The sequence below is a fragment of the Lissotriton helveticus genome, chromosome 10, assembly GCF_964261635.1.
Source record: "Lissotriton helveticus chromosome 10, aLisHel1.1, whole genome shotgun sequence".
In the NCBI taxonomy this organism is placed as follows: Eukaryota; Metazoa; Chordata; class Amphibia; order Caudata; family Salamandridae; genus Lissotriton; species Lissotriton helveticus.
In genome coordinates, this window is record NC_136071.1 from 29161901 (window position 1) to 29450258 (window position 288358).

General features: G+C 46.7%; 1 protein-coding gene across 1 annotated transcript; it reads right to left on the reverse strand.

The window, feature by feature from the left end:
- Positions 1-24138: 24138 nt before the first annotated feature.
- On the reverse strand, positions 24139-196419 carry SLC35A2 (solute carrier family 35 member A2). Its single transcript, XM_078664652.1, has 7 exons — positions 196231-196419; positions 93441-93623; positions 85671-85822; positions 68965-69617; positions 25429-26784; positions 24811-25243; positions 24139-24748 (listed from the first exon to the last, which is right to left on the reverse strand). The coding sequence occupies exons 1-5, from the start codon at positions 196292-196294 to the stop codon at positions 26757-26759; spliced, it is 1080 nt and encodes a 359-aa protein (XP_078520778.1). The 5' UTR covers positions 196295-196419; the 3' UTR covers positions 24139-24748; positions 24811-25243; positions 25429-26756.
- Between the last annotated feature and the right edge of the window lie 91939 nt (positions 196420-288358).

The following is a 288358-nucleotide window of genomic DNA, read 5'->3' on the forward strand; positions in this document are numbered from 1 at the left end:
TGGGGCTGCTACAGCCCCCCATCCCCACATCCCTACTTTCAGCACCTATGGCATGGGCGCGAAATTGAAAAGCTCCTACATAGAATGTTGTTCCTCACAGGCAGGCAAGATTAGTGGCTAAGATAACTAGAATAATTCCAGCAGAAAGAGGAGCAAGGAAACATCTTCCATGGATTGCCTAGTGAAAAAGAAAAAAATAGTTTCTAGAAAGCAAACACTCGTGGAGGAATGCAAGGAGCCAGTCACAGAGGTGGTAAACAGGCTAAGCTTCACAGGAGGGACAAAGACATGCTGGGCAGCCTAAAACAAAGCCTGCAAATAGAAAGAAAACAAATTTGATTTACGAAACAAAAAGCCAATCATAAGAAATGGGCGGAAAGCATTCCTACGGAAGCTTTCAGCATATCCCCAATAGGTATTTTTGTCTCGTAGACTTCAACCAAAAAATATGTCAAAATGCTGCAAGAAAACCAAGCAGCACTGAAAGTGATCGCTTTCGCGATCGCTATTGTAAAAAGAAAAAACCCAGCGAGTGGTGCGCGCATGCGCGCCACTGCAGGCATGTGTTTTCAATTATCGCGCCGTGTCTGGCGTGATAATTGAAGACATATGGGCTTTGGTGCACGTAACAGACACCAATAGGCCATAGGCGGAGCTACACGACCACCTATGGCCTATTGTGTGTTCTGTTAAAATACAGCACGCACGCAAAGCCCAATCAAAATGGACCTTGGAAATGCACACGCACGAGCTGTGTGGAATTCCAAGGTCCATTTTTAAACCGCCCTCAAAAGGGCTTTTCGCTTCGCGAGCCCTAAGTACATCAGAAGGTGCGCTCTAAATAGGGCGGCCGGTGTAAGATTACCGCCAGCGGAGCCTGAAGGGGCACATTAGGCTGAAACATGCCAGCCCACCCAACGCTAAATACAACGGGCAGCTGGTGAGTTTGGCAGGCACAGAATTCAGGCATGTTTTTGGCAGAGCACGTCTGACAGACTCTGAATCTGGAGCTTTTGTACATGTGAGAAAGAGAGTAATAATCTAACTATGGACTGTATGGCATGGGTAGATATTCTCTGTATTGTGACAGCTACCCAAGGACTTCAAGTGTGGCATTAAAGGAGATTGGTGTAGGGTGAAAACCCATGGAGGGGGTATAATGTTTTGAGTAGGTAACCTGTAATTGATGAAGTACCCAAAGATATGCTGTTTGGTACCAGAGGACATCCCGGACAGTATACGACGTGTCCAGACATCATAGCATGTATGCTGAGATTATGGTATGGGAATATTATGTACCCAATCACAAGCTGTCTGCTGCTAGAGGACATTTGACACAATATAGGTGTGCACACTACATGCATTAGGCCTATCCAGTACTCCTACAGGAAGTGTGGTGCCAGAGGACATCTCACCGGCATGGTAAGTGGACATTATGATACCGGAGTAACAGGCACGCAGGGAGGGGCTGTCTGGTTCCAGAAGGCAAACTGTATAGCATTGGTGTCCATACATTATATGAATAAGCCAAACTCATTGAGGCAGTATGGTGTCTGGGGGTATATCATGCACTTAGGCATGCAGACATTATGGTACAGAAGTAACAGGTACCCAAGGAGCATTCTATGGTACTGAAGGGGTATCCCATGCTGTGTAGGAGAGGTATGTATATTATGTCATGGGGCAATAGACACCCAGAAAGGGGCAGTATGGTGCAAGAGGACACCCCATACAGTAGACGGGTGGGGATGGAAGGGTATAGGAGTAACGTGCACCCAATGAGAATAGTATGGTACTGAAGGGCATCCCAGACAGTAGGGGATGCGTGCATACCTCATGGGGTAACAGACACCTTGAGAGAGCCAGTGTGGTGGAAGAGGTCACCCCATGCCGCAGAGGTGGGTGGGTGCTAGGTTAGAGGTATAATGGGTACCCACAGAGCATGCATGGAGTTTACACAGCTTTGATTGGTTAAAAGTGAACCAGCAGTAAGTTTTTGGGGTAAAAACAACCTCAATTTTCTCTATTTCTAGATTCTGTCTCACAGCAGCAATCGAATCCAGTTCCTTCAATTGTTCCACCAGGGCCTCTAGAAGAGCAGAAGTCAGCTCAAGAATGGTGCAAGAAAAACCCAAGACAACAAAGTGTTGGAGTTCAGTATCTCCAGGAAAGTTCTTTGTCCAGCTCACCTGACATTCTGGCTGGATCCATGATAGCTTCTGGCCTCCCTACCATCCAAGAGGAAGAACTCTTGCAGAAGGAACCAGTCAGCCCACACCCAAGCTCGCCAAGCAATATCCTTTTTTCATCTTCAAGTAACAAATTGAGCTCTTGGAGTAAGGACCGCGAAGGAATTTCAGACCCGGGAGAGCAGACAAACCTGTCTTTTGCTTCAGGAAATCATATTTCCAGTTCCCCGGGAACTTCTACCACAAGCTCTGCTAGTCTGCAATTTTCAGGGGACAAAATAGCCTCCGATGCCAGCAGCGGAGAAATAGAAACCATCGCCGCAGGGAAAGGGAGGCAAGTAGGTCTCCGAAAAGGTGTGACAAGAGAAGCCCAGGAAAAAGGCACCTCTCGAAGGAAAGTCCATTGGAAGAGAAGCTCACCAAGGCAAGCAAAGAGGAAAGGAAGCTCACCAGAGGAAGTCCATAGGAAAGGAAGCTCATCAAGTGAAGCACAGGGGAAAAGTAGCTCACTGAGAGAAGCAGAGAGGAAAGGAAGCTCACCAAGGGAAGCAGAGAAGAGAGGGAGCTCACTAAGGCAAGCAGAGAGGAAAGGAAGCTCACTAAGGGAAGGAGAGAAGAAAGGACGCACACCAAGTGAAGCAGAGAAGAAGGGAAGCTCACCAAGGCAAGCAGAGAGGAAGGGAAGCTCACCAAGGCAAGCAGAGAGGAAAGGGAGCTCTCCAAGGCAAGTCCATAGGAAAGGAAGCTCACCAGAGGAAGCGGAGAGGAAAGGAAGCTCTCCAAGGGAAGTCCATAGAAAAGGAAGCTCACCAAAGGAAGCGGAGACGAAAGGAAGCTCACCAAGGGATGTCCATAGGAAAGGAGGCTCACCAAAGGAAGCAGAGAGGAAAGGAAGCTCACCAAGGGATGTCCATAGGAGAGGAGGCTCACCAAAGGAAGCAGAGGGGAAAGGAAGCTCACCAAGGGATGTCCATAGGAAAGGAGGCTCACCAAAGGAATCAGAGAGGAAAGGGAGCTCACCAAGGGATGTCCATCGGAAAGAAAGCTCACCAAGGAAATCTGAGAGGAAAAGAAACTCACCAAGGGAAGAAGAGAGGAAAGGAAGCTCACCAAAGGAAGCAGAGAGGAAAGGAAGTTCAAAAGAGGAAGCAGAGAGGAAAGGAAGCTCACCAAGGGATGTCCATAGGAAAGGAAGCTCACCAAGGAAAGCAGAGAGGAAAAGAAACTCACCAAGGGAAGAAGAAAGGAAAGGAAACTCACCAAGGAAAGCAGAGGAGAAAGGAAGCTCACCAAGGAACATCCGTAGGAAAGGAAGCTCACCAAGGAAAGCAGAGAGGAAAGGAAGATCACCAAGGGAAGCAGAAAGGAAAAGAAGCCCACCAAGGGAAGTCCAGGGAAAAGGAAGATCCCCAAGGGAAACACAGGAGGAAAATGTCCAGATGTCAACGAGCAACAGTCCAGAATATCCAAGCGCTAAGACCAATCGGATGGTTGTAGAAGAGCAACTGTTTCCTAACAGCAGAGAAGGGCCAGCACATGAAATTGAGACATTTCAAATGGAAAAGGGACCAACACAAAGCAGTAATAGGAGGAGGAAACGCCCAAGTAACCAAGATCCAGGGACCAGCCTGCTGGGGGCTTCTTTCTCAGTGGGTCAGGAAGAGGAGGCCACTGTGGCATTCCCTGTGTATGGCTGGAAAGAGAGAGAAGAGGGTGAGGATGAAGAAATGAAGGAGGTATACCAGGAGATGGAGAATGACCTTTATGTTAAGGCCACACTCTTCAGCAAGTTCATGAGGATTGGACGTACGCCCAATAAACCGGACACATGAGTCGTAACACGATGGAGCAGCGGCACCACCACCATATATGGTGTAAAAAAGTTTAAAGAGCTCTAAAAGCAATGCTAAATAAAAACATGAAAACGTCTGCATGTGCCGCCCCTACAGCACGGTCAATAGGTGTCCGTTAAGAAGTTGAGCGATGGGTGCTTGCAGGAGTGGTCTAAGCGCTTTAATACTGGCGATGAAAGGCTTGTCGGGTCCCCATTGGTTCCTCAACCAGAGAGAGAAGGTCTCTTCACACCGGTTTTCTGATAAATTGGATCTGGTTCCCTTAATAAAGAGGAGAGGTTCTAGCTTCACATTATGGCTGCAAGTAAGTGTGTCTCATTTCCCATTTTCTCCTAAAAAGGAGAGCTAAGGTGTCAGTTTCAAAACAGGGATGTGGGGATTTCTTTGCACCTTTCCTTCCTCCCCCCCCTAGTAGGGCAAAGAGAAGAGTTAGTTTACACTGGGACTTTGAGGATATGTCTCAGACTCCCTGTGTTCCTCTAACAAAGAGAACATGTGTGATCCTTCCAGCAAGACTGTGGTGATGTTTCTTAGACCCCCCAGGGCAGTATCCCAAAACAGGGAAAGGACAGAAGGTGTCAGACTGGCACCAGGCCTGCAAGAACACATCTCCTCATGCTTTTGGGGATAACTGTACACTAAGCTACAACTCCCCTGAGCCCACCCCCCTGCATCCCCATCATAAAGAGGAAAGAAAGCCGCTTCACATACACTTTACTACTCTCCCAAACCACACACAGCATTCAGAGGTAATGTGTCATACTAGTTCCAGGCTTGTGAGAAAGTGTCTATGGATCTCCTAATTTTGTGTAACTAAGAAAGGGGGTTTCAGACGTACACCAGAACGTTGATGCCAAATTGAACACTTACCCTTCAAATATCACAGAAAACATGGGGGCATATTATCAAGCCTGGGCGATAAAATTATCGCCGCTTTATCGGCCGAAAACGTCCGATAAAGCGACGATAATGGGCTTGATAATATGCTCTATGGAATTCCAATCGAAGCCCATGTTAGATATGAAGACATCTAACATGGGCTTCGATTGGAATTCCATAGAGCATATTATCAAGCCCATTATCGCCGCTTTATCGGCCGTTTTCGGACGATAAATTGGCGATAATTTTAACGCCCAGGCTTGATAATATGCCCCATGGTTTTACCAGCTTGCCTGACTTCTATCTCATCACTGAGGCTCACCCATTAAGAGTGAGTCTCACACTTTGGAACACAGTCGCATTTATGTGCAGACTGGGTGATCCTTTTGACTTTAATATGGTCACCAGCAATGGTTATACTCTTATAAACCACATACTTATCAGTTACGATAGTTGTGGAGTTGAATTCTTTCTAGATTCACATGCTGTGTATTATTCGGCTCTCTCGAGGTTGGGTCTGTAAAATATTCTACATCAACATGGCCTGAGCCAACCTGACCTTGATGATGTCAACTGTAGACCCACAATGCACCGGTTCATTGACATCTCTACTCTTCGTTTTCTTCCTATGTCCTGTTCTTGGCATGACTACTCCCCTGGTCTGAACATGCAGTTTCCTGGAGGAAAATTTTCCATGACCTAGGATGACCAGGTGACATGGTTATTAGTTGTATCACTTTCATTTCTTTGCAGTAGCGAATCCATGGTCCTGATGAAAGCAGTGGACAAAAAGCATCCACATTTGCTGAAACATGTTGACCCATGACTTAAAAGAAGCAGTTATTTGGTGAATCTGCTTATGTTCTGCACAGTTTTTAAAACTTGGAAGTTTTGAGAGATATCAATAACATTTTTCTTTTCTCTCCTCTCCAATTTTATACACTTCACTATTTTCACACTCTCACTCATTCACGCACTGCATATCAGTTACCCAAACATATATTTTTTTGTCCTGGTACTCCCCATTCCTAATTACTATTCTCAACGGTTTGGTGGCAACCACTAATAACATCCAGTGGTTGCGAGCATATTCTCCTTGGTGTAAGGAGAACCCATATGATGACAAGGGTGGTACCGAACGGGAACTGATGGGTACTTTTTATACCCTGGTGATATTATCCTGTGCCTCTAGTACACACGGGAGCACATCATCTTCTCACTATTTGGTTGTGTCTTGAACAGGATATTAAGTTGTCCCCACAGACCCATAGACATTTGTTTGTTGTTGTAAGTGCATTCCTTTGGGGGTTATGTCTATGCTTGGGTCTATAAATATGCCCTGAGACCCTCTTTCAAACGGCTGATTTTTTTGTTTTCCGGATCATTGCCGCCATCTTTAGACTATAGATGGTTGCGGTACCCACTGTGGAACAATTAGGATCTTGCGGACATAAAATGGAGTACTTTGGTTGTTGACCAGCGGCATATGTGGTTTTGTGTGGGAGGGGTGGGGGGGAGGGAACGTTTGCAAACATCCTGTACCAAGCAGCGCCGGCTCTTCTGCTGTGGCCAAGGAGCGCCGCCCCACTGCATTTTGAGCAGTGGAAAAAGGAAAAATAATATGAGAACACTTATCATTTTATTTTTCCGTTGTCCTTCAGGTTTGCAGGGTGGGGCTTGGCTGTCGTCACAGCCAGCAAGAGGAGGCATGGTGGGCACTTAAGTGCACATGACGGCTTGGCCGGCCATACAGTCAAGCGCATTTTGCATGTTCACACCAGGCTTTAATACACAGCTTGGTGAGGAACATGCACAGGCTACCACTGCCTGTCAACGCGCCGACTCACGACGCTTAGACCAATTTGTGAATGGCTTTGGGGAGCCTGGGTGTGCTTCCTGCTTCAAGCAGGAACAGAAGCGGCCGACATGAGACGCGGCGGCGGCGGTCTGGCAGCAAGGGAAGTCTTTTTTTATTTATTTTCCTTCTCCACCCCACCCCTGCCACACCCGTGCTTATTTCCTTGTTGCAAACTTGACATTCCACTGCAGGGCATGCACATGTCAGCTGGCATAGCTGATGAGGACAACGGACAACAAGACTAAGAAGCTATGAAGCCTCAGAGCCACTGAGCCTGAAACATCAGGAAAAAACCCGAATGTTCTGGATTCGCTGCTGCAGAGGAACATTCCTGAACTCCACCATGTGCAGGATTATCGGATGGAAGCCACAGAGAATGAATCAGGTGTATCTTCGACTTATTTATAGTGAAACCCAAGAATGTCCTGAGTTCCATTCTTTTTTTTTTATTTAAATAATTCTTTTTATTAATCAACACATATCAGCAATTTAGCATGTATCAAATTGACATTATACACATGGGAGGAAACGACAATCAGTTACAATATTGATCACAGTGAGGGTTGAGCCGGGTTGTAACAATGTCTGGAATTTTTAAATCAAGGCAATGGTAGGTCTTCAATAGAAGAGTCTTGCGGTGGGTTACAGATCGGTAGGTATTCCAAGCCCCCCATACCAATGACCATTTCTTCGGGCATTGAGTTCCATTCTTGCCGGAAGGTGGTCCACAACGGATTACAGCTAGCCTGCTTTCAGCAGCCAGTCATTGAATACAGGGACCCCCGGGCTCATAAGATTGTCAGGGACCACTGACACCATTTTCATGAACATCAGGGGGCGCTGGTGAGGCCAAAGGGGAGTCTAGCAATCTGAAAATGCCTCGGGCCTACCTTGAACCCAGAAACTCTTTATTCATAGGCAAAGAGGGCTCACACAATAGGAGAGTCTCACACTTTAGAATAAAGCCACAGGGCCCCCACCTTCCGAGAGGACCCTTGATAAAGTGAGTGTAAGAGTCAAACTTCCAGCCATAATAAATGTTGCTCACAAAAGCATCTTTTTAGGTCTCGCCTGCCGTTAGCAGCGCACATGCGCTGCTCTCCCCATGCGATGGCTTCTTGGAATTAATACGATTTCAGAAGCTCGCTTTCTGCTCTGCCCGTGTTTTCCATTTTGTGCGTGTCATTTTGCATCACCAATTATGCAAAACTGGGTGTTCTGATTGTCCAAGAGGATTTTTAGTCCCTCCTTATTACCACCGGAGCCAAACCGCACACCGGGATTGGATCTTTTACTGGCGGTGTGAGACAGTGTCTCTCAATTAACCGGTAAGAAAATTTTTTGGTATAGCTTTTCGCAGTGCCGCTTATCTCATTGTGCTGCTGTACAGTGTCGATCTTTTCGTGTCGCTTTGTTTCTTGGTATTTTTTGCTCAGGTGCGCACACACAAGCGTATACTTTTTTTTTCTCATGGTTTACGTTCCGCTTATGGACACACAGGGAGACTGGCATCTGTGCGGCGATATCTTGTTCGTTCTCCGGTTAGTGCGTAGCTTTGATGTGCCGCTATAATATTTCACTGGATACGCCATGCTTTTTACGGCGCTTTCTTCTCTAGCTTTTTTTTATGCACATAGGCAAGTGTATGTTTATTTAATTTGTTAGATGGCGCTGCTCACTTTTCCTCTGCACATAGATATCTCAAAGCTTTGTCATGAACCAGGGTCATGATTTATGACAAATATTGTTTTCTTGGAAACTGCCCTTGAGATCGCCTTCCTGATTCATGACTCTGTTTACTTCAGGGTTGTAAAAATATACAAGAGGCTGAAAATAAAACAAATGTCTTTCCTCGAGGCTCGTGGACACGCAGGGAAAGCACAAACACTTCAGCCGCAAACACCCCACAGCACTGAGCCGTGTGCCAGTCGCAAATCAGACCCAGGTAAGCGTGAAGGCTACCTAGAAAACGTTAAGAGTGCGGATCTGCCAAGGGGTGTCCGGTCACAGTGAGCAGGGGAAGCTCTGGTGGCGTGGGCCGGTCGTGGTCCGCAGTGAAGAGGCTCTTCTGGGAGAACCGAGGCCAGCAAGTGCATAGAGTTATTCAGACATTGCTGTAAACTGTATACACAGCGCTAGGCTCACTGTTTACATGCAGCCCCCAAACATATACAGCAAACTGTTCTTCAAGCAAGTCAAAGAAATAAACAGAAACCACTTGTCCATAGCGGATCCGTTCTTCGCATAAGCACCGCACCCACACTATGCATCATTTTTATGTATTTTCTTTTGTCGCTTTTAATATTTTGGCAAGTTGCGGGAGATGCAAGTAACAGTACCACATCATAACACTGTAAAGCACTATGCAGACTAATTGAAAACAAAATGTAAAAGTCCCCGTCCGCTCTAACAGATCTTGCCCCAAAAAGTAACCCGTACCTGTGCCGAAGAACCCCCTCACCGCCTCATCACCAACAAGCATTAAAAATGCAATAGGTCTCGCCTTTTATTAAGTTAAAGCCATTTGCTTTGCTATACCATACCATTAGCAAAGCAAATGGCTTTAACTTAATAAAAGGCGAGACCTATTGCATTTTCAATACTTGTTCTAATTTGACAACTGAGCAGGCTTTACAGACTGGTAGGGGTCAGACTTATTAAGGCGGCAAAGTCATGCACAGTAGCAAAAACTCTGGCAAGGTTATTTACTTTCCAGCACAAAAGGTGCCCTTGTCTCAGTGCGAATGCCGTTTTGCACTGCTTTGCTCCACTTTGCATCAAGGGACATTCCTTGGCTGTAACTCAGTTGGATCAGTGCAAACGCACATCATATTTTGACGCAAAGCCTGATCTGCCAAAAGCGGGTTTTCTGTAAAACAATAGTGACTCCTTGACGCAGAAGAAATGGTTAAATGTCTTCAAAGCATACAACACGTTGTATATGTGCTGTACAGTGCAGTACACATGCAATGTGTGGAAGGTTTAAGAAGGTTGTCTAGGTGCAGGATTTTGTACTGGAACGGTATACTTCACACAAAGCTTGTAGAAGTAGTAGTTTGACCCCAATGAAAAGTTATTTGAGCCTAGAAGCTCAGGTATGAAGATACAATATTGCTTCGAATCTTTTTGTCATAATTTATCAGGAAAACATTTGTTGTCTATTTTTCAGTGTGTTTGGCTTGAATATTCGAATTAGGGACACACTCCTCTGTTTTGGTTTCAGAGGAAGACACAAATTGCACACACAATGACACACAGAGCAGAAGCTAAAAAGAAATCACTCAAACTAAAGACCCAGAAAAAGCTTGGAAAAAATCATAGCAACATCCCATTCATAATAATACATTCTGTGCAACCTGAGTCATAAAGGGTTGAGTAATTACCATATCTACTCTGATCTGTATATGTGGAGTTAAGTATATTAATAATTGAAAAAAAACAAGTTACTTACTTTCGATAACGCTGTTCCTTGTGGATACAGTATATGCCTGTGGAATCTTCACCTTTTCAATATACCCCATGCACAATATTCCACTGAAACTTTTATCCGTAGCTCTGCCAAGTCGATGAGGTGGTCATAATGCCACGGCAGAGCCATAGGAAGACTTAGTCAGTGAGCTGACGTCAGTTTCCACCCATTTTTGCCATGCCTTGGAGGCGAACGGGTAAACCAGCCACACTTCCAATAAGCATAAGTAGTAGACAGTACATGTAATATTAAGGAAATAACGAGATGCCATTGAATTGACAACTCAATAGCATCTTCAAGATTTACATGGACCATCACATAAGAAACATTCAAATTATATATATATATATATATATATATATATATATATGTGTGTGTGTATATATTCATATGAAAAAAGAAAACAAATCTATATAAGTTTGGTATAAGAAGATATAAGCAGACAGGCAACGGGAAGACGGTTGCGTCAGTGATGAATCCACAGGCAGACACTGTATCCACCAGAATGAGCGTTACCACATCTGCTTGTGGATTCCTGACCTTTTGAATAGAATCCCGAAGCAGTCCGGCACTCGGAGGAGGGTACCTGCCTGCCTATACCAATAAATCCTGTAACACAGAATGAGCAAAATGGCCATCCCTTCTCACTTCCAAACCCAAGCAATAATGCTTTGCAAAAGTGTGGAGTGAGGCCCAAGTTGCAGCTTTGCAGAGTCAATCACAGGGACACCTCTAGCCAAAGCAGAAGTTTAAGATTTAGCTCTGGTAGAATGAGCTTGAAAACCTTCGTGTGGCTCCTTCTTAGCCATGGTGTAGCAGATCTTGATGCACAGGATCGTCCACCTGGATACAGGTCTCTTGTGGACAGGTGCCACCTTCATCTTCCCCACATATCCAACAAACAGCTGGTCATCGAATCTGAACTCTTGGGTTCTGTCCATATACAACTCACTGCCCTCTTGGGGTCCAAACAATGAAGCCTCTCCTTCGATGGATGTGGTGAGGATAGAAAGTAGGCATGGTAATGGATTGTCCCAAGTGGAGTGGAGTGACCACCCACTTAGGGCAAGAAAGCAGCTCGGGCCCTAAGCACCATCTTATCCGCATGGAAGGATGTGAAGGGGGGTTTGGCGCTAAGGGCCTGCAGCTCACTCACCCTTCCAGCAGATGTAATAGCAAATAAAAGTATAGTTTTAAAGGTAAGAAAACTCAAGGGCAACTATGCAAGGGTTCAAAAGGCGAACCTATAAGAAACAGAAGTACAAGATTAATATCATTAACGGATTGGGAGGAAACTTATTAGTGAGACCTTTAATAAATCTCATAACTGTAGGGGACTTAAAAAGTGCAGGCTGATCCGGCAAACAAAAAAATGCAGATTAAACAGATATATTTTAACAGTTGCAACAGTGCAACCTTGCTGCGCCAGGGATAGCACAAAACTTAGAACATCGGATAAACTGGCTTTCAAAGGATCAATTGACTTCTCTCGACATCATTTAATGAATTTTTCCCACCTGCCAGCATAGATCGCCTTGGTTGGGTGTCTTCTGGCCGATAAAATAACATGCACCACATCAGTTGGGGGAGAGAAAGAACTCAGGCTGCCCGTTCAATGTCTAGGCATGGTGGAGCAGGCTAGGGAGGTGGGAGTGTACAGCCTGCCCCTGAGATTGCAAGTGGAGGTCTGCCCGGAGAGGGAAATTGAGCAGATAGCACAATGAGAGGTAAAGAAAGTCCGTGTAGGACCCCCTTTGCGGCCAATCTGGGACTATTAATATGACTTGGGCCCAGTCTTGGCGAATCTTCCTCAAAACTCGAGGAATCAAGTGTAGGGGGGAAACGCGTAAAGAAGCTGGAAGCCCCAATCCAACTGAATCGCATCCCCCAATGCTCCCTGCATCGGATGTTGGAGGCTGCAGAATACCAGGCACTGCACGTCCCAGTGAGTGGGAAACAGGTCTTACTGAGCTATCCCCCACATCCAGAAAATGTGATGTACCACTTCTGCATGGAGATGCTACTCGTGATCAGCTGAATACGGCTGACAGACTGTCCGCACGTACATTTAGAACATTTGCTAAGTGATTTTCAATGACACAAATCTAATGATCCTGAGACCAGGACCAAAACTGAAGAGTTTGTCTGCAGAGAAGATACAACCCTACTTCTCCCCGTTTGTTGATATTCCACATCGCGGTAGTATTGTCTGTTAAGACCTGAACTGACTGACCGCGAAGGGAAGGGAAGGGAGGAAGGCCTTGAGAGCCAAACGAATCGCCTGCAATTCCAGAATCCACAATCTTTCCTCGGGAGACCAGAGACCTCAGACCTCCAGATCTCCCAGGTGAGCTCCCCACCCTAGAGTGGAGGCATCCGCTATCACTGTGGCCACCGGAGAAGGAGGGTGAAACGGCTTCCCGTGAGACAGGTTGCTAGACACACCCCGCCACTGCGGATCCGCTGCAGTATCTCCGGAGATCCTGACTAACTCTGCCTGCTTCCTCCAGCTGAGGAAGATCAGGAAAATAAGCAGACTTTTGACTCACGCAGCCTTAATAGAGGTAGAGATATCCTTGGTGCTATCACATTTAGACTATGCCAATTCAGTTTATCTTGGCATGCCTTTATACCTTATAAAAGGTTGCAGTTGGTGCAGAACCAAGCTGCAAGACTGATTTATCGACAACCGAAGTGGCAACATGTCACCCCATTGCTGAAAAAGCTGCACTGGCTTCCGATAACTAAGCGATGTGTTTTTAAGGTAGGGTGTCTAGTGTTTAAATCCTTACATGGTCGGAGCCCAAAATTCATCAACTGCCTCATCTCAAAGTACATTCCTTCACGCGATATACGTTCTGCTCATCATCATCTGCTGTCAACCCCCGCTTTTAAGTTGAAGCGTCAAGGAGGCTGCAGGTTTGCCATCTTGGCCCCAAAGCTGTGGAACTCGCTCCCTCCGGAATTCAGAGCATGCACTGACCTGTTGAAATTTAGAAAATCCCTTAAAACTTGGTTATTCACTCAGGCCTATGAATAAGACACATTAGGTCAGGAATACCTGAGACTCACATTGAGTTAGGCACATCTGAGAATCAGCACCTTGAAACCAATTGATGTACGAGCGCTATACAAATCTTTTATAACATAACTCCTCGAGATCTCCGTTGTGTTGAGACCACTGCCTGCAGAGGCACCACTGGAGTGCCCTCATGTGCCAGCGTGCATGGTTGACCAACAGAATGCAGGAAGCCTTCAGACCGAGCAGGCGAAGGACCTTCAGGACTGGAACAAAACCTCTTTTCTGAAACAGCGGGATCATAGCCCGATTGTCCTGAATCCTCAGAGGAGGCAGGAAGGCCCGACTCACTGTAGTGTCTAGTACTGACACTATGAACAGGTTGCACTGAGAGGGCTCCAGGTAAGAGTTGGGTACATATAGTGAAAATCCCAAGCTGAACAACAGCTGTGCTGTCAACTGCAAATGGTGCAACGCCATGTCTGGCGACTTTGCTTTGAGCAGCCAATCGTCTAGATACGGGAATACCAGAATCCCCGACCTTCTAAGATGTGCTACCACCACCGCCATCACCTTTGTGAAGACCCGAGGGGCGGAAGCAAGGCGGAATGGAAGGATGACAAACTGATAATGCTGAGACCCCACCGTAAAACGTAGATACTTCCAATGCGATTTCAGAATAGAAATGTGAAAATACGCATCCTGTAAATCGATCAAAACCATCCATTCTTCCTTCTGTAGCACAAGAAGAACCTGTGCTAGGATCAACATTCTGAACTTTTCCTGTTTGAGGAACCAATTCAAAATCTTGAGGTCGAGGATCGGCAGCAAACGGCCATCCTTTTCGGAATCAGGAAGTACTGGGAATAGCATCCCTGACCCCGTTCCTGCACTGTAATCAACTCTATTGCACCCTTCTGAAGTAGCATTTGCAACTCCTGCTGGAAGAGTAGAAGATGCTTCTCTGAAAAAATCCCTTGTCTGGCGGGGGAAAGGAGGGGGATACTCCTGTGACATATTGAGGTTGTAAGAATAGTGGAGACTCTGCCTCTATAGTTTGTTGTGTAATGAAAATGGGTTCCCACGGCTCGAGGTTGTATGTTTACGATTGGTGGTATAGTTTGAACTTGCTTATTTAAAAGTGCACCACCATTTGGGTATCTTTAGTGCTGTGTTTGCACCCTGCTGAACGTACTCCTAATTTGTCTCAGCGAATCCGACAACCTGCAAGTTCTTACTTGGGGTCTGGGTCTTACTGTGTACTTATTCAAACCTCAGACTAGATTATTTTTCAAGGCATTTGTGTCATTTGCCCATACTGAATGGATCAGGAAGGACTTATCCTGGCTATCGAGAGGGTTCCCCAGCTCTAGGCTCACAGTGGATTGCTGACGCTTTACATTCATGCATTTTCAGATAAACATTTACTAATAAAATAACTCAGACCTGTGACTAGGGATGAATATTTGACAATGTTCAGCATTCCGTCCATTTTTTTGTGTTGCTATAGTTGCTCTAAAATCGCCAGGTATGCCCAGATGTGGTGCCGTCCTCGCTATGCCACTGGAATCAAGCGAACGTGGCTGATGAGGGGTGATACCCCGAAATCGGTCCCAGGATGCTTGTTTTTCGGTCCAGGGATGATCTGGCCTAGCAGATAAGGCTGGACTGTTCCCATGGGGAGCAGGGTCAAAGCTGATTTGCATTTGGCTGGATCCAAACCGGGGTGGTATGGTGAGCAAAATAACAATGGATTTCATGCATATCTGTGACTGGGGTGAATGTTTGACAATATTCAGCATTCTGTCCATCTTTTTCTTAGTTTCCGACATTTGTCCTGAAGGATTGCCCGAAAGTCGGTACAACACTTTTCTCAATTTTATAATCACAGTATCACCAGCTGTGGATATGAAGATAGTAAGACCACCTGATCCACTCGCAGAAATTTCCTTAGATTCACTACGTTCCAGCGGATTAGAGAATATGGTACTTTCAAGAAAGATCTGTGACTTGATGCACAGAATTAGGGACATTGTTTGGCCTGCTCCTCCAAAATGTTCAGGAGCTATGACCAGTGGCGTAGCAAGGGCGGGTGGTACACGGTGCCAAAAATTTCTTGTCACCCCCGGCTTGAAAAAAGGGCAAAAGTATGATTAAAACACATATTTTTGCCATTTTGTCACCCCTCTCAGTGATGACACCCGGGGCGGCCCGCACCCACCCTTCCTACGCCACCGGCTATATCCAGTCAACTGCTCTGGTGAAGGAGGGAGGTGGGGCCAGACGGTAGAGTCTATTGTTGAATGAGAAACAATACCTGTAGGGTCATGACCTCACATGGGAGCAGATTTACTCATATTTGTAACTCACAAATATTTCCCCGGTAACACCTAGAAATCTCTAACCCTCAAAGGAGTAGAGCATTAGAAACTGTGGTGAATTCTGTTCTAGCAACAGTCAATATACGTTATACACTTTTTCTTGAGAAAAGAGGGATGGGGAGCGGATGTAGCCTCACGGCTAGAGCGGTCGACCTCGAAGCTGGGGAACCGGGTTCGAGTCACAGCAACGACGCTCAACATCCTGTGATTCTGGGTAAATCACTTAATCTCCCCGTGCCTAACAAAAATGAATGTGCCCTTCTGTAACGAAACTGGTGCACATGTAATGCGCTCCGATACCAGATTTGGGTGTAGTTTGCGCTATATGAAACTCTATTAAAGAAAAAAACAATACCTCGATTGGTCTTATGCTTTTTGAATAGGCTATGAATGTATTCCGAACAGCCATATTTCTACACATGATTCTCAAAGTAGGGAATGTGAGGAAGAAAGAAATAAGCGTTCCACCTCAAATTACATTAAAACATAGAGGGTAAGGTGAGAAAGTGCATCAAGGCACGACCATACCTGGAACCGAGGGTACAGAGACTATTTTTTGCCTATACTGATATAGCAATGGACATTAACAATAGGCATTGAATAAAATACTCGCCCTTTGCAACCAACATACCAACTAGCATGGTTTTGATGAAGAATGTGGAAAAGACACTGCCTTAGCAACTAACATGTTTTTATGGAGGATCTTTGAAACACTACTCTCTTAGCAAGTAACATGATTTAGCAGAGAAGCAGTAGCAAGGTATCGCCTAGCCACTAACATGTTTTTATCGGAGAATCAGTAAAAAAGACTCTCACCAACTAACATTTTTAATAGCGAATCAGTAAAAAGGTACTTTCCGCAACTGACATGTTTCTAACAGAGAATCAGGTAAAAAGGTACTCTCCAATTAACTAACATGTTTTTGACAAAGTATCAGATAAAAAGGTACTATTTTAGTAACTAACATGTTTTTGACAGAAAATCAGGTAAAAAGGTACTCTCCAAGTAACTAACATGTTTTTAACAGAGAATCAGGTAAAAAGGTACTCTCCAAGTAACTAACATGTTTTTGACAAAGTATCAGATAAAAAGGTTCTCTTTTAGTAACTAACATGTTTTTGACAGAAAATCAGTAAAAAGGTACCTCTTAGCAACTAACATGTTTTAAGAGAATGGGTAAAAATGTACTGCCTTGTTAACAGACAGTCATAACACACACTCACTACAAATTCCCAAATATCTATTATAACTTGCTAGATCTCTGGAACTGAATAGCTTTATGTAGGACATTCAGTAAAAATATACTAATTCCATTTTTATAAACAAAGTTATTAATAAGGGGCAACCATCCCTCAGTCCACCACACTTTAAAAGGGACAAAGTTATAAAGTGTGCAGGTTGGAAGATATTGTCTTTGAGTAAAGCTCATGTCTACAATGGTGAAAAAACTCTTTAATTATTACAAATATGTTTATTAGAACTCATCAGTAAACAGATAATCTCCTCTTTTAACAGATACGTTAACAAACAATAGATAAAAAAAATGCGTTCAGTTCCTACGGATGTGGCTGTCATTAAAGACAACCAGTACAAATCTCATAAACAACAATATTTTAAAAGACGGTCTTGCCAAGTAAATTGAAGCTTTAGAACGGAAATAAGCAAGAACACCCTGTTCGATTATTATGTACATGGTTAGTATAACGGAGAACTGGTTGAAACATGGGCTATCCAATCCCATTCGTGGCTTGGGAGGTTCACCATCCTTCAAATAAACCTGCTTCCTAGAACTGGGTGAATCTCAGGAGTGTGAGATAAGAAGCTTCATTGCCACATAGTGAAGGATATGGCAGCGTAAGCCAGGCATAGATAAGGCATGGTGTTTTTTTTAACACTCTCTGGCCGATACTCTGCTCTGGTGCATTTGTTGGAGGGAGAGGAAACCAAGACATCTTCACCTTCTGTAGGATACAAGTCTGTGGGCCGGATTCACAGAATTAACTTAAGACAAAATCCTAAACTTACTACTTTTGGTATTCACAGAAGTTAGGATTTTGTCCTAAGTTTGTCTTAAGACAGACTTAAGTTAGGATTTTGTCTTAAGTCTGTCTTAAGTCTGTCTTAAGTCTGTCTTAAGACAAACTTAAGACAAAATCCTAACTTCTGTGAATTCCAAAAGTAGTCTTAAAACAGACTTAAGTTAGGATTTTGTCTTAAGTCTGTCTTAAGTCTGTCTTAAGACAAACTTAAGACAAAATTCTAACTTCTGTGAATTCCAAAAGTAGTAAGTTTAGGATTTTGTCTTAAGTTAGTTCTGTGAATCGGGCCCGGTGTTTCTGGAATTTCAGGACTGCGTGAGTAGATTAACCACAGTTGCTTCGTTCCTCTTCACTTTTATGCTGTTATTCGACAATTCCAACTTCACTCTGGATTAAAGAGATGTAGATTTGGGTGCTAGAGGAAGGAACATTGCTTTAAGCCAAACAATATGTTTTATGCTTGGGCCACGGTTCCTTAGAAACCTGCAAGTCACACTTGGGGTGGAGGAATTCAATAGATTTGAGTATGTGTAATTTAGATACTGGGCCATGAAACCACTCCATTGATAAGGGAAGTTGCAACACAACTCCTCATGCAGTACTAACTCCTTTGCAGAACTCCACGCAATAGGCTGGTTCGATCATTAGCTGTATGGTCATCGAAGGATGTTTTTCAAGTCTTGTTGGTTGAGTAGAACAAGTCGTAGATGAAAGAATTACAGATTACCATTAGTTAAAAAGACTAGGAGCATGTATGGTGTATCAATAGTGATGTACAGATGGTCTTACACCAAGGTGTGACTTAGAGCAATGGATTGAACCCAATCTAACTTGCGCTGGGTGGATTGTGGAATTAAGGGCATGCCGACTTAAATTGTTTGGAGCCTCAACATCTAATGGAATTCTGAAACGAATGAGTGGATGGTTATTATGGTGCCAAGGGAGCGTCTGGGTCTCCATGACTATCCCAGCACCCACTGCATCCACCTAAGGGCAAAGTCTTCACTGGTTTCCTGTTAATTGCCAACCAGCCTTTTAAGGATGGGTGGAACAAGGAGACAGTTAAGAAGAGTGACTAATGATATAGGAGGCAGTGGGACACAACCAGAGAGAAGCGGACCCTATGACATTTTTAGGAGTTTGCGATGCTAGCCTGAGACAGTCACTTTTCACAAACGAAGGAGAGGTAGTAGGCACTTGTGCAAGGAGTACAATAAAGGGTGTACCTTGCTTTCAAATTCAAATAAAACTTCACAGGAAACATAAAACATTATCTCCCCTGCAGTAACTTTATCCTGGACTTGGTGTACAAGTGAAATGTATGCGAAGACCTAATGGTTACAAATTGGAAACCCGCCATTGCTTATTTTAATTACAAACACTTTAACAAAAAATATTTGATAAAATACAAAACGTCATTGTTAGCAGTAACAGGATTGAACGGATGCAGACTGTAAATTCTATAATTAGAGACTGTAGAAATTGGCCACTGCTTTACCAAGAATACACTGATTCTTTAGACCTATTCAGTGAATACTCCTGTGGTATAATATGCATTCAGTTAGCCTGTAAAGGTATTTTTACACTGCAAGATATTTTCATGGAGATCCAGCTTTTATATTGAGCTCCTTCAGCCATGTGGAGTGTATAACCTGTTACAGGGAAGTGCGTCATATGCCTCCAGAATGACAACACCAAGGAACAGGAATGATGGAGTGTGCTACAGAGACATCTGTTCTCGTACTCATAAAATGACCCTTCCATGTCACCGGAAGGATGGAGTCTGCTGCAGAGATGCATCTGTGCTAGTACTCATGACCTTCCATGCCATCGGAAGGATGGAGTGTGCTAGAGAGATGCATCTGTCCTAGTACTCATGACCTTCCATGCCATCGGAAGGATGGAGTGTGCTAGAGAGATGCATCTGTGCTAGTACTCATGACCTTCCATACCATCGGAAGGGTGGAGTGTGCTGGAGAGATGCATCTGTCCTAGTACTCATGACCTTCCATGCCATCGGAAGGGTGGAGTGTGCTAGAGAGATGCATCTGTCCTTGTACTCATGACCTACCATGCCATCGGAAGGGTGGAGTGTGCTGGAGAGATGCATCTGTCCTAGTACTCATGACCTTCCATGCCATCGGAAGGGTGGAGTGTGCTAGAGAGATGCATCTGTCCTTGTACTCATGACCTACCATGCCATCGGAAGGATGGAGTGTGCTAGAGAGATGTATCTGTGCTAGTACTCATGACCTTCCATGCCATCGGAAGGATGGAGTGTGATAGAGAGATGCATCTGTCCTTGTACTCATGACCTTCTATGCCATCGGAAGGATGGAGTGTGCTAGAGAGATGCATCTGTCCTAGTACTCATGACCTTCCATGCCATCGGAAGGATGGAGTGTGCTAGAGAGATGCATCTGTGCTAGTACTCATGACCTTCCATGCCATCGGAAGGGTGGAGTGTGCTAGAGAGATGCATCTGTCCTTGTACTCATGACCTACCATGCCATCGGAAGGATGGAGTGTGCTAGAGAGATGCATCTGTCCTCGTACTCATGACCTTCCATGCCATCGGAAGGATGGAGTGTGATAGAGAGATGCATCTGTCCTTGTACTCATGACCTTCCATGCCACCGGAAGGATGGAGTCTGCTGCAGAGATGCATCTGTCCTAGTACTCATGACCTTCCATGCCATCGGAAGGGTGGAGGGGGCTGGAGAGATGCATCTGTCCTAGTACTCATGACCTTCCATGCCATCGGAAGGATGGAGTGTGCTAGAGAGATGCATCTGTGCTAGTACTCATGACCTTCCATACCATCGGAAGGGTGGAGTGTGCTGGAGAGATGCATCTGTCCTAGTACTCATGACCTTCCATGCCATCGGAAGGATGGAGTGTGCTAGAGAGATGCATCTGTGCTAGTTCTCATGACCTTCCATGCCATCGAAAGGATGGAGTGTGCTAGAGAGATTTATCTGTCCTAGTACTCATGACCTTCCATGCCATCGGAAGGGTGGAGTGTGCTGGAGAGATGCATCTGTCCTAGTACTCATGACCTTCCATGCCATCGGAAGGATGGAGTGTGCTAGAGAGATTAATCTGTCCTAGTACTCATGACCTTCCATGACATCGGAAGGGTGGAGTGTGCTAGAGAGATTAATCTGTCCTAGTAGTCATGACCTTCCATGCCACCGGAAGGATGGAGTGTGCTAGAGAGATGCATCTGTCCTAGTACTCATGACCATCCATGCCATCGGAAGGGTGGAGTGTGCTAGAGAGATGCATCTGCTAGTACTCATACCTTCCATGCCATCGGAAGGATGGATTGTGCTAGAGATGCATCTATGCTAGTACTCATGACCTTCCATGCCATCGGAAGGATGGAGTGTGCTAGAGAGATGCATCTATGCTAGTACTCATGACCTTTCATGCCATCAGAAGGATGGAGTGTACTAGAGAGATACATCTGTGCTAGAACTCATGACCTTCCATGCCATCGGAAGGATGGAGTGTGATAGAGAGATGCATCTGTGCTAGTACTCATGACCTTCCATGCCATCAGAAGGATGGAGTGTGCTAGAGAGATGCATCTGTCCTTGTACTCATGACCTTCCATGTCATCGGAAGGGTGGAGTGTGCTACAGAGATGCATCTGTGCTAGTACTCAAGACCTTCCATGCCATCGGAAGGATAGAGTGTGCTAGAGAGACGCATCTGCTTGTACTCGTGACCTTCCATGCCATCGGAAGGATGGAGTGTGCTAGAGAGATGCATCTGTGCTAGTACTCAAGACCTTCCATGCCATCGGACGGATAGAGTGTGCTAGAGAGACGCATCTGCTTGTACTCGTGACCTTCCATGCCATCGGAAGGATGGAGTGTGCTAGAGAGATGCATCTGTGCTAGTACTCAAGACCTTCCATGCCATCGGACGGATAGAGTGTGCTAGAGAGATGCATCTGCTTGTACTCGTGACCTTCCATGCCATCGGAAGGATGGAGTGTGCTAGAGAGATGCATCTGTGCTAGTACTCAAGACCTTCCATGTCATCGGACGGATAGAGTGTGCTAGAGAGATGCATCTGCTTGTACTCGTGACCTTCCATGCCATCGGAAGGATGGAGTGTGCTAGAGAGATGCATCTGTCCTAGTACTCATGACCTTCCATGCCATCGGAAGGATGGAGTGTGCTGGAGAGATGCATCTGTCCTTGTACTCATGACCTTCCATGCCATCGGAAGGGTGGAGTGTGCTACAGAGATGCATCTGTCCTAGTACTCATGACCTTCCATGCCATCAGAAGGATGGAGTGTGCTAGAGAGATGCATCTGTGCTAGTACTCAAGACCTTCCATGCCATCGGAAGGATAGAGTGTGCTAGAGAGACGCATCTGCTTGTACTCGTGACCTTCCATGCCATCGGAAGGATGGAGTGTGCTAGAGAGATGCATCTGTGCTAGTACTCAAGACCTTCCATGCCATGGGAAGGATGGAGTGTGCTAGAGAGATGGGTCTGTCCTAGTACTGATGACCTTCCATGCCATCGGAAGGATGGAGTGTGCTAGAGAAATACATCTGTCCTAGTACTCATGACCTTCCATGCCATCGGAAGGGTGGAGTGTGCTAGAGAGATGCATCTGTGCTAGTACTCAAGACCTTCCATGCCATCGGAAGGATAGAGTGTGCTAGAGAGACGCATCTGCTTGTACTCGTGACCTTCCATGCCATCGGAAGGATGGAGTGTGCTAGAGAGATGCATCTGTGCTAGTACTCAAGACCTTCCATGCCATCGGACGGATAGAGTGTGCTAGAGAGATGCATCTGCTTGTATTCGTGACCTTCCATGCCATCGGAAGGATGGAGTGTGCTAGAGAGATGCATCTGTGCTAGTACTCATGACCTTCCATGCCATGGGAAGGATGGAGTGTGCTAGAGAGATGGGTCTGTCCTAGTACTGATGACCTTCCATGCCATCGGAAGGGTGGAGTGTGCTACAGAGATGCATCTGTCCTAGTACTCATGACCTTCCATGCCATCAGAAGGATGGAGTGTGCTAGAGAGATGGGTCTGTCCTAGTACTGATGACCTTCCATGCCATCGGAAGGGTGGAGTGTGCTACAGAGATGCATCTGTCCTAGTACTCATGACCTTCCATGCCATGGGAAGGATGGAGTGTGCTAGAGAGATGGGTCTGTCCTAGTACTGATGACCTTCCATGCCATCGGAAGGGTGGAGTGTGCTAGAGAGATGCATCTGTCCTAGTACTCATGACCTTCCATGCCATCGGAAGGGTGGAGTGTGCTACAGAGATGCATCTGTCCTAGTACTCATGACCTTCCATGCCATCGGAAGGATGGAGTGTGCTAGAGAGATGCATCTGTGCTAGTACTCATGACCTTCCATGCCATCGAAAGGATGGAGTGTGCTAGAGAGATGCATCTGTCCTTGTACTCATGACCTTCCATGCCATCGGAAGGATGGAGTGTGATAGAGAGATGCATCTGTCCTTGTACTCATGACCTTCCATGCCACCGGAAGGATGGAGTCTGCTGCAGAGATGCATCTGTGCTAGTACTCATGACCTTCCATGCCATCGGAAGGGTGGAGTGTGCTACAGAGATGCATCTGTCCTAGTACTCATGACCTTCCATGCCATCGGAAGGGTGGAGTGTGCTGGAGAGATGCATCTGTCCTAGTACTCATGACCTTCCATGCCATCGGAAGGATGGAGTGTGCTAGAGAGATGCATCTGTCCTAGTACTCATGACCTTCCATGCCATCGGAAGGGTGGAGTGTGCTACAGAGATGCATCTGTCCTAGTACTCATGACCTTCCATGCCATGGGAAGGATGGAGTGTGCTAGAGAGATGGGTCTGTCCTAGTACTGATGACCTTCCATGCCATCGGAAGGGTGGAGTGTGCTAGAGAGATGCATCTGTCCTAGTACTCATGACCTACCATGCCATCGGAAGGATGGAGTGTGCTGGAGAGATGCATCTGTCCTAGTACGCATGACCTTCCATGCCATCGGAAGGATGGAGTGTGCTAGAGGGATGCATCTGTCCTAGTACTCATGACCTTCCATGCCATCGGAAGGATGGAGTGTGCTAGAGGGATGCATCTGTCCTAGTACTCATGACCTTCCATGCCATCGGAAGGATGGAGTGTGCTGGAGAGATGCATCTGTCCTAGTACTCATGACCTTCCATGCCATCGGAAGGATGGAGTGTGCTGGAGAGATGCATCTGTCCTAGTACTCATGACCTTCCATGCCATCGGAAGGATGGAGTGTGCTAGAGGGATGCATCTGTCCTAGTACTCATGACCTTCCATGCCATCGGAAGGAGGGAGTGTGCTAGAGGGATGCATCTGTCCTAGTACTCATGACCTTCCATGCCATCGGAAGGATGGAGTGTGCTGGAGAGATGCATCTGTCCTAGTACTCATGACCTTCCATGCCATCGGAAGGATGGAGTGTGCTAGAGAGATGCATCTGTCCTAGTACTCATGACCTTCCATGCCGTCGGAAGGATGGAGTGTGCTGGAGAGATGCATCTGTCCTAGTACTCATGACCTTCCATGCCATCGGAAGGATGGAGTGTGCTAGAGGGATGCATCTGTCCTAGTACTCATGACCTTCCATGCCATCGGAAGGATGGAGTATGCTAGAGGGATGCATCTGTCCTAGTACTCATGACCTTCCATGCCATCGGAAGGATGGAGTGTGCTAGAGAGACGTATCTGTCCTAGTACTCATGACCTCCCATGCCATCGGAAGGATGGAGTGTGCTAGAGATATGCATCTGTGCTAGTACTCATACCTTCTATGCCATCGGAAGGGTGGAGTGTGCTAGAGAGATGTATCTGTCCTAGTACTCATGACCTTCCATGCCATCGGAAGGATGGAGTGTGCTAGAGATATGCATCTGTGCTAGTACTCATACCTTCTATGCCATCGGAAGGGTGGAGTGTGCTAGAGAGATGCATCTGTCCTAGTACTCATGACCTTCCATGCCATCGGAAGGATGGAGTGTGCTAGAGATATGCATCTGTGCTAGTACTCATACCTTCTATGCCATCGGAAGGGTGGAGTGTGCTAGAGAGATGTATCTGTCCTAGTACTCATGACCTTCCATGCCATCGGAAGGATGGAGTGTGCTAGAGATATGCATCTGTCCTAGTACTCATGACCTTCCATGCCATTGGAAGGATGGAGTGGGCTAGGGAGATGTATCTGTCCTAGTACTCATGACCTTCCATGCCATCGGAAGGATGGAGTGTGCTAGAGGGATGCATCTGTGCTAGTACTCATGACTTTCCATGCCATCGGAAGGATGGAGTGTGCTAGAGAGATGCATCTGTGCTAGTACTCATGACCTTCCATGCCATCGGAAGGATGGAGTGTGCTAGAGGGATGCATCTGTCCTAGTACTCATGACCTTCCATGCCATCGGAAGGATGGAGTGTGCTAGAGAGATGTATCTGTCCTAGTACTCATGACCTCCCATGCCATCGGAAGGATGGAGTGTGCTAGAGATATGCATCTGTGCTAGTACTCATACCTTCTATGCCATCGGAAGGGTGGAGTGTGCTAGAGAGATGTATCTGTCCTAGTACTCATGACCTCCCATGCCATCGGAAGGATGGAGTGTGCTAGAGATATGCATCTGTGCTAGTACTCATACCTTCTATGCCATCGGAAGGGTGGAGTGTGCTAGAGAGATGTATCTGTCCTAGTACTCATGACCTTCCATGCCATCGGAAGGATGGAGTGTGCTAGAGAGATGTGTCTGTCCTAGTACTCATAACCTTCCATGCCATCAGAAGGATGGAGTGTGCTAGAGATATGCATCTGTGCTAGTACTCATACCTTCTATGCCATCGGAAGGGTGGAGTGTGCTAGAGAGATGTATCTGTCCTAGTACTCATGACCTCCCATGCCATCGGAAGGATGGAGTGTGCTAGAGATATGCATCTGTGCTAGTACTCATGACCTTCCATGCCGTCGGAAGGATGGAGTGTGCTGGAGAGATGCATCTGTCCTAGTACTCATGACCTTCCATGCCATCGGAAGGATGGAGTGTGCTAGAGAGATGTATCTGTCCTAGTACTCAAGACCTTCCATGCCATCGGAAGGATGGAGTGTGCTAGAGAGACGCATCTGTCTTAGTACTCATAAGATGACACTTCAATTACCCTACAAGGATGGAGCATGCTACAGAGATGTATCTCTACTGGTACTCATAGCAGAACATGGTTGTGGAATTGGTAGGTGACATTTACCAGCTGTTCAAAGGATGGGCTGTGCTACAGAGCAGAGTCAGTTCTCGTACCATTCGTAGTTTCATGCCATTGGAAGGACAGTGTGTTCCATAGATGTGGTGTCGTGATGCCCGTAACATAACCCTTCCATTCAATCGGAAGAATAGAGTGTTTGCACATACGTGTCACTCCTTGTACCAAAGATACTTCTACATGAATGGGAAAACAGAGCGCGTCAGTCTTAATGCCCATCACTTGACACTCCCATGACACCAGGAGAATTCATATAGAATGGCATCATGTTTGCGTTGTTAGATTAACGGAGTGCGTTACAGAGGTAGGACAGGTCTTCTATACATAATAAGGCAATACATCATCTGTTGAATGGAGCACGTGAGGAGTGACAGGCCTAGCACCCATGAATACTATCACTAAATGTCACATGACTGTAGGATGCTGCAGGAATGTAACAATCTGTGAACCCATAACATGATATCATAGATGTACAAGCATGTTACAGAAACGTGAGCCTTCGCGTCTAGTATGCTACACATACACCATCACTTGTGTGAGACACGCCATGTCCATTGTCACATTGTGGGATTGCGCATGCTACAGAGGTTCAACAGTACTTGTGATCATAACATTGTGAATGTTTCACCCTGAAATGAAAGAGCCATAACACTGAACTGGAAAATAGGCAGAGCGGCAAAAGTTTGGGTTCTTGGCCAGCTGTGATCAGGAAGACAACGAAGATATCCTGACAGCTGACAGAGACAGCTTGGAAGTGCACCATGAGCCATGGACTAGGAGCCTTTCTGTTTGGAGATGTTACTAAAACACAAACAAACACATTACACCATTAGTTAGTGTCGGCACAGATTAGGTGGCATAAAGTAGGGAGAAGAGACTTAGGTTACGCAATTTTCATTATCAATATTACCCAGGGAATCCGTCTTCTCTGCTTCTCAAGCCGGACTGGATGAAATCGAATATTCTGAAGGGTCGACCTTCCCAATGTAACTTACTATCACACTCCAAAGAGGCAGACATATTGGAATGGTTAAATGAAAAACAAACATCCCTATTTTTTTTCTCAGTTTGTTCCCCTTTTCATGTTTCTTAATCGGATTTTCTTGCTTCGTTTCAGTCAAGTTGTGAACATTATTCAGCTGTAGGATTCTAAGATATCCTAGTTGTGCACTTGGTGACTGCGATGTAGTCGTACCGGCTGACGGTAATGGATGGCGGTTCTTAGGCCATATCAGAGTTGTCATAGTACAGGGCTCAATCAAAGGGGTTTTAGAGACTTCCCATGCACAAGACGTAGCTTCCTCCCCATGAGAATAAGTTACAAGAGGCGGATGCCCTTGACATTGGAGGGGAAGCTGCGGTGTAGCAAGTAGCACATCAGGCTATGTGACTTTGGCGATTAAGATGTTTCCCTGAAAGCCAAATCATATGTGAAAAGCAACAATTTCTTCAAGTGGTCAAAGAATTCAATACAAATGAAAGTGTGTCAATGCTTTGCTGATTATGAGTAGATGAAGTACCCCAACTTCACACAATCAGGATATTTGGAATTCACCAGAGTTCAGTGGCTAAACGGGGACCCAGAACAATAGGTCAAGCGCCTTTATCAGGCCAGGGAACTTTGCGGTCAGCAACTTCATCCCGATTATGTCCAGGTTGGAGGATACCTTCCTGCATTAAAGCCCTTTCTCTAATTTGATGGCACAAGACATCACACCTTTGTCTCTAAGAGATTCAGAAGTTGATGTCCAACAACGTTTTGCAACGCAATCTGACAAAAAGAGTTTCTTACCCTCACAAAACATAAATGTTACCACATATGAATGTAACCGTGAGAACCTCATTCTATCAAGAATAAAAGCTGGGGCTGTGTTAGATTCCGCAACTCATTCCCACACAATCTCAAGAAAATTGAAGGGGTGAAAAGTGGCTAATTCAAGATTAGATTATATCAGGTATATGTACTTGATTCTTTTACACAAATGTGTTGGTAAATTACAAAAGGTTCAAATTGCCAAAGCCTCCTTGGTGCTAGGCCAAAGGAGAAAGCGAACCAGAGGAAATGCAAAGGACAAATGTTGCACTGTGCAAATGTTACCGAACAATAAAAACATCTCTAAGGGTCTTCAGAGTCTACACTGGGACCTTGCTTTTTATCCACCCGGGCGCAGTTTGGCCTGGTCCGTGTACATCTGGAACCCAAACCCAACAGCTATGATCTAATTGAACATTTAGCACCGTGGAGGCTAGCTCGTTTTAGGTTTACTAGAAATCAGTTGACAAGATTAGCCCAAAATAATGACCGCTTCCAGATGCCATGCACATGGAGTAAATTACTCCGACTTCACTGAATGTTAGACGTCTCTTTCCTTCCCTTTTCCACTTTCTACAACGCATAGCTCGAGTCGTAGTTTGTCACAGTACAAGATCAGCACAAAGAGTGGGATTAAAACAGGCGAAGGGCTAAACAGCCATGCAGCGTGATCCCTTGGCACAGTAGAGGCTCATTTTGTAGTGGAATTTTATCTGATAGTTACCATGAAAATTATTTTGGAATGGTTTGAAATCAGTGCAGTTCCCTCCCCCTGCCCACTCTACCATCCCCCATCTGCGTTTCCAGATTACCAAGGCCTTGCAGGATAAGGCCAGAATTACCCAACAGTTTGCTCTATTGACTGCAATTTACTAGCAAACCTTTGTGCACAAGAATGGCATGACCCTCATTAAATTACAAGCTGCTTGAGCGCTCCGGAGACAACACCCAGATTACTGGCGGGGCATGGAAGAGCTACCCACCTTCCTTCATGCCAGTGGCTGCAGGAGGCGGGCACCCTTTTGGGACCATGGACTGCAGTTCCAAGGTACTGAACCAGAGCAAGGGAGAGGCAGGAGCTGAAAAGAATGAAAAGGAGAAAAAGAAAGATAGGAAAACAGAGACAAAAGAAGAAAGTAGGGATGAAGAACACCCTCAAAAAGTGAGATGAAGACAATGGAAGAGTAGGGTGGGGAAGAAAGCACTGCCTTTTCCAAGGATCAGCCACGGCCAAGCTCTAATCAACCTCTCAATGTCCCGGCAGCACCGCCTCAGATACCTTGTACTAGACCCACTCAACGAAGGACGACCATGGTTCAAGCATGCTTTTGGCAATGCACTTGACTAGGGTGGCGTTTCCGGGACATTGAGTGGTTCATGGTAGGTGCTGGCTAATCTAGGTGTAAAGGGACCTCTGGGGCATCCTTGCGGTGGGCTATCAAGGCTGGCACAAATAACATTCCCACACAAGAGATCTCAGCAGATCCTCGGCTACCATGAGAGGCACTCGTCAAGAGGCTGCAGAGAAAGCCTTTCATAGTCATATACAAGGCGTTCACAAGACAGAGGCTATGAACTTCCACCCACAACTCCCTGCTTCACCATCACTCTTCCCAGGACATACAGTCAAATATTACATACGTGGGGAGCAGATGTTAAAAGAAACCATCGGTCCATTTCAAGTCCAAACACGCAACACAATATATTCGTAAATTCTCAATCTAAAGCTTCTAGTCTATCACCAATATCAAAAGTTAGATGACAATGGGAGGCAAAGCAGCTACTTGAGAGAATCAATCACATGTTCTATAAAACAACATGCTTAGAATACACACATTCTCCAAGGAAGGAAGGGCAACACGGAACATCAACTTTATTTATTAGTTGTTGGTAGCATGCTCATGCAGTCGTACACAATTACTACAAAGTGCGTGGAAGGGAACGCCAGACATGCAGGAGTTACTGAAAGGAATGGGTGATGCAAAAAGAATTTGATGCAAGTAGGGAAACAGGCAGTTAATTGAACAGAGAGGCCTCGAAAGGTTTTTCCTGAGTATGAGGTCAATCTCATGTGTCTCAGCTCTGTGCTTCCATAATGTTGGACCCAAGACCAAGAAGCTATGACCATGCCGTCTCGGCCAGTAGACTCCTGGAACTTCCAGGAGGTGGGTATCTGAAGACCAGAGTGATCCAGACAGGTGTTCGGAAGTCCTGGGCATGAGGTATAAAGGGTATTTATTATTAACCCCTTCGACGCTCATGACGAGCTCAGCTCGTCATAAGTTACGTCTCTCGTACGCTCATGACGAGCTGAGCTCGTCATGAACCGTGGGTTTTCGAAAAAGTCAGCGCACAGCGGGAAAACGCGTAGCGCGCATGAGGTTAAGGGTTCTGGACGTGACCCGGAGATATGTGAATTATATACGGCTGTCAACTGATTGTGTTTTGCGCTTTCAGTGCTCCATGAGTGGGATCATGTAGATTCTCTAAGCCTTGATGGTTCATCCCAAGTGGTTTGTGGCAGCTAGTCAGGACAAAAAGAGTCGATATAGTCCGGTCTCTGAGCCTATTAGATCCATTGGTCACCAGTACGACAGCTTTCACTAATAGAAAAACGATATCATTTACCGTCTCGGAGTCACATCCCTAAATTAAGCGAGAGTGAGTGAAGTGCTCGAGCGTGCAAATGGGGATAATTCTGTCCCTGGAATAGGGATGCCTTTGGATGCCGACAGACCTCCTGAGAATGGACGGCTCTACGTTCCGTAAGAATGGAAACCTTCTTCCTGACAATCGGAATGAGTGACGCAATGTATATTGGGTATTTTGTCCTTCCTGACCATTGACATTTGTGGAAAATTAAAAAGGAGTGTGGAGTAAGGTGGACAATCTCAACTTGAGGACAGCGATCTGGAGTTGCCCTTCTTGCACTGACTGGAAGTCTCCGAGCCATCTATGCAGACACCGCCTTGAGTTACGATTTAAGGAACAGAAAGATGGCGCTTGACAGTAGCATTAGGTAGTGCACATGTGATGTGGATAAGCAGTGAAATATGACCCAGGCGAGGGTCTTCGCGATGTGCGGGTAGAAGATAAGAAGGCAGAGATGTTTCCAAGACATTTTCACCATAGGTGAGGGTTTCAGAGTTCAACAGAATCCGATTCAGCATTTAATTAACTGAATTAATGTCGTGTTTTATATTACATGGAAGTTCACAATCCCTGCATAAAAGACAGTCTCCAATTTCTTTATTACAAGCAAGTTATGTCGCCTATAGTCACATGCAATAAAGACATTGTGGTGCTGCTCAAATTATATATATATATATATATATATATATATATATATATATTATTACAGTTGAGTTCTGACATCATAATGTGTACTGCCGGAGCCAGAAGCCACCGCGCAAGACAGGTACCAGAGGATAATTATAGCTGCAGTTTAAACACAGAAACCGGAATGGACTTCTTATTCTTCTGATCATTATTTATTTTAAACAGCCGTCCATGACACCATTTTTATGTTTTTTAAAACTACAACTACTTACAGGAAACATAGAATAACACCAAGCTGAGCCTCCAGCAATTATTTAAGCTGACCTACTTGAAATTTATTCTAGTATCTTTTTGCAAAAAATAAGGAAACAATAATTATTGTCCAATTCTCTGATCTATTCCAGGTCTCGTGATTGGTAGATCTGACAATTCATTGCTTAACAAACATTCCTATTTGTTATTTCCTAGCAGGACTTTCCGGGGGCAGAAGAATCATCTTCGTCCATGTGCAAGTGGGCAACATTGCTTTATCCAAAAGCTCTGGTAGGAGAAGACAAATGTGACTACTCTACGTCCTAGTGGATTAAAGTGAACTTTCAACTGCTGAGTAGTTGGAGCTTCGACAGCAGATGGCGTTTGGCGGCCTTGGAGATTGGTTCGAAGTCGGCTTACTATCGACTTGATAGAGACTCACTATGGTCTCGTTTTCCGCGATAAACGATCCTACTATGTAGATGGATTCTGCGCCTAGGACTTTTCGATTTATAGAACTAGTTGCTTAGTGATAAATCACTTCTAAAGAACACTACAAGACCTGATATACGGCTGCATATGTGTGTAGAGAGGCATCACGGATTTTTCATTTACTCTCTATGACCATTGAAAAAACAGCTGCCTAACACTTTGGACGCTGGACACCTCCAAGTTCCTTATAAGCTCTAGGCCTTGAAAAAGTCTCAGTTAAGAGACGAAACACGTGTCGGCGAGTGCGCTGTGAAGTTGTGAATAAAGTATTGAAATACAATAAAAGAAAATCTTGGAAAATATATCTGACAGATGTTTGAATTTGGAGCAAGAATACTGGACACTGTTTGAATCATGACTATTGAATATTGGTAGATTTTACTACGGACTTAAAAGCATAGTCTTATGAATTTCTACACTATGCACTAATGGGACATGGAATGGAGTGCTAAAAGTGGCTTGTTTTGTTCTTTTCATCTCCAGTATGAGCCACACGGGCCAAATGTGAGTCAAACCCATATCTGAAATGGGAACGTTTCAACGAGTTTCAACTAAAAGTCCATCAGTCAAGAGAAGCAGCATAAAGAGGAGATCCAGTAACCAGATTCTTTTAAACCTCACACATCACCGAGGCTGTAATGTACGCCAGATAATCAATCGATAGTAAGCCCACAAGGGTTATCTAATATGAATAAAATAAACTTAGGTGCTTCAATATAGCAATGATCAGTGGACATAATGTGTTCCAAGAACACTGGAATACATTTTGAGCAAGCAAAGGACATTCCTGTTTTAATGAGCCCTAAGTGAACCATTGTTGCTTGCTAAAGATTTTAGCTCCAGGCATTCTAGCTTGTAGTGCCAACATTTTTGAGAGTGCTCCAACTATCTGGTCCTCCAGGCACGGCTAGATGCTAGTTGCGTCTCTAGAAGGCTACTTGGTAAGAGACCAGAGAAGCCGACTTCAGGCCGAAGGGAAGAATTCTCAACAAGTAGAAGTCCAACAAAAATCGTAACATTTCACGTGCTTGGTCCCCACTGGTAAGCTCTCAGCAGGTTGTTGCAATGCACTGGGACATTTTTTTATAGTCTCTTATCAAGAGTTTGATGGTGTGGTTGCAGGCCTCCATGATACGCATGACGAGTGGCATTTCCATCCTCTCGCTATTGTACGGTATCACCAAGGATCTTACATGTTCTTTTCTCGATGCAATCTTCACTATTTGTAGTCTAAATTCCTTCTTTTAATAAGATGACCAGATCCAGGTTGAACCACTTACTGAACAATTTTCCCCGTTTTGCTCTTTTGATGGTATTACTGTGCCCCGATTGGGGCGTTGTGTCACCTTTAAGGTATTGTGTAGTTTGTTAACAGTTGGGGCTTTCTTAGGATTGCTGACTTTCTCCATGAAACCTCTGTTTATTTTTTTTTAGATTTCTGACAAAAAAGAGCTGTCATGTGGTGCTGATGTTTCCCATCAGCTGGGGGCTACCCCTTTGGCAGTAGGAGTCTGGCCATGTAGGCGTCCATCCAACTCTGGGTATGGGCATATCTGGGCTACATATGTTAACATTAGTGGCATTGGCCACTTGCTGCTGGCGTCCAAACAGGTCAGTGTTGTCTGTTACGTAGAATTGTTTGCGGTTTGTACTGTACAGTCTGCGCACAGGCTGAGAACACCACAACTTCTCCAGGCTCCTTCCTCACAGTCCATAACTATATGAGTTGGGCCTTCACTAGCAGCTTTCTTTGCATCTTGGAAAAAAATAGATCCACTGCATAAATACTTAATTTACTCAGTCATTTCACTTTTCCATTCCATTTTTGAAAACTGTTGCCCCCTGTTAGGCATTGAAAGCCCCAGGATTAACCAGAGTTTTCTGTTTCATCTCTTGCTTAAGTCTCGCCTACTAAACAGCACATTCAATGTCTGTTAGTTTACAGTGGGATTGGAGACTGCCCATTGCTTGCCATTGGTTGGCTAAACTGTCACTCATTTGCTCACTTGTTAGAGCTTTCCTTCCTCTTCCTGCATTTGCTCTTCCCCTGGAGCATGGACGCATTACTTGTGCCTTCACATCTCATTTTTCCAGCACTCCTTTTGTTTAAACAATCTTCGAAAGTGCATGTTTACTAGCCGTCTGCCTAGTGTGCTTTTCTTCCCCTCTTAGTGCTCGGTTTTATGCTCACTCTACGGCGTGAGCGTTTTCTCTCCAGGTTTTCACTGTTCTCTTGCCAGTTTACTTTTCCTCCCTCCTCCATGTTGCTCTCTATCTCTCTCTCTCTCTGTGCTTGCTTGCTTCCCATCCCCCACCTACAGCCCATGTGGCTTCACCCCGCCCTCCTGTTGCTCCCCCGCCCCCATCCTCTTTGATTCTACCCTCTGGATTACTCCCCCGTCCCAAACATGCTCCTCAAAGCAGTCTCTTGCCTGCCTTGCACAACCTTTCGATCAATTTTGTTGGGGTCAAATACTACAGCTCCACTTTTAAAGGGGCATGGTACCTACAATCAAGGCCTAGGGTGCATCAGTGGAGATCAGGTGCTCAGTTTTCTTTTACTGAAGTGCACAATGCCTTACCTCCTCTGATGCTCTACAGCATATGCGCTTCTGCCCTCCCAGAGCTGCTACAGAAGGAAACAAGTGCCTCAGAGGAGAAAAGCAGTCACTCCTCCTTTCCCCTCCACAAATTTTAGATTGGACTCCAAGGATTCCACAGTTTTACAACATCACAATTTTTAGTTCTCACCTACAAGACAGCTTCCAGCTGTCTGTAGCCAAAAGCCTATTGTGGAAAACAGTGTTTTTATTGGGATGAACAATTTGTGGGGTGGATCTCCAAAAGAGGCATGGCCTAAATACTTAAGGGTGTGGCTTAAAACGTGAACTACAATCCAGTGCTTTACACAGTACGGTGATTGTCCTGCAAGTAGGTGCCTCGTTTGGAGTTTTCTGCTATTGCATCCTTACAAACACCTAAAAAAGCCAGAACTATTGGTTTTGGGAGTGCTTGCTAGCAGTTTGATATAAATGAGTAACAATGATTTTGTTGAAAATAATTAGAATTGGTGATTACATACGTAGCCATCACTGGAAGAGGCCATGGACTGATGAGAATATGATCTGAACACTGTGACGTCCCCACTGACTCTCACGGCCTTCAGCCTCCGCTCCAGATCTCGCGATCATGCCCCATTATGAACACCCTCCCTCAGCCAGAACTCACCCGGACACCTCAGACTCAGGTCACCTGCCCCATACAAGCATTGGAAGACATGATTGCTCAACCTTTTAGAACCAAAACCTCTTGGCTTTGCCAATACTTAGTAAAGTCAACTCAAATTCCAATACAAAATTGCTGAGTTTACAAATTCAAAGTCCTCACTTATTAAAGTATGTTATGTTCTAGTAACAAGATTTATAGAGTGCGTGGCTGCCCCAGTAATGAGGCTTCCCAATGAAATAAGTTATCACACAACAGAAATATGCAGCAAAAGAGAGGTAGATGATTCTGCGTATTTCTCAAGTTAAGGTGCAAAGTATTCCAAAGGGCCATGCCAAAATCTGAAAGTAGCGGCCTCCTAATCTCTTTCTTGTGAACCGTGGAATCACTTCCAGGTTTATTGGGTTCAATAAGTGGAGAAGTGTGGCTCAATGGTTAGAGCGGCAGACCCTGATGCAGAGGTCTGGCCTGGACCAGGGTACAATTTCCGCCTCGGCGGGTCTTGGGCTCAATGTCCTCGGACCTGATAATTCTCGCCTCGGTGCCTATTCTAATCATGAGTCCCTCTCTGCAACTCTGGGCAATAGCTTGCTTAATATTCACAACGGCCCCAACAGCGCTGGGATGCCTGGCTTCACCTTGGGGGTGCCCAGGAGTGGGCACTTCACAGGGAAAAGGCCAGGAAGGGTTCCACAGCGGTATGCGTACAGCGCCAGGACACCCCTTCGAGGGTGATACGTGTGCTATATAAGCACTACATTTACATTTAATAGGTTTGATGGTAGATAGGGTTGCCCAAGTCCAAAGTGAATGGGGGCTCCTAATGCATTTATGATCTTATGCACTGTACTTAGGATTTTAAGCCTTATGCGCTTCTCGGTGGGAAACCGAGGACATTTCTGAAGGAATGTAATGCAATAGAAATAGAGAAACTCATTGCTAAATTGATTGGCAAAGGCAACAGGTCTCCAAGGCGAGACACTGGCTCCGCTAATGCTTGCTGCACACTGCTCTGAGAGTCTTGCTGTTGGATAACCTAAAAAAAAAAAAAATTCGCAATTCATTCCGACGTGCAGTTTTATACCGTGAACCTCTTTGAGAAGGACAGCAGCGTGCTTTACTCCGAAGCAACAATATGGGGTCAGAACATCTGGAATATCAACAGTCAGCACAGAGGGGGCGGAAGCAGGCTCAGACAGGGGTTGAGAGGAAACAGAACAGATGGCTTTGGAGTGCCTTATTAAATTAAAATGATGTTGATTTCTCTTCCAGATATTTAGGTTTATTTGAAAAGGGGCCCAGAGGGATGTGTCCGCAGCTTCTGGTCCAAGTGTCTCTGAGAACCGGCTCTTCAGGTCTGTGTATGCGCCAGCGAGCCTCTGCCCAAGAACTAAAGGTGGTGTTTCACCGTGGACCTGGAGGGCTTCTCACCTGGCCTCACCAATGGTGCAAGTCATGGCCTTCCACGCGGATGCAAGCTTCCCTTCAAGGACCATGTGGAAAGGAAAGCCCAGCCAGCATGGCTTTCATGGAGGCAACCCTGCACCTCCCCCCTCAGCCAATGACCCTCCCTGTAGAGCCCTCACTCTGCACTAGGGTCGCGCCCACAAAGACCTCTCTTCTCTGGACCCTCAGCTTAAAGGTATTTCCGTCACTCAATTCAACTTAAAAAAAAAACAAAAAACTATTTGCATGGGCAAAAGTCCTCTCCAGAATATGGAACAGTGGGACTTTACCTCAACAAACAGGATTTGCTGAAATGCGACTGGTTTGATGACATTTCCGTGTGAGACAATACAGTTCAAAAAGCCTAGCTTGAAGGGTGGCCCCAAGAGTAAAATTGGCAAGGCCCAGCAAACTCTTGTTTAGAAGTAGGTTCACTCCCAAAAAAACATGCACACACTTACTTATGCTACGGGCAGTAGGAATGTTTTTTCAGTGGGAATAGCGAAATAAATGCCCCCAAACTTATGGGGGCGTAGGAAATGACCCCTACATCTCACATTCCTCCTACTCTCTCGGGAAGAATTGCGGAAGCAACTGATGACGACTTTCCCCAGAGTTCCTGTTGCCCATTGATCGAAGAGCTTCCTGCCTGTATTACTCAACCAATGACCGTCATTGCGGTCCCCTAAAGGACACCTTGAGATCTGCCCACATCTCTCGAAGACCAGGCATGCCTGGCACATATTCTCAAGTACTCTGTGTTGGGATGGTAAGGCCGGACCCTACAATGTTTTTCCTGTTCAGTTTCTGGGTTATTCCTTTTTCGCCAGTGTGCCCAATAATCCTGCAGGGCCACAGAGGCTCTCCCTGCTTAGTTGAATGTCCTGTCACTGCTTCACTTCTGATAAAAGAAGAGACATTCTTTTAGGCGGCACTCAAAGTGAACCGCTGTCAGAGATTAGCCACTGCCCTCCCTACCTGGCATCAACAGGGCTGGTACAGGTGGCAGCACAAATTATATTTGAGAGGGGATTTTCTTCCCTGCGTCCTCATCGGGGAAACGTCTTCTGCGGTCGCCTGGATACAAGGCTTCCATATGCATGCGGTATGTATAGAACAAGTGTACACAACTTGTCTGTGTCGTGGGTAGAGGTTAAGGGCAGTGTCCATGGTGGAACCCATGGTGACAACCTAGAACGGTGGGGGCCTTGGGCCTGTCTGCTCAGGTTGATATTGTCCTGGGAGCTCACCCTTGGTGGACTCACGTTCCCACCCTAGCTCCTTCAGTGAGGAGATACGCTTTGATCCTGTGCTCCATTTGACGCTTGCTGCTGGGCCGCTGCCAGAGTCCTCTCAGGCCAAGCCTCATCTAGAAGAGATGTGGCCTTTCTCTGGGCCTTAGCTGGGTTGGCTGGCTCCTGTTGTGCTTGGCACCAAGCTGAGGTGTTCATGGAGTGGCTGTGCAGACTTTGGGGAGGTCCCGTAGAATTCGAACAGTACCAGAGAGCCAACTGGTCAGACTGGCATAAAGAATTGTGATCCAGGAGCAGCACCTTGCCAGTGCCTGTCTTCTTACAACAAGCTACGGACAAACTTGGACACAAGAAAGAAGAAGAGCTGCTGCAGTAGGAAGAGAACAGTCAGTAGAGAAAAGACTCGGTGAGGCACCTTGTCAGGGGTTCGTGCTCGACATAGAACCAGAGCCATGGAAATATCAGCCCAGAAACATGCTTTAAATACAACTACCAGCCCAGCTGCCCCAGAACCATGGTTTCAATTCAACTACCAGCCCAGCTGCCACAGAACCATGGTTTCCATAGAACCACCAGCCCAGCTGCTCCAGAACCATGGTTTCAATAGAGCCATCAGACCAGGAACACCACACAATGGTCCAGCACTCTAATTTCAATTGTAATTCGAGAGAGATAAATAATTTTTATATATACATTAGTAGATCAAATTTCATAAAGACAGTGGCAGTTCAGCAGAGTTGTTTTCAGCAAATTTCTTTATTCATAAATTCTTTTTTCCGCAGGATAAAAGACCGTAGCCAACGCGTTTCGTCCTCTCGGACTTCTTCAGGGCAAAAAACAAATTTTCTTGTGGTCTGTTATGAATTTATACACAGGTGAGATTTCTCCTTTTAAGATCTGATAAAACTCGATTATATCTGAGATTTTAAATACAGTGTATGGTGTTCATTAAAATTCAATTGCTGATTTCTTACGGATTTCTCTCCGTTTCATTTCCTGACAGGTTTTTGTAAATGGGTCGGTGGCGTGGCGTCAATCTTGATTTGAGGCATCAGACCAGACTCATGGTTTCAATAGAGCCACCAGCCCAGCAGCCATAGAACCAGAGTCCTGCTGATGCAGTGAGCCCTGTGAGACACACTGTAGGGCTGCATCCGTTTTAATGCACAGGACTGCCCGTCCATGCCTCGTCCCCGACCTGCCCATGTTGAAGGGTAAACTCTGACTATCCTGGATTCAACTCAACCAGGTCTCACACTACGTCAAGGACTTTGCTGCCCCAAGTTGCTAGGGATACTGTGACAAGGTTGAGTAAAATCCTTTGGTAGAAAAAGAATGTGAAAAAGTATATTCTGAGGTGTCCTGATCAAAGTCTGAATCCGGAATTACAGATTTATGGGGGTTTCTGACGTTTTCCCCCCCCCAGGTTTAGCATTTCAATTAAATATTTTTTGGGGATGTCCACATGAATAAGACCTTTGTAGCTCTGCACAGTGGAATATCCTTTTTAATGCTGCAAATATTCATCTGAACTCGAAGCACAGTTTGTACAAATGGGTTTGGGCCAAAGGGGAACCAGTCCTCGAATAAAGCAATACCTTTAAGGGAAGTCTAATGAAACACTAATACTCCTTATAATTAATTAAACTTACTGATTAATTAAAGTTTTATCAATTTTGATTGCACATAATGTACTTAGCTCAATCTTTTAATAGGTCTCTGGTAATGCAGTTTCATTGCGGTTAATGTTTGTACAAAAGGTGAAAAGGTGTCTTTGAATTTCGCGTGTTATTTTACCCGACTCAAACAGTATTTCCTAGTCTCATTATAGAACCAAAAACAAAAGCATATATTTACAAGTTGCAATTTGTAATGGCAAATGTAATCTTACTTAAATTATGTGACCAGCCTTGGGTCTGTTGTCACCAATGAGATGTGGGCCAATCGCTAAACTTACTGAAGTACTTCAAAGCGAATCACGCTCCATCACTGCATTCGCTGAACTGCTCGAGGCAGGAGTTCGAGCTATTGATTATACCTTACTTATGGCACCAGCCTTCGGTCTGGAATCACCAATGAGGTGTGGGCCAATCGCTAAACTTACTGAAGTACTCCGAAGTGAATCACGCTGCATCACTACATTCGCTGAACTGCTCGAGGCAGGAGTTCAAGCAATTGATTATACCTTTCTTATGGCGCCAGCCTTAGGTCTAGAGTCACCAATGAGATGTGGGCCAATCGCTAAGCGTCCTGAAGTACTCTAAAGTTAATCACGCTGCATCACTGCATTCGCTGACCTGCTCAATGCAGGAGTTTGAGTTATTGAGTAGTACTATTCTTAGGTCTGGCGCCACAAGTCAGGTGAGAGCCAATCGCTAACCTTATTGAACCACTCCAATGAAAATATTATGTTATGTTAATAACACTTCTATAGCGCGCAGCTGCCCTAGCCAAGGGGCGTCCCGGCGCTTCGGAGAGAGTACCCAAACACAACACAGCAGAGCAAAGACAGAAGCGCACAGATCAGAGAGCTAAGATGAATGAGGGAACAAATGCGTTTTAATAGCCCTCCTAAACTTCAGAAGCTCATCCATTTCACGAATGTGGGACGGAAGAGAATTCCACAGTTTTGCAGCCAGCACCCGGAAGGATCGACCTCCAGCCCTGCACAGCCTGAACCGAGGGACCACCACCAGGTTTTGACCCGAAGATCTCAAAGAGCGCGTGGGCACATAAGGCACCAGAAGGTTATCAAGGATCTGGGGAGAGGCCAACTTGAGGATCTTGAAAGATAGGCACAGGGTCTTAAAGTGGATCCTCTGTGCCATAGGCAGCCAGTGCAGAGAACGGATGGTATTTTCCGCAGAGCAGAACCTCGGTAGACCCACCAAGGCCCTAGCTGCGGCGTTCTGGACACGTTACATCCGGGCGATTTCAGCCTGGTTGGCCCCCAACAGGAGCAAACTGGCGTAATCGAGCCGAGATAGTATGGATGCCTGTATAACCAGCTGCCTAGTAGGAGCATTAAAGAACCTCAAAATAGGTCTCAATTCTCGTAAGATGCCAAAACAGGGGGCCGCCACTTTTTTAGTGTGGGCACAAAAACTGAGGGCAGGGTCTAGCCAAACCCCCAAGTTTTTTACCTCTGAGACTGTAATGGGAGTTGCGCCCAGTTCAGGGGGCCACCATATGTCACCCCAAAGATCTGTCCGCTTACCCACAATCATGACCTCAGTTTTATTAGCATTAAGCTGGAGACAGTTGGCATTCATCCAGCTAGCTGCCGCCAAGAGTTCGTCCCGGAATCTGGGGGCGTCAAGGTCGGAGTCCCCACTCAGGCCGACCGCCAGCTGCGTGTCGTCAGCATAGGAGACCATAGTTATGCCCCACTGCTTGACGACAGCCGCCAGCGGTCTCACATAAAGATTGAATAGTGTGGGACTCAGCGACGAACCCTGAGGCACACCCAGCTCCAGTGGATAAGACTTGGACTCATAAGGCGGGGTGGCTACTTTAAAGGTCCGATCAGCAAGGAAGGAACTAAACCAATTGAGTGCAGTGCCTGAAACACCCGCCTCTCCAAGACGTTGGAGTAAGATCCTGTGCGAGACCGTATCAAACGCGGCACTAAGATCAAGTAGTACTAGTGCCGCAGTCTGACCAGAGTCAAGCACTGAATGAAGATGTTCCGTCATTGAGAGCAAGGCTGTCTCAGTGCTGTGACCAGCACGAAAGCCATTCTGGGAGGAGTCCAGAATACCTGCCCTCACAAAATGTTCAGACAACAACCCATTCACATAGGCCTCAGCAATTTTAGCGGCCCAAGGGAGGAGAGAAATCGGGCGATAACTCAAGTTTAAGGGGGTCCATTGAAGCCTTTTTCAATATGGGTGTCACAACCGCCTGTTTCCATTTAATTGGAACAACACCAGAGGCAAGAGAAAGATTTATAAGGTGGCGCACTGGAGGAAGACAGATAGCAGCAGAGTCTCTGAACTGAGCTGGTCTCAAGGGATCCGCTGGTGAGCCAGATTTTATCTTAAAGGCCAGCGTATGAAATGTCTCCATCGACAGACTAGGAAGCAAGGTTAAGGTCTCACATGTGGCCAGTGTAGAGCGAGTGGGCTCCGCTACCGGTTCGTGATAGAAAATGCGCGATAAATAGCTTGAACTTTTTCAATAAAAAAAGCAGCCAGATTTTCGCAATGAGCCACTGAACATATTTCCGCCGCAGAAGCTCTTTTGGCCGTCAGGACCTTAAAAATTAACTTGGACGGATTGAGGCTATTTCTAAATTCCTGAGAGTAGTACGCTGCACGGGCTCTACAAACAGCTCTACGATATGTTTTAATTTTACAGAAATACAGGGTTTTTTTCCCAGTCTCATAGGATTTCCGCCAGTCCCTTTCTGCCTGTTTACAAGCTTTTTTTAACGGCACCAGGGAACTGTCGTACCATGGGCTGGGTTCTCTAGAGCGAACTTTAGTCCAAGCAGCGGGAATCAATGCATCCAAGGCCCGAGAGACCCAGTCACAAAAAAGGTCATACCCAGATTCTATATTGAGAAAAGGGCCTAGTGGGTGGACCTCCAGAAGATGATGAAAGTCCTCCAATTTGAGTTTCTTCCAGTGGCGTTTGTGCACTACTCTATCCAGGGGTTTAAATGGGTGCTCTTTGATCAAAAGAAGAATTTTCACTAAGAAGTGATCGGTCCAAGCGACTGGGCTGGGTCTAGCCACCTTAGCCCCAGTCAGATTCTTAAAAAGAGGATCAAGAGTGTGGCCCCCCACATGGGTGGGGAAGGAGACCAGCTAATTTAACTGAAGAGCCTCCAGATCCGCCAGAGTACTACTAATGGCAGATATATGACCGCAGTCAAAATGAAGGTTAAGGTCTCCAAGTATGCTGAAGTTTGCGCAGCCCATTGCCAAAGAGCTAGCAGATTCCGGGAGAGCCTTTCGAAAGGCAGTGTCACAACCGGGGGGACGGTAAATTAAGAGGCCAGAGAAAGTAAAGTGATGGCTAATAGAGATTCTGAAGAACGCACTTTCACATCCTACCACATCCACTACCCTCCAGTCACAAGGGTAGCAGGACTTTACAGCCACAGCGATGCCACCTCCCCTAGATGTCCGATTATGAGTGAAGATGGAATACTCAGGGGGGAGTGCAAGATTCACAACTGCCGTGTCCACTTCCTGAAGCCATGTTTCCGTCATGAAGAACACGTCAGGTGACTCATCCCTCATGAGATCATGAAGTTCAGAGTGGTGCTTCTGAAGGGATCTGATATTAAGATTCCAGATAGTAATATCTTGAAAGACCGGTGGTCTACTGCGAGGGAGTTTAACCGGGGAAGACTCCGTCAGAGCAGAAATAGAAGAAGGGGCATTGAGAGACCAAATTCCACAGGCACATTTATACGGGCCACATAGGGGACTAACAGGCCCATGCAAGCAACATGGGACCGATTGCCTAAAGCCCAACAGCTCATACCTGGAATATCTACTCACCGAGGACATTACCTGGGGAAGAGTGCAGAGTACCCCCACGCCTGCGCCTCCTTAGCGCTGACGGGCGCAGACGGGCAGGACTCTGGCACGACTCAGGCGCCGTGAAGGCGCGCCCGCTGCACGATACCGCTGCGCGCTTGAGGGCTGGCTTAAATAGGGTTACCGCGTGTCTGCAGCACCACTAGACCGCTCAAAATGGCGCCCACAAAACGTCACCACCACTCCCAAGATGGCGGCCGATTCTCCACTGTAACAGAACCCCCAGAACCGGACCCGCTAAAACAGCAGTGAATCAGCGATTAAAGTGCAGGTAAGAGGGAGATTGCCCAGAATTAAAATCAGGGGAGAACAAAGTAAAAAGTAACAGAGATACAAAACGGGTAGTTAAAAAATACGCAGCGCACCTTCAGCACAGCGCTAAAGCACGCGAGTCCGCAAACGCTCTGAAGAGCAAGGGTATCTTATCCAGGCTGACCCGCTTGATGAACCGAATTAAATAGGGTTACCGCGTGTCTGCAGCACCACTAGACCGCTCAAAATGGCGCCCACAAAACGTCGCCACCACACCCAAGATGGTGGCCGATTCTCCACTGTAACAGAACCCCCAGAACCGGACCCGCTAAAACAGCGGTGAATCGGCGATTAAAGTGCAGGTAAGAGGGAGATTGCCCAGAATTAAAATCAGGGAAGAACAAAGTAAAAAGTACTGCATCAGTGCATTCATTGGTCTGATATATGTGGCACAGCCAATCACATTGCTTGGAATGTAATCTGAAACTACGGCCATGTAACAGCTCTGGAATCCCCCTCTAAGGACACGATTCATAGAAAGAACTGGCAATGAAGAGGGGAGGTACAGTCCAGTGCAGGAGCGGTGCGGCTACGAGTAGAGACCCATGCCAGATTTTCAGGTTATCACAGTAAGGTCATTTTACATACAAAGAATCTAAATAGAACACATTGATATTGTTATTGGTCATCTTAAGATTCTGGTTTGGATCTGAGAGATCTGAAACTTCATTGGACAATAATCATCTAGTGGCTACATTGCAGAATTCAAAGTCGTGTTCTAATTCCGGTTTCTGCTTTGTGCGACTACATATCATGTCATCCTGTGCAAGGCACCATAGTCTTGTGCCTTAAATGATAAAGATGTGTCAAGTAAATAAGCATTTTGTGTAACTGGCTGTGATAACTTGGTAAAAACACACTGTGAAGCCTGTTTAGAGGAGTCCCCAGCGGCGTAGCTAGGGTGTGGTGGGGGCAGGGGAGTGGGCGATTGGCGGTCCACCCCAAGCGACTCTTTTTTTGGGGGGGGGTTTCATTCACCCGCCAGCCGATCAGAGCCATGTGATTGACGCCGCAGCTGATGTGACTTATCTACATGGCTGCACTGCTTATTTGACTCATGCTCCTACAAATCATTCTTGATGGCTTAACTTTGTTGAAGCCCTTTCATCCTCGACTAGAATTCAACCACTGGTGAATCATTGAATCTAAGCACTCCTAAGGCTTTTCATGGTTATCTTTAACTGGCTGTCCCCTTGTCCTGAAGAAGACCCGCTGTGACTGTACTTGCATCATGCACCTTCTGGGTCGAAACGTCAACGTGCATACACAATCCTTTCCCTACTTTCTCCACTCCATGTGAAAAGCAGAACCATGTACAGATTGGAGATTCATGTGTATAGGGACTAATGTCTATTGAATGAACATTTTATATACGTTTTGTAAAGCACTGTAAATATGTATTCACCTAAAGCACTTTGTCACTTCTAGATCACCTTATTACAGGGTTGCTTATCTTGTGTCGTTTTTTAATAACGTTTTGTTTTCTGTGACAGCCTTACTAGGTCATCACCAAAGTATATTGTAAGGATAATTAATTAATTGGCTAATAACATTCCTCTTGATTAAATCAATCTAGGTGTGTTCCGTTTTCGTTTCTTGTACATATGTTTATGACAAAGTTAAAGTAATTACTTTCTTCCCGACAGAACCTACCTTACCTTAGATTTCAGATACCCAGATGCTGAAGGTCACTGGTTAACCCCATTATACTTGATATATGTCTCTTTTTGGGGGGGTCGGGGGTGAGCAAGTCATCTGTCGACTATCACCCTCTACCTCTCCCGTTAATAAGTGGTCTTTCGACCGCCAGTTCCCCTCTACTCTGCCCTGCACTAGGCGGCAAACTTAGGACCACCCCAGGCGTCAATATGTCTAGCTACACCACTGGGTGTCCCAAATAAATGTTTCCATCACACCTGGTTTCTGCAGCTACATCTCACATAAGCAATACATGTTCATGCATCATCTCACCTTTCAGAGGCACCTTCTGTAAAGCCAGATTCATCCAGAGACAACATTCAATGGACCAGATATAAAATGGAGAGGGGCTGTGAACTCCAGTAAGGAGGACTGCGCACGGGGTGCAGTTCTCCTCAGGTATAGCGATCTGACAATGGTGAAACCTCCAACCTATGGAAATGTAAGGAGATCGTAAAGTAGGATGTAGACCTCCACTGTCTACAAGGTGGAGAGACACTTTCCAGGTAAAGCAAGATTGTGACATGCCTCTTGCAGAGGATATCCTGTAAACACATGGTTTCTCCTCCTTATCCTAATAAACTGATATGCAGTCACATAGGATGCTGCTTGTGGAGTTAAGTTCTGGTAGTCTAGGTCGCTGTTCATAGAGTGAGCTCCTCCCAATCTAGAAAGCTGCTAACGGAGTGAGCTTCTCACAGTCTAGAACATTGCTTATGAAATAAGCGTCTCGCAATTTAGGAAGCTGCTCATGGAATTTGCTTCTGCAATCTAGAACACTACACACAGAGAGAGCTTCTCGCAGACCAGGGCACTGTTCATGGAGAGAGCTTCTCATAGTCTAGGAAACTGTTCATAGAGTGAGCTTCTCGAAATCTAGGAAGCTACTCATGCAGTCAAGTTCTAGCCGTCTAGGTTGCTGCTCACAGAGTGAGCTTCTTGTAGTCTAGAACACTGCTCATGGAGTGAGCTTCTCCCAATCTAGGACACTGCTTACAAAGTCCGCTTTTCCTAATTGAGGAAGATGTTCATGGAGGAAGCTACTCGCCATCTACGATACTGCTCATGGAGTGAGCTTGTCACAATCTAAGTGCATGCTCATTGAATAAGCGTCTAGCAATCTAGGATGCTACTCATGGACTTAGCTTCTGGCAATCTAGGAAGCTGCTCATGGAGTGAGCGTCTCGCAGTCTAGAACACTGCTCACAGAGTGAGCATCTCGCAGTCGAGAACACTGCTCATGGAGTGAGCTTCTTGTAATCAAGGAAGATACTCATGCAGTTAGCTTCTGCGATCTAGGACATGGCTCATAGAGAGAGCTTCTCACAGGACATTGCTCATGACGTTTGCTTCAGACAATCTAGGAAGCTGCTCATGAAGTGAGCATCTCGCAGTCTAGAACACTGCTCATGGAGTGGAGCTTCTTGTAATCAAGGAAGATACTCCTGCAGTTAGCTTCTGCGATCTAGGACATGGCTCATAGAGAGAGCTTCTCACAGACTAGGACATTGCACATGACGTTTGCTTCAGACAATCTAGGATGCTGCTCATGAAGTTAGTTTTTCACAATTTAGGAAGCTGTTCCTGAAGGGAGCTCGTCACAATCTAGGCGGCTGCTCATGGAGTGAGCGTGTAAGCAATCTAGGCGGCTGCTCATGGAGTGAGCGTGTAAGCAATCTAGGCGGCTGCTCATGGAGTGAGCGTGTAAGCAATCTAGGATGCTGCTCGTGGAGTGCGATTCTGGTAATCTAGGAGGGTGCTTGTGGAGACTGCTTTTTAGGATACTATTCGTGAAGTGAGATTCTGGCAATCTAGGATGCTCAAGGAGTGAGGTCTTCACAATCTAGAGACTGATCATGGAGTGAGCTTCTCTCTTTCTAGAGCCCTGCCCAGGGAGTGAGCTTCTTCCGCATATCACAACAGTCTTGTTCTGTTCTCGACATTTGGAAAACGATTAGGCAAAACGCATACTATTTAAATGTGATAAGCTCCCTTAGCCTATCATTTGGTTATTCTTTTCCTGAAATGCTGAAAGACTGGCTAGAGTAGCAACAGATGAAAGAAATGTTAATATCTCAAAAAGCTCAAAGGGGAGCCTCAATCAAAAAAATAAGTTGAGTAGTGTGCAAAATGGAAGTAGTAGTACACAGCGGTCAGTAAAAGTCCCTAAAATGTTAAACTTTTTTAAAATAATGGCTCTGCGGCAAGGACTGAACGGCAGTAAAGTGTAAAACATTTTTCAAGAAAGAGGCAGGTAGTAGATGGCACTTGGAATTGATACGCGTCTGCAGACATGATCGGTTGAGAAGGTCACATTAATGCAAGGAATTTGGCTTTAAAAGGAAGGCATTAAAATGAATTAATAAAAAGACGCCGATGCACGTCCCTAATGCGGCAAGGCTGGCGCCAGAGGATATAACTCAGGTGAGGATGTTCTCAGGCACACCGGAGGACCAAGGCACTCGCTGCCCTTCAGCCTCCTCGCGATTACTGGAACCCGCGTCTCCTTTAAAGGACGGCGGCACAGCAGGCACCCTGGCACCTTCAGCTCTAGGTCATAGTGTCTTCATCAGTCTGATGATAGAAACACAACACAACAAGCCTGGCAAAGGGGATGGTCAGTGACATGCATGGGAGGAGAGGCGTAAATGGTGGGGACGTCAATACAGGTGTCACAGGACTCGAACCATACAGGCCAGAGACATACCCTACAAAGCCATTGTAGCAACATTCAAACAAGCATTTGCAATAGGTCTTACATTTACAAGAGTTGAGCTATTGGCATTGTAAATGACAATAGCTTAAATTCTTACAAATGCGAGACCTATTGCATTGCAAATATTTTGTGTTGTTTACAAGCGCCCTATACTGCGCTCATGTTAATAGAGTCCGCCCCCTTCTTTTGACACGCCACGTCTAAAGAAAGGGGCGCGGCCGCCATTGAAGTGAAAGAGGGGTATGAAGAGCTTTTACAAAATAAAAAGCATTTGTTTGTCAAGTTGAAATTTGGTAGAACCCAATCAGTACAAACACCTTCCGCGCTGGAATGGAGTAGTTCAGCCTACACATGATTTGAGTAACATTCTAATAGGTGAGCATCCACTGAGCATGCTCCTTGCTTGTGACACAGCAACCCATCTATCTGAGCTGCCCAGCAGAAAATGAAAGATGTTGAAGGCGGTGAAACCAGGCAGTTTTATGGGCAGGGGGGAAACACTGACTCCGACATGAGAGTTTAGAATGAAGCAAAAATGGCTGAATTAACCTCTATCCACAACATTACCTTCGATCGACAAGGTATACTGACTGAGTTTATTACACACATGAGCCCTTCGGATGAACAGAAATCAGGAGATCTGTGACATAGTGAGTTTAGTTTCTCCCCCTTTCTCTAACTCCCCATCTCTTCAATAGCATCTTGATCACAGATTCTGCACCAGTCACTTCAGCTCTAACTTGCATCCATTAAAGAAAACAGACTGAATTCCATACCAGCCATAAGGAAAGGTTGATAGGCGTTAATCCCAGTTCACCATCACGGGTATTCTCTCGGAATCCATGCACGGTACAATATCTCTTCGCATGGGTTAGCCACCTTCTTGAATGTTTGCCACTGGAAAAGAGGTTTTACACTGAAATATTTCCCCTAATTCAAGGTGATGAATTTATTCGCAGAATATTTAACTTCCTGAACTATTAGGACAGTTAAACACAGCATTAGGTCTTTACTTCAGTGCAGGCAGAAACATACAGAAGGCCTTCACAAAGACTGCTGCTCTCATGACAGTAATTACCCCAGCTGACAAGCCCACCCCTGCAGGCTTATCCTTGATACAGGCATCTACCAATGAATCCTCCCCGTGTGTGAACATAAAGATAGTAAACAAGAGCCCTGTCAGCAAAAAGCTACACTACACCACATTTCACTTTATTTTCTCTCTTGAGAGGTCTTGTTAAACCTAATCTACAGTGTCAATGTATTGAAAAGAATAGCCTATTTTAGAGAATAATATTTTTTAATTTTCTTACGATGGTCTTTACATTTAGAATTTGATTTATATTAACACACATCGTTGCACAAAGACATTTTGGGCCAGATGTTCGACACTTTTTTGCGGCCGCAAACGGGAGAACCTCCGGTTTGCGGCTGCAAAAAAGGGTAACAGCATGTACAAATGCTATTTTACGAGTACCTGACTCGCAAAATAGCATTTGCGACTTTTGCTATTAGGCGTCCCTTCCTAATAGCTAGTCAACATGCTATGTACTAATGTTTTGCAACCGCATTTGCGGCCAGCAAAACACTCGCGGTTTACCACCTACTTCAAGTAGGTGGTAAACCACTCGCAAACGGGAAGGGGTCCCTTTGTGAGTATGTTGAAAAATATTTTTTACGAGCAGGCAGTGGTCCCAGTGACCACTGACTGCGCTTAAAAAAATGAAACTGAAAAGTTTAATTTTTCTTTCTTTAAATGCATCCTGTTTTCTTTTAAGGAAAACGGGCTGCATTAAAAAAAAAAAAAAAGCTGCTTTATTAAAAAGCAGTCCCAAACATGGTGGTCTGCTAAGCCCAGCAGGCCACTATCCCTGGGCGGGGTGTCATTCCCAATAGGCTCGCAAATTGAGAGTGGCTCATTAATATTAATGAGTCTTGCAATTTGCGACCCCATAAGAAATCGCAAAGAGTGTGGAATACACTGTTGTACATCGGAAACTGCGCCTCGCAAATTGCGACTCGAAAAGTTTCGCAAATTGCGATGCGCAGGTTTCTTGGTTGTACCTCTGGCCCTTTAAGTATTAGCGTGTTTTTCCCAGCAGAAACATGCATTTCTCAAAATAAAACAGATCACCTATGCACACTCTTGTGAATACATAAATTATGTCGAAGTGGACATGAAACCCTGCCAGATCACGGTACGAGTGACCAGTTCCAGACGCACCCGTCTGATTCTCAAGACCTTTTGAATCGAAAAAGGTGCTCATTACCCACGTCCTACACAACGGCGCCATGCAATCGAACAATTTATGATTTTACGAGACACATCCCGGAATTGCCACAATTTGTGCTGAAGTTTTTCCAGGACACGTATTCGACACCTTTCTCCCAACATCTTTTGGAGCTTGGGAGCTATAGAAATCCGGAACGACTTACATCACCCTCCTACAAGTCCTGGGCCCTGTCGGGTCGGAATTATCACCGACAGAGCGACTCACACTACGAAATTCGTTGCATTTTGAGCCCTGAGGAGTCGCGGGATTCTGTCCCCTTAGTGACGAAACACGTGTCGGCTGGTCTCTGTAGAAAATGAAAGACACTACTTTTGGATCAACCTACTCCAAGAACAAGATCTGTTATTTTGCAATTTTATCAACAGGCTTTGTGTCCTTTGCTTTCATGTCCACTTTGACATAATTTATGTATACACAAGAGTGTGCATAGGTGATCTGTTTTACATTACATACAGAGGTGGCGTATGCTTTCATTGTCCTTGGGGGGTTATAGGGCTTATCCCCTCAACCTTTTTGCACCTCACACCCTACTCGAATGGATTCACACTAAGTGCTAATCATTTGGTGTACGCCCCTTCTTCGTCGTGATTAAGAACCCTTTTCTAGACCCTGAATGTATTTCTCGAAACCCCGAGGGACATATCTGCAGTCTCAGGCAAACAATGAATACTAAACGGATGATGTTCAAGTGCTATAAATCTTTCTTAAGAGTACTAAAATCAGTTAACAAATCACGCAATATAAAAAGTAAATAACAAGTAACGTGTAATATGGCCCTGTGTTGCCAGCTCTAGTTCAGGTGACATGTATAAAACACTCACTTCAGCCTTATTTATTATTATTATTTATTTAGAAGTTTTCTATAGCGCTAACAAGACCCGAAGGTTGCAGAGCGCTTTACAGTAAAAGGAAAGGCATGGTGAGCAAAAAGATACGTAACATGGTTTGTACAGGTCACATAAACCCCAGGATTGCCATATAACACAGCTACCTATTGTGTATGCTCTCCATATATGTATATTCACCAGAAAAAAACACAGTTTAAAACTGTGGTTCTGACTCAAGCAAGCAAAACCACAGAAATGTGCCAGTTAGGATTACAAATGCACGCAGGAGACACCATACCTCACGCCACCCGCCATGTTGTCTTGATAGCTCTTTCCTCTGTTTGTCCATTGGCAGATTTAAGGATTGAGCACGACAGGCAGCAAGGGTTATGCATAACCATACAGGCAAATATCATGGTTTTACACATTTGAGGCAGAGCCACATCTCAGTTTGTAACTGTGGTTCTTTATGATGTACTTCATTTTCAACCCTGTTAATGTCAACATTGGGCACAAATCCCCTGCTGCGCACGGCCTTGGGCACAAATCCCCTGCTGCGCACGGCCTTGGACACAAATCCCCTGCTGCGCACGGCCTTGGGCACAAATCCCCTGCTGCGCACGGCCTCGGGCACAAATCCCCTGCTGCGCACGGCCTCGGGCACAAATCCCCTGCTGCGCACGGCCTCGGGCACAAATCCCCTGCTGCGCACGGCCTCGGGCACAAATCCCCTGCTGCGCACGGCCTCGGGCACAAATCCTCTGCTGCGCACGGCCTCGGGCACAAATCCCCAGCTGCGCACGGCCTCGGGCACAAATCTCCTGCTGCGCACGGCCTCGGGCACAAATCCCCTGCTTCGCACGCCCTTGGGCACAAATCCCCTGCTGCGCACGGCCTCGGGCACAAATCCCCTGCTGCGCACGGCCTCGGGCACAAATCCCCAGCTGCGCACGGCCTCGGGCACAAATCCCCTGCTGCGCACGGCCTCGGGCACAAATCCCCTGCTGCGCACGGCCTCGGGCACAAATCCCCAGCTGCGCACGGCCTCGGGCACAAATCCCCTGCTGCGCACGGCCTCGGGCACAAATCCTCTGCTGCGCACGGCCTCGGGCACAAATCCCCTGCTGCGCACGGCCTCGGGCACAAATCCCCTGCTGCGCACGGCCTCGGGCACAAATCCCCAGCTGCGCACGGCCTCGGGCACAAATCCCCTGCTGCGCACGGCCTCGGGCACAAATCCTCTGCTGCGCACGGCCTCGGGCACAAATCCCCTGCTGCGCACGGCCTCGGGCACAAATCCCCTGCTGCGCACGGCCTCGGGCACAAATCCCCTGCTGCGCACGGCCTCGGGCACAAATCCTCTGCTGCGCACGGCCTCGGGCACAAATCCCCAGCTGCGCACGGCCTCGGGCACAAATCTCCTGCTGCGCACGGCCTCGGGCACAAATCCCCTGCTTCGCACGCCCTTGGGCACAAATCCCCTGCTGCGCACGGCCTCGGGCACAAATCCCCTGCTGCGCACGGCCTCGGGCACAAATCCCCAGCTGCGCACGGCCTCGGGCACAAATCCCCTGCTGCGCACGGCCTCGGGCACAAATCCCCTGCTGCGCACGGCCTCGGGCACAAATCCCCAGCTGCGCACGGCCTCGGGCACAAATCCCCTGCTGCGCACGGCCTCGGGCACAAATCCTCTGCTGCGCACGGCCTCGGGCACAAATCCCCTGCTGCGCACGGCCTCGGGCACAAATCCCCTGCTGCGCACGGCCTCGGGCACAAATCCCCAGCTGCGCACGGCCTCGGGCACAAATCCCCTGCTGCGCACGGCCTCGGGCACAAATCCTCTGCTGCGCACGGCCTCGGGCACAAATCCCCTGCTGCGCACGGCCTCGGGCACAAATCCCCTGCTGCGCACGGCCTCGGGCACAAATCCCCAGCTGCGCACGGCCTCGGGCACAAATCTCCTGCTGCGCACGGCCTCGGGCACAAATCCCCTGCTTCGCACGCCCTTGGGCACAAATCCCCTGCTGCGCACGGCCTCGGGCACAAATCCCCTGCTGCGCACGGCCTCGGGCACAAATCCCCTGCTGCGCACGGCCTCGGGCACAAATCCCCAGCTGCGCACGGCCTCGGGCACAAATCCCCTGCTGCGCACGGCCTCGGGCACAAATCCTCTGCTGCGCACGGCCTCGGGCACAAATCCCCTGCTGCGCACGGCCTCGGGCACAAATCCCCAGCTGCGCACGGCCTCGGGCACAAATCCCCTGCTGCGCACGGCCTCGGGCACAAATCCTCTGCTGCGCACGGCCTCGGGCACAAATCCCCTGCTGCGCACGGCCTCGGGCACAAATCCCCAGCTGCGCACGGCCTCGGGCACAAATCCCCTGCTGCGCACGGCCTCGGGCACAAATCCTCTGCTGCGCACGGCCTCGGGCACAAATCCCCTGCTGCGCACGGCCTCGGGGACAAATCCCCTGCTGCGCACGGCCTTGGGCACAAATCCCCTGCTGGGTACAACCTTGGGCACAAATCCCCTGCTGCGCACGGCCTTGGGCACAAATCCCCTCCTGCGCACGGCCTTGGGCACAAATCCCCAGCTGCGCACGGCCTCGGGCACAAATCCCCTGCTGCGCACGGCCTCGGGCACAAATCCCCAGCTGCGCACGGCCTCGGGGACAAATCCCCAGCTGCGCACGGCCTCGGGGACAAATCCCCTGCTGCGCACGGCCTCGGGCACAAATCCCCTGCTGCGCACGGCCTCGGGGACAAATCCCCTGCTGCGCACGGCCTCGGGGACAAATCCCCTGCTGCGCACGGCCTCGGGCATAAATCCGCTGCTGCGCACGGCCTCGGGCACAAATCCTCTGCTGCGCACGGCCTCGGGCACAAATCCCCTGCTGCGCACGGCCTCGGGCACAAATCCCCTGCTGCGCACGGCCTCGGGGACAAATCCCCTGCTGCGCACGGCCTCGGGGACAAATCCCCTGCTGCGCACGGCCTCGGGGACAAATCCCCTGCTGCGCACGGCCTCGGGCACAAATCCGCTGCTGCGCACGGCCTCAGGCACAAATCCCCAGCTGCGCACAACCTCGGGCACAAATCCCCAGCTGCGCACGGCCTCGGGGACAAATCCCCTGCTGCGCACGCCCTTGGGCACAAATCCCCTGCTGCGCACGGCCTCGGGCACAAATCCCCAGCTGCGCACGGCCTCGGGGACAAATCCCCTGCTGCGCACGGCCTCGGGGACAAATCCTCTGCTGCGCACGGCCTCGGGCACAAATCCTCTGCTGCGCACGGCCTCGGGCACAAATCCTCTGCTGCGCACGGCCTTGGGCACAAATCCCCTGCTGCGCACGGCCTCGGGGACAAATCCCCTGCTGCGCACGGCCTCGGGCACAAATCCGCTGCTGCGCACGGCCTCGGGCACAAATCCTCTGCTGCGCACGGCCTCGGGCACAAATCCCCAGCTGCGCACGGCCTCGGGCACAAATCCCCTGCTGCGCACGGCCTCGGGGACAAATCCCCTGCTGCGCACGGCCTCGGGCATAAATCCGCTGCTGCGCACGGCCTCGGGCACAAATCCGCTGCTGCGCACGGCCTCGGGCACAAATCCGCTGCTGCGCACGGCCTCGGGCACAAATCCGCTGCTGCGCACGGCCTCGGGCACAAATCCTCTGCTGCGCACGGCCTCGGGCACAAATCCTCTGCTGCGCACGGCCTTGGGCACAAATCCCCTGCTGCGCACCGCCTCGGGCACAAATCCCCTGCTGCGCACGGCCTCGGGCACAAATCCCCTGCTGCGCACGGCCTCGGGCACAAATCCTCTGCTGCGCACGGCCTCGGGCACAAATCCTCTGCTGCGCACGGCCTTGGGCACAAATCCCCTGCTGCGCACGGCCTCGGGGACAAATCCCCTGCTGCGCACGGCCTCGGGCATAAATCCGCTGCTGCGCACGGCCTCGGGCACAAATCCTCTGCTGCGCACGGCCTCGGGCACAAATCCCCAGCTGCGCACGGCCTCGGGCACAAATCCCCTGCTGCGCACGGCCTCGGGGACAAATCCCCTGCTGCGCACGGCCTCGGGCATAAATCCGCTGCTGCGCACGGCCTCGGGCACAAATCCGCTGCTGCGCACGGCCTCGGGCACAAATCCGCTGCTGCGCACGGCCTCGGGCACAAATCTGCTGCTGCGCACGGCCTCGGGCACAAATCCTCTGCTGCGCACGGCCTCGGGCACAAATCCTCTGCTGCGCACGGCCTCGGGCACAAATCCCCTGCTGCGCACGGCCTCGGGCACAAATCCCCTGCTGCGCACGGCCACGGGCACAAATCCCCTGCTGCGCACGGCCTCGGGCACAAATCCCCTGCTGCGCACGGCCTCGGGCACAAATCCCCTGCTGCGCACGGCCTCGGGCACAAATCCCCTGCTGCGCACGGCCTCGGGCACAAATCCCCTGCTGCGCACGGCCTCGGGCACAAATCCCCTGCTGCGCACGGCCTCGGGCACAAATCCCCAGCTGCGCACGGCCTCGAGGATAAATCACCTTCTGCGCACGGCCTCGGGGACAAATCCCCTGCTGCGCACGGCCTCGGGGACAAATCCCCTGCTGCGCATGGCCTCGGGCATAAATCCGCTGCTGCGCACGGCCTCGGGCACAAATCCTCTGCTGCGCACGGCCTCGGGCACAAATCCGCTGCTGCGCACGGCCTCGGGCACAAATCCTCTGCTGCGCACGGCCTTGGACACAAATCCCCTGCTGCGCACGGCCTCGGGCACAAATCCCCTGCTGCGCACGGCCTCGGGCACAAATCCCCTGCTGCGCACGGCCTCGGGCACAAATCCCCTGCTGTGCACGGCCTCGGGCACAAATCCCCTGCTGCGCACGGCCTCGGGCACAAATCCCCTGCTGCGCACGGCCTCGGGTACAAATCCCCAGCTGCGCACGGCCTTGAGGATAAATCACCTTCTGCGCACCGCCTCGGGGACAAATCCCCTGCTGCGCACGGCCTTGGGGACAAACCCCTGCTGCGCACGGCCTCGGGCACAAACCCCTGCTGCGCACGGCCTTGGGCACAAATCCCCTGCTGCGCACGGCCTTGGGCACAAATCCCCAGCTGCGCACGGCCTTGGACACAAATCCCCTGCTTCGCACGCCCTTGGGCACAAATCCCCTGCTGCGCACGGCCTTGGGCACAAATCCCCCGCTGTGCACGGCCTTGGGCACAAATCCCCTGCTGCGCACGGCCTTGGGCACAAATCCCCAGCTGCGCACGCCCTTGGGCACAAATCCCCTGCTGCGCACGGCCTCGGGCACAAACCCCTGCTGCGCACGGCCTCGGGCACAAATCCCCTGCTGCGCACGGCCTCGGGCACAAATCCCCAGCTGCGCACGGCCTTGGACACAAATCCCCTGCTTCGCACGCCCTTGGGCACAAATCCCCTGCTGCGCACGGCCTTGGGCACAAATCCCCCGCTGTGCACGCCCTAGGGCACAAATCCCCTGCTTCGCACGCCCTAGGGCACAAATCCCCTGCTGCGCACGGCCTTGGGCACAAATCCGCTGCTGCGCACGGCCTCGGGCACAAATCCTCTGCTGCGCACGGCCTCGGGCACAAATCCCCTGCTGCGCACGGCCTCGGGCACAAATCCCCTGCTGCGCACGGCCTCGGGCACAAATCCCCTGCTGCGCACGGCCTCGGGCACAAATCCCCTGCTGCGCACGGCCTCGGGCACAAATCCCCTGCTGCGCACGGCCTCGGGCACAAATCCCCTGCTGCGCACGGCCTCGGGCACAAATCCCCTGCTGCGCACGGCCTCGGGCACAAATCCCCTGCTGCGCACGGCCTCGGGCACAAATCCCCTGCTGCGCACGGCCTCGGGCACAAATCCCCTGCTGCGCACGGCCTTGACGATAAATCACCTTCTGCGCACGGCCTCGGGGACAAATCCCCTGCTGCGCACGGCCTTGGGGACAAATCCCCTGCTGCACACGGCCTCGGGCACAAACCCCTGCTGCGCACGGCCTTGGGCACAAATCCCCTGCTGCGCACGGCCTTGGGCACAAATCCCCAGCTGCGCACGGCCTTGGGCACAAATCCCCAGCTGCGCACGGCCTTGGACACAAATCCCCTGCTTCGCACGCCCTTGGGCACAAATCCCCTGCTGCGCACGGCCTTGGGCACAAATCCCCCGCTGTGCACGGCCTCTGGCACAAATCCCCTGCTGCGCATGGCCTCGGACACAAATCCCCTGCTGCACACGACCTCGGGCACAAATCCCCTGCTGCGCACGGCCTCAGGCACAAATCCCCTGCTGCGCACATCTTTGGGCACAAATCCCCTGCTGCGCACGGCCTCGGGCACAAATCCCCAGCTGCGCACGGCCTTGGGCACAAATCCCCTGCTGCGCATGGCCTTGGGCACAAATCCCCTGCTGCGCACAGCTTTGGGCACAAATCCCCAGCAGAGCACGGCCTTGGGCACAAATCCCCTGCTGCGCACAGCTTTGGGCACAAATCCCCTGCTGCGCACAGCCTTGGGCAGAGGTGGTTGGGTGCAGTGTTTGGCCTTATTTTTGTAATCGCTCAAAAGACTCGTTTTGAGGGGAGACGGGCCCAAGAGCACCCTAGGAGTCCTATATGGTGGTGGTAAGTATTTTTACCTCAATCAAAAGCTGAATGAAATGAATATGCTACTTACCAGTATGCATCTGTTCTTGGCATGTAGGGCTGCTAACATTCATATCTAGTGCATAGATCGCCGCCTAGTGTTGGGTCCGGATGATTGCACATTGTTGACCTGGAAGAGTCTTCGAAGTATCACGAGATAGGTGGCTCCTCCCCATGACTACAGTGCACATGGGCATCAGCTCCATCCCCAGATTGTTTTTAGCCATTGTGGCAGAGATGGAGTGAAATAGTGTAAAGGATGTCCATGCTAATGATGAATGCAAGAGAGTGTCTGCAGCCGCTACGGGCACCGGGTAGGAGGGCGGGCGATATGAATGTTAGCAGCCCTACATGCCAAGAACAGATGCATACTGGTAAGTAGCATATTCAGTTCGAGGCATGTGGGCTGCTAAATTCATATCTAGTGCATAGAATACACAGCAGTCCCTCCATTAAGGGCGGTTGCCCGTGCCAGCTGCAGAAGCTTGAAAAAGTGTCTTGAGAACAGCCTGTCCCACAGCTGCTTGCTGTTTGGAATGCACATCTACGCAGTAAAGCTTGGTAAATGTGTGTGGTGTAGACCATGTGGCTGCTCTACAAATGTCTTCTAAAGGAATGTTCCCCAGGAATGCCATGGAGGCCCCCAATTTGCGTGTGGAGTGCGCTCTTGGGGGTATTGTTAAAGTGCGTTTAGCCTTTTGATAACAGATTTGAATGCATTTAACAATCCATCTGGTTATCCTGCTTTGGAAATGGGGTTGCCTTTGTGTTGTGCGGAGAAGGCAACAAAAAGTTGTTGTGTCTTCCTAAAGGATTGTGTTCTGTCAATGTAGTACATTAGCACCCTCCTAACTTCTAATGTATGAAGCATTCTTTCTGCTACCGTTTGTGGGTTTTGGAAAAATGCAGGCAGGTCAATAGTTTGGTTGATATGAAACTGTGACACCACCTTTGGAAGGAATTTGGGGTTAGTGCGGAGCACCACCCCGTTAGAATGTATTTGGATGAATGGCTCTTGGACAGTGAGCGCTTGCAGCTCACTAACACGTCTGAGCGACGTGATAGCAACGAGAAAAGCCACCTTCCACGTTAGAAACTGAAGTTCGCATGAGTGCAGTGGCTCGAAAGGTGGGCCCATCAGCCTAGTGAGGACCACATTGAGGTTCCACACAGGAGCTGGTGGAGTTCTAGGAGGAATGACTCGTTTCAGCCCCTCTAGGAAGGCTTTAATGGCAGGCACCCTGAAAACAGAGAGGTGCTGCCTATTCTGGAGATAAGCCGCTATGGCGGATACATGGATCCGAATGGAAGCGTACGCTAGATTGCATTTGTAAAGATGTAACATATAGCAGATGATGTTAGGAATGGATGCATCTAGCGGGTTGATATTGTTGTCTGTACAGTAAATGACAAATCGCTTCCATTTTGCAGCATAGCAAGCTCTGGTCGTGGGCTTCCGTGCCTCCCGGATGATGGCCATGCATTCAGGAGGCAGGTTGAGGTAGCCAAATTCTAAGACCTCAGGAGCCAGATCGCCAGATTGAGCTGTTGCGGATCTGGATGCTGAATGTCGCCATGGTTCTGCGTTAAGAGGCTGGGTGTTAGATGCAGCCTTTGATGCGGTACCACGGAAAGTTCCAGAAACGTGGTGTACCATGGTTGGCGTGCCCATGTTGGAGCAAACAGGATGAGAGTCACCGAGTGTTGCTTTAGCTTTTTTGCCACCAGCGGAATGAGAGGCGCTGGGGGAAAAGCGTACGCAAATTTGCCTGACCAGTTCATCCATATCGCATTCCCCTGCGATTCCGGGTGAGGGAACCTGGCGGCAAAGCTTTGGCATTTTGCGTTTTCCCTTGTGGCAAACAGGTCGATCTCTGGATGACCCCACTGCTGGAAGTACGGGTGAAGTACTGATGGATGTATCTCCCACTCGTGCATTTGATGGCTGTATCTGCTGAGCAGATCCGCCATCTGATTGTCCTTGCCGGGGAGGTGTTCCGCCATGAGGAAAATGTTCCTCTGAATGGCCCACTTCCACATGCTCTGAGCCAGATGAGACAGCTGTGGTGAGTGAGTACCTCCCTGTTTTTGGATGTAGTACATGGCTGTCATGTTGTCCGTCCGGATCAACACGACTTTGTCGCACAAATGTACCTTGAAGGACTTCATCGCCATGAAGATTGCCATCAATTCCAGGTAGTTGATGTGCAACTTCTGTTGTTGTGTGGACCACAGTCCCTGCACCGTGTAGTGGAGCACATGATCTCCCCACCCTTGGAGAGATGCGTCCGTTGTCAGGATAATCTGTGGCACAGGCTCTTGGAACGGTCGTCCCTTGCAAAGGTTGTGTGGATTCCACCAATGCAGAGAGTTGTATGCCCGACCGGTCACCAACACTAGGTCCGTCAGTTGTCCCCGAGCCTGTGTCCACTGATTCGCCAAGCATTCTTGGAGAGGACGCATGTGCAACCTCGCGTGCGGACTATGAAAATGCAGGAGGCCATCATGCCTATCAACTGCATGAACACTCTCGCTGGCAGGGAGTGTTGCGGTCTGAACCTCTGGATCAGTGACTGAATGCTGTTGATCCTGGCTGGGTTTGGCTGCAGAATCCTCCGTTGGAGATGTACGTGGCCCAAAACCTTGTGGATCTTGTACCACCTGCTGGCTACCTTGGTCCCTAGTGTCGTTATATGTGTGTCCTGCTGAACATCAGGGTCATTGTCCACTGGGAAATTGTATTGGTCGTCTTCCTCATCATCCTCTCCCCCTGATTGGTTTGGGGAAGGTGATGGACTTCTTCTGGGTGGTGGTAGAATAGGCTCAATAAGGGCAGGAATGTCCTGCGCTGGCTTCTTTTTCTTCAGTGGAATAACATAGGATTCCAGTGGTTGGGAAGTGATCTTCCTTTTGTAAAGGGTCAGTTTCCCTGTTTGGGCATTGATGTAATGCTCAGAGTCTTGTTCCGAGGCTTGAAGCGTCGAAGGAGCCGAAGTCTTTGGCACCAATTTAGGTGCAAATGCCTTTGGTGGCACCTTTGGTGGAAGAGTGTAAATAAGCTTGGTTGATGACTTTTGAGGAGTGTCAACCTCTTTCGGAGCCGATGGCGTGGGAGCCGCCGACAAAGTCTTGTCTCGAATCCTTTTCAGGGAGTCGGTGACTTGTTTAGTGAAGGAGGCGGAGGGTGTTGAAGCCGACGTTCGGTGTCCGGTGGCGTCGGAGTCCCTCGGTGTCGACGGAATTTGCATCGACGATTCTTCAGCTGCAACGTGGCGCGGCTCCGTTGTAGGCTTTGGCGCCGATGCCGATGCTGCATTTCCGACATCTTTGTGCCGATGCGTAGTGGCTGCGGCCTTCGGGTCGTGGCCTGTAGTCGATTTATGTTCGACGGGGCGTTTAGTTGACGGCGCCGTAGGAGCGTCTGAAGGCGTGTGAACAGACTTCGACGTCCGTGCCGGAGCAACAGAGGCCGACTCTTGACGGACGGCCTTCTTGGAGGAGGAGTCCTTGTGCACCTTCTGCGGCGCTGTTGGCTCGATAACCTTCTTCGACTTCTGTGGACCGGAGGTGGACGGAGTCGATGAAGGAGCAGGCTTTGATATTTTTTGTGGGACGTCGGCCATCTTAGATGTTGTCGAGTCCGTTAGTTTCAGTTTCGTTTTCTGCTGGACGTCGGCCATTTTAGGTGTTGTCGAATCCGCTGGTTTCGGTTTCGAGTCTGCCTGGACGTCGGCCATCTTGGGTGTTGTAGAAACCGAAGTTTTCGGTTTCGATACGTTGGATGGCGGCTCCGCTTGAGTGTCCGTGGCCGGGCTAGAATGCGGGGCCGGGGATAGCGGTGCAGGGTCGTGGGTAAGGCCGAGTGGCGATCCCGTGACCTGAGCCTGTGTAATATAGACGTCGGGGCATAGCTCTTCCTCTGAGCTATCTTCCGCGGCCCCAAAAACTTCTTCGTCGTCCCCTACCTCCTCGACGTATTCAATGTCCTGGTCCTGTCCTTCGACCTGTTCCTCGGGATCGGACTGGACCTCCGTCGACGGTGGCGAAATTTGGAGGTGATGGCTACCGCCTTCCTCCGCAGGGTCGTCGAATATGTTGTCGGGTGCCGGTGTCGCTCGCTGGGCCTCGAGGCGCGCCGCGCGCCGATGCTTGAGCGTCTTCTTCGACCTGAATTTTGAGCAGGCCATGCAGTCGTCTTCGTTGTGGTCCGGTGACAGGCATTTATTACAGACCGGATGCACATCGATGTGTGGATATTTGGATCCACAGACGGGGCAGAACTTAAACGGGCTCCGCTCCATGTTAAGGTCGTCGTGTCTTGCTGCGACGAGAGGGCCTCGAAGTGCGAAGAGTAACTATACTCCGTAGATTTCCGGCTCAGAGAGTCGGACGACGCTCGAGACCGTGCGCAAACAATACCGACGCTGGTAACGAAGGCCTTTTGGCCTTAAGAACAAAGTTTATCGGTTCCGACACGGAGATGTCGAGAACCACATCCGAACCCAATGGCGGAAAAAAACAATCTGGGGATGGAGCCGATGCCCATGCGCACTGTAGTCCAGGGGAGGAGCCACCTATCTCGTGATACTTCGAAGACTCTTCCAGGACAACAATGTGCAATCATCCGGACCCAACACTAGGCGGCGATCTATGCACTAGATATGAATGTTAGCAGCCCACATGCCTCGAACACAGTGTTTGTACTAGATTTAGAAGCAGCATGTCCACCCCCCTCCTTCACACAAGCACAAGTATGTGAATTATCTAGTAAAACCTCCTAGGGGTGTAAACCCACAAGAAGCAGTAATAAAACCTTTCACCTCCAACCAGCAGCAGGCGTAGAAACTACTCTTCGCGCAGCATTATAATATGAGAGGTAATTAAATGTTCCAGCACCCTGCAACAGCACACATTAATTACATATTTCACCACCCTCCACCAGCAGGACCATAACTCCTCTTTATCTGCCCTGCAGCTCCTACTCATGAGAGCAATTAAAAATGTTACCACCCTGCACCAGCAGGCACAGAACTGCTTTTCTCACTACACTACAGCATGAGAGTAATTAAATAGGGGTGGGCGGTGAACTCCGCTTCGCCACTGGAGTACGCTCAGTTTGGCCCACAGTTCCGAAAAACTCCGCAATGCTGAAATGTTCCTCTTGTGCGGCTCCCCAATGAACACCTTAAGCTAGACCGCCTCCCGGCGAGATTTCTCAAAGCGGGCGGTTGCATCCGGTCGCTACCACTCGCGTGAGCAGCCTGCCGCTAGCGTTGAGGAAGCTGCCGCTGGAGTAGAAAATGTACTCGAGAGACAGAAAGAAGCAGCACCCTGTTGTGCTGTGCATGGTGCAGTTCGCGCTTTTTTTTACAGCGCGGGACATACTCCTGGTACTAAAGATCAGCCCGAGCAGGGTGACTTACCACACTCTGCCGCTTGCAGAACTCTGTGGAGCGCAGCAGAGTTTTTTCGGCACTTCGGGGAGTTCCATACACCAGAACTCCGCAAACTTCCCCCAGGCCTATAATTAAACATTTCATGGCCCAGCAGCACTAGCAGGCACAGAACGGCTCCTCACACTGCACTACAGAATGAGAGTAATTAAACATTCCAAAACCCAGCAGGCATAGAACGACTTTTCTCAATGCACAACAGTATGAAAGTAATTTAACATTTCATGACCCAGCAGAATCAGTAGATAGATGGAGTCAGAATCTGATACTAATTGGAGACAGTGTGATTAATAAATGAATGAAGCAGAGCCTACGAAGTGAACAGCCTTCAAGCTGCTATGATCTGAGACAGTAATGAATGAAGAGAGCACAGCCTAGATGTGAACAGCCTTCAAGCTGCTATGATCTGAGACAGTAATGAATGAATACAGCACAGCCTAGATGTGAACAGCCCTCAAGCTGCTATGATCTGAGCCGGTAATGAAGACAGCACAGCCTAGATGTGATCAGCCTTCAAGCTGCTGGGATCTGAGACAGTAATGGAGAGTACAGCCTAGATGGGAACATCCTTCAAGCTGCTATGATCTGAACCAGTAATGAATGAAGAGAGCACAGCCTAGATGGGAACAGCGTTCAAGCTGCTATGATGTGAAACAGTAAAGAAGGAAGAGAGCACAGCCTAGATGTGAACAGCCTCCAAGCTGCTATGATCTGAGCCAGTAATGAAGAAAGCACAGCGTAGTTGTGAACAGACTTCAAGCTGCTATGATCTGAACCAGTAATGAATGAAGAGAGCACAGCCTAGATGTGAACAGCCTTCAAGCTGCTATGATCTGAACCAGTAATGAATGAAGAGAGCACAGCCTAGATGTGAACAGCCTTCAAGCTGCTATGATCTGAGCCAGTAATGAATGAAGACAGCACAGCCTAGATGTGAATAGCCTTCAAGCTGCTGTGATCTGAGACAGTAATGAATGAATACAGCACAGCCTAGATGTGAACATCCTTCAAGCTGCTATGATCTGAGACAGTAATGAATGAAGACAGCACAGCCTAGATGTGAACAGCCTTCAAACTGCTGTGATCTGAGACAGTAATGTAGACAGCACAGCCTAGATGTGAACATTCTTCAAGCTGCTATGATCTGAGACAGTAATGAATGAAGACAGCACAGCCTAGATGGGAACAGCGTTCAAGCTGCTATGATGTGAAACAGTAAAGAAGGAAGAGAGCACAGCCTAGATGTGAACAGCCTTATAGCTGCTATGATCTGAGCCAGTAATGGAGAGTACAGCCTAGATGTGAACAGCCTTCAAGCTGCTATGATCTGAGACAGGAAGGTAGACAGCACAGCCTAGATGTGAACAGCCTTCAAGCTGCTATGATCTGAGCCAGTAATGAAGAAAGCACAGCCTAGATGTGAACAGCCTTCAAGCTGCTATAATCTGAGCCAGTAATGAATGAAGACAGAACAGCGTAGATGTGAAAAGCCTTCAAGCTGCTGTGATCTGAGCCAGTAATGAAGAAAGCACAGCTTAGATGTGAACAGCCTTCAAGCTGCTATAATCTGAGCCAGTAATGAATGAAGACAGAACAGCGTAGATGTGAACAGCCTTCAAGCTGCTGTGATCTGAGACAGTAATGAAGAGAGCACAGCCCTGATGTGAATAGCCTTCAAACTGCTGTGATCTGAGACAGTAATGTAGACAGCACACCCTAGATGTGAACAGCCTTCAAGCTGCTATGATCTGAGCCAGTAATGAAGAAAGCACAGCCTAGATGTGAACAGCCTTCAAGCTGCTATAATCTGAGCCAGTAATGAATAAAGACAGCACAGCCTAGATGTGAATAGCCTTCAAGCTGCTATGATCTGAGCCAGTAATGAAGAAAGCACAGCCTAGATGTGAACAGCCTTCAAGCTGCTATAATCTGAGCCAGTAATGAATAAAGACAGCACAGCCTAGATGTGAATAGCCTTCAAGCTGCTATGATCTGAGCCAGTAATGAATGAAGACAGCACAGCCTAGATGTGAACAGCCTTCTAGCTGCTGTGATCTGAGACAGTAATGAAGAGAGCACAGCCCTGATGTGAACAGCCTTCAAACTGCTGTGATCTGAGACAGTAATGTAGACAGCACAGCCTAGATGTGAACATCCTTCAAGCTGCTATGATCTGAGACGGTAATGAATGAAGACAGCACAGCCTAGATGTGAACAGCCTTGAAACTGCTGTGATCTGAGACAGTAATGAAGAGAGCACAGCCTAGATGTGAACAGCCTTCAAGCTGCTATGATCTGAACCAGTAATGAAAGAAGAGAGCACAGCCTAGATGGGAACAGCGTTCAAGCTGCTATGATGTGAAACAGTAAAGAAGGAAGAGAGCACAGCCTAGATGTGAACAGCCTTCAAGCTGCTATGATCTGAGACAGGAAGGTAGACAGCACAGCCTAGGTGTGAACAGCCTTCAAGCTGCTATAATCTGAGCCAGTAATGAATAAAGACAGCACAGCCTATATGTGAATAGCCTTCAAGCTGCTATGATCTGAGCCAGTAATGAATGAAGACAGCACAGCCTAGATGTGAACAGCCTTCAAGCTGCTATGATCTGAGCCAGTAATGAAGAAAGCACAGCCTAGATGTGAACAACCTTCAAGCTGCTATGATCTGAGCCAGTAATGAAGAGAGCACAGCCTAGATGTGAACAGCCTTCAAGCTGCTGTGATCTGAGCCAGTAATGAATGAAGACAAAACAGCGTAGATGTGAACAGCCTTCAAGCTGCTATGATCTGAGACAGTAATGAAGAGAGCACAGCCCTGATGTGAATAGCCTTCAACCTACTATGATCTGAAACAGTAATAAAAAGAGCCAAGTCAGAGTTGATAGCGAAAGGCCTGAAGGCACGAGAGTAATGGTCTGAAATGGTGAAAGACCTTCAACTTGTTGTAAACCAGTTGTAGTGCTCTGTAGTTCCCATACACATCCAAGATATTAAGCGGTGTGACTGAGAGCCACCCACAGCATCTGCTGATGAACGGCAAGAGAAACCCTAGGTGTGACCTCACCAGTGTATAGTTGGTCACTTGGATGGAAAACTAAACATACCGTCCCTTGTGAAAGCAGCAACACTTGACTCTTTAACAAATAGAAATAAATTTATTTCTGAAAGGTGTTGGCACAAGTATCCATAATGAAACAATTCCAACACTGAACATTATTCATCCCCGCCAACAATAACCACAGACAGACCCCATTGATTGTTGATTGATTAGAGTGGAGGTGGCCGCAACCTCTGCTGCTTGCCAAAGAAAGAACAAACGACCCCAGTGTAGCCGCTCCTGGATTTTCTCCATTGGTGCCTTAACTAGAAGTGAGTGAGGGGAGGCGGGTCCCAGGGGGGATGGAGATGTTCTGTAGCACTGACCGGAGACTTATCATGGAGAGGGGTGCACACTAGCGGTGACATCTGGATGGGGAGTGAAGGGGCTGTAGGGCAGTGGTGTGGGTGTCTGTGTGTGCAGTTGTTCCTCAGTTCTACGCCTTTTGAGTTGTCAGCAGAGGTGGATTATGGTGGGCAGAGGGGCTGGATTATGTCCTATGTGTATCTTCTCTCTTCAAGCCTCTTTTTATTTACACCATAGCTGGCTTTGTGACTCCACGTTATATATGCCCTTCCCTTTTCTTGTCCTAGGCCAGTTGTGCATGTGATCCCTTCAGCCCTGTCCCTTTCTGGCCTCTGCATACTGTGTATTATTTCCTCAGTCCTAACACTTTGTGGCTTTTAAATAGTCGGGTGAAACGTCCACATTTATCTTTTTAGGATTGTGCGAGTTATTTTTTCAAATTTTACGATCGTCCCGCTGTTCGCTTAGTGTGTCTTCCTCGCTCAATCGTTCTACGGCCCTTGCCCCCATGGTTGTATGTTTCCCACCAGTCCCCTTTTTTTCTGGTCATCATGTAGCTCTAGGTTTGCTTCACAGTCCAAGTATGTTTTCCACTTTCTTGGATGGGCTTGTCTTTCAGTTTTATCGCCCATGCTCTTTGTATGGTTCCCAGTCTGCTGCATGCATTCTTACATCAGAGTATATTTTCTTTCTAGTCTGATTATGTGGATGCATCTCAGTCCTACTCTCTGGGTACCCTTGGTAGGCGATGTGGGTGTAATTATTTTCTGGACTTCAGGTGCCAGTTTCTCTTAGTTTTAGTCTTTTTGGGGTGGGTGTGTTTTGTTAGTCTTGCCAATGGTCTGGTAAGTGGCTTGCTCTCTGTATGTTGGGATTATGCAGTTTTATTTTTATGTTCCCTCCATGTAGTGCTTGCTGGTGGTCAGTTTGTGTCGTTGCTGAGTGTTGGCACTCTAAATGTGTTACGAACCGCATCTCTCCTATCCACATACTCTTGTAATTTCATCTAATACAGATGCCAGTGCCAACTTGGTCAATTATAGCACAGCCCAACAGAGTCACTCATTCTACAGGAGACCTGCCTCTTAGAAAGCACATTCAGTCTCAGATATCAATACAGACCTGCAAGGAAAGAGGCAATGGGGTGGCGAGTGCGGGGAGGGCAAATGTGCCGAACATAAAAATACTAACCCCAGTTCCCCTGTGTGGGAAGGAACTCTTGCACTTTTTAAGGACAGCAACATTGTTGCCTGCTCCAGTCCCACGCGAGCCCGTTTGTTGGGGAGGGCACGAGGGTCAATAGATGGGATTCCTTCCTATGCTTATGTACGATTGGCTGTTACGTGCGGAGGGGCGTGGTGACACATCTAACCAGGGACGCAGCCACCACTTGTTGGCCAGGCAGCGCTACAAGAGATTCACCCAGCAGCAACCAGCGTTGAGGCCTTAGACGCCGCCCACTTGCTATGCATTGCTGCCAGATTCTGTGGGCTGCATGAGGTGGGCGTGGCGCCATGTACACTCCTGCAATGCCCTCCCCAGCTGCAGCACCACTGAAAAATATAATTTCAGTATCATTTGTGATCAAAGCCAGTGTTTGTTTGAGGGGCTTGTGGTCAACTTCCCATGGATGGCTATGAAAGCCAGGTTGCAGTCAGCGTAACTATCAGTTTGATAAACCTTGAACAGAGTTTGTAAAGCCGGTCACTCAAGCACCACCTCCCATGATTGGGAAGGGCAGAGATCATGCAGTGAGTGGAGGGCGCCAAGTCCCAGTGTGGTCGCCACCAAGCTCTGCCTCGGTCCAACACTATACATTGGTAGCGCTCCAGCTCTTAGAACAGTCGAGGGGGCATAAGCCTCAGTATCCAATGCCAGCATTTAACACAACTGGAGGAAAACTCAAAAACCCACATCTGCCATCCCCTTTCCCGATATTTTATTTCTATACCCTCGAGAAGAACCATTACCAGGCGTTTTCTCCGCACAAAGCAGTTTCTCAGAGACAGGTTTCTTCCTGAACCTGCTTCGCTCAGTTTTGCAGCCACGTAGCCCCACTGCTTCTCAACGCAGAGACCCTTAAAAGCAGGTCCCCTATGGCTTGGAAAATACTTCCCTTCCAGAACAGATTACTGATTTAGTACGCTGGAAAGGTTAATCTGTTGATGCAGTTAGGAGAATGTAGTGGTGTGTGAAAGGAGGTTAGTGAGCGGCAGACTCCAGGGTTAAGGGTGGCTAGAGAAGAAGGAAGGAAGCAGCTCAGAAGAAGAATGAGAGAAGTGTCACTTCACCAGCACTGACTTTGGCAGGAATCCTTCTTTCTCGGAGGAGAGCGGCAGTGCCAGTGCCGGAGTCTTGGGCAGACTGTACATGTAAACTGCTCCAATCACCAGTCCGGCGCCACACGTGAAGAGCAAGTTAATGTGGAAGTTGAAGAGGTAAACAGAGGCCACGGTGGAGACAATGATGGAGAAAGAGGTGGCAAAGCCTTTCAGGATGTTGTCTGCGTACTTCACCACCACGGCCACCAGCAGGCCGCCAAATGCCTGGTTGAAGATCACTGTCCACACGTAGGGCGTGTACCCAAAAAAGAACCCACGTTCAGCCACGTCGGCCCCATCAGTGTACCACATTCCCAGCAGTCCCAGGCTGGTGCCAAAAATGCCCAGCTGAACATTGCGCAGCCAGACTGAGGCCGAGCTTCCCTTCAGGATCTTTTCAAAGTAGACTCCTGCAAAGCCCGACGACAGGCACGAGACAATAACGGCAAACAGGCCCACAAGATAGTTCTGGTCTGCAGCCTGTACCTTCTTACTGCCGGTCTGGTCAAGTTGCACGATGGCCACGCCCGTGAAGAGCAACAGCAGGGACACCCATTGCAGCCGGGACAGGCCTTTCTTCAGCATGAGCACAGAAAAGATGGCGGTCGTCAGGATCTTCAGCTGATATGTGACCTGGAAAACAAAACAGCCAACGGTAACAGGCACAGACATGATCATCAGCTGCAGAGCTACTATTCACCCCATGCAGTCAAAAACGCCACTAGAATTATGCATTTTAAATGAAGTGACTTCCTAGAAAGCAGAGCTCTCTCAGCGTATTCAGTGAAAGTAAATCCTCTATGATCCCCGAGTGCCAGTGTGGGAGTGTGAAAGGCCTCGGAAGCAACAGTGGTGTAACTGGGCTGCAGACATCTCACTGTGCCATAAGAGGTTCATTTCAGGTACATATTTGGTTGATACCGGTCACTATGCAGCACAACAACAAAGGAAGTGTGAAAACATGAGGTGAAAGATTTCCCAAGAGAAATGCCATCTGACTAAAAAAAATACAGAGTTGGAGTCCACGCCAGGCCACAATGAATTTCTTGCAAGGCATTTTCTAACATCAGAGTCCAAAATAGTACACTTTGGATAAACTCTCTTTGAACCAACACTATTTGCAACAGATGCCTCCCTGCTCACAAAAAGGTGCCAGTACAACAAGTGCTGGGAACAGGCTGGGCGAGCAGAAGTTTAAGGCAATATGAGAGGGTGGTTATTAGACAGATAATTAAGTACTTACCTATAACTAGGGTTTCCAGTTTTTAATTAAAACAAATTAGAACTGATAAAACACCACAGAAGGAAATATATGCTTTTCAGTAGAAACCGGAAACGCTGGATTTTGCCACACGTTTACTGCTTCGGATTTCTCTGGTGTCAAAGCAGTATAAGTGCATCCTCTACAGCTAAGCACTTTTCTGGAATGGCTGCCCCAGCTGTGACCCACTAGAGCCATGTTAAGCCACTTAATAGGCCCTTTGGCCATCTACAAGGTGGACCACTGGCCCAAATCCCACTCCAGTTGTGGACGCATGGCTCCCCTCTTGTGGCTTCAGCTCACTCCCCATTGAAAATTTCTAGGTAGTGGTCCGCAGATTCGCAGCGGAACGATGAGTCTGAGTCCAGGGCAAGAGGCACCACCATTAAGCCATCCTCCTTCACTGAGAGCAGAATTTTACTTGGGTATCAAGATTGTGAAAACAAAAAATCATTGCACATATAGGTGCCTCTAGAGTCCATGTCCTCCCATAGAAAAGATATGAAATGAATACGTATTTGTATAGCGCACGACTACCCTGAGGCATATCGGCGCTTGTACGAATACCGCTGAGGAACCCTTCCTGGCTTTTCCCTGTGAGATGCCCCCTCCTGGACACCCCCATGGTGAAGTCAGGCATCCCAGCGCTGTTGGGGCCGTTGTGGAGATTAAGCAAGCTATTGCCCAGAGTCACAGAGTGGGACCCATGATTAGACTAGGCACCGAGGCAAGAATTATCAGGTCCGAGGAAATTGAGCCCAAGACCCGCCGAGGCGGGAATTGAACCCTGCTCCCGGGCCAGACCTCTGCATCAGGGTCTGCCGCTCTAACCATTGAGCCACACTTCTCCACATAGGCACTGTACCCAATGCTCCTGTTCTCAGTTTTACACTGGGATGTCTGAAAAGCATGTATATAGGAGCTGAATCATATAAAAGGAGATGGGCCATATCATGAACATCAACCATGATAGACCCAGAATCAGTGCATGACACTGCACTGCCTAAAGTGCAGACATTAACTTTGAAAAATTATAAGCAAGGGTATGAACTTCAGACAGCACAACTGAGACACACGAAGTAACAGCCGCTCCTCTGCGTTTCGTTGTCTATGCTACAGACGGCACCATTTGAACAAAGACGGGTGTATGGACCTGTTCCGCGTCTGCATACCAAAGAAAGAATGTGTTTGTGACACCGCCCCAGGATCACCTGGTTATACAACCATTCCGATTGTCAAAACTGGAGCTTAGGGGACGAATGACGAAGTTCTTAAAGTGAGCTCTCTCCGAGCCCTATTCCGGAGGGCCTTCAAGGATGCAAATGCTGCTGTTAATGGAATGAAACAAGAAGGGAGGGCCCTGGTTTCCCAGCACCAATTAAAGAAGAGCTGCGCACACGGGGAATGAGTTGGCGGGTCCACCCTACGGTAACAAGTACTGGTGTAGACAGACAGTGGCCATCTTTGACATGCCCAGCCAGAACCAGCAGCAAGGAACAGCAGCAAGAAGCACTAGTCTAGAGGGAAGACTCTTTCCAGGGCAGTGATAAGGGAAGCCGAGCGGTGTGCACTGAACATTCGAACAGGCCAGGTGCTCCCTAGAAAAAGAAAGGGAATCAGTCATGTTTCGAATGCCATCAGCCAAAGATGGCCAAAGCTACAAAAGATTTCAACCCTAAACGTACACCTGAATTAAAAAAACAAAAAGACAGAAAGTGAAACGATCTCTCTAAAGGCACCCACCTGCGTCACAGACTATACGCAGGAAACCAGGAAATCCACATAATTCTGGTCGGGTGTGATGGAGAAACAAAGAATTCCTCAAAGACTTACCGGGATTCATTAAGAATGAAAATCCCTGTGAAATCATTCTTAAGCCTGCATGAAGTGCTATGATAGCCTTTCCCTTATTGCTCATTCACACGTTCCGCCATCTTGTCTCTCAGTATTGTACATTACTCATTGAGTAAGGGTAGTCTCATTTTGAACTTGACATAGACAAGTGTGAAACTAGATATTAAGTTAAGTCAGCGTTCTACCATACATCCCCGTGTCTAGGTTCCAGGGTCTTCTTGCATTCTTCTCATAAGAAGGGGTAGGCATCTGCTCGTTAGCGGCTATTGTGAGTTTCACGGTGTACCACATTAAATCCTCAGCTTGCTGCTTTATAGAAAATGTAGTTAAAATGGAAGTGAATTTAGCATTTTATGTTCCAGTGACTCAGATAGTGAAAAGTTGGTGCATTGAAATTATGAATGTGCACTTTTAATTTTTTGCTGCTAACAATTTTTTTGCATTAACCGCATGCGCGCTAGCGGTTTTCCCGCTGCGCTTTAAAAAAACCTGCGTTACGTGACGAGCTGAGCTCGTCATCAGCGTAGCACAGGTTACGCCCATGACGAGCTGAGCTCGTCATCAGCCACGAAGGGGTTAAACATGTATTAGACTTCAGTGGGCTTATCAGAGTGTTTAGATTCTACCAGATCTCCTGGGGGACGCTCCTAGCTCTGATCAAGCAGATCGAACTCCGAACTCCTGTGCAACTGCTCACTGAGCAGATAGACACTCACTAATGTGAACAAAAGTGGAAACAAAATACCCCACAAGGAAATCAGTTATCAGGGGAACCAACGCGACCGGGTGTCTTGCTAGGAGGTAGGCACTACAAGGAAACAAGCAAAAAAAAGAATTTTGAGTCAAACTTGAACGCAATCAGGAAGAACGAAGAAAGGGGAACTAACAGCCTTGACAAAAGAAGAGTTATTAACATGCCTATCCAACCGCCAAGAGAAACTGAGCAGGGCTTTCACATACTGGCCCGTCGCACTACAAAATAGAAATGACATTCAGGGATCTCTGTGTTATCCAAACTACTGGAGAACGAGTGAGTGCAAATGAAGACTCCATCAAGGCAACCGGTACAACTCGAGAAACGACATGCCTGAAAATGGAAGAGCTCTCAGACAAAACGAGAGACCTCAGTGACAAATTAAACGATCTGGAAGACAGATCTTGACGAGAAAACCTATGAGTAAGGAACATGTGCAAAAATGCAGGAGACATGCAAGTATAGTTGTCAGCCACTGTTCCAACACATTCTAGAAAAGAAAAGAGATTACTCAATCCACATAAGAGAGCCCACAAAAAAGGAGCCCCAAGGATGGCACCAGTACCACACCTGAGAGACATACTAGTAAGAGTGGCCTCATCAACAATGAAAGATAGGTTCCTGAGACAGCTAACCAACCAGGTAAAGTAACTGGATGCTACAACTATCTGAGGATGTCCAGACCATACTGTACAATTGGGGTTCTCAGAAGAAAATCACAGGCACATTGACGAACAGAGAGAGAGAAACACAGATGGGTCCACCCCTTTGTACCACTATTTCAAAAAGAATCCAAAACACATGATTAAAACACTGGAGCAGTGAAGAGAAATTCACATCAGAATGCTTCACTCAGTCTCCATTCTGATGACTAAGGAAACAGCTGAAAATGAAGACCCGTGTTCACATCTGGCGAAGAGTATGAAAAAGATGGCTAGAAATAACTCTTGAATCTTGCTAGGGTAGGGCCCGACCTGAACTTCGTCCTACTCAACATTTATTATTCAGAATTGTTGCATGGCGGCTGTATAGTATTAATAATCTTTTTCGACCCCTGGGGAGAGAGGAGGGAGTGCTTTCAGTATCAAATTTGGAAGTATTGTTACTCCACCCCGGTTCAAAGGATGACATTGACAGTTATATTGGGGGTTTGGGTGAGACAGAGGGTTTTCAAGATAAGTGGTACAGGACAGGGAAGGGACTCGCTAAAGTACAAGTTCTTACAGACATACAGATCTAAGACCGGTAAAAGAGATCCCCTGCTTGTTTCAATAGTGCTTTAGATAGTTGTATTGAACGTTTGTATTAAGATCATGCTCGAAGTCCGAGATGGAACAAATAATTTCCAGGCTAGATGGGCTGCTCAGCTCAAGGACAGCTATGTGGTGAAGTTGTTGACTGCCTGACCACAGCCCTTGCACAGCAAGATCTTGCAGGTGAGCATCTCGTCATCTGTCAAAATAGTCTTGACATAGCAGATCCTGATGGAAAGGATTTCCCTTTAAGAGACTGCGCCTCTTACCCCACCATGTTAGAGACTGGGAAGACACATTGGTTCTCATGACAGAAGTCAGACAATCGTCTTTAGATAGGGACCACTAATCTTCCAGGTACTATGGTAACAGTCACATGTTAAGGCGTGGCATTGATCAGAGCAGGGATGAAATCTGTTGAGCCGCTGGATGGGGTGTTTGCAGCAATCAGTGAAGTTTTGGCAAAATGGTACACACTCTTTCCTCTGAAGGACACGCGTCTACCTTTCGAGCGTGACAAATAGCTACCAGAGATTTATTTGAGGTTGATGCATGAGCCTGGGCATCGTAATAAGTTGGCCGTGATGTTAAAGTTTGAATGTGCCTGATGCGCAGACCATTCCTTTATCAACCATTCGTCCAGTTGTGGATAAATGTAAACATGCATTTCGAAAATGCTCTCAGCACAGATTTCAGTCAGAAAGGAAGAACTCTCTACTAATAATGAGCCTTTCCTATTATGAATCTTAGGAACTGTCTGTGCTTTACTGCCATTGGTATGTGAAAGTAAGCATCCTGTGGATCCAAAGACCTTGTCCAGTCTCCCCTCATAAGCTGGGATGTGATGCACGGTAACATCCCAAAGTTTCATTTCTTGATGCACGTGTTAGCGTGTCTTAGGTCGAGGATTGGCAGAATTACCCTTTGGGGCCTTTCTAGGGAGTCACAACATATCTGGAATAGATTTTGTTTTCTCTTTGAGATGGAGGAACTGGTTCTGTTGCATCTCTCTGGAGTAGAGATGTTACCTCTTTCTTAATTGCAGCAAATGATGCTTTGGCACCGGTTTTGGTGGAGGTGGAGCTTTGAACTGGATGGTGTAGCCGCCCTGAATGATCTACAAGACCTAATGGTCAGTGGTTATCAACCTCCACTCTCCAGATGGTGTGATACACTCACTCCCATCACAATGGCAAACAGAGGAATGGGGGTGGGATCTTCAGTGTTTGAATTGTGAACAACTGTGGCTTGCCTACTCCTTGACGGCCTCTACAATGGTACTGGGACTGATGATGTTGTTGCTCTCCCTGATCATAAGGATCGAAGGACAACTGAGAGGAAAAAGCCTTTAGTCTGGGTTGGTGCCTCGATTCTTCGTCTGTATTACGATCCGTACATGGTTTTCTTTTCCTCCAATCCCAGGTTTTCCACCAGTAAGGTTTCCTCGATAGGATGACCTACTGAACACAATGCCTGGACAAAACACTGCAATTCAAGATCTGTAGAATCAATCCTACACGGATGGGTTGGTTGGAAACAGTTTGCCCCTCTTTAAACTATCTCCATTAAACATGGTCTCATCCCCTTAGGGAGGTCATCTCCAAAAGTAGATCGGAGACTCCCACAGTGCTCTATCGTACCTCTTGAGAAGTACTGAGCACTTGCAGTCTTAACAGCCAGAGCTGTAGTACCACAAACATTTCTTAACACTGCATCAAGTCTTTAGCTTTCTTTTTCTGATGAAACTTATGTCTCCGGTGCAGAGGCCCCTTTATTCCTGACTTTTTTTAAACAACAAGGGGACCCCAATTAGTATCAGCGAGGGACCTCGGGGAGCTTAGTTATATGGAAACAACAATGGTCCCTGGCAGCGAGACAAATAATTGAAAATAAATATAGACTCAGTCAGTTCTATATTATAGAAGACATGCCCAGCCGGGCAGAGGTCCTCAAAATTTATATTTAAATCAAGGTTTTACAAAACACAATAACACCTTCAACAATTCACGTGCGTGGGGCACAAGCCTGTACCCAACCACAACAATACACAAACAACAACATACATAAAGGGCTTGTAAGGCAAAATCAACAGACTCTGAAAAATTCAAGTTTAGACAGAGAATTTCCTATAGGTACCATTACACAATTTTTGTAGCAAATTATTTCACAAGTATATGGTACACAGTGGGTCGACGACGTTTCGGACCCCTTGCTAAATGATGGGGTCCATCATCAGGACAAAGCAATGGTTGCCTTTTTAGTTTAAAAGCCTCTTTTGCCTAAGGAGAAGAAAGAGGGACAGAAAAATACATTAAATTCTCACACTCATAATGATAGTGACATTCTGCAGTGATTATCGGGCCGAACTGCCTGTATCCAAGTGAGGACAAGGAGTGACATTGATTATAGTGTCACCAGGCTTGTGGCTAAGTGAGGAGGCACATTCCCTCGGCGCAAAGGAAGGTGTATGAGAGCAGGTGAGTGATACTCAGAATAAAGCCCAGAGTGGCAAACAAATCACCTAATACACGGCGCAGTGATACCAAAGAATATCAAGGGAGAGGTGCGTCAATACATTTATATTGCAGAGCGTATCAACAATAAAGTGAAAAACGGCGCAGTGAAGCGAAGTGAGTTGTAAAGCGGAATCGATTTGGTACAGTTGTGGCTACACCAAGGTAGAGGTAAAAGGCTCACCGGAGAGGTAAGTGATAACCGCAATGTGAAGGCGTCTTACCAAACCTAAACTGTATCATTGGTAAGACGCCTTCACATTGCGGTTATCACCTTTAGTAAATGATTGGTCCCAGCCCTAAATACGTTATTTCCTCCCTCCTTTTAGATAATCCGGTTGTAGCGGATTGCTAATTATACCTGTAGTGATCCCGCGTCTATTTGAGCTCCAGCTCCCTTACCTCTCCGGTGAGCCTTTTACCTCTACCTTGGTGTAGCCACAACTGTACCAAATCGATTCCGCTTTACAACTCACTTCGCTTCACTGCGCCGTTTTTCACTTTATTGTTGATACGCTCTGCAATATAAATGTATTGACGCACCTCTCCCTTGATATTCTTTGGTATCACTGCGCCGTGTATTAGGTGATTTGTTTGCCACTCTGGGCTTTATTCTGAGTATCACTCACCTGCTCTCATACACCTTCCTTTGCGCCGAGGGAATGTGCCTCCTCACTTAGCCACAAGCCTGGTGACACTATAATCAATGTCACTCCTTGTCCCCACTTGGATACAGGCAGTTCGGCCCGATAATCACTGCAGAATGTCACTATCATTATGAGTGTGAGAATTTAATGTATTTTTCTGTCCCTCTTTCTTCTCCTTAGGCAAAAGAGGCTTTTAAACTAAAAAGGCAACCATTGCTTTGTCCTGATGATGGACCCCATCATTTAGCAAGGGGTCCGAAGCGTCGTCGACCCACTGTGTACCATATACTTGTGAAATAATTTGCTACAAAAATTGTGTAATGGTACCTATAGGAAATTCTCTGTCTAAACTTGAATTTTTCAGAGTCTGTTGATTTTGCCTTACAAGCCCTTTATGTATGTTGTTGTTTGTGTATTGTTGTGGTTGGGTACAGGCTTGTGCCCCACGCACGTGAATTGTTGAAGGTGTTATTGTGTTTTGTAAAACCTTGATTTAAATATAAATTTTGAGGACCTCTGCCCGGCTGGGCATGTCTTCTATAATATAGAACTGACTGAGTCTATATTTATTTTCAATTATTTGTCTCGCTGCCAGGGACCATTGTTGTTTCCTTTATTTCTGACAGCCCATACTGACAGCCCATACTATAACTGAATCCAGCTTCGGATCGTCCCTCAAATAAACCGGGTCTTGTTCAAAGGCTTTATATCTTTCAGGGGCCGTAGAGTTGCTACCTTAATTGTAGCTGGTGTAAAAAACTGCTCTTCAGCGATTTCTGAAAAGCAAAAGACCAATGGTATAGTAGATCTTGGAGAAGCCCTACATTGTAATGTCTCTGTTATCACAGAGACCTCTGTCTGTAGAGCCTGCAATTGAAGCGTCAATGTTGTGCCCCACTCATCCTAGAAAGCTAAAATATCATTCATAGGCAATGATCTCATGGGTGATGCTGCCAGCGATATTTCCCCTCATCGCAGGTCGGAACCCTCGCTCGCGATTTAGTCCCTGGCAGTAGTACAGATCTATTCAGACGCTGCCCCTTTATCGACCAAGACGCCTTTCATCCAGATTCCCTTGAATTGATCGCTTCACGACTTGGTATAACCTTGAACCAGGGCCTACCCAATACCCAGCACTACACCAATTCGCCAACCCTGTCCTGAAGAGGATCCCAAATAATTGTGGATCGAAACGCCGTCGACACTACAGCGCAACTGTTTGGCGCACTACAACATTTGGCTCATAACTGTGTTCTAATGCGTTACAGAAAACTTGAATTTATTAATTATTGAGCCACGACTGTACACAACTTTGTCACCTTGCGCCGTCCACGCTGTTCACCTCCTTCACTTGCGTCGTCACCTTTCACTTGTACATATCACCTTGTCACCAAGTGCTTCTTGGGTTGTCACATGATTTCTCTTGTACAGTGCTGCTTTTCAACTGTATTTCCATGTGTAAATATCCTAGAATATTGGTGAATTACAAGCCATGTACTAACTAATTGAGTCTCCTTGTTTTCCTTCATATGTAATGCTTTTTGCATGCACAACTTAATTGCCTGTCAATTGTTACCTATTGGGACATTGTGCTTTATATATGCCATCGATATTGGAGCATAAGACTTCGAGGAGTTAGTTGAATGACTCAGAAGAAGGTGAGATGAAAGGAGATCTTCCTTTGTGCCTCCAAGGCGGAGGTAGTCTTGGAGAAGTTGGTTGAGGTGACAATGCTAGAATAGGTGACATTGAAGTAGCTCTTAGAGCTAGCACTGAACCGTGAGGCTGGACTGACCTGGGTGGAACAGGAGGACAGGAAAAGTTGCAGGCCTTGGAGGAAGATCTAAAGGCGCAAAGGTTTCTCGCCCAGGGTCGTCTGCTGGAATCAACATTCTTGACACAGGTAATAGAGTTTGAATGCTCTGCCGCAGAGTGTCTTGATGTTGATGGTTATGTTGTCGGCACTGGCCTCGACATCAGTAGGGGACACATTGGTTGATTGGGGGCCAAAGTGCAAAGGTCAATGTCAGTAGCAATGTTGTCAATCCCTTTGACGGTGAATAAGTCATGCTGACTACGGTCTCAACGTCAACTGCGGGGCTCCCAGGTGTGGCACAAGTGTCTGGAATGGTGGTGACTGATTTTATGCCTGCTCTCTCTCATTCTCCCTCTGTGGGAGTCTTTCTCACAAGAAGGTCTGGTATCGGTAGAGAGAACCCCCTCTCTGGTTTGTTTCCCCATGCTTCTTCTGCTCCCAGCTTCTCAAGCTTCCCTCCGAGGTGACTTCCTTTCCTGACCTTAAGAACTTTCTGTTTTATGACAAAACTCACACTCCTTTATTGTGTCAGGCAGGTAAACAGACAGCACAAACAGGACAAGAGTCAGCAGAAGTTTTTTTCTTTCTACAGAAAGAACATTTGACAAAGAGGTGAATTTCGAATGAAAACTTTCCTCTCAGATGACACACTGTGGAGAAAGAATTATGTTTGACTTTAAAAACATTGAATGAAAGTAAAAAATATTCAATCCTGAAGTAAAAATCATAAGAAAAATTGGGCACCAAACCCAGAAAGTATTCTGAGATCCTCGCAGTACGAGCAAGAAAAAGGCACTGGGACTATCTGCCAGGTCAGGGAGAGCGAAGCTACTGACCGCTTGAAGAAACAGTTTAGAAATCTTAATGCACTTTTGACTTGAAGTCACTTTTTACACCAGAAGTTCTACAGGACCGAAAGGGCAAAATGGTGCGGTCTGTGGACCTAAAAGTCCATAGAATAGTGCCCAATGATGGTGTGGACTAACTCCTAAGTAGCAGCAGCCTGGCAGATGTTTAGCACTGGAAAATCCCATTCTAAAGACCTAGAGGCGACCTTGGCCATGATGGAATGCAGCCGAAGGCCTTCCGGAGGCTCCTTCTTGGCCAAGCTAGAGCACATTTTGATACAGTGGACGGTCCATCTCAATAAGGTCCGTTTCTGAATTGCCTTCTCCTTCTTTGTAAGTGTGAATTCGACAAAGGCCTGTTCTTCCAACATGTGTACTTAGAATTATCCATATAGAAACTAAGGGCTCTCTTCAGATCTTTCTGATGAAGCCTCTCCTTACGGAATTTGCCCAAGAGAAGAAAGCGGGGAGCCTGATGGACTGCCACACATGCAAGGATGACACATTTGGAAGAAAGGATGCCAGATTCCGGAGCACCAACTTGTCATGGAAGAAGATGGTACACACAGTTTGCAGTCACAGCTCACTGACTCTGTGTGATGAAGTCATTGATATGAGAAAAACAGACTTAAGGTCGGCTACCTTAAGTAACAACTGTGCATGGGTTCAAAAGGTGTGAAGGTCAAGAATGTAAGAACCTAAGTAAGGCCTTACTATGGAATAAGAGAAGGCGCTTAATGAAACATATATATATTTTCAAAAAGCAAACAAGGGTGGCTTATCAAGCAAATGCAGAATGATTGAAAGTAACCATTTAACAGTGCCTATGGCAAAACATTGCAGCGCGAAGGACAAAACGAATAAAAGTACATCAGAAAGCGTACAGTGGAATAACTCAACAGCCCCGTATCGTGATCCAGAGCGTAGTATGAAAGACTGAAATACATAAGCTCTGTAGTGCAGTGGAAGGAGGGTATGGCGGAAGCTTAAGTGAGGCGAGCAGCTCCCACTGCACAAGATAACTTTCTCAGGGAGCCTGCAGGCTGAACGTGGGCACGCTAAATTGATAACCTGTAACTTGACAAGTCATGACTCAAAACCACAGATAGTTTGTATAAAGATGGTACTCAAATGTACGTGTAGGAGTGGTGATGGTTCACCCTACAAAGCTAAATATTTGGCTCCATGGGGTTCAGTCTGGACTGTTCTATTTTTATTAACCTGATATACACCTTAGATTCAGAGTACATCTTAAGCTTGCAGTCAAGACTTTAGTGTACTCAGGTGCACATTGAGTGCATTCCAGCTTTCTGATCGAAGCTGTGAATTCTCTCTACTTCCTCCTTATCATACAGTGGCAGCCTCCTGAGTTATTGACACTTAGCACATGTAAAGGACACAATCTGTCACTAGTACCTGAAACTGTGCTACACCAGGGCACCTACAGTGGTATGGATTTAAACTGCAATGTCCCAATTATATATTATGAGTAATAAATAGCAAGCACTCAAATATCTCATGAGCTGCCTGTACGCTTTGAATATCTTGAAAGCTTCACTCACACTAGGGTGCTGACTGCTGGGGGATGGTAGTCACTAGGCTCCAGGATGCTGGATTGAGGCTTTCACAAAGGTTTCAGCAAAGGAGGAACTGGGACGTTTACTCTTCCAGAGGGGCACCTGGGCCTTTGGTGTCTCTGCTGCTGCATAAATGAGGGCTTGAGCCTTCGGAAAAAATGTGTTTCATTCTCACATGATAATCTTTGCTAAAGTCAGCTTTGTCTACAACCAGACTTCTTTTAACACTATATTATGCAAGTCAATGCATACCTACCCATGTTTGAAAAAAGGGTGCTGCATAGGTGCCACACGTAGATGAAGTTCTATTGAACCACCAGATTGAACCCCCTTAGTCCGACTGCAGAATATCCAATGGATGACAACTCTGCACCCTGCCCCCGACTAGAGGATCCACGGAGTTTACTTGCGTTTTCATTATGCAGCTGGAACCATTTGACCTTCAGCAAAGACTTCAAGTGCCAGGAACCACATAACTAACAAGAGGTTGTATTAACTTGCACCATTGTAGCCCTGAGGAACCTTTCATGCCGGTCTACCAAAACTTTCCAACCTGCTTCCCTTTTGGGGCTTAGGTACTGGCAGTGCTGAGATGTTTCTAATTAGGTGGATCCATGCACTGTTGACAAAAGGTTTCTAGACAAGTAAAATGCTCTTCTTTTTTTGCTGCCAAAACCACAGCCAAATCTGCAGGAACTTTATCTCAAACAGTGAGTTCTTGAGAGGAGATTTATAAACACTCATCCATCCCGGCTGGCACCCCACACGGAGTAAAGGACCATTATATTTAGGCTCGGTGAAGGATTCTACAGTTGTAAATTTGACTGATGATCTACCGGGGATCGGAGCAAGTCTGCAGCATTCCTTATAACTTTTGTGTAAGATGTAACGTCAGCCATTGCCAATATAAGGAAGAGACCAAATGACACGTTCGCCCTATAACCATCTGAACATGTATTCAAGCCAGTAGAAATTGATTAGTTCATATTCATGAACTCCATGGGGAAGGGCTGAGGGTCCTGGGAAGTGTTGTACAGTTAGAGATTGCATCTGAGCAGGTTTTCTCTTAGTGAGGATTTTTGTTCGCCTGGTTTTATGGGCAGGACAGAATGTTTGTGGGGCGTCTTTGAACAAGGATTCCTTTGTATCTCCAATGCCACCAAAATCTGTTTAGGATTTGTGCTCCATGACAACTGGGCCATCTATGAAAATTTCCACCTGAAGTCCTGTGTGATTGTGCAAAACCCAACTTCGCAAATTTCAAGAGAGCAATTAAAATGCTGCTTTTCAATCAGAAGACCAAGCATTCCCACTCCGAAGACGTCTGCTATTTTATGTTACCCTTTCAGCGCCAAGAAACTTAGCATATGTGTACCTATACATACAACAAACGTAACCTGGTTCCTTATACGGAGGCTGACCTGGAGACTTGCCTCCTTTTGTTTTTTTTTTCAGGCAGAAAAAATTATATGGATGAAGATGATGTCCGAGGAGGCAAAGGGGTCTGAACCTGTTTGAAAGTGATTTGATTTCATGTCTTCACTGCTGTCACTTCGTCTCATTGATGGTGATCTGATATCCAAAAAAAGCACTGCAGAGTGTGTTGTCTTTGCCTGTCTTCCTGTCTCACTTGGAATGATATCTGAACAATGGCAGGAAGCGAAATCTGGAAAAAAACTCGCCTAAAGTTAAGCCAAGAAATCCAGATCGTCATGATAAACTGCAAGCAACCGATATGGAAATCGCGATAAAATATTCAAATGCCAAATCGATCACTTAAGATCCAAAACCTCTAATGGGGAACATCTTGTCAGAGCAAGACTCTTAATTTAACAATGCGATCAGGAAAGCTACCTAAATACGGAGAGATAAAACTTAAAAACCAAACACGGCAGTTAGTCAGTCACTATTCAGCTTACCTCCTATGATGCAGGAGGGATTATCATCATCTATTTGAGATCCTTGGAGGATTAGACATATAGTTCTTTCTATGTTTCATAGCGAGCTTTCCTCTCAACGATGGTTGCACAAATTTGACTTCCCTTGCGATCCTCGGGCATCTTAACAAATACATAACCTGCTGAAACGTGACCAACTGCTCAATGTGGAACAGACTGTGCCCCGGGATGTCCACTTTGGTGATGCTCAGCCGGACCTGCAAAACCCACTGACACAACAGCGTCATCACGGTACCTGTAAATGCTGGAGTCAACACACTTGGGGTGCTCTTCAATGACTACCTTGAGGCTGTGGCCTGGTCCTGATGAAAAAAACATACTGCGCAGTTGAGGTAACATGGAAGATGACGGATGGAGATTTTAGCTCTTCCGGTTCAGACTCAATTATTTCTAAGTAACATCGAAAATAAGGAAGGAGTTCAACATAGTCTTTCCTGATGTTCTTCAATGATGCATGACTCATACTGCAACATGAGTGTATCTGACAAATTTTATTTATTTATTTTATTTATTTCAATTTATATAGCGCATTATCACCCCAGGGTCTCTAAGCGCTTGTACAAAAAGAAACCAACTCTACAGAAAACAAGTAGCAAACTTACAGCACACCCCAGGCTTCCCGAAAGAGTATGGTTTTTAACAAACGGCGGAATAGCAGTAGATTTGACTCCTTACGGAGATTGATCGGTAGTTTGTTCCAGGCTAAAGGAAGTAAAGTGGAGAAAGCACGCCCGCCCAGGGTGGACAGGCGGAAACGTGGATTAGCCAAGAGAGTGGCTTCAGAGGACCACAGCACCCTACCAGGGATATAGCCAGATAGTCTGGTTTTAATATACCTGGGCGCGTTACCGTAGAGTGCCTTGTGTGTGATGCACAATCCTTTAAACGTGAATGGACCTGTAGAAGCCACACTCATCGTGCCTGTGGCAAGCAAGGGATGGTATCTCGCGTGCAAGAGGCTCATGAATAGTCCTAGGTCTTCTGTCCATAACTGGAATTTATGAGCTACACTTTGGATGTGCCCCTATTCCGCAGAGTCTAGACTGTTGAGGGAGCAACACTAGTGTTGTAGCAAGTTTTTGAAATCTGCACTAGATGTGGCCACTGGGCAACAAAAACAAAGGGCAGTTAGAAAGCAGAAAAGGGGACAGGATGTGGCTTCCCATTATCCTTCGGGCACTTTTGTCCAGACATACTGGACAGAGAAAACAAAAGTGATATGATTCGAAGAAAAAAACAGAACCAATCAAAAAAATTCTAAGAAGAGAATAAAAACTCAAGTTTAAGAATTAACACCTCAAAACATACAGGCTGAGCAACAACTGCTGCAATTGATGAAGAGAAAAAGAAATAGAAAAAATGAAAAATGCTGTCCTTAGTGGCCCAAACTGCTTTTCTGCCTGGGATAAATATACTGCAATGTATGGAGTGATTCACTCAAACTGTGAGGGGGAAATAAAAGGGTAAATTTTTGTTTTAGTGGTTTGTGGGTCAAAAATAGATTGATCCTGTTAGCTCCCCCGAGAGTTTCAGTTAATCGCTAATTACAACATTTCTCAAACTAGGAGGACCAAAAACGACAAGAAACAAATGTATTGTAGCTTGTCCGGGCAATGTGGGATCAGCTCATCTCCTTCCTTCAAATGACTTAACCACGCTATATGTTTTTATTGGATATCAAACCATGTTATTTGTTTTTATTGGATCTCCCATCAATTAGTGCCCCATTGCTCCGATAGACCAACACAGCTGGGCGATTATCAGACAGATATGTGTCATATTGCAGAGCACAGAGTGGCTTCACAGATATAAAGGACAAAGCGAAGGATAACGTGGATTCTGGTCAATTAGTACTGTTTCTGTGGTCATTTTGTGCAGTATTTGTTCAATCTTAGTTTGATTACTAATGGCAGCCTCCTTACTTAGGCAACGTATTTATAGATTTGCTTGGAAAGAGAAGTGTGAATGTTGATGGCTACAGTAAAATGTACCATCTGCACACCCTCCCAAGAAGTTGTAGAACTGCCATGATGGCTACACATTTCCAGGCCATCATAAAATGTGTAAATTCTAGGGTCCTTGAAATTAGAAAGCTACTTCCTACATCTACAAAGGTGCCTCTCCCACTTTTGGACCACAGACTAGATTTACTAATGAAGCACATTTGACCCGGGGGCCCTGTGAGAGACCGAGGGCACGGCTTACCTGAAAGGTGGCAGCGGGCAAGTTGGATATGGCGATATACTGCAGGTTGTTCTGTAGCGTGTAGATGAGGGATGGGACAGCCAGCTTCAAGGTATCCATATACTGTAGGATGATGGAGTCGTACAGGAATAGCACAAACTGCTTTACGTTACCTACAGACAGACGGATGAAGAAACAAACATTCATAAAGGACTAGATTTGAACATCAGGACTTCAAGTGAACACAGTGAAGTAACCCAACAGTAAATCAAATGTGCTTCTGTGCCCAACACCAGGGGCAGTTCACTATAAATCATTGTAATAGGCTCCACACCCAGAACACATCCTTCAACAAATGGATATACCCTAAAAGCCACTTACTCACCCACACTCATAAATATGGCCATATAGGCGAATTATTTTATTCTACATATGAATCCGCATACATATATACTGGGTGATTTTAATCTACATTTGTATATACATATATACTGGGTGATTTTAATCCACATATGTATATACATATATACTGGGGGATTTTAATCTACATATGTATATACATATATACTGGGGGATTTTAATCTACATATGTATAAACATACACTGGGTGATTTTAATCTACATATGTATATACTGGGTGATTTTAATCTACATATGCATAAACATTAACACTGGATGATTTTAATCTACATATGTATATACTGGGTGATTTTAATCTACATATGCATAAACATTAACACTGGGTGATTTTAATCTACATATGTATATACATATATACTGGGTGATTTTAATCTACATATGTATATACATATATACTGGGTGATTTTAATCTACATATGTATATACATATATACTGGGTGATTTTAATCTACATATGTATAAACATTAACACTGGATGATTTTCATCTACATATGTATTTACTCGGTGATTTTAATCTACATATGTATAAACATATATACTGGGTGATTTTAATCTACATATGTATAAACATATATACTGGGTGATTTTAATCTACATATGTATAAACATATATACTGGGTGATTTTAATCTACATTTGCATCTACATATATACTGGGAGATTTTACATATATACTGGGAGATTTTACATATATACTGGGAGATTTTACATATATGCTGGGAGATTTTACATATATGCTGGGAGATTTTAATCTACATTTGCATCTACATATATACTGGGAGATTTTACATATATACTGGGAGATTTTACATATATACTGGGAGATTTTACATATATACTGGGAGATTTTACATATATGCTGGGAGATTTTACATATATACTGGGAGATTTTACATATATACTGGGAGATTTTACATATATGCTGGGAGATTTTACATATATACTGGGAGATTTTACATATATGCTGGGAGATTTTACATATATGCTGGGAAATTTTGATCTACATCTCTCTGAACACTTAACTACTAGGTGGTGAACTATGTGAGCTAATTTCGAACAACCAGGTCTTTGACAGTGGGTTTATGGCCTAGACCAGCAGAAAGATGTTGCAGAAACACAACAGGGAGGAGGATAGTAGTATATTTACCAGGCAGTTGAATTCTAAAAACACCATCGTTAAAGCACAACCCGGTTGTCTAGCTAAACATATTGAGGAAGCAAGTAAATTCACACAAAAGCAGATTTTGATCCCAAATGCCCTTTGTGAATCCCAAGTGTGCAGCATATTCTTTGTCCTGTTTACAAGATTTCTGCGATAATCTTTCAGTACTTTCACTCTAAAACTCAAGATATAGATACGGACATCAAAGTATTCCAAGATCTTCTTGCAAATGAGAATGACGATCTGGCGATCCTTCCCCAATGAGGCATTCTTTTAGCACATTGAAGAAGCAGACAATAGAAACAGCACTTAAATAATTACAATCTGTGTCTGTTAGATCCTTGCCTGGCACACACTTGTTAACTTTTCTATCTGTTGATGGATAACTTTATTAAGAAAGGTTACAATAAGTCTATAAGCTTAGGGACTGTTGCATCCAGAATGCCTCTCCCACTATTAGGGGAAAACGAATGCTTTAGACGACTGTCAATTCAGAATCCACCCAGGAAGAGCACAGGGTTTGCCCTCATCTTAGCCACACAAGACCTCATGGCAAACCTATGCCACTGGTGTATGACCATGGTAATATTTTCAGATCTCTCCACTGCCTTTGATATAGTTGGTCATAACATCTCTTTAATCGATGGGTTGAGGAGGCAGTGACTGCAGCACTGTACTGAGGTGGGCTCGATCCATCTTGGAAGGTAGGGCACAGGCAGTCAGATCTGAGCCTTTTAACGCCGAGGCTAGAACTTGCCCGTGAGGGTCCCACTAAGCTCACACTCATCCGCCCTGCTTTTAATATCTCTATGCAACCGTTATCAAAATAAATGAATCGCATGCCTTATCCTAGGTGGAGGCTACTCACACGATCATCTGGTTAGACCCAAAGTTGTCAGAATCAGTGCACTGATTACAGGACTGTGTTCATGAGGTTCAGAGTTGGACGGCATTTAACTTTTTTAAATGTAATGCAAATAAAACAGAAATTCACATTTTTGTAAGCACAATGAGCACTGGAACAATACCAACTGGGCTAATATTATGGTCACCCTCCATGAAAAGCCTAGAATAAATGGCGATTGACAATAAGCTTTTATTTAGTTCCCAAGCCAAGTCAATGTAATGTCCCAGTTTTAACAATTTACAATAGATAAAGCGGGCATTCCCTTTTCTCCCTGTACCAATGCATGCCATGATCCTGGCTGCATTGTGTTATCAATACTGGATTACTGTAGTGGTTTCTTTTTGGGCCTACCAGCAGGTTTGAAGGATACGCTTCAAAGTTCGGACTCCGTGTTCTACATTACCAGGGACTCTGTTTACTGTTACCAACCAGTAAATTTGCCCCAGTACTAGGCAATTACAAGTAAAATCCCATAGAACGGGGAATAACATTGTGGAACCAATTTTCCCACTAAAAAACCACAGGAACGTCACCATTCCACTGTGTTTTACAGCATACATTTACCAAGTGCTCTGAGTAATGGAGGGAAGGAGCCCCAACACCTAACACACTGGACTTGCTGGCTCCCAGATGTGTGAGGAAAAGGAGACCTAAAAAGAATGGGGAAATATAATCTTGAACCTAAAAGATGCACCCCTTTATCTGAGAAAGCCAGAGACAAGTATCAAAAGAAGGGGCTACCATAAGGCAGTGGTTCTTGATATTCTGACTTCAGTGAAAACCCCATTTAATCATTTCTGGAATCCGGGGTCCTTCACTGAATCATTATTGGAACCCGGGAAACCCCACTAAGTCAGTACTGGAACCAGGGGACCTCGGCCAAAGCATTTTTGATCGTTTGAGCCGCAAAACAATACACAAAAATTCACTAACAAGCATTCACTAAAGAAAAATTATGAAATATTTAATTTACAGACACATTAAAAATCACCATTTTAATTTTAGTTGGGAGAAGTGGAGCTTTCCTAAATTCAATTGAGGGCACTCGTCATCCATACTACATTCTGTTTGATGCACTTTCACTGTTCCCACGAATAAATCGGAGGCTACCAACTTAATTTTAAGCCTCCAATTTCAAATTGATTTACATCTACAGAATGTTTTAACGTTTTAAGTTTCACATTTTGCTTCTCTATTTATATACACTTTATTAATCTGTTAATATTATCTCATTTTCTAAGTATTCGCGAACCCCTGAGAAGGCGCTGCGGCCCTCCAGGGGTCCCCAGGCCACAGGTTAAGAACGGCTGCCATAAGGCAATGAAACGCAGAAATAAGGATTGCTTTGACGAAGGCATTCATGGAGCGAATAACTCAAGGGGCCAGAACCATAACCCAGTGGATGGGCCACACTCATGCACAAAATGACTCCAACAGGATAGGATTCAGAAAAGGGGGTGGTGATGAACAGAGTGTCTGAATTAAGCAGACCACTCTTACCCAGTCCAAAGATCAGGGCTTGATCCATCACCGTTATTTAGCTCACTGCCCCATCCCAGCTCAGAACCTGGCTATATGCAAATTAGTCTGTCCCTGGCCCAGTGCATCATGGGAACAGGGCAGACCAAACTACCAAGCCAATTCTTCACCAGAAAGGAGACAAGCTACCGGGGACCGGTTTCTGGCATTTCAGCCTCGTCGGCACGGCTTGCTTGAATCCTGATGGAGCAGTGAGCAAGGGACTCATGTCGGAGTATACCCTGCCACACCTATAGTGGCCAAAAACGATTCAGAAAAGGGGGTGGTGATGAACAGAGTGTCTGAATTAAGCAGACCACTCTTACCCAGTCCAAAGATCAGGGCTTGATCCATCACCGTTATTTAGCTCACTGCCCCATCCCAGCTCCGAACCTGGCTATATGCAAATTAGTCTGTCCCTGGCCCAGTGCATCATGGGAACAGGGCAGACCAAACTACCAAGCCAATTCTTCACCAGAAAGGAGACAAGCTACCGGGGACCGGTTTCTGGCATTTCAGCCTCGTCGGCACGGCTTGCTTGAATCCTGATGGAGCAGTGAGCAAGGGACTCATGTCGGAGTATACCCTGCCACACCTATAGTGGCCAAAAACGATTCAGAAAAGGGGGTGGTGATGAACAGAGTGTCTGAATTAAGCAGACCACTCTTACCCAGTCCAAAGATCAGGGCTTGATCCATCACCGTTATTTAGCTCACTGCCCCATCCCAGCTCCGAACCTGGCTATATGCAAATTAGTCTGTCCCTGGCCCAGTGCATCATGGGAACAGGGCAGACCAAACTACCAAGCCAATTCTTCACCAGAAAGGAGACAAGCTACCGGGGACCGGTTTTTGGCATTTCAGCCTCGTCGGCCCGGCTTGTTTGAATCCTGATGGAGCAGTGAGCAAGGGACTCATGTCTGAGTATACCCTGCCACACCTATAGTGGCCAAAAACGATTCAGAAAAGGGGGTGGTGATGAACAGAGTGTCTGAATTAAGCAGACCACTCTTACCCAGTCCAAAGATCAGGGCTTGATCCATCACCGTTATTTAGCTCACTGCCCCATTCCAGCTCAGAACCTGGCTATATGCAAATTAGTCTGTCCCTGGCCCAGTGCATCATGGGAACAGGGCAGACCAAACTACCAAGCCAATTCTTCACCAGAAAGGAGACAAGCTACCGGGGACCGGTTTCTGGCATTTCAGCCTCGTCGGCCCGGCTTGCTTGAATCCTGATGGAGCAGTGAGCAAGGGACTCATGTCTGAGTATACCCTGCCACACCTATAGTGGCCAAAAACGATTCAGAAAAGGGGGTGGTGATGAACAGAGTGTCTGAATTAAGCAGACCACTCTTACCCAGTCCAGTGTAAGAATTGGCTTGGTAGTTTGGTTTGCCCTGTTCCCATCATGCACTGGGACAGGAACAAACTAATTTGCATATAGCCGGGTTCTGAACTGGGATGGTGCAGTGAGCTAAAAAACGGTGTTGGATCTAGCCCTGATCTCTTGACTGGGCGAGAGTATTCTGCTTAATTCAGAAACTCTGTCCATCACCACCCCTTGTTGTTAAATATTTTGTCCACCCTAAGCGTGGAAGGGTATACTCAGATGTGAGTCCCTTGCTCATTGCACCATCAGGATTCAAGCAAGCCGGGCCGACGACGGCTGAAATCCCAGAAACCGGTCCCCGGAAGCTTGTTTCCTTCCCAGTGTAAGAATTGGCTTGGTAGTTTGGTTTGCCCTGTTCCCATCATGCACTGGGACAGGAACAAACTAATTTGCATATAGCCGGGTTCTGAACTGGGATGGTGCAGTGAGCTAAAAAACGGTGTTGGATCTAGCCCTGATCTCTTGACTGGGTGAGAGTATTCTGCTTAATTCAGAAACTCTGTCCATCACCACCCCTTGTTGTCCAACAGGATAGGGGCAGTGTCCCTCCCCAGCTAAAGGAGCATTAAGTGGGACACAAGAGAAGGTAGTGTGTAAGAAGAATGTGAGCCAAGTGTCTGGTGGAAGTGGGGAAGTAGGAGGCAAGGGGCACTCAGCCAGGACAGGCACCAAAAGTAGCAAAGCTGGTCTGGCCAGCAGGTGCAGCTCTGCTGAAAGGGATCCAATCACTCCACGAGAGGGGAGAGTATAGCGGGTCCAGCACCATCAACAGGAGGCATCAGCGGGTGCACTTAGCAAGGAAAGAATCTTTGTCCCACCCACCCACTCCTGAAAGAAGGACACATCAGGCTATGAACTACAGAAGGAAGTTGCAGAAATCTGATAGCGAACAACAAAAAAAATCAGACTGTACAGATTAAAGACACCCCAGGTCAGAAAAGGGTTCGTGGAAGGGCTGCTTTCTCCTTAGCAGACTCTAGGGTGACCTCCCAAAGCAGAGACAGCACTAGCAGCCCAGCCCTTGCTAGAGGCTGGCAATCACTGACACGCTGCCTGCTGTGAAGTTAAACCAGGTTACAGTAAGAGGACCTAAGGCAAAGGCCTCAATGACAACCAAGCTGCAGAGCTAAAGAATCGACTAGGATGACTAATGTGAAGCTCTGGTCTACATCAGGAAAATTTAACAAATACCAGAAATATGAAGAAAATACAGGGGATTTACCCCTGCATGTAGTCTTACATTAAAACCTGCAGCCGTCTGCGCATTTGTTTGTTGGTAGAGGAAGGGGTTTGTGGCAAAGTGACCAGACGGCCCAGGTTAAGACTTCTAGGCAGACCTAAACATACACCAATTCTGTCACAGCCAGTGGCACAGAAACCTGATGGACAGGCATTCACAAGAACACACATTTACTGTACTAGGGGAATCACAAGGGGAACAGTGCAACCCTATGCAGCAGTGCAGAACTCTGAGTTATTCCCCAGCCCCAAAAACACATTTTGAGTCACTGTGAGATAGAAGGAAAATGAGAGTGCTAGTGCAAGCCTGTCACACACACTGCAGGAGGTTCACAAGCTTCCGACCTTGGGCTTATGCAAGCAACACCGGACACCACGACCAGGCAGCAAACTCAACAACAGTACTGCCTGTGGAAAGCACAGTTACGGACTGCTGTGGTAGAAGGGGACAGAGCAGATGGGATGTAGGAAACTGCCAACTACAAGAAATCAGTGATTCAGGGCATAAGCATGTCAGGGTTAAATGAAGAAGCAGTGTCTGCTGAAACACACCGGTGCCCTGAAGAAGCAGGGTCTGCTGAAACATACCGGGTCCCTGAAGAAGCAGTGTCTGCTGAAACATACCCGGTCCCTGAAGAAGCAGTGTCTGCTGAAACATACCGGTTCCCTGAAGAAGCAGTGTCTGCTGAAACATATCGGTTCCCTGAAGAAGCAGTGTCTGCTGAAACTTATCGGTTCCCTGAAGAAGCAGTGTCTGCTGAAACATACCGGTTCCCTGAAGAAGCAGTGTCTGCTGAAACATACCGGTGCCCTGAAGAAGCAGTGTCTGCTGAAACATATCGGTGCCCTGAAGAAGCAGTGTCTGCTGAAACATACCGGTTCCCTGAAGAAGCAGTGTCTGCTGAAACATACCGGTGCCCTGAAGAAGCAGTGTCTGTTGAAACATACCGGGTCCCTGAAGAAGCAGTGTCTGCTGAAACATACCCTTAGAGAGTGGGGGAAAGATGAAATGTGATCCCACAGATCCCTTGGGATTTTACCAGACTGCTCGTGCCAAGGCCGACACTGCAAAACTCAGCGGCTGTGTAAACCAATAGAAGTGATAAGCGTGTGATGCCAGGTGACGCAAAATGGATGCACAACAGGACAGTTACCTCGCTTCTGCAGGAAGATCAGCAGCAGGCAAGTGACGGCCTTGAGCACCTCTGCCATCACCACCGCCGTGGTGGCAAAGAACTTGTCCCCCGGCAGGGTTCTGACATAGCGGATGGTGAGGATCAGGGAGGCATTCTGCACCACCAGCACGGCCAGGCTGATGTACTTCAGCTTCCTGTTGGCTGTTGAGGAAGGAAACGCAGACAATGAGTACCACAGAGCATCCAATGGAGAATGCTTTACACAAACCATGCACCCCCACAAGTCCAATTAACGCACACTGGAGTCCAACAAAGAGGGAGTTTAAAAACTGAAACATGTCCTACCCCTGACTAGTAAGACAAGGACGTCAGATTAATTAACTTGGGAGTGGACAGGACAACATTAGGAACACCACATACATTGCAATGCTTTCAGTTTACCTGGAAAAGTTAACTGAGTGCAAAGCTTGAAATGGGGTACACAAGCCTAGTCTCCTATCTGCATTGTTTGAAAGTTCCAGATGCATCTGTCAGTCCTATGCCCAACACTCAGGACTACGAGTAACCAGAGATGAGAATGTGTTAAACAAAAAAGCAAATCAACATAAGTATTGGAATATGATAAGAGGCTCTTGGACACGGTTGGTGGTGCCTCTACAATAGTAACGACGACAGACAAAGTCAATGAGTCTGGGTGATTAATTTATTGGATGGATATCATATTTATGTGAGCGGTGCAGCTTAGTGCATGCTCTACCAGCACTCATTAAGTGCAGCCTCGTTTGGCTCAAACAGTCTTGTTTCGCAGCACAAGGGGACCTTTGTGGTCAGACAAAATGTACTGAACGAAATGGATCTATATGATGGAAAATGTAAAAATATACAAAGGAAATAGCTAATTTGCCTCTGGTTGTGCGTGTAGGAAGCAAGCTCTCTATATAGTGTACTAAAATGAAGTACACTGTGCAGAGAGTCCAGTGAATCCCCAAAAGGTAAGCAGAGGTAAAAGCAGATAATTCTAATGCTCCTTTTGTGGTAGCGTGGACGAGCAGTTAGGCTTATTCAAGGGTAGTGCTAAGCATTTGTTGTACTCACAGAGGCAATACTCAGAGGCAATAAATGAGACACACACAAGAATAAATAATAAATCAGAGACCAATTTAGAAACATACTGTTCATTTTTATGTATTTTTTAAGACCAAGAACACAGTCCTAAGGTAAGTACTTTCGGAGTTATGTTTTTTCAAATTTCTGAAAATATATCACTTTTAAGCACAATTATGCACCATTGAAAACAATGGGTTAAAAAGTATAAAAATCATTAAAAAAAACAGTCAACGCTTTTACAATGTTCACCTTCTCGTTTTAGGTTTGTGTCGGGAAGGTAGACAAAGTTCCAGCAGGAGAAGTTCGGGAGCGTCCTGGATCAGCCAAGAGCTGAGGGTCTTGGAAGCGGGTTCACAAAGATGAAAGGTGCCACTTGAAAAAAACGCTGCACAGGAGGACTTCGAGGTAAGTTTTGGTGGGTTTCCTTGGAGGGAGGCGGTCGCAAGTGCTTGGGGACGACCGGAGTACAGCTGGTTGGTTGGTGTAAGGGACGGTAGGGCCAGGTGCAGAGCAGGTCAGCCGGGCATCATGCATCTTGCGGTATTCGCTGTCAGGAGCGGGCAACTTGAAAAGGTGATCTTGGGACAGCTGAGCCACTCAGGAAGTGGGTCTCAGGTGTCGGGACAACCCTCAATGGGTGCTTTCTTCTGGTGCTTTCGGAGTCCAGGGTGGACTCTTCTTGGTGTTTGCCACTGCTCCATGAGGTCCTGGTCACTCTAAACTTGATGTGGAGTCGGATCTGACCCTCCTGGAGAGGTTGTACCTTTTATTGCTTTGGTGGTCATCAGGGAGCAGCAAGTTGACAAACCGGACTTCCCAGGATCGGTGCCTGCAGGGTGCATAGAGTGATACCTTTACTCCAAGAGAGCTTATCTTCGATTTCTTGGTGTCCTTCTAGGTTCAGGACGACACAACAGGTAGCGATTGCCAAGTCCTTGAGGCAGCAGGCAGGGTTTGGCGCCTTTCTTTGTTCCACAGCAGAGCTGCAGTTCTCGTGCAGCGGATCTTCTTTGTCCTGGTCTTCTCTTGTCCATCGAATCGGATGTCCATGTCTCAGGGTGCCACCTAAATACTGAATTTAGGGGTGTTACAAGGGGATGCACTACCCTAGCCTTTATAGGTTGTTTATTCACCATCCCAAGATGGCAGAATTTCAGGAGAGGGGTTCACATTGCCTGCCCCGCACTGGTGCAGGCTAAGTGGGGACCCTCCTCCTAATCTAACAAATTTTCCTGCCTTTCCACCCACCAAACGTGGAGCAGGAAAGGGGGCTTCCTTCCCCGAATATCTGGAGGTTCCTGGGTTGGATTTCAAAGGTGGCATCGCCTTTGAACCTTCCCGCTCAGGAAGACCATCCTGTCTTGGAGGATGTGTGAAGCACCTCTACCCAAAGCAGACTTTGTCTCGGTCCTCTGAGAGCGCTGGCTCTCACCTCATAAGGCCAGAAACATGTCTGATGTTGGCAGACGGGCAAAAATAAGTCGGGTACCACACCAGTGCTTTGTAGGTTTTCAGGGGACCATTTAAAAGGGTCTGCTGTGTGAATTTATTAATAAATTCACCACTGGCATCAATGAGGATTTATTAAAACAAGATGTTTGGTACCAAACATCTTAGAAATCAGTGAAGCCATCATGAAGCTAGGGAACTTGTATAGACAAGTATCCAGCCCATGTACTCCTTATGTCTTCCCTGCACACTTGCAACATCTCAGAATTGACTGGACATTGTAGGGGCAACTCTGCTCATGCTGATATGCCCTCACATAGGATATAGTGCACCCTGCCTAAGGGCTAAAGGCCTGCAGTAGGGATGCTTTACCTATATCTTATGCAGTGTATGGATGGCATTGCACACAGGGCTGTGTGCCATGCCAACTCTTCGGATTTCTCTGCACCAAGACACGCAGCCTGCAACGGCAGAGTGCATAGCCTTGGTGAGGGGTCCCTGGGGTGGTACAACCAGTGCTGCAGCCACAGAGGACTCTCTTCATTACCCATGCGCTAGGTACCAGGGGTACCATTTATTAGGGACTTACAGGGATAGCTGAAGATGTGCCAATCGTGGCACTGTGTTTGGAGTAAGATCTGGCACTGGGAACCTGGTTAGCAGGGACTCAGCGCACTTACTGTTCAAAATCACATCAGGCAAAAAGTGGGGGCTAACCATGCAAAAAGAGGCACTTTCCTACAGTGCGTAATTGAGAAGATTAAAGTAGTAGACTGACGTGGGATTTCTATTTATGAACCAAGGTTGTAAATCTTTCACACTCCTTCGAAGGCAGAGCTATTTCTCAACTTGCAAATACCTTATACAACAGAGCTAACCCTTGAGGGCTGCAGAGAGGAAAGCAAATTATCAGACTGTACAAATATCTGACACTGGTCTCGACTGCCTTAAGGAATGTATACCTTACAGATTAAGGTGTGAAACAGCAAAGCGATCCACAAAGTTACACAGATAGTAGAGGCTATGGCTGCAGAACAAAGCTATCCCTCCGGCTGTACACCAGACAAAAACTCGAACAGCAGACCTATTCCCAAGGGTATCTATACCATGCGTGGTCAAGCCTCACACAGCAGAGCTATCCCTTACACGACTGAAGCACAGAGAATAAAGCTATTCCTTGGACTGTACACCAGACACATACTCAGACAGCAGAGCTATGCCACGGGTGTCTATACTATGCATGGTCAAACCTCACCTAGCAGAGCTATCCCATACACGACTGAAGCACAGAGAACAAGGCTATCCCTCGGACTGTACACCAGGCACAGACTCCGACAGCAGAGCTATGCCATGGGCATCTATACCAGATACCCGTGGCATATCGTTCTCCCACCTCGCTGCCAATACCTGGAACACCCTCCCCATCCTCTTACGGCAGACCCAGGACCTACTAACCTTCAGGAGGCTTCTCAAGACCTGGCTATTCGAGCAGTAGCAGTACCTTCCCCCTCCCCTCCCCCCCCAGCGCCTTCAGACTCTCACAGGTGAGTAGTTCACTCTATAAAGGTTTTGATTGCTTGATGCGTGGTCAAGCTTCACCCAGAAGAGCTATCCCTTACACGACTGAAGCACAGAGAACAAAGCTATCCCTCAGACTGTACACCAGACACAGACTCAGACAGCAGAGCTACGCCACGGGTATCTATACTATGCATGGTCAAGCCTCACACAGCGGAGCTATCCCTTACATGACTGAAGCGCAGAGAACAAAGCTATCCCTCGGACTGTACACCAGGCAGACTCGGACAGCAGAGCTATGCCACAGGTATCTATACTATGCATGGTCAAGCCTCACACAGCGGAGCTATCCCTTACATGACTGAAGCGCAGAGAACAAAGCTATCCCTCGGACTGTACACCAGGCAGACTCGGACAACAGAGCTATGCCACGGGTATCTATACTATGCGTGGTCAAGCCTCACAGCGGAGCTATCCCGGACACGACTGAAGCACAGAGAACAAAGCTATCCCTCGGACTGTACACCAGGCAGACTCGGACAACAGAGCTATGCCACGGGTATCTATACTATGCGTGGTCAAGCCTCACAGCGGAGCTATCCCGGACACGACTGAAGCACAGAGAACAAAGCTATCCCTCGGACTGTACACCAGGCAGACTCGGACAACAGAGCTATGCCACGGGTATCTATACTATGCGTGGTCAAGCCTCACAGCGGAGCTATCCCGGACACGACTGAAGCACAGAGAACAAAGCTATCCCTCGGACTGTACACCAGGCAGACTCGGACAACAGAGCTATGCCACGGGTATCTATACTATGCGTGGTCAAGCCTCACAGCGGAGCTATCCCGGACACGACTGAAGCACAGAGAACAAAGCTATCCCTCGGACTGTACACCAGGCAGACTCGGACAACAGAGCTATGCCACGGGTATCTATACTATGCGTGGTCAAGCCTCACAGCGGAGCTATCCCGGACACGACTGAAGCACAGAGAACAAAGCTATCCCTCGGACTGTACACCAGGCAGACTCGGACAGCAGAGCTATGCCACGGGTATCTATACCATGCGTGGTCAAGCCTCACAGCGGAGCTATCCCTGACACGACTGAAGCGCAGAGAACAAAGCTATCCCTCGGACTGTACACCAGGCAGACTCGGACAGCAGAGCTATGCCACAGGTATCTATACCATGCGTGGTCAAGCCTCACAGCGGAGCGATCCCTGACACGACTGAAGCGCAGAGAACAAAGCTATCCCTTGGACTGTACACCAGGCAGACTCGGACAGCAGAGCTATGCCACGGGTATCTATACTATGCATGGTCAAGCCTCACCCAGCAGCGTTAGCAGCCCTTACACGACTGAAGCATAGAGAACAAAGCTATCGGGCACTGAAAAACCATGCTATGCCAAAGAACAACAATCATTACAGCCATTTTGTACACAGCTATCTATGCCCAGATACAGTCATCCTAGACCCAGGGGCACCCATCCTTTGCCCAGGTAAAGCTATCCTAGGCCAAGGTATGGCTAGCCACTGCCCAGGTACAACCATTATACGACTCCTACCCAAAGCCAGGCGTGGCCTGCATAGGCCACGTGCAGTTTCACATGGCCAGGTACGCCATCACATGAAAGGAGTCCAGAAGTAGTTCTCCCGCCCTTTCTGGACCTGCCTTCCATGCACAGGTCACTGCACTCCACTCAGAAGGGAGGGGGGGGGGTAGTGGGATTATGGGACATGAACCTCTCAGTGAGGCAGACCTCAGGACGCTTATATAGAATGGGGCATGGAGAGGCAGAGGGTCTTCCTCCAGTGTGTGGTGGGTACTGGGCAGCAGCAGGAAGTGACGGCCTGCCCCTTGACTCTCTAAGGCCAGTCAATGGCCAGCAGGGGACTGCTGAGGCTTGAGAAGGCCTCAGCTCAGTGGCACTGAAAATAGCAGTGCCAACCTCTCCCCCGGGCACACCCTAAGGTGCCAGGTGGTGCGTGGATGACATCTTGGGTGAGTCTGCCGGTGAACGGAATGCCAACAGGAAACAATGTAATGGTCTTTATGCCAAGGGTGACAAGCGATGGACGCTCACCCTGCCCTTCTGTACACCATGTAAAGGTTTTACACTCAAAGAGAGTCTCTGTGCCAGGGGTAAACGAAAAGAGGAAATATGGCCCACCTTTGCAAACAAATGCTTCACAGAACACACTGCTACCTGGGGCGGGCTATGTTACTGCACAAACCGCAATCCACAAAACCTAATCTGTGCTTTGTTGAACCAAAGGTGAATAAATCCTGGCTGGTGAACCGCAGTGTACACATGGGCAATGGTTCACTAGTGAGCCACACCAAAGCAAACACAGGCAGAAGGTGCTGTGAGGAGCAGCAGGGCAGGAACTATTCACACTTTATGATGGAGAAGAACAAGAGAGCCCTGGGAGGCAGGCAAGGAGGCTTCAGTAAGAAGCACTAGAGGGGGTGTCACGGAGAGGAGGGGGGCACGGGGAGGGGGCAGGGGATCCTGAGGCAAGAAAGAGGGGTCCTGAAGCAGGCAGGTCAGAAGGTCCTAAGCAGCAGGCAGGTGTGAGAAGTACTGGAGTTGTGGACAAGAAAGGGTCCTGTGGAAGGTTGCTGAAATGCTAAAAAGGTTCTGAAAGAGACACACCAAGCAATCAACACGTACCATGTGCAGGCAGGTCATAGACACCCTGTTGTATTTAGGCAGAGGCCCCAGGAACACGTAGGCAAGAGTCAAAATGGGCATGAAGTCCTTGGGAAGGTGCATTAGGGTCCTCCTCAAGCAGATGAACAAGAGGAGCCAGGGCAGATGTGCAACAGGCGTCCTGTGGCAGGAGAGGAGGTGGTGTCCTGGGGCAAGTGAGCAAAAAGTGCCGTGGTGCAGGTGACCAAGAAGTGCCGTGGTGCAGGTGACCAAGAAGTGCCCTGGTGCAGGTGACCAAGAAGTGCCCTGGTGCAGGTGACCAAGAAGTGCCCTGGGGCAGGTGGTGTACCTGGCCAGAGGAGTAGCAGTTTCTATAGAGATGTCAAAGGGCCCTGGCTGAGGCAATCAAGAGTGATTCTAGTAGGGGTGGACAAGCGGTCCTATAAGAAGGCAGACGTGTATTGGGGCAGGCAGGCAAGATACGAGCTGAAGTGGGCAAGCCAGATTGGTAGGAGGCATCTTGGGGTAGACAGGCAAGAGGTGACTCTGCCCAGGTGAGCAAGCAATGCCATGGGGCAAGCAGTGCTATTGGGCAGAGCAGTAAAGGCTTCTTGGGAGAGAATTAGAGGCTTCTTGGGAGAGATGTCTGATGGCCCTGGCTGAGAGGTAATCAAGAGGGATTCTTTTGGGGGGTGGACAAGCGGTCCTGTAGAAGGCAGACAAGGCATGTCCTGGGGCAGGCAGTCAAGATGCGAGCTGAAGTGGGTAAGCCAGATTGGTAGGCGACATCCTGGGGCAGACGGGCAAAAGATGTCCTGAGGAAGACTGGCAAGGAGCGATCTAGGGCAGTCAGACAAGAGTCAAGCCAGACCAGGGAGAGAAGAGATGTCCCGGGACGGATGGTTGACAGTCCTAGCTGAGAGGTGAATGGAGTCCCAAAGAGGTAACACGAGCGGAAGGTAGAGGTGAGAGGTGCCCTGAGGAAGGCTGGTGAATTGGGCAACGGAAAAGGCCTGCTAGTAGGATGTTCGTGCAAGCTTTAGAAATCAATGCTGATGCAGGAGTCTGGACAAAGGGAAAGGGGCGGCTCTAGGCTCGGGGTGGCCCTGGGCAGGGAGCGTAGGTAGGGGGCCCCGGAAGAGGGGGTCTGGGCAGTGCAGAGCCCCCCGGAGCTCAGGAAGGTGTTTTAATAAAACGTCCAGAAAAGGCGTTAGATGGCCAGTACGTGCGGCTGCTACTACCCTTCCGAATTAGTCTCAGAACAATAAAATTTAGGAGGAGGAGGGTATATTGTGACACACGACGTGAGGGGCTGGCACAGAGAGCTGCAGTGCCAGGGCCATGACAGGGGCCCGTACCCACAGCCCCCCCACAGAGAAAGAATCGGTGGCCTCTTTGCCAGGAAACATCGCTGCCAGGGGCCGCCACGAGTATCATTCTGCTCACGGATATCATATAATTTTTTTGTTCTTGTTTATGGTAGTCGGCGCCTGTTTTACCTAGTGCATCAGCAGTACTCTGGCCGGAGAATTCTCCATCTTCAGGTTTCCCTTGGGTGATAAAGTTCAGGATTGCTCCTTCCTGTGACGCTACGAAAGCCTGCTGAGCCGCCTTTCTCTTTCGTTTCAAATAACCAGATTTGTGTACTCGAATTCTCTTCATTTTGCTTGCAATGTTATGTACGCCTGTACCAGCGGGCCAGCAGTGGGTAGGGAAACAAAGAAGCCAATCAGGAACTAGGAGGAATGCAGGCGTGGAGGCAAGTGAAGAGGGGGGGACGGGGGGTCAGGGTGTTTGGAAGTGGAACAGAGCCGGAGGCCGCCAAATCCCTGCCAGGGGCCGCCACGCAAATATGTATCCATCCTCAGAGGATTATTATATTAAGGATATATATTGGCGTGGCGGCCCCTGGGGTTTGGCGGCCCTGTGCAGGTGCACAGCTTGCACATGCCTAAGGCCACCCCTGAAAGGGTGGCACTGATGTTAAATTTTCTTGAACTTCTTTAGGAGGCAACTTTGCTTCCTTAATGTATTTAAATAACACACTAGAAGCACTTCCTGCTCGTGTAAGGGTGAGGACAAGGAACAAGGGCACGTCGCCACAGTGAAAAGGATATTTCCGAGCCATCCGCACATTTGTTGGGTGCAGGGACTGCCCGCCCTAGCCCATGCATGCCTCCGCGGCGCTCCGAATGACATCCTTCCTAGGATGTACAGTTGATACCCATGAATTTAAGAATAGAAAAAGTTTCCGTGTATACATCAAAATCATGTTTACAATAAAACCAAAACACCGACGCACACCGCTGCTTTTAATAACTTTCTTAATGCGCTTGCTCCCTTATTTAAATGATATACATTATGTACGAAAATGCTTTTTTGGCGAACGTGGCCATGTGCCTACATACCAAACATACACTGGGGCACACAATGTAACAATGCAAACACCGAGCATGAAGCCACGCCTAATGACGAGCTAAACCTGTAGAAGTGAAAGCAACCAGCACCGTGGTAAAGCCAACCGCGTGAAGCTCGATATATTATTTGGAAATCTTATTAACTCCTTTGCTGTTGCCTTGCAGCCTCGGTTAGTGCTCCACAATTATTTAGTAGCAGCACTACAAGCCACTTAATGGAGCTGCTCGTCAACAGACCCTACACAAGCCCACCAGTCCCAGAACATCCCTACAAACACACCGCTCTTAAAACACCTCCGACCACTCACTGCCTCCATTTCATTCCTCGCGGTCAATACCTGCAAGTTTTAATAGGAAATGGTGGTGCTGAATAACATAGGGGGACTTTTTTTGTTTTCACTAAAGCTGTATGTGGAAAGGGTGTTTTCATGGATTCCAATATCCATTTGAACAAAGTTGCGTGTACGGACAAATTCAACTATAGCTTTTCCTTCTGCAAATTCTGCCTCAGTCTGAAGCTTGTTGGGCAATGACTTTTAAAGTCTGTGCTCAGTGCATTACATTAGTGTACAGAAATTCTGGGCGGGATCTGCTTTTACGTATGACCTCCCAACATTACAAAAATAATGAGCTGTCGTAGCAATTCATGCTAATTTTGAGTGTATACCACCTTCTAATTTTATGCTACATTTGTGTAATGTTCTGCTAGAGCTGAGCAGAAAGTTTGTTTCCAGTCCAGGAGGACCTGTATTGGCAGTTCAGGCTGGACTGTTCCCATGGGGCACAGGGTCAAGACTGATTTGCATATGGATGGGTTCAAACTGGAATGGCATGGTGAGCAAAAAAACGATGGACTTAGGCCCAGATCTCTGTACTGGGGTGAATGTATGACATTGTTCTGCATTCTGTCCATCAACTGTTGTTAGGTCGAAGCACGACCTCTGCTTCAATGCGAAGCATTGATAGCAGAGTCTGCTTCGACAACTATTGTGATCCGTTATTGGGAATGTGGACAGGAAAGGGTGCACGAGCGCAGAGTAGCTCAGTTTTCACCTCGTGAGCGCGCACGGCGCCGTGCCCCTCTCCTGTCCACATTCCCTTGCGCAAACACTCTACACTCACGCATGCGCACATACACAGGCATACACAGGCACACACACTGCATACACACACGCAAACACACAGGCAAGCCCACGCGCACACACACAGACACACGCACAGACACATTCGAACACACGCGCGACCCCCACCCCCACCACTTACCGGGCTCTTTCGGCGTGTTCAGTGTGTCATCTACGGCAGCGCTGGTACCAGGGGGCAGGACTTCACTTCCGGGGCTCCCTCCAGCACCTGGGAGCCCCGGGATGCGGAGAGGCCATCAGTCGGCCGGCTCCACTTCTTCCTCGGCGGCGGCGGCTGTGGCGGCGGGCGGGACTTCCTGCCGGATTGCAGGCCCCGCCCCCGTCTCAGGCAAAAGTGCCTGACTTCCGTTTTTTTTATTTAAAGCACTGCGTACAAGCAAGTATTTACCTAGATGGTTCGCCTCAATTTGTGCAATTTCATGAAATTCCTCTACCTTACTTCTGATATCACCCAGGAGACTTTGCTCAGCTGTTTCCCTGTGTCGCTGCTCTGTTTCTGCAATCTCTGTTTCTAGTCTGGCTAATTGGCTGCGTAGCGATCGGAGGACTCTGGTGTGCTTAGACAGCGTGACGCTGCGTATGTAAACTTTGAACTCTTCCCATTTCATCACAAATTTGTCTACTGAGCCTATATTGAGGCAGAAAACCCCGATCGCCTGCGGCAACCTCTCGCGAAACACGGAATCCAAAAGCGAATAGGGGGAAAAGCGCCACTAAAGCACAGGAAGCCGCAGTGTTTTCAGTTCCAGTTCTAAAAGGACTTGCGAGTGGTCTAAATGCATACTCCGGAGGGCTTGCGGCATCGTCTTGGCTTCCCGGGACAACAACTAGTAGTCCATGCAGGAATGTACATCATGCACCGACGAATAACGGTGAACCCTCCCCAGTGGAGGATCTATATCACCAGTTGTCCAACAGACCCTCCCATGTTGCTATTTCCACGAGAGCAGGAGCTGCCGCAGAAGGCCCTATGAGGATTACCTTTAGATCGGTCATGTTCTGGGTTTAGGATGCAATTTAAATCTCCGCCCCATTAATATACAGTATACAATTCTCTTCTCTTTGCTTCGATGGAGGGACTATTTTTTTTATTTTTTTGTACAAAGCACCTTTGCTTGCCTCCGAAATTTCTATGTTACGGTGTAAAGCAAGTGGACGGCTCTATCGCACAGGGTATTCTGCTTATGTAAGAAATGCTGCGCTTTTGATTAAACCTGGTGTGCCTTTTGAAACAGATAATCAGGTAAGGCCCTGTCCGCTCCATTATTAGCCTCTCTACTGCTATTACAGCCAAGAGCTCTGCTTACCTAGGATAATTCGGTAGGCTACCTCGGAGGGTCAAGCGCCTGCTGCGGAGTTAGCCTGCCACCCGTTACAGAATAATTAAAGGAACACCGCACGCGCATTAAAAGACCGTTCTGCTTAGGTGGTGAGCAGTGTGGTCTCTCATGCAGTTGTGACCACCGGCTTTATTATTATTTACTAGGGGCACTTCTATGGGTGCGCGGTCATCCAACTTTTATTACCACCGCCAGTTTCACAGCCGCCATGCTTCCAGTTTCGTAATGCTCAGCAGGTGCCATGCTGAGGAGAGCAGGCTCAGACTCTATCATTAAGCACCGGGCACCAGGGGGCAGACTGTAAATGAAGCAACTCTGGCTCTAAGCCGCTTCAAAAACTTGAGGTTGAGCAGGCCCATTGTCAGCCCCACACAACACTCTGCTGCATTGTGCATGAAATCTGCGTACTCTGCATTTTTTTATTTAAAAATGAATAATATAAAAGTATTTGTGCATTTTCTATGTATGCTGTTGCCTTAGCCCGTCTTCTCAATATAAAACAGGAGGCTGACAAGCAAGTATAACTGAGCACCAACTGTAACCAGAGCCTTGCTAAACTGCCATTCACATGTTCATTATGCTTACTAAAGGAGATGTACTTTATTATACAAAGCCTCTGCCAAGCTAATTTGCAATGCAATAGGTCTCGCATTTACGCGAGTTTAAGCTATTGGCATTGTAAATAACAATGCCATTTCTTTGTTTTAAAAATGAAAACAAAACTTAAAGGCATTGTCATTTACAATGCCAATAGCTCAAACTGCTGTTAATGTGAGACCTATTGCATTGCAAATGCTTGTTTTTGCTTTTGTCACCCAGAGTGGGACGGGTATGCTCAGACGTGAGTCCCGTGCTCTCCATGCCACTGGAATCAAGCTATCCTGGCTGATGAGGGCTGAAAGCCCAAAACCGGTCCTAGGATGCGTGTTTTCAGTCCAGGGAGGACTTGGCTTGGCAGTTCGGGCTGGGCTGTTCCCATGGGGCACAGGGTCAAGGCTGATTTGCATATGTCTGGGTTCAAACTGGAATGGCATGGTGAGCAAAAAAACGATGGACTTAGGCCCAGATCTCTGTACTGGGGTGAATGTATGACATTGTTCTGCATTCTGTCCATCAACTGTTTTTGCTTTTGTCACCCCGAGTGGGACAGGTATGCTCAGACTTGAGTCCCGTACTCTCCATGCCACTGGAATCAAGCTATCCTGGCTGATGAGGGCTGAAAGCCCGAAACCGGTCCTAGGATGCTTGTTTCCAGTCCAGGGAGGACCTGGCTTGGCAGATTGGGCTGGACTGTTCTGATGGGTCACAGGATCAAGACTGATTTGCATATGGCTGGGTTCAAACTGGAATGGCATGGTGAGCAAACAAATGATGGGCTTAGGCCCAGATCTCTGTACTGGGGTGAATGTATGACATTGCTCTGCATTCCGTCCATCAACTGTTGTTTTTGCCAGTGCATTACATTAGTGTACAGAAATTCTGGGCGGGATCTGATTTTACGTATGATCTCCCAACACTACAAAAATAATGAGCTGTCGTAGCAATTCATGCTAATTTTGAGTTTATACCACCTTCTAATTTTATGCTACATTTGTTTAATGTTCTGGTAGTGCTGAGCAGAAAGGCGAAGATTGTAATCGTATTTCTGCCAAACCAGTGAGAGATCACATTGCCTTTCGATTCTCCGTATTATCTCAGCGAAGCACATGTGTTGTTTGAATGACTGCAGACAGACAGAGCAAACCAATCAGCCTGGACTGCCTCATCAGGGGTCGTAAGCACTATATAATATATAAATACATTTACACTGGACTCTGACATGACTTTTCAAAGGAGACGAAATAGAATGTCTATAATTCATGCAGTCACACATTTCCAACCTATAGCAATTCAACACCAAAGACCAGATTTCATTGAAGTACTTGAATTGATCAAAGACTATGAAGACTGCTATTTGATCTTGCATGCATTTAACAGGAAGGTGAGCTGGTGTTCCTCAGATCAAGGTAGTAGCCAGAAAACTACACCCTATCCCCTCCCACTTTCAACCAAAGTCTTATGTCATCTCCCTAGAACAGCTTGTTTTTGTCTTTCACCCAAGCATCTATCCATTCATCTATTCATCCTTCCATTCACATGCGGATATCCACAATTAGTCCTTACATTCCTTCATCCATTCAGTCTTTCATTCAACATTCAGCCTGTCACCATTCCATCTACCCATCCGCCCATCCATATCCAAACCTCTCCATCTATCTTTAAACTTATCCGGAACACAAATCCATCCTTTCACTTATCCTTCCATCCTTTTAGTCATACATCCCCCCTTTCACTTATCCAACCATTCACTTCATCCAACCATGCACTTCATCCATCCTCTAACTCACCCATCCATTCCTTCACTCATCCATCCTTACAGCCATTCTTTCACTCATCATCCATCCATCCACCCTTCCACAGGCCATCCATTCATCCGCTTGATCCATCCATTTACCCTTTCACTCACTGATCCATCCTTTCACTCACTCATCTTCCAGCCTCTCTCATCCCTCCATCTATTCATACACCCATCCATTCATCCTTTCACTCACTCATCCATCCATCATTCCCCTTTTATTCATCCATCCTTACATCATCCTTTTACTCATTCATCCATGCATCCATCCATCCATCTTTTCACTCACCTGTGATCCACCATTTCACACACATCTATCCATACATTTATCCTTTCAATCATCCATGCACCTTTTCACTCACGCATCCTTCCATCCATTCACTCTTTCACTCTACCATACGTCTACCCTTTCACCAAGCTATCGATCTGTCCTCTTTAACTCATTTATTTTTTCTTTCACTCATCTGCCCTAACATCCATCCTTTCACTCATTCACCTTCCTAACTTTTCACACAGCTATGTAGAGATAAAAAGAACACATTTTTTCTTAAAAACAACTAGGTTTTCATAAGGTGACAGTGGACACTTGGAAAATGCAAGAGTTTGCCAGATTACGTCATTAGTGGGAAAAGAGTTAAATGTTTGCTGTCCTTGTCTGTTTTTGTTGTTGTTTTTTTTTAAACCATTAATAAACAAAGTGGATGAACCCACTACTAAAGACGACTCAGTTTTGCTTTTCGAGTGCCAGAAACCCACTAGGTTCGTACAAAGAACCCCATGCTTCATCATAGAGTTCCCAACCGGGTAGCTGAATGCCACCCGGTTGTGCTTCAACGCCTGAATTACAGTGGAGCGAGATTGGTGTCGTGTGAAAAGGAAGTGCTGGTAAAGTGGTGCAGATTAAAAATGTCTCTGGGAATCCTTACAGATTGATTTATTATTCCCAGTGGCCCAGGACAAGGTTAAAATCAGAATGAGGACAACATCAAGGTTAATTGGTCTTAGTTATCCATGTGGTCAACATGTTTCAGATTCTTCTAAAAAGGATTTGGAGGCTTTCTTGAGGACCAGACTGCGTGAAAAACAAGTGATATTGTGGCAAAAATATGCCACTTGTGAATTTTTTAAGCACACACGCTAAGGTGTGCTGTGCATGCGGTGGTGTCTATGTACTTACGAACTCACTGGAAAAATATTAAAACACTAGCTACGTGTTGTTGTAGCTTTAAGCAGACCCCGGAAGGGGCGAACGCCTGTAGTCACACATTCGTCAAAGCAGGTCGCCCGCCTCTGGTACCTATTTCAGGTCTTCTCGGGAATCTGGTTGATTTTTTAACCAGCCAAAAACACATACCTGGAGCTTAGCTCCAACCCATTTTTTCCCCCACCAAAAAGGCAACGCCATCCACACAGTTCCATGCCAAACGATCCAACTACATACATTTCTAATCCACACCCCATAATTAAGCACCAAACTACATAACTCAACAACACAATTACACAACACACTACATACATCCAATCCATGCCACATCATGCCACAAAACGGGGAGCAAAAAAAACGGATGGATTTAGGCCCCGATCTCTGTACTGGGTGATTGTATGATATTGTTCTGCATTCTGTCCATCAATTGTTCTTTTTGTACATGTCACCCTGAGTGAGACGAGTATAGCCCGACGTGGGTCCCATGCTCTCCATGCCCCTGGAGTTAAGCTAGCCTGGGTGATGCGGGTGATACCCCGAAACCGGTCCTAGGATGCTTGTTTCCAGTCCAGGGAGGACCTGTCCTGGCAGTTCGGGCTGGACTGTTTCCATGGGGAAAAGGGTCAAAAGTGATTTGCATATGGCTGGATCTAAAGTGGAATGGCATGGGGAGCAAAAAAACAATGGATTTAGGCCCAGATCTCTGCATTGTGGTGAATGTATGACATTGTTCTGCATTCTGTCCATCAATTGTTTTTTTGCACAAAATTCAGCCGCACACCACATAATTAACTCCACTACATACCACTCCACAACACAAGCAACAATTCCACATTATTACACTCCATAAAACACAATCCCACTCCACATAATGCCAGTACACTCAATACCACATAATTACTATCAATATATTTCCACTGCACACCATGCCACATACAAATCCACTTCACACCAAACAATTCCACCCAATACAATTCCACAACTAACAATTCCAATCCAACACACAATTCCACTACACACCACATGCGTTCACTCCATAACCCATGGGTAAAAGACATTGGGCCCGATTAAGAGTTTGGTGTAGTTGCGCTGGCTCTCCGCCGGCACAGCCAAACCCACGCAAGGACTGCCCTCCGTATTAAGAGTTGAACGAGTTCAACTCGTAACACGGCAGGTGGTCCTTTGCCCTTTCCATGGTGGTGCCTGGAAAACAGGCACCGCAATGGGAACAGCAAAAAAGTTCCAGCACGGCATGGACGTTGTGCTGTCACGCAGCTGTGCTACCCCTAGGGAGTGACTGTTCCCTGGCGCAGCCGGCGGTCCACCGCCAATGTGACGGTGAACATCGTAATCAGCAAAACGGTGGACCGGCACTGCTGCGCCACCGCAGGTCTGGCAGTCAGAAAACCGCCAGACTCTTAATCAGCCCCATTGTCATTTACAACGCCAATAGCTCTAACTCAACCAGATGCAAGACCTATTGCATTTACAATGCTTGTTATTGTTTAAATGTGGAAACGAAGTTGAAGTTGCTGGAGTACACAGCCAGCACTGAGGTGGTGGGACCACAGAGCCTTAGGGCATCTACCTGCACGCTGGACACGTGCTGGGCGTGCAGAGAGCGCGCAGGCACGCACACACCCAAGCACACAAGCACAGTAAGGCGGGGCCGGGATTGCGCCACAGCCTCCGTCTCCTTATCCGAGACCCCGCACAATGGCCGCTCCCGCAGCTGCCAGCTCACAGGGAGGCCGGAAGCTGGCAGCAGCTGCTGAGCCGGACCTGGCACACCGTGGAGTCCTGGTCGGGGCGTGTCCGCCTCCGGGGCCCGGGCTCCGGGGCTTGTACCTGCAGGAGGGGCCCGGGGTCAGCACCCCAGGAGGGGCACAGATGGACGCTGGACCGGCGCAGGCGAGGCAGGAGGGCAGCGCTGTCCCCAGGGGCACGGGGGTGGCACCGACCACATTAATACTGAAGAGTAAACCCCACCCCCCAGCACTGCACGTGGAACGCGCCCGACATCCATGATTCAAGCAACCAATGTTAACTTTATTCGATTCTGTCTTATCATCATAAAAGTATACACAATAAAAACATACATCCATATAGAGAAGGTACACCCCTGGAGTAAAAAAAACCCACAAAAAAACACCACAGCAAACAAATGTTACAACGCAGTCATCAGAAATAATACACATACTTAGACTATGAGGCAAGCAGAAGAACACCCAAAAATATCAAATTCATTAACAGTTCAACAATAGAAATGGAAGTTAAAGGAGGTCAATTACAATGTAAAATGGCAGATAAAAAGCGTGACAGAAAAATGCAAACATAGGGCGATTGTAAGAGTTGTAAAAATAGAAAAGCTGGTCTCGCCCGACTGAAATGCAAAGGTGAAAGCAGCGGACGGACAAGCTGATGGCGTAAACTATTAGCTGTGGGGCATGTCAGCACTTACTATATGCAGAGTGTAGGGAGTGAGCAGTTATCACAACTACAGGCTTGCAGCTGCGCACTTTTATCCAACCCTCCTTTGCAAACATCAGCTGCTGGGACGAATTTAACCTGAAATAGGACAACAACCTGCAGGCCAGGGTAGCTGAATGACCCCATATTCAAATATGGTTGCATCCCAATCAAGGATTGGACTATAATAAAATGGCGCATCGAGCTCTTAGTCAAAGCATAGGCCTCTTTTTCCGCTGCCACCCTAGAGTGAAAAGCCCGCTTCAGCCACGCTATCCCCTTTCACAATATAGTCAGGATTTACAAAAATCTCCGGTCAGCCCAACTCAGTAAAATGTCTCTTGATGAATGACAAAGCAAAACCAAAGGGGATGATGGACGGAGTGTTGAACAATGCAAACACTCACCCCGAGTCAACTGATCTGGGTTTAATCCATCACCATTCTTTAGCCCACTCCGCCACCCGAGTTCAGACATGGCCATATGCAAATCCGACTGACCCGGTGCCTCATGGGAACTGTCCAGCCGGAACTGCCAAATCAGGTCTTCCTTGGACCGGAAACAAGCATCCTGGGACCGGTTTCTGGCTAATCAGCCGTCATCAGCCAGGCTAGCTTGAATCCAGTGGCAAAGTGAGCAAGGCACCCACGTCTGGGCATACCCTGCCAACTTAGAGCAAACAAAGCAATACCAAAGGGGATGCTCACTAGGCCACTGGAATCAAGCTTTCCTGGCTGATGATGGCCGATAGCCAGAAACCGGTCCTAGGATGCTTGATTCCGGTCCAGGGAAGACATGGCTTGGCAGTTCGGGCTGGACTGTTCCCATGAGGCACAGGGTCAAGACTGATATGCATATGGCCCTGTCTGAACTGGGGTGGCTTGGTGAGCAAAATTACGATGGATTTAACCCAGATCTGTGACTGGGGGTGAATGTTTTGCAATTGTGCAACATTCCGTCCATCATTTTGTGTATTTTGCTGTTCACCCTATGTGGAAAGGGTATGCCCAGACGTGGGTCCCGTGCTCACTAGGCCACTGGAGTCAAGCTATCCTGGCTGATGACGACTGATAGCCAGAAACCGGTCCTAGGATGCTTGATTCCGGTCCAGGGAGGACATGGCCTGGCAGTTCGGGCTGGACCGTTTCCCATGAGGCACAGGGTCAAGACTGATATGCATATGGCCATGTCTGAACTGGGGTGGCTCGGTGAGCAAAATAACAATGAATTTAACCCAGATCTGTGACTGGGGGTGAATGTTTTGCCATTGTGCAACATTCCGTCCATCATCGTGTGTATCTTGATGAATGACACATTTATTTAGTTTATCCGACAAGGTAATACAATTTTTAACAATTTCATTAAAAAACAACGACTTTACATTAAAAAACATGTGAAATGCAATGCAATTAAAAACAAAAGCAAAAAAGCACAGAGGTTGTCGACGCGGCGTTTCGGTGAACTGGCTCGAACACCTTCTTCAGGACTATGCTTTTTACGGTTAAAAACAATCTATGTAAAAGATAGAAAGAGTATTTATTAAACATTCTAGTACCGAAAACCTCAAGTAGTAGTTACCAAAACTACATTTTTCTCACGGTTGAACAGTGATACTAATGGCTTAACACTTTTTACAAATACAGCATTTGATTGACATTCTACCATTTGTTACCCCGTGGTGCCTCGTATTTTACTTATTGTCTCCCTTTGTTAATTTAATGTTAGGGAGACTAACTAGATTTCAATCACTAATGACTGGGTGTTCAGATTTTATACTGGACTCCCTCACAGTTGTCATTCCTTTCAATTTAAGGAAATCGCTAGTTGTTCTCAGAGGTTATTGAATTTCTCTTCTTTTGAGCATGGCTCAAGTTTATTTGAATCACTCACTTTTTAATTATTTGTATTGGAGTTTTTGGTTTCTTGCTCCTTTCCCAATTTTCAATTAAACTGCCTAAAAAAGAATTTTTTATCACTTAAGCGGGTAAGGCAATCGTACACAATTATAAATGGAACATAACTTGCAGCCTGGTACTGACCTTTTGTTAAAAACAGGTTATTTTATTACCCAAAAGTTGGTAGCAGTATTAGATCCAGGGTTGATTCTCAATTTCTTCCCTTCGGACTTTTACTGGGGCTCTGGGGGTGTATAACATAATTCTTGTAAGCACTTTTGTTTCTGCCCATTATTTATCTTTAAAGGTTTTTTAAAGGTTTTTTAACCACAGGCCCTTACCTTAAGCTTAATGCCCTATGGATCCTTTATAGGACGGGTGTATATATTTTCTGCGTTTAAAAAGCTGAAAAACAAGGGACAGGACTGTTTTAATATTCAGTTCACCTAGCCCTTTTCTTTAAAAAAAAAATTTGTATCTGTTTTTACCTTTGGCTTGTATTTCTTACACCATTTTCTTCCTTGTATAGTTCTGCTGCCTGGTGGCACTTGGTTATCTTTTCAGGAATTTTCTTATGAAAAGAAACGAGGTATATTAATTCTATGCTGTTCTAAGGTCTTTATTAACTAAGAGTTCCCTCCTATCATTCCTTCTTACCTTGAAAGACTGCAGACCCGCATCCACTCCGTCCTACGCCGAGACCGTAACTGAGAAGGATGTCTGGGATTGCTGTTCATTTATACCTTGCTTAATTGCTTGATTAGTTCTATTTTGCCGCCAAAACGGAGTTCGTGGCAACTGCTGGGATTCTGTATGTTTCCCTGTCGGCCATCTTTTAGTGTGTTTTCTGGTAGTCAATCGATCCTTTTGTCAAATGGTATCATTGCGTGGGGACTATTTGGTGTTATTATTATCGGTTTTCATTTTTATTATGTATAACTCATCATTTTCGAGGGTCTACGGCATTCTCGAAGGTCTACAGACATTTTTTTATATATATGTTAATACCCACTCCATCCGTTGATTAAGAGCCTATTTTTCTTACCTGAACTCGCTATCAATTCGAACTCGTTTGGGTTAAGCCTTATGAATATATGTGTTTATTCTATTCAGGATCGTAAACGCTTACTTTATCACGTGTTAACGACCCGCTTGGCAGAAATGTTCGCGTATTAGCGACCCACTTGGCAGGATATAAGCGTTTCGGCCATCTTGGAGTGGAATACAACTCCCTGATTGGAGTCTATACATGTATCCTAATACTTCTTTACAGACTTTTGACAAATAGAAAGTTTTTATATATATGTATCTAAAGCCTAATTAATGAGTTTTCTTTCTTATTTTTGACTATCCCTTTATTCGAGTATGCAAAAAACAGGGTACAGTCATACCTGACTAAATAGAATCCACCCTTTTATATTTGGGCATATTGCTTAACTACATTGGATCAGAGGATTCTTTCCCATTCTTCCCTATTGTTCAATCCGCTCTTGAATGTCTCAAATTTGGACATGTAGAACTGCTCTCTCTTTTTACGTTTAGTGTCCAGATTTCCTCCTCTCTTATTAAGGGTCACTGCTTCCAGTATGCACCATCTGATGTCATTTTCTGTATGTTGGGCACTGGTCCAATGTTCCACCAAAGGTGCATTGGACCGTTTTGTCCTGATTGCTGACCTATGTTCGTTAAGCCGCACTCTGACTTCTCTGGAGGTCTCTCCAACATAGGCTAATTTACAGGGGCATTGGACCATGTAAATTAAACTCTTAGTTTTACAGTTCACACCTTGATATTCAATGGTGGTTCCTTTTATAATTTGATTACAGTTCTTGCAAGATCCACATGGGAAGTTGCCTACAATATTCTGGCCATCTAGTGTTGCTATCTTGTTTGTTTTCTCTTTATACGTGTGAACCAAACAGTTCCTGATCGTTCTATTGCGTCTGAACGCAAAGATTGGTTTGGGAATAATATTAGTGTTACCTTTGTTCAGTAATTTCCAGTTCCTATTTATAAGGTTTTTCACCTTATTAGTTATACTTGTGTAATTGGTGACGCAAACTATACTTCCATCATTATCATTAGATCTTTGTTTTGATTCAAAGAGATTTTCTCTATTATAGTATTTGGCTCTTTTATACGCTTTCTTAATCATTGTTTTGGGGTATCCTCTTTCGATAAACTTATTCGTTAAGATGTTTGCATGTTTTTCATATTCACGTTTATCTGTGCAGTTTCGTTTTATCCGAAGGAATTGGCCAAAAGGTATATTATTACGCTGACTCGCTGGGTGATTACTATCATAGCGCAACATGGTGTTGCGGTCTGTAGGTTTCCGATATAGTTCTACCTGGAGTTTTCCTTGTACTTCTTTTATGGTTATATCAAGAAAATTGCAGCTTTCATTACTATATGAGGATGTGAATTTTAAATTACTATCCCCCATATTGATCCATTCTATGAACAGTTTCAAGTCCTCCTCACTGCCCTTCCAAATGAAGAAAACATCATCAATGAAGCGGGACCACCTATCCACATTTTCAAAAAATGGGGCCGCTTCATTGAATATGTGGACCTCTTCAAATGCCGCCACGTACAGGCATGCCAGACTTGGAGCGCAAGTTGCGCCCATGCTGGTCCCTTTTGTTTGTTTGAAATAATCTTCTTTAAACAAAAAGATATTGTTTTTCAGAACCAATTCTACACAATTAACTATAAAACTTGAATGATCCGATAATTCATCCTGGTCGTTTTTTAAGAGATTTTTGATCATTGTAATTGTGGCATCTTGCGGTATATTTGTGTACAGGGCCTCTATATCTAAGGTCACAAGCCACTCTACTTCTTTATTGTACACAATGTTCTCTATCTTCTCTATTATGTGGGTTGTATCTTTTATATAAGCTTTTTGAGTTGTTACTAGTGGCTGAATAAACTTGTCTATATATTGACTTAGGGGTTCAGTTAGTGATTGTAGACTGGATACTATAGGCCGCATTGGGGGGTTTGTTATGCTTTTGTGGACCTTGGGCAGTCCATATATAGCTGGCACTGTTGGTGTGTCATTCCTCAGGTAGTTGTACTCTTCCTGGGATATTATTTCATCTTTTAATGCATAATTTAAAAGCCTTGTTATACGTTTTCCTAGGTCAATCCATTCTTCTCTGTTACTCACTAGATAATGGTCAGCATTATTCAGAAGATCTGTCATTCTTTTTTCATAGTCTGCTGTGTCCATGACGACAATGCTGCCACCTATGTCGCCAGGTTTTATGGTAATCTCGCTACACTGTTCCAGACTTTTTAATGCTTAAAAAACGACAAGGATGAATTATCGGATCATTCAAGTTTTATAGTTAATTGTGTAGAATTGGTTCTGAAAAACAATATCTTTTTGTTTAAAGAAGATTATTTTAAACAAACAAAAGGGACCAGCATGGGCGCAACTTGCGCTCCAAGTCTGGCATGCCTGTACGTGGCGGCATTTGAAGAGGTCCACATATTCAATGAAGCGGCCCCATTTTTTGAAAATGTGGATAGGTGGTCCCGCTTCATTGATGATGTTTTCTTCATTTGGAAGGGCAGTGAGGAGGACTTGAAAATGTTCATAGAATGGATCAATATGGGGGATAGTAATTTAAAATTCACATCCTCATATAGTAATGAAAGCTGCAATTTTCTTGATATAACCATAAAAGAAGTACAAGGAAAACTCCAGGTAGAACTATATCGGAAACCTACAGACTGCAACACCATGTTGCGCTATGATAGTAATCACCCAGCGAGTCAGCGTAATAATATACCTTTTGGCCAATTCCTTAGGATAAAACGAAACTGCACAGATAAACGTGAATATGAAAAACATGCAAACATCTTAACGAATAAGTTTATCGAAAGAGGATCCCCCAAAACAATGATTAAGAAAGCGTATAAAAGAGCCAAATACTATAATAGAGAAAGTCTCTTTGAATCAAAACAAAGATCTAATGATAATGATGGAAGTATAGTTTGCGTCACCAATTACACAAGTATAACTAATAAGGTGAAAAACCTTATAAATAGGAACTGGAAATTACTGAACAAAGGTAACACTAATATTATTCCCAAACCAATCTTTGCGTTCAGACGCAATAGAACGATCAGGAACTGTTTGGTTCACACGTATAAAGAGAAAACAAACAAGATAGCAACACTAGATGGCCAGAATATTGTAGGCAACTTCCCATGTGGATCTTGCAAGAACTGTAATCAAATTATAAAAGGAACCACCATTGAATATCAAGGTGTGACCCATAAACATCAAAAACTTGTGAACTGTAAAACTAAGAGTGTAATTTACATGGTCCAATGCCCCTGTAAATTAGCCTATGTTGGAGAGACCTCCAGAGAAGTCAGAGTGCGGCTTAACGAACATAGGTCAGCAATCAGGACAAAACGGTCCAATGCACCTTTGGTGGAACATTGGACCAGTGCCCAACATACAGAAAATGACATCAGATGGTGCATACTGGAAGCAGTGACCTTTAATAAGAGAGGAGGAAATCTGGACACCAAACGTAAAAAGAGAGAGCAGTTCTACATGTCCAAATTTGAGACATTCAAGAGCGGATTGAACAATAGGGAAGAATGGGAAAGAATCCTCTGATCCAATGTAGTTAAGCAATATGCCCAAATATAAAAGGGTGGATTCTATTTAGTCAGGTATGACTGTACCCTGTTTTTTGCATACTCGAATAAAGGGATAGTCAAAAATAAGAAAGAAAACTCATTAATTAGGCTTTAGATACATATATATAAAAACTTTCTATTTGTCAAAAGTCTGTAAAGAAGAAGTATTAGGATACATGTATAGACTCCAATCAGGGAGTTGTATTCCACTCCAAGATGGCCGAAACGCTTATATCCTGCCAAGTGGGTCGCTAATACGCGAAAATTTCTGCCAAGCGGGTCGTTAACACGTGATAAAGTAAGCGTTTACGATCCTGAATAGAATAAACACATATATTCATAAGGCTTAACCCAAACGAGTTCGAATTGATAGCGAGTTCAGGTAAGAAAAATAGGCTCTTACTCAACGGATGGAGTGGGTATTAACATATATATAAAAAAATGTCTGTAGACCTTCGAGAATGCCGTAGACCCTCGAAAATTATGAGTTATACATAATAAAAATGAAAACCGATAATAATAACACCAAATAGTCACCACGCAATGATACCATTTGACAAAAGGATCGATTGACTACCAGAAAACACACTAAAAGATGGCCGACAGGGAAACATACAGAATCCCAGCAGTTGCCACGAACTCCGTTTTGGCGGCAAAATAGAACTAATCAAGCAATTAAGCAAGGTATAAATGAACAGCAATCCCAGACATCCTTCTCAGTTACGGTCTCGGCGTAGGACGGAGTGGATGCGGGTCTGCAGTCTTTCAAGGTAAGAAGGAATGATAGGAGGGAACTCTTAGTTAATAAAGACCTTAGAACAGCATAGAATTAATATACCTCGTTTCTTTTCATAAGAAAATTCCTGAAAAGATAACCAAGTGCCACCAGGCAGCAGAACTATACAAGGAAGAAAATGGTGTAAGAAATACAAGCCAAAGGTAAAAACAGATACACATTTTTTTTTTAAAGAAAAGGGCTAGGTGAACTGAATATTAAAACAGTCCTGTCCCTTGTTTTTCAGCTTTTTAAACGCAGAAAATATATACACCCGTCCTATAAAGGATCCATAGGGCATTAAGCTTAAGGTAAGGGCCTGTGGTTAAAAAACCTTTAAAAAACCTTTAAAGATAAATAATGGGCAGAAACAAAAGTGCTTACAAGAATTATGTTATACACCCCCAGAGCCCCAGTAAAAGTCCGAAGGGAAGAAATTGAGAATCAACCCTGGATCTAATACTGCTACCAACTTTTGGGTAATAAAATAACCTGTTTTTAACAAAAGGTCAGTACCAGGCTGCAAGTTATGTTCCATTTATAATTGTGTACGATTGCCTTACCCGCTTAAGTGATAAAAATTTCTTTTTTAGGCAGTTTAATTGAAAATTGGGAAAGGAGCAAGAAACCAAAAACTCCAATACAAATAATTAAAAAGTGAGTGATTCAAATAAACTTGAGCCATGCTCAAAAGAAGAGAAATTCAATAACCTCTGAGAACAACTAGCGATTTCCTTAAATTGAAAGGAATGACAACTGTGAGGGAGTCCAGTATAAAATCTGAACACCCAGTCATTAGTGATTGAAATCTAGTTAGTCTCCCTAACATTAAATTAACAAAGGGAGACAATAAGTAAAATACGAGGCACCACGGGGTAACAAATGGTAGAATGTCAATCAAATGCTGTATTTGTAAAAAGTGTTAAGCCATTAGTATCACTGTTCAACCGTGAGAAAAATGTAGTTTTGGTAACTACTACTTGAGGTTTTCGGTACTAGAATGTTTAATAAATACTCTTTCTATCTTTTACATAGATTGTTTTTAACCGTAAAAAGCATAGTCCTGAAGAAGGTGTTCAAGCCAGTTCACCGAAACGCCGCGTCGACAACCTCTGTGCTTTTTTGCTTTTGTTTTTAATTGCATTGCATTTCACATGTTTTTTAATGTAAAGTCGTTGTTTTTTAATGAAATTGTTAAAAATTGTATTACCTTGTCGGATAAACTAAATAAATGTGTGAATTTTAATATGACTCTAGTACTCAATAACCTCTTGCCATCTTGAAAAAAGATAATTGCATGTAAAAAGGACATTTGCATTCAGTAGTTCTATTTGTAAATTTGTTATCAGTTGTGGGTGCCTCATATTCATGTGACTTAGAACTTGATAAATAAGACTGTTCATAACCTGTCTTATTTATCTACAAAAACCAGGAAAAGGGAAACCTTTGTTTTTTTTTTTTGTACTTGAGACCCATTCCCTTTTCGCCCAAGGGTGTCTCCCTAAATCTCTACACTCTTGATGAATGACAGCCAAAGAGTGCGTGACATGGGATCGAGGTTCATAGTCATGCACTATGAATCTGTTAAGATCGAACTCTTCCTTCAGCCAAGGGGATAGCCATAAAGGCAGGGGCCGAAAGCAAAAGGGATCAGAGATTCGAGATGTACCCCACCCCTAATTCTTCATAATAATAATAATAATAATAATAAGGGAGATTTGTATAGCGCCTGGTTACGCTAAAAGCGTGTCCTATCCCACTGACAATACCTTGGGGGACATTTAATAGACCGCTCAGAAAAATACTTTCAGTCACCTGCAAGGGAAGGGGGGATATGTACCCATATGTCACACCCAAAGCTGGCGGCAGGAATGAATTTAGCCTTGTAGACTGTAAGAATTGACTCGATTTGTGTGTGGCCTAGGCTTTTCAAAAAATCACTGATACTATTCGCCACCCTTTTAAAGAACATGGTATTTTTCTTGGGTAAGGGTTGCCAGGAAAAGTGGGGGTCCAGTAGGACGCCCAGATAAGAAAAGGTCTCTACCCTGCAAGGGCGGTGACGGTTCAACAACACATTTTTTGGAGCTGGTTATTCTAGGTCCTATAACCAGAACATGGGACTTGGATTAGTTAGCAGAAAGATCAGGTCCATCACCGGTCTGGGGTCCTTACAATCAGGGAGGGACTATTAACTTTCCTTACTTCCTCCCACTGAAAGGTGAGCCTACAGTCCTCACAGTCGCTAACCTATAGCTCCATGTCCTTCTCAAGGCTGTAAATGGCCACAAAATGACCGAACCAAGCTAATGGTGAGGGGCTGTGCCGAAGTTTGCTGCAGATAGAACAAGGGGGGTTTACTGCACTATTCTGCAAGGCACTAGTGCTCAGGAGATGACCCCATAGCTCTTGTTTTAGGGCTTTCTTTGGCTCATTACGTGGCAGGTGATATCCAGGACTAGACTCTTTAGCTTATTCACGGACTCGAGGTTGCTTGGGCAGGGAAGCCACCCTTTGCAGGCTTTGGGCCTGCAAACATATCTTGTCAAACCATTTAAATGGGACTTCCGGGTGCGTAGTAGTAGGCAGAGAAAGGGCGGCTTTAATACATCTCGTGAGACTAGAAAAGGCAGTCAAAATGTTGACACCGGAGTCTTCCTCGTCTATGCACGTATAAAAATCAGATGGACAGGAAGAGAGCAGGTGTAAATTAGAATCGTCAGGGAACATCTTCTCCCATGTGAACCATCCTTCCTGTTCTTTTAAGCGGACTGATTCCAGTGCATGAGCCAGTTCTGTGGATGGCCGGAGCGGCACAGTGCATGAGCTCAGTGCTGTGGATAGCTAGGTGGGCACAATGCATGAGCAAGATCTGTGGATGGCTGGGAGGATCACAGTGCATGTGCCAGTTCTGTGAATGGCTGGGAGGGGGCACAGTGCATGACCAGTTCTGCGGATGGCTGGAGGAGCACAGTGCATTAGCTGGTTGTGTGCATGGCCGGGAGGCGCTCAGTGCATGAGCCAGTTCTGTGGATGTCCGGGAGAGGCACAGTGCACAAGCCAGTTCTGTGGATGGTGGAGATGGCACAATGCATGAGCCAGTTCTGTGGATGGCCGGAAGGGGCACAATGCATGAGCCAGTTCTGTGAATGGCTGGGAGGGGGCACAGTGCACGAGCCAGTTCAGCCGATGGCTGGAGGAGCACAGTGCACTAGCTGGTTGTGTGCATGGCCGGGAGGCACTCAGTGCATGAGCCAGTTCTGTGGATGTCCAGGAGAGGCACAGTGCATAAGCCAGTTCTGTGGATGGTCGAGTTGGCACAATGCATGAGCCAGTTCTGTGGATGGCCGGAAGGGGCTCAGTGCATGAGCCAGATCTGTAGATGGCTGGGTGGGTACAATGCATGAGCAAGATCTGTGGATGGCTGGGAGGGCAAAGTGCCCAAGGCAGTGTTGTGGATGGCTGGAGATGGCACAGTGCATAAGCCAGTTCTGTGAATGGTCGAGTTGACACAATGCATGAGCCAGTTCTGTGGATTGCCGGAAGGGGCTCAGTGCATGAGCCAGATCTGTAGATGGCTGGGTGGGTACAATGCATGAGCAAGATCTGTGGATGGCTGGGAGGGCAAAGTGCCCAAGGCAGTTCTGTGGCTGGCTGGAGATGGCACAGTGCATAAGCCAGTTCTGTGGATGTCCGGGAGAGGCACAGTGCATAAGCCAGTTCTGTGGATGGCTGGAGATGGCACAGTGCATAAGCCAGTTCTGTGGATGGCCGGAAGGGGCTCAGTGCATGAGCCAGATCTGTAGATGGCTGGGTGGGAACAATGCATGAGCAAGATCTGTGGATGGCTGGGAGGACAAAGTGCCCAAGCCAGTTTAGATTAATACACAAAAATTGTCCTGAGCATTGAAAGTAACACATCCAAAGTCCAAATACGGGTTGTATTGTTTCTGCTGTCCTTTACTGGATCCAAAAGTACTTCCTCGAGTCCATATTTCTTTACATCAGTTCATGCACAGAGGTAAAGCTTCTCACCACAGAAGGGATTTACATTCAAAACATCTGAACAAAGGAGGCAGAGTTTTCTTCTATACGTTTAAGCCCTGAGGAAGTCGGAGGTGATTTTACCCTTATGACGAAACCTGCGTTGTCTTTTTTGATTGTTTTTCCCCCACTGTTGGGACTAAGAACCTTTACCTCTGTGCATGGATGTAAAGAAATATGGACTCAAGGAAGTACTTGTGGGTCCAACCAAAGACAACAGAAACTACACAACTCCTGTTAGGACATTTTTATGTTCAGAATCAGAATCAGAATCATCTTTATTTCGATAGTTAAAAACTATCATAAAAAGTACATACACAAAACATATAAAATCTGATTCAGCATATACAATTTCAGTAAAAACCAATTTGGTTAAAACTAATCACAGTAAAAAATTGTAAAAAAGAAGAAGAATACGAATTACAGAGATTGAAAAAAGATAGTCCAGGGGGCCTATGTCAATTAAAAAACATTAATTCAATCGTAGTTTTAGCCCCATTGAGTTCAATCCCTCGTATTCCTCAATTTAACAGCAATCTTCAGGAAACTGATAATACAACAGAGAGTCCTTGTGTCCATAGCTTTTTGGAGGAATAACAGAGCAGTTTTGGCTTGGGAGATTTTCGCCTCCTTTAAAATATTTACAAGAAATCCTCTGCGGGGTAAACTATAAAAAGGACATAATAATACAAAATGAAGGGTGTCCTGCGGAGACCTATTGTCGCAGCCGCAGGCACCCTTCTGCTCAATTGTTCGGGTAAAACCCGATGGGTAAGCGAGGATATTTGGCAACAAATTGAGCCTAAAACGGGAAATTAAAAATCTCTCTTGCTGATTGTGGATTAAAAACAAATAGGGTTCCATACCCCTCTCATTACAGACAAGAGAGTAGGCTAAAACTGATTTTTTAGCAGAGTTTTCTTGTATTCTGGCCTGTTCGTATTTATCATATAACTGCTTTTCGATCTTAGACCTGCAAGAGCTATTAATTTTAGTGGGGTCTGAAAAAACCCATTCTAACCCGATGGATTTTAAGGCATCACTAACATATTTGAGCCAATCAATTAGCAACCACCTATCTCTCTTTAGACAGTCTGTGATGATCAATCTAGAAAGACCTGCATTCGGGTTTTGCCAAATCCGGAGCCAGGACAGGATAGGTTTGAGCTTAATCAGATCAGCTATAAACTGAAGTCCCAGTTCCTTATGTGTGATGAAAGCAGGAACGCTCTGTGGCAATCTTAACAGTTTTTTTAAGAACTTGTCTTCCTCCACTTGGAGTAAGTGAGCATCCCTAAAACCCCACACCTCCGCCCCATACGTGGCCTTTGAAATACTAACTGCTCTATATAGTGTTACGACTTGTTCCGGAGACCAACGTCCCATCCTGCGGGCAAAATTAAGGATTGAGCCATTTGCCGCAACCAGCTTCCTCGACCTTTCCTCCAATAGTTGATTAAACCCCAATTGACCATCAAAGAGTACACCCAGGTAGGAAAAGGAGTTTACAAAATCAAACACATGTGCTCCTAGTGAGAAAGAAAACTTTTTCAGGGGCTTTTTCCCTGCCACCATGATAAAAGATTTACTGAGATTCACGGAGAGATCCAAACTCTCCATGAAGCTACCGAACCCCTCAATAAGGCACTGCAGACCGACTGCAGTTCTAGCAAGCAGGACGGCGTCATCCGCGTACAAAAGCACAGGTATCTGACGCCGTCCTGCTCTCGGGCAGTCCGTTCCCAGAGTCAGCAGTGCACTCTCCAGTCCATTAATGTAGAGGGAAAATAAAAAGGGAGCCAGGATACACCCCTGCCTCACCCCGCTAGAGCACGGGAAGGGATCAGTACTCACCCCTCCCGCGCTGTAGCGGACCTTGGCCGTGGTGTTCCAATGAAGCTCCCTTAAGATGTCAATCAAGTCTGATTCCATCCCTAACTCCTGCATCAGAGCCCACAGTTTAGATCTGTTCACGTTATCAAAGGCTGCTGCTAGGTCCATGAACCCCATAAACAGGGTACCATTTTCGCTTTTAGTGTATTTAGCAGCCAGCAAGTATAGATTAAGACATTGGTCACTCGTTGACCTACCCGTTCTAAATCCATATTGAGTCTCCACCAGGGTGTTGTGGAGATCAGTCCACTCAGATAGCCGGTTTAATATAACTCTCCCCAGAAGTTTTGCTGAGACGTCAATTAACGAAATTGGTCTGTAGCATTGTGGATTGTCCCTACAGCCTTTCTTATAAATAGGGACAATCACTGCTGTAGACCAAGAACGTGGGAGTCCTGTTTTAATGGCCGCATTTAAGACTCTGGTCAAAATAGGTGCCCACAAGTCAGTTTTGCTCAGGAAGAGATCCGGCGGGGTCCCATCCGGCCCCGGAGCTTTATTTCTAGACAGTCCCTGGATGGCCTTCAGGACCTCGAGTAGTGAAAATTCCAGAACCACTTTACTACGGGCAAAACATGAGTCCTGCTTTGCCACCAATGACTCATCATGTTGGTTATAAAGACCTTGGAAGTGGGCTATCCAGTCACCTGGGAGAATATTAGTGCCGATAGTTAATGCACTCGCGTCTTGGAGACCTGGTCTATTTATAATTCTCCAAAACTGAGTAAAGTCTCTGTTCTCCCCCGCTTCTCTAAGGTCTGCCCATACCTCCTTGTGAAGTTCCAACTTCCTAACCTTAACCTGGGCCTTATAGTTTTGCCTGCAGAGAGCTATTACCGTCTTGTCTCTCGGGGAGTCCTTTAGGGCTTGTTTTAGCTCTCTAAGAGCCAAAGAGCACTTTGAATTAAACCATCTGGGAGATGAATGTACTCTGAGGGGCTTTTTAGTTTTCAAAAGTCCCTCTGCCACCTTTGTTAGTGATTCGAACGCTACGACCACCTCCCTATCTCCCATTTCTAAGTCCAGACATACATCAATATAATTTTTACCATTCTTTATTAGGGAGCTATAAAAATCTAGTGGGTTGATCGTGGACCATCTCAACCGCCTCCCTTGGTCTATAGGATAAATTACTGTGTCCCCTTTTTGCGGCTTAGATACAATATTGTTGTATTTTAATAAGAGAGTTAAGGGGTTGTGATCACTAAAAGGGCTCCACTCAATTTGAGCCTCCACAATTCTGTGTTTACCAAAAGCGGAAATCATTATAAAGTCTATAACAGAGGCACATCCTCTACCCTTAAATGTCGGTGTAACAGCCTCTCCTGGTTTAACTGACAATAAATCCATGGTATGAGACAGGGCAAAGGATTCACAGACCTTCATTAGCATAGAGCCTTCTCTGCCATGGTCAAAATGTGGCCCACTTTCCCTCGAACATGATGACCAGTCAGGGGAAAACGTAAGTAGACTTGGACAAAGATGACAATTAAAGTCCCCCATTAGTAAAACAGTCGGTTCAGGGCCCGCATTCCCTGACTCTAATTCATCCTTTAACCTTGTTTCCAGTTCAGTTATTACAGGAAAATGACCATCCACGGGTCCTGAGTTATAAAAGTTCAGGATTAGGAAGCTCTGTCCAGCTCCATGAAATCTTATTGCCTGCAGGGTATCAGACACCCAGCCTAATTGAGTCCAATTACCCTTTATTTCTAGATTAACATAGATGACTAGACCACCCCTAGCCCTTCCCGAGCTTGACTCTTTAGCAGGCCCAAAGAAACATTTATAGCCCTCCAATTGTAGATGATCTGAGGTTAGAGCCCAAGTCTCTTGGAGGACTATAATATGAAAACCCCTAATGTACTCACACCACTCCACTGAAGTCAGTTTGGCCCCCAAACCTGCCACATTCCAGGAGATAAAACTTAATCCTCCCCTCTCCTCTTTTCTTTTTAATGTGCCCACCAGGTCTTGCCCACTCCTCTCTTCTGCAAAAATCACAAGAGAACTAACCAGCTCCTCCCTCTGTATCTGGGGAGCTATAGACACCACTCCCCGCAGGTCCAGATTCCTTATACCTCCCCATGTAATGCTTTGGGTTGCAATAGGTACATTTTCCAAAGAGAGGGCATCTTTACCCCTTCCCGGGGCGCTGGAGGTAAGGGCCCTGCCACCAGGCAGTAGTCAATCATTTTCATCAAGATCCTGCAAGGGTGCAAATCTATTTCTCCACTGAGGTTGACCATATGAAGGGCGAAGGTGGGGCATAAACTCTGGGATTCCCATCTTATTTGTATATTGTGGAATGTTATTAAATGATTTTCCATCCTGCCACTTTGTGAGCCCACTGACATTGTTCATGCTGCTCCACTTTCTAGGATAAAAACAGCCCAGTGGTACCGCACGAATAGTACTTGTATGGTTCCTATTCGGGAGTCTTAGGATGTGGCCCACAAGTTTGGGATCCCTGAAGTTTGCCACTATACAATCGCCCCTAATGTCCTTATTCCTTCCCCCAACCCAGGACACTCTCCTTACATGGACTATTTCGCCATTTACACCTGTGTTCAGAGGTCTGTGTATATTTAACCAACCTGCCAGTTTCGCATGTAATTGATTATATGTTTCTTTTTCTGATGGGCCTAATTCTGGTACTCCTGCGAACACGACCACATAAGGAATGGCCTCAGGTGGGAGATCTATGTGTGGTGGTGGAGGGCTATCTGGGTCCGGGGTAGGGTCTCGGGAATCACTTAATGCGCTAGGGAGGTTCGAGTTTAGCTGCTTGTTCTCCACTCGGCCTTGCGTCGGCAGCTGGGGAGGAATCGGATTAGTAATTGTAACGGATGCTTGATGGGCTAGACCCGTATTGAGTCCCTGGGGGGTTACTGGGGCATTATGTATCTGGGCCAAGGTATGAGCCACACAGTTGTTTGTTCGACTGTCGTTGGTGCTGGGGTTAGATACTACACCTCGAGAATCAGTCAGCCCAACATGTGTATTGTTTTTTAACAATAACTCTAGCGATTTACTTTGCTTCGCTACTTCATTTGCCAGCTTGTCTACCCTGCTGATCACGGGCTTTAAGTGAGTGGCAATAGATTGTTCAAAGAAACTCTTAAGGTCCCCCATGACATCCTCGAGCCATCTGGGCGGAATTAGTTTCGGTTCTGCATTCACCACTTTCCCCCTAGGAGTTTGCCCATTTTTTCCACTAGTCTCCACCCTCACAGCCTTCCTCTTCTTATTCAGGCCCTTGGTCCTCCCTTGCTTTGTAGATTTATCATGGCTGATACCAGCCTTGTCCCCTTGGATGTCTGTTCTTTCTTGCCCTGCTCGTGCAGGGGGTTGTGCACAGGGGACCCCCTCATTCGGGTTACTCAAAACAGATGCATTGACTGATCTATTTAAACTATCTGTTACTGACAGGGCTGTTAATTGTAGAGGGCTAGAGAATACGGGAATAGGTGAGGCGGAGAGACTCCTTTCCATTCGCTCAATTTGCCCCGTAACCGATCTTAACATCAAGTCTATTGCGGTAGGCTTTTTAGTTGTAGTTAACACCCCATTGTTAACGACATCCATTGATTGATTGAGAGTCTCCCCTCGCATTAGTTTACTGGTTGCCGAACGTGTTTTAGGTTGGCTAGCCATGAGGAACTTATGTGGCACTACCGCCTTTTTCACCACCCGAACAAAAAAAAAAAAAAACAAAAAAAAAAAAAAATAAATAAATAAAAAAAAAATAATAGAAGCTTTCCCCACAATTAGTCAAACAGTTGATACATCCCGTGTGGCTAGAAACTTTGACGAGACATTATATAATACCAACTATGGGGAGTTACCAAAGTTAAAATTGGCCCCCTGATCTCAACCAGAGGAGGACACTTTTATAGTCCGATTTAGTCCACAGTACCTTAATTAGCAAGTCCAAGCCAGGGGAGGTGGCCCGTCCCGTCCCTGGTCGTCCCCGGACGGCCTCAGACGGCCCGCCCTCTGCCCGGGCTCCGCCCGCGCGCGTCCCGCGACGCGGGAGGGGTGTCTGTTCTATATGCGCCTCAAAGCGCGCTGCAATGACGCTGTAGGCGGCGTTCCTGAGCCCAGCAGGGGTCGCTGGGATGTGTAGTCTTCTTCCGTGGGCGCTCCCCCCTCTCAGCGCCCGTGGTGGCAAGAGCGGCGACGGGAGAGAGCAGGACAGAGCAGGCGCTATGACCAGCAGCGCTACACGCCAGGTAGGAGCTTTCCTCTGTAGGGGCTTTCCTCTCTGCCCTCCGAGTGATGTAGACATTTTTATGTTACTTTGAATGTTCAGGACATTTTCTGTACATTTTAAACCCCATTGGTCATATTCTCTTGCCCTCGAGCACCGACCTGTAGTTTGCATATTACACCAGATGACCCTGACACATTGGGGAGGGCACCCGCCTGCCGGGCTACCGTTTCTGATCAGTTCATAGGGATACCTGCACCTCATGGCTTGATGACACAGTCCTTAGATGTGCTCATATAACGGCTGAGGCCTACACACACCACAACTTCACTCAGTAGGCTGTTCTCCCCTCTCCAGGGCTGCATACACTGGTGTGCCTGGGCTTCACTTCATCCTTTCACTAACAGACTACAAGGAAGCCCTTGTCTGCCACAGTGAACACGTATGAAAAGCACCAACCTCGGGAAAACTGAATTGCTCCCCTTGTGCTTCAGAGTCCCTTCAGGAAAAGGGAATGTTCCAACTCTGGCAGCACAGCCTGCTTCAAAGCCATAATTACAGGCTGCTGGCCTGCGCTTTGGCCATGGAGCGGAGACCTTAAATGTGGTGTATTTCGGGTTAGCTACTTGCTCACAACCTCGCCTCACGCTGCGGACGCAATGTGTGATCTCGGGCCTTCCATTCCTAAGAATGAAAGTCCAGAATCTTCTCACAGCTGCCAAACTTAAACCCTTTCCCCTTGCTGACATCCTCCCCTTTTTACTTGTCACCTGCTGACGTTTGGCCCACATACCTCTAACTGGTTGCCACCAGGAATCTAGCCCTTGCACGCAGCTGCAGAACGAGGCATCTAGAGATTGCTGGAGCTACTGTAGAAATGTATACTACAAAAGAACATCCACTTTAACCATAAAAAACGAAAGCTTTTCTCTTGGGTTTAGAGCAAGTAATAAACATATGTCTTGAATTATAGCCCATGAATACACTTTTCTGTATCCGGGGACTTTGAGAGGAATCTGCGAAATAGCTGCACCTTACAGAACAATCTGTGAAATAACTGCCACTTACAGAACAATCTGTGAAATAACTGCCACTTACAGAACAATCTGTGAAATAACTGCCACTTACATAACAATCGGTGAAATCACTGCAGCTTACAGAACAGTCGGTGAAATAACTGCAGCTTACAGAACCGTGAAATAACTACTTCGTACAGAACAATCGGTAAAATAATTGCTACTTACAGAACAATCGGTGAAATAACTGCCGCTTACAAAACAATCAGTGAAATAACTGCCGCTTACAGAACAATCGGTGAAATAACTGCAGCTTACAGAAAAATCAGTGAAATAACTGCAGCTTACAGAACAATCAGTGAAATAACTGCCGCTTACAGAACAGTCGGTGAAATAACTGCAGCTTACAGAACCGTGAAATAACTACTTCGTACAGAACAATCAGTAAAATAATTGCTGCTTACAGAACAATCGGTGAAATAACTGCCGCTTACATAACAAATCGGTGAAATAACTGTCGCTTACAGAACAATCAGTGAAATAACTGCAGCTTACAGAACTGTGAAATAACTACTGCTTACAGAACAATCTGTTAAATAACTACTGCTTCCAGTATAATCTGTGAGATAACTGCCGCTTACAGAACAATCTGGGAAATAACTGCTGCATACAGAACAATTTGGGAAATAACATCTGCTTACACCTTACAGAATAATCTGTGAAATAACTACCACATACACTTTACAGAACAATCTTTGAAATAACTACTGCTTACAGAACAATCTGCAAAATAACTGCTGCTTACATAACAATCTGTGCATCCACTACTTGCCAGGCACAAACCTTCCCTCAGGTAGGCCTTTGGTACCCAAATGGGCATTGTACAGTGTATGTGAAAGGTAAGACATGTACAGGTGTGTTTTATATGCCCTGATAGTGTATTTCGTTTTTCACTATTGAAAGGCTTTCTGTTCCATAGGTGAACATGGGAGTTGCCTTGTAATATTTTTTTCAAGCATAACTTTCCATGAACATGGGAGTTGCCTTGTAACATTTTACAAGCATAACTTTCCATTGGGATAAGATAGAGAAACGGAGTTTAGTATGCCTGAACTCAGGATTTAAAAATACACGTTTTAGTAAAGATGACTTTTATATTGTGTATTTGAAAACACCACTTTTAGAAAGTGGGCATTTCTTTCTTAACCTTCCTGTGTGCCTTTGTCTTTTTGTATTCCCGGTCTGGTTTACAGTGACAGGAGAAGGGGATGTGTATTCACATTAGACAGCCACAAGGGGTGGGGGTTGAGGTGTGTCCTGCCCTACCTGGGTGACTCACAGCCAGGCTGAATAGACCTGGCTGCATTGGGAGGAGTTGTTGCTTGCACCTGAATGGACTGTGGCTGCCTCTCACAAAGCTGTCTCCACCTCTGTTGGTGCCAACTTCAAAGAGAAATGTGGTATACATATTGGGGCCCTGACCCCAGAACTTTAGATTACTGCTGGACTAAATAACCCGCCAGGAAGAAGAGCTAAAAGAGCTGCCAGGAGGAGTAATGCCCCTTTGTTGTTGTTGCTGCTTGGTTAGGTTGGCCTGCAGTTGCTGCTTCTGTCTTGAGCAGGGAAAGGAATGGATTGTGGTTTCTGCATCCAAAGTATCTACAAGGGGTTGATGTAGAGATTGCCTCCTATTGGAAGTCTAAGGGAAATCAAAGACTTCAACATCTTCTGGGTACCGGCTTCTGAAACTGGATGTTTTAGCTGCCACAGTGGAAAACGGTACCCAGACGCCGCTGCCGGCTCCGTGACCTGGAGGCACTGCAGAGGGCACCACCGCACTTCGCACTGCAACTCTGGTCTCACCGACGCCACCACCGAGCCGCTGCTTGTCCTTGACCTGTGGGCACCACACTCCCTTGCTTCACACCAACTCCCTGGTATCACTAAAGACATTGTTGACACCAGTGCCTGCACAGTGACCTTTGGACAGCGCGGATGGAGAACATGGAGCACCGTCCCGCTTCGCACCACAGCCCTGGTCTCACAGACGCCGCCAGTCCAAGCAGACATCGACGCTGCTGCCTGAACGTGGTTTGGGGGCACCGCTCGTAAGTTACACAATGCACCGCCTCGTCCTACACCACCAATGCTATTGATTCCAGTTCATCAACCAACACGTCTGCCTGCAACGCGACCTCTGGGCCCCACACACTGCATTGCCCCATCTCACACTGCAGCCTTGGGTTTACAGACAACAGCACTTCAGCGACGATGATGCTGCATCCTGCACCATGACCTATCAGCACCGCACATCACACTGCTCTGCTTTACACCACAGCCCAGAAGACTGCACTCCTTAATTCAAACTCACAGAGTTCGAGGTGCGTGACTTCAAGGGCCCAACGGCTCCTACACGACTATCGGAACAGACGCTCCCCCAGAGCTCACCGCAAGGTCCGACGCCCTGCATCTCCTAAGGTACTGTTTTACAGGTCTCCATGACACCATAGCTGACCACGACGCCGCAGTCAGTCAGAAATATTGGATTTGTTTGCCCAGGACACCGTGATAGCCTCGGACAGAGCTATCGACTTTAAGGAACTGTTTTTAAAGTCTTTTTTTGCTCTATTCGTAGCTTGATCACTGTATGTTGGATGCTTTTCATTTTGGGTTTTGTTTTACAAAGATAAATATTAGATATTTTTCTAAAGCTGGTGTGGTGTTCTTTTGTAGTGTTTTCACTGCATTTCTGTTTGTTATGCGCAAATGCTTTACACATTGCCTCTGAGATAAGCCTGGCTGCTCGTGCCAAGCTACCAAGTGGGTGAGCAGGGGTTATTTTAGAGGTGCAATCCCCTTATCCTGACTAGAGTGGTGGAATCTGCCTGGCTTAGGTGTGTACCCTAGCCAACAAGAAACCCAATTTCTAACAGCTGCCCACCTTGGGACCTCCATTTGCTTATTTCCAAACTGCCAAACATGGAAACCATGGGTGAATCGCATGACCAAAATCACCTTTCACCATTTTTGCTTCCTCCCTACTGTGCTTCTTCTACTTTAAATTGGTGTCAAGGCAACCAAGAATGTAAGCACCTAGATAATATCTGCTCTGGTGTCCTTACACTGGGTCCATTCCAAGCTTAGGGTCACATAAAGGCTTCATATATAATACACAAGACCCTATGAAGTCAAAAATGTTCCTACTTCCCCACTCTTGACTCTGCATCGGACAAGCAAGTGTCTAGAGTTAGCCAACCAAAAAACAGACATTGTCTCCCCAGCAGGAAACAAAGGCATTGGGTACTGAACAGTAAATGGACAAGGCTCATTCCTCTAGACTGTGCTTCCCTTACTTCAATGCCTGAAATCAGGCTTTTTTGAGAATCATGAAAGCCCTCCAAATACATCAGTTTCAAACGGCCTTTGGACTACATCAACACTGATTATCCCCAGCAGCATTGATCTCTTGGTAAACACACAATCTCTGAAGAAGGACAATCCCTCTACAGACCTTCAGTTCCCCTACCTTTCGTCAGCCATGCACAGCTCTTGAAGTTGGTCTGGCTAACTTCAACACTAGAAAAAGCCACACAATAAAGAGATACCCAAATATGTATCTGTTGGCTGTAGCCACATTCTGCACAGTTTTAATTCGGATTTACTTAAGTAGTGTGGGGTCTGCATTCATATAAATAATGGTTTACAGGTTATACAGATTGCCTCCACGAAAATACGTCTGAACCCACACTGCAGCCTAATAATAGTACCCTTTGCCTTATAGAGACCAACAAGCCTTCAATTTCAACCATATCAATTACCGCTGTTCAATGGACAGACTCTTTTCAGGCGACATTAATAAACCTATGAAGCACTGCAGCAGTTTTCTTAAAAAATCAATTACTTGTCTCAAAAAATACATTAAAAGATAAAATAAAAAGAAGGTACCATATTAAGTTTACTAATTATTGTACGTAACTTACTATGACTGAGGCAAAAGAAATGCATCTTCTGCAAAAGTGGACCAAGATTTTTGTATATGGTCAATTGTTTGCCTTTTTAACCAGAATTCTCAATTATGTATATTACATTTAAAGCAAACAAGTTATTCCAAATCATGGAATGACATTTTTCAGCATGAATGTTCTGGCCAGAGACCTTTGGAAAAACTCAACATTTCTCATCAACACAATTATAATTCGTATTTTGATCACTTATATATGGGGCCATGTTAGCAGCATTTGGCACTAATTTAATCTAAATCCAGTCATGTTATCATGCTCTATCTTATTTTTCCTAATAAACTGCTGGTATGTATTCTTGTGGTGCATTCCCATTTAATACCGTTAGCTGAGAGACGCTGATTTATAACAATTCTTGCACAAACATTATGGTATAGTATTTGTACAATGCGCAGACAGTTCTTCACCATCTCATTTGCTTAAAATTGCATCAAGATATGACATTACATAACACCTTTTCAGCATCATAACTCTGTAACAGAACTATAATTTCTTCATTATATTTAACTTTAATAACTTTTTACAATAAATGGATGGCGGGTGACAGATTCCTCCACAATAAAAAAAAGCTGAATACAGGATGTATTAGAGTCTGCATTTTCTCACATTCTGCCAGATCAACTGTTCCAAAAATATTTTCAGATGTGGCTTCAACAGAGCCCCTTCACCACTGTTCGGAAATGGATGGCCAACAAACTCATCAGAATGATCCTGAACAAAAGCAAGGTTTTAATTACCTTCGCTTTATCAGTTGCAGAATTGGACGCAACCTTATGGCCAGATACAATGGACAGTTCTCCAGATTCTCCAACAGTGGTGTGTAATTTAGGAGTTCTGTGGGAAGCACCCGGTCCCTGGAAACCAAGTCCATGAATTTTGTCTACATGTTTAACCCACCTTTGCGTCCTAAAAACGATTTTCCCTTCTCAGATCCCTTTTTGCAAATGGCAGTAGCAAACATGATAATTCAATCACGTCTATTCTAGGCCAATTCAAATTACCATGAATCTTCATATACAATCGCATGTCTAAAGCAACTAGTTCATAATACTGTGGCAGGAGTGCTTACAAAAACTGTAGGCAGGTCACATATGTCATCAGTATTGCAATCTTTGCTTTGGCTACTATTCAATTTAGGCTGGCCAATACGGGCCCATCAACTGACCATAAAGCCCTACATCCCATATCTCCGTCCTTTCTGCTAAAGTCATTTCCCTTTATTAACCATCATCCTTCCTCAGATGGCAAACCGATTCTTGCTTGCTACCACCGAGACCAAAATGGTCACCTATGGAGACTGTCTGTTTTCCAATACAGTGGCCAAACTGTGGAACTCTCGCCCTTTGAGATGAAGGCAGAAACTAATGCACTCTGTTTTAGATACCAGCTAAACACCTTGCTTTCAATAAATCCCTTTTCCCCAGTCACTGTTAGGTTTTGTCTTCCTAAAGCACCAAGAAGTATATGCGTACAATAAATTAGAATAGACTGCGGCATTCAATAGACCAAATGTTGTAAAGGAAATATGTGGTGAAAATAAACAGCTTTCAAGTGTCCTGCCAAGATATGGGCAAGATATATTCATCATTTGCTTAAAGCTGGTCTCATCCTTGATAGTATCTTTAAAACAAAATGAAAATAAATATTTTATTGATTTTTACTTTTTGTTCTACAAAATTAGCAGTAAAACAAGTGTTATGAGGACAATCACAGCACATTTGTCATATGTACATTCCACATTTTACGTGCACACATTTATTGTATGCAATATATTACAAATAAGCAATACGAAGGTGCTCAGGCCAGTGTGTCCAGGGTAGTGAGAATGTTTAAGGTTACCTTTAAAGCCACCTACTGTTCAATTAGAGGCATTTAATGTATGGTGACAGACCCATAGGATCTGGAATACCGTCTAACCTTCCCATGTCAGCCCATACTGCGTCATCTTCACCTGTATATCTTTTCAAATGTTTTTGGACAACTTCTTCCATTGTGTAGCACATGTTCTTTTGCTAGTCACCAGACAATGTTGCTCCTCTAGTCTGTGGTCGTTGAGAGTTCTGAGGATGCACATTTTTTCTCCATGTCCCCCTTTGCTACTACTAGACTGATTACCAAACAGCGTTATGTCTGGTTAATTGCGGTGTTCTCCATATCTTGAGTAATATTGTGTAAGCCTCCATTTTCAATCATATGCCCACCACCACTCCCAGGACTCTGGGTGCCTGCTATGCATTTCACCCATCACTGGGAAGTTCCCATTATAAGAATGAAGGTCCCCAGTTCTCGAAAGACCTTAGGCAGACATTGCTTGTAACTCGGCCAGATGTAATTATCTGGACTCTTGTATAATAGATCCTGTGTAAAGTGTTAAATTGTGACTGTCTGAAATTTGAGCATGTTGAAACCTGTGAGGTTCATCAAGGCCTCTTCTCATTCCTCCTCTAATTCTCCCCTGTATCTCTCACAGTGTTTTGGCAGATCTTTGTGTTTATCTGGGTACTGGACCTCAGGGGGATTTATGTCGAAGATACTGTCTTTGTTGTCACTTGTGAATCCAGGAGCTTAAATTATGGAGTTATTTCCTCTATGGCCATCAAGCTATGCCTAGTACACAAGTGTAGAGCAAGACTGATTTGCAAGTATGAAAATGTCTGAGTCCACCAATATGTACTCTGCATTTAGTTTTAGGAATCATACTGTGGCAGGTGCGGCCTACATATTTCAGAGCATCGAGAGTCCTGAAGTGTCCCACCCTTGAAGGCCCTTTAGGCCACTCAACCCCGGCAGGATGGAATCATCCTACCCATAATGATATTTTGGGCAATAGTCTCCCTTCCCACCTCATTTGCTTTTTAAGTTCAGGTTAATGCCACAGATTTACCAACACTAATGAGGCTGGTGGTAGGGTGTGCTGTAGCCTTTCCCCAGATGATGTATAGCCATATCCTTTCTTACCTAGGACATGTTTATCATTTATTTAAGCTCGTTTAGTTTGTAGCTCAAAGAGCCTTTCGTTGACCATCAACATCTGAGCTGCTTTATAATACCATATATTATCTGGCAACCCTATCCTGCCTGCAAAGATGTGTTGTGTAGAGTGGTGCGTGCCACTTAATTGCAACGGCGAGTGGGGTTTGTCCAAATATAGTGATGTTCAGAACATTTCATCTAGCTTTTTAAAGAATCTACCTGCCATTTCATAGAACATGTTCTGTCAAAATAAAAATCACTGCAGCTCTATCTTCTTTAACAGTTTTGCATGACCAAGTAAAGACAAAGAGAGCCTCCTCCAGCGTGCCACTTCAGTCGCCAGCCCATTTAATAGTGAAGTCAGATTATATGCATAGAAATTATGTGAATCATTTATTATTTAAATTCTGACGTCTTTAAAATTAAATGTTTTCCCCCCAGTTTTGAGGGCATTTAGGTACAAATGTTGGTGGGACGCACATCTTCAGTGAATACAGCAATGATTTCTCTCGGTTAATTCAAAAGCAGGATTACTTCCCTTACAAGGAGAATATCGTTTTGCGTCTAGTCAAAGTTTACATAGGCTTGGCAACATAGAGTAGAAGGTCGTCTGCAAACGAGATACACTCGTCCCCGGTATCGCATGACCTCTATCCCCTTATCAAGGGGTCCCTTTTTATCCACTCTGCCAAGGTAAACAGGAGTGGGACAACCCTTCCTCGTTTCACTCGCAAATGAGAAGGTTCATGATTGAGTGTCCATTTATACCACCTCGTTTTATTATTATTATTTTTGTACAATACTTATCTGGTAGGCCATCTGGCTTTGCAGCTTTACACCCACCTAATCAGAAATAATGGTTATAATCCAATTCTAAAATTGTTTATTTGACAGTTTTTTTGCTCTACAAAAGACCTTGTGGACGACTATGGTTTTAAACCATAACTGCATCTCTATCTGTAGAGTATGAGTGCCATCAGGGTAGAATATGAAGACCTTCACAATATAATGTCATTCAATGTGAAGACTTTATATAAAAGATTCCAAACACCTGCCTGATCAGACGGAATTCTGATTTTGTTTGAGCATGCTTGATATACAATGTATTTTAATCCTATTTTATTAAATTTAGCTTAATGTTTGATACGTCTCACAGCATAAAAGTCATAAGCCGCCTTGAGATTGTTCTGTATTTTACCAATGCCATTTATACATTTCTCTTCGCATTGTTTTATCCTACATGTGTTGTAAATGTAAAATTTGCAAGTCAGAAAACTTTTTCACATTCTTGCAGTATTTCTGTGAACCGACTCTTGTTCACACCATCAAGAAAGCGCTACCCTGCTAATTAAAACTGTAAACATTTCCAGTCTATTTTCCTGATCCCTAGTCACTTGCCAAAGGGCTCAAGCTCTTCTATCTCGGACTAACAACATATTAGAAAATCAGGATATTAAAAAATTCCTATTCAGGATGCTATTTGATACTGAGCTTGTGGCTCTTAGGCAAAAGCACAGTTTATGCTTCAGGCTGCTGGCGTGTGTGTACGTAGCCGAATATCAAATCCATTGCAGCGAAGTCACAGCGCTAGCAAGAACAGATAGTCACTTGATCCTCTTTATGGTGTCAGACAGCCGCTAGGTTTTCGGATTTGGCTCACTTGTTTATATGAGGTGTTAGCAATTAATTATCATCAATTGTGAACGCAAAAATAATACTGTGTTGACAGAGGTGTGGACAACCTCTAGTTTGAGTTTGCCAAGTAGTGCTTGGTCGTGAACAAACTCTGTGTTTTGCACATTTAACATAAGAGAGTTGGTTGTCACCCAATGCTAGATTTTTATGAGAAAGGGTTAAAGAGCATGAATGTCTTTGACCGAAGATGTCTTTGTACAAAAAACACAAATTGAGGGGCTTTGTTCATCGCCATATTGTAACACATGCACTCATAACTCAAAAGTCCACTCACTTTTCAAGTCAGCATTCTTTTTTTTTTTTTAAATCTTTTTATTGAAAATTAAATAAACAAACAAGGCAATAAACACGAGACAGTAGGATATCTGTCCGAATGGGGAGGGAAAAGGCAATACAATAAGGTATACAAACAATATCAGGGGAGGGAAGCAGGGGAGAGACGAGATCAAACAAAATATGCATGATATAATACAAGGAATGGCAGGTCAGGGGGAAAGGGGAACTTCAAGAATATCCACAATGGGAGGAGTGCAAATGTCTCCACGGTAAGTGTTCCAATAACCCTAGATCTTACCCCATTTCCTAGGTCGCCCTCGTGCCACATAGACAGTCTTCTCCCTAAACATGCACCAATCCATGTTTTCCATCCATGCCTCAACCGTGGGCGGTCTTTGGGAACCCCACAACTGCGCTATGTCTCTCTTAGCTACCGCATTTCCCAAGGTCGCCCACTGCATCTGCGTTACATTATAGTCAGTTGGCTCCCAAACATTCAGGAGACAACGTCTGGCCTCGGGCTGCAGGGCTACGCCGGTAGCTTCCTTCATCTTATTGTGTATCCCCCTCCAAAAAGCGGCTACTTCAGGACACTCCCAGATTATATGCAGAAACGTCCCAAGCAGCCCACAACCACGCTTGCACAATCCATCCTCTGAATAACCCAATCCAACCAAACCCGGACCAGTCATATAAATTCTGTGTAGGATTTTAACCTGCACTAACCGCAGACGGGCCGAAATCGCAACCTCCTTAGGAGAAGAGACCGCAGACTGCCAATCCTCATCATCCAATTCGAGGCCATCTTTGGTCCACACGTCCCGGAGCTGCACCAACAGCTCAGTCCTATCGTTAATCAGTTTTTCGTAGATCAAGGAGATAGAATATTGGACGGTCATGTACCAGATAGTACTATCTTCCAGCGGAGAGGACTCTGGAATCTCCACTCCCTCAGGAAAAACCGACTGCAAGGCATGGCGGACCTGAGCATACCGAAAATATTCCCTTTCACTCAGTTGGAACTCAGCCTTCAATTCCTCAAAGGTTTTAAGCTTGCCCTTAGCCCAGAGGTCATTCACCTTACTGATACCAATCATATCCCATTTCTCAAATCCTTTCGTTTTCCACAAGTTACCCAGCTTCTCGGAAGCAAAAAGCGGGGTCGCTCGGGTCAGTCGATCCTTCCAACCCATCGCACTATTCCATACCCGTACCGCAATCTTTGTAGGCCCCGAAAGCTTCCCTCCGGCCAATCTTGAATAAAGAGCTCTATTGTAATCGCCCCCCGGCAACAACCATCTGTCCATTGCGAACGCGGGGTTCATTTCGGGACCATACATACCATGATTAATGGCCCCCAATGGAGATGCCCAGTAATATCGTTTGATGTCAGGGAGAGCGATACCACCATCATACCATGGGAGCGTCAGTTTGGCGAGGGCGATACGCGATCGCCCATCCCAAATTAACTGCCCTCCACCGCCCGAAAATAGCTCGCAGGAATTACATCAAAGGTGTTCTGAAGAGCGTACAGAAAGCGTGGCAACGACATCATCTTAAACAGCGCCGCACGGCCGAGCGGCGAAAGCGGCAGGGTGCGCCAGCCCACCACGTCTAGTTTTAACCGATTTAGTGGTGGGAGCAAATTCCGTTCATATCGGACAACCGGGTTCAACGATACATAAACCCCAAGATACTTAAAACACGTCTGTGCAACTTGGATGGGATATCCGCGCGGCAAAAGGGGAACATCTCCCGAGAGGATGTACAAGTAGGATTTGGTCCAGTTGATAATTAGGCCAGAATTTTTACCAAATGAGGTGAGGACATCAAACAAAACAATTAACGATTTCCGGGGCGACGTTCGGTACAGCAGTATATCATCTTATTTTATTTACAAACTTATCTGCGTAGAGCGAGATACGATCTTCAAAGTCTGGGGCCCACTGAATACCCCTTATCGACGGTTCCCATCTAATCCAAGCAGCAAGGGGCTCAAGAGCAAGGGCAAACAAGAGCGGCGACAATGGACAACCCAGTCGCGCACCTCTCCCAAGAACGAAAGGCTCGGAGACCCGACCTTTCACCACAATCTGCGCCAGCGGGTCCTCATAGAGCAGTTTCACACTGCTAATAAAGCCAGGACCGAAACCAAACTTAGCAAGTACGGCCCACAAATACAGCCATTCCACAGTATCAAAAGCCATTGTGGCATCCAAGGAAGCCAAGATGGCCGGCTCACGCAATGACGCAGTCCTTGCGAGGACACCATGCAAACGTCGCAGATTCAGGGCTGTATTGCGATGCAGAATGAAACCGGATTGATCCGGATGAATCAAGTCACTAATCACCTTTATTACACGGTTGGCTAATAATTTAGCAAGAATCTTGGGTTCTGCGTTAACGAGTGATATCGGCCTATAGGAAGCACAGCGGTCTCTTGGCTTCCCTTCCTTATGAATCACCACAATGGTCGCAAGACGCTGATCACGAGGAAGGGAGCCCCTATCTCGCGATTCCAGAAACATGTCACGAAGATACGGCGCCATTTTGTCGGGGCACAATTTATAAAGTTCAATGGGGAGACCATTAGGACCCATCGCTTTCCCCGAACGGATAGAACGGATAGCGAGAGCCACCTCATCAGCGGTTATTAAAGCATCCATCAATTCTTTATCGGGATCAGACAAACTGGGCAATGCGATGCCGCGCAATAATAAATGTGAATCTTCCTCCGGCCTCTCAGATACGGGGGAGTACACTTCCTGGAAATGCTCAGCGAAACTCTGTACTATTTCTTCGGGTTCAGTCACACGCATACCATTCCCTCTCTCAATCACAGGAACCACACGACTCGCCCTCTCTTTCTTATCTAACCAAGCTATCAGTTTACCCGCTTTATCCCCGACAACATACAATCGGCCCTGCTGCTCCCTGCTCATGACTTTCGCAGCATCCGTCACCAAAGCCTTATATTCAAGTTGTTTAAGACGCAAAACATGCATCTTCCCACGGGTGACACCCAGTTCCAGTTCACGCTCCAGTTCAACAATCTCTGCCTCAAGGCCAACCACTTCCTCATTTTTACTCTTTTTTGCGTCAGCAATCAATGACAACGCCTGACCTCGGATGACAGCCTTAAAGGCTTCCCAGAGCAACACTGCCGAGGACACAGATCCCTCATTCTCCACAAAATATTGGTCAAGGGATTTGACCAACGCAGCGCGGGTCTTAGGGTTACGGAAATACCATGGATTAATCGGGGCCACTCGTCCTTCCGTACCTACACTCGACTTCATCCGAAGCCACAGCGAAGAATGATCAGATATTCCCCGTGCCAGATGTCGGACCTCAGTAACGGAGGGGGCCTGCGCAGCTGGCATCAAAATGTAATCAAACCTGGAGAGGCTACAGTGTGCACCCAAGTGGAAAGTGTATTGGTTCTCGGCAGGATGGAGCAACCTCCAACAGTCCACCAACCCCAGTGTGTCTATAAAACCGCTAAGCCAATTCTGTGATCCTGTGAGGTCCCTGGGCGGGTGCCGATCCTGCCTACCAGAGACAACAGAGTTAAAATCGCCGCCCATGACCAGAGTCTCCGCAGGAAGTCCCAAAACTACTCGCCCCAAGTCTGCAAAAGTTGTCGATTGTAACCCTGGGGGGACGTAAACAGAGAGAAAGGATACAGTTCTACCCTCCCATCATCCAGTGAGAGCTACGTAGCGCCCCCTATCATCTAGGACCGTTGCATCTATTTCCAAGGGGAGAGAACTCCTGACTAGGATACCCACCCCCCTGGATCCAGAGGAGAACCCCGCATGGGCAACCAGACGATACCCTCTCCGGTTCATGGCATGACAGGTGTTGCCGATCAAATGTGTTTCCTGCAATAATACCACATCAGGGGAAAGCCGTTTCAATAGCTGTAGCACCACCCCTCGTTTTACCCTGTCCCCAACCCATTCATATTCCAACTCAGTAGGCTCAATCCCCTACCCCCATCCCAAAAGTGAAGGGTGATCCAACCCCCCTCGGAGCTCAGCATCCAACTCAAATGATAGAACAATACGTTGCCTTGTACGAAAACAAAACACACCCATATGAACACCTCCCCACCCCCGAACCAATAACCCGTTACAAACCCCCCCACCCTGCACCCCTGCATAAGACTAAATAGCCACCCCAACTTGCAGTGTGCCTGTCGCCCTGACATCAAACTAATCTACAAAAAAAAAACCCAGAGGAGGAAAGAGTCCCATCAATCGCCCCGCCCGTATGACACATCAATGCACACAATAAAAGCCATCGAACCACAGTCTGGGCTATCACCAAAGTTCAGAGACCGGAAACAATGCTCCTATTCCTGCTCCATCGGTCCGCCCTCCGCTCCTCCAGAATGTCCATCCTGGCCATGATGGTGAGGCAAAGTGTCTAGCCAGTCTCCCACCACCTCCGGACGATCAAAGAAATATGTCCGTTCCTCAAATTCAATGCGTAGCTTGGCTGGAAAAAGCATTGCGTATTTCAATCCGATCTCCCTCAGTCGTCGTTTAACACCCAGAAATCCTAGTCTTTGCTTTTGGACTGTCTGTGTAAAGTCCGGGTAGAAACTTACAGTGGTGTTTTCGTAGTTCATGGGTCCGCCCACCCGCGAAGCCGGCAGGATAGCGTCTCTATCCCTAAAGTTAAAGATTCTGGCGATGATGGGCCGCGGCGGGGCACCCAACTTCCGTTTGCCACCCGGTACTCTGTGGGCGCGTTCAACAGCAAAGAACTTGCTCAGTCCTTTAGGTGCCAGGTGCTTAATTATAAGATCCTCAACAAAGAGATCGGTCGCCGGATCTTCCGACTTCTCCGGCACACCAATAATGCGTACATTGTTACGCCATGCCCTACTTTCAAAGTCCTCCAACCGGCGGGCAAAAAGATCATTGGAGGTCCGCAGGCTGCGGGCCTCCGTCTGCAAGTCGGACACATCGCCCATCAGGCTGGAAGTCTTCAGACCTAAAGATTTGACCTTCTCGTTAGTTTTGGATAAATCCGTGCGGATCAAATTGACGTCAATCGAAACGGTGTCCAGCTTGTGGGCGAGAGTCTCAAATTGTTTGCCGATGGAGGCCTTCATCCCGTCAAGGGCGCCCATGACGTCTTGCAAAGTCAATGCCGCCGCTGAGGCCGGGTCCTACCCAGTACTTTCAAGTGATCTACTCGGTCCACTGGGGGATCCTTTAGATTGGGCGTACCGATCCATGTTGTTTGCTTGGGTATATCCACCTCGCCGAGTGATCTTGGACTTTTGCTTGTCTCCATCAAGTCTGGCCGCCATCATGGATTAGGAGACCCCCAGAAGCGGTGGGCAACGAGAGAAGACGGCCGCACCGGGAATCACAACCAAACTATCCGCAGCAACCAGAGGGCACAGCCCATCCAAGCCCAGTGGACACACTCAGGACAACACCCACGAACTCCGCACAGTCCAATAGCTTCTCGGCTCGCATAGGTACGCTCTCAGACAGGATCAGACTGAAGCCCCAAAAGCGAAAGTCCAAATCAGTGCGACCGTCCGTGTCCCATGAGGCGGCTGTTGTTCATCTTCTTCTCGGGCACCATGCCAACTCGAGCTCTGGGCAACTCCAAGGGGCAGGCCGCAATATTCAAATCGTTGTTATTCCGGTTCCGAAGGTCCGATTCAAATTTTGACAACGGTTATCGCCTCAGCTATGGCTCATCTTCAATAACCCGTCAACATAATCAGGATAATTGGCAGGATAGATGCGGGAGGTTGCGAGGGTCTCGGGAGCCCTGTGCTCACGCGGCCATCTTGGTTGCGCACGAAGCTCCTACCCCAGGTCAGCATTCTTAATGCCCCATATCACTTCTTTGTTTTGGAAACCCTCCTTTCTACCACCCATCCACTCTATGGTCAGTAAAAAGTCCCACTTTCCTTCTCCTGCCTTTATTCAACACTTCCTTTAACTTAAAGATTTTCAAATGCCCCATGCTTTCCTCCTCGAACGCCCCACCCCCCATTCTAGCCTGAGCGTCACAAATATAGGTTGTAGAGCCACCCAACCTTCTTTAAATCCTCATTCAAACGAATCGAACATTAGAGTAATGTTTCATACTTCATCACACTTTATAATTCAAACTTTGCTTGAATCTTACTATATAAAGCCATTTTTAAAATATTCTTTCTACATTCAAATTTATGTAAGACTCTGCATCAGAATATTTTCCATAGTACTGCCTTTACAAAAGAGCAATGCTTCACTTTCCCTAAATGTAATTTCACACCAAGCTCAATGCAGCGGATATACGTTTGCACCAAGGTCTCAAAATGTCCGATTTTGTTTCTAGTATGTGCAGCTCTCTTGCCTAGATCTACCAAAAAAATGGTAGATTAATTTCCTATGATCACTGGCTTACTAGTAAGATCAGATAATTTCACCTTTGCCATGAAATTGCAAAAACGTTCTCTAGACTTTAAAGGTTTACGCAGCTGTTTATAATGGGGATCCTACCAACATACTAGATTTCCCAGTGAAAAACGCACCCACATTTTTTCTGGTTTTACCTGGTGGGAACTGAAAAAAAAAAAAAAAAGAACTTTATACTGTCCACAGTGAATAGGAAGTGAGGTGCAATGCCCTTCTTACATTAGCCCCTACTCCGTTGGGACAAAGAATGAAGCTTGCCAGCAATAGAGCCAATGCAGGCTCCCTCAACAGAAAAGTTACCGTAAGCCTCTTCACTTGGAAAACTGAGAATTTGGTTTTGCAACAAAAATAGTGGAGCACATTCAGATAAATTACTTTTCAGATTTCACTGCTATTTATTTATAAATATACTTATTTTTGAGCAAATTACCACCCTATGTGACTGACTGACAAATAATAAAAGTAAATCGGTATCCAAAAGGACAATGAACAGTGCAGGAGGGTACTGCTTCCATAAACCTGACTAGGCAACTTGGCACAGTCTGTAAATCTCGTGACAACATCTAAGAACCAGAGATGTGAAACCTGCAAAGACTTTTGGGCAGAGGTTGAGACAAGGACTACCATGGAAAATGAGGCCCCCCACAGGAGGAGGCTTGAGAAAATCAAGTAAGTGGCAGTGACAAGGTAGCGGGGAAATGTGGCCTATAGCAAGGAGTTTAGGACAGATATGATAAACCTCATTGAAACTGGTGAAATTATAAAGGTGTTTTATTCATGCAGGCATCCTTAAAGGCTGGAACAGGAAATGAGAAAAGAAAAAGTGTCAAGCCATTAGTAGAATGGAGCTTTAAATATGAAATGAAAATGATAATACAAGTAATCATTACGTTTACCATTTTAGCTTTTCTTATTTGTGTAAAAGTCAGAGGGTACATTTCACAAGTCCATTGAGATCTGCAGCATGGTACTTACTACCTGCCTGTGAGCTCATCCGTGACCATACCAAAAGAGGCAGCACATTTAATCAAATTCACAAGGCCGTAGTATTTGAACTGAAGCGGTTTGTGCTTTTTTAACATTTCATCTTTGAATTTTTATTTTTTTTGGTGTTATTTTGATCCAGGCAGAGATGTAAGAAGAAGAACCAGTCCACATTCTGCCCAGTGCACGACTGGGTTTCTTCACACAGCGGTTATGAATGAAGAAGCAGCAACACAAAAGGTCAAGTTTTACAGAAGCAGCCACAGGATTAACTAATGTTTGTTTATTGATTTTGTTAAACAGTTTAAAAATCTAACCAAACCAGTTACATTCACATAGAGTCCCTGTAGCTGCGAGGGCCCCCAAACTCTTCGGGGGGGGGGGGGGAAGAGGGGGCGCAAACTCATCAGGGGGCCCCTATGCAGCCCAAGGCCAATGAATATCTGTGAGATATGAGAGACTCAGTGGCCCCTCATCACGTTCTACAGGGGGCCGAAAATTTGGTTACGCCCTGATGCTAGGTCACCCATTAAAAACATCAAAAACTCTAAGCGGAAGGTAGGGCAAGACTGGCAAAAAAGTTCAAACCAGCACCACACTACAGGGGACGCTGCTAGAATGGGGATATGGAGGAATGGTTATGTCACAGTATGCTCCAGAATATAGAAGGCAGAATATTGTCGGTCATAAATATTGTGTACTAAATATAATGTATAAAACACATTTCCCTACTGGCATCAATGATGGGAAGGTCACGGCAGCCCATCCTGCTCTGAAAGCAGCCCTATAACCCGCAGCCCATCGAGAAATTTCCAGAGTGGCAGAATGGCCAGTTCGCCCCAACGAACTGGCATTTAAAATGTAAGAACACACTTCACTGTTTATTGAGCGGATAAACAACTAAATCTAAAACCACTCAGTGATTTTGTTTACATTTCTTGGGGTTTTGGTACCAAATTCTCCTCAATGCAAAGCAGATTTTGGTAGATTTCCCAACATACAATAGGTTTAAAGTCTTGACTTTCATTGTTACATGACAATAAATCGGATTCGCATATAAATAACTTTGATAACTTAATTACCAGCAATTTACAAAATCTGCTCAGTTTCCAATGAGTTACTCCAAAACCTGCAACTCAATTTCTTAAAGAAATTGCCTTCCAGGCTCCTTCCATTATTAAGATCAGATGAAAAGTAATATACACACAATGTCTGCAACCTCTCTCTCCCCACATAATCCCCCACATAAGGTACAAGGATATGCCCAAATATTTTTTAAGGACTCGCAGTCTTTAAACTCTTTTGAGCTAACAGACTCTTTGTGTGCCTTAAAAACACATGAAGCAGCTTCAGTTTTTACCCCCCTTTATTACTTCTACATCGGTGCAATTGTTTCCAGTATTACAGCAGTTAGCCTTGTTTCGTCATCATGCAGTATATACTTTTCCAAATGTAACACCCTGGAGCACATCACACTTTCAAACGTAATATTATGTATGACAATAAAGAAAGAAATACCCATAATTAAAATCCTCAAGTGGCTCGCTAGTCAAACGGGTTTGCACACATTAAGCAGCATTTATTTTTAAAATTCAGCTTTTACTATTCTTGGAAATGTTGGTCGTGCCATGCAACAACACTTATAAAACAAGTATTAGCAAAGCTAAAAGATTCGGCCAGAGCAACAATGCTTTTTGTTTTGCAAGCTAATGCCACATTTATAAAAAGAAACAACTATGCTGTCACCTAAATGAGGCCACCATAAACTTGAAATAAAAATTGGTAATTTAAACAAGCATTAAAAATGCAATAGGTATCGCCTTTGATTAAGTTAAAGCCATTTGCTTTGCTATACAATACCATTAGCAAAGTAAATGGCTTTAACTTAATCAAAGGCAAGACCTATTGCATTTTCAATGTTTTTTTTTCCCGGACTGCAGTGATTTAGGCCCAGATCTCTGTACTGGGGTGAATGTATGACATTGTTCTGCATTCTGCCAATCAACTGTTGTTTTTGCATTTGTTACCCCGAGTGGGACAGGTATGCTCAGACGTGAGTCCCGTGCTCTCCATGCCACTGGAATCAAGCTATCCTGGCTGAAGAGGGCTAAAGCCCGAAACCGGTCCTAGGATGATTGCTTCCAGTCCAGGGAGGACCTGGCTTGGCAGTTCAGGCTGACTGTTCCCATGGGGCACAAGGTCAAGACTGATTTGCATATGGCTAAGTCCAAACTGGAATGGCATGGTGAGCAAAAAAACGATGGATTTAGGCCCATATCTCCGTACTGGGGTGAATGTATGACATTGTTCTGCATTCTGTCCATCAACTGCTGTTTTTGCAGTGACAGTAGGCACACCGATGTGCGCGTGGTGAGCGTTGTACAGGAAGAGAAATCCTTTCAAGAGAGTCATTTTCTCTCTGGATTTCCCTTCTGTTTTTGAAACTCAGGAGCAGCAACATTGTTGTGGTGTCACCAGGGCTTTAAGTGGAAGTTTTTTTTCAATATTATATACAAGCTTTCGTTGCTGCTTATTTATCCTATGCAATTAGCAAACACTGACAAAGCCAATAGTTTTGACTTGTAGGTATGATGTGAAATTTTGTATCATATATCTGGACGCAATGACAGGAACAGCAAAATACAAGTCGGGCGGCACACTGTGCTAAACACAGATTTTTAGTTTACGTGTTTGTAAGCACGCAGCAAACAATGCTCTGTCTCACACCCCAGTGTGAGCAACACTCGTGGACAAATTGCAACAAAAGCAACACAATCAACTTTCAAGCTCCAGAGGCGACAGCACCCACCGGTGCGTGCGATTAAATGTCTTTGTCAAATGAGTGCACATGCCGCCGCCTTCCTTGGCCCGGATTGCGCGTGTTGTGTGAAAGCACTCAATAAATGGCATTCGAGGTACAGTAGGTTGCATGCACTGAGGCATGCATGGCTCTGCACTCTGTCTGCAAAAAGCCTCAAGAGGCATGCATGCACAACTCAGCAATCAGTGTGCACAAATATATCTAATGGATGCAGGACTGACCCGTGTGCACAATTACACTGTTAAGACCCATGCAGGCAGCAGTATTCTTGCGGCACAGCACGCACGCGGTCTACCCCAGCTCATTGTTTAAAGTGAAAGCACGCCGCCATGCGCGCATGCACATCTGTTGACGGAGTTCTGACTTGTAGGTATGATGTGACTTGTTGCATCATATATCTGGACAAAATGACAGGAACAGCAAAATACAAGTCGGGCGGCACACTGTGCTAAACACAGATTTTTAGTTTACGTGTTTGTAAGCACGCAGCAAACAATGCTCTGTCTCCTGCCCCAGGGTGAGCAACACTCGTGGACAAAGTGTAACAAAAGCAACGCAATAAACTTTCAAGCTCCAGAGGCGACCGCACCCACCGATACGTGTGGATAAATGTCTTTGTCAAATGAGTGCATGCGCCGCCGCTGCCGCCTTCCTTGCCCGATTGCGCATGTTGTGTGATAGCACTCAATACATGGCATTCAAGGTACGGTAGGTTGCATGCACTGAGGAATGCATGGCTCTGAAGTCCGTCTGCAAAAACCCTCAAGAGGCATGCATGCACGACTCAGCAATCAGCATGCACAAATATATCTGAAGGATGTATGGCTGACCAGTGTGCACAATTACACTGTTAAGACGCATGCAGGCAGCAGTTTTCTTCCGGCACAGCACGCGGTCTACCCCAGCTCATTGTTTAAAGTGAAAGCACGCCGCCATGTGCGCAAGCACATCTGTTGACAGAGCCAGAGTTGAAGGAAGCAGCGTGACGAAGCTTCTGATAAGAAGCTTAGTTGCCATGACAATGAAAGCTTAGCACAAGATGGCGTCGGACTGTCCAATGTCCGTACGTACACACGCAAGCTGTCGGTTTGGACAAATGGCGAAAGCAGCCATCTTTGTCCATCCCTACACCTGCATGTAAGGCTTTGTGAGAATCGATTGCAAAAGGCACTCGCATGGCGAGAGCAGAGCACGCGCTGCTATCGCCAGGCGAGACCTAAAAAACCATCACTGATGTGGGCATTTTACTAGCAATTGTTTTTTTTAAATTGAACAAGCCTTTCAATTGTGTTATGTATATTATTATTATTGTCTGTGAAGGGGACAAGATTTTTTTTAAAGTAACAAAGCTCTAAAATCGCAGGAGTTACAGCGTGCAATGCCACCTATACCCATTATAATAAATAAAGCAGGACTTAAAAAAATATCACCTTATGGGCGGACAAAATAATTTGCCGTTTTAGATATAAAATATGTTTTAAAAATGCATTTTGAACAAGCTTTGTCACCAAAAAGGTAGGGACTATTTAAGGTGAATGTGAAAACTGTGTACAGGCTTTGCACAGTCACTTAAAGTTAAGAGAGCCAATGGGAATAATGGACTGACACTCTGTCCAAAGCGGTCTGCTTTGATGAGCGGAAGCAAAACGTGAATGACAATTTAAAAGACCAATAGACAAAAACGCTGACAGATAGTCCCACTATCCATGCATAATATATATGAAAGTTTTGAGAATAACAATACTGAAGCGGTCTCCTGGGTCACATTTTAACTAATCATGGATATCCGATGTTAATCTGGCAAAAACACATACATCATCTGATCCTTGCCATAAACCTGGGGATTGACAGCTGCATATGCTGAGAGGGGAGTAACTTTTGCCAGGAATGAAAAGAAGCCTTCCACACAATGTTAGTAGTACTCTATAATTATGTTATATTTCCTTTCCAATTGAACACACCAAGAAAATTTCCACGAAAGGGATAGTCTTTCACTACTTGAAATATAGGATAATGGCATACAGGTTTCGTTTAAACAGCAGTTTTACATTATTGTAAATGGTGGTGTTTGCGTAATTGTTTCTTGGAAGGATAGTCATTCACCATCATACGTCTAGCAGCACGGTGAAAGTGGACGTGTCAAGGCAAGAGCAAACGCTATTTGCAATATCAGCACATGCTTCTTGATGAGAACATCTTAACACTTACTACTTATCAAGCACACACTTGTGCTTAAACCCCTGAGCAACAGGTATTATCTTTATGCAACAACATGTCAAATTGTAGATTAAAATACTGTGCCTGGCCTGTTGGGTTCTAATCTGCAGGTCTCACAGTGATATCCGTAGGAGTCAGTCAATTTCCTGAGTTATCTTTCCCAGTAAATGTAAAGGACATTAATGCATATCAGGTTAGGTTATCCTGTAGCTATGATATTTTTGTACCTGCTGATTTTCTAATGACGATTTCATATACACAAGTACAATTATTTTCTGAACTACTTTCCCAGTTGCATTTCAATTACTTTTGTGTTTTCGCCGTAATAAAGTTTCAGAACATGGCTCACTACAGTGGCTTTGATATTACAGTGGTTTTAATACACATTTAGAATGCTGGATGTAAAACTCCTGACAAACAAATGATATACTACAGCCACATATTTGGTGAATTTGTTTATGATAAACATTCAAAAATGATGGATAGTTTAAACATTTTTAAATTAAATATAAAGAGCTTTCCCATCATTGTTGTGCTTTAGTGGCCTCCCAGATAGGGTTAACTTATTGTTTGAGAACCTCAAATATATATGATGATGGGTAGTGGTTTATATAGCAATGGGATGGGGCCTTCAACGTAAGATGTGTGCTATGGAGAAAGAACAATGGGTCTAAGTGTCCTGAGGATCAGCTCCTGAGGGCCGAACCTCCTCCTTCAGCACAACCTGAAGATCAGACACAGACAGATCAAGTACCTAGGGAGTCAATCACAACAGTTCTCCTAAACTAACTTTGACTTTTATGTCTTAGCTATTTCTACAATAAATGTTCTAAAATTATTAACCGTTGTAATATGTAACAAACAATAATGTTGCATATCACTATTGTTTATATTTGCAAATCATAATTTATTTGTAACACTAGTGTTTTATGATATTGAGACTATGAAGGCTTATGATCAAATGATAAACTGGCCTTGTTATTAGTAATGTCTTCATAAGCACTCCAGGCCTTGCCAGGGCGTGGAAAGCACTATATAAAATCAATATAATAAAGAGATTTCTCACTGAATCTGATGGCAAGAGTGGAGAACCGAATTGGGTAGGACACCAGAGAGAGGAGCAGATGGAAGAATTACTTATAAATCATGAATTTCTGTTCAATCACTGCTGAGTTTAAGAGTATTGTAGCTCATCGATATGCAACTGCAGATAGACACTACTTGAATCTTTAAAAAGGGTTACCCAGGCTGCCCTTGAAAGAGACATTAATCAGTGTGTCATTCATGTAGGACAAACGTGAGACCCCAAAGGGAGAGATGAGGTGAGCTAGAGGGTCAGATATAATTTGAAGACAGCGGGGCTGAGAGAGGAGCCCTGAAGACCTCTGCAAGGTATAGATTTTGGTTAATAGTGAAAAGGAGGTATGTGTACAGACTGGAATCTGTTTTTCAAGAACGAGGTAAGCCATTGGAGGACTTGATCTCCGATGCCTATCTTAGTGAGGTGTTGAAGGACAACAAGTGTGAAAGAGTATCAAAACAGAACGGAGATCTGGTAGCCTCAGTACAGCACTGCCGCCCTTATCAAAAATCTGAGGTCATCAGATAAGATGTCAGCTTCTGTGGGATGTATGGGGTGGAATCCCATCTGGTAGATGTCAAGTAGGTGGTTAGCTTCAATATATCTGCAAGCAGTTTTTTTTTATCTCTCAGTGATATTAACAGGAAACAAAAGAGGCGAGATAAGTTTGTTTCTGCTTAGCACAGCAGTGTTTGAAGAAGGTTTTTTCAGAAGAGGCAAAGTTTTTTGGAAATGGAAGGTGTACCAGATATGGAGTCAAAGTCATATATTTTAGTACATTATTTCACTTTATTGGTAACAGGAGTAAAATTGGTCATCAGCCAACGCGTTTCATTCCTTTGACCCCAGGAACTTCATCAGGGCTTGAACAATCACACAGGACATAATATAAGTCATCACATATAAACACAAATAGTACAGAACAGAAAAACAATATATGTGTATATAAAAAAACAAACATCAACAAAACCAATACACTGCACCAAAGTTGACTAACCAAAGATAACGCACATAAGACAATTAATCAAAAAAGAAAGTAAATGGACAGCCCACATAACATTTATATGCAAAAATATATATCATATATACATAAAAATATCCATAAAAAACACATTTAAAACTACAAGTATACACAAATACCAACATAACCAGCACCCCACGTTCCTAGTGCCACCATAGCAAAAATGGTCAGTGCCTGGGAAGGCATGAGTCCAAAGCTAACTTACCGGCATATAACTCAAATACTGCATATGTGGGAGCCATGAAGGCTCAAAAGTCTTAAATTTCAAAAGAAAATGTACAAGATAAAGGGAAGGGGAAGAATAGAAAGAACAACAAGAGAAGGAAAGATCTAAGAGAACTAAAATAAAAATACACTCCCAAAAATATATATAAAATATTTTTAAAAAATGCAAAATATTCGTAATATCTCACCTCAATGTAACACATGGAATATACTGTATTCTAAAATATATGACTGACTCCATATCTGGTGCACCTTCCATTTCCAAAAAACTTTGCCTGCTCTGGATATCAGCGGCACTCAACGGCGGCAAGTGCCGGAAGCAGATGCACAGAACTGTGAATTTGTACAAATAGGGATTGAGGTACTGAACCTGGGTCAGCTGCTGTGAAGAGTGTTTTGCTTTTTCAGAAGAGGTATAACGCAGAAAGAACCTGACCAGTAGCAAATGAGGCATTACCACTGAAGTCTGAACAGCGAAAACAGAATCAAGAACCAGATTAAAAATGTGAGGTGGACAGAGATGAAGAGGGCATCCTGGTTTGGTGGACCAGGCTGGGGTAGTAGTGCCTGAGGTGGATAGGAGAGAGAAGGACTTCGAGAAAGGGACATCACCAGTAGGCAGAAGAGTGTTGTGAAACTGTAAGAGTGCTGATGTGACACAGGTGTCTTGAATTCAGGTATAGAAAAAAAAGTCATGAGGAATTACAGTGTTCGTCCTATGGAGCTATAACAAAGTTAATTGCTGAAGGTTCAAGAAAACTTCTGACAAATTAAAAAAGCTCCTTAGATGAGTTGCTTCTTTTTTAGAAAATGATGAATAAAAGGAGTCTTTGGTTTCTCTGATCATGATACATTTTTTGTAAGCATTAAGTGCTAAAGAGAAATTGAGGCAGGCCACAGGGTCAGGGCCAGAAGCATGGGTGGGGGTAAGGGGCATAGGTGTGTTAAATACAGAAATCTCTCTGACCCATTCTGGAGCTCTCTCCATGTATCCCAAAGCCCACGCAGCAGGACCAGAAACATTTGAGCAGGGCCTTAAGTTACTGATAAGAAGCTGAGGTGGTCCTTAATTTGCCAAACACCATAACATCAGATAGGAAATGGGACACACATAATAACAATCAAAATTGTATTCTCTCCTCCGGTCTTAGAAAACAGACCTGCAGCAGAGCGAGCAATAGGATACACAGAGTGTAGAAAGTCAGACACAAAACACCAGAGGACAAATAAACAGACTATAGGGAGATTTTTGTATTTATTCTTGGTATTTAGTTACACAGCATCCACAGGTGCATGTGTACCACCAGAACATACTTCCTTTTAAGAACAATATGGAATGCAAATATTGCCTGAACAAGAATACAATAAGCAAACTAGATCTTGTTCATAATTCCATTAAAACCATGTCATGCCTACGATTCCTTACAAATCCCTAGTCAAATAGCCTAATTGATTTTTTTTCATACCCACCCTCCTATCAATCAATCCTCAGTTGGGAGAATATTTGGCATAGAGGTAAACCTGCATCTGTCCCGGTTAGTCGTGCTCAGTTCAGATTGCGCTCCCTGTTGGGGATTGTGTAAAGATCATTCTCATTACCACTTCGGTGCACGGTGTTTTTGGCTGCATCTTTAATAACGTCTTCTTATAGCACAACTGGGGAATGTCAGAATGTAGCTTCATTTGTCCACTCTCTTCCTGAGAGGGAAAACACACTGAGTTGCCTCATTATTGCCCAGTAGTTCTGGTGCACACATGCACTAAGAGACCCTGGAGATGAGGTGCACAGGAAGACCCAGGTACAGATAATTTATTGATGCCCCTTTTATAATAATACACTGCTCAGCCCTCAGTTCAGGTGGAGCGATGACAGATTGTTGCACTGCCAAGAGGCACTTCAATAGCAAGCCCTCCTCTTTTTCTTGGAGTTGTAGTCATCACATTAGAAAACACTCCATTCTATACAATAATACCACAGGTATTCACTTTACAGGGAACTCCTAGGGAATCTACTCCCCACAAATGACGTTTGCATAAAAGGTTCCAGTCCAAAGTCAGAACTAACCATTTGTTTTCTAGCAAACAGGTGAGGTTTCAAGGTAAATCTGTACTGCCCATGCCATTCAAACGCAAGTACTCTGCTAAAATTTCAAAAGATAGTCAATTGATTTGCCAAGCATAATTCAACCTGGGTTGTAGGAGGGATTCCAAGAAACAACAAGAGAACAAAGGTACAGAGCGTAGACTGCCACGCTACAATCGGAAGATAAGTGGAATCAGGGGTTCTAGGCACTGACCAGGTGTGTGGTGGGGAGTGGGCACAGGCAACTCATTCAGAGGGGAGAGGGCACAGGCAACTCATACAGAACTCCAAGGTAGGCACACCGTGAAAAAGTGGGAGTGGTGTCCTAGAACAGCAACTTAAAGTACACGTTTATGGCACATTTCGTACCCACCACAGCTTCTTTTACTTGTATTAAACGTGCTGTTAGATACTGAAATTAAATACCTTTGTGTGATCTAAGTGCCTCCGTTTACTTGGCCACCTGGATAAACAGTGACACTCTAAGGAAGCTTTGAAACGCTGCCAAGAAATAAAAGACCATCTCGGTAGGAATTAATCCCATTTTATTTCACAAACAGCACCTGAATCCCATTATTTTGCACCACCATTACGTTCCCTGAAGTCAGCTGGGAACCTGTAATTTAGCAGCCTAGTAATTTTAAAGGTTATTGGCCCACCTCCATTCTCCTGAATCCCAACTCCTTGCTTCATTACATCCATGTTTGACCCGTAAGCCAAGTGTCTTAGATCTAAACCATAAAGGCCCTCATTACAGTCAGACCAGGCGCAACTGACGCACAGAATTCCACTCTGCTTGATTCTGAGTGGGTAGTTTTTTTTCCACACCCGGTTTTTCCAGGGGTAGTAGACCCCCACCAGATTTTACAGTGTGGTAATTCCATATGAGAAAACTACATGAGGATTTGGATGCAGCCGCTACTTTCCCATTCCAATCGGTTTAACCTGTAATTGTAAGGAAATGGGTTGGATCTGCAGGCAACTGTAAAATGGAGTACAAATTTATTGTGCCAGAAACCCATCCGAATACCGTCACTTGTATTTAGAGCCTATGCCTCTTAAAGTTTTTTCCACTGGGTGAAATAGGTTTTTCAATAATATTTTGTTGCAAATAGTTTAAAGGTATGCAAAATTAACATAGCAGTTTGTGAACCATTCACTGTACTTATACTCTCAGGTTTTCTGCTTTGCGAAACTAAAGTGATTTCAATTATGCTTGGTTTTGACAATCAGCGACTTAAGGTTCTTAAATCACACTTCTTAAACACAAAGGTTTGCGATACGTTTTTGACTCCCTGTACAACATCAGCCCCATTCACGAACCGAGGACCCAGATCTGGAAAAATATGTTAAACAACATTAACAAAAATTATATTTCTTATGAACCAAGGGTCTTAATCACAACTAACAAAACCAGGGCCCTCAAAAGACACTTAAAAGCTAGTGTCTGAACCAGAAGCTGCCAGGACTTCTACTACTGCCAGTAAACGAGGTGACAATGCAGGAATGGAAGCGTCCCTACATAAGCTACCTCCTGGGTTTAAACTTTACCCCTTGAAAGGTGAATGCTGCTGCTTTCCAGAATAACTGTGGGTGCTTCTCAGCTGCCTGGTCTCAATGGTAGCCCTTCATTTACATCACTAAAGACCAGGAGGACCGCGCTGAAGAGCCAGAACATACATTAGTAAAACATGCAATCCTTGCTATCGCTTTTCCATAAAGAAACTTTCAAGGTGTGCAGAATTACTTTTTCTGGTACATAAAAAAAGATGGGATGATTTGAGCTCCCCGGATCTGAAAAGCTCAGATCTGTGCTATGCAGACATTCAAAGATGGGAACTCTACAACCAGTGAAACTGGGAGAATGCCTCGTGTCTTTCAATCTGATCCCGAAGTCCCTCAGGTTTGCACTCTCCCACACAGTTTCCAGTTCTGCCCTTTGCATTAAAGTATTCACAAGGGTTTTGGTTCCCATGTGAGCATCGCTGAAGGGCTTCTACGGTTACCCCCAGCTAGATACATGGTTAGTGGAAGAAATTAAAGAAAAAGTGCCAGCAATCATGCGATGGGTGTGCCATACTCAATAAGAGCATGGGTTTGTAATTAATTGGAGCAAATAAAGCAGCATTCCGTCCAGGAGACCACATTTATTGAAGATAACTTCACATATGATTGTATCTGCCACTTAAATGGGACGACATGTGAAGAACCTGATAAAGTCAATATCGTAGAGGCAGGCGGTCAGGCAATAACCCTCAATCAAGGTTACAAGTGTGCATGTGTATCTGTGGCTACATCGGCATTCTCCCATGCCGCAACCACCATGCACACGGACACCAGACAGCCAAAGGGCTGAAATCACAATCCATCAAAGAAATCTTGTGGTAGAGGTTAGCATGATACAACCTAATGAAAAAGTTGCTTCCCTTCGATCACCATCACAGAGCACAACCAATGAGAGTAGAATGGGTTTGGGGCACCAATCAAGGCGTGCACGTGTAGGGTGATGGATAAAACTGGCAGAAAATATGTCATCCAAATGGAAGGTGCTAAAAGGTGCAATTCCTGCTTCGAGATTCTCTTGATCAGGAACAAACTGAGACCAGCTCTCAAAGACAAACACATCGACAGACCAGGGGAAGACTGTTGGCATTTTCTCTGGGGTTATGGGTCGACAGAAAACTCGGACTGTCCGCATTGTAACCTAAGGGTGTGAAGAACACTTTATCTAGGAAAGCACACGTTTTCCTGCATCCACAGACCGGTCTGCGTGTCTGAGAGTGTATTGGGGCATATGCAACAGATTCAGTGCTCCTACTGAAGATCTATATGAACCACCGCAGAAGGCATTACTTCCTCAACTGGCTGAAGGGCCTTCCATATGACTTTTCTCCTTTTCCCCAGATTTGTGGGTTACTACAAAAAAAAAACAGTTCAGAGAGAGCAGAGGTGTTTATTAAGGTTACTGTCTCAGCCCAACATATTGCAGCAGTGATTAAAATTTCATTAAAATTATATTTTTTCTTTGGCATCGAGATATTACATTAATGGAGCTGCCTATGTCAGGCCCTACCGTGGCATGGCGACGTACATCACCGGCAAGCTTAGCCTGTAAGGAAATCAGACTTCGACAGAGGAGCCCAACAAAATCAACTGTGAGCAGAGTTCCACATTGCTGATTGCTTGAAGGTGCTCAGATCTAATTTGTCACTCCGCATTATTTCCTGCCACTGAGTTCAATAAAGGGCATTGCAGAACGAAGGAGGAATGGGTGCCACGTACACAATCACAGGAAGCTCAATCGCTCTACTGCACAGACCGCTAAGGATATTTAGTAGGTGTTTATAAATGCCAAGACCTTACCTGATGAGTGAAGTCTGGAAGTTTGAACTAAGCCAGCAGTCCTCACTGTGGGCTTGGCAGTCATTTCCTCCCATTCAGGAAAGGAGACGCAGACTTCAACAAGGGTTGACAAACGACGGTGCTTCAAGGGAGAGCTTTGCAGCAGACTGGCATTTGCTCGTAGCTTGCATCATGCCATGGATAACTGCACGCTCTCTTCGAACCAACCTTTCCATTGTTAGGCTGGTCTTATGTCAACGTGACCGAAGCGTGTACAGCTGAGCCCAAGACGGACCAAATTCATCAAAAGGTAAGCCACTGAACGACAAACCATTCACACGAAGGCAATACAGAGAAAGCAGTGTGTACTGTAGGAGCATAAAAGAGATTGAGAGCTTCAGAAGGTAACCCACCGAAACCGAAGGCAATGTAGACAGAGACAGCAGAGTGCACTGCTGAGTCCACGACAGAACAGCATCTTCAAAAGGTAAGTCACCGAAACCATCCATACCGAACGTAGTACAGAGAAAGCCGCATGTACAGTGGAGTACAATAGACTGAAATCTCCAAGGGTTAAGCCACCGAAAACATCACACTAAGGAAGTAGAGAGAAAGCGGTGTGTGCAGCAGAGTCCAAGAGAGAACAATATCTTCGAAAGGTAAGCTCCATCAGATAGTAACCAGATCTCTCTCACACTTTGGCCCCAGACTGAAGTTTGAATATTTCTCACAACCCATTAGTCTTACAGTATACCAAACACTCAGCTTACTTACATGTTTAACTACACCGTCCTGTCGCTAGCCAATTTTAATGCATTTTTCATTATTACTGTGTTGAATGCTACAAAAGCACTCCCTTAGTACCTAAATATTAATTTAACTCTCCAAACATTCAATGTAGGGCTGTTTTCGACTCAATCTCCTGCTTCTCATTTCAGTCAGATTAAGATTAAATTTGGCGTAGGAATCCACGTTTGCTAAATGTTTTAACATTTTACAAAAAAGCGATTCTGCTCGCCAGTCTAGCTAGAAGTGGCCAAATATTGACATCATTACTTATAAAATGTATTCTATTGTTTTCATTTGAGGTATTTATTGAGCGGAGGACCTAGGTCGGAGAAGGAGTAGAGCGCTCTGCATTCAGCTGGGTGAGTACAGTAATGCAACAATCAAGCGGGGGTTGTTGGGGAGAGCTGCACCCTCCACAGACAGGACTCACTGCAATGAAGAGAAGAGTTACCTGGAGGGCAGAGCAGGTGCTTGCAAAGTCTCACATTCGTTAGAGTATTTCTACATCTTTTCCAGATTTGAAGAGACTCCTTTGAGCCCTAGCGGAGCAGCATACAGTCAAATGGACGACACCAAAAGTGCACAAAATACTTCTGGGAAGATTTCCTTTGATTGAACAAACCAGTGCTCCTAGGAGCAAGAATTTGGGTGCAAATGATCAATCACAAACACTTAAGTGAGCCGGCCAACTTCTCGGAGCTCCTCGTTCAGAATGCACAATAATTCCACTTATCTTATTAAGTCTGCAAATCTCCCTGTACCAGAGAAAAGCTCGCAACTGTACTTGTTCGATTCCAGAGTTCTAGGTTCACTTAGAAATGAAGCTCTTAAGAAGCCTGAAAACACTGATTTGGTGAGTACTAAAGATGCTTTGAAAGAAAGGAGCTCATGATGCTTTAGGTCTCACTCACATCTCTTTGAACCTTAAAATAGGGGTTCAACACCTTAAAAGAACAACGATTCTGAGCAGAAGAGCTTTTTAAGTAGAAAGGACAGAACAGTCACCGCAAAACTAGTTAAATGGAATAACTACCTTTAAAGCAGAGGATGTCCTCATAAAAACACATTTCATTTGGATGGACAACTTTAAGAACCTTCTGGAATTCACATCTTGAAGAAATTGTCCTCTCTTTAGTATTGTTGAACCAACACACTTACTTAATACTCATCTACTCCAAAAACAGGATATCTTGGGTATTTATTTATAAGAAGGGGGCTATTCTCACAGTAAATTCACAACCTCTTGGGTTTCCTATAACGTCCTACTGAAAAGTACCATAAGGATGGCGTCATTGAGAATAAAAGAGGTCATGAATAAGCATTACCACCCCATCAAGGCAGGAGACTGGCAGCGGGTAGCAGGAGACTAGCAGACAGAGGTCCCTCAGCAGGTCTGCCAGTCGTGGAATAAATTACAGAAGAGCCTTTACACAGCCCTCCTTTGGTCCACCAACCAGAATGTACTGTAACAGACACTGAAGAACCCATGACTATTCCATACATAAGGTTCCCAAAATACAACGCTCTACAAAGACTCTGTCGAACTAATGTAATTCCAGTGCAATGAACAGTGATAAAAATCCTTTAAAAAATACCGGGCTATTGGTTTCATGATTTCCCATTCACAAAATAAAATTAAAGAAAACACAAGTATACTACTGTTCATGTTCTGGTCTCTTACCAGGCAACTTTCTCCATTTAACAACTTCCTCCGGTATCCTTCAGTATTTGGCAAGGCACAGGTTCTCTCGACCCCTCTACACACAGAGAAGCTTTATTGTACTTCCACAGAGGAGATTCGAATATTAATAAATCGACATGTTCAGCGTGAACACCACATACTCTACTGCCACCAGCAACAGGGGGGCGGCGTACTGCATTTGAGAGTCCTTTCTTCATTACCCATAAACAATGAAATACGGTGCTGGTCCACCTGACAATAGACCACATGAGCTGTGGGTCTCACAGGGAGCACACATACACATCTCACCTCCTCTTTCTCCAGACCGGCTCCCCTTAATGCCACTCTCAGCAGGCAGCACACGCATTCAATCCAATAGCTATATTACTCGCCAATGACAATCTCTGGCACTCCCAGAAATTCAATGCATTTCCTTCAATTAAAATGGAACATAGAGGCTCACATCTCCCTTCTTGAGGAAAAAACATTCACAACCTCTGAGAAAACTTTTGATATTTTCAGGGGCTTATGCTCATAAAAGCCTACCAAAAAATATAAATGTTTTCAACTTTAACAATAACACTCCATGGCTACCTACTACTTTTGAAAGCTGAGAAGAATCCAAAGTGTTATTGAATAGTGGTCTGTACTTATCATCCCAAATGCATACGTTCATTTCAAAGGATTAAACTACACACTTCACCCCTTTAAATGTGATAGTAAGTTTTAACTCCCTCTTTTTGATAAATAGTACAAGATACATTGCTTGGCTGTCACCAGTTGGCCAGAAGTGTGGAGAGTTTCTCCGTTCAAGCACCAGCAATACTTTGTTGTGTCAAGGCAGGCAGTGCCCAGCCGTACATGACTAAAGCCTCCTAAATGATCTGGACGCTTGCTGAATGCAGTGGCGCCCCCTCCCCCTCACAGAAGGTAATGCTCTTCAAGCCCCATTCCAAATAAGCCAGTATAGGAGAGAGGGCCGCCTTTAGAGAATGTGGCTCCAGCTGGGAGGCTGTGAAGATGCATTTAAGACCATGTTTTATTTCAAATCAAACCATATTTGGTCAACAATCTAGATATACAAATATGTTACCAATGATATTTTAAAATTCGAAGACCTTAGGTTTCTCTACAAGTTCCCATTCTGCGGTCAGCCTGCCGGGTGCAGGTTGTTCCATTCCACCACTTCTTACAAGGTTTTCATGCATTTACTAGGATGAACCTCAAGAGCTGTGTGGGTTTGTGTGCCATTCCTTTACTTGTGTTGTTATTTGTTACTCCTTGAAACTACCATCTCCCTAGCTTAAATGTGAAGACATGAGCAGGGGTTTGGTTCAGAGGTAAAGACTGGGAGTGGAGGTCTATTTGGAATGCTGCAATCAATGACACAGACTACCAAACACACCCGTCAAAATTGTCATATTGAACAATAGTTGGACAATTCACTTCAGAATACAAGCTCAAAATACTGGAGACAGCCCAATCAATCGACGTATCGCTGAATCTTCGGGCACACACTAGGAAGATAGTTGTATTCTATACTACCTCTCAAAATTCATCATTTACAACCCAAGCTCCCTGGCAGGTTCTTGCAGTCTCTTTGCTATTAGCATGCATGTTTTCCTCCACAAGGTGAATGTGTGTGTGCTTGCGACTATAGTGTGTTCTGATTTAATCTAACATAATCGGGTGTGCAAAAACTAAACATTACTGTGAATAAAAGAGGAAAGCAGGTGTAATTTCTTGTTTATGGAACGCCTGCTGTTGCAAGAAAATAAGTTTAAGGAGTTTGGAGCCCCACAAACTATCCGTGCTTATACCACCATGTGCAACCACAATTCGATGCACCCACTTGCTCAAGACTAGCTTTTGCCCAAGTAACAAAATGAAGTCCACTTTTGGGACACATCACCCTTCCTGTGCTCCTAGTTTCAGCAAAAGGTGGCAAAGCAACTGGTGAGTGTTCCACCTGTTTCTCTGCAGACTTTGTTGGCTATGCAGAAGAGGGAAAAATGATACGCTGAAGAGGAATTTCTAAGGAATTCTGCCCGGCCAAAGAAAGAGAACCTGCAACTTGTCTGATATGTTGAAAGGGAGATTTAATCTGAAGCTTCTTCAGTAGTCGCAGATTATCAAAGTCTTTTTAAGGGTTCCATCCAGAGGTTGTGAAATCTTTGACCAGCACTTATGGTTGGGTGCCTAGAAACCATCCTTGCCTCGTGGTTTCTCACATGTTAGGGAGCTAAGCGCTGCCTTGAAGCTTATGGATGGCGACGTGATGGACTACAAATTCCAAGTCAAATACACATGGGACGGTGCAGTGGTAAATCTTCTTAAACAACTAAATGTTTACTTATACTAGTTTCAACATCTGGCCAGGAGCTCACTGCCTGATCTGCCGTCCATCAATGTATTCGGCCAGATTAATTTCTGTCACGTTGTTACATTTAATACTCTTACTTCTAAAACCTAGTTTTCTTTCCAAGGCAACACGTGGCTTCTAAATGAGAACACCTATACAGGTAAAACAGGACCAGCTGCGCCCGAGGCTTACTGTACCCTGTACAGTAAATCCCGCGCTATTAACTCAGTTTCGCTTCCAACATTCACGTTTCTAATACATTACACAGCAGCTGAAGTATTTTTGTTAACCAACTTCCTGGAACAATCTTTGCAACCATGTTGTATGTAGCTTGTGTACGCTCGGCAACTACTGGTACAACACCTTCTTCGGATCCATAACGCCCTTTTTTGGACCCACTTATCCGTTGCTTGTTGACAGATATAGATACCGTGGTCTTTGCAAGATTAAACTTCATGAAAATTTAAATCTTCCCGATCACACTTCTATGTTACATTTTTGCAGTTCTATTAATACATTTATCATAATCTAATGCCAGAATTTGTTTTACTGCTAATGCCTCCAGTTCTGAAATGTGTCTACGTAGGAACGCCTTACTGGAACTGCATTATCTGCTAATAGAGTCGTGTGCCTCTTTCGTAAACAAGGTTTCACAAACAAAATATCAGGGAGGGAAACATCCTTTACAACGCAACTTTTACCACGCAGTAGTGCCTTTAGGACGCAGCTTTTACAACGCAAACCATTACAACGCATTGCGCTGGGGGGCGCTCTAGGATAGGGAATAGGTTTAATTTACTATCCAACACCTTCCCTACTATCCACGGGGACTGGAGTTGGAATAGTAAATTAAACAATTCACTATCCAGCGCCCCAAAGCACTATGCGTTGTAAAGGCATGCGTTGTAAAAACAGCATTGTAAAGGCATGCGTGGTAAAAGCATGCGTTGTAATGTCATACATCCCATCAGGGCCTATCTTTTTTCACATGGGATTTCATACCTGTGCAACAGTTCCGTCCCCAGATTTTGAAGATTTAATTTGCATTTACTTTTTAAATGTTATTTTACTTTTTTCTCTTTGTGTAAGTACTCCAAAAGAGGGCTTGTTTTCCAAGAGTCTGTCAAGTTTTTTTTCACTTCCCCACTAAGTGCTGCGCTCTCCCTCTTGCACGTGTGCTTCTCCCTTGCCCACTCTGTTGCTCTCTCACCAGTTTACTTTTCCTCCCCATTCCAAGTTCCTTTCTCTCCCCGTTAGTATTCTTACCTCCCTACATCCTTGTGTTGCTTCCCCCACCACCTGTGGGCACACATTTTGCTTGCCCCGCCCTGTATGTTGCTTTCGCTGCCCTTCTCCCCATACTCTGGTATTCCACCTCCACCTCCACCTCCACCTCCACCTCCACCTCCCCCCCCCCCCAAGATGCTGTGTCTCTCCTGTGTATCCTCTTTTGCTAGCTCCCGGAGTGCCAGCATTTGCATCCGCTTCGCCAGACAGCAAATGACCTGCACAAAATCTGGATCATGTTCACAAGAGAAAACATGCTACAACTCCGCTTCCAAGGGGGTGCCCGGTGCAGTGGCACCAGGAGCCCTTGGGCATAGAATCACGCCTCAGGTGTCACTATGGAGGAGGTCAGTCCCTCGGCTTTCTTTCACCTAAGTGCACGACTCTCTCCTCTGTCACTTAACACTAGCTGTGCTCCTGCCCTCCTACAGGCGCTGCAGAGTGAGTGCCGCAGACGAGCAAAGTGGATGATCCTTCTTTCTGATGCAAAAGTTTTAGACTGGACTTCAAGGACTCCACAGTTTTTACAGCACCATCATCTTCAAGTCTCGCCTATGAAATAGCTTTAGCTGTTTGTAGAAGAAGCCTCTTGTGGACCACCATCTCTATGAGAGGTGTGGCCTAACAGTTAGATTCATCAAAGTCCCGTTTTGCGAGTCTGTAATAGCGATTCATAAGAAATCGCTATTAAGGACTTGCAAAACGGTATTCATGTAGGAATTGCAAAAAATATTGCAATTCCTACATCTTCCTTATTTGCGATTAGCAAATTGCTATTCGCAAATAATGAATAACTCCCCATTCATTCCTATGGGCCTAAAGGCCCATAGGAATGAATGGGGAGTTATTCCTTATTTGCGATTAGCAATTTGCGAATCGCAAATAAGGATGCGATTTCTTGGGTGCAGGGGTGTCCAAAGGACACCCTGTAGCACCCCTGAAATGCAAATGTACACATGTGTTGCGCACACACATGTCCAAAGGACATGTGTGTGTGTAACATGCAACTTAGAAAAATGCACTAAAGTGCATTTTTCTAAGTTTTCGCTATTTACCACGAAGTTACAATTCGTGGTAAATAGCGGCCAAAAATTGCGAATTCGCAAATTAAAATTGGTTAATGAATTGCATTTAAGGAATCTCAAATAGGGATTCCTTAAATGCAATTCCTCGCAAATATGCGATTTCGCAATTAGCGATTTTTGCATTTGGGATGATTAATCCCAAATGCAAAAATTGCGCTCGCAAAGGGCCAGATTCTGAGAATCTGAAACTTTGAGAACCGATTTTTCTTTCATGAATCTACCTGTAAGTAATTAGGGGTGTTGCATTAAACATCCCTGTGCGTTACACAGCATGCTGCCTAGCTACTATTAAGGTGCATTTTTGTGAGTTTTGGGCTACTGCATCCAGAAATATCACACAACCATGAACAGGACTAAAACAAGACAGACCTATAGGCTTTGATAGTACGTGTTCGCAGTTTGATATAGATGAGTGACAACAATGAATGTGTTATACATAATCAGAATTGGTTATTACAACCCATCACTATGTACACACAGGACAGAGGCCAAGGAAGGAATGAGCCTGTAATCCGAGCACTGTTACAGCCCCCTGACTCACACAGCCTCACGCCTCAGCCACAGAGCTCTCAATCGAGCCCCAGTATGAACACAGTGCAGCCTTTCCTCTCCTCACAAAGGTGGCTACTGTGCAATCTTTCCACTCCCTGGGAGGCTGAGCTTTGATTGACGGGCGCGTCATCGAAAGGGGTGTTCCTTTTGAGGGACAGGGCCCTGCTCTCTGGTTCTAGGAGAGCAGGTTTCGATGAACCTGTGAATGGACCGCGTGTCAATCAATGTGTCCTTTTACTTGGTTTAGGTGTGTGATGTAAATGTAGTGCTGCTTTTGTCTAGTAAATTTGAACATTGTGCATCATCCCGTCTGTACAGAAATTAAGCTATATCAAGTATTTAAATATTTTTGTTAATGAATCAATTTTAACATAGATGACGTTATATTATTGATCATATCTAAGGAGCAACGCTAACCCATCTAGTTCGTCTATATATCATTATATCACAAACTATAATAACAGTTACTGTGAGGTACTGTCTTAGAAAACAAATGACTGACTGGTCGTGAGTAATTGCCACTGGGTACCCTATCTTACAGCTACGATTAGTTTCTTCACATATTTCCTTATTGGCTGCTGCCTCTGTCGGTTTACAGTGCCTCGAAGCACTCAAAAGCAGTTGGAAGACAGCATGATGGCGCTGCATAACATAGTCAATTAACTGCCATTCCCTGGACATTCAAAACCTTATTCTGCAAGGCCCAGTCAGGTTAAAGAACAACTGAGTTGAGAGTAAACAATGAACCTTCTATTGAATCCATCCATGTCACAACATATATTAGATTCACCGCACTCCGGCCGATCACTAGCCGAGTCAACCAGGAAATTCACAAACAAACCAGCTCATAGCCTTGCGGGGACGGACTAATAGTAATCACACGATCCATAAGAATCAGTTAAAATAACACCCCATGAGTACAAGGAAACCTATTCAGCAATCTTACTCTGGGATGTTTGAAAAGTTTGTTAGAATCTCCGACATGTTGTAAATATTCTACAACACAATACACAATTTCCGCACACAGAACTGACACCGCATGTGCAGCAGCACATGCTTCCCTTACATACAAAGAACAGCTGCAGCACTTAACGTTTCAGCACGCACACAGACGAGACACAGCATGTGCAGAAGCACTGAGCGTTTCCTCACACACAGGACACTGGGTGTGCTGCAGCACATGCTTACATCACCCAGAATGTGCAGCAGTACTGAACATTTCCGCACGCACACAGAACAGATGCAGCATGTGCAGCAGCACTGACCGTTTCCTCACACACAAACACAGAACAGACACTGGGTGTGCAGCAGCACATGCTTACATCACACACAGAATGTGCAGCAGCACAAGCTTACATCACCCAGAATGTGCAGCAGTACTGAACATTTCCGCACGCACACAGAACAGATGCAGCATGTGCAGCAGCACTGACCGTTTCCTCACACACAAACACAGAACAGACACTGGGTGTGCAGCAGCACATGCTTACATCACACACAGAATGTGCAGCAGCACAAGCTTACGTCACACACAGAATGTGCAGCAGTACTGAACATTTCCGCACGCACACAGAACAGATGCAGCATGTGCAGCAGCACTGACCGTTTCCTCACACACAAACACAGAACAGACACTGGGTGTGCAGCAGCACATGCTTACATCACACACAGAATGTGCAGCAGCACAAGCTTACGTCACACACAGAATGTGCAGCAGTACTGAACATTTCCGCACGCACACAGAACAGATGCAGCATGTGCAGCAGCACTGACCGTTTCCTCACACACACACACACAGAAAAGACACTGGGTGTGCTGCAGCACATGCTTACATCACACAGAATGTGCAGCAGCACATGCTTACGTCACACACAGAATGTGCATCAGTACTGAACATTTCCGCACGCACACAGAACAGATGCAGCATGTGCAGAAGCACTGACCGTTTCCTCACACCCACACAGAACAGACACTGGGTGCGCAGCAGCACATGCTTACGTCACACACAGAATGTGCAGCAGTACTGAACATTTCCGCACGCACACAGAACAGACACAGCATGTGCAGCAGCACTGACCGTTTCCTCACACACACACACACACACACACACACAGAAAAGACACTGGGTATGCAGCAGCACATGCTTACATCACACACAGAATGTGCAGCAGCACATGCTTACGTCACACACAGAATGTGCAGCAGTACTGAACATTTCCGCACGCACACAGAACAGATGCAGCATGTGCATTAGCACTGACCGTTTCCTCACACCCACACAGAACAGACACTGGGTGTGCTGCAGCACATGCTTACATCACACAGAATGTGCAGCAGCACATGCTTACGTCACACAGAATGTGCAGCAGCACTGAGCATTTCCGCACGCACACAGAACAGATGCAGCATGTGCAGAAGCACTTACCGTTTCCTCACACCCACACAGAACAGACACTGGGTGTGCAGCAGCACATGCTAACATCACACACAGAACGTGCAGCAGTACTGAACATTTCCGCACGCACACAGAACAGACACAGCATGTGCAGCAGCACTGACCGTTTCCTCACACACAGAACAGACACTGGGTGTGCTGAAGCACATGCTTACATCACACAGAATGTGCAGCAGCACATGCTTACGTCACACACAGAATGTGCAGCAGTTCTGAACATTTCCGCACGCACACAGAACAGATGCAGCATGTGCAGAAGCACTGACCGTTTCCTCACACCCACAGAGAACAGACACTGGGTGTGCAGCAGCACATGCTTACATCACACACAGAATGTGCAACAGCACATGCTTACATCACACAGAATGTGCAACAGCACATGCTTACGTCACACACAGCAAGGGCAGCAGCACATGCTTCCCTTACATACAAAGAACAGCTGCAGCACTTAACATTTCAGTACGCACACAGAACAGACACAGCATGTGCAGCAGCACTGACCGTTTCCTCACACACAGAACAGACACTTGGTGTGCTGCCGCACATGCTTACATCACACAGAATGTGCAGCAGCACATGCTTACGTGACACACAGAATGTGCAGCAGTACTGAACATTTCCGCACGCACACAGAACAGATGCAGCATGTAAAGCAGCACTGAACGTTTCCGCATGCACACACAGACGCACTGTGTGCAGCAGCACTGAACATTTCCATACGCACACAGGACAGTATGTGCAGCAGCACTGAATGTTTCAGCACACACACAGGACACAGTATGTGCAGCAGCACTGAACGTGTCAGCACACACACAGGACACAGTATGTGCAGTAGCACTGAACGTGTCAGCACACACACAGGACACAGTATGTGCAGCAGCACTGAACGTTTCCTCACAGAACAGATACAGAATGTGATGCAGCCCATGCTTCCGTCACATACTAAGGACAGCTGGAGCACTGGCAGCAGAACTGAACGTTCCTTCCACACAGAACAGATGCTGCGTGTGCAGCAGCAGCATACTTTTCCCACGCACAGAACATCCGCAGCGGGGCAGCAGCACCAACTTTTTCTTCACACACATGGAATAGATGCAGCTTGTGCAGCAGCAGGGCAAGCTTCCCTCACAGACACAGCAGATAAAGCATGCACCAGCACTGCAAGCTCCCAGGGATACACAGAACTGTTACAACAAGCTTCTAATGTCCTCGAAGATCTTTGAGTTTTCAACTGTAAGGCCTCAATGCAGATAAACAAAGTGAAGAGGCCGTAGGGGAAAGGAAAAGAGTGCAGAGGTTGAGATGACCAAACTATCATAAAAGGAAGGTTCTATGGAATGCAGCTGTTGAGGCGAAGAAACCAAAAGGCAGACTATTACATTTGTATATTGTGCACATCATTTTTAGCAAATAGCTGAATACCCTATTTCTAAAAGGCTCACCTCCCAAAAAAGAACCTGACTCGTCACCTGGCCTACTTCCCCTGGAAAAGTTGGACACCTCTGCCATTTTGGATTTGTATGGGAGGGTATTTTACACAGCCCTTTGAAACTGGTAAGTGTACATGACAGGAATGCACTACTCTCCCCTCTGTTGTTTGCACTGGCAATCAAACCACCTGCCTGTGTGCTGAGGCAGGAGGGTATGGGGCGGGGAATTCTGCTATGGGGAGGGGAACATGTTATCTCCCTGTATGTTGATGACATTCTTATTTACTTGTGGGATGCCAGTTCTGGAGTCCCGTGGAATGCTTCCATACTAGAAAACGTTGGATACATCTCTGGCCTCTGGGTGAACTGGAGTAAGCAGTCTTTACGGGGCTTGAGAGGTCGCATGCGACATTGGCTAGGTTCGGACTCTTATGGGAACTGTGGTATATAAATAAATAATACCGGATCTAGGTTTTACTGGACATAGCAATAACAGATAGCTCAATAAATAAGGAGTCAAGATTCGAGGTAGTAGGAGTTTGCAGGTTTAATACAGCATAAAGGACAGGAACAGGACAACCTGCACAGGAACAGGATGGCAGCGCTGCCGGGGGCAGGATCAGAATAGGCGTAACATTTAATAACAGTGCACAAATATATATACTAAAACAGTTACATTACAATGAATTACAGTAGGCGGAGCAGTGGGTGTGGTCAATAGCAGTCGCGAAAGATAAGGGTGAAAATGGGTGTAACAGGGGCGTATACATAGACATGTGATGCAAACGTAACAGAATATGTCATAAATGGGGCGGAAACATGGAGGGGGCTACCTAAGGAGCCGGGACCTCTAACCTAATGGTGCGCGCAAACTGACAATGACGTGTTACTAGGAGAAGCTGGGGGCTATGAACTCTGTGCTAGGAGCAGAGACTGAAGTCTGGAGAGTCAGGGCGACATGTACCTAAACAGTATCTAGTATCTAATGTTTGGAGAACATGTTGATAGAATCCAAAAGTTATCGGGGTAAAGGCTAACGGACTCTAAGAATGGTGCATGCATTATTCTACATGTAGTGCGTGTTGAGGAATATTAAATGACCATTAAATGCAGTATTTCTCTTACATGGAGACGTAAAGGCTAGACAATGACGGAAACTATTGATGCGATTCAGTAGTTTAGGAATGCAGAGAAGGAGGGCTGGACTGATAACTAGAATCATAACATACTCTTGGCAGACTCAGAGGCAGAGCCAGGCTGAGCCGGGCACTGTGAGGCAGGAAGTAAGTGAAGGGTCGAGGATACAGGTGGAGGCTGTATCGCTCCTCAGCGAGGACTCAGAAGACAGGAGCTGAATCTGGTGTCCGGGCCCTTTTGAGGCCTAGAAACGGGGACTTTACAATAAAATAACGTGCACACTGAGAAACGTGGCAACGTAACTTTACATAGGCCTGATACTCGTAGCTTTCACGAGAACTGGAAACTGGCATACTAGTGATGGACACAACTGTAATTGCGTCTTTAATCAAACATGGGGATACATATGCATATTTAATCATGCACACATAACATAAGATGGAGGACACGTAGGGACACAGAACATGGCAAAATTTACTTTTCCACATTCCCTCCTTGTCACTACGTTTCCATCAGGAAACATCAATATTCATGATACCATCTATCATTTCATACAGTATCATTTGCTCGTCTCGAATTTTCTTGGAACGGGATTTAGAACGGGACTTGGGACTAGGAATACAAGAGGTAGCACAAATGCCGCAAATCGCAGGGCCACATTGTATACAGAGGCAGCAACTGAATATGATCGCTACTGCAATACCCAGAAATGACAATACTTTCCATCCCCAGGCGGAAATTATATTCCAGAACCAACCGGACCATGTCCAGGTGCCTGGATCTTGGTGTAACATATGGGCAATTTTATGGAGTCTGGTTATAGCTGAATAAACAGACGGCGCGTTATTAGGAATGAAAATGCAGCAACTAGATCCGATGACTCTACATGCCCCGCCCCTATCGGCCAGTATGACGTCAAGGACGAGACGATTCTGGAGCACGACAATTCTCATAAAGGATTGCTCTTCGGTTAAATTACCTAGAGCAGAAGTAGTCTCAATCACTACTGCTTCGAGTGTTCTGGTTAATCTACGTATCAGTTTACTATTTACAACAGTACCTAAATAAGGGAAGACACCTTTATTGATATCTATGTATTGTTCTAGAGCAGTTTCAGTATAATCGACAATCGGGAGGTCTCTTTTGTGTCTAGTATGTACTAGGTGGGAATTCCTATGATAGTCAGGTGGGGCTAGAAAAACTGGTGGCAGTAGGAAGGCAATGTAACAGGTTCCCTCCCAATCGAGGGGCAGACGAACATATGCGGTCTGGCCACAAACAAAATAAGAATGACGTGAAGCTTTGAAAATAGATTTCCCACTGTCACTATACTTGACGATAGTAGTACAATCACTATGTCCTATAGGTACGGAACCATTCTTTCGGACACATAATTCGCCTTTGACTGGTAGTACTGACATGGCAGGTAAGTCTGGAGTAGAATCAGACTGAACATTCAGGACCATAAAATTCGAAGAATAATTACCCAAATTATAAACTTCATTTTCTAGATCTAACCCTGTTCTGTGGGGAAGACCTTGCTTGTCTGGGAAACATGTACTGTTCAGAAAAGACATATCTGTTGAGGATGACGTTAACGTGGACCATGCTCCACACGAACCATTATGTGAAAATGGATAAGGAAAGAGTGGCAGAACTCCCTTCGGTGTCTGGAAAGGGGGAAGTCGACCACACACCCAACAATTTGTGGCATTGCTGGTCTGGTGTGAATAATGTAACATGCGGATGAAGGAGTTATTACGCATAGCAAGACGATAAGAAAGTACATGAGGAGGCAGATCACTAAACGTGTGCTCTACTGTAACATTAGCAGACTTATTTACATGAGAGACTGGAAAATACAAATAAAATGCATAACTGGTGCAGGAAATCATAATGCTGAAATATAGCAGAAAACATAAAATAATAGTGCAACTTCTAGAGTTCTCACTAACTCTCTCTCTGTGGGGGTCTATTATATACATGTCAGAAACCGGTCTAACCGTTTCACCTAGGGGAGGACTTAGACAATCAAACTGGCTGACTTATTTTACTAGACCTTAGTTTAAGCTTATACTCCTGTTGCGGAGTTTTCTCTAACGGGGAGGGTTCAATATCATTGTCTTTTGCGGGACAGTCCTTAAGAATAGTACTTTGGCAGTCCTTAAGATCCTCGGAAATGTTCTTTGAAACAGGCTTCAATCCAAAAAATCTTTTCACATGTGACAGGTGGACCCAGCCCTTCCTGCCTTCCAGCTTGACGGCAGTACGGGTAGCCAGGAGGACCTGTCGGGGTTCCTTCCAGCGAGGCTCCAGCGGACTTGAACGATCAAAATTCCGGACAAGAACCATAGATCCGGGAACGATTTCATGCGGTGCCACCTCGGTATTGTCTGGAAATGCGGCGGCAACCTGTGAACGACAAGAGTTGAGGGCAGACATCAAGGAAGCTAGGTAATCTGTCAGCATATTACTTGAAACATCGGTAATACTTCGAGGTCTAGGTGTACCCCACATGTTAGGGGGGCGGCCGAATACGACTTCATACGGGGACAGACCTGATCTGGAGTGTGCGACCATGCACATATAAAATAAAGCGACTGGCAGAGCTACTAGCCAGTCCACACCTTTCTCTTTACAAATCTTGGCAATACGGATTTTCAGGGTCTGATTATGTCTCTCTACTAGACCAGCTGCTTCAGGGTGGCGTACACAATGGAACTTCCACTGGTACCCTAACAAAAGGGAAACATGTTTCATCAACTCGGATGAGAATGGCTGGCCGTTATCAGAATATACGACTCTAGGGAGTCCATAACGGGGGAAGAATTCACGAACCAACTGCTTGGCAGTGGTCGCGGCTGTGTAATCTGGGACTGGATATGCTTCTGTCCACCTGGACAAAGCGCATACAACTACAAGGACATACTTGAAACCTCGACATCGCTCCATCTGAATATAATCCATCTGGAGGACTTCAAAAGGGTGGTCAGGGGGCTGGAATCCACCTTGTTCCACCGGAACACTTTTACCTGGATTAAACTGACAACATATCATACAGGTACGGACTTTCTGCTTGGCTGCAGCTCGTAAATGCTTGTTGAACCAAATGTTCTGGATACTGTCTAACATAGCTTTTTCTCCTAAATGTGCTGGACTATGTGCGGTATTGATAATGACTTGAACCATAGAGTCGGGGAGAAACCATGTGGCTCTACCCTTCGTTACCCATCCCTGATCTGTCTGGACCCCTCCTTGTTCAGACCATTTCTTGATTTCCTCGGGAGTAGCATGTAACTGGATATCTATGACATCTTGAGTAGGGTCCTTAACTGTCATACATGTAGTCTGTTCTAGAGTGGATGTCGGTGTCTTGTTAACTGGAATGTCCTGTGTCTGTGCTGTAAGCTTGGCTGTGCGATCTGCTAGATCATTACCTTGAGAAATAGTGTCAGTAACTTTCGTATGTGCTTTGCACTTCATGATAGCAATAGATGTCGGTAAGTGTATGGCATCTAACAGAGCCTGAATAAGGAGACCATGCTGAATCTTGGTTCCATGAGAAGTCATGAAACCTCTCTCCTGCCAGAGCACTCCGAAGTCGTGTACAACTCCAAATGCGTAGCGTGAATCTGTGTAAACATTAACTTTCAGGTTCTTAGCGTGTATGCAGGCTTGTGTCAGAGCAACTAGCTCTGCTGCTTGAGCAGACAGGGTGTCAATACGGTGTGTTTCTATAACTTCAGTGTCAGTAGTCACTGCATACGCGGCTACTAGTTCTCCTGTACTTGTTCTCATACATGAACCATCCACATAAAGTGTCAGGTCTGGATCTGGTAATGGAATATCTGTCAGATCTTGTGTTGGCTTTGTCATAATGTTAACTACTTCCACACAGTCGTGTGTGGCAGGATTCGAATTAACTGATGGTAACAGTGTAGCAGGATTTAGAACGTTGCAGCGTCTGATTTCTATGTGTGGCTGGAACAGTGTCAATTCATAACCTGTTAAACGTGCAATTGTCAAGTGCTGAGTCTGGGTTCGGTTTAAAAGAACTTCCACGGAGTGTGGAACTTGTACTGTCAAGGAATGTCCTAATACTATGGAATCACTTTGTCTGATAGCTAGAGCTGTGGCTGCAACTGACTTGAGGCACGCAGGCAGAGCCTGGGCTACAGGATCTAATGTGCTCGAAAAATAAGCACAGGGCTTGTATTGTCCTGCTTGATCTTGTGTGAGAACAGATAATGCTGTACCTTCCCGTTCAGTGACGAAAAGTGTAAAGGGCTTACTGTAGTTCGGTGTAGCTAGAACAGGAGCTTGGCATAAAGCTTTCTTTAACTCATTGAAACTAAGTGTATGTTCAGATGTCCAAGGGAGGACAGTCGATACGGCTGCCTCCTGTGTCGTTAACTGTATCAGTGGCTTAGCTAGAAATGCATACTGAGGAATCCATTGTCTACAATAAGAAGTGAGGCCGATAAAAGCACGTACCTCCTTCTGTGTCTTGGGCTGAGGAAGACTCGCTATTAACTGGATACGGTCTGGTGTCAACTGCCTACCCCACTTGGACAGTAAGTGGCCTAAGTAGATCACTTGCTGGACACAGAATTGAAGCTTCGAAGGGGACACCTTGTGCCCCATCTCGGCAAGGAAATATAAGACTGTAAGTGATGCTCGCTCGCAAGCACGTTCAGAACGGGCTGTGATCAGTAGATCATCGACATACTGGAGCAGGGCAGTGTCAGTTGGCATGTGAATGTTGTCTAGTTGTCTCTTAAGTGCTTGACTGTAAATACTAGGACTTTCTGTGAAACCTTGAGGAGCTCGTGTGAACATATAGCTCCTTCCATTTAAACAAAATCCGAAAAGAAACTGGCTGTCTGGATGAATGGGGACACTGAAAAACGCGTTCTTGAGGTCTATGACTGTGAAAAATGAGGCTTCGGAATCAATGGCTGTCAATAGGGAAGAGATATCTGGGACGACTGGGTACTGGGGAATAATACATTTATTGAGTTCTCGTAGGTCAATCACTAATCGATATACTGGGGGTGCATTTGGATCAGTACGTTTCATGACTGGAATGATCGGAGAATTACATACATTGGAGTCAGTTTCTACAACTACTCCTTGAGCGATGAGCTCGTCAATAATTTTGGATAAGGCTGCTACAGCCTCAGGTGGCAATCTGTACTGTCTGATTCGTGGCAGGACTACACCTGGTTTGAGAGTCACACGATGGGGTGTGATTTGCATATAACCTACATCAGTTGGACCTTGCGCCCATAGATGCTGCGGAACATTAGACAATCTCGGATCAAAATCTCGTAATACATAGTGACCCTTGAAGTCACGTAAGAACAGTCGTATTCCCTCTGGGGAACAGCAAATAACTGCACCTAATTCTTTCAGTGTTTTAATACCTAACAAATTTTCTGGGCATGACTTCGTAAGTAACAGATCAGTAGTGCGGGACAATGGACCTACTTCTAGAGTAACTGGCTTAGATATCTCGTTTACAATAGGCTTTCCTGAAAATCCAAGGGAAACATTTCTAGAGCCTGAGAGCGGAGCCCCTGGAACTTCGGCGTGACTAATGGTGGTCCTACTTGCCCCTGTATCAATCAGAAACTTTCTGTCTTTCCCTAGTACTTGACTATGAACATAGGGACCTTCTTGATCTACAGGTATCTCGATGAGAGGCAAGCCTACCTCCCTCTCTAGGCTGTTTCATGAATATGGCTGATACTCTGGATACTCGGATTGTGCATACTGGTACATCTGCTGTGTAACATGTTGTGTTGCAGCGATAGGCTGCGGTGCTGGAACTGTCTGTTGTGCATTCTGTGGCTGAGAAGTCTGTAAAACTTGTTCTTGTCTAGGCGGACGTGGTCTTTCTTTCGTCTTACCAGTAGCTATATTATGTTTCAGAACTGCACACTCGTTTATGAAATGACCTGGCTGTTTACAATAATTGCAGGTCCCTTTAACGGGAACTGCAGAATGACTGGCTTGATTCGTACCCCTCTTCTGACTGTCTTGAGGAACAGATTGTGCAACTAGTACTTTCATTTTCGTGTCTTTCATACGTTTTCTTTCATGATCTTGCTCTTCTCTGATTCTATTCTGGTGATACTGAAGCATCTGTAACATCTGGGACGGAGTACTAGCTTGCCAGGTACTTTCGACTTTCAAAACTCGATTCTTAACTTGTGGACTTGAATTCTCGACTAATTTAGTAACAAAAAGATGAGGGTATGACTCGCTACTTGTCTTGAGGCCACTGTTTATGATAAAACATTTTTCAAATCTAGAATAAAAATCACTAGTGTCTTCATCTTGTTTCTGTTTACAGGCTGAGATTGCATCCCAGTCTTCCTTTTTAGTGGCTAATAATCTTGGCAAAACTTGTATCAATAATTCAGGTAATTCTTTACATTTCTCTCCTAGACCGGTACCTGGTACTCGTATCTTATCTTCAGCTTCTAGAACTGCCCAATCGATCTTTTTCTCTCCCACCTCCCATTCTTTTTCCTTGAGTTTTTCATATACCCCTGCGGGCAACAGGACTTTTAGCATTTTAATTATATCTGGATACGTGTATTCTCCCATACGGAGCATGTCTTTTAATTCTCGGTGGAACCCTGCTGGATCTTTGTCATGACAGGGAATTAATTTCTTCATCTCTAAGAGTTCTATCTTTGTAATCGGAGTGTAAACAAACACTCGTTGCATTTCACCATCTGTTGTCCTAACTGGGTGTACTTCTCGTAACGGATTCTGTCTGTCTATGTAAAAGGGTTTACTTTCTGGGGGTGAGACATGAACAAAATGCGGGTTCAGAAACGTTCTATATTTGTGGCGCTGTTCTAGAATAACACTAATTAAATCGGTACCTAAACCTTTCCATTTATACTGGAGTAACTCGTTCAGGACATCATGTAACGGACCTGGATCAGAATGTTGACCCTCATACAGAGTAATGAGGTGCTGGATCATATACATACCCACCAGTCGTTGCTCGGCTGGGGGCAGTTTCAGAAACATTTGTGCCACTATTTCATCTGGAAAAGTGGTAGAATCAGTAATCCATCGGACTGCTGATCGGGCTAGTTCTTGTTCATGCATAGTACTTAACTCACTATAACCGATTCGTGATTTCAGAATATGATCGGTAGCTTGAAATACTTGTTCCAGAGAACCTTGTTCTGGTGCTGGATGATGTAAAACTGACTTGTGTTCTAGGCGCAAATGGCGATCTGGAAATCTAGATTTTCCTACATACGCTATTCTAGTGGGATTCTCGTCGTCTACCTCTTCGGTAGAGTCATTTTCTTTCTCGCTTACTTGTGCTGCTTTACGTTGTTCGTGTAACTTTATTATTTCTTTACGAATTCTCTTGTACATACTCTCTATACTACTGATAGTCTTGTGCTTACCCTCGGCTATATTATCACTCCACCTTGTCAGGATTCTCATTTCGGCCGGATCTTTAGTCGGGTAGTCTTGTTCTCTTATTAGACAATTAATCAGAAACTTTAATATCATGAGCTGGATCTCAGCTTTCCTTTGAGACATGGCTTCACCAATACTTTCTGGATCATCCCCTGTACGGATGAAACGATATATTCTGTCTAGATCTCCTTTCATATCTGGTAGGGTGTCTAAATACCCGGTCACCCGTCTTACACGGATGGAATATATTACTGTACTATCATCACCTGCAACTGGATCATAGCGGCATTCAGTGAGAGCTCGTCGGATGTCTGCAACGGACTTATATTTGGGCGTACGCTGTAACGCACATTCATGTAACTCGGCCAACGTTCTACGTTGGTGTGGCGGCGGGGTACCAGGAGGACCTCCTCCTGCGGCCCCTAAACTGGAATCATCGACTGATACTCTTCGTGCTGGCAGAGTGGGAAATTGTAATGTAGGCTGGACCGGGGGTACCGTAGCGGGTACTCCGGTGACTGGAGGAGCAGGATTTACATTATTTACAGGAGCTGGCGGAACAGGATTTGCATATTCTGGGACTGTGTCGTCCAAATAGGACGAGATGAAAATATCAGCTGCGGTCGGTTTGTGACGTAGCTTAGTCGGAACTAGTGGTGGCGGAAAATTACTGGATGCCTCCGGGGTCGCTTGTGGCAAGCCCTCGGCAAGAAGAGGATACATACCCTTAATGAGGGCATTCCTCTGTCTGTCTGACTGTTCTATTTTAACTCGTTCACCTATCTCGATTAGTTCCCTTTCTTGGGCTCGTTCCAAAGATTCTCTACTTAGTTCTGACTTTCTGATTTCTTTTTCGGTTCTTTTATGAGATTCTTTGCGCCATAACTCGATGGCATCTTTCTGTGACTGTCTGGCTTTCTTTTTCCATAATGCTTCTTCTACTCGCATGATGCACTCGGCATCCCATGTACCCGATACTGGCCATCTATACTTTTCTTCTAACTGTTTGGTATACTCTACCCATAAATCTAGATATAATATGGCACTTATGCCATGCTTCTGATACATAAAATGACCTGGACTGTCCCTAGGCGGGACAGGAACTGCTTCTTCTAACAGACCTTTTCTAGTTCTTAACTGACGTAGTCTGGAAAATAACGGCATGACTGAACTGTTAATCTAGACACAATACAATACACAATGAACACGATAATTACTCCACATTCATACCACGACATTAAAATACATGAAGAACATTTAAAATAACAGTTCGGACAGAATACTACCTGGAATACTGAAAACAGAATACATGAATTTCTCGAGAACAGAACTGACTAGAACAGAAACTAGATGTACTGCTAAAACAGTACGTAACTTACCGGTCTCATAAAGAGACACGTCAGGACCCGCATCCACCGAAGTGGACACTTCGTTTTGGGTCTGTGTACCACCAACCCACGGACCAGAGTCAATTAGATTGACCCTGTCTAGATACTACCCCAGCAATGGTACTCACCGGGCAGCAAGAACGGAAGGCCTCGGACTGGACTGGACTGCTTCGACGCCGGACGGACGAACTTCGGACTTCTGTTACGGGTGGGCCTCCGGATACCTCGGACCTTGGACTCTCGGCTTGGGCTCTGGTCGGGACTCGCCGCGTTCCTCCACCGCCTCGTCTGGATGCTGGACCGCCGCCTCCGTCTCCTCCGTGGGCCTGAGGGATACTTGAAGCAGAAATATCTGCACGTGCACGGTATGGTTCCGTCACGGCTGCAGAGGGTCAGGGGGCCGGCGTGGCTTCACCGGCGCGTGGGGAAAGGGCAAGTCCCTATTCGGGCGCCATTATGTGGTATATAAATAAATAATACCGGATCTAGGTTTTACTGGACATAGCAATAACAGATAGCTCAATAAATAAGAGTCAAGATTCGAGGTAGTAGGAGTTTGCAGGTTTAATACAGCATAAAGGACAGGAACAGGACAACCTGCACAGGAACAGGATGGCAGCGCTGCCGGGGGCAGGATCAGAATAGGCGTAACATTTAATAACAGTGCACAAATATATATACTAAAACAGTTACATTACAATGAATTACAGTAGGCGGAGCAGTGGGTGTGGTCAATAGCAGTCGCGAAAGATAAGGGTGAAAATGGGTGTAACAGGGGCGTATACATAGACATGTGATGCAAACGTAACAGAATATGTCATAAATGGGGCGGAAACATGGAGGGGGCTACCTAAGGAGCCGGGACCTCTAACCTAATGGTGCGCGCAAACTGACAATGACGTGTTACTAGGAGAAGCTGGGGGCTATGAACTCTGTGCTAGGAGCAGAGACTGAAGTCTGGAGAGTCAGGGCGACATGTACCTAAACAGTATCTAGTATCTAATGTTTGGAGAACATGTTGATAGAATCCAAAAGTTATCGGGGTAAAGGCTAACAGACTCTAAGAATGGTGCATGCATTATTCTACATGTAGTGCGTGTTGAGGAATATTAAATGACCATTAAATGCAGTATTTCTCTTACATGGAGACGTAAAGGCTAGACAATGACGGAAACTATTGATGCGATTCAGTAGTTTAGGAATGCAGAGAAGGAGGGCTGGACTGATAACTAGAATCATAACATACTCTTGGCAGACTCAGAGGCAGAGCCAGGCTGAGCCGGGCACTGTGAGGCAGGAAGTAAGTGAAGGGTCGAGGATACAGGTGGAGGCTGTATCGCTCCTCAGCGAGGACTCAGAAGACAGGAGCTGAATCTGGTGTCCGGGCCCTTTTGAGGCCTAGAAACGGGGACTTTACAATAAAATAACGTGCACACTGAGAAACGTGGCAACGTAACTTTACATAGGCCTGATACTCGTAGCTTTCACGAGAACTGGAAACTGGCATACTAGTGATGGACACAACTGTAATTGCGTCTTTAATCAAACATGGGGATACATATGCATATTTAATCATGCACACATAACATAAGATGGAGGACACGTAGGGACACAGAACATGGCAAAATTTACTTTTCCACAGAACCCAAGGTCTTGAATATTTGGGAATCAAGGTGTATCATGCCCATCAGGGAGGGCAATCTAGGGGAAGTGATGAGTGGACTGTGCAGCAGTGTGGCTTTCTGGTGGACCCTGCAACTGCCCATCACGGCTCGCACAGAGTTGACTAAAATGGTGATTTTACCACAAGTCCTTTACTATTTTGCCAGTCTTCCAATCAGGATACCATAGGCTTGGATTGATACCTGGAAGTCCTGCTTAGGGAACGGTCTTGATTCAACAATGGCAGATAACCCAACGTTAATTTTGTGAAGGATATGAGTATAAAACGTTAATAAAGAAGAAAAGAATGGTTTGAAGCAAGCCATTGTTGTGTGTCACCATTTCATGGCCTGGGTTAGTTCCTGCTTTTCCGGAGGCATTTTCTGTAGAACTGGTCCAGGTTTCCCATATTATTATAGGTTTTGTTTGCAGTTGCCATCTTATACGTTAGTGAGAGTAGTGAAGAAGTAACAGTAATTTTTTTAAACAACAGCTACAAACTGGTTCACAGATTCTTCTCGCTCTACAATTTCTTTGAACGGTCTTTCTAAGGATCCCTCTACGCATGATTTAAGGCGATCATAGGTCTACGGTCTTCATTTTATAGTCGACTAGTACAGTCTCATGTGCAGCCAGATGCACTTTTCTGCAATGGCAACTACTTAAACCCATCTAAATCTAGATGCACAGTGAGGGGGTCATGGTCACTTTCTATTCTTTACCGCACACTCATGTCAAATACCATTCCCAGGTCTCAATGTTAATTAACAGTTAAAAAGGCCTGATCTGTTTTCCCCCCGGAAGGCACTTCTTGTTGGGGTGTCACACTTAGTGCGCCCATTTAACATACATATGCTGCGTTTTGTCAAGCGGGCAACAAATTGACTCCCCTTTATGGATCCTCTGGACCATTTCATCTTGAGCTCAGGTAAATTCCATATATTCTTTTTTTTGTCATGAGGTCCAATCCAACAAGATTTTTTAGTTAAAAGTCAACCCAGATACAAATGGTCCCGAGTCCGTAGCTGCTGTTTTTTTCTTTCCAGTTAATCGTCTGATTTTCTAATGTCCTGAAAGTTGAGCCATGGGTTTTCTTTCGACATTGCAGATATCAGGGACCGAGTCACCGTTTCCTACCATCACCATCATTTCTTAGGGCTGAGTATTCACAGAGTTTGGCTACAGTGGCCACAGCAACCCAGATTACAAGGCCATCTTTTGGTCTTCCTTTCCTGCCCTTGGTTGGTGGGACAGTATAAGAAGTGTAGCCATCCATAAAGGTGACCTCCATGGCCCATGTAACTTGAAACAACACTATATCAGACACTTTTATAAAGCTTTCCAATCCTTATCTTTCTGCTTTGGTTTGCACCCAGCAATATTCCAGCATAGCACGCTTATTGAAGTCTCTAGGATCGGTGGTCCATGATGCTCTCGGATCCAGATGCGGTATCTGGGAATAGCCGGGACAGGGTGCAACCTGTGCAGAGATGTCTTGTATACACAGCCGAGGGAAAGCCATTCACCCCTACTCTTCATTGTTTAGTCCACTTGAGCCTTGGGGTTTGTAGTGTACTTTTCTGAGAATGATGATGTCTTTTTTCATAGTTATAAGATTTAAGCTCAGCCTCGAGTGGATCTACAGGTGACCGAGTTTTGAGATCCTCTGATTCTTTGTTCCTTTGAAGATATTTCTAGAACTTCCAGATTGGGTTCTTCGGTTGGGGTGGCTACTTTTACTCCCCAATTCAGTAAGGCTCACTCATGTGATAATATGGCCGTAACCAGACTATGAGTGGAACAATGGCCTCCATTGGATTGTCCAACTTTTCCTGCTCTTTTGTCTAGAAGCCCAGGGATGTGGAATTCCTATAGCCCGACGCCCAGGACATATTGTTTGGGATCAAGGGTAACAAGTTTTAATGTGTATTTTGTCCTTGGGACAAGTAGGCCCAACCCCTTGCAGCACAAACCCTTTGGCTGCCAGTTTGCAGTACCACATTAAGGGTCAGGGAAGGACACTGCCTGCAGTTAAGTTAATGTTTGTGTGCATATGTTAATGTTGTTCAAACTTGCATTTATGGTTCATTAATTGAAAGCCTTTATTATTAGGGTGAGCGCTCTAAGTAAATGTAAGTACTGACTGCACTACTGACAGTGGTTCTAGTATAAAAATGTGTGCACACAGTTTCAAAGTTTAGCAATATGAGGCTATGCATAATGCTCCCAGAATGTTCTGATTAGATGCGCATATTAGCAGAAGCTTGAAAGCAACATTAATGATTCTTTGCTTTCAATATAAAATGTTCCTAAACAAATGAAAGCAGGGATTAAAACATTTAGCTAAACTACTGTAAAATTTCAGGTACCCTTTCTTAGCAGAATCATTTAGCAAAATGTGTTGCTGCATGCTAGTATTTCACAAAAATATTCACATTGCAAAATCAGTGTAACCAGTTTCAATAAGGTTATGGGAAACATAAAATTAAACAAGCATTGGCAAAGCCAGTAGGTCTGAAATTGGTGGTCGGCCTTTTAGTTTTGGCAATGCGTGACTTGTTTTGGCGTGGATTTTGTAATACCTTATTGATGTGAGAGCTTCCAGACCCTCACCATTATAACAAACATTTGCAAAAGCAAAAAAAATAGTTTTTGTTCTCAAAAAAGCACACACTGCCACATTAGTATTGGCACTGAACAAAACTACTCTGTGTGCTGATATGCTCCTTGTAAAAGACAGAATGCTGTCACCGCAGTGAAGCCAGCCGATACAGAGGGAGAGAGAATTTTAATAAACACAAACGGTCAAGGTTAACGCCAGACCAAACTAGGGGCCCAATTATTAAAGAAAGTCTCAAAAGTGCACCCATGCATTAAGTGCGGCTATATGCCTTTCGTGAATTCACAAGAATTTACAGAAGTAGGGCAAGAAATTGTACTAATACCAACAATGGAGGAGTACCCCCTCGATCAAGAAAGCAGAATAGTTACTCTGTTTCTGGAGCTAAGAACTCAGGTCAGGTCAGCGCCTTGTGCCCCACCCGTTATTGGACAGTGCATGTCTTTTTAGAAGACCCCTCACTCACCAACCTAGTTGGTGACATGCTTCATCATCGGGGTCCCACCCCATAGGCCGAATGCCCACAGGGTGTGCTGCGACACCTGATTACAGTGGAGCTGGTTAATTTTTCTTTTATATGTGCATAAGAGTTAAAATGACAAGTGTTTTAAAAAGGGCCAAAACTACTCACTTCAAGTGTTTATTCTTGAGTGCTTGAACCCTTATAAAAGCAGTGTGGCACCCGTGCCTAGTTAGGTAGGCTTTGGTGTCTCAAAACGTGGAGTGCGTTAAAAATAGCGAAGTGTGCTATGTGAAATTTTAACAAGAAAAATAAGGTCTACATGTTTCAAGCAAAATTATAATTCAAAGGTTTTCGTCAGGACCGTGGTGATTGAACTGGGTGGTCCGCACACGCTAAGGTGTGTCCTGCCCTCGTTCAATTTGAAGATTGCAAAATTGCGATCTCATGTAAAAGGGTGTGTGTCTTCTCCTTATTCGGGAAAAAACACTTGAGGCGGTGGCTACCGCTTCATGGGCATCCGCAAATCCAAGACGGCAAGTGATCGTCACTTGCGACTTCTGTTCGGCCTATGGGGTGGGACCCCGATGATGAAGCATGTCACCAACTAGGTTGGTGAGTGAGGGGTCTTCTAAAAAGACATGCACTGTCCGATAACGGGTGGGGCACACGGAGCTGACCTGACCTGAGCTCTTAGCTCCAGAAACAGAGTAACTATTCTGCTTTCTTGATCGAGGGGGTACTCCTCCATTGTTGGTATTATTTAGTCCGGGGACCAGGAGTTCCCACCTCACATAGTCCATGTAAGTTCCCTGACTCTCTCCTATTGTTATATACAAGAAATTGTACTCCTAGAAAATATTAGTGAACTGCATTTTAGCATGAGCAAATATGCATGTATAGATTTGCTAATGCGAAAACCTGAGTGTTTTAAAGTTCATTTCCCCTCCAACCACTTTTTCCCCAACTCTGGAAGAAGGTTTACCTCTGCCATTGTCAGGAGTATATTTCCAACATTTCTCAGTATGGGAAAATATTAGAGAAGAGTTGTTGAAAATCCTTAAAACATGCAAGTTAGTAGGTTCGCACAGACTCAAAAGGGCATTCCAAACCTGGATCTATTGCTTGCCACTACCGTCAGTCCCAGTATGTATATCTGCGGAAACGTGGCAACATATAGGGATTGCTAGTATTTAAACACTACTATGGTATGAGCCCTGCATAATCAGAGAGGCTGTATAAGAGCTCCAACATAATGAGATTGGTGCCATAATGTGTTGCTGGCACTACATGGCACCAGAGGGACAAGTGGATTTTGTTACAGGACAAGTAGATTCATGAAGCAACCTGCCCCATGGACAAGTAGATATTTTAATAAATTCCACACCCCTGGAAGCCTTACAGTGATATCATCTGAAATCTCAACATCCAGCCTGGGAAGTGATTTAATTAATTTAATATGTTTCCTTTATTCCGGATGTTGTAGTGACCTTCGGGTCAACGGAACAGTATTTCATATGTTCAGTAAGGCTGGTGCCATGGTTTGGGATGCCCCTCTCCTCTGCCCTATCACACCGGAGTTTCAAATGAGAATGGTTCATGCATGTTAGATGTTTTCGTAAGCGCCTTAAGAGCCACTGAAAAATATTTGCACTTCAAGTCTTAGAATGGTCGTACGTTTTTGCTTAAAACCCCATGGTAGTAGGTGTTCAGTGAGCTTGTTGCTGGGTGCTTAAGATTCCTGCAACTGTGGATAGCAGCTCCTTATAGCGGTACTTTATTGCTTGGTTACTCTGGGCCTGGTGTTCGCTCACAGGTCTCACCTTGACTTTCTTCTACATTTTTGTCATCAAAATGCTCAGATACATTCCGTTGGCATTTGTGGACAGGATTATTTATTTTGTTTTGAGGTTGGACTTATCTCCAAACTGTGGGCATTCTTTTGACGTGTTTGTGCAGTTAGCAAGTTTTCTTACATAAAAGCCTCCTAGATGGTCTTTCCTTGAGAAGAAGTGCTTCTAATTTGGCTTGTCTCTGGGTCAAGGTGGGATAACAAAAGTAATGCAAGTATCTCCTGTTCAACTTTTAGGGCACCCGTTGATTATGAGTTTTCCGAAGGGTCTTCATTTTTCTTTTGCTTAACAATAGCTTGATGTAAGAGTTCAATGTGTAGTGTTTTCAATTGCTCAACTACTGTACTCTCTAAAATTAGACATGTTTTATAATTCCTTTTTGGTTGCTTTTCTTTTACTAGACCTTATATTTATGGTAAAATGTTTGGTGGCCCTTAGGCTTTTATGAACCATAAATGAAGTATCAAGAAGTTCCAGCTTCAGAGATGTTTTAATGAAAATCCCAGACTTTCAGAAATAAGTGATGAATGTCATTGTAGCAGGAATCACATTGGAACTTGAACTAAGTGAAAACTAGGAGATGAGCATCAACCCATCACATACTTTGCCGCTTTTGACAACATGAGGTATTCGGAAAAACACAGCTACGTATAAAAAAGCTTGACTGTATAAGGTCTGAGAAAACCAGTCTTAGAAAATAGGTACTACACCGCTGAACTGGATCCAGGTCTATTCAAATAAAATGTACAAATGGAGCACCACAAATATAAAAGAATTTTGTAACAAATGTGGTTGGGTAATATTTGTATGCTACGTCGTTCTAAAGAAGTACTGCAGTATGTTCTCTTGTGCTCACTTTTAGCTCTCCGGTCAGTATAGTACACACTCTCTTGCCTAGCTAATGAAGTGCCTTCTTTCTTTTTGTTTGTTCTATGATCAGTGTCCCCAAACTTTACGCTCTCTTGCTCTATCAAGTTAGTCCTTTATCTTTCATTCTCTCGACTGTCAGTGTAAATACATTTCTGACTTGCTCTCATTCTAGTCTGTCTTCCATTACTAATGTTGTCATTTTATTAATGCCTTTCTGTCTTATCCTTTTAATTGTAGTTTGTTATTGTATCATCATCTGAGTAGCTGTCCCCCTTCTACCCTGCCAGCTGCTCTTTCACTCTGAGACCCTCTTCTCTTAAATACTTTATTGCCCTATCAGCTAAGTCCCGTCTCTTTTTCTTATTATGTCAATGCAGACTTTGTTACTATCTCTTGTATTCCCAATACAGATTTTCATCCTTTCCGTAAGTAGAGTAGCTGCTCTACTTCTTGTCTTTAGGTTGCCCTGTAACTGCAGTTCTTTCTCTCCTCTTGCCCGGTCACTTTAGCGAGTTTTTTCACCTTGACAGTGTAAGCCCTCTATTCTCTTGCACTGTACTTCCAGTCCTTTGTCTCTTCCTTTTGCCAAGCCATCATAGTGTCTAGTGTTTCTTATCTCACCAACGTCTGTAAGTGCCTCTGGCCCCGTCACTATAACTTTCTTTCTTCCTCTTTATCTGTAAGTGTTCGTCTTGTCCTTCGTACTATCTCACTGTAGATCTTTGTTCCTGTCCAATGGCAGCCTTCCATTTTCTGGCCGCCTTCCATTTTCTGGCCGCCTTGTCTCTGTAGTCTCTCCATGTTCCTATACGAGTGTATAGTTGTGTTAATTTCTCTCACCTTCGGTGTGGTCCTTTCTCCTTTTGTTTTGCCCCATTAGTGCAGCTCTTTCCTCTTGCCATGTCAGAATATTTTCCCCCTTTCATGCCCAAAGTGTTGGTCTCTCTTCTCTTTCTCTTGCCCTACCAAAAGAATCATTTTTCCTTCTCCTACCCTCAGTGCAATCTTTCATCTCCTCATTTCCATGTCAGTGCATTCCTTTCCTTTATTTTTTATGAGTGACTGACTACCTTTTGCACACTCATTTGAAATATTTTCAATTTCTATTGCCCTCAGTGGAATTTTTCCTCTCCTTCTTTTGCCTTGTCAGTGCAGTTCTTTCTTTTTTCTTACCCTGTGAGGTGGGAGGGTCTGTATTTCCTGGAGTTCTTAGTTCACTTTTTAGGTTGCAGCTGTCTGGTTTCAAAGACATACTGGGGACATGCTGACAGAATAACCTAGGAATGCATTCTGCCCATTGCTTATGCAGGCTTTGAGAGTTCATAAGAATGAAACAAGACTTTCAGGTCTAATAACTTGAAAAAACTACTCAACCTAGCCGTAATGCGCTTGGCCCATTTTTTTTTTTTTTTATAATTTTTTATTGACTTTTATATCATATGAAAAAACAGTCACAATACATCATCAGCAGTTAAAGGGGATACAACATTGCAGTCATGCCTATGGGGTGTAGACATTGATCTGCGGATCTATGGATTGGGGGCATAAGGACGCTAGTGACTGATGCAGTGTGAGAACGGGGGAAACACTGGGAGAAAAAGAGGGGGGGGACTAGGAACCCCTCGTGGGTAGAAGGAGATGGAGAGCGTGAGCTGTGAAGTGCGGGGGAGAGGGGGGGAATCACCCCAAGGGGGGGGGAGAAGAACCGGGGGGGGGGGAGAAGAACCGGGGGGGGGCGAAGACTGAGGCTGGGGAGGGCAGAATTACGCAGATTGTACAGGGCGCATCCATGAGGAAGGTGATGGAGGGAGGGATGACGGAGGGGAAGTAGGAGGGGAGACGTGGGGCGAGCAGCGGGGGGTGGCGAGGTGTGATGAAGGTAGGAGGGGACGATGCCCTATGCACGCTAAAGAGGCAGTGGTGCTGTCTGGGACACCACAGCGCGTTGCGAGGTGTTCGGGGTGTCACGTTGGTGGGCTAGCTTGAATTGGTGGGACAACGTGGCCCAGTCCAACTGGACGCTTGCGCTGGCTCCTTGCCTCCTCCTCCCGCAGTGCGTCCTCCTCCGCCATTGCCCATTTTTTCACCGCACCCACCCATGCCTCGAAGGAGGGTCCGGTAGCTGCCCGCCAGTGCATGGCTATGTTCCTCTTGGCTAAAAACAGGGATAGTGCGGCATATCTGACCTGCACCTTATGTTTTTTTGGCCTACGGAAGGTTCCTATCGCAACTGCCTCCCAGGAACGTAGGTCTGCGAGGCCGGTGAGGGTGGAAATCGAGTCTAGAACTGCCGACCAGTAGGCCTGAAGGGTTGGGCAGTTCCAGAACATGTGCAAAAAATGCGCGTCAGGTGATTGACAGCGGGGGCAGAAGAACTGTGTGTCGTGAAAGAAACGCTGCAGACGTGCTGGGGATTGATAGGCCCGGTGTAGGATGTAGAATTGTATATTTTTTAACCTAGCGTTTCGTGAGACTTTCTTAGGGAATTCTAGTGCCCTATCCCATTCCCGGTCGTGTAAGGGACGCCCTATTTCGTCCTCCCAGGTGGCCCTCAGAGTGAGTAAGGTTGTGTGGGGGTGTGTCTGTGAGTTCCCTGATCGACTTATAAAGCCAGGTGACAAGATGTCTGCCGCAACCCATGTGGAGTATGGTGTGAATGACCGGGTGCGTCGCGGGCTCGCCGGCAGTGAGGTCGCTGTGCGGGCGGAAGCAGTCAATGAGCTGGCGATGCGTCAGAAATTGTCCTGGCGGGAGGCCGTGGTCCTCTATGAGTTGGACGTACGGGCGAAGTTGGCCCTCCGCAAACAATGTCTCCGCTTCTGTGATCTCAGAGTCCGTCCACGCGTGTACCATGGCGCTTGTGAAGTATGAGTCCCTTCGGGGCCAGCCCGCCAGTGGTAGTCGCGGGGAGTATCAAGGAGTTCCCGGTGCCATGTGGTGTATACGCAACGTGCACTGGCGGGCCACGGACACCTGTAAGGGATACGTCCGGCGGGGCCTAGTGCCGGGGAACAGTAGGCGCCCGAGTTAGGGGGTGGCAATAGGGCCATGTACCGTATGGGTTTCCCCGGAGTGCCTGCTAGCAGTCCAGTAGGACCGCCACTGAAGTTGCGCCGCTAAGAAATACGACTCGAAGGGGGGGGCACCCAGGCCCCCTTGTGTGGTGGGTAGTTGAAGTTTGGCGAGGGATATTCTGTGACGGCCGTTTCCCCACACGAGTGTGCGCAGCAGCATCTCTAGCTCCCGGAAGAAACTTCTGGGAGGGACAACCGGAAGGTTGGTAAAGTAGTATAACAATCGGGGGACGATGACCATTTTAGCAAGTGCCACTCGTCCGATAGGGGCCAGTGGGAGGTTTTTCCAGAATCCCACCGAGGGGCGGACACTGCCTAGGACTCTACGATGGTTGCCATCATAAAGGTCGGATGGCGAGCGATATAGGCGGACCCCTAGATAACGAGGGCCGCCCGTGGCCCAGGGGAGGGTCTGCGTACTAATCCGGACTTCTCAAGGGTCCAGGGAATGGTGTAGGGGGTACACCACTGATTTCTCCCAGTTCACTTGGAGGCCCGATGCCTCTGCGAACTCGGAGAGGATCGTCCAAATGGGGGTTAGGTCCTCGGTGATGTCCTGGACATATAATAGAAGATCGTCCGCGTACATAGAGACACAGTGGACCGTATCTGCTAGGGGGATGCCCCACACTGCACCTTCCAGGCGCAGACGAATCGCCAACGGCTCTACAGCCAAAGCGAAGATCAGCGGCGAAAGGGGGCAGCCCTGTCTTGTGCCCCGTTCGACTCACAGCGGGGTCGAGATGTATTTGCCGAGTCTGACCCGGGACGTTAGGTTAGTGTAGAGCAGCCGAGTGTATTGCAGAAGAGTGGGGCCTATGCCCGTACGATCGAGAACAGCAAAGAGGTAAGGCCAGGTTACTGTGTCGAAGGCTTTTTCTAGATCTAAGATAATGCAGGCCGCGCGTGGAAAGGCGTCCCCCACCTGATCCTAAATATGAAAGACCCGCCTGATATTCTGGGAGGTGTTCCTACCAGGGACAAAGCCGTTTTGGTCTGGGTGTATGAGGGGACGAAGTATTTGTTCAAATCGGGTGGCCAGGATTTTCCCCAGGAGTTTACAGTCCGCTGAGAGGAGCGTGATGGGGCGATAGGAGGATAGCAGTAGCGGGTCTCTATGCGGTTTGAGAAAGGATACAATCACCGACTCCCTGAGAGAACCCGGGAGTTCTCCACGCTCGAGAGCTTCGGCGAACATGGCCGTTAACCGGGGAGTCACCAATGTGGAGAAGGTACTGTAGTACTCGAGATGTAGCCCGTCCAAGCCTGAGGCCTTGTTCCGAGCGAGGGAGCGTATCGCACTAGAAACATCGGCCGCTGTGATTTTCGCATCCAGGGTATCCGTGACTGCCTCCGCGATGTGGGGAAGTGGCAATGGATCCAGGAATTGGGGGATCATCTCCCGCCGTTGGTGCGTCCAGGTGCAGTACACAGCAGCATAATAGTGCTGGAATGCATGAAGTATGTCCTGTTGGGAGCGCACCAGAGTGCCCGCTGGGGTCTGAATTTCGATAATTGGCGTTGCGTCCGAGTCTTGACGCGCCAGCCACGCCAGTAGTGTGATGCGCTTGGCCCATAATCTGGTCTAAATATGTAGGATTCTAGGCAAATCTTTTATTTTACTGAGTCCCATTTTTCTTTTTTATCACATATGTAAGCACCTTCAAAAACGAGGTTTAGCATTATGCTGTACACAAAACTTTTGTTTGATTTAATAGACTAAAATGTTGCTCCATGTACAACAAGGATCTAGCCCACATAGAGTACATATGGCTTGCCTCTTAGGTCACTAATAGCACTGTCCTCCGGGCAGAGGCAGGAATATTTCTCAGTTCATGTTTAAAAACTCTCACTTTTAATCAATATATTACTAAAGCATGATGTGGTAAAGCACTGTGATTTACACACAGCACATTTTCCATTGAAATGGCCAAAAACGATAATGTATGGAAATCGGGTTTATGTAAATATTTATCATTTGCATATCACAAAGTAAAGTATTGTGATTTGTTTTAATCCTACTAAAATCTTTGTTTCCAACACACTTCAGAATTACAATAAAAAGTGCTTTCCTAGCAGCCAGTATATTTAAAAAAAATGTTTACAGATTCTTTTTCAGACTAAACAACAATCTCCAGGATAAAATCAGCAGCAATTTCTAAGAATTCATAAGCTAAAATTAGACCTCTATCTTGAAGCACAAAGCAAATGCGGCAAGACAAAATCAAGATTTAAAAGCATCTATATTTCTACAAAGTACCCTTTGTGCGCTGTATAGTTAGTTTTATGAGCCACCTTGCTTTAGTAATATGTTTGTATATGATTACCGCTCTCTTCCTGAATACATTGGCTACTCTTGATTTTGTGGTCAAGACATGGACTTTTCACAATCCCTATGACTACAGTGATGTAACACTAATGAAATGTATTATAGTAAATTGCAAAATGTCATTCACACGTTAGCCTTTGTTGGCACACTTCTTTTCAACTATCCTGTTTCTACATAGACCTTGAAGGAAGCAGCGTACTATAATTTAAATAGCATTTACTCAAATATCTGGTGCGCACTTTCAAGCTTTTACTTTAGTGCTGAGTGTTATCACGCAAGCTCTGAAAAAGAATAGTCTTCATCAATGAAGCATATTTACAGATTACTATAATATTTGTAATTTACATCACAACAAAATAATAAATTTCATTAGGATCTGCAGAAAATAAGTGCAGGGACACAGATGACTTTTCACAATAATCTAATGATACACTATTATAATTAAAAGCAATAAAGAAAGCGCATGCACGAACACTTCAAACGTCAATTAGAAGAATCAACCAAAATTCTCTTTTCACCAAAAACACTTATAGTGTAAGTCTTGACAGACCAGTGGATTTTTATAGCACTTGCTACCTTAACTGAGCCGGTTTCCAAGCATTCCTAATGTTTACAGATAAGAGGCTAACCCAGTTACTTCATTTGCACATTTGTATTACTAAAGTTAGTGGTAGCAAGCTTACACCAGAATGCGGTAGAGGGACAGCAGCTCCAATACAGCATAGCACAGTATTGTCAAATCTGTGTCTCTTCTATAGAGTAGGGGCATCATTTAGAGAGAAGTATGGAATGAAACCCTCAAAATAACTCTGCAACTCAGTCCACACCATGTACATCCTCCACTTCACATACACCCAACTTACATACACCTTTCCCCTAAACCCCCAGCCTGATAATATCAATGCAGCCCTCAGCTACATCACAGACCATTTTATTTATTTTGAAAGTTTTATACAGCGCGAACAAGACCCTTGCGGGTATCAGAGCCCTTTACAGGGTAAGTCTTTTGGTTGCAAAGTACAGGTAATTGCACATCAGGTTAAATACAAATCAACGTTCGTATATACATCGTATCGTAGCTGCATGGTTATATGGTACATAACAAAACGTTCCCAGTATATCAGGCAAAGTGTAGGTACATTATCTAGGACATCTGGATGGACAATAGGCATTATAAAGTTTAATAGCGAAGATACGTTTGGACTCATAATTTCTTTAAACCATCCTCAGGTCATAGTTTTTGGCTCCTGGGAAAAATTTTTGTGATTACCCTTGGCGAACAGCATCACTAAAAACCACTGGCCGTGCCACAAGGTCCCAAAGGCATGATCTATTGGTTTTGCCAATTCTCATTTTCTATTCTTCCCATCAGTGCAATTATGGTTATCTTTCTTTGGTCGAGCCAGTCTAGTTCCCGCCACCCCCATTGTCCTGTCATACTTTCGTTTTTTCTTGCTTGACATTTTTTTGCCCCATTTGCCCCTTTCAGGGCAACCCTTTCCCCTTGTCATGTCAGCACAGCCTTCTTGTCCTCTCCTCTTGTCATGTCAGCATAGCCTTCTTGCCCCTCCCCCTTGTCATGTCGGCACAGCCTTCTTGCCCTTTCCTATTGTCATGTCAGCGTAGCCTTCTTGCCCTCTACTCTTGTCATGTCAGCATAGCCTTCTTGCCCTTTCCTCTTGTCATGTCAACATAGCCTTCTTGCCCTCTCCTCTTGTCATGTCAGCATAGCCTTCTTGTCCTCTCCTCTTGTCATGTCAGCACAGCCTTCTTGCCCTCTCCTCTTGTCATGTCAGCACAGCCTTCTTGCCCTCTCCTCTTGTCATGTCAGCACAGCCTTCTTGCCCTCTCCTCTTGTCATGTCAGCACAGTATTCTTGTCCTCTCCTCTTGTCATGTCAGCATAGCCTTCTTTTCCTCTCCTCTTGTCATGTCAGCACAGCCTTCTTGCCCTTTCCTATTGTCATGTCAGCGTAGCCTTCTTGCCCTCTCCTCTTGTCATGTCAGCATGGCCTTCTTGCCCTCTCGTCATGTCAGCATGGCCTTCTTGTCCTCTCCACTTGTCATGTCAGCACAGCCTTCTTGCCCTCTCCTCTTGTCATGTCAGCATAGCCTTCTTGTCCTCTCCTCTTGCCATGTCAGCACAGCCTTCTTGCCCTCTCCTCTTGTCATGTCAGCATGGCCTTCTTGCCCTTTCCTCTTGCCATGTCTGCACAGCCTTCTTGCCCTCTCCTCTTGTCATGTCAGCAAAGCCTTCTTGCCCTTTCCTCTTGCCAGGTCAGCACAGCCTTCTTGCCCTTTTCTCTTGTCATGTCAGCACAGCCTTGTTGCACTCTCCTCATGTCAGCATGGCCTTCTTGCCCTCTTCTCTTGTCATGTCGGCACAGGCCTTCTTGCCCTCTCCTCATGTCAGCATGGCCTTCTTGCCCTCTTCTCTTGTCATGTCAGCACAGCCTTCGTGCCCTCTCCTCTTGTCAGCATAGCCTTCTTGCCCTCTCCTCTTGTCAGCATAGCCTTCTTGCCCTCTCCTCTTGTCAGCATAGCCTTCTTGCCCTCTCCTCTTGTCAGCATAGCCTTTTTGCCCTCTCCTCTTGTCAGCATAGCCTTCTTGCCCTCTCCTCTTGTCAGCATAGCCTTTTTGCCCTCTCCTCGTCAGCATAGCCTTCTTGCCCTCTCCTCTAGTCTTGTCAGCATAGCCTTCTTGCCCTCTCCTCTTGCCATGTCAGCATAGCCTTCTTGCCTTGTCAGCACAGCCTCCTTGCCACTCTATTAGTCTCTTCTCTTTTTCTCTTGCCCTGTGACTCTTGTCCTTTTTTCCTTTCTCTTGCCCTGCGTGTGCAGTCCTTCCTCTCTTTCTCTCGCCCTGTCAGTGTGCAGCGCCCCCAGCTGCTGGTCCCTCTGTCTTGTGCCTGGGCCCGGGTCCCATGGCTCTCACCCTCCGTCTCCCTGCGCTCCGGCTCTTTCGTCTCTCCTCTCCCGGCCGCTCCAGCCGCTGCCATGGTGGCGACTGAGAGCCCCACCGAGGGCGGCTCTCCTCCTCCTGCTGCGGCGTCACCTCGGCAACCGCCTGCTTCCGGCTTCTGCGTGCCACGTCATCCGCGCGTCACTGGCGAGGAACCCCACCAGCGAGTCCGTGCACGTGTAGAGTGGCTCCTGTGGCAATGAATGTCAGGCAAACGAGTCCTGCTTTGGGTAGAGCGTATGAAAAGAACCAGCGAGTCTGAGTAGTGGATAGCCTAGAGCGGCTTCAGGAAAACCTGAAGAAAAGTGTAAACGAAAACAAGACAATACCGCTCCAAAAGGCGAGCAAACATACTACCATTGTATTTGTAGAAGAAGATTGCACCTTACAAGTGCTGCACCTTTTTGGAGCACAACTTCATACATACCAACAATTTATGACAGGGAAGTGGGAGATTTTTAAACAGAAATAGGAAGAATGTAATTTCCCTATTGACTTCTATTGAAGAAAATTTTATTTCAGGTGGGAGACAGCTAAAATAAAGCATTTTGGGGCATATGTAGGAAGGCGTTTGCAGTTCGCAAACGCCAGAGTTCGCAGAATTCTGGCGTTTGCAAATTGCAAACGGCGTTTTGGTATGTAGGTGCCACATAGCAAAATAAGGAATCTCAAAAATTGCGATTCCTTATTTTGCCCAAGCATTTAAGGAATCGCAATTTTGCGATTCCTTAAATGCTATAGGGTTGCCTTTAAAATTGCGATTTTGGCTTTAGGAATCGCAAAATACCACCTACTTCAAGTAGATGGTATTTAGCGATTTCCTGTCAAAATGCATTTTTTTTTAAAATTGAAAGTGCCATGTGGCGCACAGACATGCCCTTAGGGCATGTATGTGCGCCACACGTACTTACAGGCACATTCCAGGGGTGCAACGGGTGTCCTTTGGACACCATGGCATCCTTGGAATTGCGATTCTCAAATTGCGATTTTCTCATAGAAAATCGCAATTTGGGAATGTATCCCCATTCATTCCTATGGGCCTCATTCCTAAATTGCGATTCGCAATTTGCTAATCGCAATTAAGGAATTTTAGAGATCCGCAAAAAAATTGCGATTTATTACCTACATTCCGTTTTGAAATTCTCAAATAGCGATTCCTTAAAAATCGCTATTTGAGATTCGCAAAATGTGAATTATCTACATATGCCCCTTTGTGCTTTAAAAATCGTGAGTCTCCCTTCTGAATCAGGTCTATTGACATGCATGCATGCAACTTGAAGTATGTTGATGTTTGTAAAAGGAAGAGGGTTTGTTTTAAATTGCTTCAGATAGTGCAAATATTGATTAAAAAAGATGGATCGTGCATTGTCCGGCTTATTAATATTCACTTGGCTTGGAAGCAGTTAGAAGAAGTGAAAATTTTGCGAACTGCGTTAATGAAAGCCAATAGCTCCTGTATACAGGTCTGGCACACTGTAACTCAGGTGTACACTAGGCATTTATGATGGCAGGGGCACAGGATAGCTGACGACCTGCAAGCCATGTCTATCCATATACTATTGTACTATGGAGGAGAGGCGCACCAAAGCACAGATAGTCTCAGTCCACTTAAAAAGATCCATCACACTTATATTTGGGGCATGAAAGTGATTTTGAGAACTGATCACAAGCCCCTTATGATTGTTGCTTCCAGGAGGGGTAAGGAGCATCTTTAAAGGAGAAGTGCTCTGAGGCAGCGGAATGTGACACCACGTCAACGGAGGTGGAAGTGTTTGTTTTGATAGCCTCGCCTGTCTGCTTTGGTGCTCCTCTCCTTCAGTTTCTCATTGGTTACATTTCATTATTGTGTTTAAATGTTCACACACTGTAATATTATTAAGGCACACAGTAAATATAGTGTCAAATACAAATGCATAATTACGCATTGATAACATGTAAAGGATGGAGTCTAAATTGCTCTACTCCATGTGCAAAAGTATTCCGTGCTCCTTGCAACCACCAATGCATCCCTTGATAATCAAATGGTTCCTTTAAGATTTGATCAAAGATAAGCAAAAGCTACTGTTTTCTCCGTTTCACTTTGATATTGCGAAAGGAAACCCCTTTTCCAATGCCACTAGTATCTACAGTAACAACTGTAGCTTTCTTTACCTCAAATGGTATCTGAATATTGGCATTAATGATGGGTTCCTTAATTCCTTTTGAAAACATCATCTTCGACCTCCCCATCTTAAGTGTTTTACCATTCCTTTTACCTCAGCGTATATAGTGTATTTAAGATACACACTTCCTCCACCAAGAATATACACTTGTACTTGCAGAGATCATGCCTGTTTCCCCCAACCCACCTAATACCTGCTTTAATGGCATGTTATGCTTTTCAGTGGTCCACCCAAACACCAAGATATCCTGCAAAAATATAACACTATTCAGGTCCCAAAATATTTCAGACATCATTGTTTGGAAGTCTCGTGCTGCAGAAGCAAGGCAGAAAAGTAGACTTGTGAAATGAGACAAGCCTACCGTAGTAATAAAGGTTGTCAGGGCTCTTGGTTCTTGATGTAATTAGATGTGGCGGGAAGCCCTCCTCAAATCTGGCTTCTAGAAATACCTTCAACCTTTTAATAACAGTACAGTCTCAACACTGTATACCAGTAGAGGGATTGTAGATGCATGTAAAACCTTAACATGCCACCAGCCTTCTTAATGATGACTACTGGTGAAAGCCACTCTGTGGCTTCCACAGGCTCAATAATAGCCTCCTGATCAATCTCCTTCAACTTGCACATTACCTCCTTCTACGCAATGATGTGCACCTGCGTAACTTTGTACCTAACAGGTTCTGCACCCTCTTTCAAGATTATTTTTGAACCACCCTCACTTGATCTGGTGCCCTGTGATTAATGTTTGCAGGTCATAATGGTAGACCCATTCCAATATTACCAATCCAGTCCTGGCCAAGTATTTTTATCACATTGCAACGTTCTCTGAGCACAGTGTTGGTCGACATATATCCTAACCCATCAATGTCCCCCACCCCTAATATTCTTTGAGGTCTATATCTTTGGTCTGAAACTTAACCTTAAGCCACCTCCCCAAAAACATGACTTGATAACTAATGGTATACATGAACCCCAAATCCCTCATCAGGATTATTCCGCATCCTTTAATCTTAAACTCAGCCCTTGATCTGCTCTTCATGTTCTCCTTGATTTGCCACAAACAACAACCTATCAGACTCTTCACTCTCTCCACCCAACAAACCTTATCTGTTCCTGCTTCCCACCTTGCACATGCGGGCAAAGTGACCCCTCGTCCCTTACTTCCTACTCTCTTTTCCCACAGAAAAACTATTTGTAGAGTCTGATTATGATAGTTTCTCTCACACCCCTGGAACACCTTTGGACCTATCATTGTGTGTTGTTCATTTTGGTGTTCCCTGCTGCCCCTTTGCCACTAGCACCTGGTCATATTTCCATCATATGTCTCTGGACATGTCCTGCATTGCAGCTACCTCTAGTATTCTTCCTTCCTAGCATTCCATCCCTTTCATGAATAAGTTTGAGTCTTCCACAACTTTCTCTGTGGCCATGGGCCCTTTTTTAGTGATGGACTACTTGCCGCCCACCATCTTTCTTGCTTCTTCTTCCAGTAACATTGTGTACTTAACTGGTCTTTAATCAATTCAGCCATTGTTTTGCCAAACTGGCACTTCATGGCAAGCTTTCTTAACTTTACCACAAACCCCTCCACTGTCTGGTTTCTGTTGCTGTGTGTAGAATGTGTGATGTGTTGTGGCTCCATTGATTGCCTTTGCAAACTTGGTTTCAAGTTTAAATTGGACTTCTTTATAAACACCTACTACAACTCCTCATGCAAATGCAGTCACAGCAGCTGATGGCATATGTACAATCATGCTGCTCTTATTTTCATAACACACTCATAAGTAACGCTTTCTTCCTGTTTAATGACAGTTTCGATCCACCTAGTGCTTCCGAATAGTTTTCAAAGATCTCTGTCCATTTTTCCCATTCTAAGGGAGGTGGCACAGGAACCACTCGACAAGCTGCCATTTTGAATATAATACTGGGTAAGGTTTACCCATTTTTTCTTAACTGGATAAAAGGACTGCAAATCCCAGAATGCACTGAAAAACCAAAACTGAATTGGATGTACTACTCACAAATGAAACTGATCTATTGGTAATCTGTTGTAGGTCCCCAATAATCTTGCAACTCACTGCACCATCCTAATGGGGAAAGGAAATGCTATCTATGCAGACTTTAGCCGAAAATATGTTTACCCAATTTTATAACTGGATAAACAGGACTACAAATCCCAGAATGCAATGAAAAACAAAACTTAATTGGATGTACTACTCACAAATGGAATTGATAAATTGTTAAGTCCTTGTAGATCACCAATTACCTTGCAACTCACCCTGCATCCTAATGGCTTAAGAAATGCTATCTATGCAGACTTGAGCAGGAAACTGGGTACTATTTTCTCATACAATCTTCAATTGTGTCTGATAATTGTTTAATATGTCAGAAGAGGTTTTCAGGGTAATTACATAAAATGTTCGGCTTGCAAAACTCACGCTTTTGTTCTTGTTACCTATGCCAGATGCGATGTGACATCACAGGGGCATTTTCAAGTCGTTTCTCAAGATAAATGCTCAAGTGGATGTGTTTCTGAACGAGGTAATGAAGACAGCAAGCTGTCCCACATTCCAATAGTCACAGCTGCCTGTACATTCAGTTTTAGAATTGTGGACTGGGCTGCAAACTTATGCCTGGCACTTGGGGAGGAGGGCATTTTAGAAGCGAGTAAGAGGATACAGGAGAAGGGTAGAGGGGTAGAGGAAGGCCAAAGGTGGTACATACATGTAAAAACACTGATTTAGGGAGGAGATTGATGGTTTATTGTTAAACTAAAGTCATGTTTGTTTAGATTTCTTTCCATTGAAGAAATGTTCCCTGGATATGCAACCGCATGAGAAAATCAAATATCCCTAATTTTCCTTCTGAAAACATCCTGCCCATATGCTCCCAATGTAAGAAGGTCTAGGGAAGAATACAAGTACGGCTTTAGTGGACTGATGAAAGTAGGGCTGTTTACCCACATACCTCTAAATAGTGGTTTCTCTACAGCCTAACCTTTCTGCTCCTAGGCTTGTTTTGGTCATGTCCTGAATAATGGAATTATGCGGTGTTTAGTGGCTAAATACAACACATAGTGCCACATTACGCTGTCGGTCAGAGTTGCCTCAGACCGATATCGCAGCGGAATCGGGACCATCCGACCTCAGGTCGGCAGTCCCGACCGCATTATTACGATGCGACCGCACATGGTGCGGTCATAGACTCCCATTTCTCTATGGGAGCTTGTGCAGCAGTCGGGAACCGACAGCAGCACAAGCTTCCTCAGAGAAATGAGAATTTATGTAAATCCCTGCACCATGTGGCAGGCACCGTGTACAGGGATTGACATGGGGGCATCTATGCTCACAACCGTAAGCCACAAAGGCAAAGGGGCCCTTCTAGGGGCCCCCAAAGCCACTTTCCAACAGCCTTTCCATGTCAGAAAGGCTGGCATGGAAAGGCTGTCTGAAACCGGCATCGTAATCCCGACAGCAGAAACACCGTCCTTAAGGGATTACCTTGCGATTCTGACTGGCTGATGGGCTCTTTGAGCCTGTTGAAAACCAGTTGGTTAGACCGACCAGTTTGCACTCCAACCACCTTCATTGTAATAAGGCTGAACTGTAAACCTTAGATTTCTGTCGGAAAGCCTCCGACCTGAGCTTAGAGGCTTTCCAACCCACATCATATTAGGGCTCCAAGTATGTGCTTCGTAACCAGACACCATCTACCTAGTGCATAATCTCGGTTTGCTTTGTTTTTATTTGGAAAAGCCTTCTGATGGATGCACATGTCACACTTTTAGGTCGTCCTGACCTCTTTTCATACCTGCAGTAGCCATTCATGTGTTGTTTTTTTCCTCCAGGCAGTAGAATGACAAAACCAACATCACATTCAATAGATTAGGATCTACATCAATTATCGATTATATCCTTGTTGATACTGGTAGCTGGGATAGAGTCCTTGAATTCGATATCTGTCCCCGTAGCGATAGTGACCATAACGCCCTGCATATAAACATCTGCCTATTAACGGGCAAAATTCATGCTTTAATACCTGGGAATGTAGTCCCCGCCCTAGTCCAAGTAAACAGAGGGAGAAGGGTACGTTGGGGGGACCTCATACTCTCAGAAGAAAAGCTGGCCAGCCTGTATCAGACTGCACTCCCTTTTTTTGCAAAAGCAGATTGCCTAGCTACCCAATCCAGTTCCATGGACTCCAACCTAACCATCTGTGAAAACCATAAAGAATTAATGGATACTTTGGCTCCCTTTTTTGTTAACCATACTAAACTAAGGGAAAAGCCCTAGTCATCAATGGTATAATAGTAACTGTAGAGTTGCTAAGCAAAATTTACTGAATGCAATTAAGAGTAACACAAGGATAGATCTGTCGGAAGCACGGGCCGCCTATACTTGGGAATTGAAACAGGCCAAAAAATGCTGGGAAAACCAGAAGTGGGAAGACATCAGGGCAGCCCTGCTAGTATGGGATCCTAGAGCTTTCTGGAATTTGGTCAACGAAGGCACTAGGAACCACAAATCTGCCATCGAGCCAAATATTAGTGAGGATGTTTGGATTGCAAACTTTGAACCCCTTTATGCTTCCCCAGTTAATGGCTCCTATAATACAAGGGAGGGAGGGCAAGAAGAAGCAAGAGGTGTCACTGGGCCACGTATCCAACTAAGTGAAGTTAAGTTTGCACTGGAGAAAACAGCCCTGAATAAAGCACCAGGGCTGGATAAGATACCTGGAGATCTTTTCCACAGCGAAGTCCCAGTTTGGGGTCCCTATCTTACTTTGTTTTTTAATGCCTTACTGGAGGGCATCCCCATGCCCCCTACGTGGGCCGGGGCTGAAATAATACCCATTTTTAAACAAGCATTGGAAATGCAATAGGTCTCGCATTCGGAAAGTTTGAGCTATTGGTCTTATACATTAATTTTTTATTTATTTATGTGTTTGTTAAAATAGCTAAATTATTAGCTCTGTCATTTACAATGCCAATAGTTATAACTTTCGCAAATGTGACACCTATAGCATTTGTAATGCAACATGTTTTTTATTTACGTGACTTAGATGTATTAATATTACAAATAACAATGGCTTTTTTTTTTTGTTAAATTAATTGTTAAATAATTTATTAAATTTGTAATAGCCGAGTTTAAAGGAACAATACGAAAAGCCTTATGTGGGTTCTTTCGTCAGTGGGTGCTCTTCAAATAGCGCGCTGAACGCATTTGCTTTTAGGTGACCTGGTTTGATGTTTATGCCCGATGATTTGCAACCCTGTAGTATCCTGCGCACACATTGAATACATTAATAATTGCATGCATTATCAGATGAAAGCAGCTTTCAGGAAATAGCTCTGTGCGCAGGGAGAAGCGGCAAGTAGGGGAGAGGAGGGGAGTGCGAGTAAGAGATATTTAAAGGTACAGGCTTGCCTTGGCAGGTTTAAGTATCCATAGCAGCATGCACCGAGAGAAAGGAAAATGAATCTTAAAGGCACCGCAGGAGAATTGTGAAATGGACAATCTGGTAGCTTGTTTTCTGCGGTCGCGTGAATGTTCATATGAAGCAGTGATTAAAAAATGTAAACACTGGAAAAATGTCCTACTACGGAGCGGGTAAAAAAAAACAAGACGGAGGGAAGGCAGAGAAGGGGAGGGGGGAGGAGAAATGCGACACGAAAATATAGCGGTAGAGATGGAGCCAGTCTGCACCGTCATGCAATTAATTCCCGGTAAAGGATTCAGATCTGCCTGGGAAAAGCATACCTAGTACAATGTGTGTCAGTTTCATAAAGTTTGAAAAGTCTGTTTCCCTATACATAAAATTGACAGAATGCTCCGAGCTAACGATCGCACACTCTGGACATAAATGGCGCTTACATTCTTAAAATGTGGATGAACTGATGAGCGTTTAACTTCCTCCTTTACGAAGAGGCCTCATGGGGTGAAGCTACAGTGGCTGCATACCACCAGAGACCTACGCGCAGCAAGGGATGCGCAAGAGGCCTGGATGATGAAACCACCACAGCATGTGACACGATTCGTGCTCAGGCCATAACAAGTTTAAGAAAAAAAAAAAGTACACTGGGAGGGGGGAGAGAACGAGTTATCCAAGTGAAAGACAAGGGCACTGGGGTGGCGGGATATGGAGGAAGAGAAAGATGGGTTTGAAGTGACGGGAAGATGGTTGGAGTATTTAGAAGGGAGCAAAAGAAGTATGAGGGACAGAGCGAAACAAGGAGAAATACCCGTCAAAGTGAAAGTACGGCCAGCGGAGGGCATTGCTGTGGGGAGGGGGGAGGAGAAATGCGACACGGCGGGCAGGGGAGGGGGCGGAGCGGGGAGAGCGTCATGAGGGTGTGAAGCAGCAGGGGCCTTTGAAGTGAATCTAAGCTTCACTTCAAATGTGTGGGAGGAGTGCTGTTGGTGATTGACTGGCGATTTGATGATGTGCACGCGCATTTTAGGTCAATGCGCTTGCGCATTGACCTAAAAGCGCACGGGCACAGCATCAAATCGCCAGTCAATCGCCAGTCTAGGTAAAGCTTATTTAAGCCCCTATATATCTCGCTCCCGCTCAATGCGCATGCGCATTGAGATAGGTCGCTCGACCTAAAAAGGGTCGCCACTTCTGCCATTGAATTACCGGCCCATAAGCCTTTTGTATGTAACTCAAAAAATCTTCGCTCGTGTTCTCCTTGAGCGCTTACATGGATGGATGGAGGAACACAACATTCTAACACCTCTCCAAGCTGGGTTTAGAGCACGGGTATCTACGGTCGACCAGATTTTCAGATTACAAATAATTCACTGGAAGACCGTGAGTATAGAGAGTGGCACTCTGTACCTAATCTTTGTGGATCTGAAATCTGCGTTCGACCTGGTCCCCAGAGAGAAGCTGTGGTCGATCCTCTTGGAGATGGGGGTCCCGGATTACCTTTGCCATTTGTTGGCCCGCCTGCATGAGGGCAATTATGCTCAAATCAGGTTCGGCAAATATGGCAATCTAACCTCCCCAATCCCAGTTAAGCGAGGAGTCCACCAGGGATGTGTCTAGGCCCCAACACTCTTTGCCCTATTCATAATGGGCTTATAGATGATCTCAATAAAGGCCCTAACATTGATGCCCCCAAACTGGCAGGGCGTAGTGTCCCTGCCCTGATGTTTGCAGACGACACCTTGTTGCTCGCTAAGTCCCCAATGGACATCCAGAGGACGCTCGACAACTTTGTTGTCTTCTGCAAACATCGGGGCCTGGAGAAAAATCTTCAGAAGACCAAATACATGGTCTTTAATGGTGGCAAAAGCACACGCAGCAATCCAACCCTGGGGGGCAAACCCCTTGAAAGAGTGGTGGTGTTCGACTACCTTGGCATTACCCTGATGGAGAGAATGGACTAGGGAGCGCAGATTAATAAGGATAACTTGAAGCTCACTCAGGTGTCGGGAGGCATCCACAAATTCTTCAAGGGGGCAACTCAAGCAGGTCTATGCACCCATGGAAGCTTACAGGGCATAGGCAAGAAGTGCTGCGTTATATGGTGCAGAAATTTGGGGCCACTGTGCACTCTTATACCTTGAACGCACTGAGCACGCGTTCATTAGGCAGCTTCTTAGCCTCCCCAAAAGCACACCATTGATCCCGTTGAGAATGGACCTAGGAAACAGACCCATTGCCGAGGATGCTGCACTTAGACCATTAACCTTCTGGAGACGCTTGTGGAGCACTCCCGAGCTAGCCCCGTATAGTGAGGAACTAACTGAGATATTGGGGCTGAACGGGGTGGGCAAGATACCCTGGCTGAGACACCTTAAGGCGCTATGTGTGGAACTGGGACGAGTTGACCTGTGGGATGAGCCCCAAACCGTGTCACAATCATTAAGTAGAAACACACTGGTGACTGCCTATAGGGAATACCGGCTATCCAAGATGATGCATAGCTCCTCATTAGGAGGGTTGACAAATGATTTCCTTACAATCAAAATTACTTACCAGGCAGAGTCCATTCTGGATAGCCTCCAACCAGTGTTGGCAAGAAAATAGTTTCTACAGTTTAGGCATGGGTGCCTCCCCCTACGATCGTATGTTAAAAAATGGGGTGGTCAGGTTAGGATTGAATGCCCTTCTTGTGGTCTAGTGGATGAAACAGAGATGCATGTTTTCTTCCAATGTGATTCCTATAGGTCGCCAAGAAGACGCTGGCTTGTGCAAATCTGTAAGAACTTGGGCACAAGACACTTTAGAGAGGCCTATAGAATATTGAAAACTGAGCTGCACCTCCCAATAGTTTACTCAGTCTCCCGTTTTTTACTCTCAATGTGGTGCATGAGGAGGAAGTTGTTGGAGCCTTCCTCTTAGTGGCCGAACGTAGTATACGGTCTGCCCAGGCTTGCTAACACTTTTTGACCCGTGCTAAACAACTTTTAACTGTGTTTAAATTTTTTTAAAAAAAGAGCTTCTGCTCCTGTTTTACAAATTATTTTATTACCCTTAGTGGGTTTTAGTATGGTTTTTAACCTTTCCTTGTGTAAAAACACCGATTATTTGCACCTGCACTTTTTTCCAAGTGTTTATGCTGTGGCGACTGGATGTAAAATTGTACCAATGTTTCTTGATTCCTGTGGTAATTTTATATGTTTTATTCATTTTTGTGATGCTTTTATGGTCAATGTACCGAAATAAAGCTTTTCAAACGAACAAAACCAAAACTTCAGGTTTGGGTATTCAAAGTGTTGTTGGGAAAAGCAGGACTGACTGAGTGTCTCACCCATGACATGGGACCTCTTGGCAACTATGCAGCAACATTGCAGTACATACATGATGATGATGAAAGTACATATGATGATCAGATTACTCCATGTTACAGCAACAGAAAATTACAGTCTTGGATTTTAAAAATCATTGCTGTTTAGTGTGATTGTACATTTGGTTCAACTGAAACAAACTAGGACTACAAGTTCAAGAATGCATTGATATGTTAAAAGTAAGCCTAGTAGTGGGAAAATGTGTTCCCAGGGACAAGGACTCCAGTGGCGGCTGCCTCTGTACGGGGGTGTTGGGGCAACAGGGGGGGGGGGGCACCAAACGTCTCTCCTCCATCCTCGCTCTCTGCCACCGGATGCACCCAGGCCCCTGGATTCTCCCAGCAAATCCTGACGCTGCAGGAGCAGCATCGTGATTGGTCTGAGTGGACTGTTTGGCTGCTCATGCAGTACCTGGGAGGCTGGGCATGTTCTCCACTGGGCTGTGCAACTCAGCCCATTGGAGAACATACCAAGTGCGCATGGTTGTTTGCCGGCCCCAGAGGGCCGGCCATGTCGTCATACGCACTTCAATGAATGAATGAATGAGGTTCTATTTGTATAGCGCATGGCTACCCTGAAGCCTCCCAGCGATGATTAATAGAAAGACAGAGAAGAACAAGCCACATTGCTATGGATGCGTCCCGAACAGATGGGTTTTCAAGAGCTTCCAGAAGGCCAGAAGATTGTTGTTCTCTCGAAGGGCAAGGGGGAGAGAGTTCCATATTTTAGCAGCATTAAACAAGAAGGTGCGTCTGCCCCATCTCGCTTTTCGTATCTTCTTGGTGGTGGCCAGGCACAAGGAACTGGAGCGCAGGGTTCTGTGAGGAAAGTAGGAGGTGACCAGAGTGTGCATAATTGCCGGACCAGTCTTCCAGATGGCTTCATGAGCCAGGCACATAGCCTTAAACTGTACCCTGGCTGAAATGGGGAGCCAATTAAGTTTACTCTGTGCTGGTCTTGCAGACTGCCATCGCGAAGTCTGGAAAAGCAGCCGGGCTGCACAATTCTGTGTTACTTGCAGTTTATTGATCGTAGATTGGGGGGCTCCAAGATATAAGGCATTCGCATAGTCCAGGCGAGAAAGTTTAAGGACCTGAACCATAATGCTTCTCGCCTGGAATGGGAGGAGGGGAATGATTTTGCTTAGGGAGGGAGTGCAAACCACTCCTGCTCACTCTGACGGCGGCAAGACCAGCCCCTCCCCACCTGACCTGGTTGGAGTCCCGCAAATAAAAATAATAGCATGAGAGATGTGTGTGCATTGCACAGGGAGTTTGATGTTGCCCCAGTGCATGCTGGGACAAGGATGAAGGAAGAAGATCACCGAGGCATGACATGGGAGGTGGCCGGCAGCTTCAGATACGTTTAAAAAACAATTATTATTAAACTCCCTCATGCACTCCCTCCTGTGCTCCTCCCACTTCCACTTCGCCCCCTCACTGTGCCCCCTCCACCTGCCCATCTCTTTATGTATGTGGCGGCCGCCACTGAGTTGATCTCTGTAATTTGTTCTAATCTCAATGGCACAATCTTCACAGATTTTGAGACAATGCACTACAGAAAGCTTAGAGTCATTTGGGAAATTTGGATAAGGAATATATTTAACAATATATTTCATTCTTCTAGAAATACTGAAAGAGATACCATCTGGTGTAGGTTGACAGTCAATCAGAAGATTCCACGACATATCCAGCAGGTGTGAAAACTATACCTGTTTTTTCCAGACTGCTATCTTTAAGACTAGATATACCCTTTGTCATCTGACTTGCTGTGACAGTCTTGGGATCAGCAGGAAAGGAGGGAATGCATACTGCTGACTTTCCTGGCCCTCGCCAAGCTGCAGGGAAGCACATGTAGCTTGGGCCTGTGGATCTGGCCTGAACCTTAAACCATAGAAGCCTGTGATTCAGGCAAGATGTAACAAAGATCTATGGGTCAATGTCCCCAACTCCTAATCAACGCCTGGAAGAATTCCACATTCAGCCCCCAATCGCTTTTTTCTTTCAGGTTTTGGGTACCCCAGTCTTTAATCACATTCGTTTGACCCACCGCTACTTGTAGGGCATGGAATTCCTTACTTCTCTCACTTAGGACCAAACTTATTCTGGGAAAGTTCAGAAAACAATGAAAATCCTACCAGCTCAATGGCATAATTTAATTAAATGGAACCATGAGCCACATGTATGACAAATTTTAGCATGCGCAAATGGGTTAGCGACCCGTTTGCGCATGCTAAAATTGGAATGGCCATGTACTAACACAATTTTGCAAGGCGCAAATGAATTACGACTCGCAAAAAAGTGTTTAGAGACTCACTATTTGGAAGGGGCGTTCCCTTCCAAATAGCGAATCTCTACCCCATGTACGAATGTTTTGTGACCGGATTTGCTTTTGCAAACCACTCGCAAATTACCACCCTCTACAAGAGGGTGGTAATGGAGTCGCAAACGGGAAGGGGTCTCTAGGGGACCCCTTCTCCTTTGTGACAGGGTCTGAAAATATCTTTTAAGGGCAGGCAGTGGTCCCAGGGACCACTACCCGAACGTAAAAAATTAAATGAAAACGTTTCATTTTTTTCCCAATGATTCCTGTTTTCCTTTAAGGAAAACGGGCTGCATTCTAAAAGAAAAAACAGCTTTATTTAAAAGCAGTCCCAGACATGGTGGTCTGCTGAGCCCAGCAGGCCACCATACCTGGGAGGGCCTGCCATTCCCAATGGGCGCGCAAATTGTGAGAGGCTCATTAATATTCACGAGCCTCGCAATTTGCGACCCCCTTGGGAATTGCAAACAGCGTTAAACACACTGTTGTACATCCAATTTTGCGAGACGCAAATTGTGAGCCACAAATGTGCTGGTCGTACATCTGGCCTCGTATTTCCTATTAGGATCTGCATTTTCCATTCTTTATCGTAGTGCCTGGACACTTCATTCTGAGGTAGGTGTGCACTTTATACACTTTTTTAATCATTCAGGTAGACTGCTGTCACTGACAACCAGTGTTAAAGGCGGTGTTGCTAAAAGTCCTTTGTGATCTCTATCAGAATCTTATGCCCCCAGCTTATATGTCAATGGTTGTATCTCTTCTAGAGGATATAGCAGATTTTGTTTAGAGGGGAGAATGTTTTCATGGTTAATGTGGCTGCCAGCAATTCCAGATAGTTAATGGGCAACTCAAGCTCGTCCTAAGACCACCGACCTGTAGAGAGGTACTTGTATCTGGTGCCTCAATCCCATCTGCCGGCATTCCGATTCAATGATGACATCGAACCGTGACCAGAAACTAGCACGACCATTCAAGGCCTCCATATGGTCTAGCCACCAAAGAAGTTCTTGTCTGGGTTTCTTCAAATGAATAAGACAGACCCTTTCGAAGAGTATAGGTTTTCTTCATCTGGAGGACAGGGAGGAACACTTAGCTCGAAGTCGCCAAACGGCTGCAATCCAAACAAGGAGATGTAGGAATATCTGATCCTGGCACAGAACTGCTTTCATCCTCTTGATAGATGTTGGCTTTGATGTCTGAAGTTAGAGATGTTTTGAAACAGAATCGATGTGAAATCCATGAAACTCCATCTGTTGATTAGGGCGGAAAGCCAATTGTACCTTGAGATGAAACCAAGTCTTCAACTCCTGCTGATCCTGCGATGTAAGAATCATGTCATCTAGATAAATTAACATGCATACCCCCACCGCCCCTTGAACCCTAAGTATTCCATGATGGGTTCATTCCCTTGAATAAGCAGAGGTAGGGCTGTAAGCTCATAACTTTGGTCTCTCCAATAAAGGTTATGAAAAAATAGAATATAGGGACCACTACCTATGCACCTTGAGCTCCATGGGAACCTTCCAAACTCTTTCTCTTAGCAAGTCTCTAAAAATATGGAAACTGTCTTTCTTGAAATGGTGATAAAGAATGCAACCATTGAGTTTCCAAAGGTTCAGAACTTACCTGAACCCCTGCCTTTCGTCTGGGCTTAAAGATGTTGCTGAACATGTTGCTGGTGTGTAAAAGCATTTTACAGTTTGCATCCTTTGCTAACAAATCTTGTTTTTCCCTTGTTGTTGATGGACTTATTTTGTAGGGAGAAAGAGAGGGTTATTGGAGGACGCTGATGAGAAGGAGTGTCATAAAGCTTAAGGTGAAGGTGTGCACCATCTCCAGTTCCCACATACTCCGAGTTAGAGAATGCACCAGTTGTGTACAAACAGTCTGAGTCTGCTCCTTAATCTTACTGGAGGAAAAGGGATAATGTGTAGCTGCATAGTTGGAGGCTGGGTGAACTTGTTGGAAGGGAAAAATGCACTTCTGTGTGATTGGTCTTGCTAGACCCATTACCTTCTGGTGACGGGTAATATTTTGCAGCCTTTAAAGGAAGCACAGCCAAATGAGAGCACAGCAGCCTCTTCCTGTCACATCAAAAAGCACAGGTTTGAAATCTTTCTGCAAGTACTGGGGGGTCATATACAACCCCTCAAATGTATTCACAATATTTCACAGATCCTTGTCAAAAGGTTTCCCTAAAAAAAGATCTTCCACCAGGAAGTTGTCTTTAGAGGTCCCCAGCAGATCTAGTTTGTGGTCAGTTTGTAGTAGCACACTACTCCGCCTCTCGGAGCAGATGTCACAATAAGCGTTCCCAAGAAGGCAAATGGTTCATTGTTCCAATCCAGGAAGAATGTTGGGATTGGCCTGGTAAACTAGTGACAAGATCAAGCTACGGCATCAAGGCTCCAGAGGGTGACCGAGGAGTTTATCTTGCTCGGCTTTCCCCGACCTCTCTATAAACCTTTTAGTATCCTGGATGAAAGTCTTCATATAGGACATCTTGTTTGGATGTGCATCTGGAGTGACAGCAACTTTTCCCTTCAATTATCATTATTATGAGTTTTATATAGCACTAGCTAGATCTGAAGGTATCAGAGCGCTTTACATGCTATGTGATAACTCTTCCGAGAGGTACATGAGGGGATTTTTAAGAGTCATAGTTGAACAATACCGCTTTAAGTGGTTATAAAGTCACGCAAGTATAACACACAACATTGATGAATGGCATCGGGGACGGAATAGGAAACTTAAAGAGTCATGCGTCCATCTTGAAGGACCTAGTCAAAGAGGGAAACATAGAACAGCTTGTGCACATGTTGAAGTAGTTGTTGAGGAGTAGAATGAATGTCTGGGACATTCCGCCCTGAGCTGATTACAGACCTCCTTGTCAAATGGCAAAACTGGGCTTGATCCACCATTTCTAGTGAAGGCACCCAATCGTCCATTCTGTGGAGCACTATGTCCTTCGGTTGAATTTAAGCAGTTCTGAGGGACAGTAAGATAGCTGTTGTATGAGAGGGTTCTGGCCTTCTATTAGATGAACCCTCTTACATTTTACTCCAGAAGAGGAAGTACCCAAAGACCGCTGAGAGTGTGAGTGGTTGAAGGTGCCTGAGTCTGAATCATCATAATTTTTACTCCAAGATTAGCCTCAGAGTACGCAACCCTAGTAGGCTGCTCCAGTATGATGTACCTCGGATCTGCGAGAAAGGCAGACTTCAATCTTCCTAAAGCGTATGACGGAGCGAGTTGGTCAGATTTTCACTTTGCCTTTTTAACCTGGCTGACCAGATCCTTCTGAAGCTGGGGGTGAAGGAAAACTTTGGAAGACATTCCAGTCTTTAGCTGGAATGACTGAATGGTTTTAAGGCTAATGCCTTTACCGGTGAATAGATTGTTGTACCATATAATCGGTTGCCACAGGGAGGCCATCATGAAAGTAGTAGGAAGAGCCAGATGTCTCAAGGTGCTTCTTGTACTAATCAAATGGATAAGACGTGGCAGAAGCAATATTATGTCTACCCCTAAAAACAGCAGTTTAGCTATATGCAAAGCTATACCACACCTCATAGATACAAGGGTTAATTCGCTCGGCATTGGATTGAAACTGCCCATTATGGCAAATAGGGTGAACATACCCAGGGCGAGATATCAACTCTAGTGTTCTATTTGTGTACTGGTACTGACCAGCTTATTCGTCGCTGTTAACTGTCAGCGTCAGCGCCACACATTCCCCAACAGCCGTGACGAAAGTACAACCGGCGGAGAGCACATTAATTAGTGCAGGAAATCGCTGACAAGACAGCCCGACCCGAGCCCTGATGAAGTCATGGGCAGAGTGCCCTGACGAAACACGTGTTGGCTGGGCGTTGTGATTAAAGAAATTGTGAAGAAAAACATCAATCAAGACTATATGTGCATTACTATACGTTTTACTGTTGGTCTTTATGTATTGAATAACAAGATTGAAGTGATATTAAGAAAATGTGTGCACAGATCCCCACTTGTATCATTTATATGTGGATTTAGGTCCCTACTGGAGGTATTGGGTTTTTCTTCTTTTCTGTAGCACCGTTTTACTAGGCAGCAGAAGTGATAAACGTGACACACTGTGGGCGCCATTTCTGATCGACCACAAAAAAAACCTTTTCCAGTATTTAGTGCTCAAAATAAAGTGACAAGTCAAAGGAGGGGTACCAGGAAAAACGCTCCCCTAGTCTGAACCCTAAGAAAAGGCCCCAACTTTGTATTTCCTCCTCTAATGCCCATTCCCAGTTTGCCTAGCCCCATCATAGTGCCCGTCTCCGGGTGTACTATTCCCCAGGGGCTGATGGTACCTTATCATGCCCATTCCCAAGAGGGCCTGATACCCTCCCATGACCTGCTTTTCCCTGATGGGTTCCTGTGACCCATCGACTTCTTTTGTCATTGATAAAGGGTGTCCTAGGGCCCCCCTCATGCCCACCCCTTGGAGTCCACGGTCCACTTATGTTCACTTTACCAAGGATGTTCTCACCACTTCCAAACCCTTTCAGCAGTCACTGTTGGCATTGGATATTGTCCTCATGAAGTAAACAAGTCCTTTTTATGGGTATTAGTTGAAGTTATCCATTGAGTAGCCCATGTTGCCCCTAATGCTTATTACCACCTCTTCAATTTCATTTTCTTCTCCCAATAAGAGTTGTACTAGCCACATGAAACAGTATTTTTTATGGACCAGCCGAGTTACACAAGACATTCTCTAGCATCCTGCTCTGTCTCCTCACATGGATTCATTGATTGTTTATGCTTTACCAGCTGTTCATACCCAATTTGTGTGTTTTCGACCTATCAAGAAGCAAAGATTAGCCGCCCACCCTTGATGTTAACCCTTTTTGGACTGAGTTTTTGCTTTCTGCTGGCTGGTTGTCCTGGAATGTGCATTGTTTTAATGTGATTAGCTTTTTATTAACTTAGGAAGAAGGCGCCCCACGTGATCTTGGTGATAGGCTATAAGCAAAGCATGGGGTGCAAAGGTAAGTTCTCTCCAGTTAATCTAAATTATTTTCATCCAGCTGAGTTCTATACAGTGAGTTCCTATGTTTTCTGCTTTGGAATTTGGACAAGGTCCTGGCAAACCTTCACCTACTCATGATTGTGAAGGGACTGGAGCTTTCATTCTTGAGCAAAAGAGACTCGATCTATAGGATATTATCTGTAACAATAATACATTGGGCCCGATTCACAGAACTAACTTAAGACAAAATCCTAAACTTACTACTTTTGGTATTCACAGAAGTTAGGATTTTGTCTTAAGTTTGTCTTAAGACAAACTTAAGACAGACTTAAGACAGACTTAAGACAGACTTAAGACAGACTTAAGACAGACTTAAGACAGACTTAAGACAAAATCCTAACTTAAGTCTGTCTTAAGTCTGTCTTAAGTTTGTCTTAAGGCAAACTTAAGACAAAATCCTAACTTCTGTGAATACCAAAAGTAGAAAGTTTAGGATTTTGTCTTAAATTAGTTCTGTGAATCGGCCCGTTGTGTTTTTATAAGTCTTCAAACCAGACATCTGCCATTTCCAAGCTGTGTAAACACAGGGATACTATTATCCTGGGGAGAAGTGCAGTGGCATCCTGCTCTGTTCTAGGACCACTACTAACTGTCCAGGACTGGTATTATCTGGGCACACGTGTCTGATGGTAGCTCTTTGTGGAAAAGAGCTGAGTCATTAAGCTTGGAATCCTTGCAGGAAAGTGCTGAGTCACAGGGCTTGGGGTCCTTGTGTATTGGATGACTTGTTCTCTACTTGTATGGCTCTAAAGATGAAGCAACATGGCACACTTATCTAACATAAGCAGGATAGGATCCATTTGGGGTAAGTTAGACTTCTGCTAAATCCCCAAGATGGACCTTCATGTCTATCTATGGTATGTTGGTAATGGACAGCATAGTTTGCAAGATTTCTGCAAGACTTTAAGAAATATAAGCTGCATTCATGACATTAGAATAAAGGTATGTGTTGTCCCTCAATTGATAACGTTTTATCTGGTACAAACACAGGTGTAGAGTTAGTGTAATCCTGAGAGTCTGCAGTGACCAGGAACTGCAGACAGTCAGGTTGACAGGCACTGTTGCAAACAAACAAAACTGCTAAAGATGGAGTTTCTGCGCCATCTTTATACTAAAGTTGAGACAGTAGTTGTGTATTCCAACAGTCAGCTCTGAGACTGGCTCTTGGCAGTTGGCACTTTTGTTTATTTCACTCAGACTGGTCCAACCAAGATCTTTATGACAAGTTGCCAGCAGGAAGATGGGCTGTTGCTGGAGCTTTCTGAAAGGAAACACCCAAAACAAAGGTACAAAAGAAAGGAAGGCTGTTCCACTTGCCTTCCTGCTCACCTGTGGGAGAGGGAGTAGCCCTTGCTGTGAACAATGGGACAGGAAAAGGCAGGAGAAACTCCTTACAATTCAAATAGCCCTTTTCCTCCTCTCTTCCACACACAGAAGTCTGACCTACTGCAAAGGTTCCCTGGAATGTCCTGGAGACCAGCAATGCACATCTGCTGGTGGGCCTCTCACTTGTTTGGGTGGTGAGTTTTTTGATTGGCCCTGAGGAACAAACCTAAAGCACAAGTTCCACTGAGCTGTGAGCACCTCAACTCCACCAGAGCCTCTGTGTCTGGTGCTGCCACATCATACCTGTAACACCATGCCATAGAGCAGTGATACGCAAAGTACGGCCCGGGGGCCGCCTGTGGCCCTCCTAACCTTCAAATGCTGCCTTTGGGTTAACAGCAACACTGGGCTGCAGTTTAATTCAGAGAGCACAAACATTCAGAAAGATGCTAATTCAGTTGAAAGCTAACTAAAGGAAAGGAAAAGAAGCAAATAAAGTATCCTGCACCATTTAACCACACACAAAGCATCAGGCTCACCACAGACGGGAAACAACCTTTACAACGCAACTTTTACAACGCACTACCATTACAACGAAACTTTTACAACGCAACATCCATTACAACGCATGCCATTACGACGCAACCATTACAACGCATGACACTACAACGCATGTTATTACAACGCAGTCATTACAACGCATACCATTACAACGCATAACATTACCATCCAACACTTACCCTACTGTTGCACCCCCTGGAGTTAGAATAGTAATTTTTACCCCTACGCTATCCAACACTTACCCTACTGTTGCACCCCTCTGGAGTTAGAATAGTAATTTTTACCCCTACACTATCCAACACTTACCCCTACACTATCCAATACTTACCAAACATGCAATGTAATGTTATGCGTTGTAATGGTATGTGTTGTAAAGGTATTATGCGTTATGATGGAATGCGTTGTAAATGTAGTTTTTAAATTTCGTTGTAATGGCATGCGTTGTAATGGATGTTGTGTTGTAAAAAATGCGTTGTAAAGGTATGCATTGTAAAAGTGTGCTTTGTAACGTCATACATCCCCACAAACCATACATTGTGGCCCCTGGGAAAATGTTTGTGAGTGCCTTTGCTATAGAGGCTGCTTTTGCATGTGTTGGTTCAGGGCCTTCGAAAGGTCACAGCTCTCCACAGGCCCTGAGTGCACACCCTGCTGGCCTGCACTGCCCTGCTTGAACACCAGAGAATGCAGCTGTTGTCTGCAGCATCTGCTGTGCAAATGAACAACAAAAGGCACTGTGCACTTGGCTGAATCCAGAAGAAAGGAAGAAAGTGCATACCAACCAGGAGGAAGTAATCACAGGTGCTCACTACCAGGTCAGACACCCCCAAAGATGTACTGTGTTCCACACCCCTGCAGAGAAAAATCACAAATCTAATTGTGAATTGGTGCACAAGGCTTACCATAAACAGGTTGTACCATAGAAAAGCCCAGACCGTCACTCCAGTAACAGCTGAAACTTACTAGTAATGACCAGCATCATCTGATGCCTGCTGAAATGTTGCAGATTACATTGTCTGTGATTTGAGTAAAGTGCTTCTTTTTTTAAGGGTACATATGAAATGGGGGTCAGTATCTATTTCTTCCACATGCAAATAATGCCAAGTATAAATATTGCGTATCTCAAATATTGATCAGTCCAATGTTCCATGCACATTTGTATTCAAAAGTAAATGGAAACTTAGCATCAATCAATAAGTTCCATGAATTATTCATTCCATTAATCTTTCGACGCAACACATAAATGAATTTCTAAAACAGAGTTATACATAACTTTTATCAATCAAAGTTACGAAATAATATTTGCATCAATATTGGCGCACTCTCAGTGAAGAAAGAGAAAGGATAATTAAGTGGGATGGGTGTGGGGACTGGGTAAAGGTGTTGTGACCATAACACAATCACAATTAGAACTCAATAAGACCTTTACAGTCTAAATTAGATCAACAGTTCCATATCTCTCTTATCACATAGGATAGGTTTGACTCCGTTTGATTTGCTCCTATGTTTAGAGAAGTGGTGTACAACAGTCTACGTTTCGACCCCGCATTATGTAAGGGTTGGTTGAAACCTCATTCTGGGGTCTTCATCAGGACATTTGCGAAACGAGAGCGCCTATAAATAATGAAATTTAAAAATTAATGTATCAATACCTTGTAACATATCACCCTTTTTTAAAGGGTTCAGCACTGGCTGGACATTGAGTTCTAACCTTCAATAACTGATTTGTTCAGAGTCTTTGATACCAGCACACTTCCCTAAATAAGACTTGAACAGCTCAGGGCCAAGTGCTAAAGGGATGGACTTTTGGCTTAGATCTGGTCACAATACTAGTTGTAGATCCCAGGACATCAGTGGTAAAAGGCTCTGATTGGCCCAGTCTGAGTCCAATGGTCACTGTCTGCCCTGGGGCTCTAACAAGTTCCTACAGCATCCATTTCCCAGTTTGTAGGACAGCAATGTGAGCCGCTCATACTTTTTGTAAACTTTACTCTTTTAAGTACTATTCTAGACTAGTTGCTGTTATTGCCTGGAAATTTCTTCACTTATTCTTTGCTTGAAGCTGTCTATGTCAATATGAAGTCAGCAAGGTGGCTCAGTGAGTTAGTGCTCAATGTTGACACCTGATGTGACTGGGCGGCCACAAATCTGAATCCGAGAAGGGAACGTCAAACTTCAACCCTTCTGAGGTTCTGAAACTGAGTACCATTAAATTGGGTAATAGTAACATTTGTTATTTATTGTTCCTAGAAATAGTAAAAGTGCAGTTTGAAGCCCTGTGTTAAACATAAGTATGGTCAAATGCTAAAATCATGTTTCCAGTTTGTAAGAAGGAAGAGTGGTCTGCACGAGCAAAGGACAATTGTCTTCATGGTGTTTCCAGAACTGCTATTCCCTGTTCTCTTTCTCAACAGCCACCCAAATATCCCCAAAGTGTATAGGATGTGGTTCAGCTGTACATCATAAAAACAAGATGCAGGAACTCAGTAGTGACAGCTCGTCACGCATTGGAAGTGGGATAGCCTGGGCATGGAAGGGATGCTCGCAGTCCAGGGCCGGACTGGCTGTAGCAGGCACCAGGCATTTTCCCAGTGGGCCGGAAGAGTGGGGGCCGGTTTTGTTACAGGGTGGTGGTTTTGTAGCTGTGCTGCAATATCGACCACCTGAATCAAAAGCGGGAATGGGAGTGGTGCTCTCCCCACCACCCCTGCTCCCCCGGGGCCAGTAGAGCTGATTGCCAGGGTGGGTTTCAGTTCCTTATCTGGCCGTTGCTCGCACCCCCGCTGTGATCCCACCGAAAAATCTTAAAGTGACAACTTCTATCCAAGAAGGTTTTGGGGATCTCAACTAGATGGGAAGAAGAGACAGCAACGAGTTAAAATGGATGTATGACATTACAACGCATGCTTTTACATCGCATGCTTTTACAACGCGAGTTTTACAACACATACCATTACAACGCATAGTGCTTTTGGGCGCTGGATAGTGAATAGTTTAATTTACTATTCCAACTCCAGTCCCCGTGGATAGTAGGGAAGGTGTTGGATAGTACATTAAACATATTCCCTATCCTAGAGCGCCCCCCAGCGCAATGCGTTGTAATGGTTTGCGTTGTAAAAGTTGCGTCGTAAAGTCACTGCGTGGTAAAAGTTGCGTTGTAAAGGTTGTTTACCAGTTAAAATACCAGAATCACCTTCAAGGTAATCTGCTCTAGATTGGTCATTCCCAGATACTGCTACAGCACCCCCTCCTATTTCATTCAGTGAAAAAAAAACATTGGCCACCCCCAGAATTCTTCACAATTATTCTATTAAATATGTCTAGACTTATTTAAACATTGCAGCTAAGTTCTGTTACTGTTTCAAAAATGTGATCAAATGCATGATTGCTAAACATACTCTTCCTGTCAGACAGGCCTTACTAATGTGTAAAAGTATCCACAGTGTGACTATTAGAAATGGGGCTGGGTGTTTGAAGAATATCTGAAGTCCCTTCCCCTTTGACACCTTCTCCAAACCAGGTTATAAATGACAAAAAATGTTACTGATGGCCCATTACAGAGCGGCTTTCTGAACCTCATTTCTTTCTGCTTAAAACAAAGCACTGTTATCAGAATAAAGATAATTTTGGCCAGAGCCTGGCAGCCCCTGGGATCAAAAGAGATCCCCCTAGGGCCGCCCAGCCCCAGTTAGTACACCCCTCACCTCTCAGTGAGAAAAACATGCCCTTGAGCCCACTGCTCCTGATACAAGTCGGTGGGGCTTTCCTGGTGTTCCTCACAAAAACATAAAGTTTGACTTACAAATGCTGCCAAATAAACCAGTGCAAAACAACAGTTCATGGACAGATTGCAGAACAATGTCTTACATTCACCCCAGTACAGAGATCTGGGCCTAAATCCATCGTTTTTTTGAACTCCACACCACACCAGGTCAGACATGGCCATATGCAAATCAGCCTTGACCCTGTGCCTCATGGGAACAGTCCAGCCCAAACTGCCAAGCCATGTCTTTCCTGGACCGCAATAAACCAGGTCTCCAAGGCGTCTATGTCTAGAGCTGTGGTCTTATAGCGATACATTGCACGGTCTTTCCTCTTTCGACATACAACACCGCCTTTGTCGGAGGCTTGAGTGGAAATCTCGTAAGACTGCAAAGTTTCTCAGTTTCCTTTTCAAAGTTGGCCAACGCTACCAAAACCGTTCATTCATTGGTAATGTCTTCTCTTGGAGTTGATGAAATCTCTGGTTTTCTCGTATATTTTCCCTTCAGTTGCTGGCACTTAAGAATGAAGTTGTGTGTACCAGAACCTGAGGCTATATCATCCCCAACAGATGAAAATTACAATACTCACCTGATCTAAATGAGATTTTTAATTTTATAGATCAAGAAGAAGAAAATCAACACGTCAGCCTGTTCTATGAAGCCATTTTGCAGTCGCAAATTTTGCTAATTGCAAACTCACAGGCTTCACAACCACAACAATTCAAGTCGATATGTATTAAAGGCACACTGTGAGTCAGAAATAGCTTTCAGCTTGCAATATACTATTTGCTACGCACTGGGATTTGTCAGACGGGGGGCATGTTCCTCGCCCTCGTCCAAGTCGCAATGCTATGCATCATTGGTTTGCAACTGATATTGTGTTTGAGAGACACCTGATGCAGATTCCCGACATGGAGCAGTGTCCATTGGCAGAGTGGTAGCTGTCTTCAACAGCCACTTTGAGAATGTGGGCTGTGGGCTTTGAGGGAACACACAGCAGTCCAAGGGGCGGCTACATACTCCACGCAATGCCACTGACAGAATGGCTATTTTTTTTTATTGTTACCTCTTTCTCTTTAACCCATTGAACGCGCGTGGAATTCCCCCACGGTGCCAGCAAATTCCACGTGTACACGATTCGGACGGCCCCCGTCCATCCGACACACACACCCACCCGGCCGTCCGACGCTTGGAAAGTGTTAAAGACATTGGGGGAATCCATGTTCAGTCTTTCTGGGCTGACTTCCTGTGTGTTGTGCGTCTTGTTTCGATTTCACCCTGTATGCGAGAGCCTCTGCCCTTGTGTTGTATAATCGACGTTAGTAATTAGACATTAAAGCCCTTGCATACAACATTGGCCTGCCCCAATTATGGGAGACCCCGGAGGTGAGCTGCCCAGCGGTACAGAGAAAAGAGCTGTTGGCCTCTTTGAGACATTACAACCTAAGTTTGCTATACAGCTCGACAACCATGGGCAGGCTGACTATAGAATTTCTCCAGGTAAAACTCGCACCCAAGAGGGAGGAATTTTTGGACCTAATACAGCCTTCACTAGCAAGAAAATTGTACACTCAATTAAGACATGGCTGTCTGCCTATTGGGGCATTGACTTGCACATGGGCCGGACGAGAAGATGGAATCTGCCCAGCTTGTAAAAGCAGTAAAGAAGACATTGTCCATGTTTTGTTCTTCTGCCCAGCCTATAGTAAAATACGGAGATGCTGGTTGGCACCGCTGTGAAGACATTTGGGACTAAAACAATGTGCACAAGCCTGCAGAATCTTAAGACATGACACCTCCCCCCTTATTGTGTTCTCGGTTTCCCGCTTCCTACATGGTATGTCACGCAGAAGGTCTACCCTGATTAACTGTGATAAACTCTATTGATCGCTATCTCTTTCTTTTTTGATAATTTACTGTTTAATAATTTTTTAACTCAATTTTCTTAACTATTTATGCATTTTATCTTAGCGCATGTATGTATTTTATCTGCACTTTTATGGTCTATGACCGAAATAAAGTTATCAAAATGAAAATGACTTTAGTAACCGCAGCCTCTTACAACCTGTTCACCTGCTCCACCCTGTGCTCCCTCTCCTCCTGCTCCAACCTGGCATTAGGATGTGGCTTTATACTGCACAGCAGCAGTCACTCGTCCCAGCTTAGTTTGTGGTTCCTGTGCTACTTTCGGTAGGATTTTTGTGCCAAATTGCTCCTAATTATACGAACGGGCTTAACCGTAATCGACGCCCATGCGTTGTTGCAGTGGCGTAATGGAGGTGCCTCCTCCGGTCTTAATCAGGAGCTCTCAGGTCAGGGTACTGTGCTGAGTGGGCCCCTGGAGCTTGGGGACCCCCCCCCCCCGCGCTGATGAGGCCTCTGTTACGCTACTGAATTGTTGGTTATAGTAACTTGAAAGCACCCTATATTCTTGCACGTTTGCTTTTTTCTTGTTATTTTTTGGGTAGACGTCTTTTCAGTGGTGCCATCATTGCTGGCATGAAAAATGCCGGATCGAGATGTGCTGGTGCTAACGCCGGTGCACCTCGAAGGGTGCACGAGCTATTTGCAGAGGTGGCATCACCACATCCTTGTGGGAGCACATCCAGGCTCTGAAAGGGGGGCTGAAAGTTATACTTAGAAACTTTCTAGAGAACAGTTTGTGATGTGACTCCTGCACTGAGCAAAGACATGTGTATTTACATACACCATTGTTTGCTTGCCTTCTTTGGGCGCCTTTACTAGGAATGAACCTGTCGCCTAGCAACACTGGAGTCAGTGACGGTATAATGAATGGAGTCGAAGAACTTGTTCAACCTGTGTCAGATGAGGCAGGCTTCCTTGTCTGGCCTCGCCTTGTCACTGAGGCGTTTTGTGGTCACTCTCTCTTGTCTGCGTGCATTTATGCATTTGTTGTGCATTCATAGAAAGTGCAGCACACTATAAATCTGCCATTAGGTCAGCCAAAATGGAACACTTCTCCCATAGGATCGTATCGGCAGCAGACAAATCCAAGGAGGTGTTCAGAGTCCTGAATGAGCTAACCACAGACGATAGAACCCTCCCAGCCCAGACTCCTACTCAGGACGCCTGTGACACCCTGAACTCTTTCTTTCTGGAAAAAATCATAAAAATCAAAATTCCATTCCCCCCCCCTTCCCAGTCTTCTCCCTTGGATTTCCCCTCTAACAACCCGCTGACCTTCACTACTTTTCCCGCCTTGGACACTACCTCCCTAGCAGAACTTGCTATCCGTGTGAAATCTGGCTCCCCCAATGACTGCTGTCCACCCTCTGTTCTGCGGAGCATATGCCTTAATCTGCCAGACTGCATCTTACATCTACTCAACAGATCACTCAGCAGTGGTAATTGTCCCACTTCCTTTAAGGAGGCTATTCTAGTTCCCCTCCTTAAGAAACCAGGTGCCGACCCCGCAGAGCCATCGAATTATCATCCCATCTCCCTCCTCCCCTACTTTTCTAAGATCTTAGAGGCCCATGTCACCCGTTGCCTGTCAATTTTCGTCGAATCCTCCCGCCATCTTGAGCCTAATCAGGCTAGATTCCGACCTGCCCACTCTACAGAGGCTGTCATTTTGGCAGTCCTTGATACACTCAGGAGCAATGCGGACGCCGGGAGTCCTCAAGCCCTCGTCCTGCTGGATCTGTCTGCCGCGTTCGACACGGTGGACCATAACATCCTTCTCCACCGTGTCGAGCTGGCAGGCATCCAGGGCTCTGCTCTCGAGTGGGTCAGGTCCTTCCTCACTGGAAGAACACAGGCGGTCCGTCTGGGCCCCTATACGGGCAAAAAATCCCCTACGTCCTGTGGAGTCCCCCAGGGCTCCTCCCTTTCTCCGCTCTTATTTAACTTATACCTTCGGCCATTGATTCAATCTCTTCTCAAATGGGAAATCACAGTTTATAATTACGCCGACGACTTACAGCTCATCTTCTTACTCAACTCCCCACTGGCCATCAATACGTTCCACGCAGTTGTGACTCACATCCAATCTTGGATGGACCGGAATCAATTAAAACTGAACCCCGGCAAAACCGAGCTCCTCCTCCCTGGCCTCAGCCACGTCCACTGGGGCCCACAGTTCTGGCCTTCGGAGCTTGGCTCACCCCCTACCCCAGCTAAAACAATAAAAAGTCTGGGTGTAATCATCGACGTTGAACTTTCCCTCAAAGACCAAGTTGGAGCGGTAATTTCATCATGCATGTTCCAACTTCGGAGGATTCGTAAAGTCCGTCACCTCCTCCCCCCCGTAGCACTTACCCAAACTGTCACCTCACTCGTGCTCTCCCGTCTTGATTTCTCTAACTCCATCTATCACGGTCTCCCACAATTCCTGTTAAATCGTCTCCAAGTCGTCCAAAATCAGGCGGCCCGTTTGATCCATGGAACCCCCAGATGGCAATCTGCCAAGCCTCTGCTTCACAGCCTCCATTGGCTCCCAATAGACCAAAGGGCTGCCTTCAAGGTGGCTTGTCTCACCTTCAAAACTCTTCACTGTTCCAGCCCTGGGTTCCTCAAATCCCTTATCCGCCCCTACCACCCTACACGCAACCTCCGTTCAGCCCACTGTGACTTGTTAGTCACTCCACGTAACAAAACCAAGAAATTCGGTGGCCGACGTTTTTCCTACCTTGCTCCCACTCTCTGGAACCTTCTTCCCCTATCTATCAAATCTTCTTCCTCTCTCCTTTCTTTCAGAAAACAATTAAAAACCCATCTCTTCCCATCCTTCAGCTAGGCTCCTCTTCCTCTCGTGTTTCCTCCTCTCCCACTCTGTCGATTAGCGCCAGGAAGCTTCGGCGTCAGCGCGCTCTACAAATGGCACCTAACATAACATGTCTTCAACGCAGGGTAGACCTGGAGCATGTTATGTTATGTTATGTTAGCAAATTCTTGTAAAGCGCACGTACACTATGGGGTCGATTCCGATCCGGTAAAATCCCCGTCCGTACGAATCGTATCCGGAGCCGTTTCCGTACGACTCGTACGGACACCGTACGGACGCCGTACGACCGGACGATTCCGATCGGCCGACCTGGACGCGATTCGTACGGTACACGTCGATTCGTACGGAAAAGCGCACGATCACCTACACACTGTACGGCGCGTACCCCCCATGATCGCAGGGGTACGCGCCGTACCCCTGTGATCATGCGGGGTACGTGCCGTACACCCAGCGTACATGGGGTACGTGCCGTACACCCAGCGTACATGGGGTACGGTGCGTACCCCATGTACGCTGGGTGTACGGCACGTACCTCGCATGATCACAGGGGTACGACGCGTACCCCTGCGATCATGGGGGTACGTGCCGTACCCGGGGGGGGCGTTCCGTACCTGTTTCGGCGCGAACTCTGCGTTTACGACTGTTTTCGGCTCCCATAGGAAAAGGGTCGTACGGCGCGTACCCGACACGAATCGTACTTGCTGGGTCGTAAAAACCAGACGCGAACCGTAGTGATGTCGCGTACAGCCGGTTCCGAGTGAGACTCGTACGGAGATTTGAGTCGTACGGAGTCCTGTACGACTCGTACGGAGTTTGGCACCTGGTACGGATCGTACTTCGTCGTACGTACGGGACGTCTACGGGTACGATTCGTATGGGGAAAAAACTCTCCGTACGACGATTCGGAGCGCATTTTACCGGATCGGAATCGACCCCCTGATTGGTTTCATGGCGCTGCTCTAAGAGTTGACAAAGCCATGGTGAAATACTCATATGCTTGTCTAAACAGCCACGTCTTGAGGAGCTTCCTGAAACTCAAGAGGTTGGCGCAACATCTGATTTTAAGGGGGAGGGAATTCCAATATCTTGGTGCTAGCGTCCCCCAGAAAGAACCACCACATGTGACTGTGACAAATGCAAAAACAACAGTTGATGGACAGATTGCAGAACAATGTCATACATTCACCCCAGTACAGAGATCTGGGCCTAAATCCATCGTGTATTTGCTCACCACACCACCCCCTTTCCGACATGGCCATATGCAAATTAGCCTTGACCCTGTGCCTCATGGGAACAGTCTAGCCCGAACTGCCAAGCCATGTCTTTCCTGGACCGGAATCAAGCATCCTACGACCGGTTTCTGGCCATCAGCCGTCTTCAGCCAGGATAGCTTGACTCCAGTGGCGTGGAGAGCACGGGACTCACGTCTGAGAATACCCACCCCACTCGGGGTGACAAATGCAAAAACAACAGTTAATGAACAGAATGCAGAACAATGTCATACATTCACCCCAGTACAGAGATCGGGGCCTAAATCCATCGTTTTTTTGCTCACCACATCACACCAGTTCAGACATAGCCATATGCAAATCCGACCTTGACCCTGTGCCTCATGGGAACAGTCCAGCCCGAACTGCCAAGCCATTGCATGTGACAGTGAAGCATGCACACTATAAGCAGAAAGTCAGCATCATCATCACACAAAGCGTAAAACAAAGAGACTAGATCCATTGTCCTGTTGTGAGAATTAGGAAAGAGAGGGGAATAGTCACAGAACTGAAAGAACAGTGGGCAGTTGTGCAAAGGGAGAGGGTGGAGATAGGGAGCATGCGGAAGTAGAGTAAAAATAGAGCAGCGTTTTGAATATATGGGAACCTAATGACCTCACACGTTCGGGACAAGGTTGGATGACATTGGGTATGCTGATGGCAAAGAGGAACATAGCGCAGAAATGGGGTGGGACGGAGTCACCTACACTAGCGGCTTGGAAACATGATATGGATGCAGCAATGATTTCAGAACGGGCAGCGTTCTGCAATAGGGGATGTCCCCAAAAATGGAGTAAAATTTGGGGGGCATGGAATAAATATAGAGGGGACATTTGCGACCCACCCTCAGATGTTAATAGTTCCAGCTCTGATTCCAATTGATGCATTAGACATAATGAATGGGCTGCAAACCCCTGCCGCGACTGATGGATTCAGATATGTTTGTATTTGTGACAAAATCACACTGGTATCTGATGAAAGAATACTGTGCTTCATTTGCTGTATATTTTTATTGAACAATGTGTCGCACTGTTTTGAAAATGCAAATAAAAAGTAAAAAAAAAAAAAATAGAGCAGCGGAATGGAACGAGGGTGACCCGATTAAAAGAGGGCGAGTGGAAGAGGAAAACAAAACATAACTAGAGAAAGGGAGGAAGAGAACAGCAGCAGCTCCACCTCACCACCCCCTTTTCTGAATCGTTTTTGGCCACTATAGGTGTGGCAGGGTATACTCAGACATGAGTCCCTTTCTCACTGCTCCATCAGGATTCAAGGAAGCCGGGCCGAAGAGGCTGAAATGCCAGAAACCGGTCCCCGGTAGCTTGTCTCCTTTCTGGTGAAGAATTGGCTTGGTAGTTTGGTCTGCCCTGTTCCCATGATGCACTGGGCCAGGGACAGACTAATTTGCATATAGCCAGGTTCTGAGCTGGGATGGGGCAGTGAGATAAATAACGGTGATGGATCAAGCCCTGATCTTTGGACTGGGTAAGAGTGGTCTGCTTAATTCAGACACTCTGTTCATCACCACCCCCTTTTCTGAATCGTCAATGGTGGAGGAGCATCGCCCCACTGCCTGGCCCAGAGCCAGCAAATGAAAAATAAAAGGATGTTCTAGCATCATTTTATTTTTCATTGCCGGCTTTAAGCCAGCGCTGTTGGAAGGGGCGGGGCCGAGGCATGGGAGGGGCAAGAGGAGTGCTATCGTCACTCCCTAAGTGCGCATGTGTGTTTTGGGGGCCCTCTCAGGCCGACCAAAACACACATGCGCACTTAGGTTTCTCCAGCCTGACTGCATTAAGTAGCTGGGCTGGAGAAACCCTGCATACTCCCTGACCTGAGCGGAGTGGCTTTTCAGCCTGCTCAGGCCAATCCCTGTGCTGCTCTCATACACGTGAACGGATGGGAGTCGGCCCACACATGCCACAACTCCTCCCGCGTTCGCTCCACCCGTGCCACCACCATTTGTTTGTGGTGGCCGCCACTGGAAGAGAAGGCAGGACAGAAAAATATTAGATCAAAGCAAAGAGGCAGGTGTGTAGACCAAAGACCTGGCCACCCATGTAACAAACAACTGTCTCTGGGTATAAACTATGCTCTCTGTAGTGTTGTGGGACAATGTGCGCTAAGACCCTTGTGGTTCTGGATGGACTCAACAGAGGAAGTATGTAACTTGCTGAGAGGTGTTCAGGTGCGGTTATTAACTGTTATGACGTAATGAGAGTGCAGAGTGTGATTGTATGCTGAGGAATAAAGACGGCTGTTACAGAGGTCCATGTGTGGCATGTTTATTTGCATGCTCCGATGCTGAGGAGGTCACTACGCACTTGAGCCCCCCCACCCTACCAATGTTCATATAACCAGTGACCAACTATTCCAAGGAGACTGTCTTTGGAGTTATAAGGCCACAGTTTTATCAACATTTCTTAAAGGCCACCACTTGTAGGTGGGACAACACATTCTTCACGCATATCAGTGACTACATTAAATTAATGAACATATTTATAAAGTGCACAGATGCTCCAGAGAGTGTCGCGGCGCTAAAAGACATCGGATATTGCAGATCAAGGTCCATTATATTGATGCGAAGAGTCAGCTTTTCAGTGGCTTACGAATATGCTGTTCATTTTTGATCCTGCGAAGAATGATTGGAAGCTGATTCCAGGCTCGGGCCGCCAGTATCTGAAAAGCAAACCAGACTTGTTATATTACTCTTTCGTTTACAATCTCAAGTGTGTGGGGTGGGGCTGTTGACCACTTGCAGGATTTTAGCATAACTTGCTACCTTTTTTACTTTCCTTCTGCCCGCTTTTATCGTGCTTGGTCTGCAAGTGTTGTGATGCGCCCTCCCCTTAATTTCCAGGTCTTCTGCCCCCCCCTCCCCAGTACCCTGCCGTTCAGTATCTCAAAGCCCTTGGGTAATGGACGACGCACCATTGTGACTGTTCTTGTGACTTCATGAATGGTCTCTTTTTGGTAGGCTGCTGCTGTTACTGCTGTTCAGTCCTAATCGCAGTTTCGGTTAGTATATATGTGTGTCATTGGGGCTTTATGTGCGATGACGTTAGCGTTCAGTGACTCTGCCTTCACGCCCTTGATGCTGATGATGGTGGACTTGTAAGTGTTCCCCTAAAACAATGTCTCTCTTTAATACTCTTGGAATGGAGTCACTGTGCCATTTTTTCCAGTTTCTGCAGTATATAATTTTCTCTTTAGACATTTCCTACCCGTAACTATTTACACAACCTTGTCAGAGGATCACAGAAGCCAATTTCCCCTTTAGTAGAAGTTTGGCATCCAGACTGTGTAAATGGATAGACTTTCATATCAACGGCCAACAAGATAACTCAACCCCTAGCATACTCCCCGCTAGGAAACACAGACAATGGCAAAAATACACTTTCACAAAGTTCCATGAAGCTTTCATACCTCCCCTAAATTCAGAATCTGACAGTACAGAGGAATCCCTTACCTCTCTAACAGCCAGTATGCTATCCACCATCGACCGCCTTGCCCCGCTGAAACCACTACCGACCTCCATCAAACGTCGACAGGCCCCATGGTACTCCCCCAATCTCAGAACCGAGAAAAGACATTGCAAATAACTTGAACGGCTCTGGCGTCTCTCCCATAACCCACTAGATAATGTACGGTTTACACACACACTAGCTAACTACCATAAAAACTTAAAATCTACTTGTAAACCACACATTGCACTACTAATAGAAAAAGCGGATAATTCCCTGCGCAGATTGTTCCAGGTCCTAAAAACCTTTACTAATCCAAGGGCATGTAACACCGAAGATGCCCCCTCTCAAACATTATGCAATAACATTGCCACCCATCTCTCTCAGAAAATAGAAAACATATATGAAAAGATCACCGCTTCCACCCTCCCCCGGGCAGGGCCTAGCATAGACCCTTCCCTCGATCACATCCGACGCTCTAACCCTAGGAAACTTTCCAGCTCTTACGACTATCGAAGTGGATGTTTTCCTAAGAACATTCAAGTCAGGGTCTCCACTTGACCCTATACCCGCTAAGACCTCTGCCACACTATCCAAAACACTTGCTGCTCCCATCTGCTCTATCCTCAATAGATCCACGGAGGAAGGCATCCTCCCCTTAGAGTGGAAAGCTGCCCAGATCATTCCTATCAGGAAGAACCCTGAAGCTGCTCCAGAAGACGTTACTAATTATCGCCCCATCTCTCTGCTTCCCGTACACAGTAAGCTCTTAGAGAAGCACATAAACAAGAATATATCCGAATTTGTGGAATCCTCCAACTACCTTGACCACTCACAATCCGGATTTTGACCTAGGCACAGTACTGAGTCAGCGGTAGTGGAAGTCACCGACAACATACGAATGCTAGCAGACAGGGGCTCAAATGTCCACGGACTCGATAATTCTCGCCTCGGTGCCTACTCTAATCATGGGTTCCACTCTGCAACTCTGGGCAATAGCTTGCTTAATCTCCACAACGGCCCCCACAACGCTAAGGATGCCTGGCCTCCACCTTGGGGGTGCCCAGGAGTGGACACCTCACAGGGAAAGCCAGGATGGGTTCCACAGCGGTATTCGTACAAGCGCCTTGAGACCCTTGCGGGTGAGTAGTGCGCTATACAAGTATACATACATTTACATTTACATTTACATTTACAATAGTGGGGCAGTGTTTCTGGTACTGCTTGACCTGTCTGCAGCTTTCTATACCATCTCCCACCAGATCCTGCTCAAACGTCGTAAGGACATAGGCATCCAGGGCAAGGCCTTGAAATGGTTGATCAATTTCTTAACCGATAGAACCCAAACCATCAATCTAGGTTCTTTCCGCTCACAGACCACCAAAGTCACCAAGGGGATTCCGCAGGGCTCCTGCTTGAGCCCCACATTATTCAACATCTATGTTACCCCTTTGGCTGGCCTACTGAGGAAAGTAGGCGTTATCCCTATCCCTTACGCCGATGACACCCAACTCCTCCTCTCCTTCGATAAATCTGACCCCGACATTCAATTCACCTTTTCGGAGGGTAAGAAAGGCATCGCGCAGTGGATGCGATAAAACCTCCTTCAACTTAACTCTGAAAAATCCGAAATCATGTTGTTCGGAGATGCAACAGTAAGATGGTCCCCCATTTCATGACCTGAGGAATTAGGGTCAGCCCACCCCCCCAAACAGGTAGTGAAGAATTTAGGAGTGCGAGTAGACCAGAAATTAACATTAGAGGAGCATGTGAACATTACTGCCGGGACTTGCTACCACACACTCGGCCTCCTCAGAAGGGTATTCCCTCTCCTGCCACTAGCCACATGCAAAACCCTGATCCAGGCACTGATCATCAGCCACCTGGACTATTGCAATGCCCTACTGATTTCTGAAAAGGAAATCTCCCTGATAAAGCTACAAGTAGTCCAAAACACCGCAACCCGTTTGGTGACCAATGCCCCCCCAAAACTGCATCCATCCCGATACTTCGAAAACTACACTGGCTGCCTGTAAAAAAGAGAATTATGTTTAAAGTCTGTTGCATGGTAGACAAAGCCCTAAACAACATGGGCCCAAGATATCTGTCTGACAAACTGGTCCGATATATACCCTTCAGGATATTGTGGTCGAGTCACCAAGCGCTCCTCCACACCTCGTGCTTCAAATCATCCCGCATGGGTGGCAAAGCTTTCTCCCATCTTGCCCCACACTGCTGGAACCAGCTCCCCATCCAGGTGCGCCTATGTACCAACTTCCTGGCCTTCAGAAGACTGCTGCAAACTTCACTATTCTGAAACCTCTCCTGAGTGGTCACGAACAGTCACAGCGCGGAGATACCCCGATGGGGGTGATTCGGGCGCTTTACAAATCACATAAATAAATAAATAAATACATCTGCAGATTAGTTTTCTTTTCTCCCACCATGTGCTTGTAGCCTATGATACGGCATGGTTGAGTGCTTTGTGGGCAGCGGTTGGGTAGTGTACATGGCAATGGCTAGATGGTGTTCACCTGCCCAAAGTAAATTTATGGTCTTGCGGTGGGTAGTAGGCCAAGTGGCAGGTCTTCAGGAAGATTTGTTTCTCATCTGGAGTGGGTATCGTGGTCTAAGCTGATCTTCCCTGCTGCTTCTGAGATCACGAGGTCCACTCATTTGCCTAAGCAACACTTCTTTTTGTGGAATGTAAGTGGACCGGTTCATGTTCTTTCCACCCTGATGCAGGAACCAGTTCTCGTCACTTTGCCGTTGACATTGTTGTTGTTGTGGTTGCTTGACTCGCTGTAGTTTGGAGACGGCTTGGGCTTTTGTTGTCTCAACAGCGGCTCCATCAGCATTCCATCCATAGCCACTGAGAGCCTTCTTCAGCAATCTCTGCACTCACAAGCGTACTCACGCACACTCGCAAATCTCCTGTCCTTGAAAGGTCATCTCCTCTTGTAAACCCTCTCTCCTGAGGGCTTATGTCCTCTTTCTGGCTTCCCACTGGAAACTCTCCCCTCCCAGAAAAGTTTCCTCTCCCTGGTAAATCCCTCTCACAGGATCTACTCTCACTTTTCTGGACTCCCCTTGACATGTTTCCTTTCTCATATAGGTTCCCTTCCTCAGGGAAACATACTTTCTCCTTTCCGGTCTCCCTTTGAGAACTGTCGCCTCCCTGACACTATCGCTCCCACTCATAAATCTTCTCGCCTGAGGACTTTTCTCCCTTTTCTGCCTTTACCTTGGAAACTCTGCTCTGCCACAAATATTTCCTCCCTCTGTCAAATCCCCAGTGACTGGAGCTTCTCTCCCTTTTCTGGTCTCTCTTTGAGAACCCTCCTCGCCAGAAACATTGTCTTCCCTGTGTAAATCTTGTCTGTTGAAGACTCTCTCCCCTTTCCAGGCTTCGCTTGGCTCATCTCCTTTCCCAGAAAGTTTTTCTCCTCTTCTTAAAGCTCCTGACTGAGGGGTTATACTGTCATTTGTGCTCCCCCTTTGCAACTCTCCTCTCCCTGAATGTTTTTCTTCCAATGGTGAATCTTTCCTCATTAGGGCACCTCTCCTCGTTCTGGGCTCCCCTTGGCAACTTCCTCTCCCAGAAAATGTCTCTTCCACTGGTAAATATTTCTTTATTAGGGCCCCTTCCTCTTTCTGGGCTCCCCTTTGCACTCCCTCTCCTAGACAGTTTATCTTCCCTTGGCTACTATCCTTTCCCAGATGCTCCCTCTCCCACTCCTGGTTTGAGCTCTCCTTGATAACTGTTGGACTTGGCCCTTTTCCCGGACATTATTTGCTTTTCTCTTCCCCTAATTCAGGATGCCCCCACATTGTAATAATGTTGTATAGGCCCTGTGAGGTTGAGATGCCCTGTGTAATATCAAAATCAATGCTAGGTGCAGGTGCTTGACTACCCCCAACATGGCTGCCACTGACCCCTGCTACTGCAGCGTGGTCTTGTTAAGGCGCACTCTAGTTGCCAGGAGCTGGCTGAGACCCTATACATTGTTATCATTCCAGCCTGCCTTGCCTGCCCACAGTTAGAGTAGGGAAGCTCCTGGCACCTTCTAGAATAGGGGCGGAGACTAGTTTTGCTGCCTTAGAGGGTGGTCACCTGACCTGGGCCTATAAAAGGAAAGGGAGGGAAACTTTCCAGTCATTTGAAGCTTCACTGACCTGGGGGACCCACGCTGGAGATTTAGGCGGTAGGGCCTAGTCAGGGACTTATGCCACTGGGAGTGACAGGGCTTAGGTGCTGCCTTCCAAGTAGAGTGAGGTACCCTGAACTAGCCCACTGATCTGGCCCGGCGGGCGGGGACCCCAGGGACCATCTACAGTGAAGTTTGAAGTTTGAAGTTTTTATTACTTTAGCACAGTTACTTAAAACCATTGCTATAAAAGTCAACATTATCACATTTATCGTATAAAAAAAAAAAAAGATCTGAAAAACAGCTCTCCAGGCTTAATGACCATTACACTTATAAAGGAAACAGTATTGTAGTTGCCAAGATAAACATATTACTGTACTAAGCCTAAAATAAAAGATAGATTAAGACAGAGGATACTAAACCGGGGGACGAAAAAAGTATGTAATGAGTTTTTGAGGGGGAGGGGGTGGGAACACAGGGACCAAGGAAGGTAAAAAAAGATTGTCCAAACTTGAGTGTCTGTGGACGTAAAACACAGGGCCGAGGCCTCCCAGCATGTCCTAATGCCCCATTTTAAATACAAAGGTTTTAAGAGAGAACTTCTGGGGGCTGCCAGGGCGGGGCAGCAGCACAGGAGATGCAGCCATGATTTGGAGTGATAGTTACACAATCTGCAGCCCCCGCCCGCTCACTTGTTGGGGCCCATCTATTAAAGGCCGTCGAACGCAGGCCTAGAAGTCGCATAAACATTATTTTCTTCCGTGCTGCTGCATTTAAATTTTCCTGGAGATAAGATTGCGTTTTCCCGGGAAGATACAAGGAGTTCAAGGGGAGCAAAGTGGTGGATGTTTTTACAGCCTGAAGGTCCATACGATGGGAGATTAGTTTGACCTGCTTATTGATAAGTTTTTTCCAGACTGAGTATGGAATGGTGTCTGAAAGAAGAGATAAGTTGTCAATCTCTAGCACTGTTATGGCCTTTACAATCTGGGTGTTCCAAGGGTTACCAGGACTGGAAAGAGTTTCTTTTAGCTGGAATTTTAAGGTATTGTCTCCAGCTTTTAATGTCCTTATAAAATATTTCAGGGTGTCTGCCTCACAATAGATTGATTGTCTTTGTAGGCCCAGCTCCAAACGTAGTCTTGCCCGCTGGATGAAACTTGGGAGATGGAAGATTCTTTTAAAGGTAGAAATTTGAGGGAGATCGAGACTAACAGAGCATGCGCCGGGGAAGGCCTGATGCCCGTAGGTTAAAGCAGGAAGTAAAGTAGCTTTGGTCACCTTCAGAATGGATTCTGCGGAGGGGCTACTCAGTTACAGGTTCAGTCGGGTCAGGGAGTATGTGATTGCTCCTGCTCTCTTTTTCAAGACGGCTAGATGAGCTACTGGTCTAGACGTCTCGTTGAACCACACTCCCAGGTAATTATGTTTTAAAGTTGTATTAATCCTGGCAGGCCCAATGTTCCACTTTAGACTTTTCTTGTTCTTGCATCCGCCAAATATCAGTACCATGGTCTTTTCTTGGTTGATTTTAAGGGCGTTGACGGTGTTGTATGTATGGAGCATACTTAAGGCTCTTTGGAGACCCGATTTTGCTTGGTCCATTATTACAATGTCATCAGCATATTGTAATATGTGCAGAGTCCTTTTTGCGGGGCCCAGTTTTGGCGGAAGAAGATTGCTATTCTCCAGGAATGTTCCAAGGTCAGCTGTGTAGAGATTGAACAAGAGAGGGGCAAGGACGCAGCCTTGCTTTAGCCCGTCTTCAGTGGCGATTTTTGAAGAGACTGTTTTTGGGCCGGTTTTAATTCGCACCCACGTTTTCTTATGCAGGGAAATGAGTACTCCTAGAAGGCTCTGCGGAATCTCCCACTTATTCAGCTTCCTCCATAAGATGTTACGAGACACTTTATCGAAGGCCGCACTGTAGTCTATAAAGTAGCAGTAAAGTGGTAGATGTTTTTTTTGTGCTGCTTGTTGACTCAGAATGGCTAGAATTGTAATGTTGTCTATTGTGGAGGCCGATGCCCAAAACCCTGTTTGGTAGTAGGGTATAATGTTATTTACTGCAACCCATTTTTCAAGCGACCTTAGAAGACACCGGGCATATGCCTTTGCCTCAAGATCTAGTAGGGCAATGAGTCGATAATTGGCCGGTAGCGTGGAGTCTCCTTTCTTAAATATGGGGCACAGAGTCTAGCCTAACCATGAGTCCGGTAGCTGACATGTCTTAAACACGTTGTTATATAGGGGAGTCAAAAGTTCCGCCCACTCTTCCAGGGCACATTTGAATACCCCGGCAGGAAGGCCATTGGGCCCTGGGGCACCGTTGTTCTTCATGGCTCGCAGATACTTGGAGACCTCGGCTACAGCTCATGAATTTCTATTTGGATGGAGTCAGCACGGTCTCTTAATTCAATCACCACGGGGTCCGGGGCATCACTACGATATAGTTGGGATACGTGCAGGGCCCAATCTTCTTCACAGACCGCATTTCCTCTCATCTTGTTCGTGGAACGGAGCTTGTTCATGTAACTCCAAAACTGGGACTAATTGTTGCCCTTTAGCAAGGTGAATATTTTTAGCCACTCGTTCTGTTTTTTTAGTCTCTTGTTCTCCCACGAAAATTTCTTAAAGGTCTTTCGCAGTGAGGCCACAGTGACCTGCTGAGGAATCCTGTCAGCAGCCCTCAACTCAACCCCCCTTCAAGAAACAAGGAACTATCCACAAGGGCGCCAAATCCATCAAGCGCCAAGAAGAAGTGTAACTGCGCCAACCAGGACTACTGGGGATCAACCAGGTACTGGGCTGTATTACTTCTGCACCCCTTAATCCTGTCCTGGACCCCCTTTGCTATCCTGCCACGGTTGTGTGGCCTGTCCTGCATCATCTGAACTACCTTCCCTGCCTACCCAGCGCTCCCCTACTGTGCCCCCTTGTGAAGCGCTGAGGTTTCTGGAGACTTTTATGACCTGCAGCGCTGTGCCAGAGAAGCGCTATTGCTGAAATTGACCCTGATTGCCCAGCGCTGTCATTTGGGGATCTGTGGCTGTCAGGAGCGCTATTGTGGAAACTGCCAAAGCGCTGAAATTGCCGAGCGCTACCCTGCTTGTGCCCGGGGAGAAGTGCTGGATCCGTGCACCCTGCTGAAGCGCTATAAGTACCCAGCGCCATCCTGCCCTCCATTGAGCTGATTTGCCCCTACCTAAAAAACACGGGGCCCTGGACACCGGCTGCCGCCCGAGCGCTGAGGGCGCTGAAGTACCTGAACACGAAGCGCTGCGACGCCCGGCTAGCGCTGTACCTTGGGGCGCTGTGGTCCCCGAAGGCCCCTGCTCGGGCGCTGACTGTGCATTCCCCGCCGCAGGCCCGGCTCGACTGGAGGGCCTCCCCGCAATTACCTGCACTGTCGCGGCGTCCCCCGAGGTGAGGAGAGGGCCACCGTAGTGGTGTGCGGGGCCGAGATAGGCACTGAAGCCCTCACCGCAAAATCCTGTCAGGCCGCACTAGGCCTGAGGCCGCAAACTCCTTCCTCACGTGACGGGGCGCGTCTTACCCCACCCCCACCAGCGCCGAACTCCCATTGGGCCGTGAGGCCCGCCCCTGCAGGCCGCACTGCCATTGGCGGCTGCGGGCGCGCCCTTGCCTCGGCCCACTCTGATTGGTCTCCGGCCCCAGGAGCCGGCACTGCTGTATCGGAGGCCCCGGGCTACCCCCTGCTACTGCCGGACCCGGCCTGAAGGCCTGCACCACCAGGAGGGGGTTCCGAGGAGAGACCGAGCCCCCCCATCTGCCAAACCTCGATCCGAACAGCCTGGGGAGACGCCGGAGGGCTCAAGGGAAGAGCCAGAGCCCCCCCCCTTCCGTGCCCGAAATCGCCCGAAGCGGCCGCAAGGGCCCCGAGGGGCCGAAGAGTGAAGGGAACCCTTGGGGGGAGGAGGGCGGCCCGCTTGAGTGTCCGGGAAGCTGGAGGGAGGCCTCGAAACCACCCCTCCCCTCGGGGACAACTGAGCTGGGCCCCGTTGGCCCTGAATAACTGCCCGGAGAGTGAGCAAACCCCCAGGGAGGAGGGTGGAAGGCCCCAGGAGGCCCTGAGCTCGCCCCTCCCTGGGGAAGACTGGTGACTGGGCCCTTGTTGGCCCCCAATTAGCCCCTACCTGAAAAAGAACTGGGCCAGAGCCCTGAGAGAGTGTGGTGGGGGTCTGACCTTATCAGAGAGTTTACCCCTGGCTAGGGGACTGTTAAGTTTGTTTTCTATGTGCTATGGAAACCTGCTTCCTGAGAGTAGGGCCCTGTTTGTTCCAACCTGAGAATTCCTGCTCACGTACCATTGCCTTACTGGTTCTTAGGTACAACGTTTATATATATTTAATGGAAGGGTGATCCCTGCTTGAGGAGAATGTTTATTCTGGGCTGATGAAATGTTTATTCATACTTGCCTCAAATGACCTAATGCCATGGTTATTCTGGCATGATGTATTGGTTATTCTTGCCTAGTGAAAGTATTAATTTTACCTAACGAAATCCTCCTTCTCACCTTAGGCATGGTTTATTCCAGGTCAATGAGATACTAAAGGAAGCCTACAGTTACCTACTGACATGTTTACTGCTGTGTCAAGAAACGTCATTTCTTCCCTGACAGGGTTGTTGCGATATGCGGAGTTGATTAAGGAATTACACCCTTTACTCCTGCAGGGAGATGATTATTGAAATGTGCTGCATTGATGATGAAATGTTTATGCCCAGGATAAAGGAGGTGTTTAGTTCTAGGCAAAATGATCGCTGAAAGGCTTACCTTTGATTCATACAATGTTTTACCCTAAATTGAATGGTGAGTTCTGCTCAGGGAAGTACTCCACTTTTGCCTAGTGAGTTGCTTGTTGCTGGGTAATGTCATGCTTATCTCTTTCATGAAATATGTTCCCCATGCTGTGGGGATGGTTTGCCTATGCTGAACCAACTGTTCTTCTTGCCCCAGTGTTCTAACTTCTACCTCCCAACAGGATTACTCGTAGGTACTGAAGTGTTGATTCTGATCTACCGACCTGGGGATTGAAGTGCCTACAGTTCTATAAGGAAGAGGGCGCTTACATAACGAGAAGGTCATCCCTATTCAATAAAATGTTGGCCTTATCTAATGAGATGCTTGTTCTCTTATAATGAGATGTTGCCAATGAATTAATTACCTATGCTTATTCGGAAAGTTTATTCCTGCTAAGGAGTTTTATGTAATGTTCACCCTTGCTTGGTGAGAAGTTAATTGTTTTGCCTACTGAACAGGTTACTGGCCTGATGAGACGTGGACTCTTGCTACATGATATGCTCATCCTTGCTTGGTGAGCTGATCGTCCATGTGTAATGAGAGGCTCACCTTCGCGGGGTGCTTTGGTATTTAATGTCTAATGAAATGGTTTACCCTGGTTTACTGTGAAGTAATGAGATTCTAATTCTTTCATGAAATGTTTATTGCGACGTGTTAAATTGGATATTGAACTGCTCCCTTTACTCCCCTCTGATGAAATGCTTTGATGAGTAATTGATACTGTGATTTTTGATTACCCTAACCTTGATCTTATATAAAAGCATATTGTTTTAAATCAAACCCACTGGTGTGGTCTCAGTCATTGCGTGCGTTTTATTGTCTCGGTGGATGAGTGTGCTGTATGGTCACTTAACACCTAAGCTTTCGGGTGCCTACCTGCTCGTGCCAGGCTACCCCCGGGGAACTGGTGAGCCCAGTTCCTACAATAACCATCCCAGAAATGTTCCCATCCTGTTATGTTCCAGGCTCAGACCTGCCAACTTTTACCACAAACCTCACAGGCAGAGGAAGGGGCAGGGCTGGGTCTGGGGAGGGAGCAGGGCATTTTGCCAAGGGAATGTCTGGGAACCACTATACCCTCCCTTTACCCCAAACAAACAACAACTTTTTATGAGGCTGTTGCTGATGTCTTAGGGAGGTTGCAAAACCATGTTGGATATCATCTGTGTGCCGCCTGAACACAGTAGCTGGAACCCCATTCTGTGCACCCGTTTCTAGCTCACGTTGTCTCCCACCATGTGATATCAGCCCTCACTTGGTGACTGCATGAACAGAGCCTCAGAGGCGTAGCTAGAGCTTGTGGCGCCTGGGGCTATCCCTCAGATTGTCGCCCCATGGTGCTGGGGAAAAAGAATGGCGAGCACTTGAAAGCGGTCACAGGTAAGAGCCCACTGTAGCAGTGCTTAATTTGAGCAGGTGGTTTCTGTCAACAACAGCACTTATGAAAGTCTGCCACATGGTGGCACTGTTTGTCTAATATAGGGCTGAGCACAATCACAGTTAGTCATTTTCAAAGTATATTGAATCAATAGACAATACCTACTGAACAATCCATTCTTATAGCTTTGTGGGCCTGTAACAGCCTCAATTGTCACTCTTGTACAAGTCTGATGGTTAGGAGTTGTGTTGGTGCTGACTTTGGCAGTGCTGTCAGAGGCGCTGGGCGGTGCCAGCTGAAACGGATTCCTGAGATGGGCCCTGGCACTTCTGTTTTTTTATTTTTACAAACTAAGCACTGCCTATAAGCCCCTTTTAATAATCCTTTAAGTCTGTTGTGTACAGTTACAGAACAGCTGGCAGGCGCTCATGGTTCCTACACTTATTATGTAGAACTCTATGTGCCAATCCAAGCAAAGTTAGATGGCTAATGGGTGCCACCCGAGGGTTGTAGGCAAGTAGCCAGCTGAATAAGATGAGTGTGTCTATTTATCTAGAAGTTAGATCCTTTTCCAATTAAAGACAACATGCCACCAATAAAGAAAGTCAATGGTCAGCTGAGAGAAGGGTCCTGTATGCAGTTCATCAGAGCTCTACTCCCCAGCAGGGCCTTGGAGCAGGGCCCCTACCTGGTCCATTTCTGTGCCATAATTCTGAGAGCCTATATCATGCGACACACTGTAAAAACCATGTGAGCTGGAAAGTCTGGGAGTCTCTCTTCTTCCAGAAAGTTTATTTCCCTTTCAAATCTCTCCTCTCCTTTATTTTGTGTAACATCACACTTTAATCCTAAAAAAAACAGCAATGCTCCTATTTGGTCCTATTAGAAAACAGGAGGCTTTTCACAATCAAAAGGTTAAGCATATAATCTTTGTCAATTCACTGCAAAGCAAAACAATGAGAAGGCCACTGCCTTTGCCACCACATTTAATAATAAATAAAGCCAGCCTATTGGCTTTAATATGAACATAAATAAGTGTGATGGTGCAGCGTAACCCTAGAGAGTCCCATCAAGCACTTTAGATTGACTCCATGTATACATTGATATGAACCTTACATCTGCCTCTCTTGATAGAACACATTTTCCAATGCTAGAGCAAGAAAAGGGACATGTGCTTTATACCCCTTCCTATTGGATTTGTCAGATAGCTGAACACTGATTTAATGAGCCATTCGCAGTTTCACTGTACCGGCCGTGTGTACTTACACGTGCATGGCTTAATCTGTGAGACAAGCATATGCTACTGGCAGGATCTACCAGGTAGCCGCACCTTGTTTGGCCTAGAATTCACAATGTAAAATCCCTTGCTGTTGTATTGGCACAGGGCTCACAATGAAAAACGTCTTGCTATTGCTATTGCCGAAGAGTATAACGAGAGGCCCAACAAACAATTTAAGCAGACCCAAAGTATTCATTGTCATTAACATTAAGTCTTTTTCTAGAGACACTAAGTACGTACTGTGGCCGGACCTAAAAAGGTGACAAGGTAAAACCCATTCCTATTGTATTTGTAAAATAGTTCAAAATATAAAGCCTTTTCCTCTAGTGTCTGTTATTACATTCATAATGTGAAATCCCTTCCTATTGTATGTGTCAAGGATTTCCCAGTGTGAAACCCCAGGTGTAGTGGTCTGCGATAACAGTGTCCCTACCAATTATGAGCATAGTATAGCTTTTTGGGTGGATTGACACAACTATTTTTCAATCAAACGATTGTGGAAAAGAAGAAGATCCACATGGGGTAAAGCTACAGACTAAGGGCCAGATGTAGGTAAATAGCATTTACCGATTCAAAAATACCGAATTTTACCGATTCGGTATTTTAGAATCGGTAAATGGTATGTAGGTATTCATTCGGTCATTTTTACCGAATCTGTAAAATTTGGTAAATACCGATTCGGTAAGGGGGAAGACCTACAAGGGTGTCAGGGTGTCACATTGACACCCTGTTGCACCCCTGAATAGTGCATGGGTGCACATGTGGCACACGTACATGCCCAAAAGGGCATGTATGTCTGCCACATGGCACTGTTAAAAAAGCACAAAATTGCTTTTTTAACGGTTTTCATTATTTACCACCAACTTGTAGTTGGTTGTAAATAACGAATCCTTACAGGTGAAAAGCACTCACTTGAGTGCTTCCTACATTTTAGATTCGGTAATTTACCGAATCGGTATTTAAGAATTCGGTAATTTACCGAATTCTTAAATACCGATTCGGTAAATTACCGAATCTGAAATGTAGCCACCTACATCCCAAATGCCTAATACCGGTCGGTAACGGCCGAAATTCGGTAATTTCGGCCGTTACTGACCGGTATTAGGGTTCCTACATCTGGCCCAAAGAGAGGTGGGGGTAAGTATTTAAAATCTTGTCTCCTTCGGAACTCAGTGTTCGGTTCACAAAAGGCAGTACGTTCTATATCATACAGGGGAAATCGCCTTTACAATGAATTTTTTACCGCGTTGTGCCTGTACCATGCATTTTTTAGCACGCATATGTTTACAGCGAATATGCATTTACAACGCATGCCAATACCATGTATTTAAGGTAAGTTAGGGGTTTCTCCCCCCACAAGTACATTGTTTTTAAAAATAACAAGCATTTACAATGCAACGGTTTCGCCTTTGGCACACACTAATTAGGACTCGTTCCCTGAAAACTGTGAGCAACCACAAATACATGAGGTAGTCAAGGTAATACTGACGGTAATAGTGAAGGGTGAGGAGAAGATATATATATATATGACCTCGCCAAACAAACACGTGGCGCTAGAAGAAAATAGCACTGCATGGCCAGTGTAAGAGCAAAAGGTGAAATTGAACAGTAGTCCCTGTTTCTGAGCACGAAAAACAGCCAGCCCAAAAAAGAGTTAAGGCAAAGGAATGGTATCAAACCGGAGTATGCGGAGTTGAAACAGTGTTACATGCGATCATTTCAACTTTGAGTGTGTAAAACAATAAGGTAACACAGAAACAAACTGACAAACAGGCACGAGCTCAAAGGCACGGGCACACACACCATTACAACCTCACATCCACAAACGCATATATACAGATGCTTAGATAAACACTTCCATCCAATCACACACATACACTTTTACAGAGACATGTAAAGTCAACCACACAAAAATCGCACCCATGCACAGATAGAGTCAATCACATACCGACGTGCAGCCCCTTGGAAACAAACATTCAGGCAAACGCAGACACAGATGCATGCACAAAGATGGAGACACGCGTACAAACAAACACACACCAGATCAACATGCACATAAATGAGTTACGGCACGGCTATCGGCCAAGTTTGTGTTTGTGTGCGCATCTAAACCCTGTCCGGTCTGCGGGGTGAGCCTTTCCGGGGTTGCGGGCAACATTCATAAAGTGGAAGCAGTGCTGCAACGACAGCTAACTAAACACAGAAGCAGTGCTATGTACGGAGTGTACATGCGCGCACTATTTGTCAAGGAAGGCCTCCGTCGTATCTTTTGGGAATCTTTGTCCCGCTCTCATCCTTTGAGTGACCGTATTTGAACTGAGACCAGGGACCTAGGTGAGCATCGCTGCTCCCGCAACCAGCTTAGACTGCTTGTAAACACAGGTAATCCGGCATCTCTAGGAAGCAGCGCTCATTTCACGGCTATAAAAGTTATTCGCACTCGATTTCCCAGAAACCTTTCCATAATCGTACTCTTTTGCAGCTCCCTTTTTTATGGCACACGCCTTGTATCTATTTTCCAAGCAGCCCGTCTTTACTTTGCAAAAATCTTATCCTGTTTTGGAACAGTGCAGGATAGCAGAAATCACCGTGATAGCGCGGGGCTTTAAAATGCATTAAGTGGGAAGATAAAACATATCACCTGTCTGTTTACCCGTGCCTTGGGTTAGTGTGCAAAAATACAGGGAACAAGGCGCTTAAGAGGCAACCCGCCCCCATTTACGAAGGCAGCCTAGTGCTGTTCACAGAGGATCCGGACACGTGCTCAATCAATATTAGTTGAACTCACTCACAAATGCTCTGCCTATGCAAATAGCCTGGGCATGACACATAAATCTTCTGTGCCGAAGGAACGACTGTTGGCCTCACCCTCTCGCCTTCTGGCTAAAAGAAGCGGCCTTTCTGCCCACGCCATATTGTTCGTGTTAATATGTTGGTAACAGTGTGCATGTGGTCACCGATATGAATTAGAAAGTTGATTTAAAAACAGCCTGGATCCGTCTACGATATTTGTGTGTGTCTGTGCACATGAGGCCCAGTGGAGCTTGCGGAATCCTTGGCATCTACCTACTGTGCCAGCCTGGTCCTGTTCCTGTGGTCTCAGGGCTCTCAGATGCAAGCATGCGGCTCTATGGCTGCTCTGAAACAGAATGGCCAGGATGCGCCAATGTCTGGACTGGGACTTTTAGTCATAGTTAGCGAGGAATCAACATGCACAAAGACCGCAGAACACCCCGAATCTGCTTTTTAAGAGTACAGTCGGGGGTGCGAGTGGTGTCCGCGCCGCCGCGTTGCTGCTGACCCCTCTACCGCTTGGGGTTTCTCTTTCTGTGAAATGGATTTTCTGAAGGGCACCTGTGAGTCTTTTATTTGTCTCCGGGTGTAATTAGAGCACATTGATTTTGGTGCCATCGTCACAAAAAAGCACTGCACATCAAGCAGTGCAGAGTGGACACGGGTCTGCTGTACAGGAGCGGGTAGAAAGGGTTGAGGGTTAATATAACTTGTTAGGATGCGCCAAAGAAAGGACGCGGTTTTATTTTGATCGACATTTAGCGCCAACATCTGCGTGGTATTTCGCTCTACAAAGAACAGTTCCCTGTTTGTGTGTTGCGCACATATGACATGTGTCTCAGTGGTTGCTGTTCGCTTCTGCAGCACCATTCCTCTCTCATATTTCATCACCATTAAATCCATAAAAACGAACTTGCCATGTGACCCAAAAGTGCTCAGGGTGTGCCGGGCATTTCACAGAACACGAATAATCGCCTCTTTTAACACTTACCCCCCCCCCTCTTAAAACACTGTTTAATTCATACAAAACAATTTGTGGCCGGCCGGCCAGGGCAGTGGTGCCTCCCGGAAACGTGTTTGTGAACACAGCGAGATCTCGAGAGTGACTCAAGTTTAAAGTTCACTCTGGGCGTGCAGGTGCTGCTAACTTTTGAAATCAATAGCAAATTAAATTCAGCTGAAAATCTAGACTAGTTTTCCATGTCCTGCTGAGCAGCCTAGGACCTCGTTTCCTTTCACGCCGTAGTACGGGTTAGAAGATGCCACGGGTTCTCCACCAAAGGTAAAGCGCTCCTCCGCATTGTAGTCTTAATAATACTTATTTATGGCAGACAACGGGGAGAAGGGGGCTGGATGTTGTCGCCTGTCCCAAGTCCACACAGGACACTTCAAGTAGTTCATTCAAGGTGTGTTTATTAAATAAATGTTTATATGAATCTTTTTCAAAAATGAAAAAGTCAATATTTGCGGAACACTAAAGTATCTGAATGCTGTATGCTGAATGCTGACACAGGGGGCGGGAGAGGACACGGACGGCGGGAGGGGGCGGGAGAGGACACGAACGGCGGGAGGGGGGCGGGAGAGGACACGGACAGCGGGAGGGGGCGGGAGAGGACACGGACGGCGGGAGGGGGCGGGAGGGGGCGGGAGAGGACACGGACGGCGGGAGGGGGCGGGAGAGGACACGGACGGCGGGAGGGGGCGGGAGAGGACACGGACGGCGGGAAACGTGCACAGGACAGCGAGGGGTGGGGCGGAAAGGCACACGGAGGGGGCGGGAATGGACAGACTCAGTGAAAGGGGAGGGAACGGGAAAAAACGTAACTCCGCCCTGGGAAAAAATCTCGGGAACGCCCCCGAATCTGGTCCGGCCTTGACGGACAGATCCGGCACTCAATGGCTAGCCTCCATTTATGGAGCTAGCCAATGAGAGCCGGGGGACGTTCCAGAAGTCCTTATTGTCAACAAAGGATTTCACCTGCGCTGAAAAGCTGCGCAGAGCGCAGCCTTCGGCAGGCGAAACCCAAAAACTGCGTGGAATTGGCGTGCGTTTTAAATGCATATTCTCGGTAAAAACATGCGCACTAAAAAATGCGTGGCAAAGGCATGCAAAGTAATTGACTGCGTTGTACCGTCGTACAACCATCATACAGCAGCTGTTGTACTGTGGGGTAAAAACACACAGGAGAAAAAACATAGAGGCCCATTCATGAAAACATTGCACCAATCAAGTATACAATGGCTTCTGCTGTGGTGCTCTGAGATAAGTGCAGAAAGTTCTCGTTCACTGCGAAAATTGTTGAATAAAATATAACCAAGGAAACATTAACCAACATTCTTTTTTGTTCAATATGAGAGACTGTTCAAAAGCATGTAGTTCATCAAGTCTCCACAGGTGGGACATTTCCGATACGTTTCCAAGTATCGTAGATGAATACAGTATAGAGGAACCTATCAGAAATGTTCCAACTACAGAGACTTTATGAAGTATGTGTTTTAGACCAGTGAAGAGAAGCACACAGCTCAAAACAAACAAGCATTTGCAATGCAATAGGTCTCGCATTAGGAAAGTTTGAGCTATTGGTATTGTAAATTACACATTTTTTAATTATGTTTTGTTTTTGAAAATAGCAAAATTATTAGCTTTGTCATTTACAATGCCAATAGTTATAACTTTCGCAAATGTGACACCTATAGCATTTGTAATGCAATATGTGTTGTATTTACGTGACTTACATGTATTGATATTACAAATAACAATGGCTTTTTTTTTCAAATAATTAATACTTAAATAAAAGTTATTGTAATTTATAATGGCAATAGCTTAAACTTTTGTAAATAACTTTTGTGACGATTATGTTCAGTGTATTTTATTGTGACGAAAATCCAAGAACAGAAGTGAAATATTAACATCTTTTTGTTACATTTGTAATAAAGCTTGAAACATTGAGAGAACATATTTGAACCAGTTGTTGTTGAATGGTTGCACAGATTGATGCAGTGGTGGCGCTGAGTGATGTTGTGGTGGCGAACGAGTGATGCTGTGGCGTTCAGTGATGCTGTGGTAGCGCATAGTGGTGTTGTGGTGCCCCTGAGTGATGCTGTTGTGGTGCTGAGTCATGCTGTATGCTATGCTATGGTTTGTTTTACTATCCTATGTTTTGTTTTGTTATGCTATGCTATTTTTTGCAATCCTATGCTTTGATTTGTTATGCTTTGCTGTGTTTTGTTATGCTATGCTATGTTTTGTTATGCTACACTATGTTTTGCTATGCTATGCTTTGTTATGCAATGCTATGTTTTGTTATGCTATGCTATGTGTTGTTGTGTTTTATTATTTATTTATTTATTTTTCACATTTTTAGAGCGCGCTGTTACCCAGAGGTGTCCTGGTACTGTCTGACTAAGACTAAGTGTGATAGGTCAGAGAAAATTAGTTTGTAAAAAGCCAGGTCTTTAAAGCTCTTCTGAAAGATAAAAGGTCCGACATCTGTCTGAGGTTGGCGCGCAGAGCGTTCCAGGCTTTCGCCGCTCCCAAGGAGAAGCTCCTGCCCCCCCAACGAGCTTTCCTGGCTCTGGGGACTACCACCAGCTTTTGATCGGCCGACCTGAGGGCTCTTACCGGTTTGTACCAGTGGAAAAGCAAAGTCATGCACTGAGGGCCCAGACCATTGAGTGCCTTGAAGACCATGCAAAGAGATTTGAGAATTATTCTCTTCCGAACTGGAAGCCAGTGTAGCTTCACCAGGTCCCGTGCAGCCTAGTCGCGTTTGGAAGATCCTGTGATCAAGCGGACAGTTGCGTTTTGCAAAATTTTGAGTTTATTAAGAATTCCCTGTTGCGCATTTAAGAGCAGGCTGTTGCAGTAGTCCAGGCGGGATATCACTAGACTAGTCACCACTGTCTTACTATGCTCTTCCGCAAGAACCGGCAGAACTTTCCGTATAGTTTTAAGTATATAGTGGATGGTTGAAGAGAGGGCATTTATTTGAGGCCTGAAGGATAAGGAGTCATCCATCAGGACGCCCAGGTTTTTAACTTTCGGGACCGGCGATGGAGGAATCCCCATTTCCTCTGGCCACCAACGAGGGGACCAGAAGTTATCTCTGGAACCAAATAGCAAGACTTCGGTTTTTGCTGAATTTAGTTTAAGGCAATTTCCTGCCATCCAATTGCTAACTTCACGCATGCAGCCTCTGAACCTATCTGCTGTGTTGTCCGTTTCTCCCGGCAGCAGTGACACCACTATCTGTGTGTCATCGGCGTATGATGTTAAGTGGAAGCCAAAAGTCTGATCACTGGCGCCAGGGTAGAAACATACACATTAAAAAGAGTAGGACTCAGGGAGGACCCCTGAGGAACTCCGCAGGGGAGTACAAAAGGGTCGGACTCAAAGGCGCCTAGAGCTACTTTCTGAGTCCTTCCGGATAGGAAGGCATGCAAGATTTTAAGAGCCTTTGCCTGAATCCCGCTGGCCCTCAAACAGTCCACCAATAATTTATGGTGGACCGTGTCGAAGGCCGCAGACAGGTCCAGCAGGATCAGGGCCGCTCTGCCTCCTGCATCCATCACTGTTCTTATGTTCTCTACCGATTTAGTCAGTGCGGATTCTGTGCTATGTCCCGCCCTGAATCCGTGCTGTGAAGGGTCTAGGCATTAACCCGTCCCCAGGAAGGCACTCAGCTGAGTGTTTAGGATACCCTCCATAATTTTTGCTGGAAGGGGTAGTCTAGCAATAGGTCGAAAGTTGTTCAAATCGGTTATGTCTAGGTTAGGTTTTTTGAGTAGAGGGAGTATGGAGGCTTGTTTCCATCGTGATGGAAATTCCGCTTTGTCCAGCATAGCGTTGAACAATGGGGTGAGACCGGCGGCCATAGCCGCGGGGGCTAATTTAGCCACCGAGGCTGGACAGGGGTCTGACGGGGAGCCCGATTTTATCCTTAGTAGTCTGTTCCCGACCTCCTCCTCATTGGTCGTGGCAAAATTGAGTAGCGTCATTTTGATACTGTTTATTTCAGTGTTGGTTTCAGGGGAACCAATTTTAACTTGCTTGTCTATCGGGAGAAATATCTTTCTTACTTTGTTCTGGAAGAACTTGGCTAGGTCTTCGCAGAGTTCATGACTTGGGGGAATCTCCGCTGGCTTGGGGGCTACCAGGGATGATACTGCCTGGAAGAGTTCCTTGGGGGAGTTGCTGGCTTCCTTAATGCGTTTAGAAAAGTAGTCGTGTTTCGCTTTTTGGATCGTCTGTTTGTACCCTCTCAGCTCAGTGTTAAGTAGTTTTCTATCCTCCTCTCTATTGTTTTCCCGCGATGATCTTTCAAGTTTTTTGCAGCGTATTTTATGGTCCCTGATCTGCTCCGAGAACCAGGGGGCTGAGGGACTTAAACGTGTGGAATGATATATTTTAGGAGGGGCTACGTGAAGACAGGCTGCCTCAAGCCAGTTCGTATAGTTTGTGGCAGCTTCTTCCACCTCAACTGGGGGAGGCACCATTGAGGATCTCAGCGGATTCTCCAGTACCTTTCCTTCTACGCTTTTCCACTTTCTAATTACTCTGGGTGGGTTTTTGACCTTGTCAGATCTGGCAGGGGAGACTAGCCTAATTTCAAAGTGGATAGCCGCATGGTCCGACCAGGAGACCTGGTGAACGCCAATCATCTCTAAGTGGGGATGGTTAGAAAAAATACCATCTAATGTATGTCCTGCCCTGTGGGTCGAACCGCTGACCCGTTGATTTAGTTCTAACCCGTGCAGCAAATCAATCAGTTCTAGAGTATCTGGGTCTGACTCCTTCTCCAGATAAAAATTAAAGTCACCTAGCAGAGTGAAAGTCTTGACACCTACTACTTTTTCTAACAGGTTGGTGAGTCCTGAGAAAAAAGGGGCTTTAGGTCCAGGGGGCCTGTACATGAGACAGCCTTTGAGGGTTTGGTGGTTGGAAAGCGTGAGATTAAAATCAAGTGCTTCGAATAGGTCTGTGGTGCCACAATGAAAGGACCCTCTAAATGATTTGCGATAGATTATGGCAAGTCCACCACCTCTCTTCTTTGCTCTGTTAAGGACAAAACACTCATAATCCGGAGGGGTGGCTGTGACAATATCTGGGCCTGAGGCCGCATCTGCCCATGATTCCGTAATGAAGGCTATCTTCACCTCGGATTCCTGTATTAGTTCCGCCAGCTCAGTGCTGTGTTTCACTAGCGATCTGGCATTAACTAGCATACATTTGATCATAATTGGTGTTTTCTTTTCCAGGGATTTAAATGGGGCCGAGATATGGGTACTGACATGCCATAGAGGTTTGGGGAGAGCCTGCATACAATTAGAGCAGAAGTGGGGAGTGGTCTGTAGCTCTTCCCGCAAATCCAATGTAATACAGTTAGCGGATTTGTCAAAGCCCCGTAGGTCCAACAAAGTATCACGATTATAGGAGTGGACCGGCATGGGTTCCGAGTGTTGTGGACCAGGGGATATGGCGCTAAGTGTGGGCCCAGTGCGGACGGGCGCAGACGGGCTCGCCTTTGGCGCGCCGCCGCCGCGCCCCCTGCGCTTCCTAGGAAAGGGTGCCATTTTATGCACGTAGGGGCGGGAGGGGCAGAGCACTAGTCTGCTCGCCCAGCTCCTCACTCAAGATGGCGGGACCCACGGGGGGGATTGGCTCCGGTTCGAGACCACCATGAGTATTCTGTCACTATTAGAACGCAATGTGCAAAAACGCTTTTAAAATCAGCAGTAATGTGGAGAATTTAAAAACAATAAGGAAATAGCAGCAATATTGCAAATCAGGCTTCAGGTCCCGGCTTCCGCCTCAGGACCGTGCAGTCACACACACACACTAGTCAGTCATGACCTGTTCCTGATCTGGAATGGAACAGATCAAGAGTTCCCCAAGTACTTTTCTAAACTAAATAACAACGAAATTGGTCTACAATTTACCTGCACTACAAGCAAAAAAAATAGATTTGCTATGCTTTGTTTTGCTATGCAATTTTTTGTTATGCTACGGTATGCTATGATTTGTTATGCTTCGTATGCAATGCTATGTTGTGCTATGCTATTATATGTTTTGTTTTGCTATGCTATGTTTTGTTGTGTTTTGTTAAGCAATGCTGTTTTGTTGTGTCTTGCTATGTTTTGTTATGCTATGTGTTGTGTTTTGTTATGCTATGTTTTGTTATGTTATGCTATGCTTTGTTATGCTATGCCATGTTTTGTTATGCTATGCTATGTTTTGTTGTGTTTTATTATACTATGCTTTGTTTTGCTAGGCTATGTTTTGTTATGCTATGCTATGCTATGTTTTATTGTGTTTCGTATGCAATGCTATGTTTTGCTATGCTATTATATGTTTTGTTTTGCTAAGCTTTGTTTTGTTGTGTTTTGTTTAGCAATGCTATGTTTTGTTGTGTTTTGCTATATTTTGTTATACTATGTGTTGCTGTGTTTTGTTATGTTTTGTTATGCTATGCTATGTTTTGTTTTGCTATCCTATGCTTTGTTTTGTTATGCTATGCTATGTTTAGTTTTGCTATCCTATGCTTTGTTTTGTTATGCTATGCTTTGTTTTGTTATGCTATGCTATGTTTTGTTGTGTTTTGTTATGCTATGCTATGTTTAGTTGTGTTTTGCTATGCTATGCTATGCTTTGTTATGCTATGCTATGTTTTGTTATGCTATGTTTTGTTGTGTTTTATTATGCCATGCTTTGTTTTGCTATGCTATGTTTTGTTATGCTATGTTTTGTTATGCTATGCTAGGCTTTGTTATGCTATGTTTTGTTATGCTATGCTATGCTAAGCTTTGTTTTGTTATGCTATGCTATGTTGTGTTTTGTTATACTATGCTATGTTTTGTTATGCTATGCTGTTTTGTTATTTATGCTATGTTTTGGTATGTTTTGTTATGCTATGCTTTGTTGTGTTTTGCTATGTTTTGTTATGCTATGCTTTGTTTTGTTCTGCTATGTTTTGTTGTGTTTTGTTATGCTATGCTATGTTTTGTTATACTATGCTATGTTTTGTTGTGTTTTGTTACGCTATGCTATGCTTTGTTGTGTTTTGCTATGCTATGTTTTGTTTTGTTATGCTATGCTATGTTTTGGTTTGCTATCCTATGCTTTGTTTTTTGTTACGCTATGCTATGTTTTGCTATCCTATGCTTTTTTTTGTTATGCTATGCTAAGTTTTGTTATGCTGTGCTGGTGAGGGTGTGTGAGGGTGAGTGCAGGTGAGTGAGGGTGAGTGAGGGTGTGTGAGGGGGTGTGAGGGGGTGTGAGGGTGTGTGAGGGTGAGAGGGTGTGAGGGTGTGGGGGAGTGAGGGTGAGGGTGTGTGAGGGGGTGTGAGGGTGAGGGTGTGGGAGTGAGTGAGGGTGTGTGAGGGTGAGAGGGTGTGATGGTGTGTGAGGGGTGTGAGGGTGAGGGGGTGTGAGGGGGTGTGAGGGTGAGGGTGTGGGAGTGAGTGAGGGTGTGTGAGGGTGAGTGGGTGTGAGGGTGTGTGAGGGTGAGGGGGTGTGAGGGGGTGTGAGGGTGCGGATGTATGAGGGTGTGTGAGGGTGAGGGTGAGGGGCTGTGAGGGTGTGAGGGTGTGTGAGGGGGTGTGAGGGTGAGGGTGAGGGGGTGTGAGGGTGTGAGGGTGTGTGAGGGTGAGGGGGTGTGAGGGTGAGGGTGAGGGGGTGTGAGGGTGAGTGAGGGGGTGTGAGGGTGAGGGTGAGGGGGTGTGAGGGTGATGGGGTGAGGGGGTGTGAGGGTGATGTGAGGGGGTGTGAGGGTGTGAGGGTGAGGGTGTGTGAGGGTGAGGGTGAGGGGGGAGTATGAGGGTGAGGGTGTGTGTGATGGTGAGAGGGTGTGTGAGGGTGACAGGGTGCGTGAGGGTGAGGGGGTGTGAGGGTGAAGGGGTGTGTGAGGGTGAGGGGTTGTAAGGGTGAGTGGGTGTGAGGGTGAGTGGGTGTAAGGGTGAGGGTGTGTGTGAGGGTGAGAGGGTGTGTGAGGGTGAGATGGTGAGGGTGTGTGAGGGTGAGGGTGTGTCAGGGTGAAGGGGTGTGAGGTTGAGGGGGTGTGAGGGTGAGGGGTGTGTGAGGGTAATTGTGTGAGGGTGAGGGAGTGTGGGGGTGTGAGAGGGTGAGGGTGAGGGGGTGTGAGGGTGAGGGGTGTGAGGGTGAGGGTGTGTGAGGGTGTGCGAGGGTGAGGGGGTGTGAGGGTGGGGGGGTGGGATGGTGAGTAAGGGTCGGTGAGGGTGAGTGAGGGTGGGTGAGCATGGGTGAGAGTGTGTGTGAGGGTGAGAAGATTTGTGAGGGTAAGGGTGAGGGGGTGTGAGGGTGAGTGAGGGAGAGTGAGGGTGAGTGAGGGGGTGTGAGGGGGTGTGAGGGGGTGTGAGGGGGTGTGAGGGTGAGAGGGTGTGAGGGTGTGGGGGAGTGAGGGTGAGGGTGTGTGAGGGGGTGTGAGGGTGAGGGTGTGGGAGTGAGTGAGGGTGTGTGAGGGTGAGAGGGTGTGATGGTGTGTGAGGGGTGTGAGGGTGAGGGGGTGTGAGGGGGTGTGAGGGTGAGGGTGTGGGAGTGAGTGAGGGTGTGTGAGGGTGAGTGGGTGTGAGGGTGTGTGAGGGTGAGGGGGTGTGAGGGGGTGTGAGGGTGAGGATGTATGAGGGTGTGGGGGTGTGAGGGTGAGGGTGAGGGGCTGTGAGGGTGTGAGGGGGTGTGAGGGTGAGGGTGAGGGGGTGTGAGGGGGTGAGGGTGTGTGAGGGTGAGGGGGTGTGAGGGTGAGGGTGAGGGGGTGTGAGGGTGAGTGAGGGGGTGTGAGGGTGAGGGTGAGGGTGAGGGGGTGTGAGGGTGATGGGGTGAGGGGGTGTGAGGGTGATGTGAGGGGGTGTGAGGGTGTGAGGGTGAGGGTGTGTGAGAGTGAGGGTGAGGGGGGAGTATGAGGGTGAGGGTGTGTGTGATGGTGAGAGGGTGTGTGAGGGTGCAGGGTGCGGGGGTGAGGGGGTGTGAGGGTGAAGGGGGGAGTGAGGGTGAGGGGTTGTAAGGGTGAGTGGGTGTGAGGGTGGTGGGTGTGTAAGGGTGAGGGTGTGTGAGGGTGAGAGGGTGTGTGAGGGTGAGATGGTGAGAGTGTGTGAGGGTGTGAGGGGAGTCAGGGTGAAGGGGTGTGAGGTTGAGGGGGTGTGAGGGTGAGGGGTGTGTGAGGGTAATTGTGTGAGGGTGAGGGAGTGTGGGGGGGTGAGAGGGTGAGGGCGAGGGGGTGTGAGGGTGAGGGGTGTGAGGGTGAGGGTGTGTGAGGGTGTGCGAGGGTGAGGGGGTGAGGGGGGGTGAGGGTGGGGGGGTGGGATGGTGAGTAAGGGTCGGTGAGGGTGAGTGAGGGTGGGTGAGCTTGGGTGAGAGTGTGTGTGAGGGTGAGAAGATTTGTGAGGGTAAGGGTGAGGGGGTGTGAGGGTGAGTGAGGGAGAGTGAGGGTGAGTGAGGGGGTGGAGGGTGAGGGTGAGGGTGAGGGGGGTGGTGTGGGGGTGATGGGGGTGAAGGTGAGGGGGTGTGAGGGTGTTTGAGGGTGAGAGTGTGTGAGGGTGAGGGGGTGTGAGGGTGAGGGAGTATGAGGGTGAGGGGTGTGTGGAGGGTGAGAGGGTGTGTGAGGGTGAGAAGGGGTGTGTGGAGGGTGAGGGGGTGTGAGGGTGAAGGGGTGTGTGAGGGTGAGGGGTTGTGAGGGTGAGTGGGTGTGAGGGTGAGTGGGTGTGAGGGTGAGGGGGTGTGTGAGGGTGAGAGGGTGGGTGAGGGTGAGAGGGTGAGGGGGTGTGAGGGTGAGGGGGTGAGGGGGTGTCAGGGTGAAGGGGTGTGAGGTTGAGGGGGTGTGAGGGTGAGGGTGTATGAGAGTGAGGGTGTGTGAAGGTGAGGGGTATGTGAGGGTGATTGTGTGAGGGTGAGGGAGTGTGGGGGTGTGAGGGGTGTGAGGGTGAGGGGTTGTGAGGGTGAGGGGGTGTGAGGGTGTGAGGGTGTGCAAGGGTGAGGGGGTGTGAGGGGGTGTGAAGGTGAGTGAGGGTGGGTGAGCGTGGGTGAGAGTGTGTGTGAGGGTGAGAGGGTGTGAGAGGATGGGTGAGAGAGGGTGGGTGAGTGTGGGTGAGGGTGGGTGACAGTGTGTGAGAGGGTGAGAGGGTGTGTGAGGGTGTGTGAGTGAGTGAGGGTGTGTGAGGTTGAGAGGGTGTGAGGGTGTGTGAGGGTGAGGGTGTGTGAGGGTGTGTGAGGGTGAGGGGGTGTGAGGGTGAGGGAGTATGAGGGTGAGTGAGGGTGTGTGAGGGTGAGGGGGTGTGAGGGTGAGGGTGTGTGAGGGTGAGAGGGTGTGAGGGTGTGGGGGTGTGAGGGTGTGGGGGAGTGGGGGTGAGGGTGTGGGGTTGTGAGGGTGAGGGGATGTGAGGGTGAGGGTGAGTGAGGGTGTGTGAGGGTGTGTGAGGGTGAGGGTGTGTGAGGGTGAGGTGGTGTGAGGGTGAGGGTGTGTGTGAGGGTGCGGGGGTGTGAGGGTGAGGGGGTGTGAGGGGGGTGAGGGTGAGGGTGTGTGAGCGAGAGGGTGTGAGGGTGAGTGAGGGTGAGGGTTGTGAGGGTGAGGGGGTGAGGGTGAGTGAGGGTGTGGAAGGGTGAGGGGGTGTGAGGGTGAGGGGGTGTGAAGGTGAGTGAGGGTGGGTGAGGGTGAGTGAGGGTGGGTGAGCGTGGGTGAGAGTGTGTGTGAGGGTGAGAGGGTGTGAGAGGATGGGTGAGAGATGGTGGGTGAGTGTGGGTGAGGGTGGGTGACGGTGTGTGAGAGGGTGTGTGAGGGTGAGGGGGTGTGAGGGTGAGGGTGAGGGGGTGTGAGGGTGAGTGAGGGTGAGGGTGAGGGTGGAGTATGAGGGTGAGGGTGTGTGTGATGGTGAGAGGGTGCATGAGGGTGAGAGGGTGAGGGTGTGTGAGTATGAGGGTGTGGGTGAGGGGGTGTGAGGGTGAGGGTTTGAGGGTGAGTGATGGTGTGTGAGGTGTGAGGGGGAGTGAGGGTGAGGGTGAGGGGGTGTGAGGGTGAGGGTGTGTGAGGGTGAGGGGGTGTGAGGGTGAGGGGGTGTGAGGGTGAGTGAGGGTGTGTGAGGTTGAGGGGGTGTGAGGGTGAGGTGTGTGAGGGGATGTGAAGGTGTGTGAGGGTGTGTGAGGGTGAGGGTGTGTGAGGGTGTGAGGGTGAGTGAGGGTGAGAGGGTTGTGAGGGTGAGGGGGGTGAGGGTGTGTGAGGGTGTGTGAGGGTGTGTGAGGGTGAGGGTGTGAGGGTGAGGGGGTGTGAGGGTGAGTGAGGGTGTGTGAGGGTGAGGGTGTGATGGTGTGTGAGGGTGAGGGTGTGAGGGTGTGTGGGGGTGAGAAGGTGTGAGGGTGTGTGAGGGTGAGGAGGTGTGAGGGTGAGGGTGTGTGAGGGTCCGAAGTAGCGAAATATGAAAGACAATGGACTTAGGGGGTAATGAAGGAGCCGGTGGGGCAATGGATGGGTAGGTCTTGGCGGGCAAAAACAGCAATCGAAGGAGAGGCTGAGCAACACTCGAGGCGGGGGATAAACATTCGCAAAAGCAACACAGAGCATGTGGGAGGGGTGGGAGTTTGGGCACACGAGAAAACTTGCAAAATGAGGGAGACAGCAACACGGAGAGTGGGACAGGTATTTAGGGGGGAAGCATTGCGCATGTGCTCCGGCAGAATGATGTGGGTGCCAATGTTTTTACATTTATATATATGAGATGGGTCAGCAATTCAGAAGGCATGAAAAAGAAGTTGTGCAAAAGTAAATTTGTTTAAGACGGAGGAGCTGACAGCAATTTGCTCACTGGTATCCCTGGCTACACTCCTCCCTCCGCACCAAAATTGTTTAGAAAAAATGTTGGGGGGCATATGAGGCAACGGATGAGCAGGTGGGGAGGGTAAAAGCAGCACAAGCATGGCAGCAACTCTGGGGCGGGGGAAAAGCTACTGAGAGAGAAAGCAACAGAGAGATTGTACACGGGAGAAGTACACGAGAAAGAGCTTAGAAAACAAGGCCTCAAGTGAGAGCAATAAAGCATCAAGCTCTCCGCATTGGTGTGGCGGGGGTGGGGCAGCGCATTCATTTCAAGTCTGATGCGGGGGAGCGGGGGAGCAAATGGTGAGCGCGCGCCTGGCGCACATGCACTGGCCATAATCCGCATTCCAAAGCCCTCTGGCAGCATTTCCTGGAGCCCCTACATAAGTCTCGCCGGAGCAATGTGCAAGCGCATTGGCTCAGGCGAGACCTAAAAAGAATGAGGGTGGCAGAGAGCAGGTCTCACAAAGCTTAACCCCACAACTCCTCAATAATGCTAAAATTCAGACACAGGAGGGCACTGCATCTAACCATCCTCCACTACAATTAAGCGACAATTTGTTCTCCTCTGCTCCTTCAGAGATGGGGCATCTGTACTGTTTGATGTTGGTTCACTCACAGATGCCTGGATTCATCTCTGGAGGCTGCCAGAAGTGAAGCCTCTGACATAGAGGATATGTGACAGACAAATGAATGAGTTAGTGCATTCATGACTCCTGGATTGTAAGTCATATCTAGCTGTGAAAGAGGCTAACCATGTCAGGGTGTTGTTCGTGGGTTTTAATAAGACAATATCCCAGAAGGGAGGCCACATCTAATAAGTTTGGAGACCTATCTTGGGCCTGATTCAGAGTTCGGCAGAAGGGTTACTCCGTCTGTTAGACGGGGACCCGGAGGGTCGGCCGGGTACAGGGGAGAGAGGCCTCCGGTGAGGGTCCTCCCCGGTAATCGTACAGACAGGTAACTCCCCCCCCCCACAAATAGACGCCACACAGGGACGCGTTCTTCACACTTTTATATTTCTTAAGAGCAAGGTAATTGACGGTACAGCAGGACCAGGTTACGAGGACCCTGTCAATTCTAGTCTCTTTGGGGGGAAGGGTAGCGGGACAGTCTCAGTACCGGACCGGTACGGGGGTAGCAGGTGTGGAGCTCACAATCCTCGAGCTGATGGTTCGCAAGCAGGGGCCGCGGCAGTGCCAGCAGGCCTTCGGGATGGTTCACGAAAGGATGAGCCGCGGCAGCGCCAGCAGGCCTTCAAGATGGTTCACGAAAGGATGGGCCGCGGCAGCGCCAGCAGGCCTTCAAGATGGTTCACGAAAGGATGAGCCGCGGCAGCGCCAGCAGGCCTTCAAGATGGTTCACGAAAGGATGGGCCGCGGCAGCGCCAGCAGGCCTTCAAGATGGTTCACGCAAGGATGGGCCGTGGCAGCGCCAGCAGGCCTTCAAGATGAGTTCGTCTCGGTGTCTCTCGACTCCAGGATCCAACTGCCTTCCTGCTCTTGAGCTGCCCCAGTTATAGGCCTGGCGCCCTTTGATGTCCGGACCCTCGCACTTGGAGGTCGGGGGGTCCGGGATGAGGGAGTCCAGACACCCAGCAGGGGGGTGGAGCCAGCGCCCAGGGAGGCTGGGGCGATCGACACCTGGCGGAGGGGAGCCGTTGACACTCCTTCTCCCATTGACCTGCCAAGTGGTCTCTTTACCCCCTGGGTGGATGGTGGTGCCTCGATGTCGGGGCCTGGCTGGGCCCGAGGCCGAGGTCGACCCGAGGCCACGAGGCCTGGTCGAGTAGTGTCCAAAATGGCGGCTGGGCCGGGGACAGGGGTTCTGGAAAGGACCCGGGCCAGCCGATACGGTGGTGTTCAGGAGCCAGGGTTCCGTCGGGGAAGGGCCGGAGGTTGCCCCGGCGGCTGCGGGGGTGGTTCTTGTCCGGGGAGCAGGAGGAGCAGGGGTCCGCGACCCGCCATGCGGGGAGGGGACAGCCTGGCCACGAGGCCTGTCCAACATGCGTCCCCCCAGCTGAAGGCAGGGAGAGTCAGCCATCCGCTTGGGTACTCTCCTCGCCGAGGCGGAAGAAGCGGGACAGGCCGTCTGCGTTGGCGTGATCTTGGCCTGGGCGGTGCTCCACAGTGAAGTCCATTCCCTGCAGGGAGATGGACCAACGCAACAGCTTCGGGTTTTCTCCCCGCATCTGCATCAGCCATTGCAGGGGTCGGTGATCTGTTTGTACCCGGAAGTGGGTCCCGAAGAGATAGGGCCGGAGCTTCTTGAGGGCCCATACTACGGCGAAGGCCTCCCGCTCGATGGTGCTCCAGCGCTGTTCTCGGGCCAGCAGGCGTCGGCTGATGAAGACCACTGGCTGATCGACCCCCTCGGTGTTGAGTTGGGAGAGGACGGCCCCTATGCCATGATCTGAGGCGTCCGTCTGCACTATGAATTCCCGGCTGTAGTCGGGGGCTTGGAGTACGGGGGCGGTGCACATGGCAGACTTCAGGTTCTCAAAGGCCGTCTGACATTCCGGCGTCCAGTTGACTTTCTGGGGGTTCTTTTTGGATGTGAGTTCTGTGAGGGGCCCTACAATGCTGCCATAGTCTTTTACGAAGCGCCGGTAGTACCCGGTGAGCCCCAGGAAGGCTCGGACCTCTGTCTGGGTGACCGGGGGCTCCCAGGCTTGGATGGCGGCAATCTTGAGCTGGAGGGGGGCCACCAGGCCACTTCCCACCTGGTGTCCCAGGTAGGTCACGGACCCTTGGCCGATCTGGCACTTGCTGGCCTTGATGGTTAGCCCGGCCTGCCGGAGGGCGTTCAGGACCTCCCGGAGGTGGTGGAGGTGTTCTGCCCAGTGGCGGCTGTACACAGCAATATCGTCCAAATAGGCGGCGCTGAATTCCTCCAGACCCGCCAAGACTTTGTTCACGAGTCTCTGGAAGGTGGCGGGTGCGTTCTTCATTCCGAAGGGCATCACCTTGAAGTGGTAGTGGCCGTCCGGGGTGGAGAAGGCGGATCGCTCCTGGGCACCTGGAGTGAGGCCGATCTGCCAATAGCCCGCTGTTAAATCGAAGATGCTCAGGTAGCGGGCGGCCCCCATGCGGTCGATCAGCTCATCTGCCCGGGTAAGGGGGTGAGCGTCGGTCCTGGTGACGGCGTTCAGACCCCGATAGTCTACACAGAACCTGAGCTCGGGGGCGACGCCCGGGGCGGCGGCCTTGGGGACCAACACGACGGGGCTGGCCCAGGGGCTGTCGGACGACTCGATCACTCCCAGAGCTAGCATCTTGGAGACTTCCGACTGGATGCAGGCGCGTACTCGATCAGGCACCCTGTACGCCCTGTGTCGGATAGGGGGGCTATCCCCGGTGTCAACGTCGTGGAGGCACCAGGGGGTGACCCCAGGGATGAGGGAGAACAGGTCGGCAAACTGTAGAAGCAGTTCTCTGCAGTCTTGGCGTTGTGCTGGGGACAGGGCCTCGGAGAGGTGGACTCCCTCCACGGAGCCGTCTTTCTCGAGCGTTTTCAGGAGGTCTGGGAGGGGCTCGGAGTCTTCTTCAGCCCCACTGTCGGTAGCCATCAGGAGGCTAAGTTCAGAGCATACAAAGTGGGGCTTGAGTCTGTTGGCGTGGAGGACCCGCAGGGGGTTTCGGGGGGACTCCAGGTCCACCAGGTAGGTGACGGGGCCCTTGCGTTCCACCACTTTGAAGGGTCCTGTCCATTTGTCTTGGAGGGCGCAAGGTTCAACCGGGGACATCACCCAGACCTGTTGTCCCGGCTCGAACTCGATGGATGAGGCATTCTGATCATACCAGCGCTTCATGTCCTCTTGGCTGGCTTCGAGGTTGGCTTTGGCGAGTTCCCTGAACCGCCGGGTCTGGTTACGGAGAGTCAAGAGGTACTTGTATACATCAGGGGGAGTCTTCTGAGGGGCCACCTCCCATCCTTCTTTGACTAGGCTGAGGGGGCCCCGGACGGGGTGTCCATACAAGAGTTCGAACGGGCTGAAGCCCAGGGATTTCTGGGGGACCTCCCTGTAAGCGAGCAGGAGGCACGGGAGCAGCACGTCCCATTGGCGACGTAAGGGTTCTTCCAGGCCCATGATCATCCCTTTGAGGGTGCGGTTGAATTGTTCTACTAGTCCGTTCCCTTGCGGGTGATAGGGGGTCGTGAATTTGTAGGTGACCCCGCACTGTTGCCATAGGGACTTCATGTACTTGGAGATAAAGTTCGTGCCCCTGTCACTGACGACTTCTCGGGGGAAGCCCACCCGCGAGAAGATCCCCATCAGGGCTCGGCCCACCACGGGCGCCGTCACGGTCCGGAGAGGTATGGCCTCGGGATAGCGGGTGGCATGGTCCACCAGGACAAGGATGAACCGGTGTCCCTGTGCTGTCCGGGGCTCCAGGGGCCCCACAATGTCTATTCCCACCCGTTCAAAGGGGGTGGTGACGATGGGAAAGGGTTGCAGGGGGACCTTCAGTTTTCGACCGCTTTTCCCGCTGGCCTGGCAGGTGGGGCAGGCCCGGCAGTGGTTCGCTACATTGTTCCGCATCTTCGGCCAGTAGAAGTGGGTCACCAGGCGGCTGTACGTCTTGTCCTGCCCCAGGTGCCCGGCAAGAGGCACATCGTGTGCCAAGTTCAATAGGACGTCTCTGAATCGGAGGGGGACCACCAGCACCCGGCTGGCTCCAAGTTCGGCGATCTTTTGCTCACTGTAGAGCAGCTCGTTGTCCCAGTAGATCCAGTGGGCCCCCGATGTATCCCCTGCGCTCTGGGCTATGGCTTGTTGTCGGAGGCCCTCGAGGGAGGGACACGCTCTTTGTTCCTGGCGGAACTGTTCCTGAGTGGGGCCACCTTCTTGGCGCCACTGGGCCAGCTCCGGGAGGTCTGGGGGCTGATCCCGTTCTTCGTTGTCGGACCTCGGAGGACCAGGCTCAGGGGTGGTTTCTTCGGTGACAATCGGTGGGGGAGGCTCGGGCCACTCGGGTTCCTCTTGGCGGGGGATGGCGCGGGCGGCCATGGATCGGGTCGTTACGCAGACCCATTCAGGGAGACCAAGCATCCCCAGGTGCTCCCTCCGTTCAACGGCTGACCAGGGGGAGCTTTCGAGGTCGTTCCCCAGAAGGCAGTCCACCGGTGCATCGTCGCGGACAGTTACTTTTAGCATGCCGGACACCCCCCCCCACTCGAAGGGGATGCGGGCCATCTGGCACAGGCTTTCGGAGTTATCTGCCGACCGCACTGGACAAAGTACATTTGGTAGGATCTGGTCAGGGGTCACCAGGTGGCAGCGGACTGCGGTCACACTGGCCCCTGTGTCACGGAGGGCTTCCGCCCGGCGTCCATTGATTGTGACCCACTGGCTGTATTTCTGCGTGTTGGCGGGGATGGGCGCCCGCGGGACCATGTCCCTCTCTCCTAGACAGACCAGGGACATGGCAGCTGGTTCCGACTCGGGCTGGTACGGCTCGTACTCTTCGGCGTCTTCCTGGCCTAGCTCTTCTCCCAGAGCGGCGGCGGTGATCTGGTGGTTCATGGGACTCTGATTTTTTGGGCAGTTGGGATCATTGGCGTAGTGGCCGGGTCGCTGGCACTTGCGGCAGGTAACGTTGGCGCGGAAACCTGGTCGCGTTGGAGGGCTACCTCTTCCGGCCGGGGGCGGGGGGTTGCTAGTGGAGGGCACGGTGACGGTGTCCCGGCCCCGACCCTGGCCTCCTCCTCCTCCCCGTGGCCGGTGGGGCCCTTGGGAGGTTCTGTTTTGCTCGCTGGGCCAGTTTCGAGGGACTCGGGTGCTTTCCCATCGGTCTGCTTCGATGGCGAGTTTCCGAGGTTCGGTCAGTTTACTATCAAGGAGGTGCTGTCTTAGTTCGACAAAGCAATTATTGGAGAGGTGCTCCCATACAATCAGGTTGAATAATTGCTCGTAGGTGGTGACCTGGCTGCCCTTGATCCATCCCTCAAAGGCTCGGCTAAAAAAGTTCACATACTCCACCCAAGTTGTACCAGGGATCCGTTTGCAGTCCCGAAATCTCTGCCGGTACATCTCGGGCGTGAGCCCATAGCGAGTGAGGAGGGCGGCCTTCATGTGGTCATAGGATGTCATCTGGTGGTCGGGGAGTTGCAGCAGGGCGTCTCTTCCTTTGTTAACCAATTTACCCCATAGCCCGGCTCCCCAGTCGCTCCGTGGAATTCGGTGGGAGGTCATTGCTACCTCGTAGGCTTTAAACCATTGCTGGATATCATCGTTCCGGTAGTATTCCCGGACGACGTCCTTGGGGATGTGGACCTTGGGGTCTGTCGGAGCAGTGGGGCTTGGGTGCCCGGAGACGCCGAGGTCTTTGTTCTGCCGTCGAATTTCTAGCTCCTTCAAGTTGCGCTCATGCTCGTATGCTAGTCTTTTTTCTTCCAGCTCCCTCTGGCTCTTTTTCTCTTCTCGTTCTTCCCTGAGCCGTAAGTGTTCGAGTGTTATTTTTTTCTCTGCCAATTTGAGTTCTCCATCTAAGCGGAGTCGAGCCAGCTCCAATTCGTGGAGCCGGCTTTTCTCCCGTTCTCGGGCCTCTTCGGACGAGAGGCCCGATCTTCTTTCGTCTGCAGGGGTGGTACTTGTTTCGGTGGTCTCGAGGCTTTGATTTTGGGGTGGGGATGTTTCCGTCTCCACCCAAGCTTCTAGGGCGTGCTTGAGGTCATCTTTCGTGCTCAGTCCCGTGGTAGCAATGCCCAGCTCTATGCAAAATTGCTTTAGTTCTTTGTGGCTGTATTCTTCCAGCTTTTCCATCTGAAATTTTTCCGTTGTTCCACTCTCCTTTGTCGTCATGGTTGCTGTGTGTCGTGGGGTGAGTTACTCTCTGTACGATTATGCGTCGGCTCGGATCGCGCCGCTGGCCACCAATGTTAGACGGGGACCCGGAGGGTCGGCCGGGTACAGGGGGGAGAGGCCTCCGGTGAGGGTCCTCCCCGGTAATCGTACAGACAGGTAACTCCCCCCCCCCCCCACAGATAGACACCACACAGGGACGCGTTCTTCACACTTTTATATTTCTTAAGAGCAAGGTAATTGACGGTACAGCAGGACCAGGTTACGAGGACCCTGTCAATTCTAGTCTCTTTGGGGGGGAAGGGTAGCGGGACAGTCTCAGTACCGGACAGGTACGGGGGTAGCAGGTGTGGAACTCACAATCCTCGAGCTGATGGTTCGCAAGCAGGGGCCGCGGCAGTGCCAGCAGGCCTTCGGGATGGTTCACGAAAGGATGAGCCGCGGCAGCGCCAGCAGGCCTTCAAGATGGTTCACGAAAGGATGGGCCGCGGCAGCGCCAGCAGGCCTTCAAGATGGTTCACGAAAGGATGAGCCGCGGCAGCGCCAGCAGGCCTTCAAGATGGTTCACGAAAGGATGGGCCGCGGCAGCGCCAGCAGGCCTTCAAGATGGTTCACGCAAGGATGGGCCGCGGCAGCGCCAGCAGGCCTTCAAGATGAGTTAGTCTCGGTGTCTCTCGACTCCAGGATCCAACTGCCTTCCTGCTCTCGAGCTGCCCCAGTTATAGGCCTGGCGCCCTTTGATGTCCGGACCCTCGCACTTGGAGGTCGGGGGGTCCGGGATGAGGGAGTCCAGACACCCAGCAGGGGGGTGGACCCAGCGCCCAGGGAGGCTGGGGCGATCGACACCTGGCGGAGGGGAGCCGTTGACACTCCTTCTCCCATTGACCAGCCAAGTGGTCTCTTTACCCCCTGGGTGGATGGTGGTGCCTCGATGTTGGGGCCTGGCTGGGCCCGAGGCCGAGGTTGACCCGAGGCCACGAGGCCTGGTCGAGTAGTGTCCAAAATGGCGGCTGGGCCGGGGACAGGGGTTCTGGAAAGGACCCGGGCCAGCCGATACGGTGGTGTTCAGGAGCCAGGGTTCCGTCGGGGAAGGGCCGGAGGTTGCCCCGGCGGCTGCGGGGGTGGTTCTTGTCCGGGGAGCAGGAGGAGCAGGGGTCCGCGACCCGCCATGCGGGGAGGGGACAGCCTGGCCACGAGGCCTGTCCAACACCGTCACAACTGGGACAGATATCCCGTCCACCGAAATATAAATCTCACAAGGATATTGGATAGAATGTGGTAACTTGATGGTCTTAGATATAGCGAGCCATGATATCTTAAGTCTTAATAAATCTCTTTATGATAAAAGGAAGGAAAGAGTTGTTACATTTTCAAACCCAATGCAGCAGGAGGTCAGCTTAGATATTCAAGGCCAAGTGGCAACAGTAAAGGAAGGACTTATGAACATATGGATTCAAAACAAATGTGTAGAAGTTGACTTGAGTACAAGAAGAACACAGAGGTTTATCAGTCACTCGTGGAAGCTCATGCATCGTCAATGTATAAGTTGATGCCTATAAACCAAAACAGGCAGAGCTGGCGGCCCATGACCGACTTGTGTGCACCGCTCCAATAATATGTAAGACTAACAACCATGCAGACCTCTTCAGAAAGGGCTCAATCCCAGTCGAGGGCCTAACATACAGAGAGATGAAGACAGAGTGAATTCTGCAATATAAACTCCTAACTAGCACAAAGTTAGACAGAAAGCTAATGGTCTGCCGAGTAGTAATGTCTCAACTATTACATGCATGGCCAAAGGGGTAAAGAGTTGTTACCCATTTGACTCTTGTTGGACTGGGCCCTTCTGGCAGATCCACCCCTGAAGTTGTTGCTTGTTATATGTGACCTGGGGATGGTGATTCCCACTCTGAGTGCGTGTAGATGAGAGAGGCCTGCCCTCCCATAGGAATGCATGGGGAATGTGTGTGTCCCTGGTAGTTCCTGATGCGTGGGGGTACAGGCTCGAGTCTGGTATGTGTGGACCCGTGTGATTGAATGCTGCAAGATGATGTATGCGGCGTGTGTGTGTCTAAAATGGAAGTGCCACTACTAGACATGGGTGTGTGTGTGCAGTAGGTGTGCTGGCGCGTGATTGGCTGAAGCCGGCTGGGGAGCCTGGCTCCAGGAGTCTGTGTGGGTCTGCGCCGGTGGTGAATGGAGAGATTAACATGCTGATGTGAGGGAGGGGATGTACCTGTATCCTGTATGGGGCTGGGCTTTCCCCCACAATGCTGGCTCCACCCCCCTGGGGTGCATCTGTTGACCCTGGCCTGCCTGATGAATGGAAAGGGTGGCTGGGGAAAACAAGATACTCCCAAAACCGTCTGCCACTGGTTTCTCCCCCACCCAGCACCTTTAGACAAAGGAATTTCATGTATAAAAGGAGGCTGTGACCTCTTCCAAAAGGTTCTTGTTCCCAACTTGAATCTACCAGGGGCGTGCTGCTGCTTGGGCTCAGGGTTGGCTTGCCTCCCTGGGCCCTGCCCTGCTCCTGGACCTCTGATGGACTTTCCTTCCTAGGAGCGGCTGTGCTCCACCTCCTGTTTTGGGACTCTACCAAGACTCTGCTGTTTGTTCTGATGTCCTAGCGCCTGTAAGCGCTTTACCTTCTGCCTAGCGCTTGGAAAGCACCCTACTCCCCCACTCGCGGCTGCCTCGCCGCTGTCTGCCGATCGTAACGTCCCTGACAGGTGCCTACCCTGCCCCGGGACCTGGCTCTGTTCTATTTCCCCCCATCGAGTGTCCACCTCGATTTATGGACACTTTCTACCACGCCGGTGCCCACCCGGCATTGCCCTGAGTTCGTTCTAGTCACCGCCGCAGCCCGGAGTCAGCCGGAGAGGCGCTGCGCCCGCCTCCCTATCCAGGGCCGCGCTGCTATTGGCGGCCCCGGAGAAAGCATTGCCACAGTTTCATTGGCTCCGGCGGCCGGGACTCCTATCACGTCATTCCCGGGCCGCGCAGGGATTGGCCCGGCCCTGAGGGCTTCCCCACGCGCACCCGGAAGTTCTGGGAGCTCTGTCGTCTGGCCGATCCACCATGCCCTGCCGGCCGAAGTGAGAGCTGTCCCCTCTGCGAGGCTCCCCCGAGGAGGGAGCCCCGCTACCGCCACGACAAGGAGCCCAGCAGAAAGGAGCTGACTGCCACAAGGAGCCGCCGCATCCGACAACCGGTGAGTGCGGGCGGGCTCCAGGTCGCTCCGCTACCTGGGGCGGTACCGTGTGCTGGCGAGGTTCCGGAGGGCCCCTCCCTGTTGTCCTCGAGTCCGGGAAGGACTCCAACGATGCCCCCCGCATGGCGAGCGAGCCCTGAGAGGCTCCACCAGAATCCTAACCCCTCGAGCCCTGAGAGGCTCCACATGTGACTCCCTGTCTCGAACCCGGAGGGGCTCCACTTTTGTTATCTGTTCCGAGCATGTGAGGCTCCAACGTGTTGGCCCCATCCTGGCCCCTCAGCTGCCCAGCACTTCGTGGGCAGCTGCTACGTGTAGGTGTGCTCTGGGCTACTTACAGCCTGTCCTGACATTGAGTCATTGGGGGTCCTAGCCCCAGAAAGGCCAGTTGGCCTGTTTAAAGTTATAAGCTAATGTTCATGTGATTCCTGAGAGTTATTTTGTGTTGCACCTCTGAAAGTGCGCCTGATACGTTATGTGTTTTATCCTTTGTGTTCCTTCCAGAATATCCTCTCTCTCATGCATGTGACTTCTGGTTAGAGTGAGTTCTACTGCTAGTTCCATGAAGCTCCTGGTTGTTGTGTGTTCTAGTGCTGGTTCTAGGAAGCTCCCAGTTGTTATGTGTTCTCATGCCAGTTCCATCATGTGCATATTCCTGGCAGTGGTCCCATGACCCTGTCCTGTGTATAGTCCCTTGTAAACCCTGCCTGTGCCCCTGGCACCTTGTAAATTGTGTATTTATCCCTAAGTATGTTTTTCAATACAAAGTCTATTTTTCATATATATCTTGTGTGGAGTTCCTTTTGTGGGGGGCCCGGGAGGTTGTTGCTGGGGGTGCGTGCACAAATGCTTTACACATGACCTCCGAGATAAGCCTGACTGCTCGTGCTAAGCTACCAAGGGGGTGAGCAGGGGTTGTCTTGGCGGGTGACTTCCCTACCCTAACTAGAAATGGTGATTTCTGCCTGGCCTTGGCGCAAGCCTTGGCCAACCAGGAATCCCATTTCTAACAACTCTACTCTTGTTGGGTATTTCCATTCCAGAGAGGGTGAAACTGTAAATAATGAAACTGGGTGGGAAATTCCTTGACACACATGACTTGTTTCCCTTTCCAATGGCTTGTCTGATAGGGTAACTGGGGTAGGTTCTGGTACTTATACAGATGATGCCCTAAACAGGCTAGTCTTAAGAGAGGGGAAAGCTTGTCCTGTAGTTGATGGAGATATAGCTCCCTTCTTGTTACACCAGGACATGGCTGTGATTGGCCCAAGTGCAGCCACCCCTCATCCTTGGGACCGTCTGGGATACTAGAACATCTGCTGACGTAGGCTCTGTGACTATAAGAGTCCAGACTAACTTCACACTAATAATGATACGCAAAGAACCAACGATCTGGGATTCAATCAACAAAACCTGTTCTACGCAGGTACCTGGAGGATATCCCCTGAAGATTTGTATAGGCTGAATCCACCAGCACAGACATTAACGAACAATTGATTGCCAAAGCCAGGTTCAAGTTCAAGTTCAAGAATTTATATAGCGCACTACTCACCCAGAGGGTCTCAAGGCGCTTGGGGATGGGGTTCATTATTTATCGAATAGCCAGGTTTTAAGTTCTTTTCTGAAGGAGATGTGGTTCTGTGTAAGGCGGAGGTGAGAGGGGAGCGAGTTCCATGTCTTGGCCGCCAAGTAGGAGAAGGATCTACCTCCCATGGTGGATCTTTGGATACGCGGAACTGCGGCGAGGCCTTGATTGGAGGATCTTAGTTGGCGGGTGGGTGTGTAGAAGGATAGTCGAGTGTTGAGGCATTCGGGCCCTAGTTTGTAGAGGGCCTTGTGTGCGTGGGTGAGGAGACGGAATGTTATTCTCTTGTTGACGGGAAGCCAGTGGAGGTCTTTCAGGTGGCCGGTAATGTGATCTTGGCGAGGGATGTCCAAAATGAGTCTTGCTGATGCGTTTTGGATGCGTTGGAGTTTTTTCTATAATTTGGCTGTGATTCTGGCGTAGAGGGTGTTTCCGTAGTCTAGTCGACTCGTAACCAGTGCGTGGGTGACAGTCTTTCTTGTCTCGGCGGGGATCCAGTGGAAGATTTTTTTGAGCATACGAAGTACGTTGAAGCAGGAGGATGAGACGGCGTTGACTTGTTTGGTCATCGAGAGTGAGGAGTCTAGGATGAAGCCAAGGTTACGTGTGTGGTCTGTGGGTATGGGTGCTGGGCCCAGATCTGAAGGCCACCATGAGTCGTCCCAGGCAGAGGGGGATGATCCTAGGATGAGCACTTCCGTTTTGTCTGAGTTAAGTTTTAGGCGGCTGTTTTTCATCTATACGGCTACTTCTTTCATGCCTTCGTGAAGATTGGTTTTGGCGGTGTTGGGGTCTTTGGTGAGGGAAAGGATCAGCTGGGTGTCGTCAGCGTAGGAGATGATGTTAAGGTTGTGTTGACGCGCGATGGAAGCGAGAGGACTCATGTAAACGTTGAAAAGGGTGGGACTGAGTGATGAACCTTGTGGTACACCGCAGATGACTTCGGTGGCCTTGGATTTGAATGGGGGAAGTCGGACTCTCTGAGTTCTCCCAGCTAGGAACGAGATGATCCAGTCCAAGGCCTTACCTTTTATGCGATGTTGCTGAGGCGTTGTATGAGGGTGCTGTGACAGACGGTGTCGAAGGCGGCGGAGAAGTCGAGTAGAATGAGGGCCACTGTTTCTCCGTTGTCCAGTAGTGTTCGGATGTCGTCTGTTGCTGCGATGAGGGTGGTTTCGGTTCTGTGTTTGGCTCGAAAGCCGGACTGTGAGGGATCAAGGGAGTTGTTGGATTCGAGGAAGGCGGCGAGTTGGCTATTGACGGCTTTCTCGATGACTTTGGCCGTGAATGGGAGGAGGGATATGGGGCGGTAGTTTTTGAGTTCAGAGGGGTCTGCTGTGGGTTTCTTCAGGAGGGCGCTGACTTCGGCATGTTTCCAGCTTTCTGGGAAGGTAGCAGAGTTGAAGAGCAGTTGATGACATCACGGAGATGGGGTGCGAAGATGGGGTCAGCTTTGTTGAAGATGTGGTGGGGACATGGGTCGGTTGGCGATCCAGAGTGGATGGAATTCATTAGGCGGATGGTGTCTTCAGTGGTGATCGGGTTCCAGGCGCTGAGGTTGTTAGAGGGCGGTCTAGGTTCTAAGGGGGGCGGAGAGGATTGTTCGTTGGAGCTGTTTTCGAAGCTATTATGTATGTCGGCAATTTTGTTGTAGAAGAAGGAGGATAACGAATCGCAGAGGTCTTGGGAGGGAGTGATGTCGTTTGAGGCTGCGGTGGGGTTGGTGAATTCTTTGACGATGTTGAATAGTTCCTTGCTGTTATGGGCGTTGTTGTCGTCGAGTCGATTCTTGAATGCTGATTTCTTGGTGGCTCGAATCAGCTGGTGGTGTTTGCGGGTGGCTGCCTTGAAGGTGGTCATGTTGTCGGTGGTTGGGTTTTTTCTCCAGGTTTTCTCAAGAGTACGGCAAAGCTTCTTGGATTTCTTAAGGTCATCGTTGAACCAGGGGGCCTTTTTGCTGTCTTGTTTGGTGTGATGGTTTTTCAAGGGTGCTAATTCGTCAGCGCTGTGAGTGATCCATTGTTTGAATTTGATGGCAGCTTGGTTTGGGTCCGATGAGATGGCGGGTGGGTTTTGGTTGAGTGATGTGAGGAGTTGGTCGGTGGTGATTTTGTTCCATTTTCTTCGGGGAATAGGTTGTGGGAGGTTGTGGGTCGAGGTGGTTTTGTAGCTGAAGTGAACACAACCGTGGTCCGTCCAATGAAGAGTTGTGGTGCGATCGAAGGAGATGTGTTTGCTGGAGGTGAAGATTGGGTCGAGGGTGTGTCCGGCTACATGGGTGGGGGTGTCAACAAGTTGTTTGAGGCCGAGATTGGCCAAGTTGTCGAGAAGGGTGTGGTGTTGCTGTCGTTTTTCTTTTCCAGGTGGAAGTTGAGGTCTCCTAGTAGAATGTAGTTCTCGGAAGCGAGGGCATGTGGACTGATGAAGTCAGTGATGTCTTCGCTGAATTGTTTACGGGTTCCTGGAGGCCTGTAGATGAGGGTGCCTCTGAGTGTGGTCCTAGGGTCGGTGTGGATCTGGAAGTGGAGGTGTTCGGCGGTTGTAAGGTTATCGTCGGAGCTGGTCGTGATTTTGAAGGTGTTCTTATGGACGATGGCGATGCCTCCTCCTGTTTGGACGGTGCGGTCTTTTCGGATGATCTTGTAATTGTCCGGGATGGCTATGGCGATGTCGGGTGTTGATGATGCGTTCATCCATGTTTCGGTAAGGAAGGCGACGTCCGGTGAAGCAGTGTCGAGTAGATCCCAGAGTTCGGTGGCGTGTCTGTGGATTGAGCGGGTGTTTAGCAGGATGCACTTCAGGTGGTTAGAGTCGGTGCTGTGTTTTGGGTTAGTGGAAGTGGTATGGGTCTTGATGCTGGTAAATTTGCAGGAGTGGCAGGCGAAGGGACCGTTGGTACGTCCCGGGGCAGCTTCGTAGCATTGAGGTGTGCGTCCGGGATTAGGGGCTAGGAGGGTAGCGGCGTCATACTTTATGCTGGAGGAGCGCAGTTTGTGGGGGCCAGGGGGTATGGCGCTGGGCGCGGTCCAGGCGCGGACGGGCGTAGACGGGCTTACCTTTGGCGCACCTTTGGCGCGCATGGGGCGCGACCGCTGCGCGTGAACGCTGCGCGCAAAAGCATCTGTCATATGTGGATAGTGGAAGGGGAGGGGCGGGGGAGGATCAGCTGGGAGGCGGGATCGTGGTGGAGGGGCCGGGCTCCTATTCACAACAACAACAAAAATGGCTGGCGAATCGAAACCGGGACAGGCTGTGCACGTTACTAAACAATGCGGAGGCAATGCGAGTCAATGAGGGCACACAAAGCGAGCACCACACCACAACAGCTGAGAGTCTACTAAATTATGGCGGATGCAGCTGGGGAGGAAGTGCGAGCAGCGCAGGCTCCAGGAAAAAATTATAGTAAGTTACAGGATAAATCGGCAGCAGAGTGCAGCGTGCAGCGCAGGCACTAGTAAAAATTGTAATATGCAGGGTAAATCGGCAGCAGAGTGCAGAAAGATACGATACCCAGGTGGGACCAGGGGTCGTGGGGAGCGTCCGCTTCCGAGAGTATCAGGGCGGACACAGCGCAAACAGAGGACGGAGCGAGGCAAGGCACTTAGTGGGAGGGAGGATCAGCTGGGAGGCGGGATCGTGGTGGAGGGGCCGGGCTCCTATTCACAACAACAACAAAAATGGCTGGCGAATCGAAACCGGGACAGGCTGTGCACGTTACTAAACAATGCGGAGGCAATGCGAGTCAATGAGGGCACACAAAGCGAGCACCACACCACAACAGCTGGGAGTCTACTAAATTAAGGCGGATGCAGCTGGGGAGGAAGTGCGACCAGCGCAGGCTCCAGGAAAAAATTATAGTAAGTTACAGGATAAATCGGCAGCACAGTGCAGCGCAGGCACTAGTAAAAATTGTAATATGCAGGGTAAATCGGCAGCAGAATGCAGAAAGATACGATACCCAGGTGGGACCAGGGGTCGTGGGGAGCGTCCGCTTCCGAGAGTATCAGGGCGGACACAGCGCAAACAGAGGACGGAATGAGGCAAGGCACTTAGTGGGAGGGAGGATCAGCTGGGAGGCGGGATCGTGGTGGAGGGGCCGGGCTCCTATTCACAACAACAACAAAAATGGCTGGCGAATCGAAACCGGGACAGGCTGTGCACGTTACTAAACAATGCGGAGGCAATGCAAGTCAATGAGGGCACACAAAGCGAGCACCACACCACAACAGCTGAGAGTCTACTAAATTATGGCGGATGCAGCTGGGGAGGAAGTGCGAGCAGCGCAGGCTCCAGGAAAAAATTATAGTAAGTTACAGGATAAATCGGCAGCAGAGTGCAGCGTGCAGTGCAGGCACTAGTAAAAATTGTAATATGCAGGGTAAATCGGCAGCAGAGTGCAGAAAGATACGATACCCAGGTGGGACCTGGGGTCGTGGGGAGCGTCCGCTTCCGAGAGTATCAGGGCAGACACAGCGCAAACAGAGGACGGAGCGAGGCAAGGCACTTAGTGGGAGGGAGGATCAGCTGGGAGGCGGGATCGTGGTGGAGGGGCCTATTCACAACAACAACAAAAATGGTTGGCGAATCGAAACCAGGACAGGCTGTGCACGTTACTAAACAATGCGGAGGCAATGCGAGTCAATGAGGGCACACAAAGCGAGCACCACACCACAACAGCTGAGAGTCTACTAAATTATGGCGGATGCAGCTGGGGAGGAAGTGCGAGCAGCGCAGGCTCCAGGAAAAAATTACAGTAAGTTACAGGATAAATCGGCAGCAGAGTGCAGCGTGCAGCGCAGGCACTAGTAAAAATTGTAATATGCAGGGTAAATCGGCAGCAGAGTGCAGAAAGATGCGATACCCAGGTGGGACCAGGGGCCGTGGGGAGCGTCCGCTTCCGAGAGTATCAGGGCAGACACAGCGCAAACAGAGGACGGAGCGAGGCAAGGCACTTAGTGGGAGGGAGGATCAGCTGGGAGGCGGGATCGTGGTGGAGGGGCCGGGCTCCTATTCACAACAACAACAAAAATGGCTGGCGAATCGAAACCGGGACAGGCTGTGCACGTTACTAAACAATGCGGAGGCAATGCGAGTCAATGAGGGCACACAAAGCGAGCACCACACCACAACAGCTGAGAGTCTACTAAATTATGGCGGATGCAGCTGGGGAGGAAGTGCGAGCAGCGCAGGCTCCAGGAAAAAATTATAGTAAGTTACAGGATAAATCGGCAGCAGAGTGCAGCGTGCAGCGCAGGCACTAGTAAAAATTGTAATATGCAGGGTAAATCGGCAGCAGAGTGCAGAAAGATATGATACCCAGGTGGGACCAGGGGTCGTGGGGAGCGTCCGCTTCTGAGAGTATCAGGGCGGACACAGCGCAAACAGAGGATGGAGCGAGGCAAGGCACTTAGTGGGAGGGAGGATCAGCTGGGAGGCGGGATCGTGGTGGAGGGGCCGGGCTCCTATTCACAACAACAACAAAAATGGCTGGCGAATCGAAACCAGGAAAGGCTGTGCACGTTACTAAACAATGCGGAGGCAATGCGAGTCAATGAGGGCACACAAAGCGAGCACCACACCACAACAGCTGAGAGTCTACTAAATTATGGCGGATGCAGCTGGGGAGGAAGTGCGAGCAGCGCAGGCTCCAGGAAAAAATTATAGTAAGTTACAGAATAAATCGGCAGCAGAGTGCAGCGTGCAGAGCAGGCACTAGTAAAAATTGTAATATGCAGGGTAAATCGGCAGCAGAGTGCAGAAAGATACGATACCCAGGTGGGACCAGGGGTCGTGGGGAGCGTCCGCTTCCGAGAGTATCAGGGCGGACACAGCGCAAACAGAGGACGGAGCGAGGCAAGGCACTTAGTGGGAGGGAGGATCAGCTGGGAGGCGGAATCGTGGTGGAGGGGCCGGGCTCCTATTCACAACAACAACAAAAATGGCTGGCGAATCGAAACTGGGACAGGCTGTGCACGTTACTAAACAATGCGGAGGCAATGCGAGTCAATGAGGGCACACAAAGCGAGCGCCACACCACAACAGCTGAGAGTCTACTAAATTATGGCGGAGGCAGCTGGGGAGGAAGTGCGAGCAGCGCAGGCTCCAGGAAAAAATTATAGTAAGTTACAGGATAAATCGGCAGCAGAGTGCAGCGTGCAGCGCAGGCACTAGTAAAAATTGTAATATGCAGGGTAAATCGGCAGCAGAGTGCAGAAAGATACGATACCCAGGTGGGACCAGGGGTCGTGGGGAGCGTCCGCTTCCGAGAGTATCAGGGCGGACACAGCGCAAACAGAGGAAGGAGCGAAGCAAGGCACTTAGTGGGAGGGAGGATCAGCTGGGAGGCGGGATCGTGGTGGAGGGGCCGGGCTCCCATTCACAACAACAACAAAAATGGCTGGCGAATCGAAACCGGGACAGGCTGTGCACGTTACTAAACAATGCGGAGGCAATGCGAGTCAATGAGGGCACACAAAGCGAGCACCACACCACAACAGCTGAGAGTCTACTAAATTATGGCGGATGCAGCTGGGGAGGAAGTGCGAGCAGCGCAGGCTCCAGGAAAAAATTATAGTAAGTTACAGGATAAATCGGCAGCAGAGTGCAGCGTGCAGCGCAGGCACTAGTAAAAATTGTAATATGCAGGGTAAATCGGCAGCAGAGTGCAGAAAGATACGATACCCAGGTGGGACCAGGGGTCGTGGGGAGCGTCCGCTTCCGAGAGTATCAGGGCGGACACAGCGCAAACAGAGGACGGAGCGAGGTAAGGCACTTAGTGGGAGGGAGGATCAGCTGGGAGGCGGGATCGTGGTGGAGGGGCCGGGCTCCTATTCACAACAACAACAAAAATGGCTGGCGAATCGAAACCGGGACAGGCTGTGCACGTTACTAAACAATGCGGAGGCAATGCGAGTCAATGAGGGCACACAAAGCGAGCACCACACCACAACAACTGAGAGTCTACTAAATTATGGCGGAGGCAGCTGGGGAGGAAGTGCGAGCAGCGCAGGCTCCAGGAAAAAATTATAGTAAGTTACAGGATAAATCGGCAGCAGAGTGCAGCGTGCAGCGCAGGCACTAGTAAAAATTGTAATATGCAGGGTAAATCGGCAGCAGAGTGCAGAAAGATACGATACCCAGGTGGGACCAGGGGTCGTGGGGAGCGTCCGCTTCCGAGAGTATCAGGGCGGACACAGCGCAAACAGAGGACGGAGCGAGGTAAGGCACTTAGTGGGAGGGAGGATCAGCTGGGAGGCGGGATCGTGGTGGAGGGGCCGGGCTCCTATTCACAACAACAACAAAAATGGCTGGCGAATCGAAACCGGGACAGGCTGTGCACGTTACTAAACAATGCGGAGGCAATGCGAGTCAATGAGGGCACACAAAGCGAGCACCACACCACAACAGCTGAGAGTCTACTAAATTATGGCGGAGGCAGCTGGGGAGGAAGTGCGAGCAGCGCAGGCTCCAGGAAAAAATTATAGTAAGTTACAGGATAAATCGGCAGCAGAGTGCAGCGTGCAGCGCAGGTACTAGTAAAAATTGTAATATGCAGGGTAAATCGGCAGCAGAGTGCAGAAAGATACGATTCCCAGGTGGGACCAGGGGTCGTGGGGAGCGTTCGCTTCCGAGAGTATCAGGGCGGACACCAGGAAAGGCCAGAGCTTGGCAGAAAGACAAGCACTGGTCACACTATTGGTATTTACACCAATGTATGTTTTTCAGGGAGAATTTGATACATCAAGTCGAGGAAGTTTGTTATTTTTAATGGAGTCTGTGCTAGGTTCTAATGTAATTAAGTCATCTGACCCAGCTGCAGTAGGATTTGTGCCATCTAGATGCAGCCCACACAACAAGGCTATAAGTAATCCTTCATACAGAGTCGACGTGACTCTTCTTCCACCTCCGCACTGATGCAGCTCCACTGTCTACCAATCAGGGAAAGGGTTCTTTTTAAGTCACTCTGCCAGGTGTTTAGGGCCTCACATGAGATGGGCCCAGTCCCATTACAGGAAAGATTTTCCTGGTATCTCCCTCAGAGACAGCTCCGGTCCTCGGGTACCGGCTTGTTGGCAGTCAAGAAATTTAAACGCTTCCGGATTGGGGGGGGGGGGGCGGGCTTTTAGTGTGGTAGGGGCACAGTTATGGAACAAGGTACCACAAATGATCAGACAGAGTGTCTCATTAATCGAATTTAGGAAAGGCCTGAAAACCTGGCTTTTCCCAAAATTCTGCTCTATGCCCCATTCTCTCTCTTCACTAGCCAGCTGACCAAGTGTCTGGATATCTAAAAGCGCCAGGATACCCGCAGGGTGGCAGTAGCGCCATATAAGTATAGATACGATACGATACGATACGATACTTGGTTCGACAATGTCTTCTTAACTTCTGGTAAACAAAGAATGGGTGTGGAGATACAAGTGGAAGAATATTAATGTGTTTACCCAGTCATTTTGAAGAAGCCACAACTGAGCGTCAAGAACTTAGGGCGCTGATGTATCAAAGGGTTTTACTGATTCCGGGCCATACTTATCAAAACTTCATGCAATGCAATTCATCAAGCAACCTTGCTGCTCTGTGCTGCCGGAAAGGGAAAGGGCAGCATTGCACCATATTTGCCATTATATGGCACATTCCTGTCCTTTCCTAGCCCTGGTGCACTTTTGACTGCCTAGCGCCAACACAGGAATGCTTGGGTCATGTTGCAAGGGTGCCTGCGTTGCAGGGAGGATTGTTTTTCTGCAGGAAGGGACACCTCTTTCTAAGTGTGCTGCAGAATACACTACACGTAGAAAGGGTAACCATCGAGGAGAAACAAAGATAATTCTCCTTGTTGCGCATCTGATGGGGAAGCGTACAATTCTGACGCATTGCATTGCTCTAGATGTATCAAGTTACTCAGGCCCATGTGTGACTTCATAAATCTCATTTAGGTTATGCGTCTCCCTTGTGTCCCCTTGTACGGCATAAATGATTACAGTGTAGAACGAGGCACATATAATAAGGGAGCCACAATATCTTAACCACATCGCTGCGGCGGCTATTCCGCCTCAGCGCTAAGGGGGCGGGGGGGCCGCGTGGCCGGCGCATGCTGGTGACGGAACCGCTCCGTCACCAGCCGCGGTTGTGCTGTGCTCATGACAGAGCGGTTCCGTCATGGCCCCGCCCGCTCAATAGAACGCGCCGCACAGGCGCGAAATCAGTGCCGCGCAGGCGCGTCGGCTGGGCCATGAGGGAACCGCTCCATCATGAGCACAGCGCCACCGCGGCTGATGACGGAGCGGTTCCGTCATCAGCATGTATAGGGTTAAGCAACAGAAATGTAAATTAGGAGAGTCTGATGTCTACTGCTTATAAGGTCTCTTACTTCGTAGACTAAACGGGAGACAAGGTAATGATAAAGCGGCACACCACACCCATTAATTCAGTAAGAGAGAGGAATACAGTTCTTGATTAAACTTTTGTGTTGCAACTGCGAAGTTCAACCACTTAAACCCATCATGGTTTAACAATGTGTGCATTAGACTACTTAAACATACTCTTGCCCATAAGATACAACTTTTGCTATGTTGTATCTCTACTACAAAATCTTTGATAGGAGTAAATAAGAGTATAGGAGACAGATAGTCCTTTCAAAATAGGATTTTGTGAGGGAAATAATGGGAGAAGCTAATTGAACCCATATGGTCAAAAAATGTTGAGGGATTTTGGATACTTGTAGCAAAAGGTTGTCAAAAGTCTGTGGATGGCTAGAGTGCGTTGTTAAAGAATATCTTTGGGCATCGCACGTTGACTCTCTTTATGGGAAGCATATGTAGGAAACCGAGAAGTGGCGTAAATAATATTCTGGACAGATGCTTTGTTGGACACCATGACATCCAAGACTGAAGGGGCAGTAAGACGGAGAAGCTCTTGAGAACCCCAAGTCCAGGTGGGTTTCTGGTTGTTTTGTATCAGGTGAATGTCGGTTGTAGGGATACTGTGTTAGTAGTTGTATTTCAGTTTGTCACTAAGGGCCTGATTTAGATTTTGGCGGATGGGTTACTCTGTCACAATGGTGACGCATATCATGTCCGCCGACATATAAATCCCATAGGATATAATGGGATTTATATTTCAGCGGATGGGATATCAGTCCCCAATGTGACGGAATAACCGGTCCGCCGAGATCTAATTCACTATTAGAAAGTTCTTGGCTCATGCTTAGGCAGTCACCTGCTTCCGGTTTATAGAAAAATTGAGTTAAATGCGATTCAGGCAACTGGCGGTGAATTGCTTTACTGGAGACGGAGAGCGAAACCTAAGCACGTCTTCAGCTGATCGATCCTCCTGCCTGGATTGAAGATGCTGATGTGTTACCCATTGAACAACTTGGTTTTCGGAAAACCTTGGGATGGAGGACAATGGTGGCTTCTCATATGCTTCGACGCCATAGCGATCCTGGAGTAACCTTGACAGCCGCATTTGATAAGATTAGTCACAGACTAATATGGAAGATGGTGAATGAGATGGGTATTGTTGGAGGTCTTTCAAAGACATCACAAGATTGTATCCAACACATGGGTTAGAGTGGGAATAAGAAATAATGATCAGTTTACAAAAAACTTGATATGAAGAATGGTTTAAAGAGGGATGAGTCCTTGCTCCTATCCTTTTAATCAGTAGCTTTCTGACCTGCCAGTAATTTAAGTAATTTTAAATGTTTCACCTCAAATGGCCTGATTATAAGTCTTATGAAACTAATCCAACAAATGCTTTTATGTGTTCAATCGTTTCTCCGGATTACTACTGCGTAGGATTTTCTCCATCCATTTTTACGGGGTGTGGAAGAAATTCACCCAATTTTTCCAGCTGGTGAAACTGCCCAGCAAAATCGCATGAGACTTCGGCTGCAGCAGCAGACAAGTCTCATCCCCCCCTTTTTAACGGGTTGGGCATAAAGTATTTCCCACTACTTGAAAAAAAAGCTACTCCTTCCCTCAGCACCACCCCATCCCATGCGAATATACAGTAGGATAAATCCACCCCGGTACTGTACAGGTTTGCATCCCAAAGTATGCAGGTGATTTCCTCTTCTTAGACCAAACACCCATTTCTTGCACCATAAGTTGGACCATTTCTCAGTTTATAATAATGATAATGATTTAATGGCAAACTTGGAAAAAAATTGGAAGACATAGATGCAAATTGTGCATGGAGGATAACCGGCACAGAATTTGAGGTGGTGCATAATTATGTATACCTTGGTGTCACCTTAAACACCACATTAAACTGGGGCCAACATATGAGTAATGAGAAAACAAAAGGAAAAGCTGCTAGCTGTCGTTACTGTGGACAACCTATATTGCCTCTTCTGAATACCTTTAACGCAAAAGTATCACCTATTATGCTGTGCGACTCTCCTACTTGAGCAGAGAAGGTTTCTCTTATGCTTAGTGACTTGTGGGTTGAAGATTGTTGCTTTTAAGGTACTCCACCCCAAACGCTCTTAGGAGGCTTGAGCTTTGTCTGGTAAGCTGGGCAACATTGACTGAGAAAGCGCGCCTTCAGTATAGACTTCGACTAGAAAGGTCACCTCCTGATTCATCGCTGATCCAGCTCTGGCAGGATCTTCGGCGACACAGACCAAACAACAAAACGGAACAACTTTTATAAGTGTAAAGAAAGCTTAGTCGTGAATGTTCACTTGTGGGAGTCTGGAACATGGACAAAAATTTTAAGAACATGTATAAAAAAATGTGTAGAGGGAAACAATAAATTTCTAAGTATTATTGATGATCGCGAAAAGTTAACATTTTTTAAATTATACGGCATACTTAGATCTCGGCGGACCGTTGACTCCGTCACAACTGATGTCTCGTCCGCTGAAATATAAATCCCATTATATCCTATGGAATTTATATATAGTTTGGTGGAAGGGATATCCGTTACCGTTGTGATAGAGTAACCGTCCGCCGAGATCTAAGGCCCTAAGTATTGATCCCCAAAGATATTTATTCGAATCTCTGATCCCCTTGATCGATGTTGGTTACGTGCGATTCGTGTTGTTGTACATTGGTGTATCCGAATGTTTTGAAACCAGAGGCCTTAGTAAAGAAACAAAATGGCTACTATCGGCTCTTTAACTGAAACACAGAAACCCTGAGCCGCCTTTTATGCATTTGTCCAGTGGTGAACGCGTTGAGGCGGCCATCCGAAGGCTGGTCCAGTATAGGTGGCTGGGTACTAGAGGTCTAAGACAACACCGGGTCGTAAATCGTTTCTGTGCCTGCATTTTCCATTTTCTTAATTTGACGATAAACAGAATCGGAAACAGTAATTCTGCTGACACATTGGGTTTGGTACACTGTTTGCACTAACTCTATTTTATTTTTTGTAGCAAGGGCCAGCTTGTATGTACTTATTCTAAAAATTGATAATATTGATTTGTATTTTATTGTATTTATGGTATGTTTCACTAAAGAAAAAAGAAAATTAAACTGAACTGGAACAGATCAACAGGATGAACCTAACATACATACAGTCACACAACCATCGTTCAGACAGACATACATAGAGTCACGGACCAACATAAAGTACACAGACAGCAAAAACAGCTAAGAAGGGCATACTGCCAGGTAGTCATGGTTTGTCAAGTATGACAGAGGACTCAGATGTCAACCCTGCTCCTGACATTTGAAGACCACCAGTTAAGTTTGATGAGTAAAAGCCACTGGGCCCGATTCACAGAACTAACTTAAGACAAAATCCTAAACTTACTACTTTTGGTATTCACAGAAGTTAGGATTTTATCTTAAGTCTGTCTTAAGACTGTCTTAAGTCTGTCTTAATCGGGCCCTATGGGTGGCTGTCTGGGAAAAAGTGGAAGGGGTGATAAAGAACACATCAGGGCGCGGTGCGTCAGCTCGGAATTGCGTCTTCTCGCAAGATGTTGCCTCAAGCGCTCGGAGTGGATGGACAGGTGCCTGGTCGACTTTGATTCGAGCAGATGATCAGCTGTGATGGGCAAAGGGAAATACAGCAATGACCCTTGACCTCCAAGACCAAGTCTTACCATTATGTAATGAGTGCCTTAACTAGTCCACGGGCTACCTGGAAACAGCCCAAAAACCCGGAAATATGAAAGATGTGTTGTGAGATAATTTCATATATAAAAAAAAACTTTATTCTTGTTGTTAACTCATTTTATATGTGATATCAGGAATTTAATCAGATGTATTATATTAAAGCATTTTTTCTATTTACATGTTGTTTTGGCATCTATACATCTATTGTATGTATTATTTTCAATTGGTTACTATGGGGACTTTTGCTTCATTTGTTGTCTTCACCCCTGAGGCGGAAGCCGGGGGCTCAATTTGCATTTTTAAAAGTGTGCATTTTCTTACTGTTTTGTGGCATTTCGTTTAAAACTTGTGTCCCTTTTTAAACTTTGCGAGCCTCACTGGAAGGAATCGCCGCTTCCCCACGCTGTTCTCAGCGCAGCAGACTACGTGCTGACGCCGGGGATTACAGCCGCCATATTGGGAGAAGGAAGGGTGGCGTTCCAGTAGCTGGACGCCTCCCGCCCTCCCAGACTATTTAAACATCGCTTGCGCGAAGCGCGCTGACTTCATTTGTTGTCTTCACCCCTGAGGCGGAAGCCGGGGGCTCAATTTGCATTTTTAAAAGTGTGCATTTTCTTATTGTTTTGTGGCATTTCGTTTAAAACTTGTATCCCTTTTTAAACTTTGGGAGCCTCACTGGAAGGAATCGCCGCTTCCCCACGCTGTTCCCAGCGCAGCAGACTACGTGCTGACGCCGGGGATTACAGCCACCATATTGGGAGAAGGAAGGGTGGCGTTCCAGTAGCTGGACGCCTCCCGCCCTCCCAGACTATTTAAACATCGCTTGCGGGAAGCGCGCTGACTTCATTTGTTGTCTTCACCCCTGAGGCGGAAGCCGGGGGCTCAATTTGCATTTTTAAAAGTGTGCATTTTCTTAATGTTTTGTGGCATTTCGTTTAAAACTTGTGTCCCTTTTTAAACTTTGCGAGCCTCACTGGAAGGAATCGCCGCTTCCCCACGCTGTTCCCAGCGCAGCAGACTACGTGCTGACGCCGGGGATTACAGCCGCCATATTGGGAGAAGGAAGGGTGGCGTTCCAGTAGCTGGACGCCTCCCACCCTCCTCAGTACTGGATAAAAAGAGAACGATGGCTCGTCCGCGCAACGGGCGGGCGCAGCGGGCGCGCCGGCGGCACGCCAAAGGCGGGCCAAAGGCAAGCCCGTCTGCGCCCATCCGCGCCGGACCCGCGCCTAGCGCCACGACCCCTGGTTCAGCAAGGCGGGATTGGATTAGTTACTCCGCCGCCGATTTACATCAGCTGAGGCCCTCTAGGGGGCTTGCATGCTCCCATTACGACCTCAACAACATTAACGGAGTGAGTACCTTCTGCCCTGGTTGCAAAAACTATGTACCGTTTGTTGGTCAGAAAGCCACATTATCCCAATCACATAAAAACAAGCTTAACAACATTACTATCTCACTTATAAACGCACGTTCTTTGGGAAGGCATAGATAGGAAATCACCGACTTGATTCAGGATAAGAAAATAGATCTGCTCTTTATTACAGAAACTTGGATGAATGATACATCTGGTCCGGATCTAGTGGTGGCTGTGCCTAATGGTTTTACTGTATATCGACAAGATAGACAGGGGAAAAGAGGTGGGGGCTTGGCAATTATCACCCGGAACAATTTTTCAGTTAGAATTTTGCCCATATCTTCTAAACCATGCGAAGCACTGCACTTTGCCATTAAGCTCACTCCATCATACAATCTTAAAGGAGTACTTATTTACAGACCTCCAGGGGCACGTGCTGAATTTCTGTCCTCGTTTTTGTCTGTTATGGAACCCCTGGCAATTGAAGATACCTTTATGGTATTGGGGGATCTAAACTTCCATTTGGAAAATCTTAACGATACCGAAACCTTATCTCTTATGGCTGATTTTGCCACTTTAGGCTTAGCCCAGTTGGTAACAGCACCTACACATGAGGCTGGTCACACACTGGATGGCATTTTCACCAATATAAACGAGATAACAGTAAAGTAAAGGACCCTTACCGGGTCTGATCACTTTGCTATCATGAGTAGTATAAGTATTAGCCAGGTCAATAAATCCAACCATAACTCCCCAACGCAAGAACCTTTTAGAGTTTGGAAGGACATTGATAAGGTGATTTTAAGAACTTCCCTAATTGACACCTGGCCGACCATTTCTGGAGACTCTAATGTAGCCGTGCAACAATTCTCAGATTGGTTAAGTTCGGCGCTAGAGATATCTGTCCCACTAAAAACTATTTCTAAAAATAGGAAGACGCCTTCAGCACCTTGGTTTACGGAAACTTTGAGAAAGCAAAAACAGATTTGCAGGAATCATGAGAGAACATGGCGAAAAGCCTATGATAGCGAAAATAAAATGATATATAAACAGACATTGGCCGTCTATAAAAAAATGATTTTTGAGGCCAAAAAGAATTTTTATGGGGAACAAATTGAAAGTGCAAAAAACTCCAGCAAACAACTGTTTGAGGTGGTGAAGTCATTAGCTGGAAAATCCCCCGATCTGGCGCCCCCACCCTCTCAGGCTTTTTGCGATGCCTTGGCAAATTTTTTCTTTTCAAAAGTGAATGACATTTACGCCGATTTTTCTATGATTAATAAACCAACTAATTTGGCACCTATTCTATCTAATAATCAAACTGAGTGCTCATTCACCCAATTTAAAGAGGCAAAGGAGGATCAAATTACAGACATCATTAGGCTAATTAAATCAGGTTCTGCCCTAGACTCTTGTCCTCCCAAGATTTTTCCCCCTATAATCGACTTAATAAGTGATTTCACAATGCAAATTTGTAATGCGATGTTCATATCAGGTGTTTTCCCTGATAGGTTAAAGAACACGCTATTAAAACCTCTTCTAAAGAAGCCAGGCTTGGATAAAGAGTTACTAAAAAACTACAGGCCTATTGCTAGCTTGCCTTTCTTAGCCAAAGTGGTTGAGAAAGTAATGAATGCTCAGCTTTCAGAATACATTGAACAGAACGATTTGCTCGATGAGTCACAGTTTGGCTTTCGGAAAATGCATGGAACTGAAACTGCGCTCATCAAGGCCGCTGATGATATCAGGGCCATTAGAGACCAGGGTGGTACGGCGGTTCTGGTTATGTTAGATCTATCCGCGGCCTTCGACACGGTCAATCATTCCATCCTGATTGACCGTGTTGGAGAGCTGGGTATCCACTCCATGGCTGGAGCCTTGCTTACTTCCTTTTTGGCAGGGAGAACGCAGGCAGTAACTCTGGGGCCATTTAGATCGGTCGACCTAGCGCTACCGTGTGGAGTGCCGCAAGGCTCGTCCCTAAGTCCGACACTTTTTAACATGTATGTGTCGGACTTAGCTAGGGTTATCAAGATCTACCGGATGAGCCTCACCACTTATGCTGACGATACGCAGCTGGTGCTAGCCATCAACAATGATGGAGAAGAGGTGGCAGCGCGGTTTCAGGAAGGCATGTTGGCAATTAAGGAGTGGATGGCCTGCAACTGTCTAAGGCTGAATTCCGAGAACACTGAGGTGATCATTTTTGGTAAACTTTTTCCCATCTGGTCATCAATTTGGTGGCCTCCATTACTCGGAGTATTACCGTCTCCTGTTCAGAAAGTTCGTAATCTTGGAGTTATCTTCGATGAGAAATTAAACTTCGTTGATCATGCCAATCAAGCAGCCTCCACAGCATTTTTTAAACTTAAACTCCATAGAAAAATAATTCCATTTCTCTCAGAAAATGGAGGGAAAACGGTGGTGAGCTCACTGGTACTGTCCGCCTTGGATTACTGTAATGGTTTATTTCTGAATGCTCAAGCTCGGGTGGTTACCAAGTTACAATTGGTCCAGAATGCTGCAGCGAGACTGCTATCTGGGACCCCCAAGTATAAACCGATTAAACAGGTAATCAGGAGTTATCACTGGCTGACGGTTAAAAACAGGATTAAATTTAAAACATTGTGCCTCACCTTTAAAGCCATCCATCAGCTAGGGCCGGTGTTTCTTAAACAGAGGCTCTTGTTCTATCGCCCCAATCGACAATTAAGGTCAATAAATTCATTTCAGCTTATTGTACCAAGAACTAGGACAGTCACTTGGGGAGACAGATGCTTCACCAATGCTGCAGCCAGACTTTGGAACATGCTTCCACTGGTGATCAGATCCACCCCTACATTGTTACAATTTAGAAAATTGTTGAAGACATGGCTGTTTGACCAATAAGTTCCTTTTCCCCCTTTATTATTCTCTTATTAAAACTGTAAATTGAGCATACTGAGGCACCTGTGAGTTTTAGTGCCAAGACGCCCAAGGGCATACGATGCGCTTTATACATTTTAAAAATAAATAAATAAATTGTTGCATTGTCCCTGCCCTTGGGACCATGATTTCTTGACAGAGGGTCCCTCTTCTGTACACTGAGCAGCCCAGAAGCCATTATCCTCTAAGGTATGTAATCAAAGGTCAACAGGTCATCTACTAAGAGCATGAAGAGCGGCAAGGAGGCATGACAATTAAAATAACTTACAAAATTAAATCAATGCAAATGATTTTTTTTTATTAACATAAAAGAAAATTCACTTGCAGGAGTAAAATTCACTGCTCCCTCCAATCGAAGTAACAGCAGGGAACGTGTTGGACTTTTTATGGGTCAAGTTTACTATTCCCAATCCCGCTCTAGCGTAAGTACCAGTAGTAAAAGTGTCAGTGTTTGGTGTGGTTAGATTTACTATTCCAGCTCCGCGGTAAGTGCCAGTAGTGAAAGTGTCGGAGTTTGGTGTGGTCAGATACACTAATGCTGTTCCAGCCTAAATACCACAGTAGTGAAAGTGTTGGAGTTTAGTGTGGTTAGATTTACTAATGCTGCTCCAGCGTAAGTCCCAGTAGTGAACTTGTTGGAGTTTAGTGTGGTTAGATTTACTATTCCCGCTCCAGCGTAAGTCTCAGTAGTGAACGTATTGGAGTTTGGTGTGGTTAGATTTACTGTTCCTGCTCCAGCGTAAGTCTCAGTAGTGAACGTATTGGAGTTTGGTGTGGTTAGATTTACTGTTCCTGCTCCAGCGTAAGTACCAGTAGTGAAAGTGTTGGAGTTTGGTGTGGTCGGATATACTAATGCCCCTCCAGCATAAGTCCCAGTAGTGAAAGTGTCGGAGCTTTGTGTGGTTAGATTTACTATTCCCACTCTAACGTATCTACAAATATTGAATGTGTCGGAGTTTGGTGGGGTTAGATTTACTATTCCCACTCCAGCGTAACTCCCAGTTGTGAAAGTGTTGGAGTTTGGTGTGGTCGGATATACTAATGCCGCTCCAGCATAAGTGCCAGTAGTGAAAGTGTTGGAGTTTGGTGTGGTTAGATTTACTATTCCCGCTTCAGCGTAAGTACCAGAAGTGAAATTGCCGGAGTTTGGTGTTTACCATTCCCACTCTAACGTAATGCACAATAGGGAAGTGTTGGACTTTGAAAGACTATTACCATACCCACTCCTAAATAAAATTAAATAAATATGGATAAAATAAATAAACATTATATATATCACTGGAAATACAAAATAAAGCAAGTATAAAAAATTTAAAAATGTGGAAATTATGTATGCTAAGAAATAAACGCACTATAGCAGCAGAAACAGAATACGGAGCCATGAAACGCGTGGTGCCATTTTTCCGATTCTTTCCCATTCCCTGCTGGAAAGATTCAGTTCTCAGGAAGTAAAATCAGTTTCCTCCTTCCACAGAAAGTTACACTACAACAATAATGTAGGAAGCTGGCTGTGTATATACTCTACCAAAGTAAGGTATAGTGTGCACAGAGTCTAGTGAATCCTCAGAGGCTTTCAGAGGCTGAAGTAGAAAATACTACAAGCTCTATTTGTGGTTGTGTGGTCGAGCAGTTGGGCTTCTCAGAGGGGTTTGTTGAGCATTTGTTGTACACACACAGGCAAGAAATGATTACACATACTCAAAGACTGAATCCAACACCAATTGTTTTGTATAAAAAGTTATTACTTTTTTTTGTTTTTTATTGTAGATCCAAGATGAACTCAGTTGCAGGTAAGTAACAGTTTCAAGGTTCACAATAGTTTTCAAATACAGAAGGTATTGGGTTGTAAAGGCCTAGAAGTGCTTTGCAGGAGTATTAAAAATACTTGGCCAATGTCAATCAAACAGCAGCAAACTTAGCAAATGTAACAGATAGACATTTTGTGCAATAGGCAGAATGCAATCCAATCCTATGGAAGGAAACAGTAATGTACATTAACCAGTAAGTACTCGACTTACACATCCAGTCTTCGGGGATTTAGACCAACACTGGCAGGGATCATACACCACCGGCGGCACTGGGGTAGCCGGCTGCCAAGGTCACTGGGTCTAATGTTAGTCAAAGGAGACTGGGGGCACCCACGAGAGGTGCTGGTTGTAGGTATGTACCAGCAGTTTCAGAGCAAAGGCCCTGGGGGTTCAAGCAAGCACAGGGTGGGCCACAAGGCAGCACCAGTCATATACCACCAGCGGCACAGGGGTGGCCGGGTACAGGTGCAAATCCGCAGTGGGCGCCCAATGCAGGCAAATGGGAATCTTGGTTGCACAAAGAGGCTGCAGCCTCACACCAAGAGACTGGACGAAGGTCAACAACAGCTGGGCAGGTAAGTAGGGGTGTCAGAGGACACCTGGGCACCATCAGCAGGGCTCCCCAAAGTTG

What these genes read in the sequence shown, in the direction of transcription:
- SLC35A2 (XM_078664652.1), bottom strand. Translation starts at nt 196,294, where the DNA reads ATGGCAGCGGCTGGAGCGGCCGGGAGAGGAGAGACGAAAGAGCCGGAG. An exon ending in GGAGCGCAGGGAGACGGAGG is followed by an intron (nt 93,624 to 196,230) that starts GTGAGAGCCATG and finishes CTTCCTCAACAG; the next exon opens with CCAACAGGAAGCTGAAGTAC. An exon ending in AAAGAAGGATTCCTGCCAAA is followed by an intron (nt 26,785 to 68,964) that starts GTCAGTGCTGGT and finishes TTTGTGTTTTAG; the next exon opens with TAACATCTCCAAACAGAAAG.